A 284,693-nucleotide genomic window follows, 5' to 3' on the forward strand; every position below is an offset into this window, starting at 1 on the left:
TGTGCAGGTGCAGTTTAGGCCTTGAAAATATAAATTACTTTACACATCAGACTTGGCAACGTAAGGAATACATCATTTGACTAAAAAATTTTGAATCCTTGCCTGATGTACAGATTTACAGGTAAATGTTTCAAAGTGCCAGGTGCACAATAATTTTACTGTCTTCAGTGTGACTCAGCAAGCAACAGGCTTAGCAGTGCCTAACGTAGAACTATGCTAATCAGGTATAGCCATAAACTTAGACGTTATTGTGTCTTTGTTACAGCCTTGCAGCTAAGTGCAGGAGCTGCTCTAAGGTTGTATCATTAAAGACAAGCATTATCTCAATTACAAGGTGAAGATAACAAAAGGCTCTTTATATTTTCTTTATTTCTGTCTAGCTGTGCGTGTGTTTTCCAGCTTTCAACTGTACTCTTTTCATCTGATTTATATCCTCACATTAAATGTTATCACAAATCATGAATTGTTCTCACTTAATGTTTATTACTGCAGATAACTATTATCTCTCACAGTCCTGTTGGCTTTATCTTTGTGCATTTCAGTGCCTCCTTTAATTATTTCATTTTAAGGTACTTTACTCCTACCTCTCTAAGATTGCACATGTATTGTCTGCAAATACTCCTAGCAAATCTAATAAAGGACTCTGTGAAACATCTAACTTTTAAGCATTTGACTCCCACAGTGAAATTCTGAATTCCCAAGTGAAGCCCTTTGGTGTCTCTCTGTGATTATAGGAAGAGTTAGGTACCTCTTAATGGAATCTAATATATTTGACTACAGAAAGGTAAGCCACCAAAGGACAGTATACAGCTGCTTAAAGTCACCATGATAGGACTATCACGGGAATTCTGAACTTAGATGCTTCTTTCTTTTTTCTCAGAGAATTTAGGAGCGCTCAACCTTTGTCTGTTTCTGTGTTGCTGTTGAGGCAATATGTCTGTGGTTTGAGGAAAGCTGATGTTAATCCACCAGAACACTTTGATCAAATTCTGATATCAAGACAGTATTTTTACATGTCTTTAGTTTTTCATAATAGAATTTGATGTTAGCATGTCTCTTCTTCCTTTTAGTGCATTACCCTTCAACTATCAGGTGTTCTAGTAGCACTACAGGCATTATCATACATGTACATCTCAATACCAGAATATTTACTGGACTTTCTATGGGACTGTCTCGCCACTTAAGAATGATTTGTTCTGGCCTATAGTAAGGTTTTTAGCAATCTATAAGAAAATTTGAAATTGTAATACTGGTTCAGCATTGCTTTTGACTGGCTGATTATGGAAGTGGTGATAATATGATGAATCTCAACTTTCATTCCCAGGAAAATTGCAGGAACTCACTTGCAAGGAAACCCAGTTCTGCCATCAAACTACTGACATGCTGTATTGCTTTGCCTGTTACTGTCGTTACAGTCATGTCTGTCAGTTCATCTACTTTGTAGAAGTCTGACTTGTCTATAATAATGAGGCATTTTATATATGGTTTGTCATGAGAAAAAAACCTGCTCCTGTTTCAGTCTGGGTCCCGGTGCTACAAAAGTCTTTTGTTTCTTTCTGTTGCTTGGCTTTCATTTTTTCATAAATACCACATCCATCCACCAGACCTCAAATATTGTTATTAATTATATTCCAGCATGTCTAGCCTTCTGGATACAAAATTTTGTTCTAGATCACTGTGTTCCTGAGAGAGGATTTGTATTTGGCTATGTGAAAGCAGAATTGTGATTTTTCTGTTTGTTTGAAGCAATTTATATGTCCAAATAATCACAGTGATTCTGATGCTGTCAAGTGGCAGGTGGAGCTACTCTTGCAGTGCTTGGCAGCTTGAACAGGATGATGGATCACAGCACATGTAAATCTTTGTCTGTAGTGGATTCTTGGATTCTTTCCAAGCCCTGTCTTGAACCTGGCGTATAATTGACTTGGACGATGCTTCCCAAGATTTCTGTTTCTGTTACGTTCATGATCTCTCAGTGCTGTTCTGCTCAGGATAAGCAGGCAGCCAAATAGAAATTGATTCCTTTCTGGACAGTCATATTTCTGAGCCTAATTCTTGAGGTTTCGCTAGCATAAACTGGAGGTTTGGGGAGTTCTTAGCGGTGTTGTCATAAAAACATTCTCCCAGTGGCTATTACCAGCAAGCCGCAAGGGCAGGCCCTGCTCCATAAGGGGAGGCAAGCCGGGAGCTGCATGTGACAGCAGGGCAGGCAAGGGCAGGGGTCTCACTGCCATGGGCACGGTCCCACAGTGCCTGAGCAAGGAGGGCAGAGCAGGTCCAGCATCAGTGTCCTGGGTCGGTCAAGAGTCCAGGTCATCAGACAAGCCTACAGAGAAGAGAGAGGTCTGAGGTTAAGCCAAGAAGTACAATCTGTGTGTCAGGGTCAGGATCACTATATTTTTACAGTCCATACTTTGGTCTATGTACTTTGCTTTCGTATTCTGAATATAATTTACATTATCCTAGTAGCATTATGGCTGTGTACCAGTGGAATTTTAGTTTGATTCAGGTTAGTGCAATTTTGACTTGGTGGTTAGTTTTTTTTTTCCCTTAGTTAAGGCTGAGTGAGTCTTTACAGACCAGCAGAGTCTCTGATGCTCTACTTTCTCATTGGCATTCAGTTTTCTGGTTGTTTCTGTGCCTGCCCTTGAATCTTATGCTACCCTGAATTTTATAAACCATTTATTTATTTTTGTGCTGCCTTAATGTTGGACATGCAAAATCTCATCCCCTGAGTCACTGCCTGCTTCCTTGATACGATGCCTTTGTATTTTGTTTTTTTTTTCATCTACAACCTTTGACATGATGCTTTCTCTTGCTACAATTATTGCTTATGACCCCATATGCAGGGCATTTTCCATTATCATATTTTTCCTCTACAGTATCAATAGGTCTTCTTTTGCATTCTGTTTATTTCCTCTTTGTGAATTTGCTTTTGCACTTAGAGTTTTGGCATATTTTCTCTTGTATTTTCATGTTTTCCCTGTGCCCTGTTGGTGAACTTTCTCTGTGCTTGCTCAACTCCGTATTTGGATGGGATGCTATATCTGTTTCAGTCTATAAAGACAGTGTTAGCACAGACTCTATGAATATACTCATACAAGTACCTGAAGCTTCCTTTCATCACACTAATATACCATAACACATGAAATATGGTATATGCATGAATTAGCCCTGCTATGCAGTCAGGCATAACTGATATAAGTTGAGAACCTACCTTTACAGCTGACACTCCAGCATTGTTTTTGCAGAGTCTTCTAGGATTTTACAGTCTTCTCAATCTGCTGCTGTTGTTCTTTGACTATGTGATATTATTAAAAGGTGTGTTAACATTTGTCTATGACAGCTCAGAGTCACATTAAGTCATAGTTTGCCTCCTTTATTTATCCAGATCCACTACAATTTAATAATTTTTTCCAAGTGATCAACAAAAAAAATGTGCAATTTCACGAGATATTTCCCCTTGCCTTCCCTTGCATCTCAGTTGCCATGATGGTGATAATTTTCTTTTTTTGTTTAGGAAGGTTTTTCAAATATTCATGATTTCATATTTCATGGGTCTGCAGGAAATAAGTAATTCTTGATACCAGATAGGTTCTCAGTTTTTATTAAAGAAGAAAGCAAGACAATACAACATTTAGTATCTCTTATTTCTTTCAGATATCCTGTGGAGTTCTTAAATTTTCTAGACATAATCTTTTGCATGAAACATTTACCAACCTGTTTGCCTCTGGATGCTCAGTTGGGAAACTGTCTATCATAACAGTGAAGAAATATCACACTATTTATGTGTAGCCGCTAGTATTTAGGCTTCATCAGGAATACTAATGTTAGTAAGGAAAGGTCAAAGATTATGAAGCAGATTTTTTTTCTCAAGTAGTAACAGTGCAAGTTAATATTAATGCCTGTCATATTCAGAGAGAATTTGTTTTATTTTCCTTTTAAAACAGTGGATATTTCAGTAGATATATCTGAGAGTATCCTGAATCTAGATCACTGGAAAATATAGCCACTAATTTTTAACGAATTTACCTTTTGTTTCTCTCCATATAGTTTGGATTAAATGTCTTTTCCAATATGGAAAACATAATTGGTAACGTCCATCTTTTATTCAGCTCTATTGTTTATGATAGACTTCAAAACCAATTAGAATCACTACATTTTAATTCTTTGCTTGTATTTATCTTATCAGTAATCTCCAAGCTTCAGAGAGCCAATTTGTGTCATGCTGGACAGATAAAGAAACTTTTTCAGAATCAACCTCTTCATTTCCTTTTCTCATGCAATGTAAACAGATGAAAAACTTTTTCAGTCATTTTTGGATTGAACCTCAATTACCTGTAACTGCATGGCTGACTGACTTTATTAACTCCTAGTTAGCAAGTCTTTGCAAATTTTTCCCTGTTATCCTGACTAGTAAATAAAGGTAAGTATTTGTTAGAACGCTTGTATTTAGGCTTTGCTGAGACTTGCAAAATGACAAATGTAATGATAGCATACCTTAGCAGCACTATTGAGAGAAAAGAATTGGTGTGACAGGTCAGCGTGGAGCACCTTGTCCCCATCTAAAGGAACTACTTGTGTTTTGTCATTTGAGGTAAGCAAGAGCTTTCTGTTTGATATGCTTTATATGGGCTGTCACTTCTAGGCAATCTAAAATAAATTGCACTCTTGACAGAAGTGTTGCTAGATGGTTGATTTTTCTTTACCCAGGCAAACAATATAATACGTTTACATCAAAGCATGGTCAAAAATGCAAATTTGCAGCCTGGACCCACAAATGTAGAAGATTGTCAGTGAAACCTTGTGAAGTTTTTAGGACTATTGTCATAGCTACAGTGGAGATGAAATTGCATTTTGTGTCTTGTCTCACAAAGATGTTGACCTGTTTACCATTAAGTACAACAGAATCATTGAAATTAATGAGGCAGCATAAAGCAATTGTAAGAAGGTCAAGACAAGGGAAAGAAGACGTGCTAAATTCTTACACACTTTCTATTCACAAGTTGCAGTATTTTCAATTGTCTTGATTAAGAAATACTTCCCATTCTGCTTTTAGAGAATTGGATTATATCTTGCATTTTTCTGTGATCAGCAACACTATTTCTAAGCTGTTCACACATGAATAGAAAGGTGGGCTTACTTTTTAAGGTAAGATTAAGAGGTTTGTGAATTTAGAATTAGTCTCTACAGAGCCTGTTTCAGTAGAGTGGATGTCAGGGGTTTTTTCTCTTACAACAGTTTTACATTAGTGGTATTGCCAATGCCTTCTATAGATTTATCATTATAAAGTACATGAAAGGAATTTGGTATCTTTTTCAAAAAAATACAAAAATAGTTTATAGGTTGGCAAAAGGGCCAGACCTGTATCTCAGTAATACAGTGATACTGATCGTGTCAGTGGGGTTTCTTTACAATATTAGCTTAAACTGTCTACTACAAATTGTTGTTCCACTGGTTTTAGATATCACAGAATTCTACTCTGTGAAAGAACTGTAGAAATTCAGACCTGGAAGTCATTTAATAGGACTCATTCTGTCTGCCAATCTAACAAAAAAGCTGGTAAATCTAGACCATCACTAATTAATAATTCCTTAGTTTGTTCCTAAAAACTTTCAGTGAAAGTGGTTTTCTGGACACTCTAGATAACTTATTTGAATGCTTAACTGCTCTTAACAGTTAACATAGTTTGCCTAATGTCTAACGTAAATTTTCTATGCTGAAAATTAAACATATTTCTTCTTCTCTAAGGTTCAGTTTAGATAGCAACTGATCACCATCTCCTTTATAATAACCTCATTTGTGAAGACATTTATCATGTCCCCCTCCATCTTCTCTTTTCTGGTTCAGACAAATCCAATTATTTTAACCTTTCATGGTAAGTAATGTTTTCTAAGATCCTACTAATTTTATTGCTATCATCTGGAGTCTTTCTAATTTGACTGCATGTCTCCTAGTGTGAAGACCAGGTATTCTAGATGAGGATTCCTGCAGTCTATAAAGTGAAGTAATTATCTCACTGGTGTTCTGTAGGAGTGTCTCATAATTACATCCCTGATTTACATTTATCTTCTTTTTTTTTTTAACCCTGAATGTTACTTTGGTCAGACAGAAACAGTCTGTGGCCTGCTCTAGCCTCAGCCACTTAATCCCCAGTTTTGTAATTAGAAGTTTATTTTGCCTTCCTCAGTAGAATACTTTGTACTTGTCTTTATTGAATTTCATCTTACTGATTTGAGACTGCCTTTCTAATTTACTAAGGTCAAAATCATTAGGAATTCTGATCCTGTCATCCAAAGTGCTTAGTTAGTATCATCCACAATATGCAGTGTACTTTTATCTGCCTTTACACCACGCTGAATTGTGTTAGACGGAGCAAAACTTTGAGAGATCACAAATGGTATGTCCTCAGAACTGGGACAGTTACTTACTGATATATACCCACGAAGTGCTTTTTTTCATTGTTTTTTATCTAATAGTTTTCCAATGCAGTATATTGCTTTTCTTAAGAAGCGGTTATATGGGACAGCCTGATTAAAACCAAGCTATGTTTTGTTTCCCAAAAATATCAGTTTCTTAGTCACAAACAATTTTTGTTCTATCCTGGTTCAAAATTCCAACATAAATCCTGTTTCTGAATGGGTATCCCCAAATGTGAACACTGCTGATAAAAGTAGTGGTGCTTAAGAAGTATTGCAGTCCTTTGTCCATCTGTGGTCTACAATTTTTTCTACATCAGTGGATTACTCCTAAACAATGCATAAACAGCAATTAATAAAAGCCTGTTCACATAGCTAGAGTGAATTTGAATAGGGAAACTTTCTTGAACAATCTACTAACTACTGTTAATAGTTTCTAACAGTGGTTGTTGCTGAAAATGTTTTAAAAACACAAACCCTGATGAGGATTGGAACTGTTCTGTTTTATGAAGTACAAGTTGAATGGGCATTTTTTTTTTTTACTTTGCGACACTAGCTGTATAGTGTGTGCTCTGGAGTGTAAAAATGGACTCAATTTCATAGAATTGTAGAATAATAGAATGATTTGGTTTGGAAGGGACTTTAAAGATCATCCAGTCCCAACCCCCTGCCCTGGGCAGGGACACCTTCCACTAGCCCAGGTTGCCCAATGCCCCGTCCAACCTGGCCTTGAACACTGCCAGGGAGGGGGCAGCCACAGCTGCTCTGGGAAACCTCTGCCAGTGCCTCACTGCCCTCACAGGGAAGGATTTCTTCCTTAGATCTCATCTGAATCTACCCTCTTTCAGTTGAAAACCGTTACCCCTCATCCTATCGCTACACCCCCTGACCAAGAGTCCCTCCCCACCTTTCCTGCAGCCCCTTTCAGTACTGGGAGGCCGCTCTAAGGTCTCCCCAGAGCCTTCTCTTCTCCAGGCTGAACACCCCCAACTCTCTCAGCCTGTCCTCACAGGGGGGTGCTCCAGCCCCTGAGCATCTTTGTGGACTCTTCTGGACTGGCTTGAGCAGGTCCATGTGCTTCTTCTGTTGGTGCCCCCAGAGCTGGACCCAGCACTGCAGGTGGGGTCTACTGAGATGGGAGTAGAGGGGGAGAATCCCCTCCCTCGCCCTGCTGGTCACACTTCTCTTGATGCAGCCCAGGACACGGTTGGCTTTCTGGGCTCTGAGCGCCCATTGCTGGCTCAGTCAGTTTTCCATCTGCTCATACCCCCAAGTCCTTCTCCGCAGAGCTGCTCTCAATCCACTCCTCGCCCAGCCTGGATTTTTACATGAGATTGCCCCAACCCATGTTGCACTTGGCTTTGATGAACTTCGAGGTTTGGACAGGCCCACCTCTTCAGCCTGTCCAGGCCCTTCAGAATAGCACATTCTGCACCACACAGCTGGGTGTCATTGGCGAACTTGCTGAGGGTGCACTCAATCCCACCGTCTGCGTTGCTAACATAGATGTTAAACAGCACTGATCCCGATACATTTAATTCATGTTCTATTTAATAAATTGCAGCTGGGACTTTTATTAATCTTTTGTTTTTTCCCTTCTTTAGGCCACATATATTTCCAGACAGTCCTGAAAAATAATCATCAATTGATAAAGATTTAAATTATTTGAGATAAATTAATTATATTTGCATCCATTACATACATATATATCCATTACGTATTTTACCGATCAATTCTTTCTGAAGTTTCCTGATAAAGTCTATTAACTATTCAAAATAGTATGCATAATATACTTTGAGTAACATCATCTCTTCATTTAATATGCCACTGTTTCTTATTTGACTTCAGTTCTGCAGTTTGCCTTGTGTTCTGTTTGATTGTGGCCAGCTATGTTATCTCTAAGCTAATCAGAATAACTAACTGGCTACAGTTGTTATTTAATTTCCACACAACCCCCCAGGTTTTTTTATCTGCAAAAATAAGGATGTCTGTGATGTGAATTTTTTTTCTCACATAGCTGAAAGTAGAATGACAAGAGAAATGACAGAGTCTGGGGCGATGCAATTTAATGTAGAGATCCAGGCAGCTAGCACTGTGTTAAATGATGGCATAAGTTTCGCATTAATTATAATTTGCAGTAGCATATCAGAAAGAATTGAGGAGTAAGAAAGAAAATGGAAGATATTTGCATGGAAATTAAAGTATCTTTTATATCTATTGGTATTGTAACTCCCTGAGGATTTCCTTGGGAAACAAAAAGCTTAATTTCTAAGAGGGATTCCTGCCATAGGTTCTTGGCTAACTTTGAAAAGGATGATTAAAATGTGTCAAAGTAGTCAGAAAAAGACAGTTGCAAGCCTCAAGTCCCTCTGATCTCATGCACAAGCCTGTCTCAATTTAGAAGTCCCAGAGTAACACAACTTAGTGGCTTTGAGACCAGAACTGGCTTTCATTATACCAGTTCAGGGTTTGGGGATATTTGCCCTTATCATGTAGACAAACTCTGAGTTTCTGTCTGTGCTGAAGTTCTTGATCTGTAAATTGTGAAAGACTATTAGTACACCTCAGCCTCACCTTGTTCCTATGAGAATAGAAGTTTGTTACAACCAGCTTGTCACAATATTCATCAAACCCATGAGGGTATCATAAAAAGATTTTTTGAACCCATCTCTGGAGGGTTTAAAGTAGAGAGCTATCTATATTCAAAAGTAAAATTTTCTGTGGAGTGTTGACTGACTAGACAATGTAATAAGAAGCTAGCAGTCCCAGTATGTGGGAAATACAGCTGGATTATGGGATTCTTATTACTGGGCACTGTAAGACTATAAATGATTGAGATCAGCTGCAGCAGTCAAGTACAAAAAACCACAGAACAAAATATTCAGTGTGGTGTTCTGTGTCATGAGGAACGGAACATCTTGCTTTTCAGCTATCTAGAACTGAGCAGGATATTTATAAGTGCAGCTGTTCATCATTCCCAACTGCTAACGCTTTGTACTAGAGCAAGATTCAGAGCCTCCTCTTCCTTTCTTTTCAGAGTTTTTGTTCATATTTTTAAGTTTGTTTACTGCAACAGCTTACTCTTTATACCCTTTTCTATGCATTTTCAGGCCTCTCAGGTTTAAAACATTTTCTTCAGGTTCTGAGTTTTATTTCTTCTGGACACAGGTTTTCTCACAGCTCTGACACACTGAGAAGCTTATTGGTCCCATGAGTGTGTATTCCTGTGCTGTCTTGTGTGTGGGAGTGGATTGCTGGTCAGTGCCAAGGGGACTTTTGCTCCATCATCGCTGTCATCCGCCAGCCCATTGCAGGCCTCTGGGTCACATCATCTAGGCTGGCCAGAAGGCTGCTCTGCCCTCCCTTCTCCCGGTAATGCCGGCCCATCCACAATTACACACAATGGTCAGATATAAAGTCATGTGTTAGCAGGGCAAATATTGCCTGTTGTTGTCATCCTTGCATGGATTTTCTACAGGATTTTCCTCATTATATTTCAATTTCAGTGCAAAACTGAATCAAATTTCTTCTGAAGCTTTAAAAAAAAAAGAAGAAAGTTCTTTATCTCCCCTTCCACTCCATCCTTGTACACACAAAGGCATACGCTCTCATTCCTTTCTGTGCTTCAGCTTTCTGATGGCATGAGGAACCGAAGTCCTTTCTTCCCATGAGTACACAAACCAGTTGCTTCACATTGCTCATTCTCTTCTGATGAGACTCTGCTTTTGTATTGCTGCCCCAGGATGTTGGAATATTTTGACTATAGCCCTGAGTATGCAGGTGATTATTCACTGCTGTTTACGGAGAAGGCAGGAGGACATAGCTGTATTTAGTAAGAGAAGCCCTGCTTTAAATTGCAAATTAAATAGAGAAGACAGAAAAAAAATATGAGGCTCTTCCCATTTTACTAAGGTGAAGAGGGATTAAGGGCTGGATTTTTTTATAGACAGCTGGAGAGTCAAATGGCTGCTGTGGTGCCAAGTGGGATTTTCAAATGTATGAAGATGTCCATTTCCTACATGGATTGTTCACATGTCTATTTATTTCCTTAGTATATAAGCATCTTTGAAATCTGGTTCAAAGGGACTTGCTTGAAGCCACACACACATTCTGGGACAGAACATAGACCTAAATTCAGATCTGATATATGCTTGTCCTGAAACTTAACACAGGACCTGTTTTCTCGAAAAATATTGGAATTCACTGAAATATCTGAATTTATTTAAACTTTTCTGTATGTAATATTTCAGTTTATTTGTCTTTGTAGTTATAACCTGTTCATCAGGAAATGCCTTAAACATTTGTGAGATAAATGTCAAGGATTTCTGTTTCCTTCCTCAGCTCTTCTCTCGATGATTTACTTATAAAAAGCAAGGATAAAATACTGAGATTTACATTTTTTCCTGAAAGTTATTAGATTTGTGGTCATTTAATCCCTCCTGGGAAGAAGCTTCCTAGTGTGTATTTCCACTCTGATAAATATTTTTCAGGTAGAAAGCAATATATTTGGATGAATAAAGAATCTCAGGGAAAGCAAAGGAAAGCCATTAGCAGCTGTGGATAAATCTACTTCTCCTACAGGTTTTCGATTATACAGTAGGCACTTCCTCAACTCACCATGGGGAGAAAGCATGATTTTAAGTGCCATTAAATGCTGCACAGTAAATATCCCCAGTGCATTACAAGCATCAAATCTAGCCCATGGGAGAAAGCACTGAGTTTAATACTCAGATCTTTACTTGCTCTGTATTCTCTTCCCTTAGACAATGTTCAGCACTAAAGCATCTAAGCAGTTCCCATTAAGAAAGCTGTTGTGAAGGAGCTACAAGTTTGTCATGTGCTTACCTTTTCTCATCTGTTCATCAAGCGTCCGGTTTTGATAATTTCCTCTATATTTTTCATTTGTTTCACTTATTTGTTTTCTGGCCAGTTTGGGGTTTTTTTAGTAGGTATAGGCTGCTCTACCTGTAGGTAATGTGATCCAGTGCCTGTACAGAGAAATACTCTGTAGCACATTGGGATTCTGGCTGCAGGTTTTCTTAAGGATTTCATGCTCTCTGCTGCAGCTGTACTTTTATATTTAGCTGGAACACTACCATTCTCATTTATTCATCTTTTATATTGCAAACAGAAATGGTGAAATTGAAGTTAATTAGGCTATCTAGATAATTCTGAGCAGTGAAAGCTATGGAAAGAACTATGATTAAAGTTCTTATCAAGATTCCTAGATGAACAAAAAATGAGCAAGAACAAAAATCTGTGAGAAAACAATAAATAGGCAACTCTTAAAGATCAGGGCTCAGTTTCATAGTTCCTTTTAGCTTTAGGAGCAGTGGCTAAGCTTGTCACTGGGCTCTCTGACCCTGTTAAGGAGGTTATCAACCCCATGGCAAAGCCAGCAGATTTGGAGTTGTAGTAAAGGTTCAGCTGCCACAGTCTGCAGCCTGGCATATTAACCGAACCCACCATCAGTTTCAGTTTATGTTAATATGCCAGGTTGTGAACTGCATGTCAAAAGAGCAGACACACCACCTGCTTTGCCATTGTTGCTCTGGGGGAAGTAATCTGCAGAAGCAGGACAGGCTGGGAAGAGGGTTAGTAACTTCTTTGGACAAGAGAAGTAAAGCTAAACAGAATCATAATTCGGAGACCAGCCTACTTACACAGCTGCCTTAGAGGGGAAGAAAAGAAATCTCTAAACTACTTGTTTGTTCAGCTCCAGTAGTACTGTTCTAGAGGAAAAAATGGCTATAAACAAATAGCTAGTAGCAAATAGAAGGAGAAAATCTTAAATGACCATAGAACCTAAACTGAACAACCTTATTGCTCAAATATCTGACAGAGAAGAGGGAAAAGTAGACAGTTCAGATGTAATTCTCAAAGGTCTGAGAAAGATGAAGGAGATTTCACAGAAAGTGTGAATTTAACTTCAAACTACAAATTGTCCACTTCTAAAATTCCCTTGAGAATCTGTGTAATGTAAAGACTGCAGTGAAAAAACCCCTACCATTCTTTTCAGATTTTAAATAGTTGCAAAAAATATATAATAATCTACTTTTTTATACTTCTTTATGAAGAAAACATAAATCAGTTTTTGAAGTGTGACTTGCAGATGCTAAAACATACCTGAAATCTGCTTTATACAGTCTCTGTATTTGAAATTTGCTATTCCACATACAAAAAATTGAGTTGTATTGGTGTATCAAGATAGTCCCATTGGCTACTGATAGATCTTCTATTATCCTATACTGCAAAGAGAGCTTCTGATTTCAGTTATATGTTATTCCTTGTAAATAAGTGCTGTCTTCCTGTTTCACCACAGTAGATGAGGGATAATCAGGTCGACAAAGCTACACCAGCATAAGGAGGAGAAAGTCAGACCCAGGGCCATAGTAAGAAAAGAAGTTATTAGTGATCTAACAGTGAATCAGCCTCTCTCTTTTTGATTATTTTCTTTTGGGTGGGTTATAGTTATGCCCTGCATTAATATTTTTGCTTAGTTTCCTAGAAAATAGAAATTAAAATTTAAAAAAAACAATTTAAATTACTTTGAGGTTTTCTTCATCTACCAAACAAATGTATATACCTCAGAAACTAATATAACTCTTTGATGGGAATTGCTTATTTTCTGTTGACAGCTTTTTAGTGAAAAAGATAGAAATCAGATTGAATTTCGACAGTGAGAAATTGAGAGCTTGTTCTACCAGCAGGAGTCTCAAGGCCTCTAATTTTACCTCTGTGAGCAAAGATGAACCAAGAATATCAGCAACCTACTTTCCTGCCGGAGAAATCCAGATGCACAGCATCCTAAAAGTCACACAGACAATCTGAAACCGAGATTTGTCTAAACTTCAGTGATTTTACCTTGGTTTAAATATGGCAATATATAAACACAGTAGAGATACTGGACTTTATTATTAGGGACCCAACAGTGTGGTACATTACAGTGAAATAAAGCACATCTTGTATTTGCTCACACAGGTGGGGGCCAAGTGTTGCTCTCCCTCATGATCTCAAATCCCAGTCATGCATCAATCTTACCACCACCGAGAGTGCTACCATACAGCACGGGCAGCAGGGCTTTAGTGCCTGTAGAGAATATCTGCTGGCTATCGCTGTCTCTGATGAGACCTTTAGGTTATTTATATCAAATTAATGTCTTCAATTAAGTTAACAAGTGTCCATATGAACACAGCTATTGACTTCAGCTCCATAGAATTAGAATGAGATCATTAAAATATAAAGATCAGAATGCTTTGTCTTCTTTCCAGTGTCTGGCAGCATTTTTCTGCTTTGTCCATTTATGTTATATTCTGTGTAATCCAACATTGTCTTTTGTCACTGCAATATATCATCATAATGTTTCTTCCTATGCAGCAGCATCATGAACCATATCAGGCTAATTCTTTTCCATCACATCATATTTTGTTGTGTCCTAATGCTATTACTTCATACTCAGTTCTTCCCTCATGGTATTTTTGCTGTATCATCTCTCATCTTTATCATATTGTTTTACTTCCTTTCATCTTGTAGTTTTTTTCTGTCAAATCGTTGTGTCACCTCAGCAATAAGACACTGGTCTGTCATGGTTGCAAATAATCTGATCTTCTCACTGATTTATGATAAGATAGTATGTTTTCTTCTTGTGATGGAGTGCTAATTTTTTGTTTTGGCATCAGAAAGATATTTTTGATCATAAAAGCCCTGATAAAAATAAAATCATGATCCCAAGTACTATATAACAGGAGAAACATAAATATTTCTCTTTCTTTCACAATTTCTATTTTAGAGAATTCACTAGAGACTGGCTACTTTTAAAAAGACTTTATGTAATGTGGGAGCAAAATTTTCATCTTCAGAAGTGACTGAGTTACAAAAAGCTGAATCCAGCAAAGAACTGTGGCTCCTTCTAGTTGGGTCTCCCAGGGAATATGGAGGAGATCTAACTCTGGATCATGACTGTACTTAACTGTTGCTTTGAACAGGCCAACCCTGTCAAAGCCAGGGCTGTTGTCAATAAATTACGTTACATTTATGTAGTGAAGTAAGGTACCAGAGAAGTTGGCAAATAAACTAGCAACTATTGTGGTGGCAGATTAAAAAGTTACTGCCCTTTATTGTCTTTCCTATCCTTCTGCAGCAGTTTTTTTCTCTGCGATAGAGGGTATATCCACATGTTAGTGTGCCGTTTTCTTTGGTGAGGGCTCTTACAAGCTGCAGAGATTCAAGTTGTGCTCACCAGAGAGCTTACTGTCTGCACCTGTCTTTGATTTTCCTATGAAAGTTGCAGCCCCATGATAGATGTGGCTGAATTAACATAAATGTGCTCCTTACCAACCACTGGATTAATTTGCACTAAAGTACAGAAGTCTGTGAACTACAGCAGCTGAGAAATTAGGCAAATTACCTATTGTGTTGTCTGTAAGGTCCTAGAAGACAAAAGTTGTGGATATTAATCTCTTAAATCCACAACTTTAAATCCAAACGTAAAGCTGAATTAGACAGAGCCTTCTAAACACCAGTAAACTGGCCCTGGAGGAGCTGAGTAGCAGGCATAGCTGAGTGGACATCCCATGGTCTCCCAGTGTTGTAGCAGGGGCATAAACTTTTAGTCAGAGAAGCAATAGCCGCTTAAAGCACCTTTGGAAAGTTTTATTAAGTGTTACTTGCTATCTACACTCCCTCTGCCCTATCTGGGGAGATACAGGTGCCTCAGAAAGCAAACTGAATTGCTCAGCATCAAGCTCCATGCTACCACTCCAAACAGATGATAGCAGCAGAAAATTGGGTTCCAAATTTACAAACTTAGTACACTAACTTAAATCAAAGTCAACCTTGTTCTGCAGACAGGTTTTCCCATGTTCTCACACCTCTACTTTTAATTAAAATACTGACAATCAGGGATAAGGGGAACAAAATACAAAGGTAATCATGTACAGAAAAACATATTTCACCAGAGCATAAGCTATTAGCACTTTCTCGGCTATCTGATCATCTGACAGGCTTAAGGGTAAAAGTGATGTGAATTTCAAATCTGTAGCTGCTCCCTGAGGAGGCCCTGTCTCATGCAGTTTGTAGTGAAGTGAGGCAGTGGAATGCAAAAATGAAGGAAAGGAAAAGTCATAATGCAGCAGGATATAGAAACGTAGAAACAGAGCCAAATTCAGTCCTCTTTTAGTGCATTGACTTCAATGCATTCAGTGGCTTATGAACATCTGTTTCAAAATGGCATAATTCCCCCACCTGAACTAACATTTGTCATACCTGTATGTTTAGCTCTGTAGGACTCAATCCATTCAGGAAATTAAGCAGATGTCTGATGTTGAACAGATGAGCACTTTCACTGAAGTCAAAACAATTACGATTAGCTGTTCACCAAAATCCCTTACTGTATCGGCACCCAAGTGTAGTAGCTTGTTTCAGATGGTTACCAGATGCTTGGCCACATTGCAAAATATTCTTTTTACTAAGACACTCCAAGCTAGCTATGCAGCTCTTGGGTCACTTTTTCACACTCCATACCTGTGTATGACTTCTAGTTTTTCCCCCTTTCACTTAGATACACTTCTGTCACTGATCTGGCAAGGCTAGGTACTATGCATGGGCATCCCTTAAGAGGTCATGTGCCCAGTTGCTTTCCATCACTTCTCTTCTACTACTCATGCAAGAACAAAAAGATGATTTTATGCGCAGGAAAGCTGCAGCCTAAAGAATGAAATGAGGGCTGACGGAAGCATACCAACTGCTGGAAGAAAATGGTATTGGAAATAATGCCAGCATGACAGGCAGCTGACTCAATGCACTACAGCCTGTCCTTCAATAAGCTCATCATAGGCTTTGAGAAGTGGAAAGTTCCTGAGGAGGAAGGATTATGCAGTGGTTTTATGTGTATCTACAGTGAACTACCTACCAAGTGTGATGGTAACATGCACTCCTTCAGTAATAGGATTTAGCACAATTTTATTTTTTTATTTTTCTGGAATCTTCTTACACCTAGCCGAAGGATGTGGTGCTTGCGTAGTCCAGAGAGTACAACAGACTAGTCTGAGCATAGGTCAAACATAATTGCAGTTCCCATGTTTGCTCCCTGCCCTCATGTCACTAGTTAACTAGGATTTTCTCCATGTGAAAATAATTTCCACATCTTTGCTTCTGAAACAAATTGAAACAATATATTAATCCCATCTTTTTTTACTTAGAGTATCTGCAGCCCATTTACCTTTTATTACAATTGTAAAGGTAACCTAATAACTGAAACAGACACACTCAGGATATTATAACCAGTTTTGCTCTGCTCCTGGTTAATGTGCACATTTGGGCATACTTCTGACTCTTGACCCTTAATGTTTGCCACTGAGTTCATTGTGTATACTTAGATACATGTTCTGCTGCATACGTCTTCTGCATGTCCAATATGAGAAATAAATTTCTTGCAACATGCTGTCTTTCTTTTCTTGCCTTAGTCCCATCCAGAGCTTTTTGCTTGCATACAAAAGCCCACTGACTTTCCTAAATTGTACATCAAGCTCTCCTAGATCCCAGTGGCAGTGAATCACTCTTTTTTTTTCCATTCTGCACATCTCTATTACATCTTGATTTGCAAATGATACATATGAGGGAAATAAAGACAAAAGATACTTTCATTGTGCTTGTTCTTTCATGATATAGCTTGTGCAGTGTTAAATGGGAAAGCACAAGAGGTTGATAGGTTAGCTGTAAGTCTAAGCACAGTAGCTTCCTTTTTTTATGTTCATCATTTTTCATGCCCTGTAGTTTAGGACCTGTCTTTAGAAGGAGGGTAGATGGGATGAACTCTTCAAAAAGGCTGGTATATCAAATGATATTTATCATAAAATATCTCAGGTTTATGTCATTTATAGCTGTAATTTAATTATACCTAATAGGTTTCCCTAACTATGATATTGACTATTTTATAGGAATCAGAATGAGCCTTTTGATCATCTGTGGGTACAGCTTCACTAATAGGCATAAATCAAAATGTCTTAGATCAACTTTGTACCCCTAAGGCATAATGTAAAAGATGAAAGGATGGGACTTCATTCTGTCATACTCTCTTCAAATATCAAGTTATATTAAAGAAAACACTTTTCTCAATCACAGGTGCATGTACGAAGAATGAATGACAACTTGATGTCATCTCTTTGATAAGTCTACTCCCTTGGCATTTTTAGATGTACTTTCATAAATGAGCTTCAATTTGTCTTGCATGGCGTGGAGCTGTATCTCACTGTCTACAAATCTGTATTTAAGAATGTGCTTACTACTCCATAATTCACAAAGGAGTGGGGAAGGTAAAAAAAAATAAAATTCTTCATGTATTTTGCTAGAGACCGACAGGGAAATGTGCATATTTGTTCCTAAAAGTCAAAGCACTACAGGGAGGAAGGCAAACGTGAAGTCTGTGCCGTTCCACCACCAATCTGGCAATTTGTTATATGATGTTTTTACATGCCAGTACTCAGGGGATGATCCTGCAATACCAGAATCTCTCTGCCTGCCAGAAGAAAAAGACAAGTAGAGAACATTTAATAGCTAGAGCAGGTATTTTGTACAGCAGGGTGTGTCTCTTTGCATGCTTAAGACAAGCACAGATAACATGCATAGTTGGAGACAAATGTACAGTCTGGATTTTATTTGCACAGATGATATTTCAAAACTATACCGCTTAGTTGAGAAAAATAATATAAGGATTTTTTGATAGTGTAACGATGGAACGATCTTTTAACATTAAGGGAAGGTCGTATAAATAATATATTAGATATGTTTGTATAAATATGTTATATATTGCATACCTATCAAATAATATGAGTAATATGAGTCAGATCTTCATCCAGAATGAATTGTCACCTTCCCTTTGACATCTTGTAGGGCTTTTAAAGTTTTACATTTACTGAGAATCTGCCCCATTCAGCTTTTGAAATGACCAAATATGGCAGCTTCTGTAGTATCTATAAAATCAGACCGATCATTTCTCAGTCATTTGAACCTGACAACAGTTGCCTACCGTTATTGCTTCTTCGAATTCTAATCTGACATTTCACCTAGCTGGAAATGTATTGTCTCATTTACTTTTCTTGCTCTCCCCCCTTCCATTTACTTCTAAATAACCTTTTTCTTTAGATGATTTTCATGAAATTGCCACTAAAAAGAGTCCTGTTTGAGCTGCCTCATTTGAAAACTGTAAGATAGTGCAAGACATCTGAAGATGTCATTGTAACACATGAAAAACACTTCAGCTAGCACATAAACACTATCAAGTAGAATTTGAACTGAAGTTATAAGCTAGGCTGAAATGATATTTTGTTAATAATTGTCAAATATTCCACAAATAGCACAATTCTAAATAGCACTATTCTGAGCAATGAGAGCACTGCATAACATGCTGAATTTTTAAACAGAGCTGAACAGAATATAGAATTTCTATTTCGGAAATGTGGACATCTTGAAGTTCAATTTTGTTCAGAAATGGAACAAATAACTTTCCTACAAAAGGAAAATTCTAAATAGCACCTTCAAAAAGTAATGTTCATTTCAAACTCAAAAGTTTAGGTTTAAAATTGTCTTTTTATTTTTTATTATTTTGATGTCATAGTCTGGTTAAAGAAATGGCAGTGTATGGGAGAATTTGCTAGGAACAAAAACATCATCAGGGACTTTGCTGATTTCTTTATCAGTATAATAGAGAAGGAGCTGGTTTTGATATCTTTATATAGGATATAGTGTTACATTTTCTACTACTAACAGATCATGAAATGATGTGAATAAAAATACAGAATATTTAAACTTTAATGTCAAAATAAATACTCGATTTTGGTAAATCAGTTGAAGGTTTTTATAAGAAATTTTAATGACCAATGTTTAATAAGAAATAAAAATAAGTAAAGCTTCATTTCACTGATACTTTCCAACACAAGATTATTTCGTTGGAAATATATTAAACCAATTCCTTTGCTTATAATCTAAGGATACATTTATATTCAATCTCTGTCAAGCAGGCAGTGCATTGCTGTTACAATATTCACTGTCTTCTGTGGCAAATATTTTGCTCAGTAATCCTACTTCTAAAATTATTATCTGTGCTATGATGTTACCCATGGATACAGCCAAGATCAAACTTTTCTTCTCCTAGGGCCCCTGCTGAGTTATAGAAGAGACAGTTCCAGCTCCAAAGAGCTTGCAGTGTAGCTAGATGAGACAGAGAGGGAAATACAGAAAGTATGGAAAGACAGTAAGGGAAATAAGGATTGCATGAGTAAAACAAACCAAGTGACCTGCCTCTTTGCCCTATGCCATTTCTAGACATCTATGTTCCCTCTTACTCCAATTTTTCAAATTACTTACTTTTTAAAAATTCAGTTGATTCCTTATACAGGAAAGAAAGGTCTCTTTTCTGCATGGGTTAGCAAGATCTACCGTCCAACTCTCCAAGAGTAAACATGCTACTTGCTTTAATTACAAGCAGGGAATAGGCAAAGCTTTGTTTTGTGTACATACCTCAGGTTGCCCTTCAGGGTCTCTGATCTAAGAGTGGAGGGCAGTAAAGTAGGAGGAATGATGCAGTTTCTTTTTAGTCTGGCTAGAAAGAAAAGACAACTGCCTTGAGAGTTATTAATCAAGAGTAAGGAGGAAAGAAAGTAAAAACATGACAACAATCTTAGGAACATCTCTGTTTCCCAAGCCTGCTCCTGTTAAGGACCGTCTCACATACCTCCGTACAGGCACAAAACACAGACACTCTCTTGGCTCCGGGCTACGCTTCCAGATACAGCAGAGCCATTTCCTTGGTGAACTGTCACAAAAGATTCTTTTCTTGTTTTTCTTTCTTTTCGTGATAGCCCAAATTGAATACTTGCCTTGCCTTGTATCTGTCATGTTAGCTTTTTAGATAGTACATGTTATGTTCTATACTCCAGTGATCTGCTGTCCTTCTGTAGGAGTTTGCCAGGCTTATCAAGTGCCTCTAATGGTGGTGGCCTGAGGGAAAACAGTATACAGTTTGCCTTTACGTTTCTTCTCCACTTTAAAAATATGGGAGATATTAATAGTACAAAGAACAGTTCCCCACTGCTTTGATCTCTACAACACTGCTGCTCTTTCAGCCTCCATGTCACTACTGATGCCATGTTACATTACTATTTTCATTATTGTGACTTCCAGCCCATAGTCCATATTCATTTCCCATGTTATTGTCTGCTTTGACCCCAGCTGTGGCTGGTCTTCCCTGGAGGAGAAAGGGGAGCAAGAGGATTGGATGGGCTGCAGCAGGATCCCCCGAGAGTTGTGAGTGATTGAGGGGCTGTATCAAACCTCCTGGGACTCTTGAGCAGATTTATTTTCAAATATAGTTGTTGATCAAAAAAAAGATAGTGCATAAAATGCTATCCCCCCTGGAATAGCCTCAAAGGAAATGTGCCTCAGAGACATATTCCCTCCTTGCTTCTCCTTTGCTTCAGGGCAGTAGTAATTTGCTGTAAACCAAAGGCAGCAACAAATTACACTATAGTGATGGCAGGTCAGTTTGCCTGCCCATCATGAAAGATGGAAGAGAAAGCACAGCAATAACTCCTGTGGCTTCTCAGGGTATGCAGGAGTATCACACTATAAAACTCACTAATCCTGCATACCTATGTTCCACATGGTTGACATTTGAGGTGAAGGGGGGAGGAATCTTAATTTTATTTGTCCCTGACTCAGCATGGAGTCAAAGTCATTATCTGGTTTGAAATGTCCAGTTTTAGTGACAGGTAACTAGAAGCTCTGGGAATTGTTTTCTGCTTTCTTATATAAAGGAACATCCAGCAAGAGGGCATAGACCTGATTTGAATTTATTCTGTTACTGCATGATTAACACTAATTCAAACATTGTAAAAAACATCATAATAAAGTGTTTTTATTTAGAAGTGCTTAACAATTTACAGTACATCACAAACTAAGACGCAATGCTACAATTCATCGTAGGTGTGTATGTGTCTTTGCACACAGATGCACACTATTTACAAACTATGAGATCTGGGCATTAGACACACCATGCAAACTGAATTATAAGGAAAAATAGGTTCCACTTGCTAATTAAATAAGTCAATCAATAAATAAAAGACAGCAGTACTACAACAGGCAAATTGTTCTTTAGCCCTGAGTAAGATATTATTCAGGGAAAAGAACCGACAAATATGATACAAGTATAACGTGTCTCATTAGAAAATACTTTTTATATACAATGAACTGGAAGAAGTAACTTTAAAAGTTATCTCTTTATTGGAAAGCTGTCCTTCCATTCTGAGAAAATGAGCCTAAAGAACAGAGCACTCAGTTGGGCACAGCAGCTTGGGGTTTGCTCTGGGTTTTGTTTCTGTCCTGGGTTTTGGGTTATCATCTGTGATGGTGGTAATTGTGCCTCCACTGCAAAACTTTCAGATGTCCATCTACAAATTACATTGCCTAGGTGAAATTTATTATTATTATTATTGTTGTTGTTGTTATTATTGTTATTATTATTGATGATTATGATTATGCAGTGAAATACATTTTTCATTGTCTGTAGTGCAAATCATTGCACACACAGTAAAAACGGAAAACAAAGTTGCTTGCTAATTTCTGACTCTGCTGAGAAACCTTATCTAAGGAAAATGAAGTTGTGTCAGACAGATGAAGGACTCTCCCAAGCTATTAATTCATTTTGAATAATTCATTAGCTAACACTTTTAAACTCTGATAGTCCCAGGTAAATCCCAGAGAGGGGTTTTGTGGTCCCTCAGCCATGCTCCTCATCAAATGTATTAAGGTTTACCTAATAAGAGGATGTGTCAGTGTTTTTAAAGATATATTTATTCTGGAACATGTAATTAGTGCATAGTGTCTAATTCTGTGATGAAAGTGAATGCATATGGTAATAGAGTGCACTCTGCATGGAATGGCAGCAGAAACTGATGCATGGCTTCTGGTGATAAGTAAGTTAATGCATCTTCTTCCATTTGAAAGTGTACTAGAGTTTTTGCTTGGCACTCAGATTTCTGAAGTTTAATACAGTATTAAGGAAAATCCTTTATCAGCCCAGTGTACTGCAGTACATCAGTAGGCTATGCAGAGTCAAAGTCTTACCTGATGTAAACTGATGTATATTCACTGAAGTAAATTGATTTATATGCATTGTGAGCCAAGCGTTCGCAAAAGTCTTGCTGAGTTACAGTGAGGGAGGATCAGTCTTTCAGAATGCCAAAGAGATGTGTAGACAAGAGTGTGTTTAGCAACAAATTTTTCCTTCCAAATTCTGTGAGGGATTAATATGCTGCAAACATATTGCCCAAAAGCACCCTCTCTGTCTCATAGTATTACAGGAAAGCTGCAGAAGTTGCAGTCACTATTTTTCCTAACTTCTTATCGAACCTAAAATGGTCATTGAATTAAAGTTTAACAAATAGATCTTTTTAAAACTAAATTAATAAACTTCCTTATTTCTCAGCTATCTAAGTTCATAGCCTTTACTTAATGATGATGCACTTGATTAAATAAAGTGAAAGAAAAATGAAAGTTCTTTCAGACATTAAAATGAATAATGAGTTTAGACTTAATCCAAAAGCAATTTAACTTTAAACATTCATATGAAATTAAATGAGCCATTGAATTTGCTATATAAGCAAGCATTAATCTTATCAATCTATGAAGACTGGAATGTTATACAGTGACCTATTAATTTCAAAGCCTAATACAAGGTCTGTTTAATGCCTGCAGTCTATTAAAAAGTCTGATCCTACAATATAACTGCTTTTTCATAAAAGTTTAAACCCCAATTCATTCTTTTATTGCTTTGTTCATTTGATAATCTGTTGTGACAAGATTATGGTTTCAGAAAAATTCCCAAATACATAATTTCTTTGCATCTGCACTTGCTCCAATTTTGAACTTTAACACCAACAAAGGATTTATTAGAAAATCTAAGGATTTGAACAGCTGTGATACTGGCACATATGTTTGCTGTAATAAATGATCAACAATAAAATAAATTTTCTTTTATCAGATGCTATTTAGACTAACAATCTTACCTATATACTGAACAATATATTTTCCAACTCAGTGGAGAGAGCCGTGGCACAAAAAAACCCACTGCTTATTCAAAACATCTCTAAAAGAAAAAAGATTTTCATCATGACAGATGCCTTTGGTATATTTTATTTCTATTCATAATATATGTGTTGACTATAGTGCTTTGTGCAAGCATGGATAAAGACCAGAAATTTTGCTTTCAAGGTTTCTTTATAACAGTGCAAGTCATATTGATTTGCAAAACTAAAAAAAAAAATAGTTTTTGAAGACTGCCCTTTTTACTTAATAAGATGATTCAATAACAGAATTTAATGGCACTACATGTTAGCTCCTGTCATGGAAGGTCATGGCTTGCAATTTCTGTTTCTAATCAGTGGTTGCTTCTACAAAAAACAATCAGAGGAAAAGGTTGATATTTAAATATGTTTATATTACTACACAGGTGTTCCTGTTTGACATACTATATCTAATTCTACCTAATTTTCACAAATCTAAGGTCAATGAGAAATTACTCTTCTTAAAATAAGACAAATACAGTTCCAGTGTGGCTGTTAAATGTAAAGAATAATAAGTAGCTTCATGAATACCCTGTTTATTTTGCTATGTTCCTTGAGCATACACTTTACAAATGTCTTCAATATTCAACCATTTTTTGCTGGTGTATACTTTTATTGCCTGTAATATGTTCCTTGACTTATATCTGACTGCAGAAGTCTGTCAAATATGGATCTAGTAGTACTGTATCCTTGTACAAATAAATGACTGTTATTAACTTTTAAGAGTCTCAACATTTTGGTCCTCTGCACTAATTAGGAATGCAGAGGTATGAGCAGATTACTTGTGTAAACTCATGGAGCTCATTGGAGCATTTCTGAGTTTACATTGGAGACTGTATTAAAATCTGATCTGCTAAATGGTAATATATTCCTTTTCAAATATATTTTCTTGCGTTAAGAACAAAGGGATCATATTTCAAGGGACAGAAGGACAAAATAAAAGGCTGCTAGCATCTCTTTGTGTTATGGCACAACAGTTTGAAGAAGTAATACTGTACTCAAGTAATTACTCAAGCGGTACTTGAACTCCGGCGATTACATATGTAATAGTGAAATCACTTATTTTCCAAAGAATATTCATGTCAGGATGTTATTCAATACACTTTTTTTCCTGATAGGACAAATAAAGTTAAGTGAAAGGAAACCTTTTGCATTACCACACAGAAGTTGGTTGCTTTGGATGTGTTCCTGAGCAGTGAAATGCACTGTTCTGCAGAGAGCTGGGGGCATCAGCAGGAGTAAGCCTTAACAACAGGAAGGGGTTGGAAGACTTCTGAGTCTGTTAGCTTTAGTCAGGCCTGGCTCTAATCAGCTCTCCTGTCTCTTGTAATCTTATCTATGGTTATGTTGGAAGACATTTAGGATGCAACCGACAGAACAGTACCCTCAGCTGAAAGCTGTGTCTAAAAAGGGACTTTTGTCTCGGTTTTCTACGAGTTAGTATATCAGGAACTGATGGATCAGAAAATCTCCCCTGAGGTATTTTTTAAGTGTTTATTGAAAATATTTTTGAAATTTTATTGGAAAGTACATTTTCATCATACCTGAATGCTTTGAAAGATTGTTAATTTTGTTGAATTTTTGTTTTGGGAATAATAGAGGCATGTGCTGGTAAAGCACTTTTTGCCTTGATCAGCATTTATATTTTCTAACAAATTTTTTTCCTTTCAAATGAGGTCTTCGTTTCTACACTAAAGTGCAGTTGCAACCAAATAAAACATTTTGATTTTTGTCAAACAAAATCTGTCAGTAGCTGGCCTGAGACAGTGATTTGGTTTGTTACGGTTGGAATCTTCTTTCATGGAGAATTTTGAAGTGATAGGATTTACTTCCTGATGGGCATGAAAACTGTTTTGAAATTACAAATTCTTTAGAAAAACGAAAATGCCATTCTTGTCACAGCTCTGGTACTTTCTGAGTTGTTCCCTGTTCAACTTGCCACATGATAAAAATAGGATGTTGAGAGCATTTGCCAGAAGTAAATGCTAAATGTAAGCAGAGCAGATTTCCTTCATGCATTTCTGCTTCAATTAATATTGTACCCTGATATGGACTGGCTGAGTTAATCTGCATCATGTAAATCTAGGCGTCAACATCACCGTCATCAATCAGAATTGTCATAATTGGTTTAGAGTAACTAGAAGCCTGACAAAGCAGCAAACTTTTAAAAAAATAAATACTCCACCTTGGTTATGTTTGTCTTCTGAACAACTCTAATCTAAAAACAAAGGCTATGTCTAGGTTTTTGTTTTGTTTCAGGCATTTGGATACAGGTTCTTAACTCAGTTCCTCAGTGAAATACAGGTCACCAGCAAAAAATCTTGTTTTCAGTCTCATTTAACTATTATATATGAATTCTTCATATTATACTTGTGGTCTAAACAATGAATGATGCAGTGCAACCAAGTGATGAGTGAAAAAGAAATCTTATATTTGGATTTAGATTCAAGATTTTGGGTTTTCAGCCTGCAAAAAGATCTTGGTCTAGAGTTTCTGTTTTCTGTTCTGTCACCTCTCACAGCAAGTTCCCGAAACAAATACCAAATCTGTGTGTTACTCCTATCTGTCTAATACAGGATGGTATTACTGCAACTAGAATATAGTGTTTGAACTGCACTGTTCACTCGTATGCCTCAAAAATTACTTCTCAAGGACAGATTGTACCAGCAAGCCTATGCAATGAAACCTATTTTCTGGAGGGGTTGTGCAAAACACTAGTTGGAATTTGCCCAAGGCATTGAGCTGGTTCTTTTACATACAAAAGAACTATAAACATACTAAAAACCTACAGTTCTATCGCTCTCTCTTATTCTTTCAGCTCCCAGATAACTGAGTGTAGTTCAAACAGTACATCTCTCAGGATTGTAACCCTAGAGCTTTTACTGTTCATTTATTTATTCTTTGTCAGCTTTTTCTGATTTATGGGTGGATAAGTTATTACGTATTTGTTTTGTATCCTCTCTTTTTGAAAAACACTTAAAACGGAGTTAACAGCCAAAGTCTCATGGTCGATAGAGTGTCTCTTTGTGGTGCCTAATCCACTTTTCAGAGAATCACAGAAAGAGTCTGGTTGGAAGGGCTCGCAAGAGGGCTCCTGCTCCAACCTCTGAATTCAGACCAGGGCTGTCTTGAGAACTTCCACATTTGGAGACTCCCACAGCTCTATTTGACTCCTGTTGCAGTGCTTAATTATCCCTGTTATGATTTCTTCTTTCTTACATCTGTTCAGAACTATTTATGAACGTCAGCTATGTCATGTTCAGGAAAAGTATTTCCAGACCAATATTAATAAGCAATGAATGCCCTAAAACACAAAAGAGTAACAAAGGATCAAATAGTCTTCCCTGCTACCACCTATAGGATTCTGAATTGTAATACTACTTGCCTGGAAAATAGTACCATTGCATCACATAACCAAAGCCAGGTTCGGGATCTAGCCTGTCATTTTCAGATCCCAGGATGTCCCGCTCACAGCTCGTCTGCATTTCTTCAGCATGAATGATGTCAAAGGTCGTGATTCTTTTCCCTCATGAATTGATCATACTACATAAACTTAAAATTGGACAAGTGCCTAACAAAACTTGTTTCCCAACACGTGCCACATCAAGAAAACATTTTTTAAAACTTTTTGTATACTTGCAACTGTTAGGTTTTAATTATAATAATAATTTTCAGACACATTCCTATTTACTTCTGTAAATGTATTTGCATAGCAAACAAATTTGACAGATGAATTTGGGGACTTCACTTTGCTGTGCAAACAAAAAACATTCACATCATAAAAAATAGACCCTTTAGAGAAGCACTAAAATGAGATATTTTTCTAAATAATTGATTTCTAAACCAACAATTGAACTCTCCTAATAATTACTTTGAATACAAGGATAAGGTTCAGTTACTGTCTATGCTAGTTGATAATATAAAAATCTTAATGGAAGATAGTCTTTCTAATAAGAAAGTGAGAATTATAAGCAATAAAACCCAGCATGGGATGTGATTATCATGAGACAATAATATCCTCTGGCATTTTGCTATATAAAAGCTGAGTACTCCCCATAAAGATGTGTATTTCATAATAACCACACCCCTACAAGTTGCCTGATTGATATAGAATTATGATTTCTTTTTCAGATTTAAATAGAGTTACATCATCTTAGTAAATTGCTTTGGGCTTGAATATTGTAGCCATGAGATTAATAGAGTTCTGTGTAGGAGATGCTAATTGCTTTATTTCTGATAGGTGATATTTAGAACTTCACACCTCCATTTTCAGAGAAGTAAAATGGTGGTGAGCATCATGGTGGGATAAAATGAATCAATCTCTTCTGAAGAATGAACAATCAATTAAGAATTAGAATTGTGCTAGTGCCAATGCTGTCTCTCATTTCTTGTTTCATTAGTTACATTGCCAATATGAGCGTTAACTCTCTTTGAAAGGCTGCAAACAAAGTGGCATTTTTTCTCGTTAGTTCCCAAACTATGGCACAATTGGCTGACACCAAAATCATGTTGAGATTTTTTAGGAGGCACAGAGCATTATGAAGTCCTTTTAAGACGAATATCGTATAAACATTACCCTCATGTACATCACCTGTCATCCTTTGTCTCTTTTACACATTCTTTTTTGTCCCGTCTGACCTACCTCTTTCAATCTTACATCATCCTCCATTTCACAAACCACTCAAAGCTCTGCCTTCACCTGAATTAGCCTAAGGGAGTAGTAGTGAGGAACAGGTCGTACATCTTTATCCTTTACATAGTAAGGACAAGATGGAAATATATGGCTTCACAGAGAGAATTTATACCAGAGTTTATTGTAAGAAAGGTGGTTCTTCTGTCTGAGTAAGTATTATTCAGTCCTTTGACCTGGCCATCCTTTCTGACTAAGAAAGGAAATTTACATTATTTTTAGCAGAAGTCACACAAGACAGGGAAGAGAAGCAGGTCTCTACAGCTTACTTTGATAGCATAAAAATGATGTATAGTTTGTGAAGAAACATGTCATGGCTTTTGCTTGAAGGGTTTTTATGGCTGAAGTACAGTCAGCAGCCCAGGAATTTGTTGTCTTCATCTCTAAAAGTAGAACCAGAACTTGAGACAAAGCCAAGCCCTAGGTACAGTCATATGCATACAGGGCAAGGTTGCTGAATGACGTGAGCAACCACTGTCATTTGGAACAACAGTTTTCCAGATTACTGCATACAGAACTAAAATAACAAGCTGCCTTAAGAGTATTCCCCATATTCCATGACACTAACTTTTCCTCCACTGAGAATCTGACCTGCCATATCCCCAGCGTTTTCAATTAGGGCACAGAATTCCAACAATATTATATCACAATAGGTATAATTACAGCTGAGTGTAAGTACCTGCTGTCACATTTGTTGCTTTGTGCATATTAATTGGTTAACCTACTGATGGCTGGCCAAATTCTTTCCTTGATCAAAAGGCACACTGAAACACTTAGAAGAGTATTTAAACAATGGACTTTATTAGTACAGCATCAGTAACTCAGCCCTTCTTAGAGAAAAAAAAATCTGTATAAGGAAACACAAAGCATAAATTCTTACTGGAAATCCCTCTGGAATAACAAAGTATATTGGCTGATACATCAATTATTTTTTCACAAAAGCCTGTTTCTAAAAAGAAAGAGAGAATGTTATTAAGCACCAAGAAACAGAATTTCTTAGAATTCATTTTTTCTCTCAACACCAGTATTCTGATCAATGAAGGGAGATGGGAAGTAGAGAACATAACATCTTTAGAATCTTATCTTTTGGTATATTTATTTTGCTATTAATTAGAAAATCCTAGACTGACTGGCATAAATTCATATGTAAATTATCACTAAATATACGCAACGTGCTTTTAAACTGATAAGGTTTAAAACTTTGTTAACTATGTTTTTTGTGCCTGCTTAAAGAGTTCTGGAAGATTAGGTCACCAACCTAGTGGATATATAAAATTATGGTATAGCAATACATAAACTTTTCAGATTGCATAACTTATTATGTATTATAAATGAGCTCAGAACAAAAACTACAAAGAACATTTTATAGATTATCAAAATGATATAGAATGTCTGAACAAGCTGTGTGGAAAATGATGTACAGTGGACCACCTCCTGCTTTCATTGTATATCCATAACATCCATAACATTATCTTAATAAAAGTTAAATTAGAAATAGGGCCAGTGGTGGTGGTGTAGATTAGTCACTCTAGTGGAAAACACGGATGGGCACAGATGTGCAGTAGCAGGGAGTGGCATCTGGCCAATATATCACTTCAGTCACTGTCTCACAAGTTTAACCTCTGAGGCTATGTTTGTGTTTTCACTGGTATCAAGGAATTGCTGTTATAAATATGTTGAGGAGGGGGAACACTTTAAAATTGTCTCCAGGCCTTCACTGCAGTTTCTGTTGTAATTTGCTATTGTGTCATTTTCTAAACTTTACAACACTTCCACATTCTTCCCATCAGACACTGGTTTCAGTCACCATCTCATACCTATAACTAGTACAAGCTGAAGTATTCAGAGTATTACAATGAGTCCGTAAGAATAATGGTGCTCAGCTTAAAAAGAGCAATGCTTTCTCATTTATGCATGGCTTACTAATGCTCACGAACCTATTTGAGTCCATGGCCTATTTGTATAACTTCTTCAGTGTAGCAGATAGGTACGTTAATTTCATTTTGATTTTTAAGGATAAACTGTAACAGAAGAATATATTAAGCAAAAGTTGTATTCAAAAATATCCCCCTTTGCCACTTGAGAAAATGTTCAAGTTGTCAATTTTATTAATAACATTGGAAAAACTATTTCCTGAATAAGAATGATAGACATAAGTGACTTTATGGGGGCTCTCCTTTAGCTATGGGAAATTACATTTGCACTCTGGGGTTTCAACACTGATGGAATATGTTCATTTCAAACTGGAAAAAAAAATAATTCTTAAGGGAAACAAAAAAAAGTTCAGGCTTTCAGGACAACATATATTTGTTCTGTCTGTGTGTAGACAGTCTATCAGCTTGGAAATTACACAGCTGTGAACAAAGCCAACCATTTCTCAACAGTGACATTCTTCTATTGTCTCCCAGCAACTTCCCCCAAGCACACACTTCAAAATAAAGCAATGGCACATTGCTCATACACGTTTTGCTTTCCATGACAAACTTTGTATCATGTTTAATGGCAAAATATACATGTAAACATGTATAAAAGATTTTCAGTTGCTTTCTTTGTTTAAAGATGAGGTAGTTTGTACTTGTCAGGGCTTTCTGCTGTTAGCCTCAATCATGCCCTTCCCACCTTGCCAGTTTTAACTTAGTGGTATGCGTGGGCTAGATAATAGGAGCCATGGGAGTAATTTTATAAAGCCAGGAAATCAAAGGCAGATGTTAAATACAAATTGTACCAATCAAACAGAGCTTACAGAAGGGTAGAATTCACTCCTGTAATACTATTTGAACATGTCAAATACAGGAACGGGTAGAAATACCATCTTCATCAGGTCCCACTCTCATCAGCTGCCGTGCATTTAATCCTTTCCCTGCTCATCAGTGGTATTCCTCCATTGTAAAATCACCTCTAAAGACACAATCAAGTTTAACGATCCTTTGCAAAGGGACAGCAAGCTCTGAACTGCCCACCAACAGCTTCAGTATGGCAATTTCCCTGATGACACCTTCCTGACAGATGACCTTAGTAGCACAATTCTGATTTGCTTATGTCCACTTCCTTATTCCACTCTAATCATCCAGTCAAAACTGCAAAATATTCTGTGCTTTATAGATGGAAATATTAGAGAGAGCGGACATACTCCAGATGGATCCCAAACCCTTCCTACTAAGGTGACACTTGTATTAGTCTGGCAGAGGAGATTCAGGGAGTCAAGGCTGTTCAGAAGCTGTGCACATGTATAAGTTGATTTCCCGGTCAGGCTTTCACAAGCCCTGCAATCCACTGTCTTGCAGGCTGCAATCTACTTCAACGACTTTCAATTCTAAACACATTTCTTATATTCTGGGACAAGATAGAAGGCTCTACTTTACAGTGTGCAATCCAGCCTCCAACTTGACGTTTACTGATTTGTTAGTTTATCTTTTGTTCTAATAACATTGGTTTTGCAGCAGGTTATTTATAATGAGAATATTATTTCCCCATAAAACTTAAATTAATAGCTTATTCCAGCAAAGGGTCATAGCTGAACTGCCTTAGCTGGCTTTTTACACAGTGACTGAATTAGCGTAATCTTTAAAGGGCTGGTTTAAAGGCTACTGAAGTCGACAGAGAGATGGGCATTGAGAGTAAACAAAGCCAAGCAGTGAACTGTGCAAACATCTAAATATTATTGAAGTGTACTGTGTTGGGGTGACTCCATCCATTATATTTACAACATTTCTGAGAACTGTAATTAGACCTGAGAAAGCTGGATAAAACAGCTTTTTGGCTGGAATACATTGAAAATGTAGGGGTTTTGCTTAACCTGAAGAATAATTGGCCTAATATTGAACAAAAATACTTGTGTTTAGAAACATGAAGACAACAGAAAGACAAATCATGGCTGTCAGCTGCATTTACCAAGTATAATGCCATTTGAGCACTATGTAATAGAAGAAAGCTTAAGCTGTTCTACATGTGTAGGGCTATAAAAATAAGATTATTGTTGTTTCATGGCATTACATTGCACCCAAAATTTGAATGAGTGTTCCTTTAGTGGTCATAAAAAGAGATTGTAAATCCAATTGGTTTTGGTAATATGAATGTTGCCTGTGAAGCACTTTTGTTCTATTAAAAACATTTACTAAAACAAACAAAAGGAAAACACTTTTCCAGAATGACCATAATAGGAATCTTATTTCCAACTCTCTTAACATTAGCATTGCCAAAAACATAATTTCAGTAATCCCAGTTCTGATTCTGCCTTGATTTTTTATAATTGTAGCTCCATTTATTTCGGTGGAACCATCTTGTTTTGTCCTCGTTATACAAATCCAAAATCAAGTGAGGCAGTAGAGCTTTATTCAAAGCTCATTGAAGTCAATGAGATACAACTCCTTGACAAAAAGCAACCAAAATAATTCCAGAGTTTGTTCTAATAGATGATACCAGTTACACCAGTGATATACCTGTTTAACTTCATTGATTTCAAATGCATTACTGAGTATTAGGCTAATTATTTTTAGTGAGAGGCAAAGCTTTCAAAATCACCAAGGGAAAATAAGTTCAAATGTAACAGAAAACTGTAGTTAAGGAAGAGATTTCTCAATTTTCTTCAATTTAGCATCAGTCCTCATGTGACCTAGTCCTATCACTTAATGCACTTTAAATATCCACTCTGGTTTCCCAGTGATGAAGGCAAAATAGAATAGCCTAGCATAGCTTTGCTTTAGGTCTGGTAAAGGGAAATATGGAGTTTTAAAAACTCTAAAAGTGTTGTGTTGAACATACTGCACCTTCTCATTACTGTTTTCAATCTTAGTGATGCTTATGAGCTAAATCAATGATAGCTCTTAACCTCTTACCCTTTTAAAAGAAACAATGTCTATATGAAGAACACTGCTTCTTAGAATAAGGATGTTTATCTTAGGCCAGATATTAGCAGTCTGATTTTTTAGCATTTTATAATAGTGGAAAGATGTCCCAAATATGAAATGTAATTAACAATCACACCAGGACAAATTTGTGATATGCACAATGCCATATAGAGCCTGATCCGACTGTTACACTGGAAGTACATCCTTAGTTCATGTCACAGGAGCTAAGGAATGTACCTAAGGTATTGCAAAACACTGATCAACATTTTCAAAGGCAAAGATAATATACCTGCAAGGCAAAATCTACTCATCTACATCACGCATTCTCACTTTAGGTCTGTGTAAAACTTGCATAGATTGATGCATCTGCACAGCTGCTCATCATAGTGCTTTAGCTGTTTCAGACAGTTATGTAGAAAATATGCCTGAGTTTTACTACTAGGGTTGATGAAAATTTGATAGAAAAATAACACTGCAGAAAATCTCCCAGAACAGTAGGACACAATCTCCCTACCTCAAATCCTTCCCTAGCAAATTCCTGCCTCATCCTCCTATGTTGCTAAAAGTATGTAGTGTTCTTACAGGCAAAACTTTTACATCAGAATCTTAACTGTATATCGTGAAACTTAAAGATTTTGACCAATTCCAAGTGTGTCAGGCTACATTTAGAGTGAGGCGTTTTCAGATTCACATAGCATTGACCCAGCTTCAGAAGAAGCCAAGTAAGGCAAATGGTGGGCATTTTTGCAGCTTCTGCAAACATGCACATAAAATCTTGATTCACTGGGCAACTCCATAACTTACCTTCCTAAGCCTTTTGTAGCTTGCCTAGTAGAGGTCTCTAAATAATGAGGTAGATAATGTTTTCCTCCATCATATGAAGTGTGAATATTCTTCCTTGCAGTTTGATAAAGGTAACCATTAGGTTAACCTGTCTCACAGAGAAGAGTGGGACCTTTGTTGTGGGAGAGAGTCCGTGCACATATTGTAACCTGTTCTCTGTCTGCAGGTATAACTTCTCTTGACTTTGGAAGTTTTTCTTGCACAGGCATGTTGGGATTTTTCCCTCAAACAGAGAATTGTGCTCTGTTAAATGTCAATTAATGGTACTAGTATTTAAATAATGTAAGTTCAAATTTTTAAAATTTCAAATATGTCATACTGGTGATTCAGGATTTACCTGGCAGATAGTTTAAAGAAATTACTTTGCATGCAGTGATTCATTTAAATTATAAGTACCCATTACTCTGTATTTCATTTTTAACAAGTTCTTCATCCACTCAAAGAAATACCAGACAGCTCAGGTTGGAAAAATGATTCATCTGGCATATGCAAAGATGGACTCAGTGCAGTTGGGGATTCATAATCAGAGCAGGAACATATTAAGGGTAGGTGTCATATTCCTTGATGTTTGCAAAAACTGTCAGAAGCCTGCATGCATTATGGACTCTTTTTTTGTTACATTGCAATCTTTCGGTTCCCAAAGCAATTTATGTGCATATGCAGGAAGGGTTCCTAAGCACTTAACTCAGGTAAACCGTGTGGATTTCTGCAGCATCTTACCTAAATAACGACTTCCAGATTCAATCCCTGAATATAAAAGAAAAAATTCTATGGACTGAGTATTTTTTACAGTGAGTAATTATTTAGGGAATTCAGTATCAAAGATATTGGTTTAGAACTATATGCACCACTGGAATATCAAAACAGGATCTGACTAAGCAATATTTGTATTAGCATTGCTATTCCTATACACTAAAGAAGTAAGTGGGACAGCTTTTATTTCTTTTCTTTTTCATTCTTTCTGATTCCTGGAAGAATAGCTTCACTCAGAGGGCGCTAAGACAAAAGATATTTGTTTTAATCTTTGATAATATGGTCCTTTATGTTGTAGGCTTAAGGGAGTCTGAAACATTAAAAGATTTCAAGAAGTATTTAGCCAAATGATGTTGCTGGGTCCCTGGTGGGGTTTTCAAAAGTGCTGAGATGCCTGACTCTCAATGATTTCTACAGAAGGCCTATCTTCACTGATTTCTTACTCTCCTGGAAGCCAAGTTTATCCTCTGCAACATCCGGCTGACGGTAGGGCAGGTCCTGACCTCCCACCACTGAAAGGGATGGAGGAGGAGAGTAAAATAGAATTATTTTGGATACGTTGCAATAAATGCCTGCTGTCATTTTAGTTACACTTAGCAACCTGCAGGATTCATCTTGTGTAGGGTTCAGGGAAAATAGCAGGCTTATTGTCTGAGATGGACCAATAATAGAGTTATTTGTAAAAAAAACAGAGTAGCATTTTCATTAAATTTTCAGTCTTCACAATGAAGGATGATGGCCAAACTTTGCAAGTGCCTCCTCTGGTGAGGCTAACAGTGATAAAAAGAATGACTACAAGAGCAATAAATAACCTGATCAAATAATTTTATTTGTAATTGGTTACTGTAATAGTATTGCACATGATATAAACACCTCAGAGTACAGCTTTAAAATTCTGCTGTTGATTAAATTCAGAGATTTCTGAGGCTTAGTTATCTTTGTTAGCATGGTTTCTGGTTTTCTTGTCAATGACTTCAATGAAACTGTCAGGCCATATAGTCATCCATGTAAATCAGTGTCTCACTGTTCAAGTTAATGAACTATGCCAGTTTTCATTATCTGAGGATGATTCTTCATCATTTAAAGCTTACCTAGACTTTTAATTGCTTTGAAGATCTGCTAGGAGAGGTCAACCACAAAACTCATGCAATACCCTGCTACCTTTGAGCAGAGCACTTCCCATTCCTCTCTTTAGTTTGTTGTTCACCCATGTGCAGTCTGGCCTGAAGTTGGCAGCGTGATCCTCATTTTCCCAAAGTGGAGGACTTTTGCAATCAGCTGCTTATATTTGTGTAGACAATACTAGACATGATCAATGAATAACACGTAGGCTCTCTTTTAAGACAGATCTATTTTCAGCTGTTGCACAAAGAACTGCTTGTCACCATCTTTCTGGTTCTTGCTGGGAGTTCAGTGTTACCCTCCACAGTCAGAAAAGAGGAAACAGTAGAGGCAATGTGAACTCAGGAGAGTTGTCCAGATTGTGTCTGCAATACTTTTTGGAGGAAGTATTTTCAGAGCCAGGCCCACATTCAATGCAAAATCACCACAAACAGAGAAACATGAATTCTGCTGTACTGAAGGAGAGCCTGATGCATTTTCCACTCAAGGTATATTTAATATGCAGATAGTACTGCAGTATTAGGATGCCCTGATAGCCATAAAAGCCTACATGTCAGATATTAGAAGCAGCCTTTGATTGTAATGCAGAGTTTTTCTAAAGGATAATTAATCCTGTAAGGAAGCTAACTTGTATACCTCTCCATTACATAGCAGCCATGATTTGAATTCATACCCTTAAGCTGGCAAAAAGTGGTGTCTGTTTCAGTGATTTATATGAGTGTAGATGATAGAACAAGCATGCTGTACCTTATTTATCTGTGTATCTGTCCTTTTGCCTCTCTCTCTATATATATCTCTTTCTATCTATCATCTTTCTTCCTCTTTCCCCCCAACAAAGGATTAAGTCCACAAATAATGTATGCAGTACTGTAGATGAGCTGTAGTGTAATTCTCTCTTTTTTTACAATCATTGATGTACCAGGCAGTCATTACTCTTACATGTGAGGGTGATGCAGAACAGACAGAAGGTATATGGCTGAAAATTTCAGATGGTGTGATTCTGGTAGGTGTGAATCCCTATTTAGACCCATACTGTCTTGATTTAAGGTATGTCCAAAACACATGTATAATTCATTAGCCTTCATCTTACACCTTCAGCTACTGAGTAACTTGTCGGTTTTTATTCTTGGTCAATATCTCAGGAGTAATGATATTCTGCACATAAGATTAAAACAGGATAAATGATATTTAATTATAATTTAAAAAAAAATTCTGTGGGCACAGTTTCTGTTCCAATCTGTTCTGGTTTTGCTTTTGGCAATAAAATTTTATTGTAGCTTAAGACTTCTCTTCTGAAACAAATAGCCTTATTCATCTTCCCTCCTATTGGCAGCACCAAGAACAAGTTTAATGGATAATGCAGAAAGTTAATTTCAGAGAGTTTATTTAAAAATAAACCAGTTGGAGGTATACATTAGAAAGGCAGCCCCTCTTCAAGTCCCTCGTGTAAAGCCACCACACCACAGCAATTCAGGAATCATCTAGAACAGGGAATGCTGCTGCAGGTCTGTTATAGCTGGCTCCATAACAGTCTTTCTGGTAATTTACTTGGCAAAGGAGACACTTTTTGGTAGCTGTGTTCAATTACAGGACAGAGAGGCTGGGGCATCACAAAATCCTGGCCAGGCGGGGATCTTCTGGTGTCCGCCCATAGGTTAAGTAGTAGGAAGACTGCATAAAAATGTCATGTGTCCACTCTGCCTCTAGGACTGCTAAGAAATTTTCTCAGCAGACTGAGAACACTCATATTTTAATTCAGATGGATTAAATTTCATAGTATAAACTGAAAGTCTTGAAAATCCATATAGTTTTTGTGTGTGAACATTCAGGGAAGGGTTAGAGAATAATGACTCATTTGTGATGCCTCCAAACTGATTCATTACAGTTTTGGCAGAAGGTTTTGCTCACTCTTTTACTGAATACCTACTCTCCATATTACATTTTCTGTGGGAGATCTGTTAACATGATTGCTAATGAGATATTGTTCTTTTTTCATTGTCAGTTTTTCGGGGAAAGGATGGATACTTGAAAATTTTTTTTCAAAGAAGTCTTTCTAAGAAAGTTCAAATTAATGTGGAATCTATCAAATAAGAGTAAAGGTAAAAAGGAGTGAAGAGAGTGAAGTTAAATGTGCTCACAGTAGATTTTATTTTTCTTGTAAAGAAAGGTGACAGCTAGGAAGGGAATAGCTCTGGGACATGATCCTTACAGACTGTGTATGCAACACCTGCGTGTACATGAGCATACAGACATCATCTTCAACAGCCTGAATAAAGACCGGGCTGATCTGCAGCCCCTATGATAGACTGACTTCAGTGTGAGCTATTTATAAACCATTCTTTCATTCTCAACAATGCTTTGGCTGGAGCCAGAAAGGACAGAACTACTGGCAGACTGGCCCCTTGCCTAGTGTGCTGTGACTGACATGTAATCTGTCACTCCCCATCATCTGTAGGGTGGTGATAGGAAAATAATGCTCCTCAGCTTGCCTTAGATCACACATTACTCTCCTGAATACAGCTCCCTAAAGCTGTGAAATGGCCTTTAGAAAGTGTCTTTGTTCATTTTTGATATAGGAGAATGGGAATAAATGATAAACAGGCTGGAGGGAAGGAAAGCAAAACACACATTAGAGACCTGATGAGAGAAATCAGCTATGACTGAGATTTCAGTGTGATCCGATGACCTTTTTGTGAAGAATACCCATGGTGTATATCAGAGGCATATAGGGTGCAAGAGCTGGGTTGTGTACTGACTAGAGCACTGGCTGTGAATGGCATTTCCTGAGCTTTAATCGTGTTTTAACCAGCCATGTTCAATATATCCCTGGGAAATCAATCTTGCTTCCATTTTTCTACTCTTTAGAATATAAAATTCCCAGTGTGACTTTCCTCTATAGCAAATATGTGGTATAACAGGGTCCCATTTCATCTGGTGATTTGGTATTTATGGTAACACAAATACTGTAACAGTAATAGTGTAATATAATAAATACAATAACCACGTGCCTTAGTTACACGGATCTTTTACTAAAATAGAATTTTTTGGATGAGTTAAGGATCACAGTTCTTCTTTTTTAAAAAATGGCACTAAATATTCTTCTTTCAGGCCATTTTCTTTTGATGACTTGTTTACATTACATTTATGCCATGAAAACTCTAAGATTTACAGAGATGCCAAATTAACTTTCTTATCTCCCACTCTTCCAGCACTCTCCAGTTCCTAGGCACCAAATCCTCTGTTTGATGGTTTGTATACAGTGAAGTTGCTGATGATCTTTAGAATATTATAATTCTCTCCCTGAGGTCTAACTTTGCTGCCTCATATGACATTTATGTAAATTGTCACCAGAATTTTAGGGCAGATCTCTTTTCTTCCTTAATAACATGTCATACTGATGTGGCTTTATTTGTATTTCATAAAGACATGATTGATTAAAGAGGCCAAAATTAATTTAGATTGATATTCACTGGACTTCTTGCAGTGACATTGAAGTATGACTCCCCCATATTTTGCATTTTAATTTGCTTCTCGATAAACTTTATGACTCCACAGTCTCACTGACCCCTCTTAAGGCTTGCTAGACAAATTCCTGGATATAGTCCTTCATTCTTCTTAACATCTCTCCCTCTTACTCAGTTGGTATGTTACAGGCAAAATAGAGCTCCAGAAAATATATGAGATGCTGTATTTGCACCAGTCTGTTCAAGCAGAAATTTGCAAGTGCACTGTAGATGATAATCTGTGCAATCCCATTCCCCCCTGTACAGACAAGACTGTGTTGCCATTGACTGTGGTGGAAGCAAAATCAAGATCATACCCATTTTATTCATGCAAATGAATGCAATGTCTACTGAAAAGCAATCTCAATTATTCATGTTTGAGTCTACTTATCCTCTGAGCTCCTTTCACATTCTTTACTGTTCTCCCTGTGTAGTTAGGAAATACATTTTAGCTCAGATTTATACTGGCACGGACATCAAATCACTGACCCATGAAACCCAATGTAACAGGTTGTTTCTTTTGTATCGCAATAGAAGACCCTGATTTATTCTCAGTTTACCTAGTAGGAGAGAAGAAAATATGGAGGTTAGAACTACTTGGGTGACTTCCAAAAATGTGACTGATTTTACTCAGGTCAGTATCCAGAGCAATGCTTCAGATATTATTATTTTATGGTCAATGTCCCCATAACCCTGCACAGAGCTGAAGCATCTCAGGTGGTAAAACAATTTCCAAGATAACTAGCAGCTTGTCACAAAACCAGGGCTTCACAGAATGGCTGAAAGCAGAAGAAAACCCACTTTAAAACTGGTTTGAATGATCAAAAATATTACACAGAAATAAAATTCCCATAGAAGTCTGGCCATTTCTGGGAGGTATTTATCATATTTCTGAGCACTGTTGATCACAGATGAAGGAGCCCGTAGGGCTGTTTGTGCTTAAGTTTGTATCCTTTCTGTATTCAAGAAAATTCTAGAAGTTTGATAAAATGAGTATTTTACCTGTTCCCTTATTTATAAGGACTAGTCTGTCCTCCATGCCATCAGTCCAATCAAATTCTTTCTTTTCCATATTCTTCCAGGAACCCTGAGGTTCCCTTTTCCCTGCCACCACCCTGTGGGGCTGCAGGGAAGAGGGATATATTCTCTGCTTCGGGACAGCTCTAAACATACAGACAGCTGCAGTCATTCATAATGACAAAACTGATCTCTGAGAATGTGAAAATAACTAGCTTGAATAACTAGTTTGAAGACAGCATGTCAGTAGCTAGCATGCAGGAGTATGCAGCATTTGTTCCTGTGATTTGCAGGATAAATCAAATACCTTGTTTTATGCTTCATTGTGAAAGGCTTCTTTTGTGTACAGCTCTTCACACATAGCTCTTAGCACTATTTATGGATTATCTGAGGCCCTATTACCACCTCTGGGTAAGGTAATGAGTGAATGCTGGAAATTCTCACACTACTGTGCTCCTGTAACAGAACAAAAGGGTCAACTAAGTTACTGTAGAGGGTTCCTTATGAAAGAGAAATGCTGGTTATAGACTCAGGATGAAAAAGGACCTACCAAAATGAAGTTATACATTTGTTCAGGCTCCATTCATTTAAAGAAAAAGACAAAACCCAGCTCTTTCCAGAGGCTTCAAGGCAAGGACCTACCTATTGTCACTAGAACCTACAGGTTAGTGTGGAGTTACCTCATAAGGAAGCTGGATGTTTTTCAAGTCCAAAAAAATAATTAGGAATGTGATGTACTTTCAGAAATAGAATTGGGATGAGAGTGATTTTGCTTACAAATCTGTGTGGCAAGTGCTGGCCTGCCTATTCAGGCCTGTGCTTTTCCACATTCTTAAATTTTTCTCTCTGCATATGGTTAGCCTTTCATATCCAGAAGGGAGCAGCTGTATCCTGCCAGGGGCCACAGCTTTGCTCCCTCTGGGTTTTGTTCCCACAGATGTAAGGGGACCTGATTGCTCCTGATATACAGCTTTCAGTGAGGACCACCTACATTCTCCATTTGGATGATGCGTCATCGTTCACTTTGACAATTTCATCATGATCACAAGAGCTGAAAGCAAATCTAACTCCCCTGGTGTCTGGATTTGAACTGTGCCACACCTGCAGCCACAGATTTAATCTAGGTTTTTGCTGTGGTAGGTCTGAGTGACAGAGATTCACAACACTGTCTCACAAGGACGGTGCTGACTGGGTGTGCTGCTGAAGCATCATGAACAAGAGTCTGTCATACACTCTGTTATTTCTTAATGGCAACATTTTAATTGCGTATTTCATATTTATGACCCCATAAAGAATAATTTTAATTTGACATTAACATCTGAATATGATTGTCTGAAAGACAATAGCAGCAGTGACAAATACTGATATAAATCAAACCAACTGATTTTCAATTTCTAATTAAAGATGACACTGAAAACTCAAGATAAGAGACATATGGAGAGAAACACATCTCTTTGAAAGAGGAACCAAAACCATATGGGGAAAAAGTGCAAAGATATCAAGCTAAAATCTGAACTTCTTGGCATCTGAAATGTCAGTAAAGGGAATCCTAAACTGATCATCTTTCTATAAAAAATCATTTATCAGTCTCTTCCACAAACCACTGAGACATCTCAAGCTGTTCAGAACAACTGGGAATTGATTGTACGTAACCTACGATGCAATTGTTTTACCAGTTGAGACCATGAGACAGATGGCATGAATATATTTAAAGACGGGGACAAAGATGATGTGACACTGAGCTGGATTACTGAAATGAACAATGCAAGTCACAGATTTGTTATCAGATGAAAAGGACTTAGTTCAGAAAAAAAAATGGGTGCCAGTGTAGCCAGTGGTCTCCAGATGCCGGGGACTGGAAGAATAGACTGCTACTCCCGGAATCAGCCCCACCATCTGCAGTCCCAATAATCAAAACTTTTAACTACTCCCTATGAGCAAATAAGACTTGAAACAGGTATGGCTTTCATCATGTTACAAAGGGTGTTTAAAATGTTCACAGAGGACCAATAAGGAACAGCCTAGCTACAGGCTGCTGATACAACTGTTATATTCCAGGCTATTTCACAAGTCAAATATTGGGAATTGCCTTATTAAAGTGCCAGTGAAAGGGGAAGAGAAATTTTAAAGGTTTTTAGAGGCTTTAAATGATCTTGTGTAATATTGCAGTCTTAACTTGCCTGTTTGTAAAGAGCTTATACAACCTCAGAGCCTGGTTTTTGTTGCACTTTGGCATAAAACTATTTGCAGTGTTGAGATTCACTTTTGCTGTGTTTATTGTATCATCAACTACTTGTTTATGTGCAATGCAAGATGAAGTGGTTAGCTCTGCTACTTGTTTGCTGGGCAGGAAACAACTCTTATCTGTAACCTGATGTCTCAGTTCCTTCCTTTTAATGTTCCCTTCTCTCTAAAGGCCTTTATTTTTTTTGCTTTAATGACAGTTTAAGCTGCAGCTTTAAAAATGAGTTAACTTCACATTTAGATTAGTTCCCATAAACCTGATTTTTAAAGGGACCTGATTATCTTCCTCGTTTGTAAACATGATTTTGTTGCAATAACTGAAGATACAAATTCTGGCAACTCAAAGCCTAAACACCTAAGAAAAAGAGGGCTATGGATGCATGGACTGTACCAGGACACTGAAAACAAGCCATGTTTTTATTTAGGTCAATGTGAAGCCATTCATAGGAAGGAAAATGTATTTACTGGAAGACAGGTGTACCAAAGATCATATATTAGACTTTAATATATGTTTTCTCTAAAGAAATCTAATGACTAGTATGACAAAGTGGCCAGGAATTAAGTTTTAACTATCTGGCAAAGCAACGTGTTACTACTGCAAAGTTGAGGCAACTAAAAAGCAGCAGTCAGAGAGGAGGTAAGGGTCATGACATACAGTTGCCTTAACATATGGCTTTAGTGTATTGCCGTAGGAAAAGGGTCAATACAAACAACTTTTTTCAGATCATATGCAGTCAGCACTATTGTGCAAACCATGCCTTGCATGGTGTGGCATACCATCAGGCTTTCCCACTGTCTGCCTGTGGTTGCCACAGGTTGGTTTGTTGATGATCAAAATGCTTTAGTCTAGACCAGGATTTTAGGCTAAACCTATAGGTAACTGAAATGAATGTCCTGCAAGATTATAGGAGATCAGATTGGCTCAGCTATTTTAAATCCTGTGAATATGAAGAGAGGGAGAGAAGTCAGTCAGTCTTGTATTTGTCCTTCACCAATGTAGGATTTTCAATAAACCCTAATACATTTTTGCCAAACTATAGAGCACTTTTTCAGTAGTAGAGTCTGAACAAGCCTTTATCATATTGAGTCAAAACTGGATGCTTGCTGTATTTCGTGTATTCTGTCCCTTGTCCAATAGGCAGGTTTCTGCTATAGGGAAGAAACCATCTTAAAATGGAACATGTAATCAAATGCATATTTAGCATTAGACTGTGTCATCAGAGGAGCGTCTTAGCTCTACAGCAACGACCTAGGTTCTGTGTTGCTCACATTCCACTTTGCTTAATGACATACTGTGGGAAATTTTTAGGAAATAACTACAGTTTTTATTCTTTCCCATCTTAAGCATTATTTCAGGTTGCAAAGGATAAACCACATTCCACCATTTCGTGAAATTACAACACTGTATTTGTAAACATACAATGACATTCATGGCATAAAAAATAGCACAATTACCATGGCTAATTACTTACAAGTATCAACACTGAGCACTCTTAAACAAACACTCCAGCAGAGCTCAGGGCACTTTTAGAAGAGAGAATGAAGAAGAAAAAGTTGAGTAGAAGTTGTTCATTGATTTTATTATGTGCTAGGAAAGAGGTTCTATTTATTGCTCAGGCAGTTAAGCAGACTGGCTTCACTTTACTTGTAAGATGACAAGTTCATAGCCTGAGGTAGAAAGTCTGCATCATACTATTCTGTTATATCTTACCAGAATAGTCTTAATGACCTGGCATCCCAGATAAAACACATACAAGTCTCTTTTTACTCCTTTTAGTTTTCAGCAATTCCAGGGTCAACGTTATATAATCTGATGGGTGAATAAGCATCTGTGAAGGAGTTTGATATGTGTCATCCTTGGTGTGGCTAGAATCAATCTCTGCCAAGTCTTGCTGGGACACTACAGTAGAATAATTCAGTAAATCTAAGTCACACTCACGGCTAACAACTTTCAAAGTTGAAAGAAACCCTACTTTTTGTTTTCTGAAAACCTTGGATGGCAGGGGAGGAAGGAGTGATTGCCCTGGATGTGATAATGACAATAATTTGACGGTGTCAGGTGTTACTTCTAAGCTGACAGATCTCTAGAAACATTGAGGTTAAGGCTTTGAAGATGGTTTCATAAGAAAAAGGTACTTCAATGATTTAGAACTTTTTTTTCTTTACAAGATGAAATCCTGATGAAGTCCCAGATGAAGGCACATCATCATGTTAATGTAATTACAGAGAAATAAGGACTTGCAAGGGATTGTGTCAGATGTATTAGAAATCACACTGAAAGAGTGAGAACAGGAGAGGTTAACATTTCCTTGTGCTAGTCGACATTAAAACTCGACAGAAGTGACACTATTTAGTACGCCAAGCAGTGTTATATTTCTACAGAACCATCACTGCAAGATAAATCGTGAAAGCCAGTAGAAATGGGTAAAATAATATGATCTCTCTAGGACTTTTTTTAGTCTGGGCAAATTCTGTGCTTTTAAATTCTGTCATGAATAAGAGAATATTTCATAGTGTTTCCACTGTTTCGTCTAAACTGTGTATTGCAATCAGCCTGTTTTTATTCTTGTTATACAAATTAATTGACATTTATTCTCTTTCAAGGTTTTTTTTTCCCCAATTGCAACTGATTTACTGAAAGATCCTAGGGATATCACACCAGAAAGAAGCCGGCTAAGTGCTGTTGTTACCAATAATACAAATCAGAAACATCAGCAGAGTCCAAAAAGCCCACAAATGTTTTTGTCAGTAAGAGTTCAAGAGAGCATTTAGACATGTATTTAACTTCTGCAGATTTATGTGTCTTAAGCACAGGTTTTCTTACATGCCTGACATTTTGCCTGTGCCTATCACAGCATCGGAAGTGGAGTGTTAGTGCAATACACACTCATACAAGAATTTAAAAAAAAAAATAATAATCAAAAATTAAAACCTTAAATAAACTAATAGGTAAAGGAAGGCCTTACTTGCTAAGACAAAAAATGCAGACTATAGGATGAAGAGACAGAATTACAGACTTTGCTAAATGCCTAGATTCAGCAGGAACATACCTGATGTAAAATATTCCTTCCAGTTTAGTAGATGAGGGTAGAATTGGGAATGTGCTTTACTGAAAACAAAATTCTTGCAAATTAAATGAAACTGGAAAGTTTGTTGAAAGGTTGTGACAGTGTAGTCAATCAGTTTGTAATGGGAGAATACTGGGAGATCCTGGAGGACTGTGTAAAGAAGCTACAGCAGACTGGTTTTGAACTGGGGAGTGAAACTCTGAAGAGCTGCCAGCTAAAATAAATCAAAAGCAAAGGACAACCATTTCTGTTGGAGCCTTTCATTAAAATATTGGCAGCTGCTGATGCATAACAAAAGCTCTGCTTGTGCTATGAGATATTAGAGTCGAAAACCAAGGAGGCAAATGTTCTCTTCAATTGCAGTGCAGGAGTAAATGGCTCCCAGCCAACACAAAACACCGAAGAAAAGAAAAATTTCAACAATGTTCTAATACATTATTGTAAGGTTATCTTTCTCCATTTTGTTAAGGAGCAGTAGTTCTCTTGCATTAACTGTTCCTAGATTATTTTTATGTTTGGGTTTTTTCCTTTAAAAATTTCCTTTTTTTAGCTTTTATTCTAAAATTGTTGTCTAGCTCCATATTTACCTTGTAGGGAGCTTCTCTGTTATAGTGATAACTTCCCATATGAAATTGGTCATAGCTAGAGACTTAAAACAGAATGGGATTGGCACCTACAGCAGAAATTCAAACTCTTTGTTCTATTTGAAGTACAGGGAAGTGTTAAGTTTATTTAATGACCTTTACTGTTCTCAGTATTTGCAGATGTCTTCTAAGTGCAATCTTAAAGCTGGTATTCTTAGGTTTGCAATGTATGGCTTGGGGAATTGACAATATGCTGATATTTTATATCCTTAAATGCCTCGTACACGTGAATCTGAATTATATCTCCATGTGATTATTCATCAGGATGTAACACAAGATTATAAAATAAAATAAAACCTAACTTGGATTTTTCAAGATGAAAAATGTTTCTTTTATAGAAATTACAGGAAAATACAACATACAAAGAGTTTATTTTAGACATTAGTAATTCTTACATTATGTCTTTGTGAGATCATTTCCTTGGTAAATTATTTTTCTCCATGCCATGACCAGAAACAGAATGTGAAAGCCTGCTTATACAGATTCTCTGCTCACACAGATTCTCTGCTCACTTTGCTTAGCTCTCCAAATTACTACGATAACTTACATTTCAAACAGACGGAGACCTCCTCAGTGTCAGCAGTATAAATTTCCATTTATTCTGCTTTTCTACAGCTTCTCAGCAGAGTGGGAAAAATTCAGTTTCAGAGGGATGGCAGAATGGCTTCTGCTGGGGGAGGAGGACTGCCAGTAGTCCCTAAGGTTATGGCAAGTAAGCAGGAAAAGAACTGAGAATGCTGACAGTGAGGCTTAGGGGTTTTATGACAGAGAAAGGTTGGAGGAGAGAGGTCTTCAGCATGGGTCTTGCTGGAGGAGAGTTGTTGAAAGGGGTCCTCACTTCCCGCCTACTTTGAAGTTCTTGGCATTTCTCTACTCTCTCCTTACTGTGTTTTAAAGGAAGCAAGCCCTACGTCAGAGCACACTCTATTTGAAGCGTTTCCTAGGATTTTGGAGAGGAAAGGTGCCAAGCTGGGGAGACTGTTAGAGTGGGACTTTTTGTGGCTGTTGCTGCCAGGATGGAGCTGCAAGAGGTGACTGCCAGCGCTGGCAGGGAATGTGGCCTGTACCAGGAAACTGTACACATGCTTGATGGCAATGTGGCATCTGCCAAGGCAGTTCAGGCTGATCCGCTGTTAAAGAGTGGAGTACACAACAGCAAAGGAGAGAGTCTGCCACTTCTTTTAGTCTGTCTTGCTTGTACCTTGAGCAGGCTTTGCACTCTGAGCCAGGATTGATGGGACCAGCCAAGGGGCTCCAGCACTGAATATTGGCTTTTGTGAGGTCAGACATTTTTCTTCAGCCTCACCCAAATGTGCTTGAAGGCAAATTCCACTTGTTCTTTTTAATTTCAGGTCATCCCTGTTTTCATTTTAGCTTTCAGTTAAAAAATAAGTGAAACTGGGATTATATAGAATTTAGAGAAAATTAGCAGTTCTATTATTCACCAGATCCTACTAAAACATCAGCTAAGCTACGGAAGTGATAATATTTTAATGTCATCTGCGGCATCTACTTTGACATAGAATGTCAGAAAACATCTTATAAATGATTCACAATTCCATTTCTCTAGAAATCAAATAGTCCATTCCATAGATTGTTGATCCTGAATAAATATTCTAATTCCTGATAGGAAACACTTCATACAAGTGGTTTCCATTCAACACTTCTGACAGGGTTTCTCATGAGACACTCTCATGGAAACTAAGCTGTCAAGCATAAGAGGGAAGGTCCTCTCATGTATTAAAAAGTGTTTAAAAGATAAGAAATAAAGGGTAAGAATACATGAACAGCCTTTCTATTGAAGGGAGGTACTCCAAGGCTTTGAGCTAGGATTTGTACTAATCAACGTATTATCAGAGATCCTGGAGAGGAGGGTCATGTGTAGTGGCAATAAGAAAATTATCAGGATAGTCAAACTGAAAACTGAAAAGCTTAGACCTTAAACTCACAGAACTAATAAAATAACAGATCAAATGTAGTACTGAGAAGTCCAAAGTAATGCTCAGGGGAGAATATTCAAACAGGAGAAAGGCAACAAGAAAGCTCAAAATAGGAGGAAAGATCACACGGATTAGAAGTCTTTGGTTTAGAAAATAAATGAAAGGTTATGCATGTGATGGAATGGATAAAATCATAAATAAGGGAAAGCATCAGAAATTATTACTTTACTGCTTTTCAAGATGGGTGCACGAGAACATAACGAGTGTTCTTACTGGTGAGTACATTTAACAGAAAGAAGAGGAAGTTCTTTTTCACCATGTGTAATTAGTTTGTGGAACTCATTGCTACAGGATTTTTAGAATATAAAATTAAACATAGATTCAAAATGTGATTAAACTCTTTCAGGACCAGCTTATTAGTGGCTAGTAAAAGCAAGGCTGTGTTTAAATCTTTTGTCACAGAGACTGAATTGTTGAGCCAGCAGGGAAAGCATTTCCCTGTGCATTTCCATTTCCTGTACTCCCTCCTTGGTCAATCCCACAGACAGAGTACAAAACTAGGTGGTCTTTTCATCTACTTTAGTGCAGCAGTTTTTAGTATCTGTTGAAGTGTGCAGCACAGTAACTTTTCATTGTTTTTCCTCTGTTAAGGCTTTTTTCGATATATCAGGTATCAGGCAGTTCTGTCAGTGTATGCTGATTAACCCCTGGTGAGCTAGGCAAGGAAATCAAACCTTCCTATTCACAAATACGTACTTACCAGCTGAAGAGACAAGTATTCACAGATACAGATATCAATTTCATGGTATGACCTTTATTCCACTTTCTGACCCAATTACTATTATCCCTTAGAACTGACAAGGAAAAACTGAATTTAAAAACCAAAACAAAGCTAGTGTCCTAGAATCAAGAACATTGGGAAAGTAAAAAGTCTAGAAGGGACTATTTCCTCATGTTTTTTCACCTCAGTTAAAGAAAGAAGATCCAGGAATTAGTTTCTGAATGTGTGCCATTTTACCCATGATGCTCATATTATACCTTGGGTTTTTCTTTTCTTTTCTGCAGGAATACATGATTGTCTGATCTTATTTTTAAATGGCCTTTCAGAAATTATATTTAGGGAGAAGTATCTTGGACTGAGAATTAGGGATTATAGTAAAGGGATTTTTTTCCATGGTTGGAAGATGATGCTATATTTCTCACTGTAATGATTTCATAGTAAGCCTATGTTCTGCAGTGCTAGCCAACATTTACAGGTGAAGCAAACCCATCCGCTAGCCCAAGGGACCTTGAAATGTAAAGGCATTTGGGAGTGTTCCAGGGGGTGGGAACACTGAAGCCAAGTGCTCGTGAAATGGCTCTGGAACAGGAGAAACTGGAAGAGGAAAGGGCTCTGCTGACCCTCTAATGGCTGCATATTTAGCCTGGGTTTAGAGATTTTCTGGTGTGGGGTTTTTTTTTGTTGTTGTTTTGTTTGTTTAAAATCTTTTCAGTCATTTCCATTTATGGATTTTTGAATGTGCAGCTGATTTTCTTTGCTTGCTGTACTCCTTTCTCACTGCTTTCTGTAGTAGCACGTCTGATGTTCCCTGAAGAAGCAGGTTGTTTTGGGTGAAATCGGGTAGGTGTCTGCTGGAGGGCCAGTCAGAGGCTGTTAGCAAGGCAGGGACCAGCAGAGCCTGGATACAGTCTGGAGGACTAGCCCTGTCAGAGGCCTGCCCGTATAACAAACACCCCGGGGTGCAGAGTCGGTGCAAACAGTGTGGGGTGGCAGCAGCAAGGCTGCTCCCTGTTGTATGACTTGCAGTACACGGTATAGAAACAGGTTTCAAGGAGAGCGGGAGGTGAGGACAGCCCCTCATATCCTGTCCCAGCCTATTTCTGCAAGATAGGTGTATTTTACTCTTGTCTTTTGTTATGCAAAGTTTATCTCATTTTCTTCAGTTTAATTAAATCCTTTTCTTTGTGCAACTGTCAAAATCTGTCTCTGCATCTCCAGCTTCAAGAGAATCAAAATCACTGGCTAAAAAACCCTTTGTAGCTTCCAATTGTAAATAGATCAGCTGACTCTGTTGTTTGATTCCTCTCGGGTCTTGTGTTTGTTGCTGCCTTATATGAGGTTGGGCACTGCATGTTGAGGAGATTCACACACTGATATCTTGATTTTACTGCTGATGATAATTGAACAAATATTAAGCATATCAGTGCTTCAAATAAAGCACTATCAGCCAAACCAGGCCTGTTTTCATCAGTCAGTTTAGCCACCTACTGCTTTGCAATATCATCCTAATTCTGTGGAAAGGGGCTGCCATTGATTAAAATCAAGTGACCCTCGCTGCTGGTGAAGGTCAAGTGGGGGCTAATGCAACGAAATGCATGTAAATGTCTGTTACAGTAATGTTTGTGGGGTTTTTTGCCTACTTCAGAACAGGAAACCGACTAAAGTATTATGCCTTCCGTGAATAGTTTATGGATTAAAACAAAGGCAAAAAAGAGACAGAATGAAATGGCATGTCCAAAATCACTGGGCAGTGACACGTCCAGGTTTCCTGATACTCTGCCCTGAACCACCTGCTTGTCCCTTATTGCTACTGATGATATCACTAATAGTGGTATTTTAAGTGTGATTATCATCATCATCATCATCATTTTTAGTTTTCGCAACTGCATGCATGACTATGTTTCACTTGGAAAAAAAGTAAATTATTTAAATAGTTATTTAATTGGGACTTCTGGTGACATAGAAACTCCAACAATTATCTACAGCATGCGTGAATACATGCAGCCCTCAGCAAAAGAGAATGGGCCCATCCCCAAATTATTCCATCTGGCAGAGTCAGTACCTGCTGTAGTTCACACATGAATAGCATTAATTTGCATGTAAATAGAGGCCTACATGCTTCTGTGGAGCTAAAAGCTGTATTTCAACATTTCACAGTGGAATTAGGCAGTGGGCACATCACTACATGGTGGTTCAACCTTGTAGTGACGTGCCAGCTAAAATCATTTTAAATGCTCTTCTCCATATTTCCCGGTAGGATTATTTATTGAAGTAGTGTGTAAGAGCTCAGAAGAATCCTCTATTGAAATGCTGCCAGCTCCCAGCTACGATTCTGACATTGATGTTGTCAACTGAGATTAAGCATTGGTCTTAATGAATGCTGACAGTCATGTTTCTTAGGTATAGTCCTGTACTTCCTTTCAGCAAAGAACCAAAATAGAAAGACTGGACATGCAGAGAAAGATTTAGTAGCAGGGATGCTTACCTGCTACTTGAGGCTTTTTTTTTTTCTTTTCTGCTTCTTTCCCTGAAAGGTGCAGCACTAACACTTAACATTGTCATATAAAGATGTAGCAGGAAATGATCCTGTATCACTTTCAGGTAAAAGGAATATATATGGTGTGTTCCTCCAGCAATACTTTCAGAGAAGCTAGGAAATTCCAAACGGACTACACAGAATAAAATGAGACCTTCCTTCCACTATGTTGATTCAGTATTTCCTCCTCCTTGCCCACATAAACCCTAGGTTTGATCACATTACCCTTAAACTTGTCTTTTGATCCTTTCCAAATGTGTATTTGGTTGAGGTCTTTTTAAGGCTGTGCACTGTACTTAAGTCCCAGTGGTTTTTAGACAGATAGATGCTCAACTGAGCCTGAACCTTTATGTGTTTTTCATTTTGTTTAGTTCATTTACACCTAGTTCTTAGAACATCCATAGTCTAGAAAATTCCTTATCTGTGATTGCAAGGAGTGCTTTACTTTGTCATTGTACAAACATGGTGTTTTGCTGCAAAAAGAAGGTGACTGTTAAATTCAATAGCATCCTTTTCATGTTAAAATCCCCCTGAGCAAAATCTCATGACTCCTCTAGTTACTGAATATGAAAAAAAAGGCATGCAAATAGTGATAGACACTGGTAGCTGCAGAGTGCAAGAACTTCTCCCTGGGGTAAAGATCAAGGGTAAAATGTTTCTGCTCTGGAGGGAGTAGGCAGGCCCATCAGTCTGAATGCCAGCAGTGAGGCGTACTTCACCTTGTAAGACAAAAGGGTAGTGAAAGAAGATAGGAGCCAGGAACACGTCCATCTGGGTTGACTGGCAGGGAGGGACTGAATGCACAGGGGGATTGGTCTGCAATCATTTAGGCAGTGTTCCCACATTTTCCTTCACTGGAAGACTCAAAAAAAAGTTGCACCGAGGCACCAGGGATGTGTTTCCTTGTAAATTTTTGCTTCAGCTTTAAGACTGAAATCAAGCAATTTCAGTGGTGACAGGATTGAAACCTGAGTGGGTAATGTGCCCTTAATATTTATCCAACCCACAGAGGGTGATACATGTTCTGTATGTCAGTAGATGAAAGTGGATCAGGACAGACTTTAAGGTAGATCCCTTTAAGTAAAACAAATAGATTTTGTCATTTTTGCTGCATTTTCCAATGTGTTATTTGCAGCCTTGCATACTGAAAAAACACAATGAAGGAGAAAAAAAAATAACCAGCCTGACCTTCCAGAAGCAAGGTAAATGTCTGATGACCGGTGTAAAATGTTCCGTGTAAGTACATGGCCTGGGTTTATTAATGGTTTACTGTGAGATTTGCAATCCAGTGTCAGATAATGAGAGGTAACAGAAAGCAGACAGCAGGATCATTGTGATAGGAAGTTAGAACTAAAGGACAATCAGGCTCTGACTTTCCACTTGACATTGAGGTGCCAAGCTGTGGAATTTGGGCCATTCCTGTACTTCAGTGAATGCAACAGACCTTCTCTCTCCTTTTTCATTAGTTTTCTACAGAGAGAGAAAAGAAGGCTGTATGGTAAAACCTCATCAAATGGCATGCATATTTACATCTGGATGTATACCTTGCCTTCAGCACATGAAGAATGGATCCGTAGAGCATGCCAGGTTAAGAAGAGTGACGGGGGCTGCATTAAGCATTGCTGTCAATAGGCAGTTGACCCTCCGACTGCTCTGCGTGCACTGGCACTTACTCGCAAGTGGTATAAAGTGACATATCCTTGGGAGCAGCCCGAGAAACAAATGCCCCACCCGCAAAGCTGCTTCTGTTTCTGTTTATTGTCATTGCCAGTTTGTTTCAGAAGGTAAGTGGATAAATGAAATACCCTTATTGACACTTACTTTACAGGAATGCTATCAGGTTTTCATATTAACAAAATTCCTTCAAATGCGGGGAAATTATTGACAGTTCTTTAATATATATCTTGGAGGCAAGATCTTTACTTTGTTTTCTTTAAATGTATCGTACTATTGCAGAGCCAGGCTATTTTCACAAAGAAATGAGTTGTATCTTTATACCAAGTGCTGTTAAAGAGGATTATAAATAGGCTTTAGACTACAGGCTATAGCTTTGCTTTACAGTTGAAAAAAAACATCAATCACCTGGCTGAGACTAAATCCTAACATCTCACCTTCCTAACAGATTTTAAAGGTCACAGATGTATAGAAATGTTCAGCTTAATCTTAAATGCATTGACTAGCCTGGCAAAAGCATTTTAGGGTCTTTTCCTTTTTATTTTCTGCCAGCTATTTAAAATGTGAAAGAAGTGTCACAACTAAAGAGTGGATCTTTAAGAGAAGGCAGAGTATCAGAGATCAGACTGCAATCTCAGAAAGGTCTCTGCAGCTCTGCTCTGCTTTTCAGTCAATCTGATTCGTAATGTTTGCAGATTGCACTAGTTCACCCCCACTCCCCCAAACAGGTTATCAGCAATCAGCTACATGCTGGGGACAGAGAACAACCTCAAATGAGCTCTAGCCTAAAAATAGCCATTTTCACATTAAAATCTTGAATCAGACTGGGGAATGGGTTGCAGCTGGGGCATCGTTTATTTGCTTATGTCACCAATGGCAAACACCTACAACAACAAAAATCTCTCCTACATCCTGAAATTGTTGGGATTCTGCTTATTAAACATATTTTATTGTGCAATAGAAACTCAAATTAAGCTGCAAGATGATTTCAGATGCCTGCCAGTAGAATAAGTAGGACCATTTTCAGTCTACTTTCATCTAGACATAACTATGATTAATGTTCAGATTTACCCCACAAAACTGGTACCTAGGTAAGGAATATATCTTCTGTCTATAAATTGCTGTATGTTCACAGATATAAAGAGGCACCCAAAGAAGATTCAGAGCCTGTTTGATCTAAGTTCTCCTCCAGAAGTGTGTAACTCACTGCTGACAGTATAGGGAGACTATGGGTAACACTCGTAAAGTTCAGGGTATTATTTTCAAAAATATCCAGTGAGGGGCACAGATAAATGTGAGGTATTTTCATGTTCTTGCCCTTCGTCATTTTGTCTTTTTCACTCCTCATTCCAATTTCTGCTTCACTTTTCAAATTCCACCAAGTCTGCAAAACAAATTGGGAAAAGATCCAAATGGGAAATACTCCTTTTGTAGACAGCAATCCTCTTGTTGACTGATTTCTTTCCTTGTACCCTAGTCATCACTTCTGAAGAAATACTTATTGAGTAAAGGGAGAAATCTGACATGGGGTAAGGGCAGCGGTGTATGGGAATAGTGTGTCACAACAAGGTAAGTTTACCTTTGCATCATAGCTGGAATAAGTTCTAGCACATAAAATGGAAAAGAAGATGGTTTATTGGGCTTTGTGCCTAGCCTTGTAAGCATTATAGGATGGAAGGAAGCTGGATGCCCTCCTGAAAGATATGCTATAATTCAGCCACAACTTACTGGATCTAAGGGCTGCTTACATGGAAGGAAGCAATAATTCATTTGATAGCAGGATTTATTGGATGAAATTCTTTGGCCTGAGCAATGCAAATCAAACTGGATAGTCATAACTGTCTTTACTTACTTGAAAATCCATGAATCCTGCAGGCTGATTCAGCTTGTGTTTGGTGAGATTGTGTTAATTTTCTTAGCTGTAAGACTTGCTGAAATAAGACCTTAGGAACTGACATCCTGAGCTGCATGTATTTTAAAGATTTTTGTAGCATCTGTTTAGGAGCAAAGATTTATCTCACTGGGTTTATCTAAAATTCCCTCTCTTTTTAATGCTGTTTCCTTGATGTATCTGAAAGGTTTGCTAATGGTAACAATGTCTGTCTGTTAAGAGTCTAAATGAAAATATTCAGAGCCAAACTATATTCCATTTAAAGCTGTTACATAAAATAAAAGTAACATGAAGTAGGCTTCTGGTAGCGTCAGTCTGTTTACTTATTGAGGAGTCATATGGCTGTGGTGGGGCTCTCACAATGCTGTTCCAAAATGGAGTTTAGTCAGTATCAGAGGTGGGTTATCACAAGGATACTTCCCATGTATCTTTTTGCAAGCACAAGTTCAGTTAAGCCATTTAGATGGCAAACAATGACAGGACCGTCATGTGGACATCTTCATGGATGGTCCATCTGCCTAACTGTGAAATTACTATGAACAAGCAATAGCTCTTTGCTAAAAATGCAGCTTCAGGTTAATAAACCCGAGTTACAGATTTCTTTCAAATTGAGACGTTTCTTTACCTAAAAAAGGAAAAATGTAAAAAAATCAAGTTTTTATTTCTTTCATTTCAGAAAACAATGTAATTTAAATGTAATTTAGAAATTTATGAGGAAAAAATCCAGCTTCCTTTAAACGCAAAGCTGAGCTGAGGGAGATATTCACCACTTAAAGCAGTCGCTGCTAAACAAAGAGATTCTTGACCTAAGAAAGTAAAAGTGTGTAAGTTGACTCCAGTCTTATACAACTGCAAGGCAGTGTATCTAACTAGACAGCATTGAAGTGTATCATTAGATAAGAATAAGCATGTTAATAGACTGCTTGTGTTTGGTTTTATTTTCATTTGCTTTACATTTTTGCTACATTTGGTAATAATATACTTGCTTAATAAATATAGTATTAGTAACAGGATCCTGAGGAGAAAAAAACACATGTCTGGTTTGACCATCACATGATAATCAATAAAAACTAGGGCATATACAGATCCATATGAAAAATGGAAGATCTGCCCTGAAAGGGAGTAGGTGCAGCCACTGAAGTCAGTAAGGAGATGAGAGGGGTAATTAGTTCTATAACCACGATGCTTTACTAAACTCATATTTAGAATATTCATGTAAACAGTAGTTGTTTAGATTCCCTCACTTTCTCCAGCGACCTCCCAGCACTACTAGTTCCTGGTACACTCATGGAATAAAAATGGATATAGCCTTGAGCTGCCATCAGTTGCCATTACACTTGGAGAACTGGCATTTGCCTTGCATAACAAAAACAAGGTCGCAGTGCCCTTAGTTTCAAAATTACCCTTATAACCATTGTACTGTGTTTGGGTTGAAAAAGGTAGAAAGGGTCCTTTTGAAAATTCTGTCTTCTCTTACTGTGTATTGATTTACCTACCTGGTAGTGTATTATGTGGTGGGTCTATGTATCAGGTCAGAAAGGCCTGATTTCCTGTCAGTGGAAGGGGAAAACCATTTGGATTGATTTAACAAGCTTAGTCTTCTGGCCATGATACAAACTGTGTCATTATTGTTTGCTTGTTCCATGGCATATCCTGAACAAGCCGTTCTGAAATAAGACATGATACTTTTTTATAGGAAAAAAGTCTCTGAACCTTAGAGAAAAAAACATAAAAATAACTCTTCCTTCCCTGCAAATCCTATTTGCATTATATAACCATAACTGCACTTGCTTACTAGATACCCCTCATGAAATAGAGCTTTCCTCTCTCTCCTCTCAGCTGGAGTGGTAACTTCCACACAAATCCTTTTCTGTGAAACATGCTCTCTCCAGAGTGAGCAGGGTGGAAGATGAGGCTAGTGTTTAAGGAGTATGTATGTAACTGAACCTTTTCCTCTCATCCAATGGGTTGGACTTGCTGCTGTTGTATGTGGAGATTTGTGTTTACTCCAATACAAAAAAAGTCTGTTGATTAGACAGACTAATACATCCATCTTTCATGGGGATCAACTTCTCCTTTTTTGAATTCATTTATATTTTTATTCTCCATAACATTAAATTATACTGAACTCCATAATGTAATTGAGCATTCTGTGAAAAAGTGCTTTTGTTTTGTTTACTAAGAACCTGCTGCTAGGTAAGGAGATTGGGTACCCCATTGCTTGACGAAATGCTGACTATCCAAGTCTTTAGTTGACTTTTCCATACCCAGCTTTGGCTCTGGTCTGTCAGAAGTGTTGTGAGTGGTCCTTCAGCAAACTACTCTCGCTCTGACTCAATCTCCCAAGTGGAAATGGAGATAATAGCACATCCACACACCAGAAGAAAAACATGTTTATTTACTGTGAGGAAAAATAATCTAAAAGACTGCACAACTCTTAACTATGAGGGACTTTAACATGTGCAAGGCATGTGCTCACTGATCCACTTAATACAGCCAAATTTTATACAAATGACAATGGATCTTAAATCAGATTCAAAGTTTTTTGACATCTAAACCTAAACACTTCTCCACTTCTTTCCAGCAACTGGTGTTAAAGGCTATAATAAAGGGAGAAGAAAAGAGGGAGAAATGAAATGGGATGGGTCTCTCTCCAATAGCTGAAGTGAGAGCCTTTTGCTATTCCTTCATGAACAGCATGCAAACCTCAGTGCAAACCTCAGTGCCTGAGGGAACACACAAGGGGTCCTCTTATTCCTGCCATGAGGCAATGCATTCTAGCAGAGTAGTGGCATAAAGGCTGGAAGCTGTAGCTACCTTTGTTGCCACAGGTTAATTTAGAGATGGTGATGATGCTGAGGTGGATCTCTGTGCAGGCTGCCTGACAGGAGTCAGCCAAAGACACTGAATTACACAGTAAGGAATTTATGTGCTTCACTGAGCAGATGCTACCCTGAGTATGTTTATGGCAGCATTTCCTCAGAAGCTCAGCTCTAAACACTGTTTAGTGAGTGCTAACTGAGTGTGCAAGTCAGGTTTTCTTAATGTGTAAGGAGTGTGAAAACTGCTTAATAAACCAACTGTTTGAATGATCTGGAATGAAATACAAAATATGAGACAAATTAGTTAACACATACACAACCTAAAAAGTAAACTCTGCATTAGTGAGTGGAGTGATACATGAGTCTGTTAAAATGGCACAGTTTAACGGACCTCTCTCTTGTAGTAAAGTGTCCTTTTGCAAATCCGGATGCAGCTGAGTTCAATATCAAAAGTCCCACTGCCTGCAATAATTCTTGGAACATGCTCAAAAGACTAATGCTACATTGCGTTATCCAATCTCCTTTAACTTCTCATGACAATAGTGTCATATTATGTAAAGGGAGAGAATGATCTCATTTGCGCACTTATAGAGAGAAATAGCCGAAGTTAATTGGCCTATTAAACGATTAATTCAATAAGTGGGTGTTATACACTAGCATTCAGGTTATATGAGGTAAATTGTCTAAAGCATAAACAGAAACTATGGTCCAAAATAAGAGTACGTACACAAGCACTCCAGGAATGAGACGACATGAGAAGAGTGCAGGTTTAGAGAGACCTCTAGTGTTTCTTAGCAAAAAAGTGTATTGCACAATGCTGTTCTTTTGACAAAGTACTCAGCATAACCAGGTCATCAGTTCTATTAAATCTCATTTAACATTTCTAGGGTGTTTTTAATACAATACATCAAAAATAGCTATACATTCTTAAGTATATAAGTATTAGCCAGAACTCCCATTTCTGCTATACTGCATAAACAGCACTGATGATCTAAGGCTGTTTTAACAGAGTAGTCTAAAGTGGCCCTAGGGTAACAGAGAATCAGACATACATCTTTTCAAGTAGTTCTTCCATTTAATGTGGGATCTTAACATGAATACATTATTATGGCTTGTTTCCTTTAGCAAGGAAAAATTATTGTCTTGCTAGGTGTGGAGTTTTTTCAGCTCAAATAATTGCAGTATTATAAAGATTATAACAAATATTTATCAAAGCATTTTATTTTTAAATGGTATCTTTGCATACTTTTAAGATAGCTAAAAGGCATGATCTTCATACTGCCTGTAAATGTGAACTATTTACTGTGTGCAATTTATCTTGTGGCATTATCTGCATAAGAAAACTTGCATATTTAACTATTATGTAGGCTTACATGGAAGCTACTAGGACCACCTTGCTCTGATTGACTATAATGAATGTCTGTGATGGCAATTTTCAGAATTAGTCCACCTTCTGCAATACTCTGGTGTAAATTAAACCTCTGACATTAGGCAAACAGTGGAAGTATGTATGAATAGGGGCATATATGTGTATAGAAGAAAGTCATATTAAGGTGGTCAGCATGTTCTTTCATGTTCAGAACACATAAAGAAAAATCTTTGTGAATATTCAAAATATACATATAATATTGACCTCAAAACAAATTGTTTCTTTTGGAAAAACTGCCAGCGAGGGAGCCGAAGGCAGTCTAGCTGAAGGAAAAGGACCCCTCAAGCCATCTTGCCTTCAGGCCCTGTGACAAATGTGCTCTGTAGTGGAGTACAAGAGCCTTACAAACACAGATCAGTGTCTCCTCCAGCTTAGTGCAGTGATGTCCTGGCTGCTGTGTCCTCTTTGCTCTAGAGGTTCCGTTTCCTGGATTTCCTGGTGTGAGAAGATGCTTCCATGTTTGCCTGGGCATTCAGTTGCTGAGAAGAGCTGTCTAGAAGAGATTAGACCTAACTGTATCTTGATAGCTTCATATTGCTGAGAGCGATAAGAAAATGCATACCAAACCCCCTGTAAAATGGTTAGAAGAGGAGGATGCAAAGAGTGTCTTAAAAGCAAACAGCTCTCCAGGATGCTGTTTAGGACTGGCTGTTAGTTTTCAGCCCCAGTAGTCTCTGCTAATGCTAACTCACTTGCTCCACAGCTGAGGTTTCAGATTACTCAAAAACCCTTCAGGTCAGCAGAGTTTCTCTGCTAGTCATGCTCTGTAGTCTTGAACAAGTGCTTGGTTGACCATCCCAGTTGACCATCCTCATTTTAAAGTAAAGTCAGTTAATTTGATCTGAGGTGAAAAATCCCCTTGTGCCCTAGCTTCCTGATTCTGTGAATACCCTAAGGATGTGTTTCTTATCCTTCAGAGATAACTGCATTTAAATAAATCACTGAACAGGAATAAAACTTGCTTATGATGCAGTTCAGGGGATTTTCTTAACCTACTGCTGACTGGGTATTCTGCTTTCTTAGAAATGTGAAAGTGTTATGACAATTGAGAAAAGATCTATTGCAAAGAAAGAGAATGTCATCCTAATATTTTCAATAGGCAATTGGCGTTTCTTGAAAAGTGAAGATGGTTTTGTTTGTATTAGCCCAATGGTGATGTTAATGAACAGGGGTTTGACTATTGTCCAAGTTCTATAACAGCTGAAGCTCAGCTGAAAACAAAGCTGAAACACAGAGAGAGAGTGAGCTGTGATGTTAACTGATATCTGGGGAACAGTAAGAAGCTATTGCTACTCCTAAAATGAAACTTAATCAAGCAAATTTGGCTGTTTGTGTTCTAAGAATGGGTTTTGTTGTGGGTTTTTTTTGATCTTGAGATCTCTCCTGGTTTTTTCCTGTTGCGTTTATGGCTTTTGTTTTTTTTTTTCTGTAGATCTAGAATTTGTTCAGAAGTGTTTGGAGGTGGGTAATGGTATATGGACAAAAGGTCATGTGGTATTTCCAAACCAGGTATCTGACATATGCGTCAATAACTCCAGCCTTCTGCCATTCCATGCTTTTAAATATACTATTTTTAGTAAATTAATAAACAATTCCAAAGATTAGAAATGTTTTGGAGAAGAATGAGTTGAAGACCTTTTCCTTTTCCTCTGTCAGATGCTTCTGGTGGGTTAATAACTCCATCTACAGTTCATCACTGAAATAGTTTCAGAAATATTGGAAATATGATCCTAAACTGGGTCACTAATAAGATAAAACCCAGATTCTGTTCACGTTTTAAATAATGAACACTAGTGTAAGGGTAAAAGTGCAAAATTTTGATGTGTTTTCCTGGAATTGCTTTTTCTGTGGTATGGAGTAGAAGGAACATTAACACACAGTTGAAACCTTTCTGAAATGGGTGTTGGCCAGTTTCTGCTTTGGTGTTGAGGACTTCAGGCCTGTGGGGAAATGGCAGTGGGAAGGGTGCCGATGGGCTTTCTCAGAGTGGGATAGTAACTCCCTGAAACCGTACTCAGAATGGACAAAGTGAGCAGATCTCATCCCAAAGTCTAAGGGCCAAAGTTGGAGGGGAAAAAGTGAAAAGAAGCTATGATCAGATGCAGACAGATACACATCTGCTTTCCCCATGCCTTGAGCTGGCCAGACAAGTTAGTTCTTTCTGGGCAGGTTTCAGCTGGCTGGGAGCTGGCCTGGCCGGGTGGCTCCCAGGCTAGACCTCCTTCACAGACAGCCAGCTCACGGCGTGTAGGAGAGACTGGTCTGAACTTGACATGCCAGTACAGCTCCAGGCACTGTGGTCTTGCAGAAGATGAATAGCAGAGTTTCTGATAAGGGTCAGGGATATTCCCATTTTACACAGAAATAAACTTTCACAGATTACGCTTCTAATTTTATTGGTGTTACTTGTGGCAGTAGGCCTGGGTGGCACTAAACATACAATCCTTGTATATGAACTACAAAGAGAATCTGTGTGTTTTTATGTAAGAGCGCTCATCTGTTTGTGACCTGCTTTACCATGTCCTATATAGATACACAGTAAAAATTACTAATGTTTAAAATAAAGCAGCAGTGGTAATGAACTCCAAAAAGAAGTTTAACTATTTATCTGTTGTTATTATTATGACTGAGGTTATAAAGTTTGTGGGCATCAGTTTCAGTGTGTATGTCCACGTGTGGGCAGATGTATTAAACCGACTCTGCTTTCAGAGAGGCTTAATCTTTGCAGCTTTTACCGCCTTCTTCAGAAGCTGTGGGAACTCTGTGCTTCTGAGATCATTATTTTGTAGGAATCTAAACAAACATTCCGGTATATTAATTACTTCAAGTTCCTATGTAATTATTTTTTTAAAAAAATTTATCAGTCAAACCAGCTGTAAATTTATTAACAACAGAATTATGTAGTAGGTGAGCTGCTTAAAAAAAATCACTGTTAACAAATTAAGAAGGACAGAAACATAAAAATGGTCGTCTAAGCCCCAAAAGTAGGAAATAGAGCCAAGATATCATGGTACTCATGGTATTTTTTAGCACGTTACAAGTATAAATACATTGTCTTCCACAGTAGTATTTTGCAATATGTACCATATTACAGGTGTGGAGGTTGGACCACTGCAAAAACCATGACCTTTCATCTGGCCTTTCATCTTTGTGACTGGTGAATTATCACTGTTGCACCATCTTTTCCCTGTGTGGTTGTAATTTAACACTGTTTGCTGGCAACTTTTGCAAAATCTTATGACAAAATAACTCTAAAAACCGTATTTGAACTAAGAATTTTTTAAAAATAAAGTCGTTTATTTTCCATGATCATGATAGCTAAACATTTCTTTGTGAATCGATTTTTTTCCTAGTGTTATTTGCTCTTGAAATCCTTGTGAATTGTATTCTAGTGACATCTGTTAACACTGCTGCACTTAACATGTAATTAGGAAGGGAAAAAAAGGAACCAGAAAACAAAAGCCCATGCCAGTCTAAATGTGCTTGAAAGGTGCCAGATTGATAACTCTGGAGAATTGAGTCCTCTGTTTATCCCCTGAATTAGTGCAACAAAATCAATGGCAGCATAAGCTTGCTCATGTCACCCTGAAATGTCTTGTGCTCACTCAGCTGCGCGGGTAGCCTGGGCTTCGTTTCGCCGACAGCCCTTAGGATCCCAGTAGGGGTGATAGGAAAGATGCTGTCCTGTGGTGGAAGGACTGCGCTGAGAACACTGAACTCATTCAAATAAATTTCTGACCATACATCTGAGGTCAAACTTTTGGTTGTACTTTGCAGTTCCAGCATAGATTACAAATGGTGATTTTGAATTAAAAGGCTTTATAGTGCATTTCCAATCTCTTAACTATCTAATTCCCTGGTGTGTTTTATTTAATGCATAAACTTCCATTGACATGACAGAGCCAGAGGCATTACAATCTATCATGTCAAGACTTCATACATTAACAGTTCTTGTTAGCACGCATTGGCACAATACACTGTAATAGTTCTGAATTATGCTAATGATCCATGGATAATGGGTCACAAGGAGATTTTTGAACCGTACCTTTAAACCAATGCCACAGTGCTTTTAGGATGTGTCAAAGTGCACAGAGGCTTAGCACTATAACACGCTTTAATGCATCTTCAGAGCACCTTATCTTGTATGCTCTGCTTTAATTGAGATTAAATGGCTTTGAAGGACCTAACACAATTTCAAGGACAATGCAATATCTCATATTCTCAGTGAAAGGTTTTTAATGTATTTCCTTAAAACCAAGACAAATATTCCATACAAACACATTACACCAAACTGATGTTAAAGGTCTCTCTCAAACTTAGAGAAGCCCATACAATTTGATTTAAAAGCATGGCATAGTATTCCTAAGGCTATGACTAGGACGGGGTGAGAGAATTGCATATGATCTTGGGTTCTGCAAGAGCACCAGTTAGCCAAGTAGCAACAGAAGCAACACTTCTTTAAAGGAAAGTAGAGGTGCCTAGATCCCGTGGAAAGTCGGACTGAATTTGTGCCAGGGAAGGGTTGCGAGAGCATTCTTCTGGGGTGCATAATCAGAATTCTTTGCATGATGTCAGGGCAGGAGTAAAGCCATCCTGAAAGTTTGGTTTAGTTTGCCCCCCAGTCTTTACTATATTCCTGTAATAACGATTTAAGAAAATTAAAATAGATATATGAAAAGAGAAATGACAAAAAAGACACTCAGCCCCCCTCCCCTTTTTTTTGTAACTTCAGTTTAATACTTAGCATTTTATTTAGTTGCAAACTTGTCCTCTCTGCCTTGCTTCAATAATGATATAAAGGTGCTGCAAGCATCTTGGAAGATGTTGTTGTATTCCAGTAATGATAACGGTGTAGTTTCATGACCCTCCTGAGTTTACATTTGAGGACTCATTGGAAAACTGCCATCATATCACAAGAATGTGAAGTGTAATACTGCCAATTTTTTGAATTATTCATTAGTCGAAAGGAAAAAGACGCAACAAAGACACAGAGGCACAGGCTTCTTTTTATTTACGGTTTTACTACTCTTCATATTTTTTAACTGAAGGGAATACAATCCTTCCATCTTTTCCACAACAACAACTCAAAATGAAAAGAAAATTTATATGCTTGAAAAGTTGGGATTTTTGGGAATACATTTTCCTCTTTTAGCTTGCATTTTAACACAAGGTAAAACATTTTTTTGACAAGGTAAGTAGAGTAAACAAAGATCAGTGAGAAAGCAGAAATTATTGAAGTACTGGAAAAACTGCTGCAGGCTACTTTTTCACACATTGCTGCTCAAGTCAGGATTATGCTATGACAGTTCTAACTCTCCTGCTGACATCCTTATAGACTCTATTACATTATTTACTTCTTGTAAAATAACATTCTATTACAGCTCCTTCATGTCCTGCTGCTATTCTAAGTTCAAGGGGAAAAAATTCTGCTCAACTATAATTCCTTACTTCCAGCTCGTTAATACAGCTCTGAGATCATTATTAAAAAGACTGATCTGTGGCCTCTATTTCATATCCCCATTTTCTGTTGCAGTAGCAGCTGTATTTCTAGGGTGTTGGTCTTCCCTTAAATCAACAGCACTGCATAAGATGCATTAGTCTGTGTCTTGAAGTATTAGATGAAGCATGCCCCACCCTGTGCTGAAGTTGTAATGTCATTTTTATGTCCGTAAGGGGGAAAGCTTTCAGATACTTCTCTTGCTTTTTCATTGCAGGGAAAAGTGAAGCCAAGCATGCAATCATAACTGATTTCAAAAGAAAAAGAATTGATTTTTAGTAGACTTGCCAGTAACATCTGTGGATAAAACAGGGTTAACACCAGACAGGTTACTTGAACACTCTCTGAAAATTGGCTTAGGTCTCTCTTTCAATGTCAGGAGATAATCAAACACGTATCACTGAGTCCCACATAAGGGGTCTGCTGAAACTTGTTTTCTGGGGAGACATACTGTTAGGACCCAGAAAATGAATTTGGCTACTGTCCTCTGAATTTTCACTGTAAATCCAGTTAGCAACTAGGTGTACCGCTAACAAAATATTCCCACAGTATGGTAGAATGCTCCCAAAGCACCAGCCTTTGAGAAGCAGTACTTTCATGACTGCCTGAAATCACCCTGGCAAGTCAATCATCAGCCCTGCTGCTTGCAGTGTGAATCTTGAAAGCAGCACTCGACACTTGAAGAACTGGCATCAAACCAGACAGCAATGACCACATGCTTTGAGACGGTCAGAGGACAGGGAAGCCCTGGCACTACACACACAGTTCTGAGCAATGCACTTCATCGGCTTTCAAAACCTGTTTGGACCATCCCTAATGAAATTTAGGTAGCATTTCATCACTAATAACACAGACAACATGATAATTATCTAATTATCCAATCCTTTAAGTTAATAAACTTCCCAGAAAAAAAGTGAATCATATGTACTCTTTCTTCAAGGCAGGCTGAAACAGCTGGAAAATCAGCACCAGCTGCAATATCATTTCATTGTGTATGTGGTGGGCCCTGATAAGAGCAGTGCAGAGCATTTGGCCATTGATCTCTGGAGTTTGGCAGGGACTTTGTGGGAATTAAGGGTCCTGATAAGAGCAGTACAGAGCATTTGGCCATTGATTTCTGAAGTCTGGCAGGGACTTTGTGGGAATTAAGGGTGACTTTTGCTGCTTGCCTCTACCTGAACCAGGACTTCAGTCACTGACTCTATTATTTTCACAGTTTGCTGTGCAGCTTAGAGTTATGGCACTGAAATTGAGGATAAAGTTACATACATGAGTGTGTCAGAAGCTGTCTTCATGGTAAGGGACATGGCTAATTAAATATTTTCATTCATCGTGAGAATATTCTCTGATGATCCTTCAGAGTCAAGAGGTGAGAGTGACAGGAGGTCAAATTTAAGCAGTGTGGTTACTAATTCTACTAGAGTAATCAAACAGGATAGATACTTGCTATTTCTTTCAGATACGGGACTATAGACCAATATGAAATAATTATTTTGATTCCTGATACCCTTTGATTTCAAGAGAGTTTAGGGCAGATTCCCATTGTCTTTCTTCACAGCCTTCTTGGTGAGCTAGTCTGTGGAGTCCCCGAAAGGGTCACACAGCCACAAGTATCGGCCACATATTTATTAACTGGCAAAGAAAAAAGCAGGTTGTTTGACAGTGCTGCAAATTTTCATTTCCCTTAAGCATGAAAGTTGGTCTTCCTCTTCATCCCCTTACTTCTATATCTCTCCAGTCTGACCTGCTTTTTATGTAAGAAGGGTTGATTCTTCTCTGAGAAACATGTTTTGAAAGAATTTCAGTAGAAATACCATGAATATCTGACCAGCTGTTAAAGTAATTTAGTTCAAGTGCCTGTGGAATGTTTTTTAAGATCCAGTGTCCTAGCTCAGTTTGCACTGGTAATCCAGTCTTTGAACCAGTGAGTCATTATATTTATCTATTTGGGGTTTATATATCACCAATTACTGTTATCAAAATATGTTAAATTAACTATGTTCTAGGAAAGCAGATAATTTCACTCTAGAATGGTAAATATCCGATTATAAATGAAGCTACCTTTTATTTATTGCAAAGGCTAGCACATTCATCAGCATGCCTAATTAAAATTTAACAATTAATAAGCAGTGGCAAACCCTGTACGAAGGTCAGTAGCAACCTAAGCAAACTTATCAAAAATGCAAAGGAGTTTAGAGTTTTTAAAAAGTTCATTCTGTCCTTAATTAACAGATCTAATTACAGCTCTGCCATAGCAAAATGCAAAATGATCTCTTCAAAAGACAAGAAGTCAAAGGTTTAATAGTGCAGATAACCTTCTTCTTCAGTACATACCGACCCAAGTGTAGAAGGGAATTTTACCAAGCAGTCAACAGAGTTGATTGGATGGCTTTGACAGAAATTAAAGCTAAGCAATACATAGAAATCCCCAAACAACAAAGGAATTGAGAGGGAATAAAAACTCTCTTGTGCCTTGGGATTTGAAATAACACCAAGTCAAGACTTTGGATAATCTCCTTTCTTAGCAAGTTGTCAGTGTATTTATTCTGTGACCTTTGCTGGTTAGTTTTGAATAACACTTTCTGTTCTATAGACTGCATGTGTTTAATTATCACCTCATTCAACAGAAATGGACAGTGCAAATATAAAGGATAATCTGGAATAGTGGAGCTAAATACAATAGAGCAAAACACTTAAATTCCTGCTGTTAATAGTCAGCATTTAGGAGCTGAAGGGCGATTTTCCAAGTTTCACTGAAGGGTTTAGTTATGCATTACTTCTTCAAGAAGACTAAGGAAAAACTGAACGTTCAGAGTTTTGCAGGAAGAGTCTGGAAGTGAACAGAACTGGGTTCATCAGTAAGCAAATTAAATCTTCCTGCCTGATTTATGTGGGCAAGGGTCATTACATGTGGGTAATATAAAGTGGCTGAAAGAAAAACTAGACTGCTTAAAATTAATAATATATAGCTGAAATGAATTGTTACTATTCATCTTTACGTTTGGATTAGCAGAAAGAACACCAGTATGAGAGGCAAGATCTCTTCAGGGAAACCTGACATATGTGGATATCCTTACTGTTTCCTTTCATACCCTGTGAATGACAAAATGAATGTAAACCTATGGAACATGAATACATAAAGTAGAAACAATTGAATCTCAGTAATTATCAAAAACACAGGAGCCATATTCATCTTAAACTGGAAATGAAGTGCATCATAACAAATTTTTCAACCAAAAGGCTCATTAAATGCAACATGAAAACAGAGAGTCTGTTCTGAGCAATCTCCATGAATTGTCCTCTAGCTTTATAGCTGCACTATCATGACCTGAATTAATTTCATATGGCATGATAATTTTCTATTGGATGTAGGACGGAAAAAAATGAAATCCGTTCAGAGTGATGAGCATTTTAAGACTTCTCTTCAATTCCTTTTCTTAAAAAGAACATCATCTTTGGTTTTTAAACTGCCTGGCTTGAACTGATAGGTAGCATCAACCATCAATAACATGCCTTACTAATGTGGCTTCATGCTAGACCTGTGCTGTATACTGAAAGCAGAAATGGTGAGCTTTTTAAATGTAACAAACATATGCTTTTTAGACTTAAAGGAGCCAGACATCTTCTGTGGCCATGACATGATCCCCACCTCACCTTTAAGGAAATGATATTGATCTGTCTAAAATATGGGTGCTCAAAAAGAGTTTTATCAGCTGTTTTGTCCTTCTCTGCATCCTGTCTCAGTAGAGGAGGCAAAGCTGCTCCTGCTAACATTGCTTAAAAACACAGATAGTAGAAAAGACATACTGCATTATCACATTCCTTTCTTTGGTAACACTTGCATTAAGATAATAAATGAACATAATTACTTGAGTTCTGCTGATGGGAAGTGAAATATAAGAGGTAGGCATTATTACTGTTACTGTTATTATTATTATTGAAGTAGCAGGAAGTGCAGTGCTATAAAAAATCTTCTAAGCAGTCACTCCCTCTTACAGACCGTTAAAGGTTCACTTCACACTTATATCTCTTTCTTCCAGACTAAATCCTGAATCATTAATTTTGCACTTGACGTTCCTAAAATAAAGCTTTTTTGAAGCAAAACCTTCTCTTGATGTCTGAATGCACCCTGAAGATGTTAATCACCAGAGCTGTAAATTCAAGAGAAAAAGCCATCCAGGTACCTTGAATTTATTGGGACTTGAAAGCAGTAAGATGAGAAGATTTTTGCTTTGTTTTCCAACACCATACAATGTCCAAGGTTTAGATAAAATCCTTTACTAATAGCAATCTGAGTAAACAAAGTTGTTAAAAATAATATATGGCCCAAGACACTATATGAAAGGGTGGTAAATTAGATTCAAGAGCAAAGAGAATGAAACCAAACCCTTCCTCCCCTCCTTTGCCAAACTCTCAGTTTACAGATCAACTAGCTTTAAAGATAAAACTTATAGAGAGACTTGACAGTAAGGGTACAATTTTTGGGCTGTGCATGTAAGATACCTTTAATGAAGAGTTTTGGTTTGGTTTGTTGTTGGGTTTTTTTTGTTTGTTTTTGTTTTTTTTTTAAATTCTACCAACCTCTATAAAACTTTTTCTTTCTTCTTATCATTCTCCATTTCTTTTCCCTTTTTCCTTCTATCTTCCCTTTTCCCTCCTGTTTCTCCTTTCCCCTCTTCTCTGCTTTCCTTACCAAGAGATTTTCCTCTGTCAGTGCTTCACCAAAATGCAAAATAAATTCAGGGATCTTAAAATGTCCTTTAATATTTTGTTTGAAAGAGACACGCCTTCCTTGTATGCAGATATCTTTCCCAAAATTGTTTCTCACTTTCTTTTAGGAATAGCACAGCAATGTGAAAGAAAGCGAGTGGCTTTTCCTTTCCAGTATACTGTGAAGCTTTTTCTTTCTCCTTTTCTATCCCAGCACAAGTCCTTTCCAAATTAAAGCAAACACATGAAGCAAATTGTGTATTTTGCTTAGCTGTTAACAAATGAAGACCACCCATCTCAAATATTTTCAGGCTTAGAAATTCTGAATATCTCATACATTATTGCCCTCTAGTGTTACTTCAGAATGTATGTAGAAGATTCCATCTATAAAACTGAACAAATGCATGTTTTGAAGAGACAGGCAGATCTAAACTTGAGAAGAAGTGACCATATATCTGTGAAAAGAGGTGTTTTGCAATCCCTTGATTTAGGTTGGGTCAGTCATCTAAGGTCTTTACTAAGGACCAGTGCTTCGAATATTCATTTCCACACCAAGGGAGCTGGGGATACACAGGGATCTTTACTTTGCTCTCTGCATCTCTATTCATACTCCAGAGAGGATGCCACTGGTGCCATATGGGCATTTTGATTTAATCCCAGTTTTCCTGTGGCTAAAAGTTTCTCTAAACTCTCAAACTAAAATGTTTGGTTTAGCAATGGGCTAATATAAATAAAATAAATAAACATGACAGTGTAAGCTCAGAACAACATTTTTGTAGAATGGCATGAACAAATTAGAGTGTCTTAGTGGGTAAAGTTACCACCTGTGGGATGCTAAGCACTGACATTCTGGATTTCCTGCATCATGTTTTCCTGTGCTTCACTTTTCCCATCTAGAAAATAAGATGATGAAACAAGTCTCTTATGTATAATTCTTTCTGTGGATGAAAATGGTCCATTAGAGCTGAGGTTTTACTAGATAATATCCAGACTCCCTCTGAAAGATCTATACATAATAGGTTAAATTTCTAGATCTTTTAAATTCTCTCAAAAGTTACAATATTTTTTCAGAAAAATTCTCTAACCTTCCTGAAAGTTTTGACCCAAGATCAGCAGCTAAATGCACTTTCCTCAAACCACACATCATACTCATTTTGCTGCCATTTAGAGGGCAGTTTGAAGGAAAAATCACAGGACTCAAGTAAAGAGTCCCAAAGCGATCCATGGAAAGTAGAGCTTCCAGTTCTTTCTCAGGTGCCTTCATCCTGTGCTCATGCAGGAGATCATGTGCACCACTGGGAAAGAATGGGAACATGCTGATGGAAACATGCTGATGAAATCCAGCAAAGAACTCTGCTCATTTCTGAATCAAAATCCTGAAATCCCTAACACGAGATGAATCATGACATCCTATCTGTTCACAAACAAGAAATGTTACTGTATTTTTTACATATTCATATCGGGCATGATTTTTATCCTATACTGATTTTACAGCTGTACACTGCAGCTGATGACATAACATGACCTATCCTAATAAAAGGAACAGAATCATGTTAAATATCCCATTACTTTTTTTAATCTACCTCCTTCTTTAAATATGTAAGGGGTCTGTTCCATATGTTCTTTTGCCAGGCATTTAAAGGCACACTGATGATTAGACTTTTAAAGTCATTTGGGCACTTGCCATGCTCAGTACCTCCTGGAATTTTAAAAGCACCTGGGATACTTCCAGATTTAAAGGATTTTGACAAGAGTGAGATACTAAAAATTTTCAAAACTGTCAATAGACATTTATCTACATCTTTAGAAATGAAATGTCTTTCAAAATGTGACCCTAATCCCTTTCTGAGAAGAGCAGACCACGACATCCCAGTACTGGGTATGTTACAGGACACTTTTAAAACACACTTTTGACAACATTTTTACACATCTCTTTGACCTGCCTGCAAGAGAGGATGATTTAAAGTCTGATCTTGAACACTATTTTTCTAAACGATTGCAAACGTCTCTAACATTTCATGCTCTGAAGCTCATTTTTTTAACGACGCTCATAACTAGATTTTTATGGTGAATCTTTATGATTCAGAGAAATCAAATCTCAGAGTGATTTGTGTCTCACCTTAGCTATGGTTATAGCTTTATAGTAATCTTAGGATGTGCACTAGTTGTGTTTTATATTCAAGGCCTGTTAAAGGATTTATATCTGAAGCTAAATGGGTAAATGTACTGCAGGTTGCACACTTTCCTAGTACATCATGAGGCCAATTGTCTTTATGAATGTGGCTGAAGTGAGAGGTTTTCCAGAGAGGAGTTCCACTAGAGTCAGGGAAGACTTCAAAGCAGCAGCAAAAATGTCTAAAGATTTACTTAATAGCCCACAGCAACTGCAGCCGTCACAGTTGTAAACACTTGTCTCCATAGAGGAATCTGTTGGGGTAAGCACAGCATAGAGGCACTCCACAGTAGCTCTTCATATGCATTTGTATCAATGGGAGAGGAGACTCCACACAACCCATCAAATTAGACAGTGTGGAAATAAGCTCTGGCTATTCACTTTCTGTTCTGAGCAGCACAGCTGTACTGGCTGATAATAAGCTGCCAGCTCTGATCTCTGAGCAAAGGAACAGAGTGTGGTGTATGAGCTACCTTCATCTGCTGGCCTTGAGACACAGCTGCCTTTGGGCCATGACTGCACTTGGGCTCTAGATTTACTGTTGAGTCAGTCACACCAGTAGGTTATGTAAGATTGCACCTTTACCTCTAATTTGAACTGGACACGAGCAGGAAATTTTTGTGGTCAGAATGAAAGGGTTGTTTAACTTTGGGAGGATTTATTCCATAATTTTTGCATAAGAAAACTAAAGGTTGGACGGTGGGTTGCTGAACAATGCAAGAAAACTCTTTTCAGTTCAGAAAACCTACAGGCCACTGCTTGCATCTGCCTACCCCTGTGCTCCTTCTATCCTGGTCAAAAATGGAGCCATGTTTAGTGTTCCCTTCATAGTCATTAGATCTGTTCCCTGTGTGCCTTTTTCCTTTTATATGGCAAAACCAGTTTCCAGAGCCTTTTTATTCTTGTTAGTCCTGTACAATCAATGGAGCAGTAGGGATGTAGTTTGGATATTTTTTCTTTCTAACAATAGCATTTTAACTAAGACGCCACTTCAGAAGAGCAGTAATGAAATGCACATGTCAAGGAGAACACAGCTGTGACTTTCAGAGTTTGCAGGGCTGTCAGCCAAAGAAAATGTATCTTTACCTGTAAAGCAGGCAAATTTATTCTCTAAGACTTTGAGAGAAAATAAATTTGGAACTTCACAATGCTATTTATTCAGAGTCACTTTTCAGCATATAACCACTTCTTAAAGTTCTCATAATAGTCAGTAGGAATCTCATAAGCATCTCAATGCACCTTATGTTCTTACCTCTGTCAAGAGTCAGCAACCAAGTTGATAACAAGACCTATCTTCTTTTATTTTGCTGCAGAGACTCTTTTAATCAGTTCACAGTTGCTTGGTATGTGTCTAATTTTATGCAGCAAGAAAAAGATGAGCATATCCATACTGACTTAGCAAGTTCAGAGATATTTTGCTTTGAAATTTACAAACAGATAGGATCCATGACTGGAATTGCAAATGTAGGTAAGCATAACACATTTAGAATTGCATTTCTTTTCTTCTAAATTGTTTCTCTGCAGCTTGTCATTGCTTGTGTAACATATCAGCAGACTCAGGACAGGCACAGTAACACAAATGTCATCGGGCCACATTCAGAGTAGGATGCAAACTCTAGTTTCATATATGCAAATACTTATCTTAAGATTGTTCATATTTTAAAAGAAAGCTGTACATGCGATATATGGGAGAAAAGAAACAAAAAAAAAGTTCAGCTTTAAATGCATTCTGGAAAATCTCCACTGTATTCTGTAGAGTTTAAGTCTGTACTGAGAAGAAAATTTGGCCCTGGAAATAGCCCAGGCTACATTGTGTAGGTTAGCCAGGAGCTGAGCTAGAAGAATTCAGTCTATGTGGTTTAAGACCACAGTTTCTGCTTTGAGTCCCGTAAAGCAGAATGACAGAGAGGAGCCTATTTTAAGCATCATTCTTTAGGGCAGCAGCTAATGTCTTTAGGGTGTTGATGGTAGTGCCTCCAAGCAGATACTTCTCACCTAATGCATTGCAATGGAAACAATTTGATTCAAGACTTTAAGTGGTAGCTCATCTAGGATTTTGAAGACCCAAATAGGCTAACCTTACTGGTTTTGATACCTGGGGTCAAGTTCCTCTTCATGTTCTCAGACTCATATCTAATTCCTGCCTGTAAGGTCTGAGTGCAAGTGTGACCTGGTCTCCATGTGCATGGGTTTCCTCTAACTGGAGAGCAACGTGGTTCAACATGTACGGCTGTACCTCTTACGGGTTCACATCCTCTGAGGTACGTGGCTTTCAGCTGGCATGAGATGCAATAGATAATAGGTACTTATGCTTATTTTGGATCTGGACCTCAAATGTGGGCGTTAATTAGCTCCTTAAATCACTGCTGAATGGAAGTGCAGAATGAAAAACTTTTTACCCTCAACATAGTGCTTTCCAAATTAGGATGAAATATTTTCCAAGGATAGAAAATATCTTGAACTTGCTGTACTTGCACTATACCTGTTCTGTAGCTACGCAGAGAACTCACAGTTCTGGCATCTCTCCCAGACTCTGCAGTATGTTCACTTTCAGTTTCAACCAGTTTAGTAGTAAAAAACCCTTACTTTGCAGTGGTTACAAATATCAGAATTCCCACTGTGAAGGAAAGTTGAAATATTCAGAAATTCCCCTTCAAAGTATTCGTTGAAAATCACTGTAAGAAATTGTGCTCTTGTCATTGTCTTTTATCTTGTGAAGAAAAGCAAAACCTTAAAACCTTAAGAAACAAAGTCTGCCTTTGACCTTAATGCTTGTCTGGATTGGGCATACACGTGTATGGAACTAGAGTGTTCTTAGTCAGCAACCGAACGTGTTTGCAAGTCTAATGATATGGTGTCCAACCTATTCAATTATAATACTAGAGCTTAATCACACTAATAACAAGCTCTTAGAGATCTGGAAGCTGTATTCTGTTCATACTTGCTACTTTTCTTTTTACCTGTTATGCTGAACTTGGGCATCTGCTAGTTTTGGCAAATTCAAGTTGACATTGTCTTAGAGAGGCAAGAGACCACAACAGCATGCCCTAATTGTAATTCTCAGAGAACCAGAACTGGGCCAACTATGGAAAAATTAAGTATTTCTCTTGGTCCAGTATAAAAAGGATCTGATAAATGTTGTTCTGGTTCACTGTTTTTGTGATGGAGGGCAGGCCTTTAGGAGAAAGCCTTTAGGCAAAAACACTATTAGAAAAAGTTTTTCAGAAACTTTCAAGCTGTATTTTCTGATTCACAATTACATTTCTTTATGGTCAGGCTGAAGAGAATTGTCCTTTCCTTCTTAAGCTCTGAGTTTAGAATATAGGAAATATAACAGGTTGTGGCTGTAGGCTTTGAAACTGTAGTTGATGTGTTCTTGGCTTGCTGACTTTGCTTTATCCTCTTAACAGAATAAATGATCTCATGTAATAACAAACCTGACAGATCATAATTGATCACTATTCCTGACATATGAAGGGCACAGGATGCAAACAGAATGAAGCAGTGTAAGTATTGTGCAACGTAAGTATTGATTCTTTTAATAGCAGTACTGCTTTTCTCTGTAAGTGCCCACCTCAGCAATAAGAAATTATGGGGAGAAATAGAAGTGGGAAGTAAAATTAGACTTAAATGAAAAAAATATGTAACTGATAACTCAGTGAGAGCCTGCCAAGTAGTCTCTCATTGCCTAAGGGTTCACTTTTAACATAATGCCCTTAACTGTATCAATAGATTCCTTTTGGACCATTGAAGGCTAAAACAAATGGAGGAGGAGTAATAAATCAACCCTGCTTCTACTAGACACAAGTTAGTAGTGTTCAAAACCCCTTTATACTATCAGAATGCTTTACAGATGAGTGCTTGGCATAGGCTAAGAGGTGCTGTGGTAATGGGTAGAGTGGTGTGGGGAGGGCAGCTCACACCTCTTACAGCAAAATTATAATCTTGCAAGTTGTGCTTTCAAAGCCTGATGTCCTTGATAAACAAGGAATGGCAAGACTTATTACAGTGTAGTCCAATCATTGTTACACCCTGATACTGGAAGAGATAGGTGTCAGATTCTGTTACTGCTGAAGTTTTCACGGCATCCAAATGATCTCTTTTGAGGTGTGTGAGAAGGCACACTGGCACATAATATGTGCACACCTATTCCCAAACCTGCAAAACCACTGCAGGAACCCTTTAACCTGTTCTTTCATCTTCTCTTATACCTCACCGTTGTCTCACAATCTGCTCCCACTGAGCATGTTGCAGTTGTCTAACGAATTTCACATTCAGATGGTTGACTCACATTACACTCCACAGGGTCATATAAATGTTCTGAAACTGACAGTTGTGATTACAAGTTAGTTGGGTAAGAAGAGGACCCCTGGGCACAAATCTCTGATGTACCTGAAAATTTTTTTGGCAGCAGTGGCTAAATCTATCCCAAGTCTACAAGGTCAATTTGCAGCTCAGTTGCCATCCATATTTATCTGCCTCACACATTGAAATTTTACTATGACAGTGATTGGATCTCTAGGAAATACCTCAAGTAGATTGTTTCCATGGATAGCCTGTAATCCTCATTCTCTTGAAACAATGTTCCAGGGTATGTCCTTCTGACAATGCCACCTTATGTTAAAAAACAAAAAACAAACCAAAAACAAAACCCAAAATATGTTCTACGGTAATTGAATTCACCTTGATTTCAAATCTCAGTGACTTGTAACTTGTTAAGTCTTGGTCACAGCACTGTCACCAAGTGTAGGCATTGTTCTGCTAAACAATAAAGGGAAACAGTTGGCTGCTAGAAGGGGCAAAGAATACTGTAAGATCATTAAGCAACTTAAATTTCTTATGTTAGTTGCGACATCTTATATTATGGAGGCACTTAGGAATAGAAAAAACACTGAACACAAGGAAAATCCTGTTTACATATAGAGCCTCTTTTCCCCTAAGCACTTTCAGGTTCTGATTATTTGTCAGTAGGAGTTCGTGCTGAGAACTAATATATTAATCCAGTGATAGTATGACAAAGCATCAGATAACTACAGTTACAAACAGAATTATTTCTACATGTATTATGTGGATTTTAGAAGAAATAGCAATTTTAGAAGCAGTGGTGGTGGTGGTGGGGAAATCAGGCTGTTGAAACTGATTTTGAAGTATTTAGCATTTAGCAAGTTTAAAAGTATTTAGCATGAGGTGATATTTGAGAAGTTTTCAGCTGAGTCTCTTGAGAGAACCACTTCTCTTAGTCCATGATCAAGGCAGTGCATGACCTTGTGTGATACAGGGACAAGCCTAAAATGGAAGAAGGTTTTAACTAGGATTTTGTAATTCACTAAATTAGCCATTTGGCTGATTCTTTTCAACTCTCAATCCACTTCTGATCTGCTAAATATTGGAAAGAATAAGACAGTCTTTGCTCTGAAGTAGCTGTTTAATATTGAGACAATGCAGCCGATTTTTTTGTTTGATTTTTTTTTTTTCCCAAGAACAAAAGCATGTAGAAGCAAGAAAGTTGCTCAGTGGCTTGGAGAAACTGGTATTTTTGTGGCAGACTGTAAAATGAGCACTGAAAGGAAGGGAAAATAACTTTCTTTAGCTCTGTCTTATATGTGTTCCTTAAGTTGTGAAATATCTGTGTAGCATAAGGGTTCAAGAACTTCAGCATTCAGACACTGTCACTGCAACTAACTGCACCAAGGGCCCAATATAATGCATGCTGAAGTCAACAAGGAGTCTCTCCATCAGCTGGAATGGATGTTGGATCAGGTTCAACACAACAAAGAAATGCAAACTCTGCAGCCCTTGCTCTCAGAGGAGCTCTCCACTATGTCAGCTGAAGTAAACTCTCCATTAGCTGAGTTGGTATTGTCATCTGCAATACTGAAGACATAAGCAATTCTGCCAAATAAACCATATGCCAGAAGGCAGTGATAGACGCTAGATGCAGGTTAGTACATATCTTCAGAAGTGCCATCTCTGCTGTGTATGTGCTATGATGTGCATTATGCAAAGTTTCTGCTCAGCACAATTAGTCTCTTCTGTACTTCTGATATTTAACCAAAAGACTGTATTTTATAGTTGCTCAACAAAGAGTTTCCCCTAAGATAGGGAACTAACATGCAGGGAGATGGAAATGCAGAGATTTTTTCTGAACCTGTATACACTGATCTCCCTTGTGACCCAAGGCAAAGTTGCTGTAGCTTCCTCCATCATTATTCAGTTGCTAAAATAGCAGTAACACTTAACTAGGGGTCAGAAAATGCTACTAGCATCCTACTGTGAATGTGCCCTCTTGCCATTCACAATCTGGAATCCTAGTCCTGCAAAATTTTGCTTTTTATTTACAGCCCTCTGAGTACATTTCTAGAGCTAGATAATACAGCCTTTGTCAGAGGTACAAACAATAAAATATTACTACATAGCTGGCATCTCTGAAGCTAGAATACAACCCAATCAAACTGACACAACTGATAAAATTTGGTGCCGCAATTCTTGCAAAGTCTTTGCAGCACTCTGAAATGCTTGACCACAGAATGGTCCTGAAATCAGTATGGTTTGGCCTTAAAAACACACTACATCAGTGCCAGGGAACGGTGTCCTTTTTTTGCACTGATTTAGTGCTCCATGCCAACCCTATTCGCGTTGGGAATTGGTCACCAGGGGCAACTCAAATGGGTTTTGCTGCTTTTAAGTAAGAAATCTAGATTAGTGGAAGCTTCAAGTGGAGGTACATGTTTTCTTTTGCTACCAGAAATCCCACTGTCCTTTGCACCAATAAAATCGATTGTTTCTAAATTTGTCAATCCTTTTGAAAATGTTTTATTGTACTCTCTTTGAGCCTAGTCAATGGGGATGCAAAGTGATAGAATAGATGCAGTAGGATGTAGATGTTGAGTGAGAACTGCTAAAGTCCAACATGTTGGAGTTGTTTTGTTTTCTTTGAAGAAGTCATCTAGGTACATTTATAATATACCTTCAGCCCTAAGTATGCTTTGTTATTTCTTGAAGAACTAACTTTATATTAGGTAGAAAAGTATTTCTTCTTATGCAGAGGAAGAGAATGTTTTGGTCTCATGCTATCGCTGCACATTTGGTGGCAGGAGAAAATATTAACCATATGTATTTTTGAAGTATCTGTGGTGATATGGCTCATAGCATCACAGGTGCCAATCCTCCTATATGAATCCCGTTAAAGAACTTCACAGACTCTTAGTTTATTGAGCCTGGAAACTCGCTCAGTGACTGCCTAGCTTCTAACCACTTCTGTTGTTTGTCCTCCCTTCTGCCTCACAGGAGCAACTTAAATTTAAATGAAAGATGATTTACAATGTTTTGAAATAACATGATATATGTTAACTTGTGAGTGTCAAATACCGTTAGAGCTGATGGGAAGGATGAAAAAGACTGTGTTCTGTGCTATGCACAAAATGTACTGTTTGTAACACAAGCTTGCGGCAAAACTCCCATCCCAGCACGTTTCCTACTGCTTTTCCATATTGCTGCAGGTGATACCAGAGAGCTAGACAAAGAGAAACACATTTTACTTTTTCAAAGCTGCATCTTTACTACTTTCATCTCTTCTCTGCTTATATCATGCCGTTGTTCAGACCCCCCTCTAGGAGGAAGATTAAAGAACAATATGGAAAAACAAAGGAAATAACAAGAATGTTTTATTTTAAAGAAACCTTTCTCCTAAGTCTCTGCTCTCAAATGCTTACCTTCAGATTTTAATTTTGCTGTTTGTTTTTTGTGTTTAAACACATTCCACTCTCATAAACACTCTTTGTGCCATTTCCAGAGTCAGGAAGGGAAATCTAGGGCTTGAATTGATTGTGTAAAGGTACAGTTACAAGGAGAAGCAGATGGAAGATAAAATGTTGGGTGAGATTTTCTGTCTGTCTAGCCACCCGTTCATTTATTGTTCATTTCCATCTGTCTTTGCCTGGCTTCCAAGATTGCATTGTGTATTTCTCTAAGTGCTACTAAGTGCCAGAGATTTAACTGAGTGCTGCACTCGTGCTACATTAGCTTACTTCAAGAAGAAATACTATTTAGTTATACTAAATTGGATTTGTGTTCAGCAGTTTTTATAGGATTTTTTTAAAATATAGTTGTTCATGAGTCTGCAGAAGGCTTTTATGACAGGTTTATTGTGTGGCCCATCTTAACCAAAGATATGTTACCTACAATGTATGAGACATGCTTCAGGTTTTTTTTCTTCAGTGCTCATATGTTTATTTGTCTTGCAAGGTTTGTAATCCTTAGTCTCACTTTTCAGCTGACTTGCCTCTTGATACTCTTTATTATTTTCTTGAGGTTTTATTCCGAAAAATACTTTAAGGTTTTGTTAGCATGGGAAAGGAAAGGATTCAGTAAGGTAGGTAGGTGGGCTTGTATACAGGTTTTAAACTGACTTTCCTGAATTCTAAGCGGGTCTGATCCTAATGGTAGGTGTTACTTTAGATTGGACGTAAACCTCTTGTCTCTGCCTCCCTAGCTGGAGATGCTAATGCTGCTCTCTCAACTGCAAATGGTTGGTTGAAAAGGATAGTTAAACACTATTAACTGTTGACTGGTTTAGACACCAGGCTAATGGTTTTGAAGTGCTGCAGCCTCAGAAAGACTCACAAAACCTGGTGATTTTAAGCTCGCTTGACATTTTGTTTAGATAAACACCAGTATTTTCCATGCAACGTGAAAGTCTGTGTATGTATATATATCAGAATGCAGACTCTGTTGTTCGGATTACAAGCAGCATTAGGTTAGAGGACTGAAATGACAGAACTGCTAAAATGTCATAGGATCCTGCTTAGAATAATGATGGAAATGTCCAGTGAACTGAATGATGGGATGCTAACAATTCCTGGGTATGGAAAACGAGATATGGCTACTGTAAAGTTAGACAGCCAGAGCAAATGACCAGGTGCCGATGTCAGGAGCTTTTTGGGAGCGACTATGGGAATTGACCCAGGTCAGGTCTGCAGCTGGGAGGGGATGCATGGGATGCATGCTTTCAAGAAAAGACCAGGAGATAGAGGTAAGGGTACTTAATCTTCAGGTCATCAGAGCAAGCAGGTAATTTTAAAGACTTAAAATACAAATTCTGACATCTTTCAACACCTAGATGTGGTTACTGTTTTGTTCTCAGTGTTGTTCTTTTCTGACTGTTTGTTCATTCATTCCTTCTTTCTCTGATTTCTTGTCCTGAAATAACAATTGTGTGAATTGGCTGAAAAACTCCACACCAAGTTACATAAGGTGTTAGCAGATTCTCAGCCTTAGCGAGAAAAAAAAATAAAATCCTTCTTCTGAGGAGGACGGAGGAAGCAAGCAGTCGATTCAATGTGAATGATAGAGCAAGCTTCAACTTTATTGAAAGAAATCACCCCTTATATAAGCACTCTACAATAATCATGCATACTACTCACAAATCTATTGGATATGTGTAAAAGGCTACATTATAATATCCCAGCCCCTTGTGGCATTTCAGGTATGTCACAACATCTTCCCTCTTCTCCAAGGTTGTTTTACCATCACACTCGAGGCCATTGTGTACCTCAGTTTCTCTCTTTGTTAACATAACAGTCCTTTGTCACCATAACTGTACCCTGGGTTTTTTCCTTTGTTTACCTCAGATGGCTGCAATCAGCTCCTGCAGAGACCCGTGGCCTTGCTCTGCAAGCCGTTCTCCAACATTCTTCTTCTCTAATTCCAGCATTCTTGTCCTCTCTCCTCATAGGTATAGGTGCACTCATTTGCTCTGTAAGCTCTATTTGTGAAATAGTTAAATGCTGCTAGGCACTGAATATTAATGCAGAATCGGCTCACCTATGATATGCCACACAACCCTATCAGCAATTGCTATGCTGTTGTGAAAAAAGAATTCGTATGCAAGTTATTTCTCAAGTTGGTCTCAAGACAAACACTCATTCACTGTCTCAAGACAAACCTCTGTTTCTTTGTGAAGTTTAAATATGTTTCTAGTTTTTTCATTATTATTTTTCACTCACTTGAGAATACTTATTTATGCAGTAGACAAGTGAAAGCCATTTGGGTAAGAATTATAGGATTAAGAAATGTAGGAGTAGAACCTTTCTTTGTACGAAAAATTGTTTTCTCTCTAAGCAATTATTTTATTGGAGTACAACTGGAAGTTCCCCAAAACTTCATGCCTGCATTTCTGAAAAGAGTAATTCTATCATGATCATTCCCATATGTTTTATAAAAAGAAAGAGCTGTCTGTACTCAATTTGCTTCAAGAATATGCATTAAAATATTCATTAGATATTTATAGTGGACACAGATACAACATGTATCTTCATGTCTTGTAAATAAATGCTTTTTCTGTTTGCTGGCCAATTTCATGCTATAAGCCTTTCTGAGATACCATCCTGTTGAAATCTTTGCTGACGTGTTTTGTTTCCTGTCTTTTTATAACATTTCAGTGGTTTGGGACCCGAACTATAATACATTCCTCAATCTGATTTATTTTGTTATTTTGTTTTTAAAGTTGCATGGTCACTGCAGTGCTCCTAAAACGTTCAGAGTGAAAAGGCAAAGAACCTAGAGTTTTTCTTCAACTTGTTTTGCAAACTTGGCAACACCAAGTTGCAAACTGGTGTTGGCATGTCCTGTTCTCCAAGTATCCTCAAGGGAATTTGCTGGTGTGCAGAGTCTCCAGTTTGTGTAAAAATACTACAACCACCTCCTTTGCCATAATCCCTTTGAGAATCTGAGGATATAGGAAATGTGTGTCTAATGTCTGCTGAACTCTGACCATCTGGGTATGGGAGATGTCATGTTGGAAGCCACCCATTATAGATTAGACTAGTTGCTCTGGCTTCCCTGATTACTAAGACACTGTAATTGGGTTACTGATTTCCCCAACATAGTCAATACCATCTGCAGAAAATATTTTCGTATAGTACTCCCATCAAGCTCTGCAATAGCCAACTTAATCACTGTTTTCCTTGACACCTCTACGTGCAGATGCAGAGATAACTACACTATCTAGGATGTTCTTATGAGATCCCTTAGGGTAGGACTAATTCCTTAATGACTACCACAAGTTATTCCAATAACTCATTGTCACGTAGTGAGACACTGCTCACATTTCCTGTTGCCTTTTGCAGACAAGAGAAAGTTTCTGTTCTGAGAAATGCACTAGATTTTCCAGAAAGTGTTCATGAAAGAGGAAGAGATGGCCATTACACTGCCATGTAGCCTGCTTTTCCAACCCCACAGTTACCTGGCAATAAATACTCGGATAGAAGTAAGATGAATTTGTGAAATTGAATTATTATATCTCAACAGAGGGTCATAAGCGACCTAAATGAGGTGAGCACATCATATGTTTGACTTGTCTCTGAGAAGAAGATTTATACAGTTATGTTCTGCTTTCAGAGGAAATACCTAAATACCTTTGCTAATCTAGATCTGTACTACATTAACTTTCAAAGATACACAGTATCTCCATTGCACTCTAAGGTAGATTATGGGTTCTTCTGAGCCAGGAAGCATGTAAAAAAATGACAAAAGGGAATAGGCTCCTATTGAATTTAGCAGAACAAGTTGATGAATTATATGTGAAAAGGGAGGTTGAAAGTATAAATATGTTCTACATCCTTTCCATGACAGGCTATGGAATATTTATTATAAATGGAGACATAAAGCAGGAATAATCTTCCCCATGACCTCACTGTGACAAACTGGCTTTCTAATTCTTGCTGAGTGCTGATTATTACTTGGCTAACACTCTGAGCTAAAGATGAAGCATGTGCTAAGTTGCAGGAATTCTTACAAACAGGCTGAGCTATTTTCAGAAGGGCAATTTTAAGGACACATTCATGTTTTTACTTGCGGGAGTATTTTTTCTTAAAGCATATGAGTAGATCCACATATGTGCAAAACCTTCAGGCAGACAATGTGAATGCAGTTGCTCATTTACGCATTGTGTTTAGTGCCTGGTTCAGTGAAGTAGGCTTGTGACGTGGGGGTTAGAGAGCGTGGTTACGTTAACAAACTTTCTTCAATTTTTATGAACTCGAGATGCTACTGGCAAAGGGATCTTACAAATAGATAGGCATAACATGAAAGAGTAAAGAGGTTCCTTGTTGAGTTTTGTCACTTGCTGGAAACATTTGAACTATATTTATGTATGGACTTCCCTCATGGAAGGCAGCAAGGATCCTGCTTCTTGTAGCAGTCCAGCTGTTTTGCCATGTACTTGTATACAGTGCTTTCAGAAGGCTGCAGAGAAGAGCTACAGTGAAATCACAGAAAGAAGTAGAAAGCCAATAAATTAAGAATTGTGCCATTCTTCATGCAAAGTTTCCCCTAGGTACCATCTTGATGATTTTACTATGATTTGAATTAAGCCAAAGCTAATTCTGGTGTGTACTGTGAAGGTGACAATGCCCTTAAGCAAAGACTCACAAGATCTGTCTGACCATGAGTAGGCCACCTCCTCTTCAGACCTGTAACTTTTATCTGTAAGGAGCCAACCCTTGTAGTGTGCTCTGGGCAGCATAATACAGACTTCATACTGCTTAGGTTTAACCTGGACAGAATTTAATCTAGCAGGCAGGTTCAAGCCCGTCAGATCTACCTGAACAGTTGTCTTGTTGTTCCATACCTTTCCCATGCTCCATGATGTACTCTTCCAAATGTTGCACCGACCTTTGATCGATTCCTTTTATGCTTACATAGCAGCAAGCCATAGTTGGGGGACCTCTACGAGCTCTTTCTTCCCATGCTGTCAGAGCCTGTTAGGGGCAGCCTCTTTGCAGTTTTGTTCCACAGCCCTCTTGATGTGTAGATACAGGAACAAGGGGAAAAAAGTTTTCAGGTCTTACTGATACTGAACAGCAAGAATAGCTCACTTCTGGGTATGGTTGTTACAGTTCTTCTAATAATGTCCAAAAAGTATATATAAAAAAAGGATTTATCATTCATTCTGTAATAATCTAAACACCTGTAACTTGCTTTCAAAGTTTTCCCATATGACATAAGTTTCTTTACAACTTATTCTACCATCTCACCACGCAGTCTGCTTCTGTGATACAACACTTCTGTTCTGAAATTAAGACCACTAGGGAGATCAGTGGAGGGAATTGTCTCACATGAAGAGTGTAAAACATCAAATAGAACGAGCAAACACCTCTTTTAAGTTCTAGATGAGCTGTGGGAAGTTTTTGCTTCTATGAATTTTCACAGACTGCCTGAATTTAAATCTCCTAAATCTGTGAAAACAGAGAGGGGTTTTTTTAAATTTCTTTCAGATCCAAAATACGAGACTTTCTCCAAAACTAGATAGGCTTGGCATTGAGCAACACTGATGAGAGAAAAGCTATCTCCAAGCTCAGTAGCGTGTTTCTATTGGCTCTGTCATCTGAGCTCTGTAGTATGATCAATTCAAGTGTACTGTTAATCCATGTAATGTTATTAAACCAGTAGGTATATCTAAGTTTCTCAGATGGGTTAGTGTTTCTCCTGTTTTGCAAAAAGTGTGACAACTTTGTGTCTCTGAGGTTGTTTTCACTAGAATGGAACAAATCAGTTTTTGCAAGCAAGTCATCCAGCAAATAGAGGGTTTTTTTCTTGTATTCTTGATATGACTGAAACTTTGCTAACTGCAAAAAATCTCAGGCAAATTATGTTGTCACAACCTGGACTGGAAGCCCAGAAACTCGCAAGGGTTCTGTGATCCCCTCAGGTTAAATTAAGGTGAAATGACACCAAATGACCAGTTAAAATGTTTTACTTGTGGTAGAGAACAATTAAACTCAGAAAAGGATAATAAGCAATCTGATCTCTTCTAAATCTATAAGAAAAAAAAGAAAGGAAAGAAAAAGAAAGGAGAGAAAGAGAGTCAAATCCAGATCACCACCCCTGGATCCAGTGTTGTCTCAGGTCCAGTACTCTTGGGTGGTGGGTGCACACAGTAAAGTTTCTGTCGCCTTTTAAGTTCGTTTTATCAGCTGATTAGCATATTAGATGAGGAAGGGCAGGTATTCCACAAATTCATTTCCATGAGAGACAGGAAAAAGTTGGAGCATGGGTTCCAGTTTAGTCGGTGGTTGTACTCACCCTGCCCACCTTTGGTTTTCCCTCTGTTCCCACAAGTTTTTGCTGACTTCATGCTTCTTATCAGTCATCCCATCAGGTCACCTTTTATCAGTTCTTGTTACCACTGCAATGGCGAAGGAGCAAAGTCATTAGCAAGGCAAGCCTGGTGTCTGGTTTGCATAATAGAGCCACAAAGTATGGGCTTAAACAACAGGTACTTGTTCTTGAGGGGAAACATTTTGTTTCACTCAGTCCATTTTCTCCCCTTTGAAGTTTATCTAAGGAGTTTGATAATGCAACTGCAAGGGAGTGGGGGGTGCATCCTTCCATACACTCTGGCTTCCTTGGGGGACATTCCTTAGGCTAATCCAAAGACCACAGCTTGTCCTTGAGGTTTTCTGTGCCGATGAATGTTTGAGGCATTACTTCTCTCAGTTCCTTACACAGGTCTGCAGAGCATCTTTCACAAGCACACATTACATTAGCTTGGTTGATTGCAGCTCAGTTGAAGTTGTCAAAAAATCGAACTATTTTTAATAGTTAAATTTGTGTTCCTGTATATCTCGTGTTCACAGGATAACACAAACTTTTACATAAAATACACTGGAGATCTAAACATATGCGTTCCTAGTACTCTGCCATATTCTGTGTCAGCATTTCAGATTTGAAAAAATAAAAGCATAATAAAATAATTTCCAAGTACATGTTTGATTTCATATGCTTGAGAGTGTTATATCGATGTACAGTGTTACTCCTGTAAAATGGCTTTACTCAGACATTAGAAGTGAATTTTTAGTAGTTCCATATTTCTAGTTCTCACTAGTTTAGGCTGTAATTTCACGTTCTTGACTGCCTTCAAAACTTATAAAGAAAACCTCTAGTTAGTAAATCAGGGGTAGGAACAATAAAATAATCCAAACTCTTTTGTGAAAGGTCTACAAAGTTTTAAAAGGAATGTTTCTGTAGTTGAATATGTGTGAAGCAACAAAAATCCACCAAACTGTCCTCTGCAGAAGAATTCTTGGTTCTAAATTTGCCAGTCTGATTGGAATGTTTTCCAGAGGCTTCGGGGGATACCAAATTTCCATTTACAGGGGTAGTTCACCAGAGAGGGTGGTGGCATTTCTTCCTATATTAGAAGACCCTGGAGAAATATTTTTTACCCTGAATCATTAAAGGTTAAACCCATGATCACAAAGATATTGGGTCAAGTCCTGGCCTTATTTTCAAACCACAGAAAGATGGACACAGCTTAATGGTCGTTTATATGAGAAGTCGGATATTTTTCCAGTGGCCACAGAAAGTTGGTCTGCCTTCAATTCCTTTTTCAGTTCCTACCTAGACTTTTAACTCAATATGGCAGAGCAACAGGATTGAACAAATTGTCAAATGAATGAACAAAGGTCTTAGAACAAAATTACAGGCTATGCCTGAACCTACCTGTAGGTTCAGAAGTTGTTCACATTATTGTTTCTACAAACTTAAATTCGTCAGTGTCTCATGGCTGTTAATTGGTACCTCATGGGGTGATTATGGTTACAAGGTTGTGTCAGAACAAAAGGTCATGGGCGGGGGAGGTGGGGGGAAACCCCAAACTTCTGAATCTGCCTTCACAGGAAGGACGTTTCTCCATAGCAGATGTCTATAAACACGCAATAGTCATCTACTCTGCAGGAACAGAGGTCTCAGAAAGGGACCTGTAGACACATGGTAGGAACACACAGTCAAGCTACTCCAGGGGAACTCGGGTATTCTAAAGGACTGTTTTTCGGGATCATCACTGAAAAGATTTCAACCACATATTGTAGAAATCAGTGCTATACAAGTGTTACCTAAAAGAAAAACTTCTACGTGTCTAACATAAAGGAAATATATTTTATATACTCTGAAGTGTTAAGAAGCAATACCTGCTGATTAGTCTAATAGGGATGAATTTTACTTGCACTTCAGGTGAGCTGCATAAAAATAAGAATTATAGATGTAGGTAGGAAGCTCAATATAGGCATGACTTCAGAGCAAAAGGAACTGTTTCAGGTTAGAGTACTTTTGTAACTGTAATCACTAGCATAGTACTACCTTAATACAACAGCATGAAGCAGCTTTCTCTCTTTGGCCAAATTAAATATGACTCAATCTAATTTTGTTACTTCAACCTCTAATAATTAAAGAGAAAGGCCTCTAAATTTTGCTAATAAGATCTGTGCAGATATCTGTGTTAGAGTGGAGAAGCACACATGGGAATCATGGAGACTGTGAAGACTGTTTCTTTAAAGAGGCTTGTGTGTGTAACTAAACGATAACTGGAAGCAGATTTCTTGATAAACTGTCCGGATAAGTTGCAGTACTAGATAAAATAAAGAACAAAAAACATAACATGGAGGAACAGAGCTCCTAACAGCAGAGCTGGAAACCTCAGCAGCTGTGGAAGTGGCTGGCCGAAGTTCAGACCAAAACATCACACACAGTACCTGTGAGGGCTGAATTCCAACAGCACGGGGGCACTGGGAACCAGTGGCCTTTTGGGGAACACTTGCAGGTGACCCCAAGTGGAGGAGAAGTATGACCCTGTAGTGGAGATGTTTCAGAAGGTGTAAGTTCCATGTTTTAAGTCTTTCCAACAGCTGGAATTTAATCTTGTAAATTGTAATTTCCCAAATCGCCTAATTTGCAATTTAACAACAAACAAACAAACAGACAAACAAAAACCATTTAAAAGTCATTGCAGGATCTAGAATGAACCCTTGAGATGACAGATAAAATGTTGTAGTAAACAAAAGTCATTCAGGGCCAGGATGAGTCTTGTGACACTTAATACTGGATATGTTTGAACCCATAGTGCACACAAAAAATATCAGACCAGAAGTCTATGCTTAAAAGTACTCATGACCAGGAAGGGAAAAATCCCACAAGAATGAACTGCAGGACTTTGGTAACAATGACAACCAATCTCTGTTATACTGAAGTGCATGAAATAATTATAGTATTTGTATATATATACTTAGAGCAAACGGGATATTCCTATCATTCCAATTCTCATGTAGTATAAGTTTTAGTATGTAGTACTAATACGTATGGCTGGGAAAGGGGGAGGTGGAAGACTGTACCTGAGAGATGCCCCAGTTCTTTAATGCCAAAGCCTTAAATATCTGAGTTGGAACTGGGACACTGAAAAGTGCTTATCTCACGTGTCTCAGCACGGTCACAGAACACCACAGCATCGTGGCACAAATTCTTCCCTGGGTACAAAAGAGGTGAAACAGAGGCTTGTGAAACTGGTGCCTGAAGTGTGAATTTGTCAGGATCTCTTCTGCTGGTGGTGGTACCCACACTCCCTCTGGTGGTACCCTTCAGGGTCTGGTGTGCTGCCATCAGGATTTAACCCCTCTGGCCCTGCAAGGAAGGCAGGGAGATCTGAGTTTGTATTCCAGTTACTGGGCCGATAGCAGAGCTGCTTGTGTCTGTGGGAGGATAAAGGGGCTGTAGCTCTTATCTGGAATAAATAAATACTGTTTCTCCTCCTCCACAGATTTTGTGTGGAACCTTTGTGCATATGTTCAGCTTCTACACAGAAGCACACCATATGTGCAGGCTAGCTCTTCCTGAGGTACTAAAGAAATAAGAAATCAGCAAACGGCACCAGCCCCACGTCTGCAGAGTTTCAGAGCTGGAGCTCTGAGGGCTGAATGACAGTAAACTCTCAAGGAACAGGGAGAAATTGGGACAGAAGAGCAGCAACCAGTGTGAAAGGGAAAGGAGAGGCCTGGAGCACAGCGTGCAATCTCAGTGTGACTGAGCATTTTGTAGTGAGCTGAGCCATGTGAGGCTAGGAGGATTTTGAGTGAGACCTAATTAAAAACATCTGGCCCTCATGAGGGAGATTTCTTTTTCCTTGCAATTATTTTTTTGTGTGTCAAGGATATTTAATTAGGCATGTAGAGCTGATGTTTCTGAGAGGAATTCAAAGCACACTCATAGCTATTTTTAGTATCTTATTATATTGTTGGACTTGGGGATTACAAACACTGCAAGTATTTAAGAACAAAGAAACTCTATGTCCAAGGCTGCAGCAGTGGTTCAGGACTGACATGATCTGTAGCTACAGCGGTTCCCTGTATCTGATTTTTGGGAGGCAGTATATATCTAAGTAGAAATTCTACAGCATCCCAAACAGAGTATCATCAGCAGGGTTTAACTGTTTCTTCTTTAACCTACTCACCCCCCTGCAGCTATTCTGTGGCATGTTAATATTAGATGAAACTTTGGAGAACCATGTTTTTTATAATGTTTTCCACTACTATCTTATTTTTTTATTTCAGCTGATCTTGGGTTTTTTTTTTTTTTTCATTTTTTTTCCAATGATCACAGTTATAAAAAGAGACTATCTGATAGCTTTCTTGCAAGTGGTCTTCATAGCAAAAAGTAATTTAGCAAGCAGTGGTTAATAGGTAACTGCTGGACTTATGAGGTGCCAGCCCTGCTTCATTATAATTCCACACATTTTGGGTCTTTCTAACATGAGGATAAAGTTGCGTTGTTGTGGCTCAGTCACCATCCAGAGCACTAGCACAGATATGAGACTATAAGGGTGTCACTTTGTCGGAGGTCTCCCTGGAATAACTTTGTAAAGGCAAACTCAGAAAACATACCTGAATGTTCTTCTGTGGACTTTATGGTTGAGGGCTTTTTTAAAATGATCTTTCGTAGAGCTAGAATGTAGCACACACAGCTAGCAAACACAAGTGCTATTCCCGATACCAGCTGCACTCGCTCATGGGTTCTCTTGTCTTACTCAAAAGACTTCTTGATATTTTCACAACCACATTCATATGTAGTTCAGCAAAAATGGTAGAATACAAACAGGTCGCTGAAGTGGGCTCTGTGCTAATCCCAGGAGCAGTTCTAAGGATCTCTCCCTCTGCATTTAGCCCTTTTTGTATTGCATGTTTTCAGGTTTTTTCAGTCAACAATAAAGTTTTGATTTAGAAATGGGTATGTATGAAAAAGGTGAGGTGAATATAAAAAACATACACATATACTTGTTCTTAAACAAAATTTTGAAATTCACTTAACCCTCAGACATCTTTTTTAACACATGAACTCTCACCCCAACGTTCATTTCTAGAATCTTAAAGTGATGAGGAATCTTGTCTCACAGCCGTTAAGTAATTCAAGAGCCCTTCTGCTCTGCTGCTGCGTTGACTATGAGGTGAAAAACCTATGAACTCCGTTGCTGATTTTAGCATTGTTTTAACGCTGCATTTGTAGTGTAACTCCAGGCTCTGTAAGAGTTCACTGAATTTTCTTCCAGCTCTCGATTCCTCACTAAACTCGCTAGGTGGCTGTCTAAGAACACACAAACTCCTTTCCTTGCGAACCAGGGCTCTGGCAGCTGTGCCATGCTCTGATCTCCCACTGGAGAGCAGCCGCGCATCAGCCACAGCAGGTACCAGGTACCGGCTGCAAGGTCTGGGCTGAGGGAACCCAGCCCCAGCGGCACTGGACACCTCATCCCTTCGATTAAACCGATCTGTTCTCCTAGACAGAATGAAGTATGTGTTCCAACTAAGTCCAAGGCTCGCTTGGAGGACTTCCTTGCAACACCAGGTTTTCAAATTCTATGCGAACTCTTAAAGAGTTAGGTAAAAACACGGAATAAGGTAGACTGTGCATAACTAACTCTAGTTTGTTCTTCCAGTAAGCTAGAGGAGTGAGGCAAAGCAGCTTCCAAAGTTGTGGTTTGTATGCGAGGGGATAGACTGAGAAAAAAAATATGTGCTGTATAACATCCTTCTTGTTAAAGTCCTTATTACCAGATGTGCCTTGAGTTTGGCTTGTACACACGGATTTTGTATGGTTATGAATCCTTTAACTTAAGGGAAATTATTTCTGATTGAGATGAAAATTGGACCCCAAGGCTCAGGCTGAGCTGAACTTTGGGCATGTATCTCAGTTTTCCAATCCTTCTCATTGGAAACCCTGACTTATGAAGGAAAGTATGCATGGATCTATCTCCAGTCCATGTGTCATCCTATTGTCTTCAGTACTGCAGAATATAAAGCAGGGAATAAGACCACACAGGAATGCATCTCTCTAGAGCACCTCTGAGTCTTACTTATATGGTTTGTGTTACTGTGTCCTACCCCAGAAAGATGAGGCAGGGAATAGGCCGTGTCGTGTCTCTCTGCCTTAATGTGATTGCAGCAAAGCTGAATCGGCACATGGCTGGGAATGATCTTAATTGCTTATGCACAGAGAAACAAGGGGAAAGATGGGAAAATAGTAGGGAATATAAACGTTTTCTGTGCTTAATCACTGTGTTTTCAACAGGATACTTACATTCCATAAACCAATAATTTTTCTTGTAGATTAACCCTGTTGAAAAACCTAGATTTACCTGACACTTTAACAATTTTCAGTTGGAAACACTGAAATGAGATACTTAGTCTGAGGGCTGGGTCAACGCCATATCTTCCAGAAAATCTCAGACTGTGAAATAGTTTGTTTCCTGTCATCAGGACACAAAATGCTGATGTACAACTCTCCAGTGCCTTCTGGGATTTGTAATTCGCTTGTTCTCTGCCCAGCTCTGGTATTTTTTGGCACCTTGTGACTACATGATACCTTTTCCACGTGAAGATAAATGCATAGTTTTAAGCTTTCATTTGCCATAAATCTTAATTTGCATATTGCGAGTTTAGCTGAAATAATAACAAATTGCCAAAATGTTTTTGCCTGGCTGTCAGGCGAGCATGAAAGCTAGCATTCTTGGCTCAGAGTCTGCGGGATTACTATGAAACGCTAAAACATGATAGTGGAGTTGATCAAACCGTGCAACCTGCACCTGAGGGGAATTTTTCTCATGGAATTCATAAAAACGTTCGTATTTTCTCTTGATTAGATGTGACTGTTAAGGTTTAAATAGAAAGCAGCAACTTGTACATGGGCAGGAGTGGGAGCTTTACTGTTCCAAAGCCATAACTTTTAATCAGCGTAGTTCCCTGTCAAAGTGGATTACCCCAAGACACTTCACAACCCACTTTGCTCCCCACCCCCCGACGGCTTCGGAGGGGAGCTTTGGAACAGGAGGAGAGAAGCGGTGAAAAAGGGGATGCAATTGTCCGAGAGAGACAGAGCTATGTGCCAAAATGTCTGAAGGTTTCAGGACTGTATGATTCTCACATTATTGGTACTTTATTTTTTAATCGACTGCTGTTTTTAAAAAGGCAAATCCACTGTTTTCCTTCCTCTTCTATATAGTTAGTATGCCACAGAGGCATAATTTGGAAACTGAGGTGTAAACTCTCCTTTCAAAGAGTTCTTTGGTAGTTGAAGGATGCTGGCTGGGATCCATCCAGTAGGCATGAGGTTCAGAAGGTTAATGAGAAGTTCAGAGAAGAGCATTTACAAAAGCCAGCACCAAGAATAACCCAGTTCTTGAAGTACTCTGTTCCTGGGCAAAGTGTGATTGTGTCATCTAGGAAGCTGGGGAACTATTTTACCTTGGCTGTTTCTTGAATAAGAAGACACAGCATATATGAAATTGTTTGGATTTTTTTCCCACCTTCAATAAGTTCATTATGTGATAAAAAAGCTAGATTTAGATTAACAGCCTGGAAAAACGATATAGTATATTGTGTATATGTGGACAAGAGTTTGGGTGGCAGATTCTAAAACTGACCTTGTTAGAGGAATCTCTGCTCTGACCTAAAAGAAGAATAAGACCTTTAATCTCCCTTTAAGTCAGAATCTCTCAGCAGATCGGTGGTGTTATCAGTACCAGTCAACACCAGGCCCCCGTTATGCTTGCCTTCCTGCAGACATGACATATGAGTTGTGCCTGCCCTAAATAAAATTAACCATTTAACTAAACTAATCAAAGAGGGGATAGAGGAGATAGTGAGCAAGAGAGGTGGTTAAAGGACCTAAAGGGATCATTTGTTTTATCAAATCCAGTTTCTGACCACAAGAGACTGCTGTGTCACAGGTGTAGAGTCCAGAATGAGCCAAAAGAGTATCTGCTCTTCTGTTCCCCTTTCCCTCTTCCTTCCCCAGTGCAAGAAGTTGCAAACCCACTATCTAGCACCTTAGAGCAGACTTGATACGAAAGATCAAAGACTCAAAACTTGGTAATTCACAGAAGATTGTAGAAGAGATTAAAATATGTACAATAATACTAGTAATGTATTTTAAAATGTCCAGATGATCTTAACTGGGTGAGAAAAAAATCCTCCTTCTGGATCCTAGATTTAGCATTGGGTGTAAAAAAAAGAGAGAGCAAATCACTCGACCAAGAACAAGAGAGTATCAGCAAATCCTGTAGAGAATCTCATCTCTGCTTTTTGTCAGGCAAAAGATAAATTCCGTTCTATTTTGTGTTTCCAAGTTATTTTTCAAGATGAAAACCCCATTCTTGGTCCCTGCTGAAGACAACTCTTCAGTGGAAGTGGGTCAAAGTCAGTGCAACACAAGTACTGCGCAGCAAACACAAGTCAGTCTGGCCTCCCTTCAGCCTCACATTGCTGATGACAACAGGTCAAAGCTCAGAAGCCCTTTAATCCCAATTTTAGTTTGTAACTCTGGCATCAAACCCCATCTTGTATATAATCAGTTCTGTGAACTTCTGGCTTCTCAGCTACTTAGCCCAGGTGAAGTTTTTCACCAGTGGTCACAACCAGCGTGTAACACTGCACTGTGTCAGGGAGGCATGGAGGCTTTGGCTCTGCCTTACAGACAGCAATGTGACTGGTGAAACTGAGCAGGATTCTCAAAACCATGAAAGCTCTAGGGTAGAATCACTGTGCTAAGGGATAAATAAAATGGCTGATGAGTGTGCCAGATGTTAAATGTGTCTTAGTGAGTTAAGTTTTTTTATATCAGCTACCTGAGTGTTGCATTGGTACACTCTTGAATCAGCGTGGCTCATGTATCAGGTCTAGTGTAGCTAGAGATTAGTAGACTGTTTCTGACACTTGAGCAAGCTGTATGCTTAGCTGAACAATAAGCTTATAACAAGTTCATGATTTCCATGACAAGTTCCATTGCAGTTGAGAAACAACCACAACAAAAGAAGTCAGCATTAGATGCTAACAGGCCGCAAGACACAACCCCAATTCAAGTTCAGAACATGTAATATGGTAGATGTATATCACAGTGTCCCATATACCATCTGATGGTCTCACTCAATAGCTGAATGCTTTTCAAATTAGATGTTCCAGTTTGTTTATATACAATTTTCATTTTGCAACTAGTATTTTGGAAGTGGACACCAAAACCCTCAAAATTAAATTGTGGTAAATGGTACAGTTTGAAGAAGCATATACTATATTTAATTGGAGAGAGCTGTGTTTACAGCCTGTTATTGTCTGTGCTGGTTGACCAAAGACAAGAATGAGTAAATCATAGCAGTTCTGGGCAACTTGGCATTTGCAGTGTATTTTTACAAAGTCGGAGCTGATGAGCTTTTTGCTGACAGGCAATAACTGTGGCTAGAAAAACAATGTTCTGATCCAGTTAAAATATTATCTATCAATGGTGGGTGCTGTACAGTTAAATTAAATTCTTTGAAAGTTAAAATACCTTTAATGGACTTGGAAGTAGAGTATCTTTTTGCGGAGCCTGAACCAATGATTTGCATAATGAATATTATTCCGGTCTTGTGGATAAGTAGTGACATATCATTGGTACAATGAATAAACTCTGAGGACTTTCTGCAGGGTTTATCTATTTGTATTATATGGGGAAAAAATCAGTGAGATGATCTATTTGGATATTAAAAATATATCTAGAAAATTTATTCTGTCTTTTTTAATCAGAAGTTATATTTCAGCTATCAAAAGCTGCCAAAATAAAAGCCACAAAATGTTTTGTTCAGTAGCTTGTAAAAATCATTTTATGGTGGTGCATTTTGAGGAAGTAGAAACCTCAATTACTTTTTACTTGCTCAACAGCTACGTTGAATATACAATGTGGAAATGTGAGTTCTAGTGCTCTGGGGAACGCACTGCACTAGAATGGCTTTCCCTCTGAGACGAGTCTCAACTGCATCCAGGAAAAACATTAAGGGCATTTTCTCTCATCTTACCTTAGGGAAGGAAAATGTAGCCACTTGGGTGTTCTCTACGTGAGCCTGCAGGAGCCCTGGGTATCATTGCAGTGTCCTGCAGTGCCCAAGTGAGAAATCAGGATGGCAGCAGTACATTACCATGCTCAGAGCTCTATGGCAGTTGGTCAGAAAGAGCATTGTAGATAGGATTAAGTATTTCGTACAAGAACAACTCTTGAATTCTGCAGATATCCTGAATGTCTTCAGCTGTAATCGAAACAGAGCTAGTAGAGGGCCATTATTTCCATGCAAGCACAGGAGTGTTGGCAGGGGATTCCTGCTTTGGGGAGAATGCCTTCAGTTTCTCCTATTAGACAGATGAATTCAGATATTATGGTGATACGAGAAGGTGAAGATCCCAAGGAGGGATTTATTGTGTATGCTTTTCTCTGAAATCAGTTCGCTTGCCATAGGTAAGAACTTCACGAGTAAACATTTCCATTATAAACCCTTTCATATTCTTTTTGAATGAGCTTTTGTGTCGGCTCTCCTATGTTATTATGAAAGGATTAGTGAACATTATCACAACAGAACATAATAAATTAATGCTTGACAGGCCAAGTCACCTAAGGGTTACTAAAGGTCTGTCTTAAGTTGCAGTAGGTACACAACAGTGTTAAGGCTGAAATGTATGGTGACAATAGCTTGATTTAAAGCTTAGAAAGTAAGCCTGGAAGTTAGGGCTTAGCTGAAAGGTCCTGCCTCCATTGCCATAATCCAGAAATTCAAACAGATTCTGTTCATGATTGACTACTTATTATTATTGAATAGAAAGTACATGTTTAGTAGTTTGAAGTATAGGTCCTATAATAGATTCTTTCCTTCAGGGAGCATGAGGAAAACTGGTTTTGACGTTACTACTTTTCATTGTGACTTTAGAAATTAATGTTTTGTCTCTACTTCAGCCCAGCTAGGACATTCTGCCTCCATATCTCTCATGGAAAAATGAGTACGCTACTTCCCTTCGCCCTACCTGGTGCGTGTTGGCTGTTAGAAGGGCAGGTCTTGGGGCTGGAGTGTGCTTCCGACTGCCTTACCCAGGGCAGAGGCCTTGACTTCCCATGGGCAATGCAATACAAATGCTGCAGACAGCATCCCGCATCTGTCCCATCTGCAGCTGAGAGGCTGAGAATCAATATGGCCCCGCTATCGGCCCGTCACTGCCTGTTCTGTGGGGAGCGAGCGTTATCTGTAAGCTGCAAGGTGGAGAACTCTGGAATGTGATACACACCAGAGGACGTGTTCCAGCCCAGGCTGGACCTGGGTGTGTTCTGAAGAGCAGGGGGTGAAGCATAGCTGTGACAGACAGGAAGGTCAGCTTGATTTGGCTGATGTTCATACAATATTGTCTGGGCAGGAATTTAAGGTAATTTTTAGCACCTGCATCTCCTTATTTCAGAACTTTTTTTGATGGGAAGAAGACTTACTGCCTTGCCAAAACGTCAGCATCTCTGTAGTCCCCCGTAACTGCCAGGCTAACAGTTTGAACGGTCCATGTGTATTGCTTTTCTCTTGCGATTGCCACTATCTCGGTTAGGACTCAGCACTGAACTTACCTCATTTTTGATTCGTTCCACTGTATCCCAGCTTCCCTAGTGCCCTTCCCCTCTGCTGTCCTCAGCGATGCTCAGCATTTGCGTTCGAAACAGAGTCAAGATAAAATTCCTCAATATTGCTCTTGCAGATCTTATACCTTTGAAACATTCTGCAGTGTCCAGACGGACAGTGAGCCACGAGCAACACTTTTCCCCCTAATTACAGCGAGCCCTCTGTTAACATGTCCTTTTCCTATTGTTTGTTGTTGTACACTCGGGACTGTGAGCCTTTCATGACATGTGTATACAGCATTGTACACAATGGGATCCCAGTGACTCAACAGGGTCGGACTTCAATTACAACAGAAATAATAATGTTAATTTATTTTATTGATGCTTTTGGATTTGCTGAAAAATAAAGGAAATATGGGATATGGATCATGTTACCATAAAACCACATGCAGCGAAACTTCATCTGTCTCCAACATTTCATGTCTTCTGGGCATCCGAGATAGTTGAGTTTGATTTACACAATCAAGCCATTCATTAAATATCTGTTTGAGTTTTAGGCAAATGCACGCTTTACCTGAGTGATGAAATCTGACTACAGGAAATGGAGCTATTCCTTTGTGAAAAGACCCCATTCTGCTTTATAAAGTGAGCCTTGCAGCAATATACTTCTAGAAAACTGCCAAGCTTTGTATACCAAATATCGTTGTAAGGGCTCAGCAATAAAACAGTTGTGGACTTGGGGTTGATCCAACCACACAATAGCACATCTTTATGCAATATTTCCTCTTTCAGCATCCATCTCCAATGCTGTAATTCACTGACAACCGTCAGTTCATTATAATTCCAAAATTCTAGCCCAGAACACAAAGCAGTTTAGAGTCTGAATTCTTGTGTGGGCAAATTAATTATTTAAATCACTAGTCCAATCCATGTTCAAAAGAGCACTTGCTGGGAATCCTTCAGGAGCAGACTGATTACTGCTTATTAGCGCCTACTAGCTCATACTGCAAGGCAGAAGCAAGCTCAGTATTTCCTATCAACAATGCTCTGAATAGCTTGCTGGTGTCGGAGAAGTGTCTGTCGATGAACGGAGGGAAAAGCAGCAAAGCGATGTTAGAGAATATATGTATGAAATGATCCAGTGACTGGAGGTAGTCCTGACCAGGGATTGGCTTGGAAAATTCTCAGCTGGGTCATTTTTAGAAAAATAAAGTATCCCCAAGCAGATGGGAGAGGCTGTTAAACCTAATGCTGTGTTGAATGAGGCTTACTCTGCAAACCACCTTGCAGATAACTACATGCAGGGAAGAATCTTGCTGGTTCTGCAATACACAAGTTCCCACTGTCTGTGGTGAGAGAAGCAATAAGTCAATTTTGTCTTGCACATGGGGGGCAACTGTATTCTTGTGTATTTTAGCCTTTGTGTTGTTATGAAAATAAACCCATGAAGTTATGTCCATTTTGCCTTTTTTGTGCCCGAAATGGGCACAATCCAAGCCAGCTGCTTCAATGGTAGGGTAGTCATTCGGATGAGAAACATCTTCTGCTCTTAAAAGGCAACACAATATATTCACACTGTTGAATAACCAGTCGTGCATTCCTCACTTGCTAGTATAATGGGACCTTCAAAAGTAGAGAAGTTTCACATGACCTTAGCACATACGCCTGACTTTGAGTGCCTGAAAGGAATGACCTCCATCCCATTCATCATAATGGCTTGTTAACACTCAGATCCACTGTTTTGAGGGTTCCCCACCAATATTAACCCGTACAAGACCTGAATGGTCAGGGCATGGTTAGGCAGAGGGGTCACACTGAGCTATGGTGGCTAAACCTCCACTGCCCCAAAGAACAGGCTTTTCTTGTGGGCAGCTTTTGTCACTACCCCTGCACAGAACTGGCGCAGGCTCAGGCTCACAGACATCGGCCAACTACGTAGCAGAAGAAAACAAGATAACGTTTCGCTTAAAGATACTACAGGACAATCGACACAAAGGCAAATGAATGCACACACCACTTATATTACTTGATATTTACTTATAACCTCCATATTTTATTCATGAATTTTACAATTCCAAATATAATGAAACAGTTAGAGTACTTTATTACAAAGCTTATAAAATAATTAAATATTACACTTATATTTTTTGCTTTTTTACACCATAATTCATACTTTGTGACACTACCATTTTCTTTCCTCAGTTGTCACTTAAGGAAGTGAGCAAAGAAATATAAAGGAAAAGCTATGCATTAATAAATTAATTATTTTACATCAAATAATAAAAAGGACACAATTATAAAAACAAAACAAAAAAACCCTTGTAGTTTTCCTAGAAAAAAGGTGGTAAGCACACAATGTCCAATATCAAGACAGAGCAGTGTAGGTTGAGATATGTTTCTAATCATCATTTCTTAAAGTATCATAGAATACATGTTTTTAATTTAAACTGTTGCAGAAGGAACTGCTAATTTTAAGTGACCACTGTCTGGCATTAGTGCTGAGCTGGCTAATCTTACACTGAAATGATACTTTAAAAAAACAGTAAAACTGAACTACATTCATCAAAGTTGTGGGATTGGGTGGAATTAGATAAATATGTCCCTCGTAGGCACTCCCCAGAAAATTACAGTAGAACACAGCTCTGTCTCAGAACGGGTTTGGCAAATAGGTTGGGTACTTTTTCAATGCAGAAACTTCTAAAATTGTACCATTTGATATTTAGTGTCACCGAACATCTCGATACTGAATGATTACAAAAATCATTATGTTTACAATTCTTTTGTTTGCTGGTGGATTCTGAACTAAATAAAAGTATTAAGAGAATGTATAAAAATATAATTGACTTTTATTTGGTTAGAGTAAATAATCCACTTTTCTTTTTCATTTTTTTTATATAACCTGTGTGAATAAATAACTATTTAGAGAAGTTTAGCATGAATTAATAGACTGTAATATTCTTGTTATTTCCTTTGGGTAGCAGATGAATCAAAATTTGCGGAGAGATTTGAGATTAAAAGGAAGACATTCTTCAGTATCCTGGCATTCAAACAAACTAGCTTCTGAAAAAATACTACTTTAAAATATAAAGTTTAAATTTTAAAATTACATATCTAATGAGCTTAGAAAGTTGAAAACATAACCATTGAGCTCAATAAATCTGAGTTCCTTGAGTTAGTTGAAATATGAAATTCTATTTTACTTGTAACACAGCAATATCAAAAGTCCAAATATTCTAATGCTGAATATTTCTAGGAATACATTTCAAGTTACTAGTTAACCACCTCTGAGTTTCTACACAAAGCAGAAAATGAATTCATCAAAACAATAAAAACATTAGCATGATGCAAAACTTGCTTTTCCAGCAGCAAGTCTAATAGAGAAGCACCATATATCTTTGTAGTGCACTATTTACTTCTTGTGGTCACACGTGTGACGCTGCATTCTCCAGACAACAGCCATTTGAATGTCTTTCTGTGAAAGTGGCAGTGAACAGCTTCCTTACCCTGCGATGATAGTATAATAAAAAAAACGAAAGAAAACACTTTTGATAGTGCGATCTGCCATGCTGCCACGCTGTAACCTTCCTCCTCGAACTCCCAATCTCTTTTGCTTTGCATTCTGGTAAATTAGCCAGAAAAGGCTTCTTTGCCTTAATTTCTTCCTCATAACATACGACAGTGCAAAATGACACTTTTAAAGAAAGAAGAACTGCCCCTCGAGTGTCAGTGTTCAAGTGATCCACAGTACCCTGTACTTTAGTGAGGTCAGCAAATAAAGAAAAAAAAAGAAACATTCCTTTTTCAACATATATCCAACAATTACTGTACCTCAGACATTCCCTTAAATAAATGTCTCTTCCATCAGTGGTTTATGTGGCACCATGTCTTGCCTCAAAGCAAAGTTAATTCCAACATAAATTGAAGAAGAGAATCCTGTCACTGAAGGGTTCAGATAACACGCTGCTATCAGTTCTTCTTCGTGCATGATTTACAACATTGCTTGCCATAAAATTTGTGGTTACAGACACCATGCTGGGGTACCAGATGACACCAAGTGAAGAAATCCACACAAGAAGGATCATCTGAAGGAAAGAAATCCAAGCGATATGGTAAGACTGTGATTTAGCAAGTCTACAAGTCAGGCAATAGTTCCGCATGCTTGTATGCACTTGGCAATATTAAAAACACAACGAGTGACTCAGTTCAAAGGAGAGGAACCATGAACTAGCTTTCATCTCAAAAATATTAGGTTTTTTTAATTTGTTGAGATATTTAATTTGTCAAGAGATCAAATTTGTTAAATTGATAGATATAGAGCTAATAAAATAGGAACAGAGGCTAAAGGAATTAAAAAATTAAGCACACTTCGAAATGTAGGAAAACAGGAGGAAGTTCCACCATAGAGGATAAAAAAAAAGTCACCCGTGTTTTCATCTCTGATTACAAATGTTGTTCTAAACCACAAATGAGCCTGCTCCATGCTTGATTCTGATTGCTTGTTGCCAGAACTTCACGCGGAGCTTACCTGCACCTCAGAGTAGTGTCAGCTCTGAGTGTAGGTGCATGTGCACACAAAACGCACGGAAATCTGAATGCATGGACCCTGCACTGTGCACGTGTGTGCACAAAGTGCTCTGCTATCTCTTTGTGTTCCAACACTTCCCAGAGGGACTTATTTCTCCGTTTGACTAGGCAGAGAGCCTAAGAAATCTCTCTACTTAGACACTTCAGTTAGGTGGCATGAATCAGGCTTTTAGGAATTTGACTATGCCATGTTGGTGAAATCTTAATTAACTGCAATGGGAAAAGAGACAGGCTGAAAATCTTCAGTTCTGAAAAGCCCAGATTTAATTACAAATATAAATAAACCGTATTTTTCAATTAAGATTTGATTTCCCTTAGATTTATGCACAGCTCATTTATACGCATAGCCCAGTCGCTTTAAAAACATTTCCTAGCTGCTCCTTTCTACAGTTTTGTAGTGGATGCTTTATGTTTCTTCAAAAGAGCAGAGTGATGATTCATATGGATGATTTATAAACAAATTCACCATGTCTGAGAGAGCAGTAAGACATTTAAATGAGGTTTAGCAAAATTTATAGCTAAACTGAAATCTCCTGTGAGCATGGGAAAAGATTCCATTCGACTCTCAGAACTACTGTTTACATGGTCAATAAAAGGAATTTACAAGGAGACAGTGAAGAGAAATCTAGCCACCATTGTCTGCGTTCTCAGATCAGCTAAGCTGAGTCACAGAAGATAAATGCTCCCTCACATAGCACAGACAACTTCTTCATATGCTGTGGGCCAGGAGTGATCTCCATCTCTCTATAGGAACTTCTTTTGATTAGCCACCACTTTGCTTTTTTTGATTCCCTTTTATATGATGGCAAAGGTGATTTTCTATACCTTTATCACCCTCAAATTTATTTGAATGAATAAGAAAATAATAATTTAATAATTATATATTTTTAAAAGATGCCATTTTATTCCTCAGTTTTTAATAACATAAGCCTGTCCGTAAATGCTAATGTTATGTAAAGAAAATACTGTCCTTGAACAGTTATCCAGGAACTGGAAAGCTGCAGCCCTCCCATGCTACAGCGTTGCTTTTCTGTTCTTAACTGAGTGTAAGCAGGGATGTAACTGGGAGTCCAGCACCAGCTTTCATGTTACTTCACCTACTGTCCACCAGACAGAATTTGGGTCTGGGTGGCCCCAAAGCAGACAACAGATGAAAAACATGCACAGCACAAAGTGAGGAAAGAGGTTCTGACTAACTCAGGAAGAAGCTCTCCTGCCATGGAAGGGTAAATTTTCAAAAAGTACGAATTACTGTTTAAAAAAAAAAAAAAAGTATAAGCACCGAGAAGGCAATCTTAATAAATCTTTATGCTCCTTTTGAAGCTCAGAGTGCAATGTTAACATTACAGAGGTATGGTTGAAAACATTACTCTTGGGACCGAATCCAAAGACCATTGGAATGAACACAAAGAGTCCCACAAACTTCAATGGATGTGGATCAAGCCATCAGTTCCTTATTTCTATTTACGCAAGTATTCATAATAGTGTTTAAATTTTTATTCATTTTAAGCAGTTGGATTTACTAGGAGTTATGGTGACCGTAACTGCATTTAACAGATGGAAATGACCCAGTTTGTCTAGGAAAGTGTGTAAACTCTCCCTGAAACATTAATTTCTTGACTGTGATCACTGAGCTGGAGCTGCATGGCTGATAATAGAGACTGATTTGCTTCAATGTGATTCCAGCACAGCTGGTTCCCTCTCTTTTTGCTGGTTTAGACAGAAAGTAAGAGAGCAGTGAAGAGATAATTGATCTCTAGAGCCTGATGACCCAGTTATAATAAAGGGGAAAGGGCTCCTGCAGATGTGAGGAGAGAGAGAAACAGGCCAAGGCCAAAATTAATAACAGACATTACTCCAGACATGAAATACAGCAGAGAAAGGCAGGGGTGAAAGGAAAGTGCTTGCTATATCATGACAGAAAAAGATGTAATACAGAAACTCCAAAGTACAGCAGAACTTTTAAGGAAGATTAATTCAAAGTGTTAAGAACATTTACTTATACAAACAGCAGAACTATTTACTTATTCCTTTTAGGGCCATTTAACCTATATATCCTTGTTTGGATTCAGGTTCCCTGATATATAGGTTGATCCTTTGCATACATATCTTGAGTTGATGCAGTAGAATGCTCTGTTGAGGTACCACTGGATTTCACAGGGTTTCTGTGCACGGTGAGTGCCAGGAATCAGTACAGATGAGGGGGGTGGATGCCTAATGTCAGTTTACAAGGTGCAGGGCCAGAGCTTGACCTTTGCTCCCAACTCTTTTACCACCTTTTTCTTTCAATCCAGCCTAGGTTTTATAGGGGTTACTTTCAGCTCCCAGTTTTAAAATGGTAACAAGACAGTTAATGTACAGTCTTTTGGAAGTTAATGTTTAAAGTGCTTTAGCATACCTAGACAACTGGCATTACATCGGGCAAACCTGGACCTCCGTGAGCTTTTTCCTACAGTTAAGAAGGAGTCACAAACTGTAACCAGCTTTTAAGCAAGTACATGGGATGGGGCTAATGCACCGCTCTCTTCCTGTGGCAGTTCTGAGAGAATTCCACTGTTCACAGCGACACAGAACCTCTTGCTCCTCCAGCTCCTCTAGATTTGCTAAACACACTGAAGAGGTGGAGAGGGATACAGCTGACATACCAGTGAGGACTAAGCTTAATTTCATGTTCCCTGACTGCACATCATACACTGCTCAGAAGCAGTAAGAAGAGAAGTACGTTCTAGTCAAAGCATTTTTGGACTCCCAGGATACGGGTGCAATCTGAACCTTAGGCAGACTTGAAAAGACTAAAAGTAAATGGCAAATTCTTATTGGTTAGTTCAAAAGTTGCTATTTTTAATCATTAAAACAGTACCAGCATAGGATGCTTCTATGTTATTCAAGATAGCATAAAGATGCAGCTCAGAACCAAATGGCATAACTTTTGGACATAATTTTTTTTTAACATATCCCTTTTTTAAAAATCCCCTGTGTCAGTTATACTCTCAAGTCTGATTTAAGATGGTTCAATTTGAGAAGAGAGGTGCTGTAGTATCAGAGAGTAACTATAAAGCTGGAAAGTCTGTGAAAAAATCATTTATGAAGGAACATGCCAAATACTAATCTTCAGTGGGTGTAAGTAGAAAAGGTGATTTTTGCTGGATGTAGAGTTCTAAGTAACCAACCCTGATGCAGCATGTAGAGCTGAGATTTACCTCTTTTCACAGGGACTGGGCAGAAGTTAGTATTGCAAGCTCTGAGGACTGCTGGTTTCTGATGGGGCAAGCACCCAGAAGCTGGTCTTCCTTGGCGCAGGCACTGTACACTTCGGGTTTGCACTCCCCCTCCACATGTTACCGTACACTGTAGAGAGAAAAAAGCTGTCTTTCATTACTGTCTGGGAGCCCATGAAAGCCAAAGGAGTAACATTCAAGGGCTTTGGGTGGGACTTTCAAAGCGAGAGAGATCAGGGTAGGATGTGTGGCTGTTCAGCAACCCCCATCAGGACCAGCTTTTCAAGATGCGTGCATCTGTTCTCCCTTCCGCAAGTTTGGTTATTTAAGGACTCGGCTGAAAATTTGGTTCCTTACTTAGACATCGAGACAGAAACAGAACATGTTAGAAAACCTGTTCCTGATTGTCTGCACTGATTTCTTGTGAACTCTGAGCCTCTGGGCCCAATCCTGCTGTCTGAACAGAGATAAAACTCCCATTGGAACCATAATTATGGCAGTATCTGGGGAAAAACACTATGCGTTTGCAGGAAGACCTATGAAGTATTTTAAAATGAATAAGCCTTTTACTTGTATGTGTTTCATGAAAAGTTGTCTTTAAGATAAATGTGATCATTTTCATCTGATTACAATTGTCAGGCATACATTGTTTCATGTAAATGTTATTAAATGAGTGTGTGTCTCGTTGATATGTGACTCATAAAGTAGATAAGTTCCAGAAATACAGAAGCTTGTTTGCAAGAATGTAGAAACAAATACAGACTGATCCCGTAATTAATCATAGTATTTAGGGAATTCCAGGCAATCTGTGCAGATGCTTAAATACATTGTGCATATAGATATGTAATAGTTCAACCACAGTGCAGTTTGAAGAAGACTGAGAAGAAAGCATTGGAAAATGAGCGTGGAATGTAGTGCCTCTCGAGCATGAATAACATTTTTAGGTGACATTCTTCAGTCTCAGGACAAAGAAATGAGCTGCACCGAAGTACATGATGGATGTGGACCAGCTGCATCATGTTTCGGTGGCAGAGCAGTGTGACCTTCTTTAGGGAATGGCTACGTGCAGGAGACACCTGTGGACTGTAGTACTGGAGATGCCTCCTCCATACAGTCGGACATAGAGCACAGTGTAAGCCCGGAGCGAGCTTTAATCTCGGGAGCGTGGACTCACACTGCCATAGTCACAGCGGTGTGGGGTTCAGCATCTTACACCCACGGGGTGTTTGTGCCAGTCCAGCACTGCAGCCTCACCTTCTAATTAGGGTGGATACACTGTCCAGGAGTCTGCAGGCACATTGCATTTGTTCTGTTCTTTCACGCTGTGTAGTGAAAAGCACTAGGGGATGCTACTTGAGCTAATGAGTAGAGAAACTTGTTCCTTCTGTAAATGCCATAAAAGCCAAGACATGAAAAATAGTGCTGGAGAGAGTGTTAGCTGGGAAGGGGAGAGAGGTGAGAAAGTTTCCCATTCCTACCTGCTGCCAGGGTGAGGAATACCAGCCAGACACCGTGTTATACAATGTTTGCGATGGACAGGCTCCCTTGTTACAAGCTTCTTCCAGGTTAGTGTTTGGTTTCTTGATGTTTCTACATCTTCTCTGAGGAAAGGTGATCAATTTCCCATGGATGCTTTTCTCACCGCATTTTAGTTCTCGCTTTTGTACACCTGGGCCGCAGGAGGCTGAGCACTGCAGTGGTAAAGCACACCTTTTAAATCTATAGAAACGCATTCAGATGAAGGAGAATGTGCTATGTGCAAGGGACCCCAAATTATGCTACAAAAGCATTATAGAACTGAAACCACAACGACCATGTTCTATAATGTGTAAACTGAAATATGAATCCAAGTCAGTGAAGGGCCTGAAAAACAAAGACATCAGGGTACATCTGACTACATCTGGATGTAAGGAACTGTTTTTATAGCAGCTTGCCTAGAACACCTGATTTTCAAATGATAGCTCAGCTTTCTTTCCCCCACATGGTTTGTGTGTGTCCCTGAGTCAACGTTTCCAAAAGCAGCAAAGGAAGGCAGTGAGCCATGTAACTGCACCGCTTTACCTCACTCCAGGAAGAAATCACCCACTGGAGTCGGTCGTTTTTGGGGCAGCGTCCTAGCACACAGGTCTGCTGGGATTCAGGTTTATGGTCTCTGCTGCACATACTTTCAGGCAAGATTTTAACCTTGGGAGAACCGGTACTTTTGCAGTAGACATCCCGTTTCTTAACACCTCTCCCACAAGTTTTAGAGCACTGTGATGGAAAGAAATAGTCATTTGAACTAGAGGAAATTAAAATTGGCATTATTTGTACTTTACAGCAGATCATAGAAACCGTGGCTAATGTGCTGTGTAACTGCCATTCTAAGTAAGCTTGAAATTGTATTGGTAAATAAGCAACAGTAACATCTGTATGTCACTTCTAAAACATTGTTCTCCGTTCTTTCTTAATGTAAACTATGAACTCTTACAGCCCCCATGTAGAACAGATAAGTAATATCTCTTTTCCGTAGATGAGGTAAACTGGACTTGTGAGCAAAACGCTTTTTTCCCTGGACAGCACAGTTGAAAGCTGGTCCTAACCTCCCATCGCAAAATCTCCCACGGCAAGATGTTCTTGGCTATTTGTTATTTTGTCCTCACCTTGGCCTAGAGGGATGAGATAGAGGCAGAGAATACTACCCAGGGAATCTAGACATAACTCCTTCACTAAATGAATCTCACTACGAGACAGAATCTGATACAGACAATGGTTGAGAAGTTTGACCAAAGATATTTTAATTGCCAAGTTTACAGCTGAAGCTTAAGACAAGTCACCAGTGAATAAATATGCATTGCTGAACCATGGCTCAGTTGAAAAGACAATCTGTAGTTTTCATTGCCTTAGCATACAACAAAATGCATAAATGAGCCATTTCTGATGAAATGAAGAAATAAACGGCCCTGAAATAATGCTGCCAGCTTTCTACCTTGTTGCATCCTCTTCTAATTGTTCTTTTTACTAATAAGTAAGGGGCACATTCCAAGGCAGAATCCTGCACTATCATGATCTGTATTAAATCACAAATGTTTTTAAAAGATTCCATGAAAGCAGAGTTGTACTGAGGATTCAAAAGAAATAGCTGCATGCTGAAAATCTGTGGTTTTAATCTTTCCCTCAAACAAAGAAAAAAACTCCTTTCATTTCAAATTACTCTGATTTGTGTAGTACTTTGCATTTTTTTCCTCTTAACTCCTTTGAGCCTGTGATACAACAACCGAATCTTAAGAACTTCACTAACTTGTTCAATAGGCCTGTTCACTATATTTCAGCAGGACTTGTGAACTTAATTTCCACAGGCTTATTTGAAAATCCCCCCTTGAATTGTACGCCTCTTAAAGAGGAGGAAAATTGATCTTTTTTTATATTATTATTTATATTAGAGGAAGGAAACTTTGAAAGTGTGAATGTGTTTGAAGACTGTTCTTCCTTTTTAAGTGTCTAATCACCATACCTGGTTTTTATAATCTTCTGCCACACTAAGGTTTCCTTCACATACACTGGAAGAAAAGGTTTATTTTTGAGTGTTACAATTCTTTTACAATGGACTATTGAGTAGTTACTGGTCCATCATAGACCATTACAGGGCACTCCCCTGGAGAGGCAGACTGTGCTTCTCAGCTGGGAATGCTTAGGTCAAGATGTTCTTGAACATCTAAAGAGTTACAGTATCAAGAAGTGTACACAGAAGTAATATTTTTTTCAGTAAATTTAAATGCTCCTTGAATCTCATTAAATAATGACGGAAAAATAAAAATATTTTTGAGATAAGTGTACTGTCAGTTCTCAAATCCCAGATTTCCCAGTACTTCATTTATCCTTACATTAACAGTTCACACTAGCATCAGCAGTAGTGAAAGAAAGAGCAGAGATGAGTTTTGTGTAAGCATGTGTGTGTGTTTTTTTAACTCAGGCTGGTTTAGTGTCAGGCAGTTGGAAGGTTTGTAAAGCAGGGTGTGTATGCACAGGAATCTGCCCAGGGGCCTTATGCCCCTCATGGCAATTAACGGCAGCAATACTTTATTTGCAGTGGAATAGTTACTCTAACAAAGGCAAAAGTACAGAAGTGATTAGTGAACGTGAAAATCACAAATTTATCAACCCACAAGTCACATACATGTGTGCATTAATATGCAACTCTAACCCCAAATATTTCTTCACTCCTTGACTGCCTGTCATCTCTGAGAAATGTTAATATTGCTGTGGGAAGTAAACTCAGAGGGGGGTTTTAATGGCTTTGAAGAATTCATAGAGCCTTAAGTTGTGAAACCAGAAAAAAATGTCCATCCACCAGAAAATGTATGTACCAAAAAGGACACCATGTGCCCTCTTCTGGCAAGCCCTCCTGTCCAAGCACTTAGGAAGGCTAGTTAAAATATATGCATAGTTTATGAATTATCTTAATGAGTAGAGCCACTTGCAAAACACTGATCTTCACGAAGTTTGCACTATTCTTCCTTTTGAGCAGTTTTTGGCAATATTTTCATTATGCCAGCAGACAAAAATGTAAGTTTTTCTCCAAATTACCTGAGACCATGTGCCAGGGCTCCATTCGGGTGGGCAGTCCTGACTATTGCACATCTGCACCTGTTTAGGGGTGCTGACAGGACACAGGGAATGGGCCACTACCTCCTCTCTTTGGAAAGCCCTGTTCTGGACACACTGAATGAGACGACTCTGTTGCCCTCCTCCACAAGATTTGCTGCATGCACTCCAATCACCTGTTGACCAGCTTAAAGGAGAAAATGTATGTTAGAAACATAGGAGTCCAATTAGCTTTATAAAATCTATACATATGAGCCACCTATCAAATGTGAATTGTTCAGGGATTCTGCTTAGCCTACTCTCCTGATGTACTGATATCTGTTCAAGCAATCAAAAAGCTGTAGTTACATAATCTATTTTCAAAGTATGGAACATTTTGCTAGGGCTGAAATGTAAGTCACACATCTAGAAAAAACAGTATTACTTATTTACAGTTTTCATCTACCGGAACCATCTTGCCTATGAACCCAACCTGGAATCTGAATTCCACAAGGACCAAGAAGAGAGGTGCTGCCATTGGGGCTGGTGGAGTATCTAGAAGATCTAAGGGTCCGGCTAACAAATCACCATCCCTTTTTAACCACGTCTGTGCTTTTAATTGAAAAAAATCTCTCTAAAATAGGAGAAGAAATGGTAGGATCATCACTTTGGTCACTTCAGCTGCTGAGACCTCCAAAGAGATGAACAGACCCAAGGCCAAAGGAAGATGCCAGATAAATGGAGTTCTGTAAACTGGTAAGATTCAATTATTGGAAAGTTCTGCCCTTTGTTATTTCATTTTTTTCCTTTTTACATCTCTCTTGGAAGACAGGACAGAGAAAGAAGACTTATCAAAGTTGATATAAGGGAAAAGCTGGCATGGCAGGGACAGAATGAGGCCAGTTTAGCTGAGCATGTACCTCCCAATGCATTTGGGTGTAGATACACTCACACAGGACAACAAACGTTGGTGTGGTGCTGTCCAGTGGTATTTATGTCAAACCTTACCGGCCCCTGTTCACAAAAAAGAACCTGCTTGATAAAATCAGCAGTCCTGTCATTAGTGTCTTGAGAATTTAAATGTCTTCACACTAATAAATTTGGCAGACAGATGATGTAGAATCTAAATAAAACAGAGAATATTTAACCAGCAAAAGCTGTTGGGCAAATCATACTACACTCACAGGCACACTTTAGTTACGCATCATGACACTGAAGTTACACAAAGTCTGAAGAATTATTGCCAATTGCTTAGAATAAGTTCAGTTTTGAAATGTCAATAGCTGCTCAGTATTTCTATGATTGAAGCACTGAGTGGGTCCCCAGCCTTTGTGGAACACTTTGCAAACATACAACCAAGTGTCTGTCCTGGAAGGCTTACAACATACGACCATAAATAACAAGTAGATAGAAAAACAGAAGTGAAGAATCAAAAGAAATTATGAATGACTAAACGATTACTCAGGTTGAGAACTCTTATTCAAAGACCCAGCACTGAAATTAAACTAAAGAGTTTAAAACAACAATTTTAAGAATTGATGCCACAGAAAAGGTTCTCGGCTCAAATCCGACTGCTTGGCCTATCCTACTTTCATGGTTTCTCACAGCATTCATCCTGTGGCCACTGGAATAGCTGCTTACAAACAGTTTTAATGACAAGAAAGCTTCGTTTTCTTCCTTTTCTTACTGTGTGAAAAACGAACAGCATCCCATTTGCCTGTCTGTTCACATCTGCCTGAAAACAAAGCTAATTTTAATTTGTAAAAAATGTATAAAAAGCCTATTTTGGAGAAATCCCATCGGGAATAGAAGAAATCTAAACTCTCAGTCTAGTAACTTCAGTAACTGCCAAAAGTAGTGGGAAATATAAAAAGCACTAATTTAAGGACAAAGAAATACTAATGTGAAAAGTCAGTAGTTATGTAATTCCAGAACACATCAGATGTTTCTTTTTTGTCTAATTTATAAATATTTGGACAACTGCAGTATGAACTTCTGGAAAAAAGTTATAGTTTTAATCTATTTTACAACTTTTAATTAGTTTGCCCTGATGTTTCTGACAACAGTGATTGGTAGAGCAACCAAAAGTGTTCATTTTAAGAGTTCAGTCACCATAACTGCCCCGAAAGTTCCCCTCTTCACAGAGGAGAGGGCAATAACCCTACTTTAATGTCCTCTAGTAAACTGCCATTTTCCAAGATTATCTGGGCTGTGATCCAAGACTATCTTTCATTAGCTCAAATAACTAAATAATTATGACCAGATTTGGCAGCTCTGAAATCCAACAACAACAGTGTGCAATTCTGATGCCTTTCTGTGTTCTTACTGTTGGGACAGTAGTTTGTTCCTACTCAGACTAATAAGTCTTTGTTCTTATGCAGTAATTATTCCTCACTGACCTTTGTAAGTCTGGAGCCTCTTTTATGTCACAAAACTGACACGCTTGTAGCTCATCTATTATCCACCTCCTTCCCTTGCCTATTACACCTACTGTATTTGGTTTTGCTTTATTTGCTGGCTATTAAGCTTTCTTTGTTTCCTCCATGGTATTTATTGATACTACGATTTTTGATGCTGGCAGTCTCATTTTTATGGGAAATACTACATGCCGTGACTTTCTGGGCAGATTCCTCAGAAGAGATATTCTGGCAGAGTTTCACTCAGCTGAATGGCAATCTGTCCTACATGTAGATCCTCCATACATTAATATATCCTAAGGATTTAAAAAATAATTAATTAGTGAGTTGAATTGTTTTTCCCTAGAGGTGGCTTGGGGCTTTTATGGTTTTTCTTTTTGTATTCTTTCTAGGGTTCAAGTCATTAATTGTGTTTTAAAGTAGTAAATCTAAGAATATCAGAGCAATTTAAGCATGAAAACATTGCATGGCCTGTCAAAATGGATATTCAGCATTTTCAGTGATAGGTATGTCAGTGGATGTTCAAAATACATTGGGAACTCTGGTTAATAGAAATGGAAATTTTGGGTGTAGTCAACAGAAATGAGTATGATTTTGGTGAAGCTTTATAGCAGTAAATGCCACATCAATCTAAAGGTAGGCATAAACAGCTTAAAAAGACTCCTAGGAACATCATAGACAATACATTTCTGTGTGCATGATACTGAGTTCATTGGGTAAAAATAGTTCTGGCAGAAGATAAGTTGCATATGAAAAGATTGTGTTTGGCTACAAAGATTACTTAAAATTGGTATTGAGAAAATCATGTGGCTAAACGCAATGTAAAGAAACTGCTGAAGCAGGAACATGGGGCTCTCATATCACATGTTATCATTATTTAAACCTTATCTCTATCGTTTTGTGGTCCGAGTGTATAATTTGCCATTTGGATTTTGTGTACTCTGCTGTAATCTTTAAATTTTGCAGGAAATTCCAAACTATTATGGACTATTTTTTAATATGTTCAACATATTGCAAACTGTGGATTTTTAAGTAAAAACAAAGCCACTGCAGAACGTATACATCTTTTTGCTTTGCCCCATCATCCTTTTCTGGACTGGGGGAGATGAGGAATGCTTCCTATTAAACTTCATTAAATGTGTTGTTTGATGAAGGATGGGAGTGGGCTTAGCCAATTGCTTTTGCCACCCATTGCTTTTATCACTGCAGAGAAAACCTAGCAGATGACACCAGGTCTAGAGCTTTCCTCCATTTCCTCTGCCTTCTGCTGCCTGTGCACTTCAATGCATCTTCAACAGTATTTCTCACTAAAACACTCTTAATTTTTTTAACATATCGCTTTAGAAAATCTCCTGTTCTGGAAGTCAAAATGTCTAGTTCAGTGTAGTATAGCTTTTCTGATCTTTAGTATAAAATAAAAAAAATGCTAAGGTTGCAATGTCAGGAATCCAAAAGTGAAAAAAAACAACAGAAGATGGCCAATGTGTCCTTAAATCTACCCTTTTATATTCTAAACCACATAATACTGTGTTTAATTATATGAGCACACAAGATTTTTTTTGACAAAGGACCCCTACTACAGCTACTATAAATCAGTGTAACTCCCTTGTTTTTAAAGGAGCTCTATTGATTTAGACCAGCTGGATTCTAAATGCTTATCTATATGTCAGTGTCTTCCTTTGCATCTCACCTTTCTTATGTCTTTTAGAAAATAAGGTTGTTCACATAGGCAATGTCTTCTTACTTATTTTTGTGGGCACCAGGAGCATTGCTGACGATTTATTTGGTTTAGATAGTCCTCTTTGCGGTATCATAATACTCTGTGGGACATGTTGTCCAAAAATCACTAATTACACTTCACAAGATTCTTTTAACCTAATCTAATATGTGGAATCTGAGTCATGGGGCCAAGCTTCCACACAGGGAGTAGCACTTTACTCAGGAAATGGTCTTATTGATTCAAGGTGAGTAAAGGTGGCAGAATGGGCCTCTAAGTAACTTAGATTTACTCAGTGTCACATAGCTAACCCCAGCATGGTGACAGAGCTGCAAGCAATCCTCAGGAGGTCTTGCTTAGCAACATTAGAAACACCGCCTCTATTATTATCATTGGGCAGAAGCCTACACAACTAACATTTTTTAACAATTACTGTTTTATGTTACAGAATAAAAGTGAGTTCATCTAGCAGGCTATACAATTCTGCGTGCCTGTTGGAGTGGACTTATTTCATGGCAAACTCAGTCATTAGGCAAAGCAAAACGGTATAAAAATAAAGAGAACTTACTACGCTGGGCAGGGATTAGTATTGCATAGTTTTGTTTCAGTTAAAGGCTTCATCCTTGGGCCACAAAAGGAGGAATTAACTCGTGTACGATGATCTTCTAAACAAATTGCTTTTGCTGTAATGTGTCCTATGGAAGTATTAGAAAAAAAAAAAAAAGTACAGTAAAATAAACATTAACTCAAAATATAAGAGAAAAAGTAGAAGGGAAGAATTTTAACTAAACAAGTCCAAGCTCATCCTTGGTACAATTCCACTGACTTGAACTAAATAAAATAGGATTTAATTTGGCAACACGCTTTTAACATTAATTTCCTTCTCTGTAACACAGGTACTATTGAAGTCAGATGAAACATTTTAGTTATAAACAGCATATTTGCAGAGTCTTCCCCCAGCAAAAATTAGTAATTCCTCAAATCCTAATTCCCCGCAGAAACTAGCAGTGTGTGCTTAGATCTCTCCTCATGCACTTGAAACCTGCATCAAAACATTTTGCAACTTTTTACAGTGTATCTTTACAGACTTCAGAATTCTGCAGGTTTCTGTACCTAAACTCTATCTAGCATCAACATCCAGACAGATTACAGAGAAGACTACAAACGCCTTAAGAGATGAAGTGATTTTATAGATTTATCTTTTGATTGAGATGTATCATTCACCTCACACATGGTTCATTGGGCACAGCAAGTCAAATCTGGAAACAAGGTTGTTTCCATCATCTTTATATCCATGCTGCAACCTTCATTTGTTTTAAAGGGAAGCAAGAAAAATACAGTTGTCATATTTTATGTCTGCATTGCTCCTGGTAGATCTTTCCTCCATGAACAGTCTACTGAGGTGCCGTGGAGTTCTGCCAACACACTAGCAAGATATTCCTGAATTTCACTTGGACTTTTTTGCCAATACAAGAACATAACATGGCATTTCCTTGGTCACCCAGTCCTATACTTCAGTATTAAAGACAAGTGCATCATTATATGACCCAGTTCCAATTTAAAGGACACTAAAATTTTCATTCTCAACTCTTTTTGCAGGACTTCCCACATTCCAGTTGTCTGCTTTCATTACATCCCAGAATTACTTTCACTGACAGAACATCCAGGATATAGAAAAAAACAAATAGATGATCTGCACAAAGCAAATACCTAGAGGAATATGGTAATAAGAACTCCTTAGCTAATGTAGAATTTCAGACACTGACCTGGCAGAACTCAAATATTTGTAATTAAACAGTGAGGAGATCAGGGTGCAACTGTCAGTAAAGGTCTTGATAATATTTTGGTCTTCAATTACTCTCTACAGATAAGATAAATTTTACTCATTATTTAGTATCTTCTATGTTCCCAAATTGCAACAACATCAAAGCACATATTTAATTCCCACATTACTTCAATATCAAGATACTATATACATATGAATTGACCTAAAGGAAAAAGACTGAGTCACCATAAGTGACATGAATTGGGACTGGCATTAATTTTTTTTTTACTATAAAGGAAGTATAAAGGTGCTTGAGCTATGTTATAACTTGTAAGATTAAAAAGTAAGGACCAGGTGTTCAGTGTAACCCCCCTGTATGTATGGATACATGTTTGCAAAATTAAAGGCAGCTGAAATGTTTGAGATGCTTTTAAGAAATGAAAAAGAAGAGGATTGACAACTGGAAAGTTACCTACCACCACCACAAGTAGCTGAGCACTCTGACTGCACCGTCACCCAGGAGTAGCTATGTTTTTTGACAGATGTCTTGTTTTCATTGTTGGTTTTGGAAAATGTATATTCCCAAGCAATCCCAGGATTTTTGCCTTGTAACAGGATCTACAGAGGGGTATTTGGGGTTTGTTTAAAAAAAAAGGGGGAGGGGATAAAGGAAAAGAAAAGGATTCTTGTTATTCTGAAGGAAAATGAACTAAACATGATACACACAATAAATTTCTACATACCATGTTTGTGAAAGAATTTTCAGGAGCCTTAATTTCTTGATAAACTAAAAACAATCAAAGTAATTCCTAAACAGCAAAGCGTTTGCTTGGACTAATACCTGCAGGGCATATACAGAAGAGTGCAGAAATACACAGTTCAGCATAATGCTCCTTTAAATCAGAAGGCATTTGAGTGGATTGGTAATGCAGAAATGGCTTCAGTAGATGTGAAATACCATCCAAAGACTTTTGGCAATGCAGTATTAGTCGCTGCCCCTGCCTCAGCTCTCAGTGCCTCAGCTCCTGTGACTGGTCCTTAACAAATGGGTCCCTGCATTCACTGGGGGCTCACTGGCAGGTGCTGGAGTTTGCCTGCAGCAGTGCAGTGGTGGATGAAGGATGAAGGGGATGGGAGAAATTTCCTCCATTTTAGTAAGCAAAATCCAGACTAGCTGATCCTTCCACAATGCCTTCTATGAATGAAAAAGCCTTTGCCCATTAAGTAAGCAAATGCTTTACTGAAAGAAGCCTGAGTACACCAGTAGTATAGCTGTGTGGGGACTGAAAATAGAGGTGGTTAGATATGGCTCCCTCAATTCTTGAGTCTAAGAGTATAAGTAGATGGGGTTTTTTTCTTGTAAAAAGCTTTTTTTCTATGCAGACTGGGAATAAATTTTGTTTGGAAGACCCTCAGCTGGTATTTTTCTCATGCTAAAGCTTCAGTCTAGGAAAGGACCCGTCCTTGGGTGTCTACAAGGCAAAAAGGACTGGAAAAAATATTTTATTCATGATTTTAGCATAATGTGTTAGAAAATTTATAGAAAGTGTGATTACTAACTATAATAACAACCTTTGTCATTTAACTCGGGGAGCCTAGCTCTCAGGGGTGTACTATTTTAGTAGTGAATTATATTGCAGTTTTCATGTAGGCAACTTTCTAAAATTCGCTGTATTCAATTCAAGTCTGAATTATAATCAATGCAAGATGCATGAACATCTGACACATACCTAAATTTGGGGAGAAATTTCTATTTAACAGCATTATTTTAGAAACTTTTTGGCAGCAAAGTGCATTTATATTCATACTTAATAGAAGAAATGTAAGAGTTTACAGTTACAGAGCTCTACAAAGTTTTAATTCTTCACCAGTATGGATCTGGTCATAGTATTATAAAGAGCAGGTGCAGTTAACCTCAGTTCTTACATATTCTTTTTGATAAGCACTAGCATTTCAAGTACAACCTCAGTCTATGTTAATGATTACCATTCAGAATATTAATATCAGTTGAGTTCACATGATGTCTAACCTGAGTGCTTAAGCAATCCATGTAAGTAGCACTGATCTCTGTGTAGACTGGTTTCATAAAATAGCAACAAACTTGCATTTATGTAGTTTAAGACCAAGAAATATAATAACATTTCAAAATGTAGCCAAGGGTTTTAAAGTATCTGAAAATGTACCTATTGGAAAACAGAAATTACCCATGACAGTGAAAATTCAGACCAAATTTACATGACCTCCAACTCAATAATGAATACATGAAGGACCTGGACTGCATACTGTTTACTTTACTAGATGAAAGAAAAACGGATGCTATATTTTCCATTCTTAGTAGCCAAAGATTTTATTTCAGTCAGTGAACCTTAATACTGATCCAAACTGAAACTATAGTAATTAGGGCTGTATAAGGCAAAATACTTCCAAAAGAATTGGAGAGTACATGCCTTCACATTGGAAGATTCAGATGAGAAGATCCTACAAGCACAGATAAATTAAAGTATATCATGTAAAAGTTTTCATCTCACTTAGCCAAGTTTAATTTGTGAGCACCTTAGAATACCTGTGAGATTACAGAAGAAACAGATCTGAGAGTGATTACTGACCTCTCTATTTTTAATGAATATTCTTGATAGAAAGAATATTACTATATCTGCTTTAGGGGTGAGTCATGTATGTATGTATATATCACAACTGTTTTACAAGAACAAGAATCAGACCAAACACTCTGAAATTAGGAAGCACTACTGTGCCACTTCACGCTGCCCTGCACAGACACACTCTGAATCTCTGGATCTCACACTGTCTGTCCAGAAAGCCTCTCCCATGTTCAGTGCACAAAGCACACGGTGCTCACTAATGAGCATATTACAAAGTTTCTATATTTTACTTTGTGCTCCTTCATCAATGTGTGGTTCTATGCCCTATTTGCTGTGCTCTGTTCAACCTGTTACCAGTGTAACTTTTTTCAGGACCTTTCTTTTTCCTTGGCTATTTATCACTATCTGGTGTAAATGTTTTATAAGATTTAACAGCCCCTTCAGATGAAGGAAAATCTCTCTTATATATAAAGTTTTAGTTTTAGAAAGCTGTCCAACTGCTGATAGCAAAAAGTCAGTAAACTCTGTTAAAACAGCTGTTCCACAGTCACTTTGAATCATGAACCTCAAGTCTATGGGCATTACAGTTTCTAGAAAAAACCAGGTTGCAACAGTATGTGTTCACTCTACAGTCCTCTTAAGGACAAACTGAGACAAATATCTAATGTGTAAAGTTTCAGAACATGTGCTTCAGAAGAAAATAGGGTGCATTAACCCTAACTGAACCCTAAGAATCGAGCCCCAGAAAACTATTCTTTGATTAAACCCATTCCTTTCCTGGTTCTTCAGATCAGACCTCAAAATGCTTTAATTTGCTTTTACTCATCGGAAGGTCCTGCAAGTCCAAAGTATTAGCACAGATCTCCGCATCTTAGGCAGACAGAAACAATTTCAGAGAGTAGCTTTATTTTCATCTTGTGTTAGAAAAGGTCTGGCTAATGTATGAACAGTCAAAGTCAGACTTCCTCTTTCCTGGTCCTATGAGGATGCACTTTCTCCCATTTCAGTAGGTGTTCTGTGTTGCTTCAAGTGCAGAGGCTGAAATTCTATCTGGCCTCTTAGTAAGTCATGTGTCAAAAGAGGAGGAGGTTTTGTCCATACCTCAAGACCTTGTGTAAGGGTTAGCCCTTGTCTCGTTTGATTCTGACAACTGTCATAAAACTGTGCTATGTCAGTAGCCAAAAAAAAAGAGTAAAGCTTAAAACTTTTCTAATAAAAAAATCTCTTGATGCATTAGCTGAACATTTGTCTTCTGAAAGTGCTCTTTACTTTGTGACAGTAGGGGCAAGAAACAGAACGAATGCATCCTGAACAACTGAATTCAGAACATGAAAGAGGGAGGATGAGAAGACAGAAGCGGCAACCAGTTTTACTCCTGTTAGAGTAATATTCTCCTGGTGCTTCAATAGCGTGAAGGGAATGAAGAGGAATTGATCTCGGACAAGTTCGAACAAGATATGTTAGTATCTATCACTTCAGAGAACAACCACACAATAATGTAAGAAACTCGCAACCTCCAGCTGAGTGAATGCCTGTGGGGTAAATCCTGCACCCCAGGCAAGCTGGGCATACACAGTTTAAGACGTTGGGCTACCCCCCTTGCTCGCTGGCAAGTAGACACAATTATAATGGGCAGATGAAGTGAACTTCCCCTCCGTTCCCTGGCCAGCAGCCAAAGCTAGAGCCCCTTCCCACCCAGCAAACTACAAGAGGGGATGTTTACAAAGCGAGAGCTGCATCACAATCAGGTCTTCTTCCTCCTCTATCATCCCAGGTAAGTAGAAAAAGGGCAAAGTCAAACTCTGGAAAAGTACTGGAGACAAAATATTGCAGGGCACAGAACTATATACTTTGAAGTCCCTGGCACTCAGCTGAAAAATAGTATACAATGTATAATGTTCGAGTTTTCATCAGGAATGCAATACTATTGCAAAGTTGCAATTTTGCCAAAGTAATGAGCATATAAAAAGTTTTCTATCCTATTTTCAAACATTCATTATAAAGCCCTTCCTTAACAACCCAATAACTGAAGTCTGCATATACAGCCAAGTTATCAGACCTACAAATTTGGAAAGACCTCCAGTGCTAGTCTACTTAACTGGATGCATTCCAGCATCTTTTCAGCCAACTGGCATTTGCTCCCAAATTTACAGCTGGCAAACAACCTCCTTAAACATTTCCAGTTCCTCAATAGAACTGTTTAATGTCTACCTTTAACACACCAACCACCTGACTTCAGACACAACACTCAGCAGCTCTGACCGCAGGGCGCAGAGTTATAAAATTTACAGCTTCTTGAGTTTGAAAACCACAAACTCTACGGCTGGAATCTGCCAGATCTATTCTGAAGAAAAAACTGTGGCTTTTGCTTAGGGCACAAAATGTTAAAACAATGGATAAATTGAATTCTCCTGAGTAAAGAACCTTTTCCTTTTGCTGCTAATTTTGATTTCAAAGCTAAACCAATAAATTTTCTAAACTAGCTGTGCATCTGCTCCTTTGTTTGAGATTTTTTATCCTAAGTTTCCAATACAATACTTCATTTTGCAGGTCAAATTTTTAAAGAGTCTATCAACATTGCTTTGTTTTGATTGACTGTGCTATTTGGGTGTTTTTTATTGTAAGATGTGTATGTGAAATTACTTGCAACACATTGGATTAAAAAAGATTAATTTAGGCAAGAGAAACTCCTCTTTCTTTGATGATATTTTGTCCAATGTATAGGAAAGCATACTAATGCCTGGTATGTAACAAGCTGAAGAAATGACTTATTATCTCTGTGAAGGACTAGTAGACATTCACAAATCACTTACAGAGTGAAGCTGTGCATAGAGAAAAAGCCAGGTAAAGGAATAGCTACTGTTTACCCATATGTGCTTATGTATTTTCATCTTTACTCATTCTGCATGTGCATAATTTACAAAATGGGCATGAGGCCAGACTTTGAATCCCAGTATACATGGTAGCTTTGATCTGACTCTTCAAATTGCATTTCATTTCCTGGGTCACTCCCATACTTCGTAAGTCTTTGATAATTCCTTTAGGTGGATGTAACAGAGTTACGCTGCCTGCAGTGCGCCATCAATTAATAAGGGCAGATGGAGAAATCTGTCTGTGTGGAAGACTAGTGCCTGGCTGCATTATACTCGGAGACCTGCAGTTTTCATCCACTGTGAATCTACAAGCTGTTTAATAAATACTGTAACATCCAACATCCTAAGACAGATTCTGACTCCTCTGTTCAGTCAAGACTAATTCCATTGACTTTTATGAATTTACTCCATTTTGAGTGGGATAAATCTAAGCATGCAGCATATGATGCTGATGGAAAACTCTTTACAACTATTTTTAAAGCACAACTGTTGTCTTCAATGGGCAGTTATTGGATAGGATCCTTGACAGTGGCTAGCACAAGGACCTTCAAAGGAAAATGAGAGAACACCTGTTTGGAAAGCACCAGTAAAGGAAGAATTACCCATTAGTTACTTATGCCAAACATTAAAACAAAAGGGGTTTTATCCTTTCAATACTTCTAGTCACTTTAAACACAATCTTAACTAAAAGCTTATGACAACTATTGTTTTTCAAGAAGGTTCACTAAGGTCATTAAAAGGGAAAAAAAAAAAAAAAAAGAGTATCCTTGAAAGGTCCTGCATGATCTCATTTCTACTTCAGCTGTTTCAAATTTATCTTCTGTTGTTATTGTGTCCCCATTTTTTTTACTGTTCACATGCTAAATGTACAACCTTCAGGGATACTGTCCAGCTAATCTCTCCTCACTAAAGGAGAACCCTTTTATCCATCGTACTGAATCAACATCTGTATCTTATAAGCACATCTTAGCTCTCTTTAGCTCACTTTCTCTTTAGGGGAAATCAGTACAAATTTATCATCTAGTAGCTAATAATAAATGTAATGCTTTATAACTGCAACTTGGCTTTCTCCAATGGCAGCTAGATCATCAGTAAAGTCATTCCACCTGGCCTCCTTTCTCTTTTTTCACCCTATTGATAAAGAGGAAGTGATTTACTGGTTTTAGACATATTCCTGCCTTGAAACTCCATGCATCTTCTCTTCCCTTGAATGCCTGCTTCTTTGCAAAGCATCCTTTCCATCTGTTACTTACTGCTGTCAAAATAAACTATTTTTTTTCTCACAAAGAATTCAGAATTTCTTGATTCAGTATTTCACCAAGTTTGAGGTAAACTTCAGTGAGGATACTGATCCTATCTCGGCCTGAAAAACTTTACAGTGCTACTTGACTTCTCAAATCAGTCAATTCTTCATCTGTTTATTGATGGAATGGAAAACAAAATTATTAAACTCTCATGTTTTGAAGTTAGTTTATCAATCCCTTGTCATGCAATATTTTTAATGCCCACATAACAGTTTGGTTTCTGTATCCCTTTCAGAATCCTTCCCATAATTCAAATGAGTCATGAAGAGTGACTGAATATTTTAGCAAATGGATGTCACAAGTGAACCTCATATGACTGAGCCCTGTGACAGCAATGTCCCTTGTGCTCTGCTAGTCTCTTCTGGAAAGTATTTTCAGCAGTTAGTGGTGCCCACTGGCAGCCCTTATTTGCAAAGCTAGACAAATGAATGATGAATTTACTGTTTGTTTCTCCTCAAGTTCAATGTTTTTTAGTTAACAGAAAACCACTGACAGGGTCTTTAAATTGAAAGTGCTGACTTTAGGTTTCCTATGAGCAAAAGACAGATAAAGGAGGTAAATATATTGAACTCTTTAAAAATAAATTCCAGCATGTTTCCATTTAAGATGAGACAATTATGCTAAAGAAACCATATTTTAAAAAACTATTATTCATTTCTTATCCTAGATTATAATTTAACTATCATAATTTTACCCCTTTGACCATTGCCTATTATTTAATCTAACCTGAATATGACCATTTCAGGAACTGCCTTCTGAATCCACAAATATTTTTCATTTTAGATTTTATTGGTTTCTACAGACTCACAATCACCAAAGTATCAATAATACTAACTTCAGAAGGATACAGATACACAAATTCTGAAGGGCAGTGGTTTACTCATTTCTGTCTTCCCTCCATCTGTGAAATTAATTCTTGAACAACTGAGAAGGGGTTATGATGAATTCTAAAACCTCATGCATTTAGACTTCCAGTAGCTGTGCTCAGGAAATACGAGTCCTACACATTTAATTTCACATTCATCTCCAATATTCTCCTCCTCTGAAAACATTTGGCCACTGTAGTTTGTATTTTTTTCTCCCACAATCTAGTTAAATTACAGATTCACTGCCCTTTGTCTTCTTTGGTATGAGTCGTTCCCATAAATACATACATATAATACATGCAAATATATATATATATATGTATGAGGGTTTTTTTTATTAAATTCCAGGGTAAATAAGAAAAGCACTTTATCAGTCTTTTTCTTGTCTCATCTATTTTTGAATAGTGTTTGGGACTGCAAATTCTGATTAAATAATACATGCTCAGCTTGAACTATTGAAAAACCCAATAGAAAAACAGATGCATAGAAGCATATTGTACAATAAGATATAAATACAAAACATTTTCTAGAGCTGCAAGGCTGAACTTGGGATATGCAAGACAATAGGGAATTTTAAGATATTTTTTTTTCTTATTTGGGTTTCCTCCTTCTCTCTTAATACATGCTTCAGATGTCTCTTTCAAGAAGATATTTTGGAGAATGACTGCATTTCAAAGGAAGTGATTGCCTTGAGCACAGACTTGCCAGACCTGTCTGGACCTGGAGAGCGCTGGTCCCATCCTCTCCTGTGAATGTTGCTCAGAGGACTGTGCCTAACCTGAACTTTCTGGATACATGCAGGCTGATTTGCATTCAGAAACACAGTCAAAAACCGGGACTGTTCGAGTTACCACACAAATGTCTAGCAAAACTATGACTATAGAGTTAAACAGGCACAAGCTCTGTTAATCTTTCTTTCAGATCATAGAGGAATGGCAATAAATATACCTACAAAACCTTATATTTCTGCCCACCTGAATAATAAAAGTTCCTGTATTTATGCGTGGAGTTTTTTTAATTTCTCAATACCTGCAGTGTGCATTTTTACAAGGTCTTGTACTGAATTCTTCTGGAAAAAAAACTAATCTAGAAAATAAGTGTTAAATTTCTTTTGAATATAACCTAATTAAAAAAAGAAAAAAAGATCTGAAGATTACAGGAAGAAGTTGAGGCCTAAGCCCTGGAAAGCCTTATTTTATTGAAAACCAACTTAATTGGATAAAAAATTGCTGGCAGGAGTTTTTTCTATGCTTCTTTGAAAATTACAGATGAGATAAAAACAATGCTACAATATAGTATGCTTAAACACTTCTTTTTTTAGCCTTCTATCAGTTTCTGGTATTTATAGTTGAGGTAGGATTTGGTAGTATTTTCTATATAGCAGCAGTATTCATTATTACTGCTGCAAACAGATATTAAGCAGTATGTGTATTTTCTCATAAAAGCATATTTCTTTCGCTTTCATTGGCATTTTTGCTGCGTAGAGTTACTGGTAAAACATAACGCAGATCTCTGGACACAGAAAATTTCGCATTTTTTTTCAGCATTCAGCTTGTTGAATGTTGCTTAAATTATTGAAAGGAAAAAAAGTCTTAACTGCAGCTCATAGATATATATAATTGGGAAATACGTAACTGTAACATTTTTAGTCATTAGAATCCCTAGTTACCAATGCCAGTGGTGTAGGTATTTCAATAAAAATAAAAGGGAAGTTTAAATAAGCTCTCAAAGGAGCAATAGCCTACAGTTAAATGTTAAATCTTAATAAAACTGTTTAGCATAATTTGATAGGATGAAAATAGAAGTGTTATTTGGCACTAAAAATTTTTTCTTTAATCTCTGTTCTGCAAAGTATGTACATGATATGCAGCCAAGTTAATTCATCTTGCAGGCAATTTATTATTCATATTTTAGGTCTATAATAATACATTTCAATCTACTTTGTATTATGACAAATAAGATTCCCGAGAGTTCAGCTTAACATTTCATAGTATTTAGAAGTGTACTTGTTTCTTTGGTGTAAGGCTATTTTGGAGATGATTACAGACACAGAAGCATGTCTGTAACTTGTAGACCAAACTCTCCCTTGGACTAAAGCATTGCTATTAACATAGATACCCAAAATGAAAATTCAGCTGAGAAAAAATGGTTTAAAAAGGCACTGCAAATTGTGATACCAATTTGTGAAAATATACACCCTTACCCCACATCAAACTGTCTGTTCTAAAACATGTGTTCATCCTAAAGTACTTTAACATCTGTTCATGGTCTATGAACTTCAGTGGTTCTTAAAGATACGTTTAAGTACATTACTCAATCAGTATGAATAGCAGTTAAGGCTCTTCAGTATTCCAAATAAACACTTTACTGAATAGTTGTGAAAGTTTAAATGAACCTTGAAGAATAGATTTCATGTCACAGTCTATACTTACTGTGTTTCTTAGTTTAACGTAACAAAGCTGCACAAGGGAGATGGGATGCAGAGTTCTCAGCTAGCTGCTCTTGCTAAATTTCTGCAGAGAGTAGTTTTCAGTGCCCGTGTTATATGATGGGGTGAAGAACCGCAGAGCACTGCCTCGGAGAGCGGGTATGGCACTTGCTCTCATGCTCCCCGAGTGCAAGCCAAAGAAAGCTCTGCACTTGATAGTGAGCTGGCCAGCATTTTGCTGGAAGGTGGGGGAAGGAATTCCATTCCTTCTGGGGAGGGCTCCTTCCTTCTCACAGGGAAGGATTCAGCAAAACAGACAAAACGGATGACTTACAGAGGCAAAGATTTGCTAGAGCTTTCTAACAAAGCGGGCAAGCTGATACAGCTAACAGGGAGTAACGACTTTGGCAATTCAGCCAGAAATTGACCCTCAGATGTTCTGATGTCTTTTGAAAGAAAATCTAGTAAAGTAAACTAGTGCAGAAAGAGATTTTTCCTTAGAAGTATTAGTGGCCAGTTCCAGCATTATAACACTGGAACAAACCATGTAGGTACCAAATTTGCTTTCTACTAAATAGTTTCAACACAGGACATCTGGCAGACAGAGTAGGTGATACAAATTTGACTGGGAGATAAACTTATATAAAAATTCATTATTTTAGATGCTATCACCAATAAAACTGAATCAACAGAAATTACACAAGAGCCTATGTGTGTTACTGTGACCATCTGTGTCCCAAGGTAGATGTAAAAATGGCTACATGTGCCTGCAGTTTCAGGAGCATTATTTGAAACTGTTACCATTAAGTCTTGACATAATGTTGGATTTAATTTTTACATCACTGAATTTTATTACATATCGTTTATGGGATGCATTTATAATCTCTATTATCATTGTGCAGTAACTGGCAAATAATGGTATATGGTGTGTTTTATGCACCTTCTTTTTCACTGAATTCTGACAGTTTACTAAACTTCAGACCTTGATAAACTGGTGAAAGGTCTTTCAATCTAGCATGACCACACAATTAAGTCTGAGTACTATCGTGACTCAATGCTGTTCTTTAATCTTGCTGAGAGCTACAGTGCAGAGCTAAAGCTGTCGTTACTAATTCTGTAATAGACATCAAGGGAAGAATAAACAGAAGAAAGCTTACTTCAAAGACCAGCGTCTCATTAGTTGGTCCTGCTGCATATAGACTCTCTGGATGGTTAAAAGAGCGTTGATAATCAAAAACTGTTCCAGCAAAAGAGAACTTTCCTGGCCAGTCAATTGTCCAGTCTCCTGTCAGATAATACTTTTTACTGAGGTTGCGCACTGCAAGGTAGCTGGTGGAGATCTGCATTTCATGGAGCTGTATACTGCGTGCTCCTGCTGGAATAGTGACCACGGCATAGTAGTCTGAAATTAAAGAAGTAAGCAACATTTTTGCAGTTGTCATACAGATAAGAGATGGCTGATTATTTATGAGCCAGTTTGAAATTTCTGCAGTTTAAAAGATGTTGAAGACAGCTGTTGTGATCCACCAAAGTTCCTCCATTTTCACAGGAGAAACCAGTTCTGATTTTAAACCCCCTATGCAGTCTGTAATCAGAGTAACTGAGGTATATCAATTCCTGGAATTTTTCTTTGCGATTAAAGACAAGAAAAAGCAAGTTCATCTTAGAAAAATGCAGAACAGACTAATCCTGGTTTCAGTGTAATTGTTTTACCGTGTTTTTCCTGTAGTTCCCTACAGGAGTTGGAAGTCCCTACTTCCAACCTGCACAAGGTTTTTGAGGTGAGATGCACTGGGATGCAGGGAGTTTTCACAAAGCCCTGTATACCACTGGATCTCCCTGCTGTGAGCCACTGCACTCTGAGCATGTAGAAATCTCATTCTACAGTCGGCTGAGACACTGCTGACAATCTCCAACACACACCGCACACAGCTAATTTCGCAGAGCATTTAGTTTAGATTACTTTGCTAGCATTGCATCTCTGTATTGCTGTATCCTAAACAATTTCCTGGCCTATATTACTGTAGTATTGACATGTCTTATGAACAGTAAATGGATCCGCAAAATACCCCCACGGGTAAAGAAATATTATCTGCATTTTATGCCTGAGAAACTGCGGCATAGTGAGATTATTTCACAAGAAGCCTGTGACAGTCCACTAAAAAAAAGTCCACCTCCCAGTGACTGGATCATCCATTGAATCAGCTGGACAGCTTCCAGTCAACTTAATTTGAAAATGGACATGGAAATACTGTCATGTTTGGCATTATGCTGTGTATTGCTTTTTATATGTTCTACAGGCCCATTCCAGTCAGAGCTGTTGACAGCTATTTTTTCACTTGCCTGAATCCTAAAATCTCTTTTAAGAGGAAATTCACACGTAAAGGGAAAATGTGGCTTAAGAAACAAGAGGAATGCTTGCAAATTAACTAACCAAGACTTATGCTCACAGCTTGCTTGTTACAAAGAAACAGGAGAAATGTGAACTCTCCTCTCACTCTCCCTGTGATTTTCACTTCACATCTGGACTTTTAGCCACTGCCCTAATGAGCAAGGAGTCATACATATTACATGGGGCTACAGCAGAGCAATGAGTTGATGATCATGTGGAACAGCTTTCCTTACCATTAGCTTTGTGCTGGATCAAGTATTGGCCTTTAAAGAACTTGCACGTTGAATTATCTCCTTTACAAACTCCACAAGCATCCAGTACAGCTTTGGAACCAAGTCCATGATCACACCCTACTTGCTGCAACCAAAAGGCACAAGTGAAGGACTCAGACACAAGGGAATTTGAAGAAACAGCTGCATTTTCCATAAAGGAGTCAATTGCCCACTTAAAAAAAAATAGACATTAACATTGTAAGAAACTTAATTTTATCTTACTTCACATATTCCATCAATGCAAACATCATATTTATTTGGAGAACACAGAGTTCCATCCTTCACTTTGCTGGACATTGCAAAGAAAAAGTCAAAGTCTTCAGCTGTGCAGTACAATTTACATCTATCTTCCTCTGGAGGAAAAAAAAAAAACCACACAAAAACACAAGAAAATAAACGATTAGCAGACTTGCAGCACAGTTTAAAAAAAAAAAAAGCGCAAAGAAAAAAAAAGCACCCTGCTATTGTTTCTTCCTGCATCCTAGATGACAAGCTACAAGGATTAATTGTGTGTGGTGACATATTAGGACCACAAGATGGGCATAAATAAAGCCAAATACAGTAGTATATATTATGCTATTTTAAAAGAACATGTGGGTTTGACTGGCTACACATAGACTTCAGAATTCAAATCCAGTGTGAAAACATGCACATTGCATTAGCACTGCTATGTGGCCCTGATTTCAGTTCCACTGGTTCACAGTTTCAAATTTCATTTCTTCTTAAGAGAAATGGGAGATGGCCATAATTTTATTCAATTTTTAGTTAAAATTTGAAAAATATATAAGATGTCATAAATGATCAGTTCAGCTGAAAGCTAGGACTTGGGTCAGATTTTCCCCCTTACAAAAGTGCTTTTCCTCTAAAAAATCCTAACCATTGTCAATCAAATTTCTTCTTATACATGGATGGTCTGCCGTCTTTCTAAAGGGCTGATTAATTCTATATAGACAAAAACAGTCAGGCAATTGTAAATATTGTCACAATTGCTGAAGTACACAATTTTAATACAAATAGTAAATGCAACAAGCAAAACAGCGTGACAAAACTTTGCAGAACAGGAAATTGGATTCAAAATAGTATCCTTTTATTCTTAAATAAGCAGCTGGCTTTTCAATAATATTTTCTACAGAGGCAAGGCATCTGTAGCAATTTTGAATCATGTTTTCAGGACTGTAAATGTAGATCTTGGGGGAGATTTTGAAAAGCAGCTAAGAGAGTAAGGACAGGCATTTTCAAGTTCAAAGTCACTTGGGGACATCTTGCTTCTGAAAATTATGCCCTTTGTCCCTACTTTTAAGCCCCTATTTCTTTTACTAAACACAGCCCCTACCTTTAAAACCAATGTAGGCTACCTTAATTTCTGTTAAACAAGAGGCATTACATTCTCCCTATTATACATCATCCATTGTTATATGCTGTGAAACCATATTTCCTCTTTCCTCTGTTCACATTGGCTGTTAGGATGTAGGTTTCTAAATACCCACAAAAATGTCTGCAAAGACTTGAAGAAAATATAATCAGGCTATGAATGGAAGTTGCATGTAAGTGTATCTGTATATATATATATATCTATATATCTATATATATATCTCATACACATCATCAAAAGCTTATTTGTACAGGTGCTAAATGAAGCAGCTACAATGTGACATAATACAGCTGGTTTTATTCAAGTAGTAGCAACTGGAGCTACAAACTGTGCTTTCAAACAGCAAAAAATATTTGTTTTATTTGATAGAAATGAATAGTCATTCAAAATATCTGCAAAATTAAAATGTGTAAATTAAAAATAACCTTTGCTTGTACAAAAGACAAGAAATAGTTATTGAGACCTGAACATTATAAAGATCTCTTAGTAAAAGATGACTTACAAAAAATTATGCCAGTGCATTGTTTGTTTTTCCAGTTCTCATGGGACTATACCAGCAGAAATGTCAAAAGGTTGATTTATTGTTACATTTCGAAATCTGAGAACATTCCAAAGGAAGGAAGATTCTGGTAGTGTTATTGTGGGAGCTCACATTTCCTATGCTGAAAAATCCATGGAAATTGTTTTGGTTTGGTTTTACACTAACTGATATGTAATATAAAAAGAAAGAGGGGGGTAGCAGCAGCTAGGGAGTCATACTAAGGACAAAGATTTAAATTCACAACGAAAACCAATTCTGCGTGTTCATACAGGCAGTATCGCACAGGAGGCTGGATTCAACTATGCTAGAAAGCAAACACATCTCAAATAAACCAGCTGAATTTCTGTTTGCTTACATCAGGGTGATATTTGCTCAAACAATATGGATGAATTACACCCTATAGCTCGCTTCCTGCAATTGACTTTGTCCATCAGAGCTGTGGCATAATTACCTTCCACTTTAGTATATGGCTTCCATTTGTAGTACCAACCCCGGAAAGGTTTGCTGTTGTATTCTGCACACTGCTGGGCACGGAAGTCCAAACTATTTGCTGGACATGGCTGATTATTACAAAGTTGATAAATACGACTGGAACCTTGGCAGAATTTGCCGCCATACTGTGGCCTAAAAAAAGAAAAAAACATTCTTTTGCAAAACTTCTTTTTGTGTGATTGGCATGTTACATGTGTATGAGAATACTGAGAAAATGAGAGAATATATTGTCTTAGGAGATCAGTATTTCTTACACAGGCCATTAATTTTCATGGCTCCTAAAACCAAGCAAAGCAGTTGCCATGAATTATCTACTTGAATCACTGCAAAGTCAGCAAAGATGCAACCATCTAGAGGTGAGTCATGTTTTCACTAATTTAAATTTATAGGGCTATTTTGTATTGGCTGGTTTCAATCTTGTTATGTAGCTATTTTTACTTTGCTGTAACCCAGAAATGAACATGTGCAAAGAATTACCTATCACAATAAGAGTTAATAAAGGATAATATAACACTGATCAAACATAAACAGAATGAATAATTACATTTGGTTGTTCATTTGTTTTGTAAATCATTTTGAAAAGATGTGCTTTTAAACAGTCAAAGAAAACAAGGATTGTGCATAGTTGCTCTGCTTTTAGGAAAATGTTGGGAGTTCATGGATAACATGTCACGTCCACATCAGCAAACCTGACCTGGGCATTTCTCTTAATTTTGGCCAGAATGAAAAGAAAATATTCTATTATTTTGCTATTAGAATAATAGGTTTTGAACTATTTGGTCTGTAATTTGGTTGTTTACATGACTGTAAACCAGTGTAGAATGTAAGACTTGCTCTTTTTAAAGTGACTGAGAGGTCTCACAAGCTGCTGAGAAATGTATTCACTCACTTTTGTATTCCTTATGGATCTACACAGAAATTCACTGATGTTATTTTTTGTTTCACAGTCCTCAGATATACATCTGCAAGTACTGAGCCAAATCTTCAAAAACATCAAATTCTAAGAAGTGGTTGTTGTATTAGACAATTTCTTGCATCAAGTGAAAAGAAAGGCAACAATACTGCATTTGCACACATATATATAATGATCTTAAAAATTAGGGAACATATATACTTGTAAGACAAGCTTGCTCATGTTACACACATATTAAGGGAAAAAGTAGAATAATATAAATGATACTGAATAAGAATATATTAACTAACAATAATAATTAAAAATTAATAATAATAGTATAAAAGATATGGTTGCAACCTATTGTTTGTTTCAATCCCTAAACACTACATTATAATTATTCTCCATATCAAGTATCCCATGCAACTTCTCTTGACACGCATCTCACTGGAGTAATATGGAGACAGCTTGGTGCAACATGGATGAGAAAATCCAGGTGCTTTTTCTGTTTTCTTTCTTAAGTTGTAACCCTCCTATATCTAACACTCTAACTAAGCTGAGTCTTGTTTTTTATATTTTGAATCAGCTTTCAATGTATGTAATATCTGCCTTTTCCAGAGTTCTGGGCTACAAAACAGTGTTTCAAAGGAAGACATGGAAACCCACCTGCTACTCTGTTTAAAAACTGCGTTAAAGCGCCAGCAAAATGTGTTGTGTAAAAAACCCACAATCTCCAGTGACTTTTCTTGAGGTCACCTACCAGCAATAGTGACACTGAGTACAACAGCAAAGGTCTTAAAAGTAAGTCAAATTTTCTGTCCTGGTTGGTGGCAATTCAGTCTGTGAAGGGCAGGGAGGATATTCAACGTCAGTGAAGTCAGGGAGTATTTATGTTGACTTTGTGCAATTGGTGAGAACTTTAAGTTAAGGCAGCCAAACTGTTGGGTCATTACTCAATTCTCTACAGACTTTCCTTACAGCTTCAGCACATGTATGATTTTTGACCTCCTTCAGCCCCAGAGAACAAAACTGCTTTAGTGTAAGGAAAAGAAGAAACCTCCTTCCAAGTAAATGCCACCAAACAAGCAATATAATAGAATTATTTATGGCTAGATCGTGATTTTTAGCCACAGTGTTGCATTTGAGGATGGTATAAAATTCCACCAAACTAAGGGAGCACTGAAAGAGGCATTCTGTTTCCCAGCTCTGTTACAGCATTTTAATATTACAGTACACTCCCATTACTGAAACTGTTGGCCAGAGAATTATGGAAACTTCCCCACCTTCATTTTTTACCAACAAGATGTCAGTAAGAGTTAAGTAATTCACAGGAAACTAGATGTAGATCTACAAAATCAAACTTCTGAGAAAAGACTATTATCTACACAAACAAAACTGCACTTTTATTGGTGATGGTTATACCACCAGTAGATTTTGGTTTGACGGCCTACAGAATCTCTGGTAGTATAACTGCACTTCCAATGGAATACTTTGCACAGAGTGTATTCTAATGTTTCTGTAGTGGCACAGTGCTCCTTATACAGATAGAGCCTAAACTTTTCATCCATCGGTGTACCTCCCCAGTGTTGGCATGCATCGGTAAGGATGCCTGCATGAATAATGCTGTTAGAGCTGAGGCCTTGCTGAGCATAATTGGAAAAGTAAGAAATTCAGTGAGAAAGGCCAGCCAGCAAAAGAAGTCTCCAAAGAATGACTTTGGAATATAAGTGCAAAGACGTAAATACTCCACTTCATACAAGACTCAAATATTAAAATGGAACAGAAGTAGCTTAAATTAATTCTGCAGTACCCTTTTAAGAATAGACTTCATGAGCGAGCAATGGATTTGAAATAGATGTTCACTGCAGTGCAACATAGTGAGAAATCCTGGAATTGTTCTGATCAAGGAAAGTATTTTATGCATTACAAAGGGAATTAGACTGAAATTCCGGACTCCTATTTTTTCATGTTTTGTAATCATATAAAATAAAGTGAGAATATTTCTGCTCATATTATGACCATATTATGATAGTATCACAAAGCTAGTTTATTTTTGTCTGCATAAATTTGAAAGATCTTTCACAGTATTTTAAATGGCATCAGTACTTTGCATCAGTCTGTAATTACTGTTACAGATATTGTACACAAAAGATTAAAAAGATGTGTTCAAGCAATTTTGATTTAGTCTTTTGATTGCATACATACTTAAAACTTCATTCTACTCTTACTGAACAATGCACTATTGTGAAGTGGATAGGATTCGGTCCCACAGATATGATTTAGGTATTAATTTAAATCTCTTGGGCACTCTTCAGGTTCTTTCCCAGCTAAACTATTAAATTATGTAATCTATTTCTACCTTGGAAAAGTACCTCAATTGTAAAATGTTGTGAGGTATGAAAACCAGATCCATGAAATTACACTGTGACAATTTACAGAAACGTAATGATTTTAGCAAATCTGTATAGTTCTGTGTTGTACAGATGACCTCCATAGGTGTTTGTTAGTATGAATCCATACATAACTCCAGTGGTAATTCAGAAGCCATACCCAGGGCTGTTTGGGTGTGGTCACAAGGTCTGCCTTAAAGCTGTCAAGAGAAAGCAAATTGAATTGGGTGGATATTATTTGCAAGAGAAGAATTTCACATACACACAGGTAACAAGATTTTCAGCAGCAGCAGCAGCCTGAATCTGTGTTCCTCACTTGTCTTTAAGCTTCTAATAAGATGTGTCACCTTTAAAATCACTGGAAACCTAGAAATGTCCCTCAATATTCATAGGGAGTAAGTTTGAAAAACGGACTAGCTATTTAAAAGCCTAATTTTAGAGTCCAATCACTTCTTTAGAGATCCACACCCCTTGTCCTAATCTCTTACAGAAATACATTTTAGTCTTTGTCATTCTCAAAATTTTGCTATCCAGAAAACTTCTATCAAGCTTTTGAACAAAATAAACACTAGCTCCTACACAAATCCGAATTAGGAAAAGTGAAATAAATCTATTACATATGAAATAATATACATGTATGTACTGAAATAGATAAACATCTGAAAAATATTTCATAAGTTCAAAAAGAAAGGAATCATTATTCTTTGTTTATGTGTAGTTATAGAGGTGAACAATGAACAGTGACTAGGTTATAAATTGTTCCATGTGGTGTAACACTGAAAATGGATAGTATCATTTTTCTGATGATTCCACATCTATACAAAAGTGCTGTGATGGGAAATACAGCTACCTGGATATTCATACACTGTTGTGTGGATGGCTTATTTATAGTCCTGTCATATCATCACTCCAGCTCTGAGAGAGATTTATGGTACCTTCTCTTTGCTCTAACTAAATCATCACTAATAGAGTAGAATTAAATTTAGTATAAATATGATCCAGTTGTGGTATCAAATTTTACTTGATTACATCAAGTCTTGCATCAAGTCTTACTGTAATTAGAACAGACAGATCACTCTGAATGCAAGTTTTAAATACCTAATGTTACAGTAACAGACACCCTTCATGTTAAAGAGCTGCTGTTTGAAGACCATTGGAAATCATTATAAGTTATAACAGTGCACCAAACTGAAACATTTCAAATACTGGGCATTCTTCTGTCACACAGGGAGAGCAAGGGAAGGCTTATGAATAAATGCAAAGAACAATGTGCATTCATACAAATTTAGCAGGGAAACAGGGATCAAAGAAGGAAGACCAAAATATATGTATGACGTGTAATTGAGACCCTGCATTCTCTTGCTAAATAGTTTAATAAAGAAAGCTACTCAAGTAATTTTATTTATCAAAATACACTGAGAAACAATAGAAAAGGTTGAGAAAATGCTCTGCTACAGATCTGCAAAAATTGGCTTGACTGAGTGAGAGCAATAAAGACTATTTTAACTAACTCACATTTTCCTATAACATAGTATATGAAGCATGGATATTATTACTGCAGCACTGTATAGTAGGTGTGAGGCTTCTTTACAGCCTCATATAAACTGTGTCATATTTTCTCTGTTTTTTATTACTGCAGTTTAAATGCTGTTTTTATTGTGTGCAATGAAGAATACATGTGTCTATGGCTGTTGAAGCTGTGTATGAAATAAAACAGTGAAATCCTTTTTTTCTTGTAAGTTGAAGTGAATTGAGTAGGGAAAGATGCTGGTCAGATAACACTTTACCTTTACTTTGAAATAGTATTGTATCACAGAATCATAGAATCGTCTAGGTTGGAAAAGACCTTGAATATCATCCAATCCAACCATTAACCTAATATTGACAGTTCTCAACTACACCATATCCCTAAGTGCTATGTCGACTCGATTCTTAAAAACCTCCAGGGATGGGGAAAGTAATTATAAGGAATAGTAGTATTTGCAGTGATGACATTCACTAGAGGAAAATACCTGAAATGTTTAATGAGTTAGCATACAATTCTAGGGCTCAGCAACTCTATTCTGACCTGTGAAACATAAAAGAATGCAAAGAACATGACAGACATACAAAGACAACATTTTGATATTGACTTTAAACATTTTTGTTTATTATCTTGGATAAAATGATCTAATCAGAAGTCTTAATATCTTTTAAGACCTTTTTCCTTTACTCTTAAATTATTTGGTGTGAATACGTCTATGTGGCATTTTGTTACTTCTGCAGGTATTTGATAAATTGTAATGTCACAAAATAAATTGAGAAAGTTGGGCTGTAGATGTTGTAGTACTCTAGCAGTCTTCAGACAGCCACTACTTTCTAGTATCAGGACATATTTCTGTCTTTCAGCTATTTACTGGTCATACTGGACGTGAGAGAAAGGTCTTAGAAACATTTCCAAACATACTATTTCCCTACAGAACTGGACTCTTATTTTTTTGTTCTAATAGCATAAATAGTTAGTATAAAAATAATACCTTTTCATATCTATGTCTTACTTTGGATTATTGCAGTGTCTTTCTTGATATGTGACCCCACCTCCACAAGTGCGAGTACACTCTGACCACTCGGACCAGGCAGACCATTGGCCATTCACAGGCTTGGGTCCATGATCCCCGTACTTGACACACTGTCCTCTTCGACACCACTGCCAAAAGAATGACAAAAAATATCCTATCAGTGTTAGCAGTACCTAATAGATGCAAAAAAGAAAAAAACCCCACATTTAAAAGCTCCAGCACTTAACTATAATAAATGTGAGGTCACCCTTTGAACTCAGTGAGATAATTCACAGTAGGACAAGGGCTCTGAAGCAGGACATTGATCCACACAGTGGTATAAATACTGTCCTAAAATTTGTCCAAGTTCTGAGCTGAAGATCTCTGAGGTATAAATTTTCAAAACTGTTCTCTTGGAGAGATGTTTTCTGGCTTACTCTTCCCAAAAAATTCCATGTTAATTAAAGGTCCTGTGCCATCAGAACCTCAAAACTTCCCATGTAATTTTAAAATAGCCTGCTAAAATTCTGCTAAAATTTCTCCCTTTTATCATTCAATCATGAAATACTGCACAAAGGGAAAATGTGAAATAAAACATTTGTCAGTAACTTGAAAATAAAAACAATATTCTACTGGATGAAACATTACAGCAAAATAAAGTATTTTGGGCAATTATAGATGACTGTAAATTAGAAGGTTCAACTAAAACAAATAAGACTCTTTCAGTAGTGATCACTGATGATAAATATGCATGATGGCCTTAGTCTGTATAGCAAATATTATGGTTTAAGGAATGTTTATAGCAGAGTGGAATTTGAAGCCTTGATGTAGCTTCTGCTGTAATTAATGGATTTTCTTACTGATTTAGATTTGCAGATATATCTTATTCCATGTCTCAAAGGGAGAGGCATCACTCCCAACCATCAGACAGGTGCTGATGTGAGGATCAGCCCTGACTATGTATCACAGTGCAATCTTTTACAGAGCAATCTGGAGGTCCATGATAGCAAACCTGGAGGGATCTGGATAAAACTGTTTTTGACAGGAACTGGTATTTGATCCAATACAGTTTAAAAAGAAGTTAGAATGACATTGTCCAATTTATAAGAGAACTTACCATACTTAGACCACAATCTGTTCCTTCCGCTGCTGGCATGAACTTTGTCTCACACCTATGACCCACTTTGTGACACCAGAGAGATTTGCATATATCCTGAAAAAGAAAAAGTGCTCACCATAGGACTCATAATTCCCATTATCCCCTGGTGTTTAGAAAGAGTAACAAATGATACATGCTTTTGCTACCTTAAAAGCCATATAAATTTTCTGAATTTAGAAAATCCAGGGTTCAAGATTCATAGCACAGCCATATCCTGTATATTGCCATCTTGTTTATGTACTGCTTCACTATATATTTTTTAAAACTATTTTGAGTGTGAGACTATAATAGAACAAAAACAGTGTTTAAAAGGTCAAGGCTAAAATTCCATCAAGATTACAAGGACTAATAATACTCTGAAGAGACTAGTTTTTCTAAAACCCAGGAGATATCTGGAAACAGTCTCTTCACAGTGCTGTTTACTCTCTCTTCTTTGTTTATTAGCTGTAGAAGAAACACAGCTGCCATTACCTGATAAATGTGATTAGTATAAAATAAATCAAAATACTCCAGGATGATAACAGGAGTAAAAGAAATTACAACACTTCTTTTCAAAATGAGCACTCCAGATTATTTAATAAAATGTCTTCTCTGAAGAGATCAGCAAGGAGCGTAGCAGTCACTAAAATAATGGGTTATTTTGAATTAACCTTTCATCACAAAGTCGAGTATAAGTTACATTTTTATTGTTCTAAAATAACCCTATAGATCTTTTCCAGATTTTGCTGTCAATGCATGACTAAAACAAAACACAAGAAATTTAGTCCTTACCCCACACCTCATGCAAGTCTTGATCAAAACTCTACTGCCTGCTAATTTCCCTTAGCATAGCAGGCTGTAGAAGCTCATAGGCTTTATGTATTCAACTGCACTCCTTATAACTCCTTGAAAGAACACATTTCCTTCTGAAACTCCCCTGGGATTGTGATATTCCTCAAAAGAGGCCAATACCCTCAAAGTAAATTGCCAAGCAAGATAAGGTAGAGAAATAGCCCAGGCCTCTGAAGAACACTGTATTACTTGTACTTATTTAGTGTACTGCAGTTCTCTAATGTAATTTTAACTTTTCAAAAGTATATCAGTAGGTACCTTTACAAAGCTGAGGTTGCACAGTTTTGCTTTCATTCCAAATTGCCATTTGCACTGGGTATCAGCATCATAGATCTGTCCTGGCAGTTTGTCAGGGTATTTATACTGTCCTGTTTGCTTAGGTTCATCAATCAGGCAGGCAGCTTGAGCTGTACTATAATGAGAAAGTATATTAATCATGACTATGATCTTTATATCAAAATATTTTAATTTGCTACAGACTAGCAAAAACACGTAATATGGCATACAGTACCTTTAACTAGCTTTAGAGGTATACACTGAAATGAGAATATCTGCTTGCAGGAACCAAAAGATCTTGATATCTTGTTGGTAGCCTGACCTGCAAAGTTTTAAGGAAGCAGGAATTTCCAGGCTTTGGGACTGTTGTGATAACAAGAAAGTATGATGTCAAATTCTTTTCCTCACTTTATTCCTGTGTCACAAAGAGCAAGGTTATCTAGTCTACTTCTTTCCCTTAAATGGATTCCGAAAATCAGGAATCAACAAACAGGCACACTGTCTCATTTCAGCATTCACTTTGTGTGGACTGACAAACAGAGGGCTGCTGCAGCTTGCATGCTTTGGGTTGGCTGTGTTCAGCTTAAGAGCAAAGGTACTCCGTGGTCTACTTTTTTCCTTTGTATATGCTTGAAAACCCATGTACACAGAAGGTCACCCTATGCTGGATTTCTTTTCCAAGTGTAAGTCTCTTGGACCATATTCCATGTTGGAAGGCTTATCTGACCTTTTACTTTGCAATTTGCTTGTGTACTCAGAATATGTTGCATCATGGCAGCAGAAAAAAATCACTAGAACTCTGTCACCTTTCCTGGCTGCCACTCTAAGATACTAACTTGGAATTCAAGGATCAGATCCACAGAACTATCTAGGTGCTTGATTCTCTCTCCAAGCAATTAACATCTAAAATGCCTGTATTGGATCTGGGTCTTAGTACTGCCTGGACATATTTTAGTAATCATGTATGGTCTACCCTGTACAACAAACAAAATAAAAGGAAAGTTGTACAGGAAAGGGCTACAATTCTGATGACATTAAACTTAGGCCGAAAACCAGCTCCTTTAAAAGCATCACTGAGTAATGCGAACATGCTGGAGAAATAACTGGCATCTTTCACTTTTTCCTTTTTTTCCCCCCAGAAACAGTATATGAAAAATTTAAAATGTTGTTACTCATTATATGAGCTAGATCAAGAGAGAAAATCCAGTCAGAAAGGCCACTAATGTTAATTTACATTTTGTAATGACTTTGGTACCACTGTGTCTGCCCTCTTTTGTGTTCACTTCCTACTAATTCTCTAATAAACCTAGCTGCTGACAGGAATGCCTGGGAAAGAATGATATGCCAGTCATTACTGCCGGATATTCATGAAGGGTGAAATTCATTCTTTTGAAACGAGGCAGGACAAAACCACTTATATGCCATACCACCTATACGCTTTGTAAGTCCAAGTGTGTGGGCTCAAATAGCACATTGGTTTGGGCACATTTTAAAAGAGGTGAATTTCACACTTAAGCAATTTTTATGTCTGTTCAAGAATTCAAGCCCTGTTACTAAAGATACATTCCCTGGCACCAGCCCAAATTTACATCTGACCTACCTGAGAAATTTGTTGAGATACTGCCTGCTGCATACAGACCAAGAAAACACTCCATTGTTTCCTGTGAGTGTGGGAGACATAATATTACCCTCAGCTTTTCTACAAGGATTTCCTTCTCCATCATGAATCATACCAAAGCTGAAAAGAGAACCAGGCATAAGAGTGAAAATCTAGATTAATCAAAAGCAAGACAAAATTTGGAGCAGAAGAAACACTTTCTGGGTAACAGTTCTATGCTTGAACTCCACAGAGAATGTGGAATTCATCCCTTTCATTCCAAAGGGATGAAAACATATGCACCATGCAAATGAATATTAGTATGAAACAAGCTCTAATTAATAGCATTCAAATTTTATTGTCATCATACACTTGTGTGATGAGAAAAAGATAGTCAAGTTTCACGAAGACCCATACTGGTGACGCACTGGAGCTCTTGTGAGCTAATGACAAGACACTGACACGTAAGTACCAGAGCTGCAGATTGTGTCAGAAATTTTACAGTTTAACCATTTCTCTTTTCTGAAGGAGAGATGTTTTGTGGTGAGATGGATGGAGTGGGTCTCATGTTGAGTCAGACTTGCTTATAAATCTGTGGGCTTAAAACATGCATGCAGTCTGAACCTTTCATTGCCTAGTGATAACGCCTGTTAACTTAAATGGCATGGAGATCGGAATCCAGGGATATATCAGTGCTACACAGCTGTAGGAATATCACATAACTCTCTTCCTAATAGGAGGGAGGAACTACATAACTGCATTCAATCTGTAGCAAAAGAAGTGGGATTGAATGAATAGAATACAAGGTGTAAATATAAAAATATGGTTCTTTTTCTAATTTTGGCCACTAACTTGCTATATAATCTCAGCCAAATCACTTTCTTTTCCTCTCCTGTTACACACCGTCATTTACTTTGTCTAGACTGTAGCCTCTTTAGTGGGAATACTGCCTCTTACTGGGTGCTTTGCTTAGTCTGAAGCATCATGAGGCCCTGCTTTCACTAGGAGAGGTGTTAGGATAATATAAAGAACAATAAGCAATAATAAAAACCATGTTAAAAATGATAAATTATGTGGGATTTATGGATATAATAAAGCTAATTTTCAGGTTTTTTCCTTTCACTGCTTTATATTTACTCACTGTACAGGACATCTGTGAATTTCAATGTGTTTCGAATAGAAATTTCATAATCTGTTACTTCAGCATTGTAGTACATTGGTGACTTTATGAATATAATCTGTGCACGTGCAGGGAATATCTGATTTACTGGACTCGATCCTCTACTGTTATAAATCATTGCAGGCTCATCAGAGTTACTGCAAGTGTTGCCACCAGCTGAGGCTCCAAACTTGCTAAAATATATAGCTCCTTCTATAAATGAACAAAAACCGTCCCAACTGAACTAGTGTTTTAGAATCCTTTAGAAAATACTAACTTTGTTCACATGCATTGCAGCCAAAGAATCTACAGTTTATATACCCACTGACACAATGGGTTCTGAATTCCCAAAGGAACTGTTAAGCTTTCAGGTAAAAACACAAACTACTTAGAGAAAACCATTAAAATGTATAACAATTGAAGCTACTCAGCGGATCAGAGTGTGATCTGTACAGTATACTACATTGTCCTACTGTGAAATCCTTCCGTTAACATATTCACAGTGGACCTCAGCACCTCCAAGGAATCTCTGTATCAGAGACACTGAATTCTGTTGTCTTAGATAGTAGGTAGTCTCAGGAACGTGAACAAGAACAAATGATAATAAAGTGCACATTTTTTTCAGGAGATAAAATGCATTTTATCAAGACATCAGTAGGGAAGTATATCAAAGAAAGGCTGAATAACAGAAAAATCAAAGGCAGAGGTGAAAAAGAAAAAAAAAATTACAAAATAAAGAGGGAGGGAGGGAGGGAGGGAGGGAGGGAGGGAGGGAGGGAGGGAGGAAGGAAGGAAGGAAGGAAGGAAGGAAGGAAGGAAGGAAGGAAGGAAGGAAGGAAGGAAGGAAGGAAGGAAGGAAGGAAGGAAGGAAGGAAGGAAGGAAGGAAGGAAGGAAGGAAGGAAATAAATTAAGAGACTAAAGGGGATAATTCTTGAGAAAGAAGCTATGGGCCTGATTCTCTCCTAATACTGATCGAAGGGCATTAAAAATGTACTGAGGTCAGTGCAATTGCATTAGTGTGACAAAAGGATCAAACACTATATATTTTACATATTTGGTCCCACTGAAAACGTTGGCACAATTCCCACGGGCTTCACTACTAGCTGGATTATTCTTTAATTCCTTGTTGCCCTTCAGATGTACAGAAACCTGTGAAAGGGTCACTCATGTAGACATTAGGTCATAGTATATACTGTAGAGCATATTTGTACAATGAAAACTAAATAGTCCTGATTCAGTCATGCAGAATCAGAAGGATTCATGCCTTGACCAAACAGCAGAATACAGTACCACTGCTTTTCAAAGATATTCTGTGCAGTAATGTTACTGCACAAAATAAAGATCCTAGGCCCATGTTTTATCTGACCCTTGATTTCAGGTTTGTATGACATAAAGAAACTAAGCTTCTATACTTCCAGTGGTTAGACAGGCTCCACCTTGAGCTATGTTAAAACTGAAAAGCAAAACCATGCAAAAAGTTGTGAAAAATAATTCAAAAATATCTGGGAAAAAAACAGGAGAACAAAACCTAATCATCTTCTTTAGATTTAATTCAACAATTCAGAGACTAGCTTAAGCTCCACGTAAGATTATTACTGATCTTGTTTGAGAGACAGCAGGTACTTTGGAAAATTACAGTCTTATTGCCATAGAAATCAAATGGGAATGCAACGAATGTAGATACAGAAAGGCAGAACCCACCCCAAAGGTTGTTTTTAGCCAAATCATGCATTAAATAAGTAGAGAGAACAAAGAAGGACAGGTTGAATGGAACGAATGGCTCCCAGATCCTATGAAACACTGGGTCTTCTGGGCAAGAGATCTTTAAGAGACTCGGAGAGATCACATGTCCATACTGTAAGCTGCAATGTCCTTTCTCTTTTTGAAGCAACCATACTGATACTAGGAGCAATTTGTTTACCAGAACATGTTAGCAGTGTGGAAAGCTTGTCAACTATTGTTGTCAGCTTTTAATTTTTGTTCTGGTTATCACAAAAAAAAAAAAAAAAAAAATTAGGAAAGCACCTTGGGCAGCTGATTCACCATTTCATGCTAAAGGACACACCTCCGAGTGAAGAGTATTGACTCTGTCCTAAAATTGCCTATAGCTTCCCATCAAACTAGAAACAGTTGTGAGGTACCTATATCAGAATAAGGTCCCTCCACCTATGGCAGCAAAATCAGTCAAAATCCCACAGTGGTTATTTTTATGATTGTTGAAGAGATGATATTTATTAAGGCCAATGCATTAGCTGGGTGGTCTGTATATTCTTAATCATTCTATAGCTCTCTATAAGTGATCCATGTTTAACTGATTTATATTGACTGGTGCTATGTTTCCATTCACTTACATATTTATTTATAGAAGGAGCATGTAAGACTCATGAAACTTACTTGTGTCCAGATTCATGAGCAATTGTAAAAGCCAGTCCAAGGCCTGTATCTTCATTAATGGTGCAACTACGGTATTTGCTGCACATGCCACTGATAGGTGCAAATCCTGAAGGAAGGAAGCAGTAGAATAGCTTGTTCCTCTACAGAATTCCAAATACATGTATCATCTGCACTGGTCCTAACAAGTCAGTCTACTGTGGTGCATGAAGATGGTTGTCTACTTTGTCGGGTTTATCATGGAGGAAGTACAGCAGATTTTTATTTGACAATAAAGAGACTCTGGTATAAGAAGTATAAATCAAAGCTAATCTCCCAAAATACACTTTACTTGTAAAGATTATTCATTCCCACTTTATGTCTTTACTGCTCCCAAATTAGGGAGGAATCCTATTCAAAAAGGGCAAGCAGTCACAAAAAGAAAAAAAATAAGAGTGGCTCAGAAATATTCTCAAAATCAAAAATATTCCTTGGAGAGGCGACAATCGAAAAGGATGTCTTCAGACAGCTTATTCTGCCACTTTTTCTGTGGCAATGATACTAGTAATACTCTTTTTCTTCTAGGTACCTCAAAGACAAATACATAAAAATAATACTGTTCTTTCCTCTTCAAGAAGGCTAACGTTATGTTCAAAAATGGGACTTCTTTATTTTAAAACATCTCAGTCTCTATGAATCAAGATGCTGCTGTTGACACGCATAAGTTTATCAGCATGTGTTTTTATATCATACCTAAAGTATCACAGGGCTCATTTTTCCAAGAGCAGATATCAAAACCCGTAAGCAAGATGGCATGGTCATGGCGCTTTCCATTCTTCCCAACCAGAGCAGACTGCCATTGACAAAAGCTGTTCAGTGACTGGTCCGCATGGTGGTTAATCAGTAATCCACCCTGCAGATATTTCGTAGACACAGAAATAAGGTGCTTCCATCAGTATTTGAGAAAAGTGATTGAAAGAATAAGAGTTAGTTAGGGCAAGGGGAATTACTTTTTCGTATTTGTTCTACATAAACTTATGTATACCCATGTTAACTGCCTGTGATGACCAATTCAGTTGATGGATCAGTTGTAAAATAAAACTAGAACTCTCCAGAGACACACGAATATTGTCAAAATCAGTGATTAGAACTGCAGTGTACAAATGTGTTTGATTCCTGATGAAGCTGAACACTTAAATATTTTCAATCTTGCGATTAAAATGTTTAGAGATTGCTGTAGAGGAAAAGTATTAAAAAAGTAGATCAACCCATCACAAATTTCCTTTAACCAAAAGAGATTTTATCTTCTTTTGTCTCAGCACCCTTGGCAAAAGAATTGGCTCCACTCCCACCTTTGCTTATTTGCTATCTTCTGTTTGGGACTTTTGACTCCTTCCACCTTCTGATCACCACATCCTGGAATGTCCAGTTCAAAATCTATTTATTTATTTATTTATTCGAATAATTCTTGAGTAGATTTCTCATTCCAGTCATTTCTCTTCAAGAAAATGCTAGAAATCGTTAAGTTTTATCTTACTGGAACATTTCAATGATTCTAAAGAACATTTATATGAAATTAAGATCTTAACATCAAAACCCAAGAAGCAGTGAAATGCAGAAAGTGATTTTGGAGGTTTCTGTGATTTTAAGCTTTTTCTCATACTTTATGTCTTAAGAAACCTCTAATGAAAGTTCATGTACATAACATGGGAACCTCCAGTGTTTCCTTATCAAATGAAGCATACCACACAAAAATTCGGACACAACTTACAGGCTCTTGTTCCAAAAGAAGAAGGCTCACAACAATAATGTTTATATCACTTCCAATTGTTCCATCTTTAAACAGACTAGAGACCTGCAATAATTATTCAAAAGGAAATATCATCTATGTATAATCATGTATAATACTTTTTTTTTTGATAGACTAAACATATGTATTATTACATTGGGCTTCAATTTTCAATATAAATTGAGTTATATACCTTGTGCTATTAATCCAAAAGAGTTTAATCCAGAAGAATTATGCCCTAAATCACTACACTTATTCAAAAAAATGGAAAACCTTCTATTGATTTCAATGGGCTTTGTTCTGTCCTTGGTCTCCTGGATCAACTGTAATCAAGTTCAAAGTTCAAGTTCAAGTTTTGTAGTACAAAACTAAAGATCAAAGTCACAAGGGAATACATATTTCTAGTTAAACTATATTGTTTTTTTCAAAACAAATTTTTGCTTTCTCAAATAAACTTTCCAAGGAGATACATCAGACAAAACAGACTAAGCTTCACGGTAGTAAATGAAATGAAAGTTTCAATTTCAGAGTATCTGTCTTTTTTGCACTACACAAGAAGTCTTTTAAGACTTAACATTTTAAATATTTTCCAATTTTATTTATTTCTACCTTACAGTACTGTTGCCAGAGCTGTGATAATCTAGGGATCCATCTTTAAAGAGCTTTTTGATATAAGTAATACATTAGATGAGGCTTGAAGAAAGGCTTGTGTAAGGTGCCCCTGCTCTTTTTGATATTGCTATTTGTCTAATGAAAGATCCTACTCTGACATAACAATATTCCACAGGCAAAACATACTTCAGTTACACCACATCTTACCATATTCATAACTGTTAAAATGTATGTTGTTACATTTTCCTTGCCATGTTTCTCTAACATTTTTTTATCCGCCACAACAAGGGTTTCAACATTTAGACTTCCATTTTTCTGAATTTTAGCAGATGATCTTTTGAACCTTGCAGAAGTCCCATATTCATCTGAGCGAATGTATGTCTCTTCTGTGGGTGGCTTAGGTGCATCTAAAAGGAAATAAAACTCAGTTTTGGAAAGGGTTCAGATCACCCATGAACAGTTTCATCACAAAATGAAGTATCACAGGTTTAGAGTCTTAGATTATTTTTACAGCATGTGATTTAATACTTATGGCTAAGTTCTTGTATATTTATCAAAAAAGACCTGATTCATTCCTGAGGGAAGGATGGCTACAGGGAGAGAAGGAAATGGAACAAGCACATTCATATGCAATAAGCAGTTTAAAATAAGGAATTAATCTAATAAAATGGTAGCATCTGTGGCAAAAAATACACAGAACTTTTAACAGAATATCTCCATTTTTCCTGTCCTTTTGATAACTTCCTGAGGTGTTTGGCATGTGTTACTTACATAGCAGTTGGTAAAAAAGTCCTTTCCACAACAGATGTCCACCATCAGTACAGAAAGCAGACACACACCACAAGTAAGATTCCTGCCAGCCTGCTATTGTGATTGACATTAGCCTTCTATGCGAATTTGCCACTGAGATTATTCCTGCTGGGAACATATTTATTTAGCATAGGGAAATGTCAGGCAACAGCAAGGAGGGCTTGACTTGAAAAAGTGCACATCCAGCCCGCACACCCCACTGCCAGGGTGAACTTTTTCCCTCTGTGCTTGTGTAGCATGGTCAATGGCATGGTTAGAGGATGGTCTCTACTCCATTTCTTTGGAGAGATAGAAAATGGGAAATGAAATATATACTCCTGTTATTTATAGCTTCTTTTGCATAAACCTACACTGTCTTTGCATCAAGAGTTAACTCAAAGACCACTTTAACGTACTATTTGGATAACAATACGATTTGACACAGGATGTAATGTGACACAAGTGAGGGAGCCCCAGGTAATTAAAAAAATCCTGCCTTTGCCTCATCAGAATGTTATTGCAATGACTGAGCTAAAACAGACGCTACTTTCTTCCATGCCAAGCTGGGAAATCAAGAATACCATAGAATGCACAACAGTTGTTGCTTTCATGAACTAAGTCACTCTGAACTAAATTTAACATTGCAAGTGACTGTGCTAGTAAGTTTTTAAAATATATCACTCATTATAAACAATTGTCCTTTACAAGCTCAGAGAACTTTTCTCTTCTGGAAGCACATGAAGACATGCCTCACCCAAGAGTGAAGTGTTCAGTTCAAGGCCCATCAGTTTCCATGTAGTATTTTGAAGGCAATACAACTTCAAGGCATTTGACTCATAAATCCATGTGCAGTGGAGTTTTGCTCTTGAATTAACTTCACTGCTACTAATAAAACCTAAGCAGCAGCAATGTTTCAAACATGATTTAACAACTCCAGTCCAGTTAATTCTGAGGATCTAAAAACATTTAGATTGTGAAGAAGAGTTTGAAAGATGATTAATGGACTTCTCTAGTGCTTACAAATTGCCAGCATATGAAATTTTAAAAGATGGTGAGTGGGACAAGCTATTTCTATGACACTGAAGTGGCAGTGTGCTCTTCCCTCTTACTGTTCAGCAAATTTGGATTCTTTCTTAGGTTAGGATAAATTAACCTTAACCAGGCAGTGTTAAGAGCAGAGGACTGCCTTCCATAAGATTGCATTCTCAATGCCTTTGTTCATTCAAGCTGAAATTTTCTATTCCAGGTGACTAGACTGGATTTTGCTGAAAATTTAAAACTGATATGACTCCAGATCTCAGAACAAGACCAGAAAAACAATATAAAACCCAAAAATTAAAAAGAAAAGAAAAAAAAATAATAAGAAGGAAAAAAGTCTCAAATACTCATAGAAGCGGTGTTGCTTTTACTGGAGTGATGTTTTCTTCTACATCCTATATTTGCCCCTACTCAATTAAACAATCATATGTGATTTTATTTGTAGGACTGCATTCAGTCAGTGAACATGAGATCAATTTGTTCTACAGATTAACCAAGACTGAATATGGAAATAGGATGTTGTTTTTTAGACTTCCTCCTTCCTTTCTCTCAGAAGGTTACAGGTATATACTGCATGAGGTGAAAGACTGCAGGATATGAAAAGAAAGAGTTTCATGGTTAAGGTAATTAAATGCAATCTTGCTTAATCGGATCCTAACAGTGCATCCAACACTGAGTTCCTAAGCAATGATGGGTAAATCACTTCTACTAAACTCATCACAGTTGGATGCTAATTGCATGTTCTTCATTTAGCATAAACCCAGCTTGAATATACAGCTAAGAACTCATAACTGTAACTGAAATTACTGAATATATAGATACACATACATAATTAGAGGATCATATATTCTGGTAAGTATTTTAAAGAAAAACTCAGTTTATCAATTTGGTATGCAGAAGCAATGGTTATTTTTGACCTCTCCTGTGTCTGTGCATCCCATTTATAAGACAGGAATAATGATAATATCTTCTCACATCCCAGGAGGTTATGAAAATGCAGTGTTCAAAATGCACTCATTTATTATAGGGATAAGCACCACATAAAAGCTCAAGAGGACATGAATAATTCTGAATTTGGTCAAGCAGTCACAGGGGGTACAGTAAATAAGGCACAAGACCACAGTGGACAATGCAAATAAAATAAAAGACTGTAGCGCAGACGAGCTAACTTAGCACCATTACCCTCTGCTCCGAAGCAGGCAGCAAGAAAAACCAGACAGAAGGGAAAGGGAGTATGTAATGTGGTAGTTTTGAACTGCATCAGATTGCAAATGTTTACAGGTTGAATCATAGGCTTGTGCATTTGGCATTTGATGTCTAGCTTTCAAATCTAAGGAGAAGGATTTTTGAAGAAGCAATCAATTTTTAATAAGCAGTTTTCAACCCTCAGATAGACCACAGTCTCAGCCACCTTTTCCACTACCCCCTTTCTCATTCCTTCCCTTCTATTTGTTTTCTGTTTCTTCCTTAGATGCCTTTTGGAAAAGAAACCTGCTCATTTTCTCAGAACTCAAGTAGGAAGTTGGAAGAATATAACTGGACTGAGACAATGTTTTCAATACTGTGTGCAGTCCTGGAGACCCTCATTAAAAAACTCAGCTCAGAAGCAGATCAGCTTTCAAAAAGAGTCAACTGAATGCTCTAAGTACAGATATAGGGTCCAAGGGGGCTCTAAAATGTTCTACAACTTGAGGGCCTAATGAAGGACTCAGAATAGACCTTGGCAGGATAATATATTCCCATATGTTTTTAAGAGGTGGCTCCAAAATCTTATTTAAACAATTTACATGGGAGGTTCTTTTTGAAGATTTCAGTTGCTGAAAATTTCATTATTAGATGGTGAGTTCTGAAAGACTTATTCTCTATCCTCTCAGAAATTAATGATTTGGAAGACTTCTCCATCTACAAGCCTAATTAGTTATATATCCCCAAACAAACAAAGAGCAGTTCAGGGACTTGGACATCATTGTGCAGAATTGCTTGCTGAAAACCATGTCAATGTCAAAAAATCAGGCAAGGGACCTTAGGTAGAGAATAAGAAAACTAAACATTCTGATGGCTTAATAAAATGGATTATGACATCAATTTAAAATAATAATCAAGTTTCTCACATCTATTTCACTTAAGAAATGTATAATTTAAAATTATTATGTCTCCATCAGAAAGGTGACTGTGAATCACACCTCAGAATCACCACAGAGTCTCTAAGAGCCACTACCTCAAACAAGGAGAGAAAGTTTCCTTACATACATTTCTTGCGACGTCCACAAAAATGTTGCTTTTGAAACCTTCCATGGTGGTAACCATTCGCTTGAGCATGATACTTGTGGGAATTGTGAATTCTGTGATGACCAAAAGAAAAGTATTTGGGATTGGACTCTACTGTGTAACGGTGCACCTTCTCTTCTGCAGTTCGTTTATATAACACGTGAGGATGGTGTCCAGCAGGTGATGTGTAGTTGTGCTCCTGTGCTAGCTGCTGAGGTAATGGAGATATAAGGAACTCGATCTTCTGTGTCCTTATCAAACCTGACTAAAAAAAGAAACAGCACCACAAATTAGAGAAAAGACTGTCAATGTTCATAGCTCTTAAAGTGATCTCCCTTCAAAGCCTAGACAGATGGAAATATGCTCCTTTAAATTAGATTTACTCAAGATATAATCTAGATGGTGTTCCCAATTAAAGTATGGATTGTTTCACTTTGGAGGTGACCAGGTTTCGCATTTGGTAAAACACAAAACAAGAATGTCAAATGTGGGACTGGCAGCATAGCATCTTCACACAGTACCATGAATAATTTCATATGTAATATTAATCTATTCTTCACAGTACAGATTTGTTTGTGTACAGGATATACAGTCTCACATAAAAAGAAAATGCTTTTGGAAAATGTAACTTCTAATAAATGCATAAAACAAAAACAGTAAAACAAAATATTTGAATTAAGATTCAGGGTTTTTTCAGAACAAGGTATGACCAGACAGGAATCCCAGATTTAAGGTTACTCTAAGTAGAAACATAAGCACATCATAGTACAGCAGCACAAAGTGATGAATGTTTTAGTATTATCTGAATATCTAAACATTTTAGTACTATCATTCAGTAATCAACTCACTGCAATTTAATCATCACAAAAGCAATTTAAAATTTATGCCCTCCTACTGATCAGTGAAAGCAAGTTCTGATTGTTTTCCTTCTTGGATCCCTGAAAGACAGAAGTAAGTATGGGAAAACTACACTGTAGTTTTCACATAGTATCTGTGCATAAAACTGCACATGTGATGAAGTGTTTCCAGGATCAGGGCCAGGGAAATGTGGGTGGCACTGAGGAAGTATTTCCATGCAGCTCATTAATCAGTTATGATTTTATTTCATTTCTTGGTTTTGTAAAACATGTTGTAATAAACACTCCTTTTTTACCAAGTCAAAAACCAAGAAGAAGTTTCATCAGGTAATTCTATTACATTATATACGTAATACTAGATACAGATTTTTGTTTTGGATCAGTGAGGTTCCACCATGTGCCAACACCCTCCTGCCAAAATTGACATCCCACGAGGACTACATATCTCTTATGCTTCAGAAAAATATGTGCAGACAAACAAATGTCAATTGCAAACCATCTTGCCCGACATCTTAAGTCCTCCCAGATCATGATTCCACCTCCTACCTCAAAAAGTATTCTTTGAAAATGCAGATATTAGACATGTATCACCTATTCCCTTCTGAAATAGATGCTTTTCTTTAGCCTAACCTCCTAGGACCAGAATGCCAAGGGTATCAGGAGAGTAGTTTGAATGCCTAACGTAAGCATTGTATTTCTTAAGGATTTGTAGGATTATCTGCACTTTCAGAACTGTTTTCCTGTGAGGAAAACTCAACAGAAAATTAAAAGCAACTGAAAATGGAAAGTTACATATGAAATCTTCACAGCTTTAATTGTTTACTAAGCTAACGCTAAAATTGACTTTAAGTCTGTTCCAGATGAAAAGATAAATCAGAGATATACAGGTCCTCAACAGTCTGTAGTCGTACCCTATGCCCTTTCCATGGAAATGCACTCTGTCTTTCCAAATCAAAGGTAGCTTTGCAGTACTGCCCAGTATAAGCATTTTTCATGGGGGCCTAATAATGGTGCTCATAAAATCATACTGTGACCTTAATTCTGACAATAGAAGAGATTCCATATTATGAACTGGGAGGGTCTAATTGGCTCCTGAAAAACAGTATGGAAACAAACATAGATGATATTCTGATTAACAATTTGCCCCCACTCCTTTCTTCAACATGAACTCATAATTACATATCTCAGCCTATATCTACTTAACATTCTAAATGAAGGTTAAAATTGCCTCTGTCAATAAGAGACAGGCTTTGAATAATTGACAAGAATTTAACTTGCCTGCTCACTGCAATAAGTTGGCATATTTCAAATGTCAGATCATATTTGGTCATGACAAAGTACTTTCCTGTAGGGAAGACTAATATTTTAATCCTCATGATATGTGTCATCACACAATTTAAAAGTGGTTCTAAGAGGCAATCTTTATCTTCTAGAGCACACTGATAATTGGGCACTGCTAAATGATTCAATTTTTTTTTAGCTGGAAAACAGAAATGTAGTGAATCTGGTTTTTATTTCCCCATTTTAAAGGTTTCCACATCTGAAATTATTCCTGTAGGATTCATTTTGTAAATGATTCAAACCATATGGAACAAAGGGTTTTCTGCATTTTCCTGTAAGAAACTGTCCCTGATGTACACCAAGTTTCAGCCCCAAATGTAATTTCTATATTTAACATTATAAGGGTGGATTGAGAATCGGAGGTGGGGGGGAGCAAACTGAATTTTGGGCCCTGTACTGCATGTAAATTGCTGCACCTTTACATAGCTTGACTGAGTACCTTACAGATGTTTTTTGGGGTTTGGTTTTGTTTTTTTTTTTTCATCAGAAATGACCCTAAATCTCCAGTAAGGCTTCTTTCCTTTGGGTTTTACATCAGACACATCCTCCAAATTGAAAAATGTTGTGTGAATGAAAGATATCTTCTTTTTGATAACATCTAGTTTTATGAAGTTGTCAAGAAGAAAGGGGGAATGCCACAGAGCAGTCTGGACACTCATTCAATCACAGATCATTTTCCATTTCTTCCAGGTATGGGATGGTTTCAAGGATTCATATTAAAATAATCTCTTTGGTAATTCCAAAGTAATGCTGAGAATGCTGACCTGGCTTCTGACAGAGATGCAGTCCTCTGAATCACTGCAAAGGGGACAATTGGGCAATAACTGTTAGATACTTTTTTTGTAGGCTCTTGAATTTTAGCCTTAGGTAAAGGAAAGTGGCCTATGGCTATGGTCATGCTGGCTGGAAAATATGCCAGCTGAGAAATGCCAGAGCACAAAGGCAGGATACTAGCACAGAATCATCTTTTCTAGCTTTAGACTGCCAAGGAATTCCAGTTTCTTGAAGGCCAGATTTTGGCTAGTCTGTACTCCTGGACAGTGGAAGTGTTGAAAAAAAACCCAAAAAACCGTTTCTGGGAATTTTTTCTACAAATGCATGCAACATCTCTCTAATTGTGAGTTAGATACAATATGTTTATCCAGCACAAATACTTCAGTAGATGAACAAATACTGTCAAAACTGTCATTAAAATTTATGCATTAGGTTTCCTATTGCCAGTATAGCTTTAAGTATACATGCGATTTTCCTTGAATCAGAACTTGGTGATATCGTTCCATTAATTTTGGGACCCAACAACAAGAGGGTTAGATAGGTCAAAACTTCATTTTTATTTCAGATTCTCTGCAATTATGAGAAGAAACAGGATGACAAAATCTAACATTCTTACCAAGTCTAGACAACACAGCATGAAAAAGACCAGGGACTCCTGTCTATTCCCTCTCTCTCCCACTGTGGCTATCACTAATAATAGCAGTTAATTGTGAGAACATGGTGGGAAGGAAAACCCAAGGGATTGCTCAGTTGGAATTCACTGTTCTCTTGTTCTTCCCTCACAACACATAGTTGCTATCCTTCTGTAAGGGATATTCTGTGCCATTGGAAAGTAAACATAAAGACATACGTTGATCTGTGTGGTTAGCAAATAATTCTGAATCAATAAATTAGAGGAACTTGCAGTTTGTTTGAAGGAAAGTTGAGAAGAGATGAGAAGGCAGCATTCCTCCCACTTGTTATTTGTTATGAAATGTTTGCTTAGCTCTGGGCTAATGGAATTTTCAGATCCAATACATCTTTGTGAAATTCCTCAGTATCAGGGTGTTATCACCAAGGTAAGGCACTCGTTCAATTTTCTCAGTGTGTTTTAAAAGGAGGAAGAATCTCAAAATTAAATTTGGACAAGGGAAATGATAATAAAATACCTGCTTTGAGTTTTTTTTTTTTTTAATTGAAGTTAGATTATAAACTGAAAAATAAGGAGAATTTTCTAAATCACTGAAAGCTTATCTTAGCTATACAAAACCAGGTAATTCTTCCATTGATTTTAGACCCACATGAAACGGTTTTGAGAGTCACACACTAACATACCTGTTTCTAACAGGTCTCACTGACCTCTTACTGGAATAGCACAGAGGCTGCTCCCATTTGTCTCCCCATGTTCTTAGACTCTGAGTGATGCCTTTGGCAGCTTACCAGCCTGTAAACCTGATTCACTTCACAGTTTCAGCATCTTCAAAAAACAGACCCTCCATAACAATCACAGCAGTGACAGTGACTGAAGGATTTTCAGAACTTATATTTCTTACTTATAATTTAACAAAGCTAAGTTCTGAGACAGTAGACAAACCCTTGCCTGATGACTGTGGGTTCTCTGTTTGCATACAAGGCATTTTCGTTACATCCTAAATAAATTAAAGGCAATAGCTTGGCCATATGCATATTAAAGTTACAGGATTTTAATAAACCAGATGCAAATAAGGAGGTAAGAAGCATAATGAAATGAAACTGAGAATTAAAACATATGAATAAATGAACTGCAATGTCTCTGCTAAACATAACTACTTAATACCAACTGATGCAAAGTTAAATTACAGTTTTCATGAAGACAGGAATATCTCAACTAAATAAAGTGCTAAAAAGTTTGCATGCATTGTCTAAGGAATGCTACTTATATCCAGAATGCTTTATTCAGAGTTATGTGCATATACATAACATTAGGTGTTAAAAAACCACTTGTGTCTCAGTGTCTTAACTGAGAGCAGCTAAACCAATGGCCAACAAAATCAATGAAGTCTATACCATTAGATGAGTGTGTATGTACTCAAGATGAAAAATCTCTCAAAAGGAAGAGTTAAATGTCATTTCACACCCATTAAATAGTTCCAAATATTCATGCAAAGTTTTAAAAGACTTGACAAAAGGCCAGCTGAAACCGGCATAAAGCTTTCCACAGACTTGAGTGGACATTGATCCAAGACTTCTGTTGTGTTATTTCCCAACTGTCCAGCTCCTAAAAAACATAAATCATTGATTCAAACACATCTTAACAAGAGTTACAGCACGTAAAGTACAGAGATATAAAGTACAGGTTTTAATTCAACTTAAACCAAATAAACATGCAAATTAAGAACTTCCTTGAAATATAAAGAATAAGACAGATGACCTAGGAACTATGGTTGCTGGTTATTTAAAATTATCTGAGGTCAAAGATGCCTGTATAGCTAGTATTCACACCACGGTATTGTTGGGACTATCTCATGTCACAGCATATTGGAGTCTTTTCTCATTCACTTTGAGGTGAAAACTCATGAAATTATCTTAGCTACAGTTCATTTTGATCAAACTCCTATTTTCTGTCCTGATGCTCTGCAAAGTCTCTGGCACTTCGGCACCACAAAGGAAACACAAAAGACCTATCTCTGCCACCAAAGAATTCCCCTGTTGCAGGAGAAACTCTCCTAGCTCAGGTGTCCTACCTGCGGGTTTTGTCTGCCAGAGCATTTCCCATACTGGAATAATGAGCATGTTAGAAGCAGAAAGGGTACAATCAAGATCCAGAGAATATAAAACTATTCACACAACTTAGAGCCACCTGACAACAGCCAGAATTTGCCTCTGGGCTCAGACTGGCCTCTAGAATTAGGCAGATGTCAATTTTCAAATATCAAGGTACTGCACCATGTGAAGGAGGAGGGAGAGGTCCCCATAATTCCTGTACCTCTGCTCAGATTCCACCACAGAATGATGGTAAGACCATCATTACAAAACCTTCCCTCAGGTTTTATAAGCAGATAATGTTAGCCCCTTCACAAAGTACAGCAATGATCTTCATGTTTGCGATCAGCCCTCCATTCCTTCTGTACATGCTCCGAGGCAGCTGATGGCAAGCCAGCTCAAACTAAAAGCAATGTAGCTGCTAAAAAGACTGGGTTATTAGCTCAAGCACTGCATATATATGTGTCTACATGGTATTTTATAACATCTAGTTCATCGCCAGCAGCTTGGAGAACAGTGACTGATTTCATCTGTTTCAAATGAATACTCAGAGAAATCCATGTGAAGATGGCAGTCCCCTGCACAGACACCACCAGCCTGACACAAAATCCTGTCAAGACCGTAGGCAAAGTGCCAGCTGTTTAGAATGGCTTTTGGGTCAGGCCTTAAATATGGGGTAAAGATATAGTTTGCTCACACTTGCCAAGGAATCCCAGGAAGAATAAAGTCCTGTTAAGTTTGGCAACAATCATCTTATGTATTCCTCTTTCCTCCAAAGCAAGGATATTCAACCAATACTAGTAAAAGGCTGTTCAAAGCAATCCTGCATCATATAAGCAGTCTAAATAAATTATTGGTTTTTTAGAGAATGTGTAATGAAGTAGACTCACCTCTTGGGATGGGTTAAGTTGGTAGTCTGAAAAATATGCAAGACTATAACCTTACTACAGTCATAAGCAAAACTACTTCCAAGAATTATAGCCAGCAGTATAGTACAGCCTGACCTCAAATTGTAGATACCTGATATCACTGACTTTTTGAGAGATGGGTTATTGAGCACCTCTCAGGTTAGGGTCAAAATGTCAATGCTCTGGAAAATATAATCAAAATGAGCAAATTAAGATGTGAAATTAGGTAGAAAAAAATGACAAGCAACATATCTGGCAAAGCAGAAAGAAGGAACCGAATTGCATAAAGTGTTGCTGAGGTGAAAGATATCTTTACTCTCGGGAAGCATCATGAGCAAACAGCCAAACCACTGGCAGTAAATCATGGTAATTAAAGAAGTTCATTCCCTCTCGGCTATGACCTACAGCCCCTTTTCTGGGTGGTAACTGCAAAGGGGACAGCAGCAGCTAACATAGCTGAGTGTATTTTGCCTCCATATGCTCTTTCTGTCCCCCTCAGAAGGGCACTTCACACAGATGTGCCCGTGTCACTGAAGCACTGGGTAAATTAAGCAAGTTCTGAGACATTACAAGGACACGATCCATGATTGTCCAACAAAAAGTGAAAAGTCTGGACCCTAAATCCATACACAGGTTGTTAAATAAATGACTGACTTTTAAAGAGTGTTAAGCTCCCATTGAGCTGAACATTGTCTCTGCAAGCATTTCCAGAGCGCGTTTATACCAATTTGGGAAAGAAAATGTTCTGGGAAACTAGTGAGAATGGACTCTCATGAGGTTTCCAATAATACACATGTATTATTGAAGTCAGAAATCCCACGAGTAAAACTCAGAGCATGTTCATTTTTGATTCTATCCCAAACCAGGCAGCACAAAGGCATGCGAACACACTAAATGAAAGAGAGAATTTAAGTTAACTAAACTTTTCCCTAGCTTTTATGTTTGCCAAACAAATTCACCCATCCTTCAAAAAAGCATCAAGTCTGTACATGGGCAGTTACTGACGACTAGCCTGGAGTCAGGGAAGTACAAATGTAATGTTTTATTGGACTGGGTCCTTGGCTGATAAGAATAACCTCAGCAGACCTTTACTGATTTTCACCAGATTGGAATATCTGGCTCTGTACCACAGCAAATGTTTAGGTTAAGTTAATGGCCTTTATAGACACTAAAATATTTTTATCATGAAAGAAGCATTAGAATCACTTGTTGCCTATTCTGATTTGAAAATTGTACAGCAAATCACATTTTTCTTTATATTTCAGTGACTCACAAAAATAACTCAGTTTATTTTGTTTTCTAACATAATATAGATTTCTTGCAAATGTAAAATGTTAAGAGTTCTTAACAATACAGCATTTTATTATCTGAGGATCTGACAGAAAGTATGATATTTAAATTGCCAGTCTGAGTTAGTCATGAAAGACTACTCTGTTTGGTTGCTCAAAAGAAGTGTTATGCAGAACATTCAGCAATTATTAAAACAAGGTAACAAAATTGCATGTCTTTAATTATTCCTATATGAACAAAGACAGCGTTATCTCTGAATAGTTTCTTTGTATTTCTGCAGTTGACTGAACTTGTTTAAAACATCTTTATGCAACCCTCTGTCAACATATGGCAAATAAGGAAATATTCTTATTTGTTCCTCCACTTAAAGTAATTGAACCAGTCACATTGGTATTTAAATGTATTAAATTGGTGTTTATTGCAGGGTAATGAGATATTCTAGAACTAACACAAATTTGATTGCTTTGCCACATATTAAATACTTGCTTGTCAGTACGTGAGCTCACTCATTTCTTATGTTTTTTGGTTTTTTTTGAAAAAAACAGAAGTAGACATGATAAATGAACAGAAGAAAAATACTAAAATGTAAACTACAGCATTATGACACTAACTACATACTAATAATATTTAAGTGCTAAAGGTTTACAAGTTGCATTTGAGATCACTTCATTAATGATTCCATCAGTATGGCTCTCTGGTTTGTTATAATGGTTCTGGAAAACAATTAGCTAAACCCAACAGCTCAAATTTAGGCTTGGTAACTGTACAAGCACTTGGGTATGGCCTGTTTAAGCAAATCCCTGCAACTGTAAGATAAAATCTAGATATTTTATTAGTTATGACAGTTCTGAAGTCCATCACAAAGCAAACAGGAAACAGCGGGATTGTTTTATGAACACATTTATGCTTCACTTTTCCTAAGAAGGGCAGCCCGCTATTTGTCATGTGCTGTCTTAGAGCTGATTAGTTGCTTACAGTACATCAAGAATGGCAGAACAACTGACTTCAGAAGGTAGTTTAGTTAGTCCCCTAGTCTAGCATCCCACATAACTGAGTGCACATTTTAAGTGAATCTTTAAAGTGTAAGAGGTGTACCTTTTGGAAAATTTGAGGCATAGCAAATGCAGCCCTCTCTGTCCTCTCATTCTGTGTAACAGCACAAAATAAAAGCACCACTTATGTTCCTCTTAAATCTCTGAAATGTGACTTCAAGATGCCTAGATCTTTAACAGACCTTTGGACAGGGCATAATTTCACCCCAAGGTTGGTTTGCTATGAATTATTCATGCTGCTTGAAGGATTAGGTGCAATGAAAATGTTCTGGCAAGCTTCTCCTCCTCCTTTGTGTACAGCTAATCGATTTTATGTGGATGGAATTCAGAGGTAATAATATTTTAGGGAAAGTGCATGCCTTCTTAATGAATCTTCTGGTCCTACAGTTGTGATAAAGGCAAAACCAGTAAGATTAGGGCATAGTGACACAGAAAATGAACTAATGATAGATAACTAAAATCAGTACTTGGAAATTCTTTTCCATAGGTACTTAGCATTAACAGATGCTTGCTTGAGTGTTTCTCATCAGGAACATTCCTCCCTATCAGACATGCAACCCCAAACATTAAAAGTCATGTATCAGGCCTTGCAGGAAACAACACTATAAATTATGAGATTTTTTTTAAAATAATGCTGAAGGGCTTTGGTGTTTTATTTGCTTTCTGATTTCTTGAACTATTTTCAACTGAGTTTTTAAGAGGGTTTTTTACCCTTTATGATCATGTATATTAGAATCAAAGTTGGGGGTTTTTAGTGAAAACGCAGCTTTTCCTGTGATGATGGGACTTTGGCAGCTGGGCCGTTCAGAACATTTCATATTATGAGTGAGAGTGGCAGACAAGCCTGAAAGACTCCCTCTCTCTTACAAGACACCCTGTTGAAGTTGCAGCCAATAGAGACACTTACCCAATGCACTTGGACACCACACAGGGCTAGCTGATGGTAGACCCTTCACTTTGTTCAGAGGTCTTGGCTTCAGAGTGAGTTACACTGACTGCATCAAAGCTCCAAAGCAAATGCTCTAGACAGTGGCAGTTTACTACCCATAACCACTTTTCCCCAGTGAAGATCCTCCAGATAAAAGCTTCAGCCTGGCAGATTTGATGCAAATGAATTTGAGGGGGCAGAAGATCTGAGCCTGTCTGACCTGGGATAATTTGCATTCAAACAAAATAAATCCAGCTCAATTCCCATAGCAATTTTACTTTGCTATGAATAGCTCGGGCAGCTCCAATAACGAGGAGCTCGAGTTACATCTGATTGCCAGCTGTATTGCTTACTAAGAAGTTAGGTCAGTGGTTCCCAACCTTTTAATTTTCCTTGTTGGAGTATACATTGCTATGGATTAGTTACATGAGAGAGTGGTCACAAGGAACTCTGTAGGGAGCAAAGTATCAGCTTTGCTGATATTCCACATACACAGACATATACATATGTTGAAATATCTATGTGGGAAGGAGAAAGGGAGGGGAACAAAAGAGCTTAGGCCATTAAGGGAATGGAAAACAAGCAAAGATGGCCCAAGAGTGAGAATGTCAGGCTGGCGCCTGGGTTATCTGGATTAAACTCCCAGTTCTCCAGCAATTCAGCTTCTCTGTTCCTTATTTCTCAGTTTTATAGGCAGGATTTTTGTAATCAACCCAGTAAATGCTCAAGAGAGACTTGTGAAGGTCTCTAAACATTTGACCCCAGTTGGGTTGTTCTATTAAAATGCCTCCATCTTCCTCACTGTAAACTGCAGCCCCAGCCTTCGTGATGTCACTCAGTAGCTTGAGCTGTGATCCAGTGACCAGCTGCACTAAGCACAGAGGTCACAGCATAGCCAAGTATGTGCCACCTAGCTGGGCTCCACGCTGACAAGTGCTCTGTTCAAAGATTCATTCCTCAAACAGAGCTCTGCCCACAATCTGTCCCTCAGCACATCCCTGGATGGGCTTCTGCCGTGTTACCCCACTCGCAGGAACAATGTTACATGGTATGGGACCCAGAAATACGCAGTCACATTCACTGGAGTCTGAGAAGGTCGACAGGTTTGCTCATAACTAGGAATTCCCTTGCTATAATGCTTTCTACACTTTCTCTATAGGCATGTAAAAAATGATTACTTAGCATCACTGTGAAAGGAGGAGCAGGAAAGAATAAATTTCATCTTCTTTTGCTTTAATCACCTCTTTAAAACATGACAGCAGCCTAGGTGTGTCTGAATCTTTTTTTTTTTTTTTTTTCCCCAAGAAACAGCAAATCAGTAAAACCTTGAGTCCAATTCATACTATTAAACCTGAAATACAGGTCAGCATCATCCCAAAGATCCACTGAGTTAAAATGAGACCTCACCATTTTCTCAGTTTTTCACAACATTAAGAAACCTGTACAATGGCAACTCCATGTAACATTTAGATAACCATGCAAACTGTACAAGTATCCTTAGCGTCCAGATCTTAGTTTACAATGGGCGAGTAAGGAGTTATTTGCTAAGATAAATGTAGCAACTTACATCGATATTCCATGTTATGAAAAAGACTCATATTTTTAGGTATCATTTACAGCCACGAAACCTGCCTTCACAATATTATATTGCCAAGTATAGCATTGGTCCAAAGATGCTTTGTTTTCCTACTTGTAGCCAATAAGCAGTGCTCAGACATATTGCACTAATCCTTGTCCTGCTTTAAAACTGTGTACACCCATGCACACTCCTCTCTCCCACAAAGTAGCCTGTGCTTCTGTTTTAAGAGAATGATGCACAGAGGTGAGCATACTATAACTGCTCAACTTGTGTAACGGTACTGAAATTAAAAGCAAGAAACCTGGGTGGATTTGTCCCAGACTAGAAAAGTTTTAAATATTATTATAAATTAAAGTTTGAAGAGAAATAATTTTCAGTACAATTTTCTAACTACAGAAATCTCTGTAGCAGAAGTAACTGATGACATGCAAAAACTGTCACAAAGAGGTCCTGGTTTGGTATGAAACAAAACATAACTGTCTTAAAATGGAAACAATAATACTACCTTAATATTGGTCCAGATTTTCAGCATGAAGTGAGATAAATCCATTCTTCAACACCATACATCAATTTATGTCTCCTGACATCCTGTCTATTGACAGGGTCAAAGTACAACATACAAGTCTAAACCAGCATTGGGAGTGTTAACACAACAGCTTCCACATATTCAGATCCATGTGTGACTTGTACATACTGAATAGACCCGCAGAACTAAACTGGTCATGAAAGGTTACACTGATTTTACTATAAGCAGAATTCAGTATAAGCCTGTGAATTATGTTTACCAGGGATGTGTCTTTAGAATTAAGCATGAAAGATGGTGTGGGAGCATTTACTTATGTCTTTTCATTAAAGAAATCAGTTCTATTACACACCTCTGAGAATCAGAAATGAGAACAGACAACAAAGCAGCAGCTGAGGAGAGGACATGAAGGTTCCCATTTCTACAGAGTCCCACAGAAACTGATCCAAGAAGGGAGGGTTTTGATTCCTGTGTCAGCAAGCACCATTCGCTATGATTTTCAAGCAAGCAAATAGCATTTCTTCATGAAAGCATTTCTACAGTAGCATGTTTTCAGCACGCTACCTTACATATTGGGCTCTCAAAATAGTCTATGGAACACCAAAGAACTAAGTAACCCTGGGATAATCGTGGAGATCTCAGGAAATAGGAAAGATAAAGTGGCAAGAGGAAGGTTGTGCCTGAAAGCAACTTTTTCTTCTACGAGATATTCTTTGTAATAAATTGGTCTAAGAAACCTAGAAATCTATTGCCACAGATGTTGCCACTATGTTGAACACTGTATGCCTTCTAACTAAAACAAAAATGCAGTAAAGTCAAGTGAGATACAATTATATGGAATTTGCTGACAGCTCAGCATGCTGCAAAGTTATAAAAGGATGGTTAAAAAAATCAGCAGAAGATTTAGGAGGCAAAATTTCCTAAGCAGCCTGACCTTCTTTCTGCAATGAATCTACTGAACAGTAGGTTAAGCAAAGGTCAGGTTAAGCATAGGTTAAGAAAAAAGCTCCAAGCTCCAAGAAAAGGAATGTGCTGTCAGGGTCACAGAGGCTCTGGGACATCAGGGGACTTCGTGAGTTACAGACACTTCAATCTCATATATAGTTCCTAGTGCCAGGGCCTGAGTGTGCTGTCTGCTCCATCCTGACACCACAGAACACAAGACCTAAGTTTGCTCCATGCCACACTGCAGCCAGCAGTTGCTCTCTGTGGACTTCAGGTGCAACTCGAGAGAAGTGCTGCTCAGTTTAACTGCTGTTATAACTTGAGCCCTTAGAAAACAGGATACACTTGGTTTACTGACAAGTGCTGCATGAGTCAAATAAGTAGCGCAAAGCACACCAGCTCCCATACACAAGAGATAATTTGTCTACTTTCATGGCAAGAATTACAAAAGTGAGCATGAAAAGTGAAAAATGGGGTCCTTCCATTCTTGGAAGCTTTGTGTCGCTTGCACAGCCACTGATTTATCATTCTCAGATTCTAACTTCTCTGCTATAGCCTGTCCTCAAGCCCCTGTTTCTCACCTTAGTGTATCCCTGACTTGGCCCCAAAATAATCTGGCTGCTCAGTGGCCACTCAAGGAGCACTGCCTGCCAAAAGACTACCAGCATGAAGTAGTCAAGCCCTATTTGTGCCTACACATTTTCCTGCGTAGGATTATATGTGCTTCCAGGAGTTGAAGTGCAATCCTGCCACTTCTCAGTGTGAATTTGCCCAGCTTAATGTGTCATGACTAAAGATGTGACTGTTCATGCAATCCACCTGGATCATCAGTCATTTACTCCACCTTTTCTTCTTTCCAGGTGGTAACATAAACAGAGGAAAAGCCAGAAGGACCTCTTGTTGTGAAACATTTCCTCTCTTCACAGCGTGTTACACTATACACTCCTCCCACAGCATAAAACCAGCAGTGTTAATGTGCTATGGAAGTGAATTAGTCACAAATAGCACCATGGGGAACTTAAATATTTTGAATGTATACCATATAATCAGGAAATGCCCACCCTCTTTATCTGTCAGGAACAAGGAAATTGAAAGCTTTGTAATTTTAAACTGCCCATCAGCTGCTATGAATCAATCAAACATCTTGCTGTGGAAAGCTAGCATGCACAAGAACACTGGTAAGATAAGAGAGGGTTTAAACTACACTCCCCATCCTGTTGGAATGCTTTCTGCCCAATTTTCCACATTTGATCACCCCTCTCCAGAGCTTCTTTTTATAAAACTCCACTGAACCTGTTGAAAGGAATAGAGTAGGACACTGAACTTTCATATTTTTTCCAATTATTTATACTATTACTAATTCTTACAAATTTCATCTGAAATATATTTGATTTTTTTAAAAGTAAATTTTATAAGATAATTTACAGACTTACAGTGACTTATTCCTTTAACATATAATGATAGAAGTCATGCAAGACTGATATACATCCTCTACATGATCATTTTTTGCAATAACCCTACATCCATCCATTTACTACAAAAATCAGGAGACAAAACATATCAACCTTCTCTTTAAAATGTAAGCCCCTTCCCAGAACAAACATGAACATGTTAATTTAAATGTTATTTACTGTTTTGCTAGCACGTAATATAGTTGTTGAACGGCAGAAGAGATAACAGCTGTAAAGAGCACTGACTTGTGCAACTTTATGGAAATACAGATATATTAGTATTTCACAGACAATGGATACTGAGCTGCATTATCCTTTATAAAATTAAGATCAAAGGATTGGCACCAATTCAGTGCATCAATATAGATATGTATGTATGTATATATAAATTTTTCTTCCTTTTTATCAGCAAGTAAAATGCAACAAGTGCAGTTCAGAGGCTAAGCTGTCATTAAGGGCATGTGGCATATCCATGGAGGTGTTCTGGAGCACATGGGCACCGTTCAGAGCAGGCTGATGGTGAGCAGAAAACATAACCCCATGAGGATGCAGAAACCCCATGGGTGAGCTGAAAACGTAACCCCATCTTCTATTAAACCTAACACAGAAGTAAGGCTGCGGAGGTAGAGCAAACTTTGCTACGCACAAATGCTAGTCTGCAGAAGACAGACCTTCATTCTGGGTGAATAACATTTCCTTCAGTTTTGTTTCTCACATTAGAGCATGTCCCTGACTTTCCCAAACTGTAATCTTTAAAATTATTAAATAAATCATGTGAACAGCCACAACAAAAAAAAATATACTACTCCCTCAGCCCTCAAGCTATTTCCAACTGACTTAGTGCTGTGGTATTGTTCTGGACACCAGAAAGCTAGTTTTCAAGAAATACTTGGAAAATTACAACAAAAACAAACTTCTCATGGCACTATAACCCAATCTGTAACTTAAACTGGGCAATATTCATAGACCAAGACCAAAGTCTGGCACGTTTTTGTTTCCAGCTTTAACTGCCTATGATAATCTATCAGCCTCTCTTTCTGATTCAGCTTCTGGTCCAAACTGTCCTTTCATTGGTATTTCATCTGCCACACAGGCTGATGGAGAAAGCAAGGCTTTGTCACCATACCATTAGTCTGATGTCCAATGACACATGGTGCCAACTGTACGCTGTTCTGTCATGGCTCCCACCCTGTATTTGGGTTCATGCATGGTCTTCATTAAGTGAGACCCACAGGACTCTGTGCCTCAGGCAGTTAAAATGACCCCCCAGGACTCTGGTAAGCAGAGGAATCACAGGAATCAGAGGAATCAATTAACTATTTCTGTACAGACTATATGCTGTCCTCTCTGCAATTATTTGGCTCTCCTACCAAGAGTAGAAGATGAATGAAATCTTGCCTCTTACATGTGTTCCCAGGATGACAAATGATAATATCCTTGAATGTTTTTGTAGGTCAAAAAATGTGTGGTCCAATCTCCTGTCTAACAAGGGAAACAAGCCTCAAAAGCTTCTTTGCTCTTTCACTACCAATGCCAAGACTTGACTTTATCAGGACTTGATTGAAATTAGGCCAAGTAACCTTTTTACATTTACTCTTGATGCTGTATTTTTTGGTGGCCATTGAGCTTCCTTTACTCCTTCACTGTCATAATACTCTGGCAGCATAGCAGAATGAAAACAGTTGGCATTAGTGCACTGAAAAGTATCTGGCAGCTGCAGGCACCAGATGCCAAGCACTTCAATGCATTTTCTAGCAGCAGTAGCAGCAGCTAGTTCTCTGGGAAACCACCTCATTTCACTCCTGGCTGTTACTAGTCCGAGCGGGCCATGAGAGCAACAGAGGGTCAGCCTGCAGATGGGTTTCTTTGCCCTTCAAGCAAGCCATTTTCCCCCACCCCACTTCTGATTCAGTGATACTGGATTATAGAGCACCACCTTGGATTATGTACAAGATGTGTTTTGGGGTCTGCCAGCAGAAACTGATGCTTCATTTTCTTAATGAACCAGTGATACTTTCCATTTGCAAAATGTCTTTTCTAAACCAAGTAGTAATTGTAGTAATGTTTCCCAAAGAAATGGTGTGCCTCTTGACTCAAGGGCTAAAATGATGTAGGGCGGATGAAAAGAGAACTCTCCTAAGGTCAGGTTCTGATCCACAACAGTCAGCATAAAACTTTTTACTCACTACAAGCTTTAGATGAAGACATAAACTAGCAAATACCTGTAATGAGAGTGGAAGATACTGTGCTGCAGGAATCAGTAGACACCAGCTGCTCACTTGTGTCTCAGCCTGGAAATTGTCTTTTTTCCACCCATTTGCTCAAGCTTTTGCTGCTAGAGGCAGGATAACAACCTGATAACCAATATGTAATGCTGGAAGTGCAAAAAATATCCATATGGCCTTCAGCATGGCTTCTAGCTTGAAGAGAAGCCAGCAAACAGTGAAAAAAAAAAACGAGGCTGGAGATACTGTTGTGGTAGGCTGGTCTCTACAGTGATTTCACAGATCTCTACTGCAAACAATGTAACGTAGAGCTGACTAAGGAATAATCTTTTGTCAGGAAAAGTAGCAAAAAAACCTGCAAAAGTGACAGAAGCATTTTCTTCATATTGTAATCATCAACAGTGGGCTGCAAAAAATTCACCTCAGCCCTACCCCAAGATTGGTATTTTAATCTTCAATTTATACTTGCATCTCACAAAACAAATAGCATAACATTCTGTCAAGTTTAACAACAAATGAAACTGGGTAGCCACATTTTTAGAGGAGTTTCAAATTTCTTCTCCAACACTCTGTTACATCATTTATACCTATCCCTCACCATGACCAGATTATACTTTAATTACAATATTAATTTGAAATATTTCTTGAGGTTTAGTCTAGCCTAACTTTAAGACTCGTTTTGATGACTTCTTCCTAAGAAAATAAGTATGTGGCATAAGACAAGCCTGCTCAAGATAGAATTATTTTTAAATGCTCACTCTTTTCATCAGAGTGTAATAATTTGCATGAAAAATATGCAAATCTGTTTTTAATTTCATGATTTAAAAAAACCCCTAATTATATTCTTGTGTTATATAAATTCTATATCTCATGGCAAAGAAACTGCAGATCTGAGGAATAATCCATGTTTCATTAGTTTGTGTATTCTGCCACAGAATATAGTATTACCTTCTTAAATTAGTTGGAAGCCACACTGTGCTGCAGAGTGTAAAAACAAAAGTGAGGGCTCAAGCTAGGTCAAGCATATTTTGTATAGGTCCATTAAAAATCTCATTCCATTAATATTAATAAAGATGTTGAGACACAAAAGTCCTTCAATTAACATATATTAGGCAGGCAGGCACTAGCATTCAAGTGATCCCACTGTGAACAGCAAGAATCCAGTCCTCAAAGAATAAAGCCATGAGTTTGCTGTGTACATAGTGAGGCAGCTAGAAATGCTAATGCCACAGAAGAGTGAAAAGGCAACACCCTATTGTCTGTGCAAGTAAATATCACTTTATTGCCTCAGCTTCCTCTCCTATTAAGCAGGTTTGTGCTGAGCCTTGTTATTCCACTAAGAATAACTTCAAGACCTATTATCTTTGACATCAAACTTTTTCTTTTACTGTTTTTTGGCAGCAACTAGCTGGGCAGCCACATATGAGATTCAGGAAAAGGATTTTCATCTGACTGTACACCTTGTTTGCAGATTTCCCTAGTTTATGAACTAACATTGTAAAAAAGAAATTAACTTGTATGTTCCAGAAATTACTTTGGATAATAATGGTTCCCACGGTACTGAGCTTCAACCATCAACACTCATTCACTTGCATATGACCTGATTATTTGACATTTCTTCACCCTCATTCTTACTGACTTCCGAGCATGATAAACAATAAAAGGTTACTGATGTCAACCTATTATGAGCCAGGATGCTGTTCTCCTCTAACAGTAAAGCCAGTACTGAAGCTTAATTAATACATGTTTGTAAATTGTGCTGAGCTGCAAGGCATTATGATTTCAGGTTTCTTCTGTAAATGTTTATTTCGAAGCTTTAGTCAATGCTCTACTGTCTGAACCAAAGATAAGTTCTGCTTCCATCAGCTTTTCACATAGCTGGTCAAATCACTGTCAGAGCAAATCAATAGGAAATTCCTTTAGCATACTGTAATTTATGGTAGACCTGCAGCAACAGAATTGGGATTAAAATGGGATAAGAAAAGGCAAGAAAGAACCAACATTTCTGCTCCCAGTGACATGATCAAAAAGACAGAGGAAAACCTTGTTTGTAATGTAATTATCCATTAAAGTTCAATTCAGATACCATTTAAGGGCTAGTCAGAGCCTTTCTAACACAAAATGAGTGGTTTTTAGAAAAAATATACTGACGTCTGAGTTTCAGCTGATAAAACTGTAGGTCCACTGCTAGCTCTCACTGCAGAGATAACTGAGTTTAACCCTTCTCCTGCCAACTCACTGAGAGAAGGCCATTACAAAGTGAAGCATGCAGAGTTAACAGCTTCTGTATGTGGTTGGGAGTCAAGTCAGAGGGAACACTTCTGATGACTTTAGTGAGGCTGGTGTCAGGTTATCACTGGACACTGCAACTTCCAAAAAGAGAAAGCAGGTATTTTCCAGAAAATCCCTAGAGAGCTGTATATCTTTAAGTCAACAACTCATGCTCAGGAGAGAATGAAATCTGAAGCAAATAGCTCTGAAACTGTCTTAAAGAACTGACTGATATATTATTGGCATCGCAGCTCTGGATGCCTTTGTCTAGCATGGCCCCCACAGCTTTTATCCTGTCCCCGTTCATGGAGTGCAAATTTCAAAGCCACAGACACTGAAAACAGTCTTTAGACCTCCATCCTTCTCTCACTGCAGTACTGGACAGCAGTCCCAGCGATCAATCTACCGACATGACGTGCATCAGAAACACAAACCCTTCCCTAAAAAGTTGCAAATTAGCAACCATTATCTTAAATGTCTTGTAGACTTAAAAACAACAGTGAGAGACAAAAACTGTAGGTGCCAAAATGACCGAGGGAATCACAGAGCTGGTTATGAAATCCCAGTGACCGTCCAGACCAGTTATGACTGGGCAGCCTATGCTGACTCAAAGTCAAGTTCCCAACTGAGTACAAGTGAGCAAATCACAAAGCTGTCATCATAATCAGGGCACTGGTTTTGCAGAGAGGCTAAGGAGGGAGTAGGCTCGGGGGGGGAAAAAAAAGGGTTTAAGAACAGTTTTGATACCACTGTTTGCTCAAATTAAGTGGGCTGTGAGGCAGGGCCAGGGCACAACCAAGATACTCCTGGGCTTTCCGCTCTGCTGCTATGTGTCAGGTACAAAGCTCTAGGAGTGGGCTGCTTGAGCTTGACTTGAACTACAGTTTCACAGGCTGTCATTGTGTTTTGGGTAAACAAAAGCCTTTACACTCCAGGTCTACAAATCTGGTATCTTCCTCAAACACTTCTGAAGTGGAGGAAGAAGGGGAAAAAGACAGAAATAGCACCTTGTTTAGGTTAATTATTAGTGACCGAAAGCTCCTATTAGTTATTAGAATCTGCCTCTAAAAGAGAAGTATTTCAGACGTTCAGCAGTTCACAGCTGTGCAGAGAGAATATGTGCATCTCAGCAGCAGAGATGGTATGATCCAAATGAAAATAGTGGCGCTTAAAATAAAAATCCTCATTTACATCAAAGACATCCTGTTATGAAGGGGTCAAGTCTGTGCAGACAGGTCATCCTCTCCTGACCCTTAGGAGGGCATTTGACTATAAGCTTCTCTCTAATGGACTAGGGAAAGTGTGGGAACTAAGCTTTGTGGAGACTTTGCTACAGCAAGAAAAATGCTGATGTTTCAAGTATAGATAGAGCCTACTAATTCCTTTACAAGTTATGATGAGACTGCTGCTTAACTAGAAAGGCCAGGATGAACTGCCTATCTACGTACATACGGATGGCTCCGTGTTTCTGGAGCTGCTTTAAGGGTGCAAGCAGTGCTGCGGTGCTTGCAACAGCCTGAAGTCTGCTCTGAAATACACTGATGAATAATTTCCAGGATCTTACTGCCAGCTGAACAATAATGGAGCGGGCAAAGATGGCTGAGAGGACCAGCTCCTGTGGGCACTCTTGTGAGCTTTTCTATGTCTACAGCCCACTGTGTTCAGGCTGATGGGGTCAAAGTGCTCTCAGTGACACAGTGTTTCCTCAAAGTATTTTCCAGATTTCTTAATATTAAACCTGGAAGAAATACAGCCTCTATTACCTTTCCTGTCCGGCAGAAGCAGATTATTTCTCCATCATTAATCCTCTTTAATTCCATTTCTTACCCATCAGGGATCAATAGGGTCAAAATGCATGAGATAATACTGTCTTTGTCTTGCAGAGCTAAAGCCAGAGTTAAACAGAAAGCTTATCAGACAGATATGGAGAAGGGCAATCAATAATCTAATCACACAAGTCATTCCCCATCAGCAGTCAATTCAATGCTGAGACCAAAAACAGTGTCTTGTATTTGTCTAGTATAATTTAAAATATATTCAAGAATATGGCTTTCTCCCATTGTCACGCCATTCTCCTTGTAAAGATTCTTATATTAATCTTTACTATATCATGGAGTAAATAATGGCAAAATGTCCATTAAAACAGTGGACAAAATTATGATCCTATAAAACAGTTTGTGTTTTATAAAGGATGGAGATATAATGGTGTGTGAATACAACAAAAGACAAAGAATTCATATGCCAGACACTGTTCATGTTGTGCTGGTATAATGGCAGAAAATGTAGAATTTGTGGATGGACTAAAAATAGTTTTGAGAATGAGTCAAATCACTAGTTCTGTACTTACTTTCTCTTCAAGCTCCCACCGGGCCAAATTTTGTCCTATTTTTACAGCTGTAGGTTTCTAAAGGAGCCTCATTGCAAACATCAATTATTTAGTACTTTTACCAGCAGTCTGGCTCGCTGATTTTGATGGGAGTTTGTCTGTATAAAGACCTTGGGATTTGTCTCAACATATTTAATTGGACTTAAAGTGTGAGCTCTAGAAATAAGAGGCTGTTGTTAGCATGAACTTAAATAATGCTAATACAGGGTGCAATTAAATGACTACAAAGAATGGGTACATGAGTTGCTTTTCCTGCCTGCCTCTTAGGTGGCCAGACTGCGTTAAGAAGCTTTAATTTTGTGGCTTCTTTGATACATTGAGCAAAGTCCTGCCCTCAGACATGCACACACAACTTCCACTGAATTAATACATCTCCTGTTTATCTCTCAGTGCTACATCTAACCCTTTCTCCAGCTGTAGACTCCTCTGACAGCTCAGTGAGTGTAACATGATTCATCCTTCCCTCCTCTTTCTCTTCCCTTGACTAGACACTAACAAACATAACAGAACTTGAGACAAGAGAAAGAGGCCCCTTATAATGAAAGATTCAATCACATCTTATGAAAAACAAAGGAGGGCACTAGCTAGTGCATGAAGCTGACTCCACTCTTCTAATTGAGGTACATAAATAAAAGGGAGAGAATGGCCCACATTCACCACCAGTGTAAGCAGGTGCAGCCTCTCAGGCCTCCATGCCAGCGCACTTGCTTAGGGCTGAATTTGGCCTCAACAATAAAAGTGTGTATCATACAGTTTTAAGAGATCTGAACTGTTCCACTGAACTGTACTGATTTTCTCTCCAACCCAAAATACACACGCATATCTCCTCTGCAGTGTAATGGTAGGAGAGTTCCTTTATGTTGTACGTATGTTTCTTTCTTCTGGGCACACATGTTTTGTACTTGCTATATACCCTCACCTGTCTCCTCCACTAAATAGCAGCAACATCCCCACAAATGCTACAGAATAAACTACTCGTTCATTATGTTCACTATCTTCTATGTTGTGTATTGGGCTATAGTGTAAACTTGTTTGACTTTGTAAGAGAGAGTTCTTATTCACAAGGAGAATGTGACTTCTGCTCTTAAATGCACAGTTATAAATTACTTCTAAGAATGTCTGTAGGACACAACTGGACTACTGACAACTCTGAGGTTCTCTTGTATTCTGCCCTGATTTACTGTGTGACTGCAAACGAGTCACTTTATACAAGAGATTACGTATACATAGACCTAAGATAAGGAGACAGAAAGGAGACAAAAGCTAGCATATAAAGAGAGACAAACAACACACAGTTTATACACGGAGTAGGAAGACAGTAGTAAGGCTTTTAGAGACAATGTCATCATGGAAGTGGAGTTAGAGATAGTGAACCTACAATAGGTACCTGTTTTTAATGCAGATGAGATAGCACGACATGTGGATGAGAATGGGCAAGGGTGCAAGAGGAATGAGGTAGGAATACAGATATGGCCACACAGATTAAGTCCTAAAACCAATTTCTTATTCTAACAGTGGCCAGCACCATCTCCTTCAGAAAAACTGAAAAAACCCTGCATTCTATGGATTTGGCATAGTCTGTCTTGTCTCCAAATTAGATAGCTGAAGGCAATTATAAGTAATATTACTTACTAATAATGGTAATGAAAACATATGATTAAAATAAGTGAGCATTAGGTCAAGTCAGAAGTTTGGAAAAAATAATTTGAATTTGGGGAGAACAAACAGCTTGAATCAGAGAATGCAAACAGAAGATGAAGCAGCAAGACCAGTGGCCTGGCTATATTAACTGGGAGAGCACAAGGGATTGAAGGAAACTCCAGGAAGTCATGCTCAAAAAACAGAAGAGCTTTATTAAAAGTAATAATGAATATCAGTGGAGAAGGGAGTTGAAAATTTTGCAATGAGTTTTTATTTGGGCCACATTAAGATGATGCCAAAGAGAAAAACTAGTTTTGGATTTACTAACATAAATTAACTCACTGACCCAAAGTTGTAAGAGTTAAAAAAAAACCAAAACACCACCCCTGAGAGTGAGAATGTATTGCAAAATATATGAAAATGAAAAAATTATCACAACTTCTTCGGAAGGAATGTATCATATTCTCTACAGATAGTCCAGCACACATTTTTCTGAAAGTCTATAAAGTACATCTGCCTATTGAGCTTTTTTTGATAAAGTGACTGATTAAATATGTGTGATGTACAACAATAAGCCTGAATTTTAATAATTCTGTCATACTCTTTTATCACTAAGTAAGTATGATGCTGCTACTCAATGCCTGATGGTGAAACAGACACTTACAAAGATCTGAACAAGATTTCTTTCATACAAGATTATTTCATTTTAAAAAAATAAAACCCACAGCTTTCTTGATGCATAACAGATGCTCCAGCAAGTAAAGGATGCTGACTGAAGCAGGAAAGGGCAGAAGACAGAAGAAAGCAAGTTTCCTGTTGAAAATCAAAGCACCTAAACACTTTGATGATGAAAAGGCAAGAGACAGTACTCACAGTAAATTTGTATGCATTCTCCTAAAATGCTAACTTAATGTATTAAAGTACTTACTCAGATAAAGAGCATAGATCCAGTTTTGCCTTCTGACACATCAAGGAAATTGTGTTGAGTAATGGAAACATTTGGTCTCAAATCAACAAATCAGCATAAAAATGTGGGGCCTTACTGTCAACTGAGCTATTAAGACATGAGTAAGATACACACATCTCTTAACAGATCTATACCAAAGCAACAAATTCTTGCTCCTTTCCAGTGTTAAGTTAAGGTCATCCTGCCTAACAAACCATTTCATATAGACTCTCTCAAAAGTCTACTCTGCAGGCAATGGCAGATAACAGACAGCTGAATGACTGAATACTCTAGGTCATCCAAAAAATTAGATCAAAGAGTCCCTGTAGTCTATTGAAACGCAATTGCTTCCAAATCACATTGTGGTGTTCCAGGCTTGAAAGAATGGGTCACTGCAGTTTTATTGTAGAGAAGCTATTGCTAATGAAAGGAACAATGGAAAGATTAGTGCTACCAACCATATAGAAGAAACACCACTTTCGGTTTAATTGCAGTGAACAAAGCAAATAGGAAAGAAGGGCAACCAAGTGACAAAAGTAGTTGGTGCAAAGAGGATATAGAAGCTATTCACAAGGTTCTCTTGATCAGAGCACAGTGTCCAGACTTAACATATGATTACTGAATTTGAATCACAGTAAAAAAATGACGTGTTTGTCATTACAGACAGCTGACGACACATTTTTAAGAAGGCAGCCTTGCAAACTAAAAGACTAAGAATCCTGTTGGTAATTTGCCTGGGATTCATTAGGTGCACAGAAATTAATAGATAGGGAGAAAGGAACAATTACACTTTATTTGTGACATCTGCTCTGCAGGAGAGTTTACTTCATTTACCATTTTCAAATAACAATTTAAGGTGAAATCTACTGATGTTTGGAACTGATTAAAGGAAGAGAGAGATTCTAATTGGTGATAATCTAGGTACTGAAAAAGGTTCTGCCTTAATAAATTTGTTCATGCCACAATATTTATTCTCTTTTGATCAGTTCCTGGACCTTTCCTAAGTGAAGCTTACCAGTCATAACAATCTCTATGTCGAGACAGTGGTAAAAGATCCATTTCAGTCTCAGTTAAGATCACCACATTCTGTTTCTCTGTGACCTGAGGCAGACGTGAACCTTCCTTCTCCAGACAAGACTTGACAAGCCCAGCTTCACTTAGCTCATAAAACATGTTAAAAACCAGAACGTGACCAAACAGGGGAGATCACCCAAACTGTAACTGCTGTGTGTAGGTAGAACGCTTCTCTTAGAGGAAAAGACAAACACTGCAATAAGTGAAAACATTTTTTTTTCTGAATAAATAAGCAGTTGTGAAAATGAAGCTTCCACAGAAACAACTGAACACATCCAATATTAACAGTTCAGCACTACAAACACAACTGAAGAAAGCTTTGTTCCAGTTCCTGGCACTTGCTCCAAAGTCACATTTACAAGTGTTCAAATGAACTATAAGATACTAATTTCTCTAACTTGCTGAGGAAAAAAAAAAAAAAAAAAGGAAAGAAAGAAGTAGAGCATTCAAAACATAATCCAGACTACTTCAACCAGTTATCAGTATTCAACAGCTCTTCCTAATGAGCCACCCTCTTCTCAAGTCACTGATTACTATTTCAAAGGAAACACTGGGTGTCTCAAGTGCTCCTTTTTTTTTGGTCTGGTCACACAGCTTAATAGCCCTCATGGACAAGTACCTTTGCAAAACAGATTTCTAGAGGGTGACCCAACATATCCTCTGGACCTTTGTTAACCACAAAGCATACAGATAGCCTCCTATACCTAACACTTAAATGTCACTGCTTTAATCTGCATTCATAGAAGACTGCTTTGCAAGTGCAAGGGCTTAAGCCTAAAAGACATCAATAACTATTAATTCTGTAGAATATTCTTCTGAATTACATCAGTAAAGACTTCTCTGCAGCCAATGAGCACTGTCAAGTGTAGTTTTAAAAAAATCATTTGTGAGTAATAATTTTTCATGAATTTGGATGACAGCCATAAATGAAAAATATGTGATGATAATATTTAACACATTCATAAGAGATCAACTAATCAAGGCTTATGAACCCAAATAAGGCTGGAATCATCAATGGAAATGAGAGGAACTTGGTTCATAACTCCTGCTGAGCTAGGAAATTCACCCTTTCTTAAAGCAGTTGACAAACCTAGATATAATTTTTTTTTTCCACAAGCTTATGGATTGATTTTTTTTTTATTTATTCATAGTCATTCACAAAGGCAAGAAAAGCAAGCAAAAATGTATAAGCTATCACAAACTATAACAAATGAAAACTGCTATGGGATAATTACTAGCACTACCAACTGGTCTTCTGTTTTTTTCCCCCCCGAAAGACTGATCAAAAAATACAAAGGGTGTGATGCAGTTCATTGGCTACAACTAAACCTCTCCTGTTAAATGCAATAGCAAGTCGTGGTTTTAGGAAATTCACCAACTGGTGGACGGTATCCTGAATATTATATTAATTACATACCTTCAGCTACTCTTCCATGTATGAAAATACTTTTAAGCTGATTTGTTTTAAATAAACACTTACCAAGCCTACACATGTAGATATTGCTACTGAAGAGGTGCTATCATTCCTTATAAATCCCTGGTAGAAACACTGCTCAATTTCATGTTCCTGAGAATTTGAGACTCCATCTTTCCCGAGTACCTGGACAATAAAACTGTTGCTTAAAATGGTTGAAGGTTTAAGTTCTAAGTGAAGTTCCTGTCCAAATGCTGAAAATTTGTAGTGCAAGGAACTCTTTGAACTCTGAGTTGATCTCTTTCTCCTAGTACTGTGCAAAACATCATGTGAAATGTACGATCCACTGGAATCCACTTTGACAGGTGTCACAAACACATAATCTGTAACGATAAAAAGTTAGCCATCAGCCTTGGTATCCAACAAGTAAGGTAAGTATCATTCTACCATGGTAAGCATCAGGCTTTCACTATGGCATGAAGCATTCCCTCATCTAGGGAATGGCCTGAAAGCTCTGCAGGCTATGCGTGTATAGTCTTGACTGCATAAATTCACCCCTGTAAGTCACACGGGCTCTCAAACTGTGTTTGTTTCCTTTCTGCCCCACTGAGAGGTACAGACTAACTAGCATAGCTGTGAACATTCCCACAATCGCTCTTCTGAAGACATTTGTCATCACCAGCAGATCTGTAGATTTTCCCCTCCCCCTGTATTAATTGCTGTCAAATGTGAAGGCTGCTCTAGCTTGAGAGTTTTTTCCCTTTCCTAAGAATGCAGCAAATATTATATCACTGTAGGGGTAACCAGGACTGAGACTTTGTAGAACTGTACCACTTGTTCAAATGGATTAAAGGATTAATTTATTAATGCCTTAACTGAGTGAGACCTCATCTCTTTGTAGTGACTTGATTAGACTGGGTTTCAAATTGTAACCGACCTTCAGCAGAAGGAGATTACATCCTACCTAATAACCTTTAGTCAGCCATTGCTAATTGCGTGTCAAAGAAGTTTATTGTTTTGGATAAAATACATGGAAAAGTACAAAACTATTTGTGAGGAGAAGACTAAGATCTACTCACAACCACCCAAGAAAGGAAGAAATAGAAGCCATGGTTCAGCTAGCTGTACAAGCAGGTGCCTAGCTGGCAGTACCCTACCACTGCTGTTGACCCAGTCATACAGGGATCACTTGTATGCTGGAAGCTGGGTCTGAATTTTAGCCGTTTGCTGAACTAGGACCTTTGCACCTATTCCTGGTTATGAGAGTAATTATGGTGAATGAACTGCTTCCCAACCCCATTTCATTTTTGAGCTGTATTTCTCTGTGAACACTTAATCTCCATGCATTTGACAGTAAAACAATTCATTTCTCTTCCTAAATTGAAATAACAGCGTTAAAGAAGAAAACACCCTCCTTCTTGTGTTGTAAGAGATGTTACAATAACTATCTATCTCTTTGCCTGAATAGACTTTATTGGACGCACATTAAGACACAACCAGAGATAGGTTAGTTTTCCTTAGACAGTGGAAACAATACATCAAGAACTTTCACTTTCCTTGAGTGGTGCTAATCAACGGCAGAAGCTGAGGACTAAGCAGGCTGGTAGCCAAAAAATGCAAGCAGCTGCTGGAGAGAGGGAATCCCCCAGTGAGCAGACGATAGGGTGCAAGAGGGTTTTCCTTTCTGCACCCTGGTGTGGTTCTCTATTGTACTTTGTTTCCACTCGCACCCCATAAAAAGCATATACTGCACTTCAAACTTCCCAAAGTCATCAGCATCTAAGTGTTAGTCTCTGCAAGCTGGGAACAAACAGCTTCTGAGCTCTCACTCACACGCTTCCTTTCCCTCCAGGTTAGTTTTCCCTTAGCCTGCATTGCACAGCTTCTTCCATTCTCCCACTCAAATCTCTTCATTACTTTTGTCTCATTGTTTCCCTAACAGACACACGAGGTTTTGTTGTTGGGGCTACATACACATTCATCCTTCCAATGGCACATGTAAATGTGAATGCATTTACTATCTCATTCATTTGCTTCCCTGTTCCAGATTGCTACTTTCAGCTTTTGCACACAGGGTTTAACAAGTTAATCTCTGCCCATGGTTAGCTATTTCACAGCAGCCAACTTGCTTTATGTTCCCCGAACACTGTGGCTTCTTCCCTCTCACTACTCAGTCCACCAAAAAAAAAACAAAAAAGCATCCATGCAAATGTTCATATACACAGACACAGAAAGAGCTATACAAACCATGATTCAATGCACTGATGCTGTCACTGGTTAAAGTTGCTGCATGAGACATGCAACAGAGGCAGCACAGCTGAAGGGTCTGCAAGAGAAAAAAAAAAAAAAAAAAGAGAGAGAGAAAAGGAGTATTGGGCGAGATTTACTTGTCAAGGGAAGGCAGAAAGACAAGGCACGAGAAACCGTGCAGTAACCTGGTATGAAAGTACACTAGGCGACTGCAAGAGAAAGTGCTCTCGACCTGCCTTTACAGTGCTTCCAAGCCACGGGAGAGTCGGGAGTCGCATGGAGCTGCCGCCGAGAACCGCGACGTGTAAAGTCCAGACGACAAGCAGGAGACAGTCCATGTTCCGCCGCGCACCTGGCGTGCTACCCGCTCCCCGAGGCGTGCGGCGGGCGAGCCCCGCTCCCCCGCATGGTCACCTGGGCGCTGCCCCGCAGCGGCTCCGGCGGCCGGCTCGCCGCGCCCCCGCCCCCACGCCCTCCCCCGCCGTGCGCGGCGGCGGAGCCCATGGAGCGGCGCCCAGGTGAGCGCGCCCTCGCCCCCGCCACCGCCGGCGCGCACGCTTTAACCCGCCGCCGCCGCCGCCGCGGGGCAGCGCTGCCTCCGGCGCCGCGTCTCGGCGCGGCCGCCGCCCGGGGGGCGACGCGGAGCGGAGCGGGCGGGACCAATGGGGAGGCGGCGGGGCCGGGCCGGGCCTCCCGGGCGCAGGCGGGAGGCACCTGGGAAAAGGGGTGGCGTGCGGCACCCCCCCCCCCCCCGACACCCCCCCGGACCCCGCGGGGAGCGGCGGGGCCGAGGCAGCGCAGCGCCGGCGCTGGCACACCTGCGGCGGAATGCGAAGAGCGCGGGGGACCGGCGCTGGGGCGGGAGGGGCGCGGAAACGGGGCCGGGGGGGCGGCCCGCGGGGCTTAATCAAAAGGAGCGGGGTTTTCCTGGTGATGCCGGGAGAAGGAGCTGAGTCCAGGACCAGCCACTCAGCTGCCAAAGCACCATTCACTTGGTTATTTGCTGTTATTTTTAAAGGTTGCTTCATGGGGAAACAAACAAAGAAATCAAACAAAATCAAACGAAGATTCGGTTGCCTGGGAAGAAAATACAGCTGCGGTGGCCAAGCCCAGTCACTGAATATTGAACACCGATGCCCATAAAGGAGCTGACTTTCACACAGCGGCTGTGACATGTACCGAGCCAAGTGCAGCACCGGGTTCTGGTCTCGACTAACTCTGGTCTAAGCTATTAGGTTACACTTTCTCTTCTACAGAAAACTTCAGTGCGGGATCAAAGATCTAAATAATCTGAAAGGAAACTGAAGTATTGAAGTGAATGGGACTGGTCCAGGTTGGAAATCAAGACAGAACTTGTTTCTGATGGTTTTGGCTACGCTTGGAGAAGTGTCCCTCACCTCATGATCTCCCTTTTGAGCTAGAGAGTTTTCCAGTATGTGTCTCAGTCCAATCTCACTCAAAATCTTCCTTGTCCCAGGGTCACACCATGAAAATAAATGGTAGCTGTGTCAATTTGAGGTGCCTCGCTGCTCCCGTTGGCACACAAGCTGGAGAGTACAATGGCAGCCGAGGTGAGCTGGAGGTCATCTCCTCTATCTGCCTCCTTCACCAGGGGTTTCGTGGTAACTAGTTTGGGGCAGTGGATTAGACAGATCAGAGATATTTTCCCTTCTAAAGCATTTCCTGTCTTTAAACATTAAATAAGTTCCCAGGTGTGGAATTTCTCCTTCGCCTCTCTCTATTTCCCAGTGGGTTTTACATTATCACCCTGCTGAATATATTGTGATAAAGTTTCAAGATCTTTTTGTAATGATGCACCTGTCACCTCCCACTGAGTATATCCAAATGAAATAGCTGGCTACAGGTTTACGATGGTCCCAGTGGAGCAGAACACATAAAACATGCTGTGCATTGCAGATAATAAGAGAAAAACACAAAATTATTGGGCTGTAATTTTATTATCAGCCCTCAACACCCTGAACAGACTTGACTGTTTTCAGAAGACTACTTGACTGTGAAGACTGACATTTTATTTGCTGAGGGGAGGGAAATAAATACAGTTCTCTAGCAATTACAAGAATTGTTTAAGAAAGAAAAAGACAACTTTCACCATAAACCCAGCACCACTGAGGGGAGGTTTGCTCTTGATTTCTGTGGAGTTAAGATTTCACCCTGGGGATTTATAGTTTCTGAGTATGATCAAAGAAGAAGAAAAAAATGCAACATTGCTTTGCATGACTATAAATGACATGTGTCCAAATTTGAGTTGGCATTAGGCAGGGGACCCCAACCTTTCCTGGCCTGTAGGCAGCAACACCGATCAGTTAACATGCTCAGACAACATCATACTTTGCTCCCTGAGTCAATCAAGATCCCAGCAGTGATGGTCATAAACATCAGAGAATCCTGCAGGCAGCTCGTTACCATGTGCAAACATAGTTACCATGCAAAACATTAGAGAAATAAAGCTCTATAGTCAGCAGTGTGGTAAACAATGCAGTTAGTGGGTTTTTTTCCTCCCCCCACTCCCTAGCAATTCCCACCTCGGATGACCAGTGACCATATTTTCCTTCAGAGATAATCATTACCATACTACAGGCTGTTACTGGACTATTCTCTGTTCTCCCTAAGCTGTCAGGTTGGCTGCTGCTATCACTTTTTTATCCTAATAAGTTTTGTCATGTTTTCAGTAGGTCTTTTTCTTTCCCTACTTGTTTGTATCCACCTGTTGTAATTGTGTTCCACCTACATGAGACACTCCTCCAGCACTGGTAGATACAACAAAGTGTGGGGCCCAGTAGGAGCCTTTCACCCTTAAGCAGCATTGCACTACAGATCGACACCCTTCCTGGGATGGGATCTCCAGCGTAAGGACATCACTGAGGTACCATGACTTGGGCAGGCAGAAATTCTCTGATACCTGGAAGGGAAAATAGGGATTTGCTACTCTATACCAGCAGTGAGTTACCGCTTCGCTTTCATCACCATACTGGGGCTTGCAAGAGCATAGCCCGAGTTCCACCATGGCTTCTTATCCACCCGCTCTAGACAGATCACACCTGCATGCAGATGTCCACTGTCTTGATGTCTAGATGCAAAGATGCTGAATGTTCTTGATTCCACTTACTAGCTTATCAGAGAAAATGGATTATTACCTTTAATAACTCTAATCTTTCTAATTCTGAATCCTCTTTCTTGTGAATTTCTATAGACATTCTTCCCCAAGAACTATGTTGTCACGGCCATCGTGATACAGTCTAGCCCCACACAGAACTCACACTATCACTAACGCGGAAGGAATATGCCCTGAATTAAAATGCCATTATGTTTGTTTTGCTGTCTTTGTTGGAGCAAATTCTTTATCATGTGAGGCATTTGTGACCACTGAGATGAGTGAATGATTCACAGAAGTCTGTTGCCTGATAGCTGTCACCTCTTTGTCAAACTAGATTATTTTTTCCAGATATATTTTTATTAGAAATTAATTTGAATAATTTATAACAAAGTTAAATCATATATGATTGGATGACTGGAAGCAGAGTACTTCCAATGGGAAAATGGCACAGTCAGTTGTTTTAATCAGGTAGTCACATCATCCTGAGTGCATACTCGTAGCAGAATCAGAGCAGAATCAGTTTTTGCTAACTCAGCATTCAGTTTCTGCAACTGTCCGTTCCTACTTGACCATTTCTGTGACTATTTCTTACCATACTTGTTGGGCTGTTCAAGATACACGTAAGCACTCCACAAGACTCCTCCAGCTCAATCTTTATGTTCTCTTTGTGTTTACCCTCATGAAGATGTTTCATTCTTGTGAGGCACAGAAGCCCTTTGCCTTCATTTATAGAGTGGTGATTAACCACACTCTGGGTGAAACTCCTTGTGGAGATAACTTCATGGAAACCCCTTTACAGATGAAAACGATCCTCTTCAGAATGAGCTGGTTGTTTTAAATACCCATCAAGTTCATCTTTGTCCCAAGTTGAAGGGGCTCCAAAGTGAAGTTATGGTCCAAAGTTGGTTATGCTCCATACGTACCACAACTGCTATGGAGGCTTTTCTTTCCCATAGTATTCATTCAGTAATCTCAAGGCATTTTGTGAATTTATACAATTTGCCTAAATAGTTCAGCAACTGTTACTCAGTTGTAGCAGGACAAAACTTCTAGCTGAACAAAATATGAGCAACTCAGAAAAGAAAGGTTCATATAGATTAAGCATAATTGCAGGGGTGTAGTCACCTGATATCAAATTACATTTGCATGGCTTTTCATACGTTATCTAAACCCCCTCAATACCATACAGTTTAGGAAGAGACCAAATCCTTTAAGCTGGCATAAAGGATCATAGCTCCTCTATCTGGCTGAGTTACAGAACCTGAGAAGAAAGTCTACTGTATCCTTCCTGCCAGAAAGATCCCTTGTGCAGAAAGAAGGTTGTAAACTCCCTGCCACAGGGAGCACCTCAGGTAAGGTACGGGGGCACAGCTGGAACGTGACACATCCTGAGAGACTGATGGTCTGAGAGCACCCGTCAGCTTCCCCTCCAGCTGGAACGGCATTAGCACTTGCTCTTACTTCCACGGAGTAGGTTTATAAAGCACCTGACAGTACTGTAATGCCTGCTGACAGCAGAACCACTCCTACACTGAATCCCTTCCCCCCTCCCCAAATTTTAAAAGGTTTTTCGCAGAAAAAGAAAAGGATTTATTTGTTTACTTCCATGAAATCGGAATCTGGCTACAGTATTCTCAGGAATGGAAAATGCTAGTCTAGCATGGTCCCAACAGCATGTTTCTGCATTTCTAACCAGTGTTCAGTTTATAATCTGAGCTACTGTCATAAAGCTGCTTTTGCATAATGGCTAATTGCATTCTTCAGTGACACATGGCATGGGCTATACCATGTCACTGGTTATTCTGTTGGTGGGTAACTATATTTCAGCTGACATGGAAACTGTGTAAGTAACAAAAATATCTACTGGTTGACTTGGTGTGGTTGCTCCATTAATTCCTGATCCTTAAGGGCCTGAAAGTTCACAGAATAAAATTCCACTGTCTCACCAGTTTCTGTATTAAATTCTGCTTTCTGCAGAAGCCTCAAAACGTGGTGTTAGGACTGAAGTTATTTCCTCAAAGGGTCTCTAAATCCACAGTTTTCAGTTTGCATCTTATAAATTCTGGCAAACTCCATGCAATAAAGAGTAATCTCTGTGGAATAGGTTTTCACCACCATTTACAGTAATATTTTCTGTCAATAAGCCCCTAAATTCATTTCACATAGCTTTTTAATCACAGCCACTGGAAAAGGAGCTTGATCCAGCATTCCCGCTGTACCCTAACTCCCAACAAAATCAAAGAAACAATGTTTACATTTTTTCCTCACCCAATTTGCACGTAGCACTGAGCTGTTATAGTCCCAAATAAATGCTTTTGATTACAAATATTAAAAACAATTTTCTGCTTACATGCATTTCTCTGTATTGCACAGCATGTCCATCCTAATTTGATTAGTTCTACACATTTATTTGTGCTAGCTGGACATCCTACTTTCTGGCATGGAGTATGAAGTTCCAGCTATCCTGCTGACTTGTTACCATTGTACTTGCTCTATCCTGCAACACAAGAGATTTGGGCTCAGGAGCGGAACTAAAACCACCTCCATGCTGGGTGCTTACGGTTGACATATAGAAACTTCACAGAGCAATGTTCTGCATTTCTCTTGCAGTCAGTGCTGTAGGCTAATGCTTAGATTTTTAGAAGAGATTAACTGACTTGCATTTCTAGTGTCACCAGCATTTTTAAACAGGGGGAGGGGTGACTAAGGAAGAAAGACAACCTAAAAACTTTGCAAATAGCATTCATTTGGCTTGGATCCAAATGTCACAAGTTGCTGCCACAATGTCCCGACACACTCTGTGGCTGAAAAGTGAACAAGGAGAAGCTGCAGCGCAGTACATGGGGGCTCTGTCACACACCCAGACCAAAATTAAATGAAAATGTCCATCACTAATAGAAGAAAAATAAAAGCTGTCATTGTGGGTGGCCCGACTAAGGCTTTGCAAGCACTACATTTTAGAAGAGTTTTCCTGGAAACTTGCCAAGTGTAATTAAAGCACAGGTACCTCCAAACTCACAGAACTCTAATAAAAACAATTATGCAGTTTATAATGTTGTGCACGTGCCAAAATTTGTATTTATACAATGGATCAAAAATGGCACGGGAGAAACCGTGCAGTCCAGCAGGTTCAAAGATCTACTTTGAAAATTCTTTTTATAAATACTGATTTGCACTATACCCAGAAGGCTGTGTAGCCTACACAGTCACAAAGACATATTTAAAACCCCTGCAAATTACTTCTAAGACACTAGTATTGGTTTCAGACATACTTTGGCATCACATGCAGGAAGGAAAGCCCAGTCTCTGTTACAGTCAGCCAGCATCTGCACCCCAGAAAAGGATAAACCAGGCCAAGAGATAAAATCCATATGGAAGTTTCAACCTCTGTCTTCCATGATAGGAATGTATGAGGTTACTCCACCCCCAAAACAAATGGCACTGAGAGGAAATGGTACCTCATTCATTTCTTATTGGTTCTTCTTTTCATCTCTGTAAACAAAACACACTTGTTTCATCCAAGAGGCTGAAAGTTGTTCTTTTCTCCCCTATTCCTAGTCATACTGCTTCACCTCACCCAAGCCTGACATGTTATCTTGCTTTTTCAGTTAATTTCTGGACTGGAAAGCTAACTTCTGCTGATGTGACGTGTTCCCACAAGTGCTAGCATCAGTTTGCATTGCTTTGTAAGATAAGATCTCTGATGACAATTTTTCTGCTTGTATCCAGTTAGTTTCAGGGTGGGAGTCTGATGTCTGGGATGAAAATTTCAAGTGCACTCGGTGGACTCAATTTTCCAAAGTATCAGGAATTCACAACTCCAGTTGAGATCAAGAGGAACTGAACCTGCTCAGCATTTCTGAACACGAACCCCTGTACTCTTTTGAACAGCATACCCAGAGAAGAATGTTGCTGGGAAGATTTTGTCTCCAGTCCTTTTTACATGTGTTTCTTCTTTTATTTGCTACTAATTTCATGGGCCAAGCAAAGAAGAAAATTGGCTTCTCTCTCCTCTGAATTTCATTATTTGCAGATTTTTTTAATACAAGATAATGCTTCTTTGGCTGGCTCCTGGGATTCCTCTATTAAAAACTTCCCCCCCCTTTTCACATCAATGAGCCTTTGTTACTTCAGCCTTCTTGCTGGGAACATAGATTGCAAAGAAGTTAGGGGCCTTTTCAGTCCCTTCTGTGTTAACAGTTGCAATGTACACACAATTAGTTTGTTATACCATTTTCAATTAAGTGTCAGCCCATTTCCTATAAAAATTAGATACTTCTGGTTCAGTGTGTGTTCGTCTTCCCTTTGTAGTTGTCTGCCGAGACCCACCACCTTCATCTCTTTCTTACTCAAAATGGACCTCTCAGTGGGAATTTTAACTACAGCTTGGCAATCAAACAGGAAAGTGTCTCCCACAGAATTATTGAGCTGTTCCATATTTGCTTCTATAAGAAAGGGCTTACAGCACCCTGCAATACTATACAAAGAAGACGTTGTCTAATAAATCTGCATAGATATTCTATTTGGTGTGTACTGAAAGACTTCAAACTCTTGTACCATAACAAGAGTGGGGTTTGTGTTAGACATTGGAAAGCTGTATTTTTGAGGACCAGATTCCAATTTCTTGTAGGCTATTTTATACCACAATGGCAGTGAGCAGTCACTTCGCAGCTTTGTATAAGGGTATTAATTCTAAATATTTAACTCGCTTTACACTCTTTCACTATGAAAAAATGGCCTTTATGACTTACCTGTTATTTTCTGCAAAGAAGGATATTTTTATCACTATTTTTCTTGCCAAAAGATGACAACAACAGATGAAGAATATGGTAGCAGTAGTTGTACAGGACCTCTTGAGCTAGGTACTGAACACATGCGAAACAGAAAATTGGTCCCTATCCCAAGAACTCAACTTACAGTTTTTAATTTACCACAGCCTTCTTTGCATTCCTAATTTGCAAACAAAACTATTCCCTGACTGTGGTGTTGATTTCCAAAGTGATTTCATCATGTCGAGGAGTCAAACAGTTGTTTTACAAACTCAGTGTTGCACCAGTTGCTGTGACAACATTTAATAACTCTGTGTGTGTACTGAGTGGAAAGTGTTTGATTTTTGTCTATTTTCAATGGAGCTGGATGTTGGGAAGAAAAAGGAATGAAATCATTTTAGGCTGTACTCCTGTAACATTGAAATTAACAGCCCCTCTTAAGATGAATTTGGTAGGTCTAGATTTGGACCTTTACGGTGGCAATTCTGAACTTGCATATTAAGACAAGCACTCTAGTGGAGTAAGAATGTAAAGGTAGCTGGGAGAGTTAAAGGGGAAGTGATTTTTAGGCATATTATAATAAGAGAAATGTAGAATAGAATATTCATGAAGATTGGAGTCATGTAGGTTGAAGCTTTACTCAGCAAACCCTTATGTATGAGTCTAATGCTAGGTATGTTCATGTTTGCTGGGATGGGCCTTATAATCAAAATCCTTCCCTTCCTCTCCTTTAAGAAATACCAAATATTGTGAAAGTGCTGTTGTTCTGCTCCATGGATGAACTCTTTAAGAGTGTAATATTAATAAAAGTGATTTCATGGCCTTTTCAATCATTTTACTTTTAATGAGAGGAGGGTTTTTGTAGCTTGAATTTAAAAGAGATTTAAACCTTCTTGGCAACACAGACACTGCAACATTGTGCTAGAGCTTCATAACCAGAAACTGAAACTGATTAGTCTATTTGAGGGTAACCTGATTATTTTTTACCCATGCTCACAGGATAATTTTACAGACTTGCATCTAGCAGGAAGAAATGTGCTGACTCCAGCTCTGCCAGGCCAGCTAGCAGTGCCTGCTGCCCTCATGGTATGAAACTGGAGTCGCACACTGCACGATGAGTACTGGGATATACACAGGATCTTTCAGAGGACTATGGAAGGCATTGCATGTCTAGGACTTAGCCACAGTGAAGCAAAAACTATTTGCAGTCAGAAGTCTACACACTAATGTCTACAACTTGAGATACCTTGGCCTATTTTCATGAATAAAATGGAATTAAAAGTAAACAAAAATGTGACAGGTAAAATATGAATTAGATTGACAAAGTATTTTTATTTCTTATGATCTATAGTAGTTTAAGATACAAGTTTTTTTTTTTTCAGGATCTACCTTTTGTCTCCCTTTGATTATATATATCCACTTGTGTCTTACTCATTTGCAATCACACACTAAGGGTGTCAAGAGCAGCAAGACATAAATGCTGTTCTCATGAATAAAATGTTCTCATTGCAAACTGAGGAAAATGGGCAGTTTATTAAGTCTCTGCTTTCCAGATAAATTTTTTCTGAAGCCTGCCTCATCACAGTATAAAGACAATGCGATCTGAAAGCACATAGTTTTGGATGAGGGCCAGCCATCTGGGGATCCTTCACAAGTACCTGAAATAGAAGTAAGGTAGGGCATATTGAGGTGAGCGGCTTCCAGATTTTACCTGAAAGCTCTGTAGGTGGCCTAAGGCCACTTGAATCTAATCCAAAACAGGCACCTGGCTCTGGCCTGGCTGCCTGCCAGTTTCATAGCATATTCTATCCCTGAATTATGGTGTCTGGACTTATTTCATGGCTTATTGTTGTATGTCTTTTAAAAGTAATTCCTCACTGAAAGATGTTTGAAATTCAAAGCTTTCTTCAGTTTCCCACTTTATTCTGGAGCTGCAGACACTTGCCTTATTAGGTCGAGGAAAAACCTGCTCTAACAATTCACTAAATAGAGCTTAATGCTTTGGTAGCATGCAAGTTGTTGTTCTTAGGAGGAGAAAGAAAAGGGATAACGGAGCTTGTGTTATGGCTTTACCTTGTTGATAAACATGATGAAGTATAACTTTGGTAATATCAGAGTTTTCACTAAGTTCCTGTGCTGCTTAACTTTCAAAGCACTTTTTTATAGGTGTAAAGGGAGCAATCTACTTGCAGTGATTAAAGCTCGGTTGTTTATTAACTACAAATGTGGCTTGTATATGCTAGCCCCTGAATTATCACAGTGCTTTTATTATAGCTCAGTCTTTCATATTTCAGTGAGATTATTCTAACTTCTTCCTTATGAGCTGCCCAGAAACAAGCTCTGCTATGGAGCTTCATGACTACCCGACTCTTTCGGAATACTGAGTCAGACTTACACACACTCCAAAACTCAAATGGAGAAAAGAAATCTCCTAAAATCCAAATGTGAGCAATGTAGTTGATATTTCCTCCACAAAGGAATAAAATACTTAAAATACTTAAGGGAGAATTTAGCACTGGGTGATACATGTAAATATGAGAACTTTTCCCCGAGAGCCAAATGTTTAGCTTTTGATGTTGAAATATTTTAAGTGGAAAGTGGTACAGGACTTCTCAGTCCTACAAGGGCAGCTTAAATGGTAATGTATTCATTTTTCTTTTCCCTATCAGATCTGTCAAAATGGTTTGTATCTTCATGATTTTGTATAACCAGCAAATCTAATCCTTACCAGATGCCTGGGCTTTATATTGCAGTGTTGCATATTCTTAATTATGCTGCTATCTGCCCATCTCAATACTTGATTATCATTATCACACTAAGCAGTCTACTTAGCTAAACTTTTAAAGAAACAGAAAGGCAGATTTCTGCAAACTTCTTTCCTAAATTGGGTAGCCTCACTGTTACAGAAAACATGTTGCTGTTTAAACAGCCCAGAAAGGAATTACCTGACCAGAATAAATAACAACCGCCTTAGGGCATGTTCCTTCTCAAATGTTGATTTGAAATTGCTGATCAAGTGTTAGATTAACTGAATTACTTACAACTCTCAATTAGTAAATACCAAAGCAACTTGGCTAAGAAAATAACATAGAACATTAAACAAAGACAACAATGCCCACGTCTGCAAAAATCACTTGAAGTGGTCTGTCAGATACCAGGGCATTACACAGAGAAGAGATTTCTACTGAATCATCCTCAGAGCTAAATCAAGGGTTGTCTGTTATTTCCCACCTAAAAGTCTAATAAGCGACTCAGAAGGATTTAAAGACTGTTGGGCCTATAGGAAAATCTCAAGTAAGTGCAAAGTCAGAAGAACACTTAACCTGAGATTTATATTTTGTATCAACAATAATGGAAATCCCAAGAGAGACTAAGGGTTCAAGACATAAAACTATTATGTGTGTGTGTGGAGTGTGGAATGTGGGAAGCTTAGGGCTACCATATTTCTGTCCAGGTTTTCCCAGACAAAATGAAACGCAGTGAGACTAATGTGTCTGGGATGCATCCTTGATTTATACACATACAGTAAGTTCAGAGTGCACTGGATTTACTGTGCTCACACAGATCACCTATTCAGTGTGCACACATTAGATCCCATACATCCTGAATGCATGGGATCCATTGTTCATATACTGTAGAATAGACCCAACCATATGCAATAGATAAGTCTGCAAATGGCCTTGATCAGCTCATCAGTCTCCTGAACAGGCATCACATTACCTCAGTTTTTCTGGACAAAATATCTAGGTAGAAAAAGAGGTCACACCTGAAAAAAAGTCAGATGCAGTACTAAGTAAACTATGCCAATACCAGTTTCATTTGGTATGTTTAATGGTATCATTATAAAAACATCTGAAGATATCATTCGTATCAGGTAAAAAAAAAAAAAAAGGAATTGAATCCACAGATTCTTGAAGTGGAGAATTCGGTTTTATTTCCCTGAGTGCTCAGTGGAGTAACATTAGAAAAATGTCATTGTCTAAAGAGAAATAAGTGTTGATGTTCAAGAAAGAGAGATACTCCTTGAAGCATTAAAAATCTAATAAGCCTTTTTCTTTCCAGCCTAATAGATGAATTTGATTAATATACACTAAAAATATTGACCTTAACCACAGACTTTAAAGATTTTAAGCACTTTTGGAAATGTATTTCAATGTACCTTGAACAGGCTCTACAGTCCTCAGATGGGGAAAGACAGCCCTTCATATTCAGAGTGACTGAAACGTTTGGAACAGAATGTACATTTGCTGTGCATCCACACATTCCCTGTCTTGAACTATAAAACTGCAAATTCAAATGATGCAGTGATTCTACCTTCAGCAGTGTACCATTAATATTTTAGTATACTAGAAGAAATAACTGGGTTTGGAACAGTTAGTGTAACGTGCCACTCTAGTGTGGCTGAACGACCGCACCTTACAGCGCTGCGCTCTGCATGCCTACCTCTCTGAACCCTGTCTAATGTCACTGTACCATGACTCAAGTTCTGCACATACTTATTGACTGGCAGTTACAGAAACACTTTAAGACAAAATCTGATTTTACTTGGCAATGTACACTGATGGCTATCAAGCTATGATATCTTATCTGACTCTTATTTCTTTGGATAAAAAAAGAAAAAAAAGGACTACTTTTTCCTAAAATCTGTCTCATTACAGAATACCATGCCAGAGGGACACTCCATACTCAAGCTTATCTGTCTAAGTAACTTAACTCAAAGCATACCCACAAATATTTTTTAAAACAGTATGAAAGTAATGCTAAGCAATTTTTCTAATTTTGAAGGGTAAGATTCAGGCAATCACAACTTATCTGGCAGCTTTTGCATCCAGTCCCTCTGCATGCTCTAGCCTGAAAAGCAGTCAGTGTGGAGATGGTGAAACTCGTTACGCCCATCCAAAGGATATGCTAGACCTAGTATGTGCATAAAGCAATTCTTCTGTTCTACACCACCATAACATTTTATATCCTGACTCCACTGCAGCCAAGAAGCCAGTAAAAACAAAATTCCCTTCACCAGCAAACCTGAAATTCCACCCAGGAGATGTCAGCAGTGAGCCTTGTGCACCCATCTTCAGGTCACATACTGTTCTGTAGTTCCTTTCAGGGCATTTACTGAACTCAGTTTACACAAAAAGTAGAAGACAAAGTCATTGACATATAAACCAAGAAGGAAACAACTCCATTTAAAAAAACCCAGCATTTCTTTCCATTGTAAGAGTGATTATGTGGGAGGCCTTTTGTCTTTTTAAGCATCTCTGGCTTCTACCTTTTGATTCTCAAGCAGAAAGATACTGTTTAAAACTACTGTTTCAGCATATAACTTCTATTTCTTTATGTCCTGTTTTCTTAGATCTGCTGTTATGTTTTATATCTAAGCTTCTCAGGTTTTTCATGCTGCTATATAACTCTGAAATATGGAAATTCTACAACACCAAGTGTTGTATCACTGAACTGACATTACAAGCTAAGATTGGCTCGGTTTTGTACATGCTCCAGATCCTTCACTCTATTGAAACCGAAGTGAAAGTCTATAAATGACAAAAAATTCCTAAACTACCTTTCTCATTCAGAAGAGAATCTTCCTGACTCATGTTCTGTTAATCCACAAACCCCACAAATCTTATACAGTGCTCTGAATTACACAGCACTTCACAGCAAACATATTTGTAGTAAAACTGGGTATCAGTTTACTAAAAAACATCAGTGAGACTTCAAGGCTCCTTGCTGTGAACAGGGGGTCAGATTCTCCTGAAAGTCTCTGCTGGCATGAACTGGTATAGCTCCACTGAAGTCATGTTTTGCTGAAATGTTTTGCTAGACAGAATTTCAGGCCAGCTTAGAGTGTAACAAATCCAACAGAACTGGAGCAATGTGCATCAATAGCAAATTTTGTCTAGGGAATATAAAGCAATCCAAGAGGCTTTTCAATCCAATCCGTATGTCTCATATTGTCTATACCCATAAACAAACTGCAACCCCCGTAAATCCTACAGCCAGAATTTCTTGAGGGAAAGAGGTTGGTCCCTTTCTGTTGAAGAAGAGAGTGCTCTCCAGAAACCTTTGTATAGCCTACATACACAGTTATTCCAATGGTTCTTCAGAGTGTCACTGTGTAGCTCATCCATACTTTTGGTGACAGGTTCCAGAGAGGTTCATAAGCAGAAATGAAGGCAATTACTCTTAGTGAGCGAGAGTTAGTATTCAAGTAGCTAACGCTTTTGCAGCCTAAACACACTTTTCTATCTTCATGGGAAGACTTTGCTGAAAAAATATGTTACTGGGGATTTTGTTGTGGGAGACAGTGGAAGATTGAAGACTACTCTAAAATGCGACCTATCACAGCCTAAATAGCTCATCCCAGTAGCCTATCTATAGTTCGTGGAGATGGCAGTCTAGAGGATACTTCAGAGTAGGTCTACGTTGGATGGTGTTCTAGAAGAGCCTCCAGCAATGGCAAAGTGTCTTTCTGCCCCAGTAGATATAAACACACAGGTTTAGATCTAGCAGTGGCCTCAAAATCAGCTACACAAAGTCTGTTGAAACCTTTAAATATAGCATCAAGCCCCCATGCTCCATCCTCTGAGACCCCTGCTTGAACACATGGGTTGGTGATATCCATTATATAAAAGGGGTAGAATTTGTTCAGTGACCTTAACTTCAAAGAATTCTAGCAGTTCTTTTTGTTTAAAAAAATCTCGTTCCAAATTTTAATCTGTAATTAGCTGTTGTAACTCTTCAGGTTAAACTTATAATTTAAATTCAAGAGACTTTAAAACTGTCTGGACACATTAGATATGTACTTAGAATACTGGCACTTCTCCAAGACAAACAGTGTCTGTTATTATCAACAGTGCTAATGTTACCCAAATAAGTAGGAAGCTTTACAAATCAGCATGACAAATTAAAAAGAGGAAAAACAAAATTCTCCAAAGGCAAGGAGTTTTTAGCACTCATTTAAATTTAATCTTCATGGCTAGATCTGTTTCCATAAACATACGTTTGTTGTAATTAGCTACTGAGACTGGAGCTTAATGAGTTCAATAAATATTTCAGGCTCTTAAGAGATAGAAGTGTCACTGTGATGACTGGAGATTTTCTGCAGTTCAATGAAATACAAATGGAGAGTAGAAATTAATAATTAAAAGAGAATTGGAATGACTGAATCACACATTTCCTAAGGGCACCATCTGACTCTCTGTGGAGTGGAAAAAGTTATTAGGAACTGGGCATGGGCCATAAGCTTCTAAACAACTGGCCAGCACAAGAACAGAAGATCAGTCCACTGGAGGTATCCATTAAGGAAACCTGAAGAGTTGTGCACAATGCAGACAGAATACTTTTCCCTGAACAGGAGACTGAAGGGTGCAGTGAAGGTATTGCTATTTGCTTCAAAATTATTTTCACTGCAAGCCCTGTGAATATCACAGAGTTTGATGATGCCCTATGAGGAAATAAGTAACAGGAGCCACACTCAGAATTACAGTGTTCATAAATCTTCAGACAACACCCTTCTTCATTTCGACTTCTGGCTGATAAAATATCTTCCCCTTTTTGTGTTCCTTTACTTTAGAATATTTGTTTTTGAGATGTTATATGAAATATTCATTTTCACACTGCATTTTGTAGATTTGAGTATAGATGCAAACATGTTTCACATGCATGTAATCTCAGGGCTACTTATTAACAGATTGAGACCACCTCTCACTATCCAGATATCCATGTTACCAGAATGCAGAGAAGGCTGAGGCACCATTCCAGTCCTAACTCTAGCATTTCACATCAAATCAGATGTATGAAAGCCATTTTAAAATTCATAAGAGAAACATACAAGTCATTAAACCATTATGTACTCATGTTTGCATGAGAGATTATGCAGCAGAAGTCAGTTGTGCACAGGTTATTTGCTTTATTTTTTTGTAGACTTTAGCCTTTCTTTTACAACTACAAGATGGAAACTTCTTTGCTTAGATGAAAGATAGTATCCTTAAATGACCGCATGATTTCAAGGAACTTGGGACATTACCTCCTCCTTACTACCACCACTAAATTTGATAATAAGCATCAAATCTTGGACCTAAAAGGCAAAAATTTGGAATTTGGAACTTCCTTTTAGTACTGATGGACTATTCTTAGAGCAGGGATAATTTTTCGATTTAGATGGTGAAATCACTCTTCAGAGAAAACAAATTAAATGCTGCTTGTTGTGAAGAGTCTAGCTCATATGCTGCCTTCAGGTGCCTGTGGCTAGAGATACTTCTTAAAATCAGCCAAGGAAAATTCACTTCCATAATCTTAGAGTAATACTAAATCAGACCTTGCAGCTTGATGCAGAGTGTTTGCCCAGGCTCTTGAGAAACTCATGATTTGTGTTGCATGCAAGATAATCTATGGATAATCTAGTCCATACTGTATAATAATTCACTACTTCAAAGGAAACAGAGAACTGTGCATTTATCAGATAACTGTAATGTCATAAAAGGCTGAAGGATATAAGAATAAGATTAAACTGCAGAGATAGAAAGTTAAGTATTTAAATATTAATGTGGAAACACTTGCTACATACCATAAAATACATAACAAAGCTTAAAATAGAAGAACATGCTAAGAATGGAGAACTGACTTCAGTCCCATTCTCAACTATTATTTCAGTATTTGATCATAGGTTATCATTCAGTAATAATGTGTAATCTAGCAAGCAGACAGCATTTTGAAATGAGGCTTTGGAGAAGTACCCCTTACTTTGATTACCAATAAATACAAATGTTGTTACTTTAATGTGGACTGCAAATGTCATGTCAAAGGACACCAGCGAGACTTGTCATTTTCTTCCTATCTGGCTCCTTAAATTACAATGTTAAATTAGCCTGACTCACAGACCAGACGATACAGGCAAACAATCTGAACTTTAGTTTGTAGCGGGTTTTTTTCCTTATTTCACTCCATCTTTCCCCATTTTATTCTGTGGGCCTGCAAATGGAGCACTGTCAAACTTGTTTTCCTGGTGTGGCTCATGGCTCATTCCTTATGCAGATGCAGAAGAGGGGGAAGGGGAATTTCTACATGGCATGTCCTAAATTATCCTTATTTTATTTAGTTCAGACAGGGGCTTCCACTGGTTAAAATATTTTGCAGAGTACATATGTCTCAAGAAATATAGCAACATGGTAACTATGAATATACCAACCACAAAAATCAGCTTATCTCAAGCTGTTCATAGACAAGAAACATAATGAATGATGAAATTAAGAATCAGCTGTCATCACTTTGTAATACTCTCACCCCGTATATTTTCATAATTTCATGTGGTTATGTCACAGAACTCCTTAATGATTGTACAAGTTGTGTGTCATGAGGTGGAAAGATTTAAAATTGCTTAAAAAAAATTAGTATCTTTTTTCCTCATGAATTGGACAAGTTTCTCATCATCCTATTAACAGTGGGCTCACTAGTTGAAAGCTGCTAAACGGTATAATCCAAAGAATATGAACATGGTTCATATAATAGAGATTAATAAAAAAGAAATCATAATTGCAAATAAATCTAAACAGAAACACGTTTGACATTTTGCAAATAAATCTTCAAAAATCAAGCCGCATGGAAGTATATTCTCATGCACTCAAGTGGAAAAATGTGATCTCAAACCAAATGTTTATTTTTCAAACAAAGGAAGAAGTAACCAGTCCATTTTATTCCAATGTCTTCATTGTGGTCTAATTAATCAAACCAAAATTAAAAAAAAAAATGGTAAGAATTTGCCAAACACATAAAAGAGATGTCTGATGCTGATGATTAAACAAACAACTCCCCCAAACAGTCTGAATTGTTTCTAGAGAAAAGAATTTTAGAGGCTTTTGAGCTTTCTGAACTTTTTCTCATAAGTTCTTTTCAAAGGATCAAATACAAATTTACCATTTATCAATCACATTATACACAAGAATTGGGGGGCATCTTTGAAATTCTCTTCACTTGAACTTTTGCATCTATTTTTTTAAAAAAAGGCCTCTGTGGAGTTTTTTTTCTTCTAGAAAATGTTCCATTTATGAATAGCTCCACTAAAATATATATGATTACAAAAATGAGCACAGATGCAGGTGTCTTGTACCTCATTTTTAACATGCATTCCCAATGAACTCAAGCAAGTAATTTCTATTCATCTCTCAAGAAAAAGCAAATACCGATACTTTTATGAAGTACCTTCATTATAAGAATTCAGAGTTTGATAGATACTTGTTTCTTGCCATATTTCCAGCAGCTTACCATGGGCAGCCTTAGTGCCTGATTTACTTACATCATTTTACACCTACGATAACAGTTGTTTCCAGTGAAATTCCTCATTTTTATATTCACGCCATATTTATGTCCCTGCATCACAGACATGTGGCTCAGAGACATCACTGAACAGGTTTCCTAGAGCTGACAACCAAATCTATCCTTTACCAAATACAAAATATCCCTGAGACAGAAATGATTGCCAATAAATAATGAAGAAACCGTAAATTGTTATTTTGCTAAATGGTGAAGGGTTTTAGCTTATTCACTCTAACCAGAGATATATAGAGGGAAATCATATGAAGCGTAAGCAAACTGGAGATTGCACATAGGAATAATAAAAATAATGTGCAGGCAAAACTTCTTGAACACTTCAGCCACATGTTTGCACTTGGAGACATTACATGAACCAACACACCGGGAATTTTAACGACAGCCTCTTTGTGCCCCATACACAGTATTTTAAGGCCAATTAATCTGTGTGTTCACATACCCTATGTGTGGTCTCCTCTCCGGTCCAGCCACATGGCTGGTGCCATGAATACCTTTTCTCTGCCAGGCCAAAATAAAGCACTGACCCTCTTGTAAGGCTGTTACACTGGTGCTTTCCACACAGAAACAGTTCATTGCCTTCTGCACCACAGTGGACTTCACCTGGTTTGAAAACTGGTAATACCAAATGTCAGAGAAAATTCCAACATGCTGTGGCTGCTGCTCTGTAACTGCAGCTACTGTGTTTCAATCAGAGAAGATTATAAAACGTTTTTCTACTGCTTTATTTGATGTCAGCATCTACAGAATATAGGTCAGAGCTCTAAACCATCTTTGTGCTTTTTTAATAACCACAGTCAAATGGAAATTTGCACACTTACAGCCAAAAACCAGTCCCAATGTCGGAAGAAATTTTCAGCAAGAACTGACAGTCAATTTATACAAAAACATGAAGAGGATATAGAGGTGCATGTGCAGATAGCTATTATAAACAGTAGAATATACTGAAAAATGAGATATGTAGTCCTGGATGTTGAAATACTAATTAAGTTATTGTTATTGTACAGGGAAAATACATTTCTGATACCAGAGCTCTTATCTATTACTTTCTTATATATATCAACACAATAAGTTTTCTTGGTGATAAATATCACCTCTGTTTTGCAGATAACCTGACACCAATTATTCATATTTATGGTCTGCTTAATAATAATAATTATGAATGTCATCTTTTGATGAGTAAATTCAGTATTCCCCATATTTCCAGCCTAGCAGAGGATCCTTTACTAATATTGATTAATATCATCATTTATTCCAGTGTATGATCACAATGCTGCCATGTGCATTCTGCAGAACCCAGAAGACAGCCCATTCCCAAAGGCTGTGCCACAGAAAAGTCTTTCTGAAGAGAGTTGAACGTTAGGGAAGCAAATACATCAGGAGAGAGAGATTCAGTTGCTTAAATAATTAGTTGTTCATCTCAACACGGTACAATCTTTAAGGATCTGAAAGGCTGATTAATTTCTTAAATCAAAATCCCCATTAAACTCCAAGGTCTTTGCCCAGGCTACTTCACAGATTTAGGGTTTGCATATAAGGTTTTGAAAATTTCATTTTTTGAGTAAAAAAAGAAAAAAGGCTTTGGAAAATTGACTTTCTACCCAGGTGGTTGGCAGCCTGAAATCCACCTGCCTACAAAGGATTTTCAGAAAACACTGGAGGCAAGGAATGGTGTTGAGTGGATCTGTTGTTGCAACCTAAATGCTTATAAAATATTTTAACAGTCTATTCATGAAGTTCTCCCTGTAAAATAGAGTTGTCCTTAACCAGCATGGAAAGAAAAGCTCCCTGACTAAGGGAACTGTTGTCAATATAACATCATTCCCTTCACCCAGGCTATAGTCCTCTGTTACTTTTACTCAGTTTTAAAGGTCACTGGTTCTTTAGTAAATCACCAGAGGCCACTGAAATCAGTAGGGGTCTTTTCCGTTCACTCACACAATTGTTAGATGAGGCTCATACGTATTCCCTTGCTGCAGCATGGTACCCTGATAATATTCAGAGAATCAAGTCTCCCTCTTTCCACCTGTGGTACCAAGGCAAGTCTCTTGAACTCTCTCTCAGAGATCCCACTCGGTGTTAGCAATGGGAGGAGCACTCAGAACACGTGCTCTGGTGTTTCTCTGACTCACCTTGCAGCTGGGTGTCACAGCATGCTGGCTCTGGTTTGGGATCAGTGCATCACATCACCCCAAAGAAAGAACACACATTTTACTGCTCTTGCAGTTACAGCTGTGGGGCTTTACCAAGGAATACATTTTCGTCTCACTAAGGTCTTCAGTTCTATTATTATTATTGTTTTTGAACTAAATATGTCTGCTTTAATCAATATGGTTATAGTTTTTTTTCCGTTGTCCGTTGAAGTCAGTAAAGTATGTCCATTACAGGCCCAACCAAAAGGACATTTCCTCTCAAAAGAAAAGAGCAGCATGTTTCATGAAACAATTTATTTAAAGAACATCTGCTTGAGTTTTCAGAATGTTGCTGTAGGATACAGTTACACTGAACTGTAAGACAAAAATGTATGGTTTTACTGTGTTCTGTATCTCAGTTATTAAGTCAATTTTATAGGACCACTTATGTAGGCTGAAAGTTTTCCTAATAAATCATTAGAGGATATTTAGGCCTCTCTCTCAGTTTGTGGTCTTTGTTTGTTTTCCAGTAACCACAAAACATCTGAATTAAATTATCTAGCAAATTTGATTACTTGTATTCCAGAAGTTGTACATCTTCAAGATATGTGAATGTCATTGCTACATCAGCAACCTCATGTTCTGACTGCATTTAAATCACTTTGTTCCTCTCTCATTGCATTGCTATCACATAGGTGTTAAATCACAGACAAGCAATATTATATGGCTTCAACTTTTTCTAAAGTTGAAAATGTAATTTAAAAAAAATATTTACGCTTGGATCACATCACCTGTTTGACCGTTTTCAGCCATGACTCACTGCCCCTGCAGCTGATGAAGAAAAAGTAAGCTGGCATCTTGCATAATGGTATAGACTATGTGGTTTTAGGACAAAGGGTTCTGAAAGAGGGTTTGTGACGATACCAGGATGACTATTTTGTCCATTCCAACAAATTCTTTAATGAAATAGAGACAAATGAGTTTGAAAGTGCTTGAATGGTCCATTTGGATATGCCTCACTTTAGAAAGATTTGATTTTATTTAAAACCTTGAAACAACTTTTGGGGAAAACTCAATTTATTTTTCAGAATTTAGTTTCCTCAAAATAATTAACAGCCTATGTTTCCTTCTTGATCCAAAGTGTTTCTTTTAGACTGGATATTAGGAAGCATTTCTGCCAGAAGGGGTTGTTGGGTGTTGGAATGGGCTGCCCAGGGCAGTGATGAACGCCCCATCCCTGGAGGTGTTTAAGAGTCAAGTTGACACTACACTTAGGGATATGATGTAGTTGAGAATGGTCAGTGTTAGGTTAATGGTTGGACTGGGTGATCTTCAAGGTCTTTTTCAACCTAGATGATGCTGTGATTCTATGATTTTCTACACAGTCTCTGTATTTTTTACAAGATGAGGCATTTATTTTCCAATCAGCTGTTTGTTTGTTTGTTTGTTTTGTTGCAGTCATGGTGTAAAAGAACTTAGCACAGAAGAGATGGTATATGCCTCAGTATGGGATTGCAGACAGCAAGAACTTGTCCCCCTTTATTTACAAGAATTACGATGTCTTCATTTAGAAAATACGCTCTTTTTTGACAAACAAAAATAAAAAAGAATAAAGCCCAAAGATCATACAGTAACTCTTAATTTTCTTTAACAATATGAAAAACCACTATTTTCTTTTTAATTTGTTTTTGCTGCTTAAAAGTGAGCTCTAATTGTATATAAAAAAATTTAAATACAAAGCCAAAATAATAATTTAAAAACATCTTGAGCCACTGGAGAGCAAGTGTAACCCATGAAATGCATTGACTACAACCTGGGAGGTGTCTTTCCATGTTAGCATTCTTCAGCACAGGGAATACAAAAGTTAATAAAATTAGATATTAAATTAGACATAGTTTTGACACAATACAGTTATTTGGAATTTTATACAATGAGCTCTCAGAATCACTCAGGGTCAACAAATAATTACCTCAGCAATTCCCCATGGCACAGACATTGTCTCATCAGGCAAGACAAGAATGTACCACACATTCCACTATTCAAACTTTTAAATGTTTAGATTTTTTGGGTGGGCAACAGAGAGAAAGAAAAAGAAAATGAACAGTCTTTCAGCAAACAGTTTGATATAACATAATAGGAGTAAAGAGTCTTTCTACTTTGCATTGCTCCCCTGGCCTGCACGAGCAGACAAGGAGGCTTTCAGGCGCTCCATTTGTGTCACACTCCAAGCTACATTCCACATTTCCTTGCTTTGGGCACCATCTGTAGTCTGCATATTCCTTTAGGAGGCCAAGCATCCCTGGGAAAACAACAGCAAAACCCCAAATATACATAATACTCAGCCCATTCTCACACAGCAGAAGCCTCAGCTGGAAAATCTAGACAATAAAAGCTTCAAATAAAAAATAGTATCTCTAGGCAGAATTGTATTTTCCTGGTCCCCTAGAGAATTTTGCTCTTGTTTCTGGCTTTGGTTTTTGCCAGTGGGTACCCTGCTTCCCTGTTGTTTGAGGTAAAGAAATCTATAATGATGTGTCTTCCTCCATTAAAATGTTCCTGCAAATGACTAGAGATAAATTCACAGGATTTTTAAAAGCCTTGGTAGATGCAAAGTTGGAAAACTGAAGTGTTTTACTGCCACACTAAGAATATTACACAATATCAGTAATCCTGATGAATCTTAGTACAAAGCATACAGGTTGGTTCATTGCAACACAGCTTGCCTGCAAGCAACAACTTTGTCTTCACTGATCTGCCTATGCCAGACAGAGGTGCAGGGGGAGGTTTACTTCCCACATCTCCAGTGTTTGCAGAAGCTTCAGTAGCAGTGTGTTACTTTTCCACACACATTAGCCAGCTGTTTTATCTTACAGATCACTCAGGGCTTTCAGGATAAGTGAATGTTTCTACACAGGAAGATGGTGAAAGAAAGCAGCATAACACCCTTCCTTAATGTACCCCCTGTTTTCAAGCTGTTCCAGAGATGACCTGCTGAGCATTAAATACATTAGTCACCATGTTCACATCCAGGGATTTGGTATTACCAAGCCTCAAGCGATGCTCCATTCCGTGAGAAGTGAAATTCCTGCATTTTACATGCATTCAGGTTTGTATTTATTTAATGTTCACAGTGTACAATTGTCTAACCTGTGCCTTGTGGCAAGGCTGCTGCAGGCCTGAGCTTTCATGGGTTGCCATGAGATGCTATTATGGCCTAATAGGACTTTTCTTCAGAATGGCGCCAGACTGTGGGACTGCATAAAAGTGGAGTTTTGAGAGTAGCAAGAGAATATTGCATGAGGCCCCAGTTATTCTGTGCTATCAGGGAAGCAGCAGCAAAGCATCTGGATCTCCTCTAGCGGATGCATGAGAATCTGGAGATATTCAACCTGCCCCCTCCCAAGCCACACTCTTTAAGTATGGCTCTCTTTTCAAGGATCTTCATTAAAGCTCCATCTCATTAGTTGTCTGGTAGAAGATCAGGATCAGGATCTTAGTTCTTTTATTTGCTCCTCAGAGGTATCATTTGTATCAGCTCTTTCCATGCAAAAGTATCTCACAAAGCAGTACAAGATAACAAGACCTCAGCAAGGGACTATGTATTTGTGGTTTTGTTCTTCACTTTTTATGGGTGCATTTTTTAAATTGTGCTTTAAAGAACCCACTTTTTGCTGAAGAGACACAAAGCTGGGGTGAGAAGAATTAGGGGAAAAGGAGTAATAAAAATCTTTCTTAATTTTTACTTCTGTTGCTAACAAAGGTGAGTACAGGTGAGAAAACAGCCTGCATGTAGTTCTGTCCATCACCTCCCTGAAGATGAGCTTCATGTTGCATTTAATTCTGAAAGAAGTAAGGCTGAGGAAAGACAAAGGTATGTTTTACTTTGTCATGCATGTGGTCTGGCTAAAGCAATAACAGCCCCACAGAAAAAATCCAGTCCAATTGTTACAGACATGGCTCTCTGTTTACATGTCCTATATGAACGTTAGGGGGTTGCTTTGTTAGATTTTCACAGAGTTCACAATAGTCCAGCTCTGAAGCCCACCAACACTGGAATTTTTGTTTTTCAATTTGCACCAGGTTTTCCTGCAGCTTTTTGACTTGTATGGGCTTGTACTTTGTTGTTTTGGTTGGTCAGGAAAAGCATGACAGGATTTCATAGGGAAATTTAAGAAGGTCTCAAGAATCTTTGGTTTCAAAGCTATTAGTAGGACAGTTCTGTTGAATTTTTGGGTGGCTCCAGGCTCAGAGCCCTCCTGTAGTAGGCACCCTATGGTACATTACTGCCTGCTTCCAGTGAACTAGTAGGAGGTGATTTGTGTTTTTTTAATCTGATACAAATAGTTTTTATTAAAGAAAATATGACTGTAGAAAGGGATGCTGTGTCGTGATGATTAAAGGATCTTTAACTTGTTCGGTGTCAGGACAAAATCGGGGCTGAACAATGTATGAACGTCTTCTACCACTATTAATTAATTGCTGCATTTTAGGTTTGATATGGGATGGGAGAGATCACTATAATATATCTCACAGATGCATTTTTCTTTCAGCACCTCTCACATGCTTTCTATATCCACTCATCCTGTACTTTGTTATATTTAATTGTGAACTCTTTGGTCTGGCACCATCCCTTTTTATAGGTTTGCACAGTGCCTAATATAACAAGCTCCTACATTTGGGGTGTTGTGCGGTGCAAATCAATGATGTCAAGTCTCCCAAAACCTATATACAAAAGGACATTAAGTTTGTGAAGTAAGGATTCAACAATGAGGAGGTACCAGAATTAAGGTTCCCTCTGCCATTGCCTATGCAGTCTTAATTTGGCATGTGTGCATATATGCATTAGAGTACAGGCTCTCATTATACAGCCACATGCCTTGTACAGGAAGAGGCAATGCTCACTACCATTATAGAGTATTTTATTTTGTTCTCTTCCTTCACCTTCTGCACCTCATCAGACTCATGAGTCTTCCATTATTGCCAAATGTGATCTCTTGTTTTGGTGGCCTGGTTTAAGAAGCACGGGGCCTGACTTTTTAAAGCAATTACAATGTATAGCACATTTCCACTCAGAACAGATGTCAATGCAATAGACATCTTGCCACATCTGCAAACCAGAAACATTAGCTTAGATGTCTCAAGTTGGATCCCCAGAAAATGTGGAACACAGCATTACCACCTCCAAAATCTTGGTTTAAATCACTTACTTTTACTAACTACATAGAAGTCTCTGCCAAACATATAGTTCACCAGACATAAATTTCACTACACATGCACTGATTTGTCTTAATACTTGAATCCTCTGTCTCTTTTACTGTAGCCATGGCAGGTCTCGTCAGAGATCTCTTTGAGCAGCTTCTCAGAACTAAAAGCTTATTTTAGCCTGTGTAAACTAAACACCTGAAGATAGGTATAGTTCTCATTAGATTTTTATCTAGGAGGAGAATTTGGCACACATTTACTGCCTTGCCAAGGTCTTCAAAGGGAGTGCCTGTGTTATCCTGCCAGGTTCCTAATCCGAATAATTTGGCCTTAGAGCATGCTATGTCACACACCTGTGGCGGGGTCCAGCTATAGCCTCAGTGATAAAATTCACTGCAGTGCCCAAGAAGGTTAATTTATCATAAATGTCTACCATGCAAAATGCACAGGAGTCCCCTTTATTTAGTTCACCAGGGAATGATCTTTTATAAGTCTCCATGGATCTTGGATTTTGCTTGTATCATTGAGGTCTTTGACCTGAGTTTTCCTACTTGCCATACCCCTCCTTGCTGTTTTAGGCTGTGAAGGATGCCTCATGATCATCTTGTTATCTTACCACAAGATCCACAGAGCAGTGATCTACTCTAATCAGCCTCCAGGCATAAATAACAGTTCCCTTCCCCACTGTGAGTGCTCCATGTAAAAGCAGCATGACACCTAGCTGGTTTGCTATAGTCTCACCCTCACAAACCTTTTTCTTTGCTCACTGTTTTTTGCCTTTGAGCTCTATTTTATCCAAATCTTTGAAGGTCACTGACACCTTTGAGGACAAAGAATTAAGAATCTCAGTAACAAACTATCTGGACTACCTATACTTGCAAAAATAATATATACGGACCAAACAGTGCTTATGTTTTAAAGTTTACTGCTGTTGGGATAAAGATTCATGCTCCCCTTAAGGAGAGAGATAAGGGTGTATTCCCCTGAAATTCCTGTATTAATTAAAGATAAAATAGTGCTTCACTGGAACAAATCCCTTGTGTTACTTCCTAATCATCAATTTACAAGTACAGATTCTAAAGCAAAACAACCTGTGGGTGGTTCTGAGATCATTAACAAGATATAGATCTTTTAATAAATAATCTCATGGGTATGGCATCTTAGGAAAACTGGTACCAATTTCTACACTGTTTTAAAGCCTGCTGTGCAGTTAGGATGGATGCCAGTGCTGAAACAGAAGAGCCTGAAGCTTGGCATGGCAAACCTCCATGGGCAGCTTTAGTCTGTGAGTGGTCATATTGTGCTCTTCCAGGGCACTGCTCTGCAGAAGCTATCAGAGGAAGAGGCCCATATACTGTAGTGGAGCATTACTGATGTGTAAATCCAAGTGTTTTCATGCTGTCAGCTGAAGCCTACTTAACACAGACTGTGTGTGCAGCATGTAAAATAACTGGGTGAGCACTTCCCCTCCCAGTGCACTGAGGCCACCTTTACAGCAAGACTACAGTGAAAGAAAAATAGCTGCCCTGGCAATTTTCATTTAACTCTTTCAATAAAAATATGGTATAACCAGTCTCTAAGGGTGTGTATGTCTGTGGTGACAGCAATAAGAGGAAGAACTTACATGGGGACCATAATTCTGGATGTGCTTTCCCTGCTAACATGGCTGTAAGTGATGGGTGACTGAATTCAGTGCCTTTCTGACTGGAATGATAATGCCTTCAGGAAGATAACAAATTAGATGAAGCATCCAAAATGCCTTATTAGCCTTTGATGGGATGTGAGGAGCTGCCAGCAGAAGCAAAATATACACGATCTGCATTTCAGCTGCTTTGTGTATGGAAGTGCAGTGCTGGAGCAACGTGGAGGGTGTGCATACATTAATTCTCCTTCCATGTGGCAGAGTAGGTGGAAAAAAAGCCAGGAAGAAGAGTTATAGTAGTCTCTCTTTTATTGAGATTTTATTTGTAGTCAGCTTTGTCCTTTCAGTTAGTTATTTACAATTCTGTTGTTTCTTCTATTTATTGTTAGAGGTTCTTATACTTGGCCCGCAAAGTCAGCGTATTTTGCATGAGAACTGTATCATTTTGATGTTTCTTTTAGCAGTCTTTTTTCTATTCTAAACTGCTTGCTCCGGCTATCTGGTTTGAATAGCTAATAGAGAGTTAGTCTATTCTGTTGGACAGTAGCACAAGGTCTAGGACAGCTTATTGGGGTGTATTACAATGAAAAAGACCTCAAACAACTTAAGAAAGAGGCTTTGTGTATTCCCTGCCCCAGCTGACTTGGCTGTTGGTTAGGACAGCAGCACAGCATGTGGTCAGACTCCTACTCTGCCTCTCATTGTCTTCTCTGAGACTACGCAAGCTCTATATTGCTGAGCACAAGCGTTCATTTGTTTATGCTCTCCTCCTCGCCTCCACCCTGGGAATATATATAATGGAAGACAGTATTCTGGCATCAGCCAACCTTTCATGTGTAGCTGCTATGGTTAAAATAATACTGTTATCCTAGCACCTCCCCAGTGAAAAGATGTAACGAAGTGCTGGTACTGTAAGGTATGCAGTCCCCATGCTGATGCCTCTGCCAACCCCAGCTGTTAAAGACACCGTGAGCCAAATACAAGATAATCAGATTCTTTTTTAAAAGATGATACATGGAGATCTCTCTGTCCTCTGACTACTGAACTTCACAATTTTGCCTGCTATTGAAAGTAGAAATACAAAAAAAATAACACTCTGTTACTCTTTTAACACTGATTGGAGATTCTTCATTCACACTTCTACAAATGCTTTTTTTCAAGGCTAAACTAATTCTGTAGTTTAGTTCAAATACTGTAAGACTCAGAAATAGATGTGAGACTCTAAAACTGAAGGAACTTGAGTTTCAAGGGACACATGACACAGAAGTCATATGACTTGCAGCAGTGGTACATAGTATAAATAGAGCGAGCTCATTTTACCAATGGGAATCTAAGGCTTAAGATATTAATGTACTCTCTTATTTTCTCAGCAGGTAGCAAGTATCTTCAAAATATTATTTTCATTATTTTGTTTTATTTAAGGCTATTTACATCTATTATGTTTCATGGATCAAAAAAGGGCAGATCTGAAATTCTTACTGGTGAGTGAGTTGGTGAGCATGCTGCTTCACTGTCTTGGCTCCTTAAGCATTGCACTAGAAGTGTATTTCCTCACACTAATCTCATCAGCCATATGTCTCCTGTCCTATGACACTATGTAACTGTTCAGTCCTCGGAAAATCAGTCATTTCTTATGGTGAGTAATTTAACCATTTTAGCCTCATGCCCTCAAGATAATCTCTTGAACAGGATGTGCAACTGATTTTGTTTAACAGTGAAGTATTCATAAGGAAGTATTCAATGGTAAGGCATTACAGGAGTTGTCAGAGCAGAATGAAAGAAAGGAATAAATGCAACTCTGCTTATAAATATGTAGCTGAGCGACTGAGTTCAACATATTCTATACCTATAGAGGATGTCTCAAATTAGATTCTTTACACAGGCCACACTCATGGTTCTGCTATGTCCACTTCTCATCACATCCGCATTCAGCAGGACAGCACCTGGCTGGACTTTGCCTTAAAACTGGTGTTTATCTCAGGTAATTTATATCTCTCCTTTGCAAATATCCTACTAGTTTGAGAGAGGACAGAAATAAAAATCATGTTGCATTTTGGACAATTATTTTTTCCTTTGCAGGAAGCTTTAAAAGAAGAGTTTGTAGAAAGCATGACTGAAACCCACTTGAAAACATTCTACTGCAGATGTTGCAATCCCATGGGAAGGAAAGTATGTTAGGAATTCTTTTACCATCCCATATGATTATGTGACAAGCTTCTAAATGCATCTCTCACAGTCAACCCACAACTGCTGAAGCATGAGATAAGAAAGATTAGTTTAGCTGCGAGCAGACCTAACTTGAGGGTCTGCCTGTATACTAGTCTGCCAAACATAGAGCACTACAAAAGTCCTGCTACATCACCCAACAGTTACTACATTCATTGCATCTGTACGTGCCAACATATTGTTTTCCATTGCAGGATTTCAGCAAAACAAACCCTTCAACAGGAATAATGCTGTAAGCCATGTGGCAATAAGGATTTACAGGGAGGTAAACTTGAAGATCTAATGCAAGTGAGCAAAATCTGCTACTTTATCTTACACAACTTTCTGACTGGCAGCCAGGTTAGGTCTACACAATATCTTCCTTGCTGAGAACAGAAGCAAAATACTAGGCCAACTCCCTTGCAGCATGGTAAGACGCACTAGGTAAAGATTCAAGAGAATGAGAAGATTCCAACATTTACTGCGAATTGAACTTGACAAAAATGCAAATTATATGGTTGTTTAAGTTCAAGGGATTCAGACTGTGGTCTATCTAATGAAAGCCCATGTAAAAAGAGATCTGTCAATGGCATGTGGGTAATAAGGGTGGATATGCACATTGCGGTTTTGGCCAAGCAGCCGTAAGTTAATCAGCAAACCTGAACATGATTACTCCCATGTAAAAGCTAGTCAGTGTAACTATTTTCAATGAGCTGTCATCAGTGTCTTCTTTGCACTCGTCTGGTTTTCCCAAGCCTTAACCTGGCCAATACAGTCAAGACATCTGCCTTCTGCTTGGAAAGTGCCTGAATCTAACCCTGCAGTTTCCTAGCTCGCTCCCTTCTCCAATCAGTCAAGCTTCCTGGCTCATTCACCCTTTTCATCAAGAAAGCAGGATTGCTCTTCTAACATGCCATGGCCATCAAACAGAGCAATCATGAATCCTGGTGACTGCCAGAACAGAGACAGACCTATTTTTGCCCACAGCTGCAAGAGATGAACAGTGCTTGTAGACAAATCACGGCACTTGGTGACAAATGCTTCAATACCCAGCAGGAGGTTTTCCCACTGGCCATCCCAATCCACAGTACTACCAGAGGAGCATATCTTCCTTATCATTAGATCAATCTTCAGTTTTGCATTAAATATAAATATAGGGTCCTTATAATGAATTAAGGATTATTTTATAGGTTTAGAAACTGAGATGATCTGTGATATATATATATATATTTTAATGCCAAATGCTTTAATACCTATGAGAATGCCTTCTTTGATGAAAGATTTTAGCTATATGATCTCTGCTGAAATGTTTGAAGCAGCAGCTCCTGGCAACAGTAATTGACAGGGCTTGTAATAAGGAATTTTAACTAAATAGAATAAGAGATAATGATATATGGTTAAGTAATGTAGGCAGGATATCAGAAGAAAATTCAGAGTGAGATCTATTAGACAATGAAAATATTGTCCAAAAAAAGGGATAAAAGCCACATCGCTTAAAATATTTAAAGCTGGTTTGTTTAAAGCTCTAGAGAGGATAATTATATTGAATCAATCTCCATTTACAGCGAATGAAATCAGCTTCTATTCAGGAGCCTGAAATAAATTACTTAACTGGCCATTGTAGTCTCTAACTGAGGTGACTCCATGGCTTTTCTTCTCTTCAGGGGATGCTGCTTCACTCTACATGTTTGTTTTCAGAGAGGAAAAACACTTCTAAAAAGGAATTAATCTGGAAGCCTAGTTTAGATAGCCTCCCAAAGCCACTGCTCTACTCCAGTGCATAGTACATGCAGTGGTTCAGTAAGGCTGTAAAATGAGTAAAATAAACTACCCCAGAGTATCACAGTTCTGATAGATCCTGTACTCCTTACCAAAATGACCACTATAAAACCAAAGCTATTAATAATTTGTAACTGAATTTTTACCTCATCTTCAGTTTTTACTGGAACACAAACAGTTTTTCCACATGTTGGCTTGTAAAACCCCATTCTGCAATACTTGAGGGATTGTCTATGGTATATTATCCTTCAGCACATTTCATCTATTCATCTGAAAGTGCTATTTTGCTTTTCCATAATGTCGAATCTCAGTTCTGCTGCATGGATGATTACAAATTAGGATCCCTGTGTCATGATAGCACTAAGTCATATAAATCAACCACTGATGGAAAATGTTGACAAAAGTGATTTATAAGCTTTCAACTCAGAGCCCCATCTAGATGTGCTCTGATTGTTTTGCAATTATTCCTTGGAGGAAATATGTAAGAACATTCATAAGTGGGGCACTGGTGGGTTCCTGTCTGAGAACAATGAGAATTATAATTGCAGTACAGGAGCTGTTCTTATTCTGTAATAAGACTTTGTATTGAGGGCTGGTATCCAAATGGAAGGTTTTGATGCAGACATCTGTTAATAAAATATTTACTACTTAACTTTGATATGGAAATAAATCAGCAAGTCTGATTAAGTCCTAGACAATCCTTAGGGCAAAAAGCAAAAGAAAACAACCCTCCCAACCCTCAGTTTTAACTAAAAAGAACAATTACACAATACATTAGAGTTACATTGGGGTTTCAATTCTAAGGCCATTTTCCAGTGGATTTGAATGACATATAGAAAAAGGATCAGCTTGCTATAGTGTGATCAAGTGTTCTCAGTATGATGCACATCGATCCAAATAAATGTCTGTTCTTTATAATTTAATTAATATATATTCCTAATTCTAGAAAGACTTGGGTTCATATTTAACTAAGCCCTGGTAGCAATCCACTGATCATAATGAGATTATCCACAGTTTATAGACTTAAGCCTGTGCATAAATCTGTAGAGCAACATAAAATTAATTTTTTGCACAAATGTATTTATATGTTATCCAAAAATATTTAGGACAGCAGTCTGACTTTTGTTCAGTTTATGTATAAAAAGATGCTACCTCATTTTGCTCAGTTCTTAGTGTTTGTGCATACACAAACATATGTCTTGATATATTCCCTTTTTAAGGAAAGGTGTGTACATAAAAGGCAAAACCCATAGAGGTATATATCCAGGTACTTTTGACTTAACCACACAGCATTTAATTAAATGCATACATACATACATGTTTTTACATATATATATATTTACATATTTATATATTCATAAATATGTCTGTATATGTATGTGTATACATACACGTGTAAAAATAAATATAATAAGAAGCAGAATAAGTGGAGAGCCAGAGCTATATAACACCTTAGAATCCATTTTTCAAATACATAAACACATGTATTAACATAGATTAATATTAGAATGGATTAGGAATAAAAAGAAACAGTGGATTATCATGAAGGAGTTGAGACTAACAAGGAAGAATAAATAGCTGAAAAATGGAGTACTCCTCCAGCAGTTATAGAATCTTACTTATCCCTGCTTTCTTCTCCATGTCAATGACAGTATAAATTAAGAAATTAATGTACAGACATTGCCATCAGTCACTATCAGTATTTCATATCTGCAGAATAATTCTCCTATGTGCAGATTTATACTTCATGCTTTACTACTTCTTCATGTCTTTGTAGTATCACAAGTTCAGCCTACTTCCTAACAAAATGAGATAGTTAATATATGGTGTGTCAGTAAAATGAAAGTAGTGTAGCAATTCCAGCTGTTTCACAAGCCAGTCATAGACAAGTGTATTCTTCCACCTGGCCCGTAACATTCTGTTCAGAAAAGATTTGGATTAGCTATTCAGAGAGCATGCACTGCCCCAGCAGCCAGCTGGCTTCTCCTGTGTGCAGAGATGAGCAGGTGGTTGCTCTGCACCCGGAGCAGGGGCTGTGCAGAGTAACACACCACCTAACCCTATGTCAGAATCAGAACACACAAAGAGCAATCCTACCACCTGTGCCCAAGAATTGGCCCTAAACCTTGGATTATTTTTCTCTGCAATAATAAAATAAACTCTCTCCAATGCTTTTCTGCAATGTCGGTGTGGTTGTGACACACATAAGCATGGATATAACCAAAAGATACACCTGGTATCAGCTATCTACATGATCTTTCAGCCATTAATTTGTTCTGGAAACTACATATTACCAATCTGCCTGAAATGCAGTCTCTGCAACTCTACTGACTCAGAAAAATTCCAAATATACATTTCTTTCACAGCTAATGCATTTCTTCCGTAGCTAATAATTCCCAAAATTTGCTTACTTAATCTAAACTAGTAATGATAGACACTAGGTCTCTATATGATTCCTACCACTGATATAATTATACTCCTGTATCTCATTTGAGATAGAAAAATGCCATGTACTTTAACACTATACAATTTGCCTGTACTGACGTGGGATGTTTGACCAGAAATCTAACTCCATCCCTTTCAATGGGCACTAGGTCTTAAAACATCACAGATTTTTTTCTTGTAATATCTTCTGGAACAGTAATTATCTGACCTGTTTAGAGATTTAAAAAAAATACTATTTTGAAGGGAATCACAATAAATTATATGTAGATCATAAACAATTATATAGGCTCAATTTTGTTCTCATATATGCCATTAGAATCTGCAGTAAAAACATTTAAGTTTGGGCATTACCTCTCTGTGCAACATCAATATTACAGTATTCTATTTAGCAGTGTTGCTTCCAGAAGAATACCTGTTATCGTCAATTAGACAGCAGTATTGGCACAGCTGTAGTATCATGAGTTAGGTCCCCAAAATGAGGAGTTAACTTTAACCATCCCAGTTTTAGAATAATACTATGAAATTTGCTTTCAACTTTTTTAGCCTTAAGGGTTCACATTTATGTTTTTCTTTCCACAGTTAGAAGAACAAGGAAGTTACCTTTAAAAATAAAATAAGAACTAGGAATCTATTGTAATTCATGCTCTAGGACCTGGAATTATTTTTAAAAATCCTATTATTCTGAGAACTGGCAGCTCTAAGACTGGATGAAAATTGTCCAGCATTTCCTCCAATAATTGTCTGATTGTTTTTTAAAAACTAATTTATTTCCACAGAGTTTGGGGAAGTAAAAAAATGCCTAACATTTCTGGCCTAAGAACTTGAGTGTTCTGTTTGAAGTATGATTATTTAAGAAGCTGTCTTAAACCATTTTTAGATTTTGGCATACAGTATTGGACTGAACTATAAATTTTCCTTTTCCTTACTTTTCTTTTGAGCTGCAATTTGTGTCAGTATAAAGCCACATGGGTTTATAAAAGCCATAACTTCAAGCATAGCCATGTGTGTTAATTGGAGAAGTCAAGGAAGATAAACAAAATAATATGCAATAGGGACAGGATACTTGCTCTTGAATTCTAGAAATGACTAGAAATGCATTAAAATATATATGACTCCCATTGGTCTCTGCACATCAGTGTGGCAAATCCAGAATTCCAACACTCTCTGTGTTAACGGGCACTTGCTGGTTTTTATTTGTATAAATCTTACCTTTGATTTACACTTTCAAAACACAGAGAAAGGGAACTACTGCATGAATTATGGTTCAGTTTTTCCACTCCGTACTTAAAGAAGTTAGATATAAAATCTTATATGAAACAGCTTTAAAAACAAGACTTCCTATAGAACTGGTTTTCACCGCTCCTTAAAAGTCACAGCTGAGTTAGCTGTATTCACTAAGGACTGTGGTGTTACTGAATATGAGAAAGCGGGTTGCAGGGGGAGGCAGAATCTAAACTAGAGTAAATATCTGCCATTCAGAAAAAGTAGTGGTAGGCATATAACAGGGCAGTTAGGTTGCGTACAATAAAATACAGGTTCTGAAAGATATGTACATCTTATCCATAGGATTCTCTCCTGGCATCCTTCCAAGAAAGCTGCTAACTAGCCTCAGTGTTGCTATCATATTCAATCATGTGGACTCTCACCCCGTGAGAAGCCTGATGGATGCCTACAACAGTTCCCTTTGCAGCTTGAGGATCATTACCTGGCTGAAAAACAGACCTCTGCTGTGGTTACCAACACGTCATTTTTCTATGAAATAGAAATTGCTGTTTCCTGTGGCATTTTGAATCAAATACCTATCATCAGCCAGGTAATTATATTTGTTTCTGGAAATTGCTAGGCTTTTCATTGGCCAAAATTTACCATGTCACTCACTCTAACTGCCAGCCCCTGTGGAAGATCAGGGTCATGAGAAATCTAAGCAGGGAGGAATAGCTGAATTCACTCTTTACAATGGTTTTTAACAGTTGGCTTTGGCTGTGGCCTGAAACGGGCAGCCAAGTGCAGCTCCAGGAAAACCCTTTATAAAGCTTCCCCCATTGCAGACAGGTGGCAGCTGCAATGCAAAGGCCCCTTTTTGGGCTGAGAAATAGACCACATGGGAGCATATATTTAAAAATTTTAAATGTCCTTTTTTTCTGCTTTTGCCATTTCTGAAGCAACAGCTGCTTCAGCTGAGCTGCTGTGTTCAAAACTCTCAACATCCTTCTCATAATAACAGATGCATTATTGAGCATTATGAAAGAGTCTCTCCAGGGGAACAGGGCCTGCTCTTGGGGTGCCAAAAAACACAGATATTAGTAAAAAGACAGATGATTTGTGAATTTGAAACTGCCTGGTTCTGTCTCTCACTGTGTTAATAATGAATTCATTACAGAAGAGCTGTAGTTCTCCCCACCATCCAAGTGAATCACCTTTCTGTGTTTGGCAACCCAGCACTTACTAATAAAAGCAGTTCTGATCTGAAATTATACAGATCTTGGAGACACTCTCTGTTTCTGTAAGCAGCCATTAGACTCCTGTGCAACCCAGAAGTTTGCACTATGACTTCTGTGCTACTGACTTCAGATGGCTTCAGACTGCTCCACCTGAGTTGAGGAAAGAAAATATGCCTGTAGAGGCTGAACAGTTTGCTGTCAACCCGTGCTTCTAGCCTGAATTATGAATAAGGATGGTCAGGCAGAAGAGAGAAAGTTCAAGAATGGCATCTCTTTTTGATCAAGTATACTGAAATACTTGTGGCTTAAATCACAGGGCTTACTGGGAGGTTGCAAGGCATAGCCATGGCAGTCCTTAGCATCATTCTAGCCTCTGACCCTCATGGAGCGACAACATATGAACAAGACAGTAGTTTAGCATGGGAGGTATAGAATCACCTACTACTGAAGATGCTGCCTGCACTGGTCACTGTACAGCAGTAAGTATCAGCTAATAAGGTCATTTCCATATTATTAGGAGATGATTAAGTTCTCTGCTTCCAACCTGTCATTGCGAGTTTTTGTAATGCTCCTCCCATGGGGAAGAAGAAGCCCAAGGGTGAGCACAAAGGAGTTTACAAATACCTAAAAGAGAAGTGTGTGAAGATGGGCAGAAGATGGGGACCAGTGTTGCATCACTGGTGAGCCTTCAGAAATAAAGGGGAAACAGTTTGGAAAGTGCCAGCGGGACACATAGCTTATGCTGAATGTGATAGATGAGAGGGACACTGCGTTGAAACAAGAGGGTAATTGAAAGATGATTGCAGGAAAATTTTGAGAGGAGTGGACTATGGAAAAAAACTATTATTTGTGTATATTTCACAAAATGAAGTTTATACTATTTGCAGAACTCCAGTTCTGAAGCACAACAGCACCATTCTCTTGCAGAATAATCAGTGAAAAAGTACAAACTTCACCCAGAAAGTGATACTGCTCTTGAGCTGAGTAAAAAACTGCTTTATATAACATTAATGTAGCTGGCTTTCCTGTTGGAACTGGACATTCCTATTATTTCTTTAGTGAATTGACTTTGTCAATTCCCTGTTATAAGCAGAAAACAACAGTCAAAAGACTATGAAGTACTACCAGACAAAACGGCCCAGCTTCAGGAAAGGGGTTTGGCAGGGATGCATTATGTCATTCAGCTGTTCAGATGATATAGTAAAATGATAATGCACATTGATCTTGATCATTAGATTATGGAGAATGAATCTGAGGAAACAGATGGTGTGGTCTTGGGTACAGCATCATGATGATGATGATGATGATGATATCCTTCCTTATTGTTTACTTGGAGGAATCATTTGGGGTCCTAATCAGAAGAGTGTCTTAAGTTTGTGTTGTCTCTGGACTACATAGGTAACTTGATCTTTTTTTGGTTTTCCTTCTTTGAAACTGGTAAAGTCCAACAACAGTGGACACTGGTAGTGAAATGTCTGGGAAGGAATTTCAGTACCCCATTTTCCAGCATACAAAGATAAAAGCTGTACCAAAATATCTGTGAAAGCTCAGTAACGACCCATGAGAACTAGGAGATTGTGAAAGGCAAGTGGGACAATTACAGTGCTTCTTTAGCCTTTCAGTGGCTTCCTCGATGCCCTGCACAAAGAGGTATAGGCATGGCAGATGGAAATTACATTAATCAGCATGTAATGTGTTAGGTTAACAGTACAAGGAACTACATAAAGACTGCTCAGCAGAATACTTTAAAGCTTACCTAAAATACTAAACAATATATAATATAAAGAAGCAATCCCAGACTATGACCACTGTTATACCTGAGGATAATTACAAATGGTCTGCAGCTCACCTGCCTTCCTCTCACAGAGCCCTCCACCTACGGCGTAGTACTGCAGCATCCGTAGGCATGTAGACTTGCAAACAAGTGATTGAGCATATGGCATACCCTACACACTGTCACACCACGTGACACAGACCACATGTGGCCATACATTTTTGGGAACTGTCAAAATATTTAACACAGCATCCCTATCCATTCTTTCCAGTATGTCTGGAATAAGACATAGGCAATCAAAAATTAGATGTCTGTTTTTAAGCATATTTTCAACAATGCTCACTCATGTATCATCCCACTCATTTAATGAGATTAAATCATTTATCCTCTCAGTAAAAATTCTACAGAGAATTTATGTAACCTCTCAAAATACATAACCACATACTTAATATGATAATCAAAAATATAAATTTGTGTAATTTTCACACATTTCTTCTGTAAACTGTAGATTAGTGTAACAGTTGACTTTGACCAAGTTAATTCAAGCTAAGTTAAGCATGGGCAGGAAGTTAACTTAAAACCATTTCAGACTGGCAAATCTGTCTAGATATTATTCTTGGCTGACCTGGGGACCTGCAGGAACAATTCTGGAACACAAAGCCATATTAATCCTTTGAACATAATCACTGTGGATTATATGTCTTTAGAAATTGATCAAAGTTCTTGTCTGACCAGTGAAAATGTTTTACTTATTCTTATGACCATTCAGATCATTATGGCCATTCTGATCCCTAGATACTATTTAGACATAGAGAAAAAAAAAAAAAAAAAACATTTGGATTTGGGTATTACTAACATAAAGCCAGATACACCGTTATAGTAACATAGTTGCCTCTCATTACATTTTAAAGAAAGAAGAGTTTATTACTTCATCATTTCCAACTATAAAACAAAAGTATACTTTTAGGATCCTGATGTAGTTGGACTATATTGCTAATATTATAAAAGAGCTATACTAAGATCAAAATGATAACATGTATTACACTTGATATTTTGCATGCAGTGATGAAAAGTTTTGATTCGCATTTTTAGACCGAAATTCTCTTCTCCTCAAGTGATTTTTCTAACTCCTTTTGAAGGTCATACCAGCATGGAAGCAAGTTGGCCTGAGTCAGCACAGATAATAGCTGTATCATTCTTCACACTTTAAAGCCTAACTCATGTATTTTTTCAATTACAGAAAAAGAGTTCACAACTGCTTTTTCAACATATTGCGTTTCAGCTTTAAAAATAAGCCTTCAGATATATGCCCTTTTGAAAACACGAAAAGGAGATTTCAGTTCAAAACGAAAAACCCATCATTCCAGTTAATAAAAAACACTTGTTAAAGCAAAGATGAGCCTTGGTGGAAATGTAAGTTTAAAATTATTTGGACTAAATGTATGTGTAATAAAAAACCTCCCAACAGAGAGGATACATTTTTACAACATATTCCTGTCATTTCTTGTTTTCTAGAGTACAGAAGCACTTGTACAACTGTACGTAGAGCAAATCTTCTGGCAAACTACTATATACAAGCATTCTGAAAGCTAATGTAGCAGCACAGCTCAGAGCTGAGAGTAAAACACACTTCTAGCCACTAACCTAACATGCAAATTCTTTTACTTTTATTGCCATTTTGCTAATTAGAAATATTTATATTTCTAAGATGACTAATGTGAATGTGGTTGAAAAAAACCACATGACTAATGTATGTGAATAGCAAAAATTGCTATTCAAAATAACTGGGCTAATTTCTGAAGGGGATTTCTAACAACTTCAGTTCAAATGCAGTGCTATTGTAATAACACACAGTGAGTTAGTTAAATGTTTATGCTGGCATAAACGTATCTGCTAATGTGTTTTTCCAGGATTTGACCCATGATAGTCACAAAACCTATTTATTCAATTCACTTCATTTGTTAGGATGCTTAAATTTAGGTGCTAGCTCCTCTACAGTACCATCAGTACTTATGCTCAATATTAACTCCCTTTTTCCCTTCCATTTTAATTTGCTTGTCCTCATAAAATCAAATTAAAGCAGCACAATATAACACAAGGTCATTGATAGTTCTTCACCCAAAGACTAAGACCTACTCTCCTGCAGTATTGGTGGCTAGGCGCCCTTCTCACATAGTGAGAATGTTCTAGGAATCTTTCATTCTTTCCAGCCTAAAAGTGGAAAAAAGGACCCACTGCCCTTGAAGCAGCAGGAAGCTCCTTCCCAGCTGCTAAGACAGACAGAGGTAGCAGCAGGGGAACCCACTCACTCCAGCAGCTGGGAAATATCCATTTGGGTGTGTGGGTTGGCCTTGTGTGACTATTCACGGAATCTGTCTGTGTGCAGCTTATGAATTCTGCGTTGATATTTTGAAGCTGTTACTGTAAAAATTCTTGAAAACTGGAACGCCATGGTGGCCTGCATCCAGATCTTCGGTGGGCTGACTTGACCTCTCCAGATGTCTATGCATTATCCATATAGGCAGCCTATATACATGCTACAGACCTAGCTCATACATATCACGTGGTTGCCTCAGGTTAAGTGTGAAAAATTTGGACCTGTGAATCCTATTTTGTTGACAAAATCTCTACCAGGTGCTCTCAAGACCAGGGCCAAGGACAAGTAACTAACCTGTATTTTGATTGCACAATTAGTGTGTTAAGCAGATGAGGTAAAAAATGCTGGTGTTCAGAGGGGGTAGCTGAATACAGACTTTGTTTTACCAGAATCTTGCACTGGGAATAACTATCTCTCGGAAGGTAGGTACACGCACACTCTGTGGTATATGCCTCAGAGAAGAGATGATGTAATGTATTTCTCATTCATGAAAGGATTATATGAATAGGGCCGTATTAGAAAGAATGGCTTTACTGTGTGGTAAGTTCCCCAAAACAGACAATCATCAGAAGGGAATTCATGGCACTCTGTGTACTCACACAGAGATGAGAGAGGGCAAATGTACATGAGAGGCTGCTACCGCTCTTAAATTAAAACACAGATTTTGACCTTGAAAGTTTTGATGGATTCTTTTTTATATCAAAATCTCATTTGTTTCCTTCCAGCTCCAGATTAATATACTTCCAACTTTTGTTAGGTTCAGCACTTTTCTGATAAGAAGAGAATGACAACCCAGGCAATTCTACCTCTTCTCTGGTCACTCCAGATTGTTGCAGTCTGAAGCTGTTGATTTATTCAAATTCACTTAGCTCTGTAGTTTTCTTTGTATGGGTCTTTCTTTCTCCTGCCTTTCACACCCCAGTTATCTATTTATCACTCTGTCTCAGGTCCCATCCTTTCAGTAAGATCTCTGTTGGGCAGAATCTATTTTTGACTCTAGAGAGTGCTGAACACTCTAAAGGTGCTTAACACAAAGAATCTTTGATCCTTTGGGGATTGCACTGTTATGAAAATATTATCTTTTATGAAAATAGGAGATTAAAATCTCAGTTCATCCAAAATATACAGCACAGATGTGCAGTTGTACGAAATCTCCCAAATTCCTTACAGGAATCTGTATTCACCTGTATTCACCTGTCTGAATAACATTACATTTAAGATGATGAATACAGACATAGAAGAGAGATCTATCTGTGACTATTTAGCTTTTTCATTTAAACAGCTGAACTTTTTACTGTATCTTTATAACACACAGGTTAAATAATTTTTTCAGTAAACTGTACTTCTTTCTGTAAGAACAGTTTTGGCTTCAGTCCCATAGTGACAAACCACCAACTCCTTAATAAAATACTGTTGTGTTTGTTTTTTTTTTTTCTTTTTTTTTTTTTTTTTTCGTTTTTCTCACAGTGCCCCTTAATTTCAAGGTTACATTCAAGGAAAAATATTAGCCTCATCTTTGTTCAGATCATCTTGAGTAAAAATATTGTAATCAATCCTTTTGTGAGTTCCAGTCCACAGTTTTCAAAGAAAAGGACTGTTTTACATTTAAATATTTCAGATTTATAGACATACTGAAAACACATTGCAGAGATTTACTGCTGTTTTTTTCTTGCTGGTCTTATAAAGATGGGTCTGTATTGCCGACATCACAAAGATGTAAACACTCTGGATAAGAAATGAAGAGTAACCCCCACCAGGAATGAGATCCAAGCCACAAGACCTATAAAATGGCTGTGGGTGTTGCAATGTTAAAAGCATTCTTGTTTGTAAGCTGCTAAACTTGTTTTAGCAAGGACTTGAAATGGACTTTTAAAAGTTTATTGTATGATGTGTACAGAATATAGTGCTGTGTTCATACTCTGTGAAAAATATTTAGCAGTTCCTTTTAAAAGGATAATGTATACAAACAAATTCTACATGACAGCTTGCTTTTCACTTTTTCTATTAACTTTTTCCTCTATCTTTATTCTTTTTTTTTTTTTTTTCCCTTCATTATCTTTGCTTTTCCTCTCTTTTCCATCTTAAAGAACATCCTAGAGATTCTGTGCTCATTCTTTCCCCTCTTCAGTGTCAGCACTGAATCTGTGCCTGGCAAAGTGACTGGGAGCACTGTAACTGTGAGTAAAATTGAGCGTCTCTGCCATGTGTGATAGCTATTAGTACAGAATAAAGAGGCACCACCATTTCAGAAAAGATCTGTACTTCACCTTGAAAAAATATGAGTGGGTATGTACTTCCTCATGGATTATGTATGACTTTTGCTTTATGAATATTGAAAAGATTAGTGAACATGCAAATGCCTGAGACAACATGTGTAAAGATGAAAAGAGGTAGAAGAAGAAAGGGAAAAAAAGACAAAAAACAGGAACTCAGTCTTATTGATAAATGTTGATTAATGAACAAACCTTTAATGTTTTGGGGATGGCTCTAGCAGAAACTGCTTCAAAAAGAAGCAGCAATGCATTTTCTTTCCAGTATCACTTCTACTACCCATCTGAGGTCAATGGGGTGGCCTCACAAAAGCTAAGCTTAAGAGACATTTGATCTCTTCAGCACTGTGAACACTAATACTCATCTTCTTTAGCCACAGCTATACTTCACTCTTTCACCCATCTAGTATTATCTCGATGCTGTTAGAATCACAAATCAGTTACTTTCCATTTTTCAAGAGCAACATTTAATTTGTTTGCTAAAATATTGCCATCTCTTTGGCTTCCACAGGATTGGCTACTGCCCAGAGCTTTAATTTTCCCTTCAGCCCACTGCAGCATGAGATCTAGTACACTGTATGCTGTTAATGCTCTGCTCCTTCCATGCTCAGTTGCTGTTTGAAAGGTTTATCCTGTATATTGTTCTTGTACTTAAACTGGAAGATTTGGGTCCTGATTATGAGCAACTAGAGTTTTCTTGAACATGCCAAGAGAACAAGGAAGAAGATAGTGTTCAAAGACTGTGGCTAGCTTTATAAAGATCCAGCTGGAAGGGAGGATGAAAGGGAAAGTCTTTACTGCTGCTCCTTTAGTTTGACCAGGGAGATAAACCAGCACTTCAAGTAAACATCATCACCTGCCTCAGCTTCTATTAAAGAGAAGGATGAGAGTTTGAGAGCACTGTTTGATGGAGTTGCCTACAACTGGCATTAGAATTGCTACAGTTCAGGCTCTTTTTCATCTGGTAATGAACAGCTTTTCTTGCAAAGCACGCTCTAATAATCTGTGTTCAGTATTGTGCCTATTCTTGTAGCTTAACAAACTCATCTGAAGATTTATGTAAGCAAATGGCATCTGCTACGTGTCAAGCAAAAATATGGGCCATCCAACACTTTGATTTAAAGATGATGCCTTGTGCTGTGTAATACTAAATAATGTCATGTGTCTGACATACCCATTAGAGCATGTGAGACACACCCTACAACATGTTTTAAATTAATTTATCTTATGGAGAAAAAATTGTTTCCTTGCTTGTGAGAGTTTTTTATTATTATTAAAGAATTTCCTGGGCCAGGCTTTTCTTTAACTGAAGAGAGGAGGTACATCTGACTACATATTATTTCTGCCCATCAATAGCATGCCAAGATCTCAAAAGTCAGGATACTGCAGAGAAAAGAACAACTTCATGATGTTGCATTTTTTTTAACTTGTGCCATAGTACTAAATTGCTTTGATGTAACACTCCTAACATAGACGTCAGTAATGAAGACTTAAATGAAGGTATAAGAGTATAGAGGAGGAGCTGAAGTAAATTTGATATGATCTCTTTATTTATCTTACACAGGTGGGATAGGTCTTTTAAAATAAAGGTTCTTCTCTGTTTTCGCAATTGTGAGGTTAGCAGAGATTCCTTCTTGCCTTTTCTAGGTTACTTATGAATCTGAAAGGATCTCCAGGAATGTGATCAGAAGACATTGATCTGCTTGCTTTTCAGGGAAAGCAAAAGAGCACAAGGAAATCTTGGAGAAGATGGGGTGGCCACTGACTGCCAAATTCAGTCTGCTTCTGATGGCTTCTTAGAACATAACTCCTTAGCTGTTTGCTTAGCCCTTGAAAGTGCTGCTGCAATATAGTGCAACACAGGTACCATTGTTCCTGTTATCTGTAGGATAAAACTGTTTGAAAACTTCAAAAAGAACACTGATTTAAAAAACCCAAAGCAAAACCTCTCAGTGCACTTGGGCAAAAAGACACGTTGATGCAGGACTGTTATCACAAAGGTACTTCCTTTGCCTGGGTTTTAAAATGCATGCCTGTGATATATTGAATTATTCATGTAATTGACTCCACTGTAGGGCACTACAAGGTTGAAAATTACTTTTTTACTTTGATCTTCCGTCATTATTCTTTGTAATCATGAGTACAAATGCACTTGCAGGAGCACAGAGGCAGTAAGATCGTCTGGACTACTTTGTGACCCCCTGCAGTTGACTAGTGAACAGGAACTCTCCTGTGATTAAAGTTAGGTGCACCTATACTAAACACTCTGCTTAACCAAGACTGGTTTTTGTACATGATTTAGAAATGAGTTACTTGTGCAATAGAAACCACTAGTACTGTGTTGACTTCCTTGTCCCTATTAGGGAAATAATTAAAATATATATCTCACAAATCAGACTTGTATTAAGAATTCTGGCTGAAGAAGGAACTACATAACAAGGCCCAAGCAGAAAACTGAGGTTCCTTTTCTCGTTTTGTTTTCAAAACATTTGGAAAGCCATGGGCTGTAGAAGTTCCTGTTGGTTTTGAGGACCTTACTTTGCATGGAACTGAGGAACTCTGTTTATATCCCAAAGTTTTATTATATTAGAAAAGATTAAAAATACTTCTGTGTTTTGAGCATTAAGCCACCACTATTGTTCTGTCATTACTGAATAATTACCGATAACAAATGGAGCATTCATTGAGGACTACAGCATTTATGACACACACCAAGCAGTACAGAATACCCTGCTCATTGGGGCCATGTCAATAGAAAAAATTACATGTTTCTGAGCTATAATAAAATCAGTAATAATATACCATGTGAAATGCAGAAATACAACTCTGCAATTAATTAAGCAGAAAGAATTGTATTAAGGGTAGGTTGTAAGCAAAATGGGGCTGCATCTCGGTGTGAACTGACTCATAAACCTGAATGTTAAGAGATGGCTGAAGGTTTAGATACTTGAATACCTCATTCTTCTCCTTTTGAATTGCATAGAGGTGTAAAGAGCTCTTTGGGGCCCTGAGACCTGAGAGATGAAGACTTCCTTATTGAAGAACATATGACGACTAAGCATAAAGCTATCATATGACTCCCTTCCAGAAATAAAAAGGTAGGCGTGATTATTTCAGAACCTGGGCATCAACTGGCACCACTGACTGGATAGGCAGAAGCAAATCTCAGGAAAGGAGGGTTGGTGTAACTGGGGAAGCTTTCCTGAGGCTGGCTTTTTTTTGGAGTGAGAGTCCCCCTAGCCCTGGGTAACGACCATAGTTGGGAGATTTCAAATATGCTTTAAAAGCACTGAAAGCTTTCAGCATGGGCTATACATACAGCCACTGCCTCACCTCTCGGGGCAGTGGCCAGTTAGAACAATTTTCTTCAGTTCTTCATGTAAAGAAGAAAAACAGACAGTTTACACATGCATTTTTCCAATGAGTGAGTATTTTTTCTTCTGTGCGGTGTTATAAACCATTAACTTCCTCACTAACTTTGAAAAAAAGGAATCATATTATTCAATATGATAATTTCTATGGTAGTCTCATGATTTGGGACAAAGTATCCCAATGCTTTCTTAGTGCCCAAGACACAGATGGATTTGTAGCATTCTGCAGTCACTAATCACTGCTCATATCTGATAGCTCTGATATTTTACAGATAAAATGGCAGCTTGACTGAAATAATTCATTTTTATTCAGCAAGGACCAAAGATTTACAATGTTCACTTGCTTATTTTTACCGTAAATGAACTAATTGCAATGACCAGACTTAGTGTTTCCCACTGACAAGCCTAATCCTTACACATGCACTTTAGCTTGCCCATCAAGTCAATCCCCATGAAAACCCAAGTTATATTTTCCCATCAATATCAATGACATGATCAAATCTTTTCTGGTACTTATCTTTGCAATCAGGTTGTCATTCCTGAAATGTCTCTCATATTTTCCCACAACAAAGACAATCAACAAAGAAGCTTGAAAAAAATCACTATTTGATGAGTACAGATTTGCCTGTATCTTTTAAAGTTAGCTTATCCAATAAAGCTGTAATTAATTCTTATACATGATTATGTTTTTTCTTCTGATCCCAGCTTAAAGCCAAATCTGTGCAATAGGACCAGCCACATGGAAAATCCTTCAGCTATTAAACTAAAAACACACTAAATCCACATTTTAACAGATTAAATTCAGAAACATGTAATGATTACTACACGAACAACCATCTAAGTACATTTCATTTCAACTCAAGTAGCTATAATTTACATTGCAAGTAACCTAATTACACTGGACTTTTTAGTAATGCATTGTTCTGTGACCTTTTTGATTGGACTAGGAAACATTAGCAGTCAGAATGTTAAATGCTAAATCACACTGCTGAGTGATAAGCGAGTCATTCTGAAAGACCATAAGAAATACCAGTGGTAAAACAGTAAAAAAATTGACAATTCTCTCACACAAAAAAACCCTGCACACAAAATTGTTCAGTTGTGAATACAGTAATTCACTGCAAAATATTTTCTAAATTCCAATTATATTTGCAAGTAGTAAACATCTTAGGTTTTGCTGACTGAACCCCAATGTCTGTTGATTAATTCTGTGAGGTATATGAAAATTAAAAACAGGTTTTGTTTTATACGTTGTACCAGAAGAAATATAAAATACTTAAATTGAAATTAAATCATACCAGGACTCCAAAGTGTTTCTTAAGCAGAATGTGTTTCTTTTCCATGGGCTTGAAATGGCATGATAAAGATCTAAAATCACATAAATCCAGAAATAGGCTGCAATGATACGGCTGGGCTGAGGATTTTGTCAGAGTACCTTTACCACAATATTAGGACTGTTTAAGGATATCACGACTCAGCTACTGCTTTCTCATGTTTTACATCTAAGTTTATATTTCACAAAGTAAACACAAAATGTGAGTTTATCTTGTGAGGAAAACTTTATGCAAGTAATCTCATGAAGACTGGTGAAATCACACCTCATTAGTATTTCCTGCCTTTGAACATAAATAATGACAGGGTTTCAAAGACTGACAGTTCTTTGAATGAACGGCAACAATAGTAATTGTCATCTTTGAATTGTGCAGGAGCCATTTTAAAAATTGTCCAAAGAGTAGGGAAAAAGTTTATACTTTTGCAGAGTGGACATTAAGACTGAGAGAAGCCTGTGTTAGGCTCTTGTCTCCAATTTTCTGCCCTGATTAATTACAAAGACTGCTAATTGTGTATTGATGTTAGTTAAAACCATTTGGCATTTGGTATCTGTCTAGTCATGTCAAAACTAAAATATTTCTGTGTAAATGTTAGGTCAAGGAAAGTACCATAGTGGTTTTCCCTCAAACATTTTTGTTTATAAATCCTCTAAACTACAAGTATTTGTATTTATACCATACTGAATGTGACAGCAATGGGTGAAGAAAACACAAATTAGAAAAAATCAATTATAAAAATAGGGAGTGGAAGTGGTGATTTCTAAATGTCATTAATCTATGGTGATTCTGTGGCATGGTTTGTAAACAAAGAACGGATCTGATTTTTGGCAAGTTGGACAGATGGTTATTCATGTGTTGCACATCTCATTTCTGTTTACTGTTGTTACACGTCAACACACAAGTGAGAAGCTAAATTTTGCCTTCCTTTCCTTGTCTAGTAGCACTGACTTCCTTACAAAGTCTCCCAGACGTGATACAGGCAGGGTCCTGTACACTGACAGGACCATCTTTGTGCCTTACAGCCCACTGTATTTCAATTTCCAACTCACATTTATACATTGTTTGCCTTTTCATTCCTGCTTTTACACAAATTGATTGATTAGATGATTATTCCACAATGACTCACACATCTGGGAGTCCAACATCTGGATATGTTCCCATTTAGTACATGTTCCCAAGAGCCATCTTACATTGTCAATGGTAAACTGCATTTGTCTCCTTCTAACCTCCATCTTGAAATAATCCAGAAGCTGCTGAGTCCTAGGGGTGGTACCTCAATAATTGCTCTACCTTCAAACTTAGGGTTTAATTTAGTGTTAGTTGCATGAGCGTCAGTCATTTAAATGAGCACTAAACTAAGCTACAAGTTTTTTAACTACAAGATTCAGGGGTCCACCACAGACACTTGTGATGGAAGAGCAACATATGGATCTGGCCCACCATCTTCAAACCTAGCTGCAAACTACATGTAAACATAATGTATAAGAACTGATTTCTTAAAGCTTAAAGGTCTTAAAGCCAGTGTTTGATAGCCATTTGATGGTATAACAGCAAAGCAAACCCTAGAACCAAGTGCCTTGAAAAATTAGTGCATATAAGGCTGTAATGCTGTTTGGTTTGTACAATGAAGTCCAGTCTCCCTTGTGATGTATTACTCCTGGATGAACATGTTCAGCTATTGAGGACTCCAAGAAAAATTTGAAACAGAAGACTTCAGCTAAATAACTAGTCTTGCTCTCAAATAAAAACTATCCTCTGCAGTTCTCAGAATCCCTGGGACTTTAAGACACCATCATCCCACAATTTTCCTGATTCCACAGCATACCTAAATTCTAGCCATGTCTTTTTAGTAAAAATGTTCATTTGGACATAAAAGAAAAGCATTAGAGTTTAGTACTCATCTCCATGCTATATATAGACTTTTAAAAATGAGGTTGTGTTCTGACACTCCCACAGGCCACTTGCACATGTTCTTTCTGCTCCCTACCCTCTACAATACAGCTTCTGCCATCTAACATTTATCCTCTCACCCTTCTCCTATTGCTAAAGTTATTTCTGCCACAAATAGCCATTACAATTCGCTTTGATCCCCTTGCCACTTCCCATGAAAATAAATCTTGCTTTCAGGACAATCAAGACATCTTTTCAGGCCTTTGCAACTAGTTAAAGAAAGGGAAATGTGCCCTGTGCTTCTTACCGAGCTCCAGGAGAAATGATGATTTCTGGAAATTCAGATGCAAGGGAGGGTTGGTATTTGTCAGTTGCCAGTAACTGCCTATAACATTTTGACAGAATCTGAAAATGATTAATTGGTAAAATAAAGGTAGAGTCCAATCCAAACACAGATCCTAGAAGTCACAGAGCCAACAAAACATGTGCAGAGTGTCTTAGAACTAACAGCAAGGACAGAGATTTTAATACAGTTGCAGAAAGGTACCAGCAGCTCATGCTGACATCAGAATACTAGTTATCTGAGGGCAGATCAAGAAAAGTGAGGCCCGAAATACTTGAATTTAGACAGCTGAGAGGATGCAGAAAAGGTCTTGAGCTGTGTCTGAGATAAAATGTATGAAACTGCAATACAGCAAAGTAAGTATAATGTGAATTCTGCTTGGAGAATTATTTATTAATGCTGTGGCAAGGAGACTGAGAGCATTTAAATGTGTTGTCTCCCTACTGTATTGCAAGTCAGTATGACCAGTCTGGAAGAGCTACATTTCTTAGTCCTTAAGGAGCATTATGATAGCATTATCTAGAAGACATATAAACTGCACTGTACTGCTTATCTGAAGCCTCTTCATCTACAGTTTGTTGTGCTGAATATCAGGATAGTGACTTAACAGCTTTCAGATAAATATCAGCCTTACATTAAGTAACTATTTTTTCTAGAGAACAACTGACTGAAGACAAAAGCCTTTATTGTTTTAAAGTAAGCCAGGTTAATTGAATAAGAGGATTTGGATTATATTTCATGTCTCATGAAGGTACAGATAATGGAATTTTGTTCCAAAATATATGTCTCTCAAGATTAAGAACAAGGATTACCATTTACCACAGCTGACTGGATCATGCTAACATGGGATAAAAAAAAAAAATGCACACTTAACAAAAAATTGGGGTTTATCAACTTCTAAAGTAAAGTGAACAGAATATGTAACATTGACAAAAACTTTGAAAAATACTAAGTAACTTCTTGTGACAGCTTCTGGCCACTTTTTGTGGGTTTGATTGTATAAACATGACTTAATTCTGAAAGACTATTGAATCGTAAAGTGATCTGATTGTCAAATTATCTTTATTCAATTTATTAAAGCTTTCAAGCATAATCTTTCCTCCCAGATTCACCAGGGAACAAATAAGATAAACTAGTTCTCTACCTGTTTTCCTGCTTTTTCAAAAAATTCCCATGGAGGTAAACAGCTTAGTTGGATGTGTCCAAAATATGCCATGTCTCATAAATGCCTAAGAATGGAGCCACTCAGATACACAAACTCCATTTGGCATACCTAAGCAGAAGAGAAAGGGGCAAAACTACAGTAAGCCACTATTGTTTCCCCTTAGAACAGGTGGTGTCCCCAGGGGGTTCCCAGGATTGTTTAGAAGAAACTGTAAGATGCTCTAAACTATGCCTGTTAGACTCCAGGGCCACACCTGCTTCTAATGGCCTGCAGCACAGCCTTCCCTTCCCTCCTTTTTCATCTAATGGCATAAGAAATTTGTTGTCAAGGAAATGTGGTCAGAATGCTGCTGGAGTCAGGAACTGCTGGAGTGCAGCCAGGTCTTTGGCCACAAGCCTTCTCCGGCACACCCAGCACACCCGACAAGCTGTTACATTAAGACTGGGAAATAGCTGTTGCTGGTGGGGAACATTGCTGGTGTTATTGTGGAAAGTCTAAACACTCTGCATAAGTGGTTTTCTACTTGTGTGCAACACAGATCCATACTCCTGAACAGGACACACAGCACAATGGTAACAGTAAGGCCATTAACAGTGTCCTGTAGGAAAAGAGAAAGTAGTTTACTGATATGGTTTCCTTCTTTATCTTATGATTCTCTGGCAATCCTCTTGCAATTAACTGCCAACTCATGTCACTTAGCAAAAACTATAAGCTTGAACCAAAGCATTTCTGGAAAATACTTTATACCATTTATCACATGCAGAAGCAGGCTTGGCATACTCAAAAGTTGAAATGAACTGTAGCTCATAGCAGCTACCATGTTATAATAACTTAATGGATGTCTATGCTGAAATGTTAAATTACACTTAAAACATATGACAATAAAGACACCACAGTCACAGCTGTTAAGTTTCCCATCTGTTCAAATAGTATATGATTCAATGAGGTATATAAATACTTCTGGTTTTCATGATTATGTTTGCCTTTCCAACACAGTATATGACAAAAAAGTATGTTTCATTGTTGGAATGGAACTGACTAACCCTTACTGACTGCTCAGGTGCTTTATTTGCAAGACAATGTCTGTGACTGGTATTTAGACAGACAGTTCAGTTAGACTGATGTGCACGCTGGTTAACTGGAGATACAGCAGAGACTCAGTCCATGTTAAAGCATTTTGTCTTCTGTCCTGTGGAGACAGGGAAAAATGTGGCATAGACTGTTGCCACATTACCATGCATTCAAAAATTACTCATTAGGGAAATACTGTAATCCAGTTCAGAGGAGGTGTTCTCAACAGATGTAACCTACAGAAGTGCGCAGCGCTTACAGGTGTCTATGTGTGCTCTTGCACCTATAAATGAGCCACTCAGACTTTTCACTGGTATCTCAGCTGAACTGTCATTCTTTTTAAATTTCAGTTTCGTGATCATTCTTCTTTCTTGGTATTTCAAAATTATGAATCGATAAGAACTAATGATCATGACAAGAGGGTAACTGTGTTCGCTCTAGCATTAAGATAAAATTGAACAAGGAAAAAATCTTCATTAATAAATTAATGTGGTGAAAGATACCAACTTTATTGTTTTAAATGAGGTTCATTTAGTAAGTTCAACCTCTACCCTAGACATATACCTTACATCTGTTTAATTTAATCAGAAAAGACAGACGGTGTTAATTACTTTCTGATGGTTGTTCTGTACTGTGGCTTTGGCAAGTGAGAAAAGACAAATTCCCAGGGTTTTAAGCTAAAGGAAATGTCTTCTAAGGGATAAAAGACACTCAAGCTGGATGGCAGTGCACTGTTTAAAGTTTAAAATCTTTGGGGTTTTTATTCACAATAAGCATGTTAAGATGCAAAAATGTGCTAAGACAAGTTGTGTCTATTGCTTCATTGTATATTTGCATGAATTCTGATTAGTGCTTGGTGAATGCAGCAAAAAAGTCTCTGCAGTTTTGAAAGGTGTATCCTGTGACTTCATTTGTCATTAGTTTGCCACCATTTAAAATGGTTCTACACAAAGTCATCTTTGCCCAAAGCCTGACTTCTGAATTAATATTGTGTAGAGATCTGTATTGAATGTATTTCAGTTAGTAATAATGGAGCATTCAAGCCAGTCCCGCTTCGAGGAGTCAAGCTCATCAGGGAAGAGAAACATCCTAGCTGCCGTAGCTGTTCAGCCAAAGCAATCTGAGCTGTTAATCATTCACAAAGACTCATTTGTCAAATTATTTCAAAGGAATTGATTCATAATCATTCCTGTATCTCACAGGTACTTCGGGTCTTTTGAGAGAAAGGTAGAAACTGAGGAACAAAAAGTTACTATGGATCACACATTAGGTAAAAGAACAGCATTTTTAGCAATTTGTAAACAACAGAGGAAAAACAGATTGCGTGTATTATTGAACATCTATTCTTGATGGTAAGAGTCTAATATTTCCACATGTTGAAATTTTACACTGCAAATTTAAGATTGCAAGTTCTTCAGTCACTATTGTATGCAGTGCTTGTCCCCTTCTAATATATTTAACTGTTATAACCACTTTATTTAAAATTAACTTCCTTTTTTTACTTTAAAGGCCATAGATTTAGGCATGCTACCCTAGAGGATGTCACATTCTTAGACACAAAAGTGTGTGTGTGCTGTGATGATGTTGCAGAATCTGTCATATGAGTACCATGGGTAGGAATCTGATTTTTCCATCTGGTTCAATGTTTTTATTGTCTTACAAGTTTAGAGTACTGTTCCAATGAAATAATGGAAAATAATACATGGGAACTTCTGTGAGGAACACTAAAGCCTACTGTCATGAGTTGTTTCCTTAGTGATTTATCTGCTAGCTTCATGATCAATTGGATAAATTCATTATGAAACACTATATGCATGATTTATATATTCAAAAATTCTCACCTGAATGTAACATTTTCCCCTCATTTCCTACTGAATATGATATATTGTCTTTATGCCTTAAAGAAACATTTAATTATATGTTTAGCTCTGATTAGAAATTATACTTTTTTATTCTTTCTCTCCACTTTAAGGTTGTATCCCATTAATGTCAGAATCAATGAGAGTCAAATTCACCTCGCTTTTCTCACATACCTAATAGTACTGAATTCAGTGAGACTGTTAGTGTGAAAAAGATTGGTTTTCTAGGGTATTACATCACAGAAAGAGGTGGAGAAACTTCACATCCTATGACAGCAGCTAAAACTACATAAATGTAGCATAGATGCTATCTGTCAAGAAAGTTTTGTGCACTTCAACTTTCTTTATTGCTGTAAAAGCTACCATTTGTACCTAAGCTTTAGTTAGTGACTCTAAGTTGGGAGCTACTCCAGTTAAACTGATGGAATTATACCATTTAAAAAAAGGTCAGAGGAAAGTCAAACTGGGATTGTAGCATGGGAATAGCTATAGATCAACATTAGCAAGTATACAGTCAATGACAGATTATTTCTTTATAAATAAATAGTGAACATCATAATAAACAAAGTTGTTTGATTTCTCTGCAGTAGCTAAATAGCCCTCAGGGCTCTTCTTGAAAAAATTGTATTTATTATTATTTTTCCTACAATATGTTGAATCCTGAAATCTGTCCTGTTGTAAGTGTTTGGAAAACACTTCTTACTTGTGTATGCGCTACTCAAAACCTATGCAGTAAACCAGGAGAATAGGGAGGGCTGAAATAATATCACTTATGGATTCTCCTTTTTCCTGCCCTTCAGGTTTTTCTGAAAAAATGGCAAAATCTCAGGATTAAAAAAAAAAAATCTTACTGCAGTGTAAAAGCAAAGGAAACAGAGAGAAAAATCTTACAGAATAACATCTGATGTGTATAAACATCTGCAGCAGGCAGCTGGAATAGGTGTGAATATTTCTTTTTAGTAACTATAATGCACTATTTTCCCACACAGGTTTTCTCATCCTATTCTCAAAAATATTTGAGACCACTCCCAGTTAACTATATTTTACAAGTTTTGCATGTGCACTCATCTTAGTCATTAATGAAAATATTTAATGGAAAGTCAAATAAAATTGGTTAAAAACAGACTTCTGTGAAACTTTAAAACTACTTGAACTATAGATTTTGACCTTCTCCAACTGCATGACTGACAATAATTAACAAATATGTTGTCACAAATCCTCAAAATCTACAGGAAGTATTTTCCCCATTCTTTTATTAAATAGCACATTGGCAATGAAATCAGTATGCTTTGAATTCTGCATAATCTTAAAATTTCTGCAATTTCCAATACCATTTTCTGCAACTGTCTTAAGAGGGGTGCAGATGTAAAATGCATAACTGTAGTATACAATCCTCTTTCCTCAAATTTTTTGCTCATGTGCAGAACACAATTCTGGTTTTTAATTTTTTTTTTTGAGACCAAAAGCAATGAAACTTCTTCACAAATAACACATGATCTCTATCTAAACACAGTAAACAACAGTCGCAATAGTTATATTTTATATATAATTACTAAGTGGTTATTTGCAACAGATTTTTTTCCACTCTGTTACTTCTACACAGATTTCAGTATAAGCCCTCCCCAGGACACTCACATACATAATCAGACATGATTTCTCAATGTCTTCAGTGTGGCACTAACATCTACATATGTCACCAAGCCTCCCCAGAGAATGCTGCAGCTTCACAGTCTTTCAGCATTCCTCTAATAGACGTTGAGCCAATTTGTGAACTCGACGGTTTGGTTTTCTGTAGAAACAAAGGACTGGAACAGACCTCCTAGATCTCTGAGTCAGTTCCTCTGCTATTGTAAGCAACACGTCTTACAGTGTCTGTCAGAAACTCATCAGCTTACAGTAAGAAGAACAATAGTACAGATCTCAATTGGCCCTGGCTCTGGGATGTACATCTCAAGGCAAACCCAGGTTGTGCAGTCACTAAGTCACTAGGATTGATTGTCTTTAACTACTCTGTTTAAATAACCTTTTCTCCGCAGAATTGCAACTGCCTTAAGACTCCAGTGGTGGGTGTGAAATCTACAGCTTGCCCTTAGTAGAAACTCGCTAAACAATTGTCTCTTCTGTTTTTGTCTGAAAAGAACTGAACTGAGGCTGTACAAAGACATGGGATTCAGAAGCACAGAACAGATTAATAGGAATATTATGCAGCAACTTTGCTGACAACTGAAGGAATAAGAAGCTATCAGGAATCTGGCTGAGCATATAAAATTGTTATAGTAACAGGCAGTACTAATCACAGAACCAGTTTGGGTTGGAAGGGACCTTAAAGATTGTTCCAACTCCCTGCCCTGGGCAGGGACACCTTCCACTAGCCCAGGTTGCCCAAAGCCCCGTCCAGCCTGGCCTTGAACACTGCCAGGGAGGGGGCAGCCACAGCTGCTCTGGGCAACCTCTGCCAGTGTCTCACCACCCTCACAGGAAAGGATTTCTTCTTTACACTAATCAAAATCTACCTTCTTTCAGTTTAAAAGAGCTACCCCTCATCCTATCCCTACACTCCCTGACCAAGAGTCCCTCCCCACCTTTCCTGCAGCCCCTTTCAGTACTGGGAGGCCGCTCTAAGGTCTCCCCGGAGCCTTCTCTTCTCCAGGCTGAACACCCCCAACTCTCTCAGCCTGTCCTCACAGGGGGGTGCTCCAGCCCCTGAGCATTTCCATGGCCTCCTCTGGACCCGCTCAAGCAGGTCCGTGTCCTTCTTTTGTTGGGGGCCCCAGATCTGGACCCAGCACTGCAGGGGAGGTCTCATGAGAGTGGAGTAGAGGGGGAGAATCCCCTCCCTCGCCCTGCTGGTCACACTTCTCTTGATGCAGCCCAGGACACGGTTGGCTTTCTGGGCTGTGAGCACACATTGCTGGCTCAGTCAGTTTTCCATCCACTCATACCCCCAGGTCCTTCTCCGCAGGGCAGCTCTCAATCCACTCCTCGCCCAGCCTGGGTTTGTGCTGGGGATTGCCCCGACCCATGTGCAGGACCTTGCACTTGGCCTTGTTGAACCCCATGAGGTTTGCACAGGCCCACCTCTCCAGCCTGTCCGGGTCCCTCTGGATGGCACATCCCTTCCCTCCAGCGTGTCAACTGCACCACACAGCTTGGTGCCGTTGGTGAACTTGCTGAGGGTGCCTCGATCCCACTGTCCATGTTGCCAACAAAGATGTTAAAGAGCACTGGTCCCAACACCAACCTCTCCACCTGGACATCAAGCCATCCTCCCTGTGGCCACAGACCACAAGATGACCATTAGACATTCTTTCTTTGCATCCTACAAATGTGGAAACTCAGCCTGATAAAAAGACTCCATTTCCAGAAAAGGACAAGAAGGGTCTGGTCTACATCTGTGGAACTAAATAAAAATAGTGTGATAGTAAGAGTTGGTGAGCGTGTCAGGCACCATCTAAGTTAAGAACACCATCATATTTTTTCCTTGTATTCACACAAGGTTTATTTTCAATTTAAGTATCTGGGGAGGCACTGTTTTTTCTGAATTATGTATAGACCTCATTACACGTAAAGTGATATTAAAAAGACACCAAAAAATTCAATTGTACACCAAAAGATGAACAAGGAAGTTTTCCTACTTGAAGAAGCAGAAGTGTACTCACATAATTCTTAATGCAAAACTGAAGAGTGTTTAGTTGCTATTGAGACAAATACAAACCGAAAAGTATTTAGTAGTGCCAGTAGAGTTTGTGCTTATTTTGGCATATTTTACCATCTCAGTCAACCAAAGAGAACCAACCCATTTTCAACAGCCATTAGCTTTATACAGTGTGCTGAGTCAGAGCTATTCAGAAGCTAAATACAGCTTGTACAATACATGATATTTATAGATCTTTTCTGTCTGACAAGATCTATTAGAAATACAAAATGAATGCAGAAGAATGTAAATGTCTATATTAAAATATATTTAAAACATGCTTAGCAGAAATATTTAAATTAAATAAGGTATTTTTCTATACATGTGGGAATTTATGATAGAAAAACACAACTTTGATAAGATCTGATTCTTAAATAAAAGATCAAGAATGCGGCTTTCTACACTTTTTAAATTTGCAAAATAAACCACATTTCAGGAAACCTCAATTTTCAAAAAAAATACTGCATTCCAGTAAATGCCAAGATAAAATTGGCTCATGTTCAGTCCTATGATAAAATATACTTTAAAGCATATAATCCAAAATTGAAACATCATAAGGTTAACTAAAAGCTAACCTACACTCTAAGTGAAAAAGTACCTACACACTTAAGTCTGATAATGTCTACAAATAATTTGTGACTAGTGAAAGCAGATACAGAATATGTTGAAACTGATTAGTGGATAGAGTATATTGGGTGGATTCCACCCCTGCTTTTATTGCTCTTGCTTAACTGGTCCCTACGCTTCCTATTTTCTTGTATGCTAGATACAATAGTGGAAGAAATGTGTATTTTCTATACATTTGGAACGCTACATTGTTTGGCATAAATTAGTACAGAAGCTGATAAGTGAACTATTAATATAAGACATCTCTGAGGTGATTGGTTCTGAGTGAAAAGGGGACATATACCAGGCTCAGATGGGTAAGTTGATTGGTTTTTGTAAAATATACTATATAACCAGAACATGATCATGAAATATACTGAGTTTCTGGGCTTCCAGTCAAGTCAGCACCTCTTGGTGCTATGATCAAAGCACCCATCTCTCTCTGGAATCCAGATAGCTCTGGTGGGGTCTCAGCTCTGCCATGGTGTACCTGATAATCTTTTCATACCAGACATCCATTTGCAAGCTTTAATGTTTTACATTTGCATGACTGTGGGATCACTTCAGCTGCGCACTGTGTTCACAGTGGACTTCCACCATACCAAGTGTTCCTGGTAATCTTGTTTGTTATGGAGCACAAACACAGGGCTGCCTGTAGAAGGGTTTTCTGGCATCCACTGAACAGTCAAGCATGAGTCAATTCATAGCTTTGCACTGAAATGAGGCAAAACTCACAAATTACAGGTATTTTCTCAAATAAACTTTAAAACTACTTAGTTGTAACCATTACAGATTTTTATATTTTGCATTCATTTGGAACAGTTTTCAAAAATAAGACCTTTTAAAAATACTTAATAGCTGCAAAAAACTTTGTTTCTATTTCCTGTATTACAGAGACTAATTCAGATACTACTACATGGAATAAACTATACATTAAATAATTTTTATCTTCATCTTTTTATTTATGATACTGAAGTCAAGACAAAATATAAGTTATTGTTTGTGGAGAGCAAAATGTGTGGCCACACTTCTAGTATAATTCTTATATATAGCCAGTGAAGACTGTTTCTTTATTTCTACTTATTATTTTACTTAACTTTTCTCCATATTTAATAAGTCAAATTGGTTAACGTGTGGTTTATCTAACAAAAGTAGATCTAAATAAAATAGTTCCTTGAGCAGTTAAACTAATGAAGTCTGGAGCTCTTTTGATTGCATCGAATTTGTAACATTTACACTTGCCATTTCTTCATCAGGAGCAGGATTTTTCCCATACCTGGCTTACTATTTACACAAAGCCTGTACAACAAGGTGGTCTCTGCTTTTACTCCGACATCTAGCTGGAGCTGCACAAAGTTCAATGTCATGATACTGACTGGGAACTGATAGACAGACAATCTATTTACCAACCTGGATTAAACCATATGCAAGGTTATTTGTTAAACATGGAATGGAACACTTATTCAGCAACAAGACTGTTCGCATTAAACACTTTATAGTTTCACCATTAGTTTCATTTAACCCACCATCCCTTGGTTTTTATTGTGACATAAATATCTGAACACTTTAAAATTGCAGTGGATAATATAAGCTACATGTAAGAAGTTCACCAAGGAGATGTTCTATCTTTTAATGTTCATTCAATACTATTTCTTTCAGAAATCTATCTTTCATTATTCGGTCTTCATTCTGTGTAATTTCTCAACATTTTTCTTCTAATTAGTCACTAGTTAGGGATTTTGTAAGTACTCTGCCTCAAGAAATCCAGAATATCTGGCATTTATTAGATTAGGGAATTTCAATTACTTTGATTTTATTTTAATTTAATGCAGTAATCTGGTATTGCATTATTCTCCTATGTAGTATGACTATGTGCCATCCAAAATATATGCTCAGTTTGGGGAAAGAAACTTCCTTTTAAATTAATTTAGCCTTTTAGAAAAACACTTTTTAAAAAACATGTACGTTTATGAGGCACATTTGAAAGCAATTATGAACTAAAACACAACCAAAACAGTAGTGGATGGAAGCAGAAACAGATTTTAAGTGCCCCATAGCAATTAATGACATAACATGCCTTCTCAACTGGGAGCCAAAATAAAAGCTTTGTATGAATTCAGGATAAAGCATAATTCATAGAAAGAGAACAAGGATGGTTGGTTGTATCTTGGCTTTAAGATATCTACATCATGAGGTAATAAAGTCAGGGTTAAAACTACAGTTCAGAAAAGTCCTTATCATCAAAAATGCAGCCTTATATATTTGATTTGCACTTTCTAGAGGCTTGGGTGCATCTATGCAGGAAAAAGCAGACTCTCTTTTGGTCTCTTTTTTGACAAGAATGGTGGGGAATATGAGAACATGCAGTACACTTATGCGGCCAGATCTGGCTCTGCATTACAACTGTGGAAGACTATTGAGCCTGTTTCCAAAGCCCAGTGAAATCAAAGGTAGTCTATCAGCTTCAGCAGGATTTGGGTCAGTTATTTCCTATGGGTTCAGTTACTTGGGTTATTTCCTATTGCCACTGAAAACTGTTCTATCAAAATCTCAGCATAATTTTTTGACACTCAGCTGATGTACAAGAATGTGCTGTAACTAGGGCGATGCTAGAAAACCCCAAAGGGGTGTCTCCATGGTAGTTCTCAGGCACACACATGCTTGCTTTGCCCACACTCAGAGTTAGCTGGATGATAGCCAGCTGTAATCAGAAGTTTGCAAACAACTCTGTAGATCTGCCTCCAGAAGCATCAGCTTATACAGGGCACAGAAACCTCCCTAGTTGACTGCATAGCCAACTCCATTTTAATAAGTTATCGAGCTAATTTTCTAAGTGCAAACAACTGTAAAGAAAAGAGTGGCTGGTGGGAGGCATAATCTATCAGCTGGTCAGACAGCAGAAAAGGCTAGTGGAAAAATGGAGAAAATGAATTGCTTATAGGATTGATGCCTATAAAACGTGAAGGTTGAATTTCCTCACAGAGGAATAGAAGAGCTACTTAAGTCAAAAGATGACCTAAGATAAAACATAAAATTATTATTAATACGGTTAAGGTGAAACTGTGCGGAGAATTCCTAACCAGATGAATTCTGATTTTAGGACAGAGCTTGATCATTTTGTGGAAAAAATTATATGTTGTGACATTCACATTTTGAAGGTGTCTTCGATGTTTAGATCCAGTGCTATGATTCTGGGTGCTAAAAAAAAAATCAAGGTTAAGATATTAGGCTTAGAATCTCTACATTAGATTAGTCTATTTTTATTCTATCAATATCCAAAGCGGCCCTTTCAAAACCATTCTAATAAAGGCATTTGCCGAGAAAGACATTAATCTTTCTTATTTTCCTTTGTGTAAAGTTACAACAGCCTGACTTTACTATATACAGATAAGTTACTACGTCTAAAGTATTGTTTGGTTAATTACTTGGGGTTGTTAAGTGTGTTCTTTATTGCAACACCATGGAGTTGGACTTCAAATATTGTGCTTTGATGCAGCCCATTGCTGACAATATGTTACTGCATTTCCACTAGGTTACTGATGTCAGTGTATGAGAGGTTTAGGCAAATGCATGTATGTAAGCTCAATAATTCAAAATGAAAGGCAAATTTTTATTTGATTTTTTAATTTTTGCTTTGTTCCTGAAAAGTTAGTAAGTTAGTAAGTTCAAATTTTCATAGTAAGTTCTGTAATTTCGCACCCTTACGTGGTTGTGTAGAACGTGACAGTATTCAGGAAAACAAACTTTGAAATTCATTTTCCAAGACATGGAGAAAAAAATTCAGTGAGCATGAATAATAAACACCAATGAGCATCTAAAATATTCTAAAACATGCCTTAAGCAATACTTCCTCTAGTTTCTGTGATTAGTGATAAGATGATCTTTCTACATACTCCTCTACATTCTCCTGCCCACTCTATGACTTGAGAAGTCCGACAATCAGATATATTCTGTCTGAGAGTCGTGGGTTTACAGATTTTCTTCTGAAGGTAGGTGTTTCCTGAGGTTCTAAAAATGAGCAAAGAATTCACAGGCTTTGCTTGCAGGATTTCCAACAAGACAAATAACTTACAGTAAAAGTTGTTTCTTTCCCTGTTGCCTTCTTTTGCTTGATTTCAAGAGAAATACAGCAGTCAGAACAACAGAACATGTCAGAGCAGAACATGTTGCCGGAACATGTCAGTTTAGGTCCCTCATCTGCCATATATATTTTTGTGTGAACTCCATCTAATCAGCTTCTTGTGCTTTAGTTCCCTATAAGAATTATAGTCTTATCTTGTCTTATAGGTCTATTTTTAAGAAAACAAATAAACACCAAGAATATAAAATTGATAGCTGTCTACGGTAATGGAAGCTAAATATATTTTAAAAGAAAGAAATTTAATATGCCATGCTTGGTTTATTTAGCCTGCAAATGAATCAGGGCAAAGAGACTGTCTTGTTCCTTTTGGTAAAGTGCAATGCAAATACAGTTGCTACATATATGTTTGTTATTAATAATAAGAGATACTTTTAGATGCAGGAATGAAATCTAATTTTCCTGGCAGAGAACTGCAATTTCAAGGATATTGCATTCTTCTACTGCATCTCCAGAGTTAGTGCACTGGGAAAGGCGATATCCCTTTGGGGAGGGGCAAGTCACAATGGTTTTGGTTCTTAGTCAGTTTAAATGGCAACGTTAGCAAAATGCTGCAAATAAATGAGCTTGCTAAAAGCAGAAGATGGCTTGAACAGCCAAGTTTCTGCAGGCCTTTTGGTTCCTCAGTCTAGGAAGGCAATTTACACAGTCCATTCCACAGTGTGAAATGGATAATAATATGCCCTAGTGGCCTTAACTTCTACATTCAGCATTTTGGGGCATTCTTCATCCCCAAAATAGATCCTGCTGACCAGTCCTCGGCTGGAATAAAGCCAAAACCACTCCACTGATTCCAAAAGACTTAGGTCAACTTTGATAAACTGAATTTGGGTTTTACTATGATCCCGAAACGTCACTAAATGTTCAGTAGTCCTACTTTTCAGATAGCCAACTGCTGCTTGTGATTGGGTTTTTACTTGTGTATATTTTGGGTGTTTAGATTTCTTTTTAATACTTACCGTATGACATGTATTAGATCTCATGCATAATTTCGTTTAAGCTCAATATAAGCTATGTAAGACTGACTGACTCCAATAAATGGCCTTTTTTTTTTTTTTTTTTTTTAAGACACACACACTTCCTCAAAGGAAGGACTGGAAAAAAATGTTATATTTTAAATTGAATAGATTCTAATGTTCCCCGCAATATGCACTCTTGGTATTCACTCTTGGTATTTTGAGATAGATAAAGTCAGTCTGGCAAATGCTGAGTTTGTAATTTTTTGGAAGACACAAGTTGACAGAATAACCTAAGAAGTACTCTGTATCACTTCCCCATCTGGTCCTACCATTCTACAGAGGGGTACCACAAGAAATAAAGTATCTAGAAATTAGCCTACAAAGCCTATAGACTGCACCACAAATAGTCAGTTTCTGAGACTTCTGTTTGAACATGCCCTGTACACATGTGAAGAATAACAGACTGAAACAATGGCAAATTAGAAACATAACTGAAGAAGCATCAAGTCATCTTTTGCTGCCAGTATGTACAGTTGCAAAGCAAGAAAATTCTTTTTATGAGTATGAATCTCTTTATTAAAGAGAAAGTGCAGATATGTTTAATTTCACAACCCTGTGAATCATGCTTTCCTTTCCAGCAGCTTCAGACATGTCTTTCTTCAGTGCAATTTGATTGATAGACCAGACAATTTCATAATTTTTTCTTACCAGCAGAAAGTTGGCCTGATCATTAATCATAAAAAGCCTGAACAGAGTTTAATTAATCTTTCTTTTTCATACTTGCTTCCTACAAAACAAATATGTCAGGCCACATTGGAAAGAACTTTAACTAACATAACCTAATTCTGAATATTGAATATTGGTTCACAGTGGCAAGTTTCTTACCAGAAATCCATTCAAGTGAAAGAAAAATCTCTCCAAGATCTTGCTTCAGAAAAATCAAGATTGCAAAGTATTGGCAAAGTTTCCATCAACAAAGAGACAGGCATTGTCTGGAATATTATTCACTAGGAAATGTTTTCTCAGGTCTCATAATATGGAGGTTTTAAAATTCTACTGTAGGTGTTACCCTATAAAATACAACGGCACTGAAGCCAGATCACATAAAATACAGTAACTGCTGATGACTTGTGAATAAAACTAGACAGGTGAGACTGGGTGCTGATACCACCAAGCAAGGTTCTCCCCAGTCTCTCCCAGAAGGCATGAAGAGGGGTCTAGAATGAGCAGAAATCACCTGAGGGTAACAGTGTCCAGCACCCTGTAACTACTTGTCATTATGAAAGAAGACCTCACCTCCCAGTGAGTGCCTGACAAATGCAGGAAGCCCCAAGCATTTACATGCACTGTTCTGGAATTTAACTACAGCCTGATAACTCAGTCAACAAACATAAAAACTTTCTGACTTTCTTTCTACATTCCTGACTGAAAAGAAAAAAGAAAAATTATAATTCAATTAGTAGGTGATATTTAAAAAATTAACATAACCTCCTTTTCTCTCCCTTGGAATCTTGAATGTTGCTAAAACAGGAATGAGAGGTTTTGGCGCACACTCTCCAACTCTCAGCCATGTAATTCCACCAAAATCTTTGCATATCACTCATGTAGGATATTAGTTTCTAAGGTATACTGCAGGTAATATGGCCTTTCACATTTCTAATTATTAGTGGGATTGTTCTTAATGGTAATATTAAAATTGGCAGTGATTCTAAGAGAAGTAGAGATCACCAAAACCAGTATTTGTCACCTTCATTTCCCTATCAAAATGTATATGTAAAGTATAGGGTACAAAATAACAGCATGGGATCTGTCATTCAATTACTGGGCTCCCATTAATTCAGGCAGATAATCTGAGATTTTCAGTTACTGTGGGAATTTTCAAAGTAATTAATGGGTTTTGGACAACATGACATCATTGCAATGACTGACATTTGGTTGAACTTAATATGTCACTTAGCATTCACTGCTAGGCAACCAAGCTTTTGGTATGCTGAATGTCTGAGACATGAGGTCAATGTCTAAAGTGTATATGCAACACAATTACTAGTAACTACTAGTCTCTAGTGAAAATGCACCCACTTAAGTTGTTATTTCAGTAATTCTCCTGTTTCAGAAAACGTAAACCTTTATGAAATTGTCTTTCACACAGGCAAGGGTGTCCTCCATACTTTATAGTTCTGCAGTTGTTCTAAACTGAGGTGTCTCCCATTTATTACGTGTATTGCTGTTTGCTGCTTAAGCACAGCAAGTTATGTCCTGCAAATAATAAAGACAAAGCAAGATAAATTATTTTAACTTGGCTTCCATTTATTTTATATTACTTTATCTAAGGTTTGAGCTGTTGATCAAGATGGATCTGCAAAAGGCAGATCCAGAGCTGGGTTTGATCTCAAACTTCCACAACCAGGGACTGAGGACAGTGATTTAGTCCCATTTGGTGAAGACTAATTTAACAGAATAATGGAATCATAATTCTGATTACATCATCAGAAAGCCATTGTTTTGAGAAGCAATTCAGACTTAGTTCAACTTCATATTCCAAATGAACAGCTGATGAATTCTCATTAAGACATTTGTTCACTTTCTACTTTTTAGTCTGTCTGTTCTCAGGCTTTCTTACACAGTGCTGCCTTATAAAAGATCCATGAAATGTTACAGCTTTTCACCAAATAATTTTTTCCACTCACAGAATGTTGCTTCAGGAACTGGTCCCACCTTTTCCAGGAGTAATTTGGAAAGGGTCCCACCCTGACCAAATCTGACCTCTGATTGATTGCTTCAAAACCTACACACCCCAAATGAGAATAACTGTCCGGGACAAGACATGTAATAATGATCTCACCTGACAGAATGAGAATGATACAACTGAAGTAGAGGCCAGAGTAGTGGAAAAAAAAAAAAAAAAAAGGATTGCTTTCTTACTTGCAGTGCTCATTTTCTTTGCCAAATACACTCAAACAGGAAGGATAATATAACAGATGATGGCCTGAACTCCAGAAGTTAAGGAGCGAAGTATGTGATTCATATATACTGCAACTGGTTAAGAAGAGACATATTAAGTAATTCTGGAAGGAAAGCAGCACTTGTCAGTATCATTTCAGTGCTAATACAAGAAACCCATAGCTCTGCTTAAAATGTATAAGACGTAATCTGTGTGACATACCTTCCAGGCAGTTATATGTACTTTTTCAATAACATGACCATAAACTGCTAGATAATTTTAGATATTAGTTACTATTAAATTATACTTCAGCTACCCCGAAATATCAGTAAATGTCAACTCAATTAATACTTAGCTATATCTAACATAAATACATTCATATTTTAATCATTTCAACAAATATTTAAGACCAAACATTATTGACCAATATCTGATTCCATTAACTCCAGTTTGATCACAGTGTTCTTACCTAAAATTGAGGTAAATGCTAACACTCTTACCAAGCTGCAAATGTATGAACTTTGCACATAAAAATGTAAATATTAGTATATGTGCATTCCTATGTTCTTTATCTTTATATGTGATCAACCCTGAGCTACAGCTGAACCACTTTAAGTCATTAAGGAAATTTAAAAGCATGTAAAGTAGCATCATTTTAGAAGACAAATATATGCTTCAGTGAACCTCAAGAACTTCACTGAACCTCCAGGTTTTTAAGGATCTTTCATCATAATGAATGTTTATGTTAAGCATATTACCTACTTAGAGTACAATTTATCATTTTGTGAAAAATTCTGCCCTTGACCCCTGAATTGCAGACAAAATTCTTAAGACTAACATGGATCTTCAATTCTACTGAAATCTATTTAACTGATATCAATTCAGAGACGAGACCATGAATTTGCAAGTAAATATCTGAAGCTAAAAGGAAGAAATTCAAGACATCTATCTTCAGATTCTGAAGTCAGCATATCATATCTAGATTTAATTTTAAATGTGTTATAAAGCACAAAAAAAACCCAACCTCAGGTTGTTATATTCCATATTGCTGCTATATGAGAATCCAGCATTCCACACTCTGTACAACTCCAATTAAATTTAGTGGAAGACTGATATTAATTTAAGTAAGAGTTGGATGGTTGGATGTGTCCAAAGGATCAACTTTAATCATATGATTGTGCCTATTTATCTTTTTTTTTTTCCACAGAGTAGATGCTTTTCACAGTTAAATGCTTGTTTTGAAACTATTTTGGGCAGCATTATAGCTCAGATAAAACTTGAAATACTTATCATACTTAGATAAAGCTAAAAGTGATAGTATAGTGCAGAATTTGGCTCTTTGTATCTCATTTCCACACTTCTAACTTTAGGCCTTCTCATTGTAACGATCTACTGAAGCGCCTCTTTGAATAGATGGGATAGGAACAAAATTCTTGCAGTAATAATAAATACTAGACTATATTGTCCTCTGGGGATATTTTCAAAAGAACTTTGTATCCTCAAGCAGATAAAGTAACTTTTTTCCTCTTACTGCTTGTTACACTTAGAATGCATGATATTGGAATAATATGTAGGGAGTAACTATGGATACACAAACAGAACCCAGCAACTTTTTGTGGACAGTAAGTTTTCAATTTATTAACCTCAGCTCAATCCAACTTTCAGGCTCTTTTCTCCTGCAGCCCCTCCTCATGAGCTATTTTCACTAAACTCAGTGGAATTTTCACAGATAGGATAGGACCCAAATAAGTATCCAGTCATGCTCCAAAAAATCGGTAAAAGAAGCCAAGAGTTATCATCAGCTTGCTGAGGACAGCTTAATTCTTAGCTGAAAGAAAAGGAGTTGCAAGGCCCTCAAAAGGCCTTAGAATCAGAGACCTAGGAGGTATCTGAGTCAAGAATGACTGATTAATCTTTGTACATGTATTTTTTGGTAACACACTTTTCAGCATAAAACTGCTCCTTTAATGGACTGAACATTGCATTCAACGAGCCAGCCTTCCCTGGATGAGCTGAATTGGAGTTACTGTTCATCTTGCTTTTAAACTTGTCAGTTTTAAGCTGTCCTCCAAAAAATGCTTCATGTGACTGAACTCTGTAGGTCATACTGCAAGTGCACTTGGGGTATGCTGACCAGAACTTAGAGGCTTTCTTGTTGCATACTCTGCAGCCCTTGGAATGAAAAAGTGGACTAATGGCTCACAGAGAGCCAGGTTTCAGACTCAGGACTCCCGAGGACTCTTTCAAGTTCACTTCATATCAGCCACATGGCCCCTTGACTTATGCCCACACAGCTACACGAACAATTTTGCTTAACTCCAAATGCTGTCTGGTATACTAGGAGTTTATACAAACTGCCATATATCTAACAAGTATTTTCAGAGTTAGCAGCTAGCAGAAAGGGTTTTTCTACTCTAAAACGTTATAATTTTAATTTTGCTCTCTTAGTCTTCCACACAATGCAAGGTTCTTTTTTTGTTTGTTTTACAGTCCAGTGTTCATATTTACCTGCCACCATCTCAGACATGGGAATATCACATTTGTCAAGAATCATAAAATGTTGATGAAAGTCCTGAAGTTTTGGGATTCCAATTTGCTAATATCACCTGCTCCATTTCTGGAGACATTTCTCTTAGACACACTGGGGAAACCAGCAGTGACTCACCTTAGTAACTCTAAAAATTGGGTTAATTTTTTTAGAGAACATTTAACAGCTTGACTGAAAGTGTGCGTTGCATCCACACAGAAAACTGAGGTTATAAACCAGTTTTAATGAGCATGATATGAGCTACCTACTCCACTGCACCCTATCATTAGGGGAGGTGATTAGACTCCATGCTATGTGGTCAGGGTATGAACTGGGCTTGTAAGGCAATAGAGATATTTGCTGTCCCTTTCTTCATGATGATTGCAGGGTTATAATCTAGGTCTTTATGGCTTGCTTCTTAAAAAAAGGGTAAAATTAGAAAACTGCTGTTAAATTGTACTTCAAAAGCAGATATGTATCACCTCTTCAACAGTTTTTAGAAATTTTCCATTTCCATCCAGAAAATTCAAAGATCTGATTTCAGCTGATGAAGAACGGACTCTTTTCAGCTGAAAAATGATAATTGAAAAGCTTACCCCATCTTGCTCGATTTCAGTTTTTCCCTACAGTATATGTCTGTATATATACACTCAAGGATGTTTTTGTCTTCTGGACAAACTGGGAGATTCACTGTTCACTCTCCATTGTTCCCATTTCCAAGGTACTTCCCTTCGCCAGCTATTTGCACCATTGCTTAGTCTGGTAAGACAAACAGCGTCAGTTATAGGCATAATTTTCTAAGCAGAAATGTGAGCACTTCGAACTTTCTTCTTTCACAGTGAGCTGCTTAAATCCTATTGTTAAGTAGGGTTTAAACTTAATTAGATTAAGCTAAATACATTGTCAGCTCGGTTTGTTTGGGACAATGGGGCCATCTGCTGGCCAGGGAGCCAAACGGCCCCGCACCCCGGGGGTTTCCCAGGAAATGGAGACACCCCACCATCTCGGTATAGCACTTCTGAAAGTGGTATATACAATGCCCCCCCGTGCCAAACAACCCTTCGTGCTCAAGGGGAAAGGGAAAAAAAAAAAAATTCTGTGCATTTTCCAATTGCAAAGGACAGGATTTTCCACTGCTTTTAAGAACATATAGTTCAAGACTTGCCTTGAAATCACAGTGGTAACACTGCATATTACTGCTAATTTCCAGAAGGCCATTAGTAACATGCAATAATGTAAGCCAAGAGGCAGACTTGAAGGAGGAAGCAATAGGTCTCTAACTGCCCTCCCGGTCACTCACACAACGTACAGCATGCACTATTGCCTCCTCCTGTTCTGGCGTGTATGGTTCTGCTCATACAATGCAGTCATGAACCTGCACAGACTCCGCAGTCTGCTGTGCAACCAAGCTGTCCTGTTAATATAATATAGGCTCTGTTCTTACATCTTCTACTTCAAATAGAAAAATCCTCTAAGAGAATTATAAGCAAAAAAACTTCTTGGCTCAGTGTAATATAATTTGGAAACTCAAAGCAATGCCTCTCAGTTTGCCCTAGCTGGCAAAGCTCGCTGAGAGCTGAGGAGACTCCTAAAATTATGCTAACCAGAAAGTCAGCCACAGATTTAAAATACTGCTATGAAAATATATCTGGGTTTGGGATGGCTGTCCAGTAGCTGTTGAGCATAGCTGTGGCCACGCCTGCCTCTCCATGCTGAGCAGAATGAAAAGGAATAAGCATAGGAGGACTGAAAATGTGTTAATTTTGCTGTAGTTTATCAATAACTTTCTGTTTGATGTAATGGCCATTCCAAGAGCTTAGAAAGAAGACGACAGGAAAGAATATGGCTGTCATCTTCGTATGCAAACGTGCACAAACATTCTCTCTCTTGCTGTTAAAGTTACAAACCCACTCTGGTCTTGATCACTTTTAGAATTGATAGGCAAATCACTAAATCAAATTGATAATAAAAATATCTGAAAAGGTGTCTGAGCAAGACTATATTAAAAAAAAATAAATCATACAGCAAACAATGTCGCCGTTGGCATAAGGAGTTGGCTGATGCTGTACTCAGGGAGAAAAATTTAAAGCTGAAACCTCACAACTGCCAAACAAAGTGAGCTAGTTAGAACACAAAGCATGAACAAAACTGTCCAGAACAGTAACAGCAACCAAAGATCCATCATAGACTGTAAAAGGGATAAGACACAAGGGTCAGAAGAAGCTGATTTACATGTTACACCCATCTTTGAAGAGCTCAACAGCTTATTCTTAAAAAGCAGCCATGAATACCCTTCATCTTTTTCAGGGTGTTCCTGTATAGAATTTACCGTTGTTACCAGTAGCAAGAGCAGGCAAAAAAGAAATAAGGCGATATGTATACTTTGTTTGCCTTTTGATACGATGGCACATAACATTTTTGACTTGTTGTATTATATCATAATTTTCCTCTTGACTTCAGCTGTCAACATGTCAGACTGTTCTGATCCCCTTTCAAGCTTTCATGACAAAAGCCCACAAGAGATTAATTCTTTTCATTCATCGGTTTTCTACTTTAAAGTCTTCCGTGCCTTGAGGGAATGAGAGCAAACACTAGAGGGTCAGTAGGGGGTTAAACATTCTTTGACCATATGAAACAAATGTGCAGGCCTACTAGTTGTCATAGGCTGGTAGTGGGGAAAATTGATTAGCAAATGAAAGAGACAAAATAGCTAACTAATTCTGCACATTTATCTGTGAAAGTTCAACACTTTAAGCTACATGCTTTCTCATAAAACACTTCTGTGAGCTTTTCTGATTTTAACTGCTTTGATACGCTTTCCACCAGTGCTTTGATTTTCAGCTAAGTGATTTCAACTTAAGTGAAAAATCTATCCATATGTAGAAGCAGCAGGTGTTTGTTACTATTTTCCTTGCCTTGACCTGCTGGAGAGTTTTCTTTTGACTTTCACAGTATAAATGCTTTAGAAGTCTAATGCTTCTCACAGTGATTCGCACATGGAAATAAAAAAGGAAGCAGGATCTGGGAGTTCTTATGGTTAAAATGTTAAGTTTTAGTGAAACACATGAAAATATTCTAACAACATAAGTCCTATCTTAAACTTTTCTGACGGTTTGACTTTGTGTGTGAAAGATTTCACACGGTTTCTCTGGGGAATGTAAACAAGCTACAGTAGCTCAGAGCCAGAAAACTCAAGGGAATATCCTTTACTGGCATTGCATTAAGAGTATTTTCCTTTCCAGATGACTGCAAATGATAACAGTCTGTATTTGGTTTGAACTCTTGTACCAACTGAATGGGTTTTTTCAACTTAGCAGGATTTAAGTCATCTCTAAAAACTGGTACCATTAGGGAGTCCAACTTCCTGTAGGTTTCTGCTTGATTTCCATTGGACTCAGTTTTCGATAACGTTGTTGCTATGATCCTGACTCTTCAAACTCTGTCTTGAAACACACATGATCCTAGAGGTATGTTCAGTGCATGACATCTGAACATCCATTTCAAAATGGAATCTACTGAAAATTGTCAAATATTGTACACAAATTAAGTTCAATGTAAAACGAAAGACTGAAAGTGAAAAAACAAAGGCAGCAAGCTGAAAATACAGATAATACAGCCTACATGCACCAAACATTTTTTCCCTCCTATCCAAATAGTAACTCAGTATAAATAGACTTACATGCTTTTTAGGCTTCTTAATATATTCTGCAAAGAACATGCAAAATTGTCTTTGACTCTTTTTATGGTCATCTGGCATCATCTAAGTGATCTTGGAGCGTAAGATCTTGTGAAAGCCAGTATCACTTTAGTTCCCAGTTCATCTAAGAAGAAATGTTTAAGGAACTTAAGCACCTGAAATGGTAGTTACGTAGGTAGCAAGATTCTCAAAAGTGCCCAGGTTCCTAATTGTCACTATGAATTAGACATCTTAGGTGGTTTTGAAAGTCCTAATAACTCTGTAACCTCAATTTTAGGTGCCTTTAAAGGTTGGGCTTTCAAAATTTTACCATTAAATACTTTTTTTAATGTCATCTTCTGAATCACCAGGTCTTCAAGACCTAAGCTGTTGGTCTCTGCTTTGCCTGGAATGATACATGCTACATCTGATTCTACCCTCCAAAGTCTTATCACATATAAAAGGAATGACATGGGATGGGGGAGACTCTGAATGCCTCATATGGAAGGACCCTTCTTTGTTACGAAGGAACAGTTATTTGGTAGCTATGCAATAGCACTCTCATGAATAGAAGTATGATCGGGCAAGCACACCAGGTATTGAGCATTACATTTCGGTACTTGTCATTTCAGCATTCAGCACATGCCCTTGGCAGAACTGAACTCTAACTTATCCCCCCTAGATATAATCTATGAACTTTGCCCAGAGAGTCCCTTCTGAGCTGCATTCGCTCTGTTCCAAGCTGCTGCTAGCTGAATTTGTCCCTGGCTAGTTTTATAAAAGCATTCATCTGTTATCACCATTCCCCTTTTGATGCATGTTTTAAATGAGCTATTTCTTGTTTTGTGACAACTTGCAAACCAAGAAATTCTTGAAGCAAACTCTGTAAACATTTCATACACGCATAACTGGGAAGGCAATAATTATAATAGATGCTGCACTATCTATCTGTATAGCAATGTGGATTTTTTTGAATAAAAAGAACTTGTCATAGTGATAATCACCTAGACACACCAGCTCTCTCTTTGTATGGAAACCCACTCATTCTAAAAGAACAAAATAATGTGCCTGCTTCTCATGTGCAGAATCCATAGATCCATACAATTATTTTTTTTTCTTAAGCATGCAGCTGAACTCAAAAGTATTAGAATAAGAACACAAGCATGGATACAAGTGTAACTTAGTAGGGTAATAAATGTAATAAACAGTTGAGGCTAAACTATGGTCTACAAGCCAGATCAGCTTCACAGAACAATTTGTCTGACCTTAGGCATGCTTGCTGCTGCCTTTCCTGACAGCACATTAGACGTAAGAAAGAACTGTCTTCTGACAGGGTCTATCAGCTCTTTCTCTATTTTGTAACCCAGCTGCAGGCAGCCTCTACTATAAAGTGGGCAACAGAAATTCAAGCAACAGGCATAGGCATATGCATGAGATCACACGCAATTAGGGAAGCATCAGTGTTACAAAATCACTTGCTCACATGTGAGGTGCACATCCAGCCGTGCAGGAGGAATGGATCCTGGGTCTGACCCTCAGTGTTTCTGTGTTGTCTATGTCGCTATGGTATGCACTATATTTCCAAATAATAAATAGAGTTCTGATGACTAACATCAGTAAAATATGGTTTTTGCCTCTGTAGTCTTCAAATGAGATTGGTGCATAGCACTGAGGGTGCTCCTGACTTGCCTAATCTATACACACAGCATGAACATAGTCTACGAATATAGGAAAGTAAAGCACTTTAGTTAACATTTCCACATAATTAATACAATGTATCCTTGTTTTGCTTTATACTCATTACTTTTACCTTTTCCTGCTGATTGATCAATAACAAGCAGTACCCATGGAGAGAGAAGTTTTACTTTAAGATGCTGTTGGAATTGCCTCACATTTAAAACCAAGAGGGGTGGTGAGATACGGCATCTCACACCAGGTTGTGGGACTTAAGAAAATAAATACCTTTAACCTTATAGTGGCTGTGGCATTCCTGCTAATTATCTGAAGACACCACAAGAATTCTTGTTTGTTTATTTGTTCCAACAGTATTCCAGTTGAAAACTCATATGACAACACCAGGCACAGTGAATTAGAGTTAACTAAGGCGAAGCAAAACTCAGTCACTGTGTGAATCGACATGTTCTAAACTAATTTCAAAGTCCCTGATATATTTGAATATACTTAATCGTAAGCAAACGAGTAGTTTCATGGGTTTCAAAGCTTAAATGTGTGCTGCACTGAGGTTTTCTTTGTCAGGTGAATCCTGGTTTTATTTATAGAGAAGGAAGTGAGTATACAACGATGGTTATTTTGCACAACAGAAGAAATCATCACAAAATTTTAAAGTGCACAACAGTAGGGTTATGATTTTCTAATTACTGTCTTTATAGAAACACATATGCTATATACCACTAAGGGCTAAATGTAAACAAACACAATACACTTTAACTGTCGGTAGAGAACACAGAGGCATGCGGAAATGCAATAGGCATTCAACCCCCCAGGCTCTATGGACAGCTTTGGCACACCAACCGTAGCTTTTTTTTGGTACAATCTTGTGGATTGTAATTAAAACGGCAGCACCACTCCTCAAGATAGTATGGTTTAATGAGGGTTTTTTCAGTATCTTGAGATCTCTGGATGTCAAAATAGTTTCTTGCAAGTCATGTGACAGGCAATAATTTTAAAATAATGCTTTTAGGACAGAAGTATGATGTTCTCTTTCAATTAGAAACTCACCAAAAACGGGCCAACATAAGTTTTTTCTGTTCTTAGAAAATCCTTAAAAATCCAAGGAAGTTCAACTCAGCTAAACCTTTATCTGTAAGGAAGTCTGTGTTCCTTGAATTAAACTGTTATGCCTGTGTACATCCATGTAAGTCAGAAGCCCTCTGTACACTCATGCACTTCAAACCTTAGCGGCTGTCTGTCAGATTATGTTTATACTTATAAGGAATCCTAGTCAGGGAAGAAAGATGGAGGTTCATTCCTTGGTTTGGAATAAATGATGAGCTAACCATTGTTAAAAACCTTCTGGTTCCTTCTGGGCAGAAAGGTTTGCAAGTGGATGTTTTAGTCTATTTTTAGATGCTGTTTGAACAGCTGACAAAGACAAAATAATTGACAACAGATGAAAAGTTAGAGATAGGCTGAACTGAAAGAATCAGCATACGTCTGGAAAACTTCTTATGGGGAGTTGGAGGAGGATAGGCAAAATTGATAGAGTTTGTTTCCTGGGACTGGTTTTCACATGTATTTGATTGTTTTTTGATTCCATCTCAGACTACTTTTATTTTTATTTAATATCATGTGGAGTGACGGAACTGTCATATTTGGTTCTGGCTGAACAATCTTGGTTTGTTAAAAGGCTAAAATTCAAAGTCTCGAATCAACGTTTTAAGAAAACCAGAGATTTTACATATGTGGACACAAGACATGTAAAGACTTTAGCGAGAATATAAGAGCAGGTCAGACTGAGTGACACAATCTATATCATACGACCTCTCTTGTTATAAAGTGTACATGTAGAAGACATGTTCAAGACAGATGGACTTCATTTACATGAGATGTTCAAATGAAATTACTGTGGTTACTTTTAGTCTTGGGAAATTCCTCTTATGCTGTAAGCATTCATAGAGGAATATTCATACAGTGATCTTCAGTTTTAATATATTTTCTGGCAGATCATAAATGAAATATATACTGCCTAAACATGTATAGGTTTCTAATAGCAGAAGAGCCTATGCAGATTGCCTACAGCTGTCCTAACCACATGAAACAATTGAACAAGCTCCAGTAACCTTATTTTGCTGTAAATTCATTCATCAAATGTTAGATGTTAGGCCATAGATAAATAATGAACAGTTTGGCTGTGTAACATTGTCTGTTGGTACAATTTTTACCATCTACAGCAATACAATCCTTCCTATAGGATGTATACAAGGAAATATCAAAAACTAATTTTCTTGTGCTGCTACTGAGTATCACAAATGAAGATCGTGTTAGGAACAGATTGTTGGAAGAAAATACCTTTATGTGCATTGATTTTCCAATGTTCATTTAACCAAATTATAGGATCTGTCAATGTCCATCAGAGCAGATATTAGCAAATATATTGTCTATGTGTAGGAACTGACATTATCATCCTTAACTGATAAGTTAACAGCTTGCTTTATTTGGGACTGATTTTATGTAAGTTTAATCTATGCAAGAATTTTAACTGTCTTTATACAGAACTCTCTCAATTGTGTTAACTATTAGAAGTGATTACTGAGTCTCAGACTTGAAAACATTTCCAGCAACTCAATATTTCCAGAGTCTCAAGTCAAAACCAAGAACAAACTGAAAGCCAAATTTATTCTGATGTAATTCAAATGGAGGATAAATCTGGTCTCAAGATTGCAGATTGTGCAAGTTTGGAAATGTCCCAACTTCTTTTTACTTACATTTGCTTATAACATGAAGCAGGATAATTGGTGGCTATGAACGCCATCTTTTTCACAAAGTCTTGTATTTGCCAAACATGTCACACTCTTTCAATGAAAGGTGGAACGAAATTCCATAGTATTCCTGATATCAATTTTCACAAAGAATATATAATATAAGGCAGAGTATGCACTGGTTTATCCTGAGTGTGATTTACCTTTTTTTCACCAGGCTAATTCCACTGTTGGCAAGTTTCACACTGATTTAACATTCACACCAGTGAGAAATTGTTATAATAGAATGGGCCATTTTCTATCACTTATTTTTTTTCCTACTCTATCTGTCTCTCTCTGTAACTTAGATAAATAACTGGAATTCTCTTCCTCTCTCTCGTCCAGAAGTGTTTATCAGGTATGCTTAGAAAGTACTAAGAAGCATTTTTCAAATGCTATATCTCACTCACATTTACATTATCCAGACTCAAGATAATGATCAATATTGTAATTCAGTAGCTAAAAAGTTTGATTTTTTTATGACCTTCCTAAGATTTCCCTTATATAATTGTCTATTTGCAGTATGTAGGACTCAACCACATTACAAAGCTATTTAAATGTACAGGCAGTCAATTACTTGTAATATTAACATTGACTACAGTAATCAGAATAGCTAGGGTGAGCCAGTCAGTTAAATTCAGACCTATATCAAACTATAATCCAACTCCTCAGTCCCCCAGTAATACTTATTATATGGTAAAATGACACTGAGGAAAGGACATTTGATAACACAGATGCTCATTTAAATACAATATAAAAGAAGAGGTGTCTCAAAAGGAGTCTGAATGTTTTACTGGCTCAAGAGATTACCAGTTTACATGCTAGTTATTAGTGATGAGAGAAAGCACTGCTAACTTTAGAGATTACCTTCAGTTAGAGAGAAAAGCCTTGGTGTTAACCAAGTGATGACACTGGAATGCAGAAGTGACAGCTGACTGTAAATCCTGGGTAAGAACATGCACCTGATCACTGCTTAGACCTTTGCCAAGGACCTTGAGCCAAGGCAGACGTTGTGAGAGCTTCTTTTAACAGGCTAGAAGTCTGATGAGTGTTACAAGGAACTAAAGTTCCCGATGCCTAATCGTCATCTCAAAACTCTCTGTAGCAAACATATAGCCACCACAGGCCCAGCACAGTCACTTTTATGACTAATAGAAAGATTTTTATTGAAGTCCATGGAAATTTGACCAATCTAAGTAGACTTATGGATAGAATTGCTTTTTCTCTCTAGTCTATTCTATTTGCCAACTTGTATAACACAATATTGCTTAGTCAGAGGATGTCTATGGTAGGGTGAAGACTTGTAGACAGATCTTCACAGCCCTATGACAGTGCCATTTTGGTTTTCATTGGTGTTCACAGGGCTGAACTGCCATTTTGGAATCTACAAAAACTAACAGGTCTATGTTTCTAGTCTCACAAGCCTGAGAGATAACAAATTGAAAATGTACAAAGCACTTTGGTTTAAAAAAAAAGCACTTTCAAAACAAAATTTCAGATAGCTATTTAAAATTGTGTTTCAAAGAATTTCACAGGACCTTGCTTTGTTCAAGACTATTCTTTTTTTTTTTTTTAGTTTTTCAGGGAATGTATTTTCAAGCATCTTACAATTTAGGTCTTAGCAGTATCCTAATCCCTTAATGCACTGAAATGCATTATAATACTCTTTCAGATATCATTACACAGTCCATAATAACTGATGCAGGTGATAGCATAAATTGCGTAAATATTCACTAAAAACACAAACATCTTTTTGCGAGGTGCATCAAACTCCTTGTTACAAAGGGAAGGTTACTGGCTTGGAAGCCAGCTTCTTTTACTGATTTCCAAAATTCACTTAAACAGCATATCACTTGTGAATCTGAGTAATTCAGATCAAATTGCAGATAGTTTTGAATTTGTTTTGATTAAACACATGCAACTTCTGCTGTTATCACCATGAGTTTTAGGGAGTTTTGACCAAACTGAGATGACAAAGAAAAAAGTAAATCTTCAGATATGACATAATTAAAGATATATAATCAATGTACAGTGACAAAAACATATGTATAGACGTAAAAATGGGACACTTGGCAAGTACTAATTCTTCATCATATTTCCTTGGGGTAAAACATTTTGGGATTCTTAAGTTGAAAAGAATTTAAGAACAGACACAGGATGGAAGGTCCAAAGGAGGCAGAACTATGGAAACCGTCAACAGGGACAAGCCTCCTGTCCTCTTGGCTTTCTGTGTAAACTCACATAATATGCAAAAGTCCATGCCAAAAGTTGTTAGCTCTCTTTTATTTTACCATTAAATCAGGCTGACATTTAAAAATGTTTGCTTTTTCCAAAACGTCCTTGTTATTCTTGAGCTCTTGATGTTTGTTGCAGTAAAAGCCAATTACATGTCTCAGAGACAGCTCCAGAAATGAGTCCCATTCATGGCTGAAAATGGACACTAAAGAGTTTGCATAAAAGTAATCGTAATCTCCTGCCTAGAATAAAGATGGCATAACCAAAACTTGCAGAAGAGAAAAAGGACAAGTTTTGAAAAGGGAGATACTAGTTTTAAAGCTACAACTACCTCTCACTAGCACACAGTTAATTAAACATTTTGTGCAACCCCTTTCAATTGTTCAGAACATCACTAGGCCAAGGGGCAGCACAGATTTAGTCTAAGAATCAAGAAGATAGCTATTACTTAACACCTGCTACTGCCCACTGTGAGAACGGAGGCTGACCTGAAAGCTAAACCTTGTGCTAGGTACCTCTAGTGACAATATTCTTGATTAATTAGGCAGCAGCTTTCCTATAGGGACTGTTGGTAAATGGGGTATCTTTAAAAAAGTTATGGCAATGGTAATTTTATGGTAATTTTAAAAAAATATCAAAACAAAAACCTGAAGAAGTTACAGATAGAATGATACATTGCCATTGTCTGTATTAACAGATAAAGGGATTTAATGCAGGAAATTCCTTTGGCTCGCTCTTCCTACATTCCTGTTCTACCACGTCACTAAATATCCCCGTGTCCCTAACAGCAAGTCACTTACACTTTGCACATCAGTGTCCTCACATTAGAACTGAACTAGCTAGGCAGTACCAACCAAACATAGATTTTGCAAAGTAAATAAAAAAAAAGCTGTAGAGTACTTTGAAGTCTGGGAATTAAAAACAGAAAAGGAAAGCAAATATATATGGGCTTTGTAATGCTTTGGCCCTCAAAGACTTTGAAAATCTGGAATACATCTTAGCATCACATGTCCTATCTAGAAAAGGTGTAGGACAGCCAGGGTTTACATTTGCCCTAGGCAGGAAAATTATTGAAGTGATTATATTCCAAATATTATCATAACAAGTTATCTGGAAATTAAACCTCTTTGTTAGTCAATCAATATTTATTAATGTGAAAACTGGGCAAAATCCCATTCTACAATTTTCATGCATACCAAACTGAAAAAGGCTTGACTCCTGTGATAGCATCTTCTAGCTACTAAATCTCATAATTCAGGGTTTTAGTCTATTTTTTCAAACTTTGAAGACTAGAAGTGGGAGGGGTTGTGTTTTTTTCCACTTTTGCATCATTTGTTTGCAATTGCAGTGGTGAAAAAAATGTTGTGTTTTAGATATAGCTCTGTCACATGTACATGAGCCTGAAATACCACTTTTGTGGTGCGCACTGAGGATTGCAAGTGCTTGGAATAAGCCTTTGCTCATCAATAGAGTTTCACAAAAAGACTATGTGTACTCCTAGTCATCCTCAGTGGTAAAGTAAAACTTGATATCTTAAATCACTTCAGCTTACGAACGCATTAAATTTTGGTACTTGATTGGTTGCGAACATCCATATACATTCTATATCTCATTTTCAAACATGTCCTGCAGACAATTTTCAACAGTGGTTAAGCACTCAGGGAGGCAAGTGGAAACCAAATGTGATTTTCAAATGCATGTAAGCGATTGAATATGTAATTAAAATTGAGCATAGGCACACTAAAAAAAATTGTACTGTCTGCATCTTAAAATGTCTGTAGCTGTCCCTTATTTGGACACAGGCTCCTAGTCTAAATGAAAATGTTAGTCCCATCTAGCTGGACAAATACACGGTGAAAGTGTCAGGGTAGAGTAAAAGCAGAACTGAGGATCAGCCACAAACCAGTAGCATTTTTCAGTGTGAGGCTGTTTTATTGCTGTACTGTTACTAAATGCATTACAGTTGCAACCACTGAGTATACAAGCCTGGATAGCAACAGAGAACAAGTTAAAATTCATTTCAGATAAGCTCCTACTTGTGTTATGTGGCAAAGGAAAAATTAATGTACCTTATCCTGAACTCTGCTCTGGTAAGCAGTCTGCATTATGTAAACAGTCCTACTGAATCATCTATTAGCAAACTAGGTTATTTCTTTACCCACTTCACTGGTTTATCATTGCCAAAGAGGCCTACAGTTATTGCATCTTTGTTTATACTGGTGAGATTTCTCTACTCAAAGAGTAGAGGCTATAATTTACCTTCTCTCTCAGTTTGCTTGCCCACTTATGGTGTGCTGACCAATGCCCTTTGTCCTGCATCTCCATTTTCAGTCATACTTTATGCATTAGTCTATCTCAAGTAAATCGGAATGATCTCAAGGAAATTAGAAGTATAAAGATACTGTTTTATTCTCCAACTTTAGAACTGACTTTGACACAAGAAATACTGACAAACCGCATGAGTAGACTAATTGTGATCAATTTGCTTGTTAAAATCAATATTGCTTAACAAGAGTTAACAACAATCTTGTTCCTCTCCTCTCCCTAATAGTGAGAGGATGTCCCAACTGTTTTACACAACATGACTACTCACTTTTTTTTCTCATCATCTTACAGAGAGAAAATGCACAGCCACAACACAGTGATTTGTTTCGGTGGTTTCTCTCTTTTTCAAAGTGTATGTACATACTGCTAGTTTGATATAGTAACAAAGTAAATGAAAGATATGTGATTTGCAGCTAGGAGAGTATTTTACAGTTTAAGTGCCAGAAAAAAGGGGGCAAACCCGGGGAAAAAAAGGTGGCACAACTAATAAAACATCACTGATTTTATTTTAAAATCTCCCTCTTCAAATTGTTTTTCATTAAACTGTGGTGAACACAAAAATCAAAGTACACAGGAAATTGTAAAGTCCTGACCCATTGCCCTTTGCAGAAAATGGGAATTAAGCCCTACAAGAATAAAGAATAAATGAAGGGGATGGGAAAAAGTCCAAAATGTGTATTGCTGGACTTCCTATCTGAAATCCAGAGGACACATCCCAGCAAAGAGAAACTCGTAATTCCTAAAGCACACTTTACCTCTATATTGCTCTTCTTAAAAGCAAAGACAAAATCCCAGGACTTTGCACACTACTGTATCATGTGCTTCACTCCTGCCCTGCACAACACACTGGTAAAGCACTGTACAGAAAAAGAAAGCCGGAGTGTACTTCACTCTTCACATGCTTCATTCCTCTTCTGCATAACAGGCTCCTAGAGTGTTTTACAAGAAGAGAAAGCCAGAATGGCAGACACAGACAGAGCAACTGCAGAAGACAATTAAGGAATAATGGAATTGAGTGGTAGATGAATGTTATTAAATTTTTTTTAATCTTATAAAAAATATCCTATTAGTTCTGAATGAGGTCAAACACAGTTTGGGATGGAATACATATGACTGGCTTTCCTTTGTTTTCTGAGTGCAATAATTGTTAAAAGATCTGAAATATTTTTTCATAAAATGATTATGAGTTTTAAGAGGTGACATTTGAAAGAAGGATATAAATTATAGAGCAAACATCTAAACGTTTTCATAATGTTGAAATGGTTATTGTAAAAAATGTATTTGATATAATAGGAAGCATATGTTTCATTAGGCTGAATCCACAGAAAATGTTCTCTGCAGAAGAACTGCATAATCATTCACATTGAATATACACTATTCACCTCACAAAACATGTGCAGTGTAGCCTGTTTCACACAACAAACACTGCTGTTGTAGGAAAAAGGAACTCCAAGTTAGAAGTTTCTTAAAAGTTTTTGACTAAGAAAGCAAATCTGATGTCTATAATTTGCAGATGATTACACAAAATGTGGTGAAATAAAACTGTATGCCAATACAGGTTTCAAGGTATACATTTTGCATACTCTAAGCTCACTTAAGCCACTGAATTCCTCTCCATTATTTGGAATCCTGAAATGGCCAATGGCCCCACTTGGAAGCCTCTCCATTAAATTCATTGGACTTTGTGTAAGCATCGGCTGAAGACAAGTAATATAAACTTGAAGTCCCAGTGTAATAAACCTAGGAGGAGTTTTTTTCAACAGCTCTTACACCAATCTATCCTATTAGTTGGGATGATTTAGAGTCAAATGTTGCTTGCCCCAACCATGTAATGCTCTCATTGACGTCACTGTATCAAGATAACAAGGCCTGACCTTTAAAGCTAATTTAATGAGTACAATGATGAAAGAGATTTTAATGTGTTCATGGTATATACTCTACAAGTTACAAACAAAGGTTTCTGAAATAGGTTTTTGAAATACGCTGTCTTAGAAAATCATCATTCACAGATAGAGAAGTACACTGCATCCATCATGGCTTATTGTGCTTTACTAGCATCTAGATTGGATGTGCACCAAAAGCCTCCAACAAAACCTATGAATCTTTATTTTTAAAACAATACATCTTTTCAAACATGAATATTAATATAGGAAATGTATTTTTCCCTAATAAGCCCAGTATAACAAAATCACAAAACCTACAGAATTACATACCCAGGTTAAGTGTCTGAATGATCAGTGCTAATACAGCTCTGGCTGTAATTGTCACAGTGAATAAACTGACATCAGGGAAAGACAGTGTGGGGAGAGGAGAGGAGAGGAGAGGAGAGGAGAGGAGAGGAGAGGAGAGGAGAGGAGAGGAGAGGAGAGGAGAGGAGAGGAGAGAGGAGAGAGGAGAGAGGAGAGAGGAGAGAGGAGAGAGGAGAGAGAGGAGAGAGAGGAGAGAGAGGAGAGAGAGGAGAGAGAGGAGCGAGATCATCACAGAAATGGCATGTGTCCGCTGACTAAGGCTATTCACAGTTTGGATGGCTGAAGTTTCAGCAGAGGTGCCTGATGCTCAATCATTCATGTCAAAAACATATTGAGAAATGAGGCCTTCGTAACAATTAGTACAGAAGCATTTAGGGCCCTCAATTGAGGTAAGTGTCCGAAACATACCATAGCCATATACCATTATGCAAGCAGCTAACAGCGTTGGTAAGAATGGCAACAGACAACACTCAGGAGTATTGGCAAAAGGTTGGATTTGTCTCACCTTTCTGTGTCTAAAATTTAAATGATATAGTCTGAACTTGCATCCTTTTAAAATCATAGTACCACAGCAGTCCATCCTATCTCTTGCTGGTGCCTATTTTTCTCTAACAAACTTACAGTCCAGAACTAAGTTACTATGTCTAGTTAAGACTTAGACAATTAACTTTCAGAAGCTTACATAAAGGCATTTGAAGTCGATCCTTCCCTAACAAACTTTTTGGCATTTTAAACTGTTGAGATAAATCACATCAAATGTAGTGACTTTACAAAAACATCGAATTACCTTAAGATCACTAGAAAAAAAGACAGGAAGATAGGTACATGACACAAGAGAAAAATCTGGCTTTTTTCTACATCTTCAAGTCCTAAAGGACCTTAAAGAACCAGAATAAAAAAACCTGGCTAAAGTCACATAGACAGTCAAGGGTTGAGCTGAAACAACAATATAAATCTTGGTATCCTAGCTCAGTGTCCTATCCATCAAACTGCATAGCCTTCCAACTCATCCCTCCTGAAAAATGGAGCCTTGAACTGAAGCATGGATTACTGCTTGTTGTATTGTGCTCTGTTTGTGTTGTCCTTTGTAAAATGTATTTCCTTTCTACTTCAGGTTGTTCCTTATTCCATGGAATAAAAAATACTTCATTATTATGCAGTTGTGTTCATTACTGAGGAAAAAGCAGCACATTCGGAAAAGTTAAACTGTAGGTCAACCTGACATTTGCTGTCTTGTGCCTGGGAAAACATTTCTTACGAAATTTGGATTTTAAAAAGTCCAAATAAGCGCTAGGACTCAAAAGAAAAAGTTGACTGTCAAAACTGACAGCAACAAACAATCACTGCTTTCCTTCTTTGATGGGAGTTATCAGAATTGCAGTTCAAATCTCAGTTGCAGTCTGGGTTTACCTTGAAGCATGGATACTGGAAAACGCTGTTTCTACCCTAATTCCTTGTGTGATGCATTGCTGAGCCAATATGGTTGAGTTGCACAAAAATTGCCTACTTTGGAGTCCCTACAGAGACTGATGCTGACAAACAGAATGGCTAGAAGTCTGCATCACTGCTGATAAAAGTGCTATTTAGGACATCATCCCACATCACATGAAACCATAATTTCATGAAGTGACAGAACCACATTTATCATAAATTGTTAAAAAGTGAGGAGGTCTCAAACATGAAAATGCCATAACGTGGAATGCAGAAGATAATGTTTTAGAAGAAAAATACATGCATTCCATGTAATCAGTGAAACAGTCTGAAAAGCAGAAGAGATTCCAGTTAATCATCCAGCCTGTACATACACAATGAACCCAGAACAGGATGAAATGGCTCAATGCCAGTCAGCCCGGGCATAAAACTATTTAAATCATCAGAGATCTGCAGTGCCTATAGACTAAATATGCACAGATAATTCTTCTTCCACTGAAGTCAAAGGAAAGATTTTGCAGGTATGTAGTGCAGGTAGCTAGTCTGCAGTGTTTTGCAGTCTATGAGTTACGCAAGAAAAAAGAGGGATAAGAGATGAATGACCTTAGCTTCTGAGGTTCCAACAAAATATATACTGAAGCTACCTAAGTATGTCCTATTATTTCTTATTACCTCCCCCCTCCCTTTACCCAAATGGTCTAGTCTATTCACAGATCAAGTTCACATTCACCTTTCCTTCCTCCACTTGTCAGAGATATTTTCTTATTCTAATTCCCCAGACACCTTCCCCAACTCAATTCTTTTCTGACCCATTGATAATCTTATCACCTCTCCAAGAACTTTCAGAATGCATACAGTGTTCTATTCAGCCATCCTTCCCACCTGTGTGTTTCTCAGCAAGACACAAAAGTCTTATATTTTACTGTGATATAATCTTACCAAGCATCAGAGGAAGAAGTAACAAGACAGCTTCTGTGTCCACTGGTATGGAACAAGGGTACAAAATGCTTATGAATGTTTGAGGCCATGCCCTGTATCTTCTGACAACATGAGAAGTTGCAAATCACCAAGTATTCATATTTTAGCTCCTTTGTTATAGTGCAAATACTTTCCTCCAACAGTTTTGCTTTCTTCCCGCCTGAATAAATAAAACTGTGTGATTTTTCTCGTATTTACATCATTCGGCAATGTGCATATTTGTCTTCGTACAGACAATAATTTAACCTAAATTTTGTCCTTCCATCACATACATCTGAAGAAGTAGTAAAAAATTAGAGTGTTTCCTACTGAATGACTTTGAACAGAATTTACTCTTTAAGTCAGCTTTCACAAGATGGTTCCTCTAAAGTTGTCCTAAATTTTCAAAGCTCTTTTTATGAGTAATAACTTCAGAATGTAGCTGTCATTAGAAATCCACCTTCATTAGACATAACCATTCAATGTATCCAAGTAATTACTTTTGCAGCTGTTGTGTAAATTAAAAAATAGCTGATTTATCAGCTCATAATAAACAAAAATCTATTCTGCCACCTGGATGGTAATCTTCAAAACATGCTTCTCATTATCACTGCAACTAATCTATGCCAGGTCACTGAAGTCAGAAGAATTAAAAATATTAGCAGTAACAGAAGATTCCCTGTTAATGGCTTTGTGAAATGAGACAGACACACCTTCTTGTTGCTCCAAAAGGGCAACACTTGCAACAGTGAAAATCAGAGGGCTTATGAAGACCTTAAGAAATATATAGGCGTGGTGCTGTTTTCAAAAGACGCATGCTCACCCTGAAGACATCGCAGCAGGTATTAATTGATGAGGGGAGGCTATAATTTAAGACTTGGTCTTGCATATTTCTGAGCCGTTTGAACTGCATTAGTGTGCAGACAGAGAATAGAAGGGATCCCAGATACTAACTGGAAGTACTCAGTACTTCTGAGGACTGGACATGAAACTACTGACCTGGCCTTTTTTCAAGTAGAACAGGCTTTCAAATCAGAAACAGTTTAGACAGTTGGCCAGGACCTTTTAGGGCCTGCATGACAGCTCTGTAGCTGCATCTCCTAGGTCAGCATTTTGGTGGGTTCTAGAAGACTATATTGATCACTCATGAGACATAAGGTCCTTGAAATCCCTGTAGCTGACATTCATATGCACAAGTAAGAAACCACTGGCATTCCATCATTTACACATTGTCTCAAAGGACTGTCATTGAGCACCCTGCTAGTGAGGGCATCCAAAGTGGCATGAAAGTGTCCATCCTGTCTGCCACAGGAAGCATTACCAAAGGTGTCCAGAGTTGAACATTTGAGTGGCCCATGTTTACTCAAAAACACATGTTATGATCAAAATGAGAGCCAAGCTTTATTTTCAGTCCTCTAAAAGCCAGTACAGATAGAACCTGGAATGGACATTTTCCAATGGGGTAAACAGGCCCTGCTATAAGCAATAGGAGAGCAACCCTTCAAGTACAGGAATGAAATGTGATGTGCATGCACAATTTGGTATTACTCTAGCATTACTCTGACCTACCATTTTACTATTCAATATTTTATTGTAAGCCACCTCTGAGCCAAACCAAAAACCACACTGATTATTTTACATTCGAGAGTCTGCTTCATTAAAAAGCAGTAGTGTGTGTAATCTGTCATTTTGTTAGGGATATTTTTATACTGAAAATGAACACTCCTGTAGTGGGAAACAGTCTGTGGGAAGGAGTTAGGTGAGGGTGCTAAGTGCTACTTTAATACAGTCAGAGTTGAGGAAAACTGCCACATCACATACCAAAACTAGGTCATCCTTTGTATTTGGAATATGATCCACCCCACAGCCAGACATCAGGAACATTTTTTTCCATGAATAACTGTCTGCAGAGAAAAGGGGAAAATATTATCTTATACTCAGAATTAAAAGCAATTAAATATGGGAGGAAGTGAGATAGGTGGGACATATGTGCAGAGTTTCTGGAAGATAGAAGGCAGAACTTCCAGGATAAAAGGTATATGCTGAGATAAGTTTCCAAGCAGCTAAGATCCAGGTCAATAGATGCTTCTAGACATGGTCGCAGGCTGCAAAATTTGCCCAAAAAGAAGACTACGTCCTTGGGCAGTTAGCCAGCATTAAGGATATTGCTGCTGCAGCCATAGTACTACTGGCAGTGAGGTATCCATAAATTATGCAGTCCTGCATGAAATCCTTTAAATATGGGCTGTTCAAAAGATGCCCACTCTGATACACTTTTCCCACTTCTAACTCTATTTAGAAAGGCTATCTGCATTGGTCTCACGAATAAGTTCATAAGACAATCTAATTGAAATTTCTGTAGGTAAATTGTGTGGACAGATAGAAAAATTTTACTTCAATCTCAAACTCAGGTCTGCTCTTGCACAGCAATAACATCATAGTATTTCATAAATTATCCCAGTTCCATTGATTTCCATTTGTATCAGTCAAGAGCCTAGTTTAGACCTTTGAGCAATATCTGAGTGATTTCCTGTGTTAACATAACGGACAGGAAAATATAACAGAGCTGTTAATTTCCATGCATTGTAGAAACACTATAGCAGCACAATTATCAGATCAACAGACTGTCTCATGGAATTTCTTGCCACAGGATGTTTTGGATGCTGGAAGATCACAGAAGTTTGCAAGGGATTGAACAAAGTAATGAAGAAACATGTATTTTAAACACAAAGATGATCCTCTGTCTCAGAATGTCCCTGAATATAAAATATTTTCAGCAGTTGATTATTCCAGGAATGTATCGCTACGCTTGTTCTGTTCTTCAGTATCTACCAGAAGCTATTATCTTTGTTTATCTTTGTTGTTGCTGTTTTTCTTCCAAACAATGAGTAAAAACCATTTAGATGTTAAAATTATGATTATATGTGTGATGACACTGTGAGAAGAAAAAAAGGTCCTTGGAAGACTAAGGGGTCTAAAAGCATAGGACAGCTTGGTCCAGAGCAGAGCTGACACGTTTGCTCAACTTGAAGACATTTCTGGGTCTCTAGTTCCTGAAGATGATATAATTTTAAGTTCAGTGAGATGGTGTGCAGGCCTCAGAAGAGATGCTACCTGGCTGACTCCCTCCCAGCAGAATGGTTTACAATTTAAGTCAACAGGTTTGGACTTTTATATATAAAGAGGTAAAATCAAGAAATTTAGTCATACACAGGATGAGAGCAAATGAAGCCTAGTGGGCTTTTGGTCTTACCTGATCCAAGCCCACTGCACCACCACACTCTTTTTTTTTTTTTTTTTTTTTAACCTGATGTTTGGAATTAGAGAAATATAGGGGCAGTCTTGCTTTATGACATTCCTCTGATGCTTTCCCCAATGCTCAGCAACACTCTTCTAGAAACTCATGAAAAAGCCATGAAATTAAAATAAAAATTGCCCAGCAAAATGATACAATGTTTCAGTTAAGTAGTACAAGTTTGCATACTGTATTTATATGGTATTCAGTATTTAATTATAGAAAATAATGGTCAGGAAATATGTTTCCAGAACCCCAAAAAAATGAAACAATAGTTTTGGTTTGGATCGAGCATTTGGCATGGCAAAGATTACACCAATTTTCATTGCTATGAGGTTTGCTTTGATGTAGGGTTTTTTACTAGAAAGTAACTTCTACAAATTTACTTTGTATTACATCATCCTTTATATCACATCCTGTTACAAAGACAGCTGAGAGTCACTGATCCATATAATTCTAACACAGGCTATGTGTTACAGATCTTTTGCTCAATTTAAATACTACTTCAGATCTGGAGTTACTGTTTTTAGGCAACTTGCCACCTCTCATCTCCCCTTACTGAATCTTCTAAGGTATCTAAGAAAACACCAGGAAACAATGTTTGAAACAGCTTGTAGCATGTTACTACTTTTCCTGGAAAATCTGTAGGAGGAAACTCTATTATTTTCCTCACAATTTCAAAACAATAAACTTTGTAGTCAGTACTTTACACATCGGGAATGATGCTTTCTCCCATCACTATGTAAAAGTACAGCTATTTTGAGATCCTGAGCAAGCTTCCACCCTGTTCCTCTATCTTAGTGAAGGCATAACATTTAATACTTTTGTTCAGTTCACTGGAAAACTAGCATCTGGAAATGTGAGGCAATTAAACCTAATTCGACTTGAATCTAATTAAAGGGTTTACTTAAATCAAACTATTTGCATAAATAGCTAAGTAAAATGTGTTAGTTACAAGCAAAAAATCAGCAAGAAGCAATTGTTACCGTATAAAGATACACATAAGAAAACATGTTTTCTTATGGTTATCTAAGACAACCACTGGCGGTTTTCAATTCTTAGAGGTTGATGTGGTTTGGAGCTCACAGCTTCAACTCCTTAAATTTTGCTATCATGATGGCAGATTTTAATATGGCTTCAATTCTCTTCCTGAATATGGCAAACAATATACTGTGCTAATAATTGCATTCATTCAGAGGACTAATTAGTAGACTTGAAAGAGCAATTAATTTTAAGAATAACACTGCAGCCTTCTTTTGGAGACCTGCAACTTTTATGAATGAGTTGTGCTCAGCATCTCATCTACATTATTTTAGGGGCACTTCATCTACTTTCACATGATGATAAAATTAAGCCATAAAATGTATTCCTCTACAGACAGGTTTTTATCTCTCACCAACAAGCAAAAATTTAGAAACTAAAGAAAAAATGAAGTCTCAAGAAAACATGCATTTGGTTCCAGACCTGGGTTTAATTTATTATATCAGTTGCCAACCAAAAAAAAAAAAAAAAAATCAGTGGATCACTAACACTTTGGAAGGTTTCCCTTAAAATTGCACAGATGTTCTTATCTGACTAAATAGAGAGGGCTGTTGAAAGCATCCACTTTGCTTCTGAACTTATATTTCAGAATTCCTCATTTTGGAATGAGCAAAGGCTGAAAGATTAGAAAGGTAGTGAGAAATTAGACTCCATTTGAGACACATCTAGTTCATGGCAGCATTTCCAAAAGCAGAAATGTCTTGTTGCTTCTGATAAATGAAAGGTAATCTCCTCCCCCATAAGTGAAGAGGACACTAAAAGGAGGCAAACATTGAATTACTGCAAAGGAAATGGCTGTGAAAACACAACTTTCTCTTCTTATTTTCTTGAGTAGTTAAACCTTTCTTTTTGATTTCTCTAATCTAGCTTCTGATACAGTAGATGGAAAATATTTCACATTATTTAAGTCATAAACCACTAGCTCAGGTGGATTTGATTACCAATTGCAGAAGGTGGCACATGTCCAACATGCTACCAAGTGAACTTTCATGCTTTTTATTCATTAATTCTTCATCTTGTGGAATCTTATAATTTCATTTCTGGACCATTTGAGTTTATAGCTTTAAGACTTATGTTCAGGTTTGTTTATGTTTTGTCTTTTGTACTTTGGCTACTATTTATAAAATCAGAACTTTGAGTAGGATTTGGATTTTTACCTTCACGCTAACAAGGTTGAGAGGAGGTTCCTGACAGGGCACACACTTTTCACTTGCAACTTGGAAATGCTATGTTTTTTTCCAGCAAACATTACCAGGAACAGGCAATGAAAAGCCAGATGCTACCTAAAGACTTTTCCCAATAAAACCACAGCTGTGAAACAAAGCAAACCTCAAAGAGAAAACACCACTGACACCAAGCAGTCTAAAAAATGTTACTCTGAATCCTGTGGTTTCTTAGTAAAATTAGTTCTTAAAAAGCCTCACAAAGTGAATGTCAGACTCTTAGATACACCAAATAATTAATGATGGGATAAACTTCAAAAAAATCACTATATGATTTAGGTCAGTCAAACCCTGGAAAGTCTGTGGGCCTAGAGTAAACTGGAGTAGATTTCACTGAATTTATTGCATCTTCTCAGATCTACTCCAGCTGAGGTCTAGCCCTTTTGTTTACTCAGACATCTTGAAGTTTTCCATGTCCCTCATATCTTCATGCCAAACCAGAATGGTCTATGCTCTCCTGATCCTGTCATTCCAGTCCTGTGACTCTCAGCTGATTCAGAGTGAAACCATTTCAGATTTCATCCAGCAAGCAGAATTCCTCCTCCTACCACCTCAGAAACTAAGGTAAAATGTGATTTTGGTGGTTAACACACACAAAAGAAAGCTTATCACAGAGACTATTATCTTCTTATTAATGATAATAAATTTCTGGTTGTTATGAGCATATTGATGTTAGAATGCTTTATTACCTGACCAAAATTAAAGAGGCAGCAGTGAAAATGTCTGTGTGTATGTGAAGGTGTGATGGGATGGGAAATGCAGGTATTTCTGCCGCAAAACCAGAATAAAGCATTTTATCATAGTCTGAAAACAGTAACACCAGCTGATAGGCAAAGAGTAAAATAGTAGTCATTCATGACAGAATATTTTCCCAGTGGGAGGACATAGCTTACACATATCACATGCCCTGTCTAAGCTGGATAGCAGGTAAATTCTCTTATCTGCAGAGCTGAGGTGTTCAGAAAACACTTCTACACAACGTACTCTGTTGTCACAGTCAAAGTCTCAGTGTGCTGTATTGCTAGGGGGGACAGTGGATGCCCTGCTCACAGCTGACTCAGCAAGCTGAGAGAGAACACCATGTTGAGGAGACAACAGTGCTCCCTGTTTGGGTTGGCAGGGAGGAAGACCAGCTTGCCATTGAGTCTGCCTCCATTTTTATGATATTTGTGCATGAATTCCACTTTGTGTTTCTTCTCTAAATGGTAGAATGAAGACTCAGCATAAGCTTGTCTCCTCCAGCATTGTTTATTCTGGGAAAAAGGATTCTGTTCGCATACTATCTGCACAGATTCAGGCTTAAGAAAGATTTGTCTCATAGAACTGCTATGACCTACCTTTAAACTGAGTCATTAGGTGCAAGGAAAATCATACGGTGAATGTTGATATACTGTCATTCCCAATGACATCTAATTTTGATGCTGTCAGTGCTAATACACTGAATATCCAGAATGCTATTGATACTGCTCAAAGCACAAATGCCTGCTATTGTGATCTGACATTTAAATGGACTGGTGAAGCCTTGATTCCACTGAAATCAAGTAGTCTTGCCACTGATATCAGCAGAACCAGATTTTTATGTATAACTATGGCAGCTCTTATTATCCTAACACAGACACTTTATTTCCCGTAGGAAAGAAAACCATTTAGTTAAAATGCAGCTGAACACTTATTGTTACGCTGCAGATGAAAGTAAGACCTCTCTCTATGAAAAACTGTTTTTCTTCCCTGAAGCCAACATTGACATTAGAGATTCTCATCCCATTATAGTGGCTTGGCTGTTGCCCATCTGCTACAGAGCTATGGTTAAGTACTCGAGAGCTTCTACACTCCAGGGAAGCAAATGCTTCCAATGAAGACATTTTTATCCCATTACTCTTCCTTCAAATATGACTTGAACATTTCATGTAGACAATACAATGACCTTTGGGGCATAGAGGCCAGCATAAATGTTGAACTACAAGCCCAGTTTGTAGTTAATTTTACTGGAAAAATGATAAAATTGTATTGTTTTACAAGAATTATAGCAATGAGTTACTCAGAGGTGGAATCTACAGACTAGACATCTTGTACTGGGGCTTGTCACACAGCCAGCAAAAGCATTATCATCTATTTAACCAGACTTCATTTCCAACATTATTTTTAGGATCATTTTTTCCCTGTGCTAATTAACTGCATTCACAGTTATACAACTATAAAATACTGCTTAATTTATATTGCTTAATTTTCTTCTTCTAAGCACTGCAAACAAGAAAAAATTAGTATATGCACAAAGGAGCTTTCATACTTTTTCCTGATACTTTGTCAGTTAGTTTCTTGCTTTTGTGTTGTATCCAATGCAGTACTTTTATCATTAGTCATTTGCATTATGACATAAGATCACCTTACATTAAGATAATCTACTCACTTGCCAAAGACAGTCCCCATCCTGACAAGTTCACTATCATCCAAGAGGAGGGAAAAGAGGCTTCCCATAAATGAATAAAGACAAAATTTTCAGAGGTAGTCATAGGAAATCAGCGAGCCTGGCACATACACATACCTTTAAGAACTTAATATTGAATTAGTAGGCCCAACTTCCACAGTATACACAAGAAGATACATTTAGACATGCCACTCTTGCATCAGTTGACCCAAGAGCCATCAGCCCAGTCTCCCTAGATTTAGTCCCTATCTCTTCTGTATCTGTTCCTATGGGTATTAGCAAGCTGCCTTCGTTTTGATTTCATAGTGTTATCTTATTGCTGGCCTTTCTGAAGCAGTACAAGAGGACAAAAATAAGACATTGACTTCTTGCCTGACAATATGAAGTTGGTACTAAATTTGTGTTTGCACCTTGAGCAATGAAGAGGGAAAAGTCTAGGTATATAGAGTAGGAACAGAACAAACTGGGAAAGGAATAGAAATTTCACTGTATGCTGAAAAGCTGAGCTAGCTGGGCCCATAGAGAAAAGCAAACATTCAAAAGCTGATCAAAAAATACTTGCTGCCTTTTGCTTTTGGAAAAAGAGAAGAACATGATCTGCCTTTGGCATGTATCTAACACGGTAACGTCTCAATAGTGCAGTCATAGATTGCTCCTCAGATACGATTTTCAATCTATTTTATAAGATCAGAAACTGAGTTCATGTAACACTGTTACACAGGCCAACTAACTCCTCATTCAATGAGTAGACATAGTAAGAACACTGTGGCTATCTAAATATATTAGAAAGTGGCCCAAAGTTATCACTAACTATGACTAAAAGAGATTATGTCAGTCCTTGTATTACAGTACACGTTTGTCAGAGACAACCTGTAGCACTCAGAGTCTTCTCTTTGGATAGCAACAAGGCACTATCCAGAGATGTTCAATAAAACACACAAATTAATATCTATGCACAAAACCTGAGAACCAGACATCTAATTCAAAAGGAAGGAAAAACCTTTTATTATCTTCAAAACAGCACTGAAGAAAACTATGGAAAGGGAATAAGAAATGTCATACAATGTGACAAGTTACACTTATTCCTGTTCCTTAGACGCCAGTTTTGAAATTCTCTTTTGCATGTATTATCTCACATTTCTGAGAAGGTGCTACGCAAAGTTTCTCTCATAAGGACTATTTCAATTGTGAAGTTTGCACTGTTCTGGGAAGGCACAGGAGCCACTGGAAACCTGTCTATCTCCCAGCCCCCAGCTGAAATTTCTGTAATTAGACATTTTTCCTATATAGCTGTGTCTTTGGGCTGGCAATACAACAAGTGGAAAAGGATTTTTTATATGTTTCTGTACTCTGAGTCTGAGCTAGTAAGAACCCTCAGAAGCAAGGATAGAGTGTGTGGAGACTCCCCAAGAGGTTGCATGTAGCCTGTTTCTAACAGGGTCACTGCTAAGATGCACCAAAACTGAATTAACTCTGCAAAGAGTTCCTGGGGAATCTCTGCATTGAGATCTCGTATCTCACAATACCTGCATGATGTCTGTTTTCCATTACCTGGCCTATCCGAGTTCCCCATTATCCTGAATAATATACCTGTCTGCACATATATGACAGATTACTCCATCACACAAATAAAAATGGAAACATAAGTGATACGCCCAAAATTCTTCTCAAGGGTTGTACACAGATGCAGGATGCAAAAATACATATAAAAGACTCTGTTGTATCCCAAGTTCACATTCTATAGCAGGGAATATCTATGTTAATGAAAGATTAAGTTGGTCTTTTTCATGTTCTTTCTGAATAATATTTTTTTAAAAAATTGGGAAAGGAATATAAAGTACATCTCTGACAATGCTTGGGAGGTGTATAGTTCACTAGATACTTGAGAGATATAGATACTTTCTGCTAACTTTATGGTGATGGGCTGTCTGAACATGCCTACAGTAAGAATAATTGTTCTAGTGCTCTTTCAGCATATACGGGGACAAGGATCCAAAACAGTTGCCCTGTTCTACATCATGCCATTTATCTTCTCCCTTCCTCTGAAGACACAAAGCTGTGGAAGCATTTGATGGAAACAAATTAGATTCTTGTTAACCAATTCAAAGCATCAGTGCTAAACCTGAATGTTTAATGACATATATGAGCTTTTGGACATTACTTTTTCCTCTATGCTTGAACAGAGTAAATAAAATTTATTTTTGCTCTTTTTTTCCAGTCTTTCAGATATCTATTTCAATCATGCACAGTTATTATCTAAAAAAGCTATCAAAAGTAGGTCTTATTTGTGATTTTCTCTTCTGGCTAACTCAGCATGACTTTTCTGGGCTTCTTTAAAGAGAGAACCTCCTGCAGTTTGGGTCCCCCTGACATGTGGCCTGTGTCAAGGCCCTGTGTGCACCAATAGGCTTTACTGGCCATGGCCAATCTCACCTGGAGCCTCCACCAACACCCTCTGGCCATGGGCCCAGCAGCTCCGTTTAAGCTCAGGACTGGGCTTTCAGTCCTTGTCAAAGCTGTGTCATACACACACCTGTCTCCAGCTCAGCTGGATCTGTTTTGTTGCTGTGGACTTGCCTGGTGATCACTGGATGTGACCTGTGGATTGACTTCCCAGCTTCACCTTGGACCTGCTGCACCACCACGACCTTTTCTGGTGATGTGGACTCCTGGCTGACCCCAGTTCCATCCCCAGGCCTACTCAGTTTACCTCAGTCAGGTACTGTGGGACTAAGCCCTGGCTGGTGAGGCCCCTGCCCTGCCTCCTATGTTACCATGCTAGGCTCTGCCCCTTAGGCAGCAGTTGTCCCTTGCTGCTCCCTGGCAGACTATTCCTCAACCTCTTCTAGCTTCCAGATAGAAAACACAGCTTGAGATGATGAATTTTTTTAAAAAATACACTTAATCATAACAATGTACTGTGTGTTTTAACTCAACACAGAAGTCTTTGCTTTGAGCCCACTGACACAGCTGCATGAGAGTACTATTATACCCCCTAGCTGTCCAAAACTTATTTTTCTTTTAATAGCTTGTCTTGTTTTTCCTGGGTAGACTCACTATATGCACCATGTTATCCATACAAAAACTTTGCTATGACAGCCTCTTACTGACAGTGTCTTTGTGGAATTTTTTGGACTGAAAATATGAAGATCTTAATGCCTCAGTTTCTACCTGTGACACTTAGACATCTCCCTTCTGCCACTCCACAATGCAGCTGTCACAGACATTCTCTTAGAAGATGAAAGGCTGCAAAGCTGCATATGAGAGTTTTTCAGTTCCAGTTTATTCTATGCCTGAATCATTCTAATTTCTTTAGTTCCATGACTGAAGCCAGACTGAAGCCTTAGTACATGCCTGAAGTTAAGAATGGTTTTAGCTATTGCCTTCCATAGTCCTCAATGCAGACTTTTTTGCTTTCCTAAATTGGAGCCCTACTGATTAAAATGAATTTTTGAAAAGCCAATCATCATGGATGATGCTTTAAAATGGAAGCTGTTTTAGAAGATAATTAAAAGAATAATTGCTATAATGAAAATTTAACATGTCTGGAAAAGACCATAATTATCACAGCTGTCTTCCATGAGTTTAAGTTTCTTCTTTTCTGTTAGTAAAAGCCAAGATGTTAGAGATTTTCCAGCTTTACCATACAGTGGTACATTTTTAGATTTGTGGCTAGACTGAGTGATCTTCAGCCAGCATCTGAGCCCACAATCTTACATTCTGGTTTCTCTTGATTACCACTGCATCGTATCTTCTACAAAGTAATCTTTTTTTTTCAGTCAGTGCTGGATGGCACTTCCTGAAATGCATGTTAACAGCAACAAAGCAAAAAGAAAAGTTGCCGTGTCACATGGGGGTATCACACAATGTTACATAAGATGGCGCTCTCAGTTTTATGTCAGTTTTGGCACACACCCAAATGAAATGTGGAAAAGACTAGTTAAGGAGGGAAGAATACATGCTATTTGCCTTCATTAATATTCAACCATGTTTTGTAGCTTCATTATGACATACTCTTGTGAATGGCTGAACAAAGCAAAAACCAGTTGCTGTGTTCTCTGCCATAAAAACTTGCGTGGTTTTTCCTTATTGATAGGCTTGGAAGATCCTTCTGATGACATACAAGCTTTCTTCTCTGAGCCAAGGTGCTTCTAGGAGAGTTGAAAACAAACCTAACGTTCTTATTGAATAACACACCCACTGTCATTATGAGAATAACTCTCCTTTTTTATGCTACAAACCCTAATTTGGAGTCCAAACTTGCCCCATAGAATCAAAACTTTGGATGCTAGAAACTAATCTTTGAGACTTAAAATGGGAATTCGGACACGAAAATGAGATGTTGGAGGAGAAAAGCAAGGCTTTTCAGGCAAAAAATGTCAATTTGTACCCCAAATAAGGTTTTGTAGCGTAAAAAGGAGAGTTAGGGCCCTAGAAACGAGGGAGTGATATACAATAGGTAGGCTGTTACACGTAGGATCAAAACTTCGGAAACCAGAAATTAATCTTTGACAGTTAAAGAGGGTATTTGGACATGAAAATGAGAAGTTGGTGGAGAAAAACAAGGCTTTTCACAGGAACAAGGCGAGTTGGACTCAATAATCAGGAATGAATAGGGATTAATTTCACTGAGTCTGGGGCATATAAGAGCAGTGCCAGTCTGGCAATATGTCAAACTGGATAGACAGTTTTAGATGAAACAAGACTGTTCATAAATGAAAAATTTGGATTTTGTCAGTCTCTTGCAAACAAACCAATGTGATATAAACAAGCACAGGACTTAACTATTGCATTTTAAATATTACTATTATTTGAGGATTAAAATTTAGATAACATCAATTCCACTCTTTAAACTATGACATAGGTTTAAGTATCATTGAATACACATCTTAAAGAAAATTATTATAACTACAGGAGAACTGCATCAATTTTCAACAACTCAGATTCTGGCTTTATTAATTTTCTCACAGATCAAAGCCATTAGAATAGCATAAGGAAAACGTGAAACAATGTGTTTGATTAAAAATCTTTTCTATATCCTACTAATTTCTGTGTAGTCACAAAACTACATACTCTCTTTCTCAAATTCTGGTCAGAGTATAGGTGACATACAAATAATACAAATACCTAGGCCTGAAAACCTGAGGCATAATGAATTGGGAACAGAAGCTGGCTGTCAGTGGAAGGCTAGTATCTTCAAAAATGCTGAGAGTTGTATATCTAATTACTTAAATGCCTTAAAACCCAACCAATTTCAATAAGATGGCTTTTAGGAAATATTCCAGATTTGGTCCTATGTAAAATGTATGGGTTTACATAGAATAAATCAGTATTTCACATATGACTTTGTCTGACAGGAGATTTAACCTAACACTTTATACATTTTACATAAACAAGACCTGGCCTTGCACTAGGTTAGAATGACTTCAAAAGGAAAGCAGAGCTGAAGACACTTGTTATGATTCTTTTCTTGCACCCTTTCTAAAGACTGGCAAAAGATTTTTGAAAGGGTAAATAAAGTCGTTTCAGAAATATCAGTGCTGACAACTTACCCTTTTTCAGAATGCATGATGCGCATTAAGGGCATAATCCATTCATTTCAATTAAGGAATGACGTTTTATTATCTTTAATGGGGATAAAAGTGAATTATGTTGAAAGTAGATGTTGCTTATTTTTGAGTTATAGCTTTCCCTTATAAAAGAAAATGTGAGAGAAAATAAAATATATTAGAGAGATCAGAAACTGTTGATTGGAAGAAGATAATGAAATCAAAATCAAAACAAGGACAAGCGTTCAAGGAGGAAGACATTAACCAGGTCAAAAGTTGCCATGAGTGCAGAATTAAGAAATGATAGCCCTAACACTTCCCATGAAGATAACTCAGTGAATGGAGAGAAATTAGAAGTGATATGTGATGGGAAAGAGAAAGAAGGTAGCTGATGAAGAGAATGAGATTATGCTTTTACAGTGGAAAAGCTGTAATACTACTTGTGAGATGCAAGAACCAGGTGGGAATGAGTTCAGTGAATAAGGTGACAGGATTTTAGGACAAAGGAAGTTATTCTCTCATTACTAGAATAAGAGGAAACTTGCAAGGAGGGAAGGCATGAAGTCTAAGTGCTGGAAATGGAAAAAGACTAAGTCTTCAGCAGTATGAAAAAGGCATATTATAACATACTGGAGAGGTCCAAGGGAGGGACACAAAGATGATCAAAGGGCTGGAGAACTCGCCTTATGAGAACAGACTTATGGAGTTAAGGTCTTTTCTCCCTGCAGGAGAAGAGAAGGCTCAGGGGGGACCTTATCACAGTATTACAGTACTTAAAGGGCAGCTGCTCAGGGACGGAGGCTCCCTCTTCACAAGGTGGCACATGGAGAAGTCAAAGGACAACGGATACAGGTTGAACCAGGAGAGGTTTCATCCTGATATAAGAAAGAAATTTTTTATATTGAGAACAATAATTCATTGGAACAATCTCCCCAGGGGTGTGGTAGAATTCCCCTCATTGGAGGTTTTCAAGATGCAATTGGACAGGGTGCTAGATAATCTCATCTAGGCTCCGTTTCCCACAAGAGGTTGGACCAGATCATCTTCTGAGGTTCCTTCTAACCTGGGCTGTTCTGTGATTCTATGAGCATCTTTACTAGGATGTACTGACTTTAAAATGGTGCAGGGCCCCTTGAGGAATTGAAATGCTCAACTATGTAAACATATCCCAAAGGGTCACCTATGCCATCAGGTTCAACAGGCAGTAACTGGAGTACTTTGATGGAGATCTGAGAAGGAATTAAAAACTTGAGAATCAGTAATAGAAGCTTTCTCTTTGTTTCTTCCGTTGTCTTATGAAACCGTACTGACCAGCACAGAATTCCCTTTTTAGACTGCAGGCAAGCCTGCACAGGTAATGCACACTAGAAGTGGGTTTCACTGCAAGCTGCTGACCTCTGGAATCACCTATAAGGAAACATAAGTAGCAGCAGTAAAATTCTAAGCAAACTTCTACAATAGTGTCATCTTCATTATTCAACATCTCAACAAAAGGCATTGGCAACACTAAAATAGCTGGTTTTATAAAACCGAGATTTAGAGATGAGCTATCTTTATTTGAATATACTTGCAGTAATTGCATGGTATTTTAAAAGATCTTTTTTTTTTTTTATTTTACCAAAATGCATAGTCCACATTTTTCTTACATGCTGTTATGGGAAGATGGCACTGAGATTTTCTATTAGTCAAACATGGCTTTGCAGAACAGAACATTCTTAATAATTAAAAATAGTGATTAGAAAAAACTAGAGGGAAGAATTTTAGAATATTTTAAAACATGGCCTCTCTGTGGTATGTATTTTTATACTATGTTTTAAGGTCTCAAGTAATAGAAAAATCATACAAAGGTAATCCTAGTAATCTGAAATCCACTACATGCAGTTCTATTTTAACCCAGCAATTCACACCAAATTCTTTCACCACACTAAGAATGAATTCAGGAAAATAAATATCCAAGAAGGAATATGGATTTAATTGTTATTGCTGTTACATTGCTAAAATAAAACAGCTGTGATCACACACTCAGATAAAGCCATTGTTCAACAAATATTTTTATTAAACATCTCTGTAGCGAAGACGAGTCCAGCTCCCCAAGAGCAGAGCAGACTGCTTCCTGGACCACCCATTGCTCCCTAGGTAAAACAATGCATCCAGCTGTTGGGGGGTGGGGGAGAACTTGATCAGGCACACTGGACACTGTGGCAGTTATGGAGCAACTCATGTTTGCTCACTGACATATTAAACTATAACAACTGCATTTTAACATTTAACTATATAGATCACAATCTTTTTTCAAATCATTAATTTGACCACTGGCTAATGACAGCAACAGTGTTTCTTAAATGGCACCTTCCCAAAAATAACAACGACCTGTGTAGCCCACAGAAGAGAAGTCTCAGAAAACTAAGGTCAGCTGATTACAGGAGGCAACGGGGGAAGAGCAGGCACATAGAAAGGTCAAAGGTACAACAGGAGCAGTCAAGAAAACAAATTGGCCAGGGTCGTACAGCAAATAAGCTGTGTGTCAGAGCTGTGAATAAAATCCAGAAGTCCTGATTCCTTGTCTCTATGCTCTATTGCCCCAGTCCTAATCAGATCCTCTCTCAAAATTGGTTTCTAATATAGACACTCCAGGAGACTGAAACATTTTTCCTATCTGCAAAACAAATGTAGCAAAAGGTATATTAAGGTTTCCTTCACACAGTCACTCCACCATTTATGTTATGGCCAGAAAGATTGTTAATAAATATTGTACATTTCCTCTGTCAGCAATCAGAATGTCCTGAGTCTGCAGAATTTGTCATTCATCTATTTAAGAACTGGTGTCAGGGTATTTTCAAGAATTAAATCTTTTCAAACTTAAATCTGAGTCACTTTTGACAGGAGTGATTCCTTCAAGTTCTGTCATCAATCAGTCTGTGTTTGCTAGATGTTGCGGGTGTTAGAGGAGCTGTAAAAGCAGAAAACCTTTTCAAGCACACATTTATACATGTCCGATATTGGTCAAGACTTAGATCACTTTTCTGTTTCAGTAAAATAATAAAAATCATATATTCAGAGCAGACAGTAAATAGCCAAGGAAAGTATGAAGTTTCTAATTTCTAATTGCAAACATGCGCTGTTTACCATGGGATGTGCAATGTGTTTTTTCCAAACAGCTTTTAGCAAACAGTTAAGCAGCTGGTCTCACCTAAGACTTAAAAGTGCCAAACAAAAAACAGATTTCGGATGGGCCCCAAATTACTGAAGTCGAGTCATTTCAAAGTGTATTAATCAGGTTTCCTAATAACACACCAGTCACTGAATAGAAGTGCTCAGTTTTAATTTAAGGCTTTTTCAGCCACTTGGAACGTTGGAGCCCATGTGTCAAGTCTTCAGCAGTGCAAATCAGAGGAGTTTTCCTGTAATCCACAATTATACAAGTTCAGAACTGGTCTAAATATTTAAGATCCCTGTTTTAAATTACCTGTTTGTATTTGCATTTCGGTGAGACACCTCTACACTTATTAACTAAACCCAGAGTTTCTTAGTCTCGACAGTTTACTTCATAAAATGTAGATTTTTCTTCCCCTGGCAAGTGTTTTCTTCCATGGTAGAGGCTTCCCTCTAGTGGACACTTTTTCTGATGTTTTATTTGTGAGGTTTTAGTATGGAACAGTTGTAGAATACATCCAGTATCATGTTATTTGCTTTCTGATTTAAAATAATTAAAACTAAATGCCTGACAGGACTTAACCTATACAATGTTTCTTGAGGACCTTTAAAATTATTGGAGCCATCTCAAGACAAGTTACTTCAACCTGTGATACAATGTAAAAGTGTTTAACAAACTTAGGTATGTAAAAAAGTTTGTGAACAGCAAAACCATGTCCTGAAAAAAACTAACTGTTGATTCAGTAGTTCAGGGAACAGATACAATACAAAGAGCAGTGTTGTTCTGTATTGACTGGCAGCTGTTTTACCAAGCTATCCGTGTGGATCTAATTAATTGTTCAGTGTGTATGGGCAACACTTACTGGCTCTTTCAGTGTCCTGTGATTTAGAGAGCACTAGGTTGAAACCCGACTTGCCCGGTGCACTGGTTTCCTCAAAACATTCAGCTTAAAAAAGATGCACTTGGGGTTCCTTTATGGAACACATCATACACGCTTAAACTTTTCTGTTCTTTCCTATGGGAGTATAATCACATAATTTACAACTGAGAAACCATCTACGGATGCCAACCGGCTACATTCTATTTTCATTATTCAGCAATGGCAAAAGGCTGTCTTAGCATAAACTTTCACCTGTGAATTTTTCTTTCTTCAGAACGTGACAATAAAAACATTCATTGTAGCAGTAACTTTCATAATGCAAATTTCAGACCACTAATTGAGACCACTAACACATTTACTGGATTTTCAAGTACTTGCCAGGTGATAGTGGTATGTGGTTACTATTATGGTTCTATGCAATTTACTGAGAATCCTAAATTCATTCAAATAAATATGATCTGGGAAGTAGTTTTCTGAGTTTCAGGTAAACAGAGGCTTCTTGAACCAACTTAAAGTTTAATGAGAGTATGTTATTCCCAACATTAAATTTTCTATTTCAAGTCTCCCAGAGTTCCAAAATCTACGTTTTTCCCTACATGTGCTGTTGGTCTGACTACTTCTCATGAATGGTTTCATAAAATTTTGGAGGCCAGATGGTAGCCCGTCTGACATTTTCCATCTATGGCGATTTTAGGAGAATACACCTATTTTCCGAGTTCAACTAGAGGAATCTCATTGCACCTGAACAGATGCCCACATCACAAAGCAATGGCACAACAGTGACTTCTGTTGTCAGTTTCTCTAAAGAGAAATCAGTATTTTGTTAAGAAAATTGGATAATAATATAACTATATAATACATGCATACATATGCATGTACCCCTTATGAATGAAATTCTTCTGCTCTTTCTAAACATGGACTCTAGTCATAAAGTCCCTGCTCATTTCTAGCTTAGACATTACTCCCAATGCAGCAAAAACTCAAAATAAAGTCAGTGGGAGGGATTTTCTGTAATCCTTTTCTGAAAGAGAATTAAACAGGACTTTAGAACTGGGCCCAGTTCAAATCAAACAGTATGGTGCCTAAAGGAGACACAATTATAGGCAAGGTCCAGTGTTTAATTTATAAAAATGTGAGTAATGTGGAATCAAACTTGCCTCAAGTAAAGATTTCAGGGATTTATTAAAGTAAGTTATGTAACAGAGGTTGTCTTTTAATAGACAGAACCAAAGCATACATATTACACTTGAGAATATTTTAAGATGGCCTGTTCAGAGAGAAGGCTGCCTAGTATGTGTGATCTGCAGTCAAGGTTTCCCTATAGCAAGATTAAGCACACAAAAAATTACATAATACAGTGAAGAACAGAGCATTTGACAAAGGGGGAGAGCTAAACTGGGTGCTACAGATCGTATCAGATATGCACATAATAATGATTTCTTCACTGTAATTTCAGTAAGTGTGCTCAGTTAGACTGATGGAAATTGTAAACTGTGATAGTGCCAATAATTAGCCCCTTCACTAGAAAGAGGTTTAAAACAAGTAGTCCCATCCATAGCAAAACTACACTGAATTCTGTTTAAATGTGGAAAACTACATGAGAATTAACAAACAAATTTGAAACCTACAGGTGTGTCTTTTTTCCCTGCAAATAATTAGAAAAAAAAAAAAAAATCCTACAATTAAGTCATATAAAACTGTAGGTGTGACACATGGGCAATTGGTATGAGCAATATTGCAGCACTTAATATTCTATCATGGCATCATCCTCTCAGGGCTCTCTAAAACACCAACATCCTTTCAGGACAGCTAACACTGGGTTGAAAAGCTCAGGTGAGGGGAAACATACAAACTAGTCTGGAACTCCCCTTCCTTTTCCTTCTCTGCTTTTCTCCACAAACACTTACAAAGGCAATGTATGTTTGCATAAATTCCTCGGTATTGCTGCTCTTCACCTTCATTTTGGCACCTGAGGATAAGGAAGGGAGAGTATCTCTGCTAAAGCAATAGCTGCCATGGTTTAGATGTATGGTTTTTGTAAATGTTTCCTCTCAAAGGAGGATCTTGTTGAGGAAATCCTCCAGGTTTTTGAACACAAGTTACTACTAGCTAGAAAGGAGTGCTTCACACTAGGAATTAGAAAGCAAGGCTTTTCACAAGATAGGGAGCTCACACCTGTAAAGTAGAGAGTAGGATAGGGAATTCACAGGAAGGTATTGCTAACTGCATACAATAGGGGCCAAGTAGCCTCAAGGCATTAATACTTCCCAAATAGTACTACTATTTAA

General features: G+C 37.9%; 1 protein-coding gene and 1 long non-coding RNA gene across 3 annotated transcripts; one reads left to right on the plus strand and one right to left on the minus strand.

The window, feature by feature from the left end:
* The first annotated feature begins 75,127 nt into the window (after nt 1–75,127).
* Nucleotides 75,128–120,782, plus strand: LOC141963709 (uncharacterized). Its single transcript, XR_012634193.1, has 4 exons — nt 75,128–75,226; nt 101,455–101,539; nt 110,439–110,551; nt 119,574–120,782. It is a non-coding gene; the product is annotated as an uncharacterized LOC141963709 (long non-coding RNA).
* ADAMTS18 (ADAM metallopeptidase with thrombospondin type 1 motif 18) lies at nt 99,586–179,536 on the minus strand. 2 transcript variants are annotated; one of them, XM_074913293.1, is made up of 23 exons: nt 179,355–179,536; nt 179,116–179,194; nt 176,935–177,251; nt 150,525–150,807; nt 146,655–146,854; nt 145,818–145,901; nt 144,800–144,959; nt 144,071–144,176; nt 140,520–140,657; nt 138,902–139,055; nt 137,771–137,866; nt 136,654–136,802; nt 130,794–130,966; nt 128,652–128,782; nt 128,391–128,514; nt 126,923–127,167; nt 116,171–116,312; nt 114,498–114,624; nt 109,799–110,003; nt 107,294–107,485; nt 106,711–106,923; nt 105,215–105,362; nt 99,586–101,512 (listed from the first exon to the last, which is right to left on the minus strand). In XM_074913293.1, exons 1-23 carry the CDS (start codon nt 179,454–179,456, stop codon nt 101,397–101,399), a joined length of 3,684 nt encoding a protein of 1,227 aa, XP_074769394.1. In that variant the 5' UTR covers nt 179,457–179,536; the 3' UTR covers nt 99,586–101,396. The 2 variants fall into 2 exon arrangements, with proteins under 2 accessions (XP_074769394.1, XP_074769395.1); XM_074913294.1 differs by lacking the exons at nt 176,935–177,251; nt 179,116–179,194; nt 179,355–179,536 and having other exon boundaries at nt 150,521–150,631.
* Between the last annotated feature and the right edge of the window lie 105,157 nt (nt 179,537–284,693).

The sequence above is a fragment of the Athene noctua genome, chromosome 9 (assembly GCF_965140245.1).
Source record: "Athene noctua chromosome 9, bAthNoc1.hap1.1, whole genome shotgun sequence".
Lineage (NCBI taxonomy): Eukaryota > Metazoa > Chordata > Aves > Strigiformes > Strigidae > Athene > Athene noctua.

Excerpts from the sequence above, each read along its gene's own strand:
- ADAMTS18 (XM_074913293.1), bottom strand. The coding sequence starts at position 179,456 with ATGGACTGTCTCCTGCTTGTCGTCTGGACTTTACACGTCGCGGTTCTC. Across the intron at positions 144,177-144,799 it reads TGAGCCCTGTGATACTTTAG|GATTTGCACCTATCAGTGGC; the intron begins GTATGATATAAA and ends TCCTTCCTTCAG. Across the intron at positions 101,513-105,214 it reads CCCAGTCCCTGTGAAAAGAG|ATGATCCTTCTTGTGTGGAT; the intron begins GTAAATCTCAGC and ends TCTTTCCTTCAG.